Genomic DNA, 253,131 nt, shown 5'->3' on the forward strand with positions numbered 1-253,131 from the left:
ATTCTTGGCCAATTGAGTGGTTCAGCTCAGTGCAAGGGTTTGATGATGTTGAGCAGCCAGCAGCCCAGGCAGGCCCTCTAGAGCTGGGGGCCCCCAGAGACACTGTGGCAGTGATCAGGGCCTCCAGGACTATACCCAGCAGTGTAGAGGGTGGCTATTCACCACATTGTATCTGAGTACAAACTCAGGCCCTGGCACGTGCAAATCATGTATCCCTGACCACTGGGCTATCTCACAGACCCCAGTGGGACATGAACTTAACAGCTTCTGCTCCATCCATGTTCTAGGATACTTACTCATAAACTCTACGTTCTGCTTATGCAACACTGCCACCTCTTGGTTGGACCATCTGGTCTAACTGCCCAGAGGGAACCAACCGCACCAACTCAGTACAATTTCCAGTTCAGGAAATGGGGTGAGGAAGGAGTGGAAGGGACCAATTGTCTGCTGGGTCTGCCACCTGCTGACTGTAAGTCCTCAGGCCCAGTTCTTTATTTCTTTGCCTGTAAAGGGCTTCTGTTGGGTTCCAGGATGAATACACATGAGAGAACAAAAGGGGAGGAGAGTGGGAGTGGAAGGAACTTTGCTGTGTCAGGGAAATTTGATTGATGTTTGTCATTGCTGATGACCAGTCAGGCCTGTCCTCTTCCTGAGCCCAGTTTTTGGTTAGGCATCACTACTCTAGGCCAGGATCAGGGTGTCTGGATCTTCAACAAAGAGCTATAGAAGCCATCCCAGCACCATCAATCAGGAGTGACTCCTGAGCATAGAACCAGGAGTAAGCCCCCAAACCACCTTCCTCCATAAAAGGGTTATGGAACTAATCCAATGATTGTCTTCTGACACTTTTTTTGTGGGGAGGGGCACATCCATTGCTTTTCAGAGCTTTCTCCAGACCCTGCACTCAGGGATCACTCTTGCCTGGCTCTGGGGGTGCTGGTAATTGAACCTGGGTTGACTTTGCGCAAAGCAAGCATCCTACTGGTATACTATCTTTCTGACTCACTTTCCCCCCATTTGTTTAATACAAACAAGAAATGTAACTGCTGGGGCTGGAACGATAGCACAGTGGGTAGGGCGTTTGCCTTGCACGCGGCCGACCCGGGTTTGATCCTAGCATCCCATATGGTCCCCCAAGCACCGCCAGGAGTAATTCCTGAGTGCATGAGCCAGGAGTAACCCCTGTGCATCGCTGGGTGTGAAGCAAAAAAAAAAAAAAAGAAATGTAACTGCTCTGTGGCTGGAGTAATAGTAGAGTGGGTTGGGTGCTTGCCTTGCATGTGGCTGACCCTGGTTGAGTCCCTGAAATCCTATATGGTCTCCTGAACCCTGCCAGGAGTGATCCTTTTTTTTTTTTTTGCTTTTTTTGGGTCACACCTGGCGATGCACAGGGGTTACTCCTGGCTCTGCACTCAGGAATTACCCCTGGCCGTGCTCAGGGGACCATATGGGATGCTGGGATTTGAACCCGGGTCTGCCGCGTGCAAGGCAAACGCCCTACCCGCTGTGCTATCTCCCCAGCCCCCAGGAGTGATCCTTGAGAACAGAGCCAGGATTAAGTCCTGAGCACAGCTGTGGGTGACCCCCTCCCCGCAAAATGTAACTGTTCTTGTACAAGCCTTGGTTCTTGTACCTGTAAAATGGGGTGAGTGAAAACTATGGACCAGGATCCTGAGTTTAGACTGCTAGTACATCATGCCTAATGTAATTTTCATCCTTGTCAGCTTGTTGAATATCCACTTTGGATCAGTCCTGAGCCTCTGACTCTCCATTTCCCCTGCGTTTGAGCACTAGACACAGTTGAGAGACTACTAGAGAGCAGGGAACCTACGAAATACCCTGTATTGCTCACTTGGACACCCAGTTCAGGCCGGGTCTGCCCTTTATCCTTAGGGCCTTCAGGTGTATTCAAAAGCTACCATGGCTAGAAGTGTTGGATCCAAAGTCTACCCTGAGCTTGGCAGGGATGTCAGGAAGATCGGAGTGGACGGCCAGGTAATCGAGCTCACACTGGATCCTGACGCAGTGACAAGCCTCAGCGACCTCATGCGGGTGTGTCAAAGAGACTGGGAAGGCTGCCTGGGGCTCAAGAGATGCCTAGACTCCAGTGCAGCCCCTTAGACTTGGCGCAGCCCTGCGGGCGGGGCGACAGGAGCTGCATCCCCGAGCGACAGCGGGCGTAGCCAACAGCGCTCCTGGATGCACCGTATAGCCCCGCCCCTAATATCTCAGTCCAATGGTGTGAACCCAAAGGTCCTGGGGGCGGGGCCTAGGCGGTGGCAGCGGTGCGCGGGCGCGGCACCCGGAAGTCGGCGGCTGCGGAGGCGGTGAGTGTGCGGCCGGCGACCTGGGCCGGTGGACTCTGTTCCCCGGATCCGGCCCGGGCTCGCGGCCCAGGGCCCTGGGGGCGCGGGCCTGGAGGAGTGGGGCTGCGCCTTACCCCATTCAGCCTCAGTTTCTCCTTCCTGAGACAGAATGGAAATCAGGCGATCGGGTTAGGGGAAACCAACTGGCCCGGGCTGACGAAGTGCCCAGCGCGGTACTGGAGCGCGTTTCCAGCGATCCCTACCCGCGGCTGGAGCGCCGCCACCTCTGGAAAACTGGCAGAGACGGAACGGGCGGGGAGCTGCGTGGTCTCTGCAAGATGAGTGGGCTAGACTTCAGGACAGCTCTGGAACCCTGAGTCACGCTGCCCTTTGCCTGCGTTCTTTTGCGGGACAGCAGGGTGACAGCTGGTGCTGGCTCATCCTTGCTCCAAACACAGCATACCCCACCTCCCCACCTCCCCCACCTCTAGATCTGGGTAAGGGCTGGCTCTGCTGCTGACTTGAGACCCTTCCCCACCTTCCCCAACTCCAGCACCCCCAGCTCTGCCACCTTTCTTGGGCCCCAGCTTGAGAGTGACCCTTCTACCCTTGTACCTTCCCTGAGCCTCAGGTGAGCCCCTTGCTCCAGTTGTCCTGTCTTAGGTTGTGCCACCGCCTGCCCTGGTCCTGCTGTGTGGTCACAGAACCCTTCCACAAGGCAAGTGAAGGTTGGGATGGCCAGTTCTGGGTGCCTACAGCTGGCAGTACTTCAGACGTGCTTGGTTGCACTTAGTCCTGAATTCTCCAGGGCCACCTTTGGGGGCAAATATTCATGGGCCAAACCCTAGAGTCAAGGACAGAAACTGAGGTGCCATGTCATAGTAATGCCTCTTCACTGCTCCCCCCGCCTCCCACCCCAATCCCAGCTCTCTTATGGGGCAGGGAAGTCACTTGCTCTTACCCCCCTTCAGCCCCTGACCTTTCACCCCAAGTCCTGCAGCTGTGTTTGTTCTGGGATGTCTGCTGATCCTAATCCCTCAGGTCAAAATCAGTTGTTTCCTTCCCCCGTGCTGTCAGCTTTGCCACAGGCAGCTTTTGTCTTCATTTATGGGCTGTTTGAATCACGATGCACTGAGGTCATCATCATGTATGGTGTTGGCTATGCCTTCCTGTGCCTGGCTTTTTCAGAGGTGAGGGGTGGGGGGGGGGGGCGAGCTCTTTGGAAGTACCCGGGTGCTGCTTCTCCCTGTGGAGAGATGAGGGGCTCCAGAGCAGGTCTGGAGAGAAATGGCCCAAGCAGGAGTGAAATGGGCTTCCTGACTTGGGGCCACATATTGCTGCTGACCCTGTGGCAGACGGTGGAGCCTGGATCCATCCTTGGCTGAGGTGTGAGTGGGTACCTGTGGGTACATGCAGAGTCTGACTTTGGCGGGCATGGGGCATGGGATTTTGTGTTGAGAACCGTGGCCCTGGGGCCACGGAGCTGCCCTTTCACGTTATTGCACAGTCTTTTCCTTTCTCTGCCAACTTTTCTATTAGAGTGCCAAGAGAAAATGCCTAAACTCCATGGTGCATGGGCCAGCCACGGTCTCCTGGGGTGGTGGCTACTCGGGGTTGGCTGCCTGGACTTTGTCCATGTCTTCGGGACCTGTTCACTTTGAGGGTTTGCTTGGACCCTTCTCCTTTATGAGCCTAGGCTCACGGGGACCACTGGGAGGCTGGGCCGATCCCTGGCTTGTGGGGACTGAAGGTTCAGAGGTCACCCCTATTCTGAGCCTTTTGTTTTTTTGTTATTTTTTTCTTTTTTCCTTTTTTTGCTTTTTGAGTCACACCCGGCGATGCACAGGGGTTACTCCTGGCTCTGCACTCAGGAATTACTCCTGGCGGTGCCCAGAGGACCATATGGGATGCTGGGGATCGAACCCGGGTCAGCCATGTGCAAGGCAAATGCCCTACCCATTGTGCTATCATTCTAGCCCCTATTCTGAGCCTTTTGGACTGTTCTTGGTGCCCTTCCTTGCTGCTCCTTCAGGAGACAAGGAATAATGACCCTGAATGTGGGGCTGATTTTGTGCTCCTGAAATGCCTCAAACATCTTAGGAGAGGGTATCACAAGCAAAAAACAAATGTGTCCCCTGGCTTCTGGAGAGATCATCCAGGGGGTAAGTTTGATTCTCAGCACCACCCTCTATGGTTCCCAGAGTCTCTCCGGGAGAGACCTCTGAGCACAGAGCCAGGAATAAGCCCTGAACACAGCTGGGTGTGGCCCCTAAACAGAAACAAAAGGAGACTTGTCCCTGAGCAATGTCCCATAGTCAAATCAAGATCAAGGTGCCCTCGTGCTTGAGCAGGGGGGAGGACAGAGACCTGCAGGAGTGGGTCTGCCACTCTGGACGAGTTACAGAGCTCAGGGCTCACAGCCAAGTCCCGGAGTAGCTCCAGTGTGTGCCCAGGCCTGTTTACCTCCTCTGCCAGCAGCAGGAAAGAGCTGCTCACCCAAGGAAAGAACAGCTTGAGCTTTCTGCTCTGCCCTGGGGGCCGCCCCCCAGCAACTCAGCCCTAGGGGCTAGGGGCAAGTGACCTGGCTTCCCAGCTCTGCTACTGGGAGTCTGAGAGGCCCCGACTTCTGCAAGACCTCTCGAGACCATGGACAGGCTGGTCTAGCCAGAACAATGTCTCCCCAAATGTGCTGAACAAGAAGTGTAAGAAATGAGGTTCCCAGAGCCTAGGTCGTGGTGGGTGATTGTGCAGAGCCTGAATACCAGCAGGTTGAGGCCCCAAGTCTTGGTGAAAATGTTTGCCTGGCCTTGTCCTACCTTGTTGCTCCTCTCCCCTCTGCGCCTCTGCCGGCCCACCTTCCCTTTACCTTTTCAGTTCCCAAAGGGAAGTACTGCCCCCTCCCTTGCTCTCCATTCACGGCATTATGTAGCTTCTTGCAGTATGGAGATGTTTAGAGCCAGGGCTGAATCCCTTCCCCAGTCTCCCTTGAGTGTCTTTGTCTGGTCTTTCGTGCCTCCCCTCTGCCTGCCCATAGGAACAGTTCTAAGTCAGCGGGGATGGAAGGCAGGGTCACTTTCCTGTAGCAGGGAGCTTTGAAGTGGGGCTTGGGTGAAGCAGTCTTTTTGTTTTATTTTGATTTTTGTTTTGCAATACTGGGGTTAAAATCCAGAAACTTTCAAATAAACAATGTGCTCTGCTGCCCAGCGCCATCCTTGAGTGTGTCATCCCTCCTTCCCCCCACTTGATGGAGATGGTGTCTGCTAGAAGAGTGCATCGTTTTCAGGAAATAGCTCAGTGGGGTTGAGTGCAGGTCTTGCATGCTTCAGGTGCTGAGTTTGATCCCCAGTACCCATCCTCTCCCTCCTCCCTCCCTTCCTCCCTCTCTCCCTCCCTACCTCCCTCCCTCCCTCCCACCTACGCATCATCACTGGTGACCCCCGAGCACTGTGAAGCCTGATCATCCCTTAGACTTACACAGCAAGGCTGAGTTGCCAGGAGTGGCCAGACTTCCCTCTCCACCCCCACCTCCAAAAGTCCCACATTTTAAGTGTCTGGCGCATGGTTGTGTCCTTGACCCCAGAGGTGCAGCTGCCATCCTGTCAGGGTGTCAGAGCCACCACACGGTCCCAGAGTTCTCCCTTGTGTCCCCTGGATGGGGTGGGCCTGCCCTGATGTCCGCTCCCAAGGACAAGTCTTATTTCTGGCCACCAAATGTCCCCAGCACTACAGGTGTAAAAGAAAAGGAACGGGGGCGGGAGGAGCGCCTCACCGCACCGAGCCAGGCACAGGGCGAATGAAGGAACGGAGGCAAGATGTTTGGTCTCAATCGCAGTTTATTCCAATCTTCTCTCTATACACTCCCGTCTCTCTCTCTGCTTCTCCGGAACTCCCCCCAGCCCCCTCATACAGCCGCCTTAAATCCCCCGCATCCTGCTCAGGATGCGGCAGGCCTGGGCTTATGCATAGGTGTGGTTACAATCAATGAGGGGTAAAGTTCTATCCCTTAGGGGATGCTTTCACTAGGACAGAATCTCTTTCAGCAGGACATCCGCCCAAGAGTGGAATCCCATGGGTGTGTTTCTTCTCTCCTTGTCCAACTAACATATAAGTATTCATATTATAAATCATTTTGTATGGACATAGCAAGAGACGCATTAAGCTTATAGAATTGCTCTCCAGGGGGGTCACCTCGATCTCAGACTACAGCGCTCAGGCCAGATTAGTCTTTCCTAGCCCTAGCAGGGCCCTAGTCTCATCTTTGCTTTTGGATCATGACATGACATGCCCATGACCAAGCTTTTAACATATAGTTAAGCATTAGGCGCTTTGGCCAGGCCCATCTCGATGCCAGGGTAGCACATAACTCACCGCTTGCCCTGGGTCCATCCCGTCCCTCGTTGGGACCCTGCTTTTGGGGGTGCTAGGAAGCAAGGGCAGCTGAGGCTTAAGTTGAGAAAGCAGATGCCCGGGAGTGAATAATATTTGAAGCCAATTAAATCCCATGTTACCAAAGCATATTAATAAATGTCTTTCTTTGTCCACACAAAAAGGATATTGTTTTAAAGTAAACTATTCAAAAGACATAAGAGAGGAGAAAGACAATATTAACTTATAATACAAGTACACTGTCCTAGCAAGGTCTGACCTTACAAATTAACAGAGTTTGATTAGAGGAAGAGCAGATAAACTGGTAGAAGTGGCTACAGATAAACAAAGGAATGGGAGTGACTGATATACCTAAGTTCCTAGTGGCAAGGGGAGCAGGACATACCAATGTAGTCTAGAATTACTTAGAGATTATTACCAGATAAACCCAAATTCTGTGGCAAGGGAGAAAGGACAAACCAATGATATCCAACATCAGGTGACATTTCTTGTCCCACCGTTAGCATCTTGGTGTGTGGGCGTGACTGGGGATGAGCTTGGGGTGACCTCCACTTCCAGGCTATGGCTCCCTAGTTTGTGTCGCTCCACGGAACCCGGGTACCTCCACCTAGTGCCTGGTGTGTGTGTGTGTGTGTGTGTGTGTGAGAGAGAGAGAGAGAGAGAGAGAGAGAGAGAGAGAGAGAGAGAGAGAGAGAAGAGAGAGAGAGAGAGAGAGAGAGAGAGAGAGAGAGAGAGGGAGAGAGAGTATGTGTGTATGGCACAACTGGAGTTCTAAAAGATTCTGTGAATCACCAAGCAGGATCACAGAGTTGATGCCATAGCGAAAGTGATTCAGCCAGCATGTGGCACATGCAGTCCCCCCTGAGGGGCTCTGTGCCTGCACCTCCTCCCCAAGGGGGTGGATAGATGGCTGTCCAGCAAGGGATGCATGTGGGGTTCTCAGCCCACACCATCCACACAGGCAGACAACTGGCAGTTCTGAGAACTGAGTCAAGCACTAGCATGGCAGGCAGTTGAAAGCAAGGGGCTCGCTCTGCACTGCAGGGAGGCCTGCCCCTGTGCTGTCAGGCAGGGCCCATTTGCTTTACATTCACAGACTGATGGGCACTACCACAGGCCAAGCTGCATCGCAGGGGAGGGGTTGGGGGAGGCAGCTTGAGGGGCAGGCAGGGTCCTTTTGGCCTCCTTTCCTAGTGGACTCTATGAGCACCCCTATCTGTCTTTCATCAGGTTGCTAGGGAAGCAGATCGACCCTGGCTCCCCGCTAGCCCTCATCTGAACCACCAGTCTCCTCTCTTGCTCTTCGCCTGTGTCTTTAGCAAGACCCGAGCGATTGTCTTTTCCTTGAACTTTTTCTTTTTCTTTGTTTGGTTTTTCTTTGGGGGCTACATTTGGCTAGTCTTCAAGGCTTGCTCCTGACTCTGTGCTCAGGGATCACTCCTCGTAGGCCTCAGGAGACCCTATGGGGTACAAGGGTCGAACCCTGGTCGACCACTTGCAAGGCAAAGACCCTACCTGCTGTATTATCTTTTCTTTTTTTTTTTTGCTTTTTGGGTCACACCTGGCGATGCACAGGGGTTACTCCTGGCTTTGCACTCAGAAATTACTCCTGGTGGTGCTTAGGGGACCATATGGGATGCTGGGAATCGAACCTGGGTTGGCCGCGTGCAAGGCAAACGCCCGACCCGCTGTGCTATCGCTCCAGCCCCCCTGTATTATCTTTTCTTAACTGCTACAGGGAGTAAAGTTGGAGTCTGATCCACCTGAAGGACTGGGGCTTCCCGACAGTGAGGAATGGGATGATCTCAGAAATGATGGGTGAGCAGCTAGGATGGAGGATGCTAGGAAAACCGTCAAAAGCGTTATCAGCAGATGGGCGGTAGTGCCTGGAAAGTTCCCCTGCTTCCCTCAGCCAGGCGCTGAGAGGAGTTGGTGCCCATCTGTGACCCACACTTCCTGTTTGATAGGATTTCCAGGTGCTTGGGAGAGGGCAAAGCCAGCTGCTCCTCAGACTGCTTCCCAGTACCTGAGGAGGCCCTGGCTCTTGCCTTTTGCTTTTCCTTTCCCAGTTCTGGTGGGGATTCAGGTGTCGATGGACTTCAGGTATGTGGGAACTGCTGCTCGTGTGGCCAGGGTGGCTGGCTTAATGGGGAGACTGAACAGAGGTGCAGGGGGAGGGTGGTGCAGGCTGAAGGGGGAGCAGAGGTGTGGGCTGAGGGTGGTGCAGGGTGAGGGTGGGAGAGCAGAGGTGTGGGCTGAGGGTGGTGCAGGGTGAGGGTGGGGGAGGAGAGGTACAGGCTGAGGCTGGTTGAGCCTGCCCTGGAAGGCGAAGTGCTTCCCGTAGAACACAGTCTACCTAGAAACCTGCCAGAAGTTTCTAGCAGGAGCCCATGGCAAGGCGATGGTGGGTATTCTGACCTTGTATGTTTGCACATGTTTCTGCCTGGCCTGAATTAGAGCCTCAGGGCTGGGGGCCCTGTGCTCCCCCACTCAGCCCCTGTCAGATGCTATCGACGAGGATGCATTTCCTGACCTGCAGCCTTCTCTTCCTACGAGTGCTTTGTTCCTGTTTGGTTCCAAGTTGATTTGTCTGGTTACTAGTGCATCAGTGGGTCTGAAGGCCACTCCTGGCAATGCTCAGCTTGGCTCTGTGGGCCCTGATGATTCAGTGCTTGCTTGGGCCTAATATGTCTCGTTGGGGTCGCATGGTGCTGGGGCCACCAGCAGTGAATGTCCTGGGGACTGTGCCATGCCAGGGATTGAGCCTAGCACACTGCATGGCATATACTCTAGTCCTTTGAGCAACCTTCCTGTACCCTGTATAGGATTTATTTATTTATTTTTATTTAAAAAAATTTCTAAAAGAAAGAAAAGGGGGGTGGGCTGGAGCAATAGCACAGCGGGTAGGGCGTTTGCCTTGCATGCGGCCGACACGGGGTTCGATTCCCAGCATCCCATATGGTCCCCTGAGCACCGCCAGGAGTAATTCCTGAGTGCAGAGCCAGGAAGTAGCCTCTGAGCATTGCTGGGTGTGACCCAAAAAGAAAAAATATTCTTTTTGGTTTGGGGGCATCCCGGGGAGTGCTCAGGGGCTTTTCTCTTGGTGCTCAGAGCATGCTTGAAGGACCATATGTGGTGCTGGAGACCAAACTCAGGCCTTGAGCTGTGCCTTGTGCCTGTAAGCATCATTCCAGGCTTATGTGTGGTTAAGGGCATTGAACTAAGGTCAATGCATGCCAGGCAAGTGCCCAAACCTCTGTTTGGTTGCTCCAGCCAAAGCTCAGCTCTTTACACGAGCTCTTGGTAGAGGGAGTGCCCTGCTGCCTTCTGCGCTCGGAGCCTCTGAGTCGTAGAGGTTGGCACCACAGGTCAGCCACAGTGAGGATGCTGCGGACCTGGGCCTGGCAGGCCTGCACCCACCCCAGGGTTGGTGCCAGCAGCTCCAGCCCCCTGCTTTCCCTGTGGAACGACTTGGGCCACAGGAAGCATCCTGTTAGGTCCTCGTGCCAGACGTGGGTGACCTTATCCCCTCAGCAGTGTGGTTCTGGGCTCACGAGCACTGGTGCTGTGAGTCTCCACTGAGGCCTCCTGTGGGGGTTATCCGGTCCTAGTCACAGGCTCTGGTCTCTCATCCCAGTGGCTCCTGGAACTGTCACCACATGATTTGGCTCCTTCTCTACCTCAGTTGCCTTTGGGGGCCTCCCAAGCCTCCCTGCCTGTGTGCCCCCTGTGGGCACAGGGACTTCAGTGAGGGGACACATGCAGGCTTTCCTCAGGGCTTCTTGTGCCTAGGGGGTGTTGGCTGTAGGGCAGTCACTGAGGCCAGCAGGTTCCCCGGATGCCCTGCCTGCAGCCAGGTGAGTGCCCGGTAGGGCTGCGCAGTGCAGGTAATGGGTCCTGGCCCTCTGGGGCCACCTGGGAGCAGCCGCAGAGTCCCAGAGGCCCCTTAGCCCCAGCCTCACTTCTCCTGGGCTCCTTCACCCTGAGCATAGTCCTCGAGGTGTCAGCAGTGGGGTCTGGGGAGAGGGGTGCCCCCAGCTGGTCAGTGGGGCCCAGCCTCCTGCAGGCAGTGCCTCATGCCCAAAGACCCAGATTGTGTGGCACCTGCCCCCTTTGGTGGCATCCCTGGCTGCCATCCTGACTGCCAGAGCAGGGAGGGAGGCCACCCTAGGCACAAGAGGGCGCGTCAGGACGATGGGCTCCTTGGCCAGGCCTCAGGCTATAGCTGGTGGGCAGCAGGCCTGCTCGAGTGGGGGGCGAGGGACTGGAGAGAAAGGCAGTTCCTGATGGTCCCCTCCCCAGGGGCTGGCTTTCCTCTCGTCCTTCCCTCCCAATGACCACGTCTTCACCGAGGCCACAGCCCTGGGACCTATGTCCACACTTCTGGCGCCGGGCTGCCTGGAGCACCAGCGCAGACCTTCCCTCAGTGCATCTGGAGAGGCAGGCCGGCTACCCACCCCGGCCAGCTTGGCAGGGCCGCATCTGGCTGAGCCCCTCTGGCAGAGCAGCTCCTGCCCGGAATCCTCCCCAGCAAGCCGACCCGGAGACCAGCGGTGTCAGGGCTGCTGAGGCTGGCACAAGCTGCTCCTCTCTAGTGGCAAGGGCCAGGTGGCATAGTCTCTCCTGGGGCCATGAATCGGGGGACAGCCTTTGGCACTGTGGCTCTGGGCCTGCTGGTCATTAGCAGATTGGCTCCCACTGCTGCCTGCCCTGGGCCTGGGGGGGCCATAGACCAATGTTTCCCAAAGTAGGCAGTATACTGCCTCTGGGCAGGGGGTAGGGTGCCGGGCAGCACCAAATTGTACCTATTTGTTTGAGCTGGAGAGATAGTACAGCAGGTTGAGCACTTGCCTTGCACTTGGCTGACTTGGGTTTGATCCACAGCACCCCATGTGGTTGGTCACCCAAGCCCAACCAGGAGTAATTTCTGAGTGCAGAGCTTGGAGTACCCACGAAGCATCACCGGGTGTGGCCCCAAAACAAAACTCTGGAGGCTGGAGCAATAGTACAATGGGCAGGGCGCTTCCCTTGCACACAGCCAGTCCAGTTTCAATCCCTGGAATTCCATGTGGTCCCCTGAGCCCGTCAGTAGTGATTCCTGATTGCAAAGCCAGGAATAACCCCTGACATTGCCAGGTTTGGGGGGAAAAAATTCTGTTTGCTTAAGGGAAGAAGATTGCCAGGGGCCACTGAGTACTTTACTTATTCTGAGAGCAGATAGTAGGTCTAAGATTGGAAATCTGCCATAGAAGGCTCCAGCTGGCCACACCTAAACATTCTCTTGGAGAGAAAAGTGTTCCCAGGATGAAGGACACGGTTCTCCTGGCCCCTATACTGGATTGGGGGGCAGTGAGGAACCGTGTCTGCAGCCCTGCTCAGGTTTGCTGTCCCGGACAGTGTTGTCTGATTCCACTGACCCTTCTCAGCAACTCTCTCACCTGTTACAGTCTCTCACGGGTTCAGTTAGCACCGACAGTGGCTTCTTGCTCTGCATGTGCTTCCCGGGGCTCCTCCTGGTCTCCGTGGTCACTGCCTCCCCAGCTCTGCTGGGAGTGGGGGTTGTGCGGTGGGGACGCTCTCTGTGTCTGCTGCCTGGTGCTCTCGGGGTGCTGGTTGATCTGTGGTCCTCCCCGATGGTGCTGCTCTTCACCCCCAAGACGGTGGGGTCTCTTCCAGCTCTAGATGAGGAGCACTTTTGTTTGCCAGGCATCAGGGATCCTGCCCATGGAGGAGCCCCTCAAGACAGGTGTTTGGGGGCTAGGGACATGACTCAAAGGCTGGAGCCCCTGATGTGGGAGGCCCAGTTTGGGTTGCTGGCACCGCCTTGTCCCCTGAGCATGGCTGGGAATGACCCCTAACATGGGTGTGCCTGTCAGAACAAAAACAGTTCTAGGTGTGAGGGTCCCTGAACCCCCTCATTGACCCGGGTTCTGCCCATGGAGTTTCTTAGGCCACCCTCACTTCAAGCGCTGTCCCTATGGCCCCAGGGGTGGCTGTGGGCAGGTGCCCCCAGTCACCCCCTGATAGTTGCTCCCCCCAGGGTTCCAGCTTCTCTTGGGGGCTCTTGCCAGAACCCTGGGACAACGGACTTGGGAATTTCTCTCAGCCCCACTCACTGCAGAGGCCTCAAGCACCTATGCCTCTGGACCCCTGACCCAGATGAGCACATGGCAGAGGAGTGGCCCTGGGCTCCACCATCCTCTCTGGATCCCACATTCTCCAAGATGTTGGCCAAACCCGGCGTGGCCTCCTCAGTTCTGGAAGATCTTCCTCATCCTTTGGATGTTTGAGTTGTTTTTATCAGGGGTGGGGGGAAGGCAGTAGCCTGGTCCCAGTATTGGGGGTGTTGGGCACCCCCGGGAGCTCCTGGCCCCCAGGGGACACCACCAGGATACTTCAAGGCGGGTTGCAGCCCGCACTATCCTCCAGACCCCTGTGGTGCTGGGCACGCCTGCCCCTCAGCATCTCTCGCTGCTGACCTGCCAGCGCCTGGCGCCCCTGTGCTTCTCCACCCGAGGCTGCCTCCCACCTTGCTGCCTCAGTCCCCTGAGGCCCGGAACCTCGCTGAAAACACAAGCTGGTTCCCAGAAGTCTCCAGCCAGGGGAAGTCTGAGGGGGAACACAGGGCTGAATCCTGTGGTGCAATGGGGACAGTTGAGTCCCCCTCACTGCACCAGCCCAGCCAGTGAGCGGGAGCGGGTAGGGGGCCTCTGTGGGGCTGACCCCTGAGGGATCTAGGGACTTGGCGCCAGCCATGGCCTTGTCTGAGTGTTCCCTCAGGCCTTAGCCCCTTGGTGGCCCCTCTGCCTGCTGTGGCCAGACTTCCTTCCCCCAGCCACTTGCTGTCCACATGGCGCTGGCATGGCTTTGAGGACAGGGTGGCGGTGGTGGAGGCCCCTCCTCCCATGAGTGCTGAGAGACAGGTGGCCGCTGGCACCCTCACTGGCCGCCTGCCTGTCTCCAGGATTGAGGCCTCTCCTGGAACTGTGGAGCGTGGGCCTCAGGGTGAGGCGCCAAGCTGGCACCATCTGGCCCCTGGGGTGGCCTGTCCAGCATGGTGGCTCCCTCCCCAGCATGGCCACACTAAAGCCAGGGCAGGGTGGCACAAGTGACTATGGCTTGGGTTGAGGCCTGGGCATCTCATCTCTGCTCTGGCCCTCCGGGTGCCCAGCCCACAGCCTGGCCTTAGAGCTGGGGCTCTCCTGAGCGGGGCCAGCTCATCCTGGGCGATCCTATTCTGCTGGCAGGCCCTGCCTGTGCCCTCCCCAGCCCCAAGGACACCCCAGTCTTCTGCTCTTGAAGTTCAGTGGCTGCCTCTAGATACCCACACATGCACACATAGTCACATACACCAGCACTCACACACACACACACACACACACACACACACACAACACACACACACACACGCACAGATGCACCCCCCACATGCACATAAACGCATATGCACCTCATGCACATATTTATATACTTATGCACACATGTCCCTTGTGCACACAAATGTATACACACAGGCACTCCCCCACACGTGCACACAAATGCACATCCCACACACAGGTCTATGCTTCGGGGCTCCACGGATCCAACTGTGTGAGCCATGCATCTGTGAGCCATTCAGACTTGCCCCATCACCTCTGGGGTGGGCCCCTGGGCTCCCATCCTAGCCACACTCCCCCAGGCTCCCATCACAGAGTATGCACTGCTGACTCCTGGGTGGACGCATGACCCAGGCATGTGGGCTTTGCCCAGGCTCCTGCTGCTGATGTGCATGCACTGGGCCTGACAGTTCCGCTGGCTGCACCCGGGCTCTGGGAGGTAGACAGTGTCTGCTTGTACACAGCCTTAGAAACCCTGGGCTCAGCCTTGCAGGGCCGGGTTGGAGTTGGTGCTGGTGGCAGGAAAGGATGGAGAACCTGAGGTGAGCAGGTCTCAGAGCCGCCAGGAGTGAAGGAGAGGCCCCAGCCCTGTGGCTCTTCCTCGGCTGCGGTGGGGCCAGGCACGTGTTGAGGTGGCAGTCTCCTGGACCAGGGGGCTGTGCAGGTCAGGGGATGGTGGTCCCAGGCGCCTCTTTGCTCAACTGTCTTTCTTTTTCCTGCAGACCTTGTGAACCCGCACATGAGTGTAGCCTCCCCCTGGGCCCGATGTGCATCATCTTCTTTAAGTTTAATCCTCGCCCTGTTTCCAAAAATGCCTACAGGTAATCTCCCACTGTCATCCTCCCCATGATAACCCCCACTCTATGCCATCCTCCCCGTGGTAACCCCCACTCTATGCTGTCCTCCCTGTGGTAACCCCCACTCTGTGCCATCCTTCTCGTGGTAACCCCCACTTTATGCCATCCTCCTGTGGTAAACCCCACTCTGCCATCCTCCCTGTGGTAACTCCCACTCTATGCCACCCTTCCTGTGGTAACTCCCACTCTATGCCACCCTTCCTGTGGTAACTCCTACTCTATGCCACCCTCCCTGTGGTAACTCCCACTCTGTGCCATCCTTCCCATGGTAACCCCTACTTTATGCCATCCTCCTGTGTTAAACCCCACTCTGACATCTTCCTGTGGTAAACCCCTCTGCCATCCTTCCCATGGTAACCCCCACTCTATGCCATCCTCTTCTCTGTGGCCTCAGGTACCTGTAGGTGCAGGAGGGGCTGTGGGTGCTCACGGGTGAGGACAGGGCCATGGTCAGTGCAGTCACTCCATGTGGGGTGCTGGAAGCATGCGTCTCAGTCCTGTGGATCTCGGATCACAAAAGGGCAGACATTCAGCCATGGAAGTTCATGAGGTGGCCAGCACAGAGGACCCAGTGGGTCCAGGTGTGGGCGCTGCCTTGTGGGCTCTGCAGGGGATCAGGGCAGCAGAACTGGGGTGATGGGGTTCAAGAGCCTGACCTGAGCTGACTGTCCATGTTGCTGGTGATGGGTTTGGGTAGTGGTCACTGCCAGTAGGGTCTGTGGATCCTGATCAAGGACGTGTCATTTGGGTGTGGGGGACAGCTGGCATACTGGCCAGAGGAAGGGGGGATCAGGAGGGGCCGATTCTGATCCAGTTTCCCCCCCACCCATGTCCTGTGATTCTGGGCTCTAGAGGTGCCTCTCTGTTGGCAGGAGCGCCCTAGCCGGAACCCAGAGCCCTTCATCCACGTATGAATGAGACAGAGGTTTAACCCGCCGTCAGAGAGGTTGTTTGAAATTATTTACTTAGGCACTTACCTGGGAGCTTGTCATCACTTTAACATGTCCAGGGAGAAGGGGTCCAGCTTGGGGGTGCCACTGCTCAGGGCCTCTGTGGCTGCGTCAGGCCTTCCCGCCACTCCCTCTTGCCTTAGCCATGCCTATTTTGGTCAGATACACTGGCAGTTGTCCCCTGCCCTCGTGCCCACTCGGCTCCTCCCATCCCCCATCAGTAGCTGGAGAAACAGGAGCAACTCAGTGTTAGTAGAGTGCAGGGGATGGATACACCTGCCTTTCTGACTCATCCACGTAGCACATGTAGCTTTCACCACTTCCTCCTGGAACTCTTTCATCCTCCCATGTCGAAACTCTGTCCCCAATGAGCAGAGCGCTCACTTCATCCCTCCCTGGTTTCCCTTCTTCCCCTCCCTCCCTCCCTCCTTTCCTCTCTCCCTCTCTCTTCCTCTCTCCTTCCTTCCTTCCTTCCTTCCTTCCTTCCTTCCTTCCTTCCTTCCTTCCTTCCTTCCTTCCTTCCTTCCTTCCTTCCTTCCTTCCTTCCTTCCTTCCTTTTGTTATTGGGCCACACCAGTGATGCTCAGGGGTTACTTCTGACTCTGTAGTCAGGAATAACTCCTGGTGCACAGGGATGGAACCTGAGTCAGCTGTGTGCCAGGCAAGTGTCCTACCTGCCATACTATCACTTAAACCCTGCCCCGCTCTGTTCTTTTTTTTTTTTTCTTTTTGGGTCACACCTGGCCATGCACAGGGGTCATTCCTGGCTCTGCACTTGTCAATAAGAGAAAGAAAACTCAGCGCCTGGCCGCTGCTGTTGTTTCTGTTTTCATCTGAGACCTCCTGCTTTCCTCTTCAGGCTCATCCTGGCAGCCAACAGGGATGAATTCTACCACAGGCCTGCCAAGGTAGCTGACTTCTGGGGGAGCAACAATGAGATCCTCAGCGGTGAGTGGCCCTCCCCACTGGTCCCCTGCTGCAGAGCATGCCCAGGTGGCCTCTGACTGACCCCAGTTCTGCTTCTGGGTACCAGGACGAAATGAATGTGGGATGAATGAATGTGGGATGCTAGTGAGTCTTCTGGGGCCTAATATTGGGGTTCCAGGCCCAGCACCAGCTACATGGCTGCCTGGGTTCTAAATCTTTGGAAGAATTTGCCAGAAGGATCTCAGTTGGTTTTATTAGTTTTGGCTTTGGTTTGGGGGCCACATGCAGCAATGTTAGGGTTACTTCTGGCTCTGCACTCAGGGATCACTCCTGGTAGGGCCCAGGGGGCCATATGGGATGTTAGGGATTGAACCTGGGTTGGCCACATGCATGGTAGTACCTTCTCTTCTGTGCTATCTCCCTGGCCCAGTTGGTTGGATCTGCCCTTCTGCCTTGGGAGCATGGTTGGATTTATGCGAGGTACAATCTCCCCTCAATCACTCTGAAGCCTCATGGTTGAGGTGAGGGTATGTGTACCTGTTCCGACATGCTTCTGTATCTTGGCATGCCTTGCTTCTTCTTCTCTTTTTTTTTTCTTTTTCTGGTTGTGATGCTTATACAACCTTGTACAAACATATTTGTACATGTTGTTGTGACATGGGGAGTAACAAAGAGAGTGCTGCTGGGGTCTGCCCTGAACTTATGGGGCCGTGTTAGGGATCAGACTCAAGGCCTCATGTTTTCAAGGTAGACTCTGTCCTGCTGACTCATGCCCAGACCCTGCACACATTTTTTACTTTTTGGAGTAAACAGCAGGTAGGGCATTTGCCTTGCATGCAGCTGACCCAGGTTCAATTCCTCTGTCCCTCTCAGAGAGCCCGGCAATGCTCAGGGATCACTCCTGATGGGCTTGAGGGACCGTATGGGATGCCAGGGATCGAACCTACATCAGCTGCAGACAAGGCAAATGCCCTACGTCTCTGGCCCCATCTTGCACACATTTCTGTCTACTCACACATGCTCTTTGCTCCAGGGAGAGGGGATGAGTTTGGGCTGGGGAAGCCTGATGGGGGCCGTTTGAGGTGGGAACTGCATGAGGCATTCCCTGGGCAGGAGTGGTGGGGACAGCAGAGTCCCTGTCCAGCCTGGCTGACAGCCTTAGGATAAGAAATAGTTCCTGTCTGTGGTGTGGGGGCATCTTGAGAGGGCCCCTCCAGATCAGTTTTAAGGGCTACCCTGAAATCCTTTTAGTGAGTAAGGCCATGTTGTCTTGCTTCTTTGTTTTCTGTTTTGTTTCATGGTGCTGAATCTCAGACTTTGGGCCTCATACCTCCTAGGTATATATGCTGCCACTGGGTTACACTTTCCTGCTTCTTTGAATGCTCTGTAATATTTTATTGGATGCCAAACATTCGTGGAGTCTCTCTTTTATGGAACTGAATTATTATTATTTTTTTTGCTTTTTGGATCATACCCAGGGATGCACTGAGGTTACACCTGGCTCTGCACTCAAGAATTACCCCTGGCGGTGCTCAGGGGACCATATGGGATGCTGGGAATCGAACCCGGGTCAGCTGCATACAAGGCGAACGCCCTACCTGCTGTGCTATCGCTCCAGCCCCTGGGACTGAATTTTTGTGGTAATCTAGAAATGTCCTGGAGCTTTGTTCTGAAGCATAGGGAGGGTGCTCAAACTTCCTTCCTTCCTTCCTTCCTTCCTTCCTTCCTTCCTTCCTTCCTTCCTTCCTTCCTTCCTTCCTTCCTTCCTTCCTTCCTTCCTTCCTTCCTAAAGTAACACATTAGAGAGAGAACGGGGTCTTCTTTAGACAGAAGAGAGAGCCACAAGAAATAGAGAAAAGGGGCTGGAGCAATAGCATGGCGGGTAGGGCTTTTGCCTTGCATGCGGCCGACCTGGGTTCAATTCCCAGCATCCCATATGGTCCCTGAGCACTGTCGGGAGTAACTCCTGAGTGCATGAGCCAGGAGTAGCCCCTGTGCATCGCCAGGTGTGACCCCCCCAAAAAAAAAGAAGAAGAAAAGGCATGACACAACCTTCAGATCTTGCCTGCATGACTAATAAGGTGGCTGGTCTAAAGCTGTTCTGTCCAAAGCTGATTGCTCCCCACTTTTCAGCAGTGTTTCTGCCACAATGTTGCCTGAATTCTGATCCTTAGCTGTCTGGGGTGAGAGTCTCACCCCCGAGCCTCTCATTGCTTCTTCTCCCCCGCCCACCGCCGTGGTCGGGGGTTTCTCCCACACCCATCTCCTCCCTGCTCTTTTGTGCTGTGAACTCTGGAAGTTTTGTCTCCTTGGCTAGGGGCCTCTGGACTCCCAGTCGTGAGGTCCACCTCATGCCTTTCCCATATCAGAACATGCTGGCCTTCATTTTCTGGGGTCCAGTATCCTGTAACTGTTGTCTTGCAATTTTTTTTTGGTGGTTGTTTTTTTTTTCAGCCATACCTGATAGTGCTCAGGGATCACTCCTGACAGTGCTTGGGGGACCATATGGGGTGCCAGGAATCAAACCCGCGTTGGCTGTGTGCAAGGCAAGCGCCCCACCCACTGTTCCCTGTTTCCCATTTTGTGTTTGGGTTTTGGTGATTTATTATCACTGTATCATTGTATCACTGTCATCCAGTTCTTCATTGATTTGCTCAAGCGGCTACTAGTAATGTCTCTATTCATCCCTGTCATGTGCTAGTGTAGCCCGATGGCATATTGGGGGCTCTTTCGGGATCAGGGGGATGAGGACCATTGTTGTTACTATTTTTGGCATATTGAGTACACCACCACGGGTAGCTTGCCAGGTAATTTATTACAGAGATGAAAATCTGAGCCCTGTTGCTTGGTCAAGGGGAAGAGTTTCATTCATTTTTATTTTGATTTTTTATATTTATTTATTTATTTATTTATTTATTTTGGTTTTTGGGTCACACCCGGCGATGCACAGGGGTTACTCCTGGCTCTGTACTCAGGAATTACTCTTGGCGGTGCTCAGGGGACCATATGGGATGCTGGGATTTGAACCCAGGTCGGCCACGTGCAAGGCAAACGCCCTACCTGCTATGCTATCACTCCAGCCCCTCATTCATTTTTAAATGTAGGCGTTTTTCATAGATTCTGAATTTGAGTCCTGTGCTAAAGAAATGTTTTTGCCGACTCATCTTTTTTTTCCCTTTATGTAAAAATTTGGTTTAAAAAGATTAGAAAAAGAAATAAGATAAAAAATGATCTTTTTAGAAGGGTCAGAGAGGTAGTCCAGGGATTAAGCCACTTGCGTTGCTTGTGGCTGATCCTGGTTTGATCCCTGGTGCCACATATGATCCCCCAAGCATCTCCAGATGAGATCTCCAGAGTTCAGTCCCTGAGGACTGAACCAGCAGTAAGCACTAAACACTACCACCTGTAGCCCAACTCCCCCCCCAAAAAAAGCAATGATAACAGGGGCTGGAGCGATAGCATAGCGGGTAGGGCGTTTGCCTTGCACGCGGCCAACCCGGGTTCAAATCCCAGCATCCCATATATCCCATATGGTCCCCTGTGCACCACCAGGAGTGGTTCCTGAATGCAGAGCCAGGAGTGGCCCCTGTGCATCGCCGGGTGTGACCCAAAAAGCAAAATAAATAAATAAATAAATAAATAAATAAATAAATAAATAAATAAAAAGCAACGATAACAACAAACAAAACCCAGAGCAGAAAGGCTGCTCTCTTGACTGAGAGTTTGCGGGGGTCGTGGCTTAGATCCCCAGCACTAAATGGTTCCTTGAGCACTGCTAGGAGTGACCCCTAACTAATAAATTGGGAGTAGTAATCTTGGATTACTATACATGTGACCCCCTGCTAACCCCCCAAAAAAAGAGCCCAGTAAATGCAAAACAAATAAAACATCACCCTTTCTCCCATTCCCCCACCCTCCATCCGCCAGTAAACTTAGTTCTGCTGTCAGTGTCCACTAGTTTATTTTGATTCACCTGCTTCGATTTCCTCTTCATTTTTTGTATTTCCATAGGTTGCTTGCGCGGGTGAAATCATCCAATACTCATCTTTTCCTTCTGACTGGTTTGGTTTTGTGTACTCCAGGGTTCCTTACATTCTGCTGAAAATAACATAACTTGTATAGCTCTGTCACATTTTATTACTCAGCAGTATTTCTCAGCAGTGTCCTAGTAGTGTTATTCTCTGCCCATCTGTTGGTGGACACGGATGTTTCCAGGTCTTAGCAGTCGTGAATATATGCTGCAGGCAACATTGGGGGTGGCTAAAACATTTCATTTCGTGTTCATGTTACCATGTTCTTTGGACAGACACCCAGAGTGGGATTGCTGGTCAGATGGCATTTCTATTTTTAGCTTCTTATGGAAACTTTATACTGTTTCCCAAAAGTGGTCACATATTTATATTATTTATATTCCCATGACAGTTCATTTTCTCAATATCTTCTGGTAAACATTTCATTTCATGTGATTGTTTTTAATTGCCAAGGGGCTTGGGCTTAGGGATCCCTCCTGGCAGAGCTTGGGGGAACGTAGATGGTGCTGGGGATTGATCTGGGTTAGTCTGTGTGAAATTGAAGTGCCCTACCCCCTCTGTTATCTCTCTGGATCCATAAACAATTTAGTGAAGTGTACTTTTTCTACTTTTTCACTTATGATATGGCCTAATCATCTCTGAAGGGATATAGTTCTCTCTCTCTCTCTCTCTCTCTCTCTCTGCTTCAAGAAGATTTTAGTTTTGGGCTTTCATATTTTGGTTTATCATTTATCTTAAATTAATATTCAGGAGGCGATAAGGATTAAACCCACAAGAAGCATCTGCTCCACCACTGAGCTACATCTCTGACCCCTTTAGTATTTGTTGATATTGTTTTGAATTACTCCCGGAGGCGGTGCTCAGGGGTTACTCCTGGCCTTACACTCAGGAATCACTACTGGCCAGCTCAGGGGACCATATGGGATGCCAGGGATCAAATGTGGGTTGGCTGTGTGCAAGGCAAGTACCCTATCCGCTCTGCTATTGCTCCAGCCCCTGCTTCAATATTTGTTTATAGTATGAGGTATGAGTTAATATTCCTTTTGTCCCCCCACCCCCCACCCCCCACCCAGATCTCTCCCATCATTCCGGCATCACTTACTGACTTGGAACTCTCTTCCCTATTGCTTCATTGGACGATTTGCTTGAAATTCACCTGAACACGTGTACATGTGGGTGTGTCCTAGACTCTTGGGAGCATTGATCTGTTGGTCTTTTTTTTGCTTTTTGGGTCACATCCGGTGATGCACAGGGGTTACTCCTGGCTCTGCACTCAGGAATTACTCCTGGCGGTGCTCAAGGGACCATATGGGATGCTGGGATTCGAACCGCGTGCAAGGCAAATGCCCTACCCACTGTGCTATCACTCCAGCCCCTGATCTGTTGGTCTTGAGGGCAACAACTTCGAGAGTCTTGAAATCAGGTAGCGTAGCTCTTCACATTTTGTTCTTTTCCCGGACTGTTTTGGCCACTCTCCCTAGTTCCTTTGTGCATGTACAGTTTAGAGTTTGCTTGTTAATTAGTTTATGTCCCCCTCCCCCCTTTTCTGCTTTTGGGCCACACCTGGCGTTATCAAAGGCTACTCCTATCTTGATGCTCTGGAGTCACTCCCAGCAGTGCTCGGAGGAACTATGCAGGGCCTGCATATAACCCAGACTTCCTGCACATAAAGCATGCATGGGGCCGGAGAGCTGGATAATATAGCTGGCGGGGCACTTGCTTTGTGCACACTGACTTGGGTTTGGTTCCTGGCACCACATAGGGTCCTCTTGGGCTCCAGCAGGAGTGATCCCTGACCGTAGAGCCAAGAGTAGTCATGAGTGTGGCCCAGACAAAACAAACAAAATTGATTAAAATCATGCACTCAGCCTTTGAGCTATCCATCTCCCTTCCCCAATCACTTTCGAATCCCTTTAAAACAAAAGGTCTACTCCACTGGGATTTCAGCTGGGATCATGTTATCTACATTGGTTATCTGGGGTGGAATGCCACCACGGCAGGACCGCTGCATCTCTCTTCCCAGCAGGCTTACCGAGCTGGTCTCTGCACCTCTTTGGCTTCTCTTTAGGGACATCACTCTCTTCCTTTCATGCTTTCCATGGCATTTTACCTATTGCTTACTGCTGTTGCAAATGATATGTTTGAGTTGATTACTTTGATTATTACTGGTTATTTTCTGGGTCTTGCCAGTACTTACTAGTTTTAGTGGTTTGAATTTTTGATTGAACTCTTTCAGATTTTTGTCACAGCCAGCCCTGATATCTGTGTGTCAAGATTTGCTTCTCTGTTTGTGATCTTCTCAGCTTTTACTTCTTTTGCTGCTATGTCTTACTGTTGCCATATAAGTCTCACAAGTCTGTTATTAGCCCACCCTCCAATGTCGCGTCCCTCTGGTAAGCCCTGAGTGGTGCTCTTCTCCTGGACCTGCTGCCCTGGGCAGGCTGTGAGCCGGTGCCCGATGATGCCCCATGGGAGGGCACACGTCCTCCCAACCCAGCACTATGCCCAACACCCACGTCTTCTGGGCTCCCCATGGCCACTGCCCACCTTGCATCTCGCCTGGGTAGGGAGGCCAGGGGTTGCGGGTGCTTGCTGTGATGGATACTGCTGGTGACATTGTTGTCCTCCTCAGGGCTTGATATGGAGGAAGGCAAGGAAGGAGGCACTTGGCTGGGGATCAGCACGCGGGGAAAACTGGCAGCTCTCACCAACTACCTGCAGCCGCGGCAAGACCCGGATGCCCGCAGCAGAGGTACTCCGGTGGGGTGGAGCCACGAAGGGGCGGGGGCCCCGAGGGGAGGGGCAGGGCTCCCTCCTTTCCCACTGCCCTGCTGATTGGGAGGTATCTCTAGTAGAACCACCTTCTGCCTGGTCAACATAATCATTTTTCACTGCCTTTTTTTCCTTTGCTGTCTTTTCTTTCCTTTTTTTTTTGTGGGAGGATGGGAGGTGGGAGGATTTGGGTCACACCCTGTGGTGCTCAGGGGTTCATCCTGGTTCTGCACTCAGGAAACTCCTGGCGATGCTCAGGGAACCATATGGGATGCCAGGGATTGAACCTGGGTCGACCGAATGCTAGGCGAACACCCTACCTGCTGTACTAATACTCCGGCCACTCCTTTTATTTTTGGGCCACACTTGGCTATGTTGTGGGCTTACTCCTGGCTCTGTGCTCAGGGATCACTCCTGGCAACAAAGGGACATTATGTGGTGCCAGGGGTCAAACCTGGGTTATCTACAAGCAAGGCAAGTGCCTTGCCCACTATATCTTATCACACTACACACACACACACACACAAATATTAAATATCACTCCTTACTTTGTCTCATTGCCTCCCAAGATTTCACTCATCACTCTTGTCTCTTTGTCTCCCACCCACCTGTTCAAAGTTGGAAAAGCAGACCCCCCAGAGAGGGCCACTCTTTGGACACACATTGTCCCCCCTGAAGATTTTTTCTCCCCCCCTCATGCTGGACTCCCACATAGGAGTTTATGAAGAGGAAATATCAGTGCTGAGTCAGTGACTAGCATGGGGGTGGGCAGCCCATTTTCCCCCATGCTCCCCCCTCTGCCTTCCCAGGGGGAGGACCTCAGCCTTACCTTGGCCACGGGTGTCTATCCCCGCACACAGGTGAACTTGTGGCCCAGTTTCTGACCACCGACATGGACAGCCTGTCCTACCTGAGGAAGGTGTCCACAGAGGGCCACCTCTACAATGGCTTCAACCTCCTTGCAGCCGACCTGAGGTGAGTCAGCGGGCCCCCACCATGGACCTATGTCACAGGCACAGTGGGAGGTGGACTTCCAGCCCTGCGACTTGGGGACAGTATGTGGCAGCTTCTTCAGGGACCTTTCCTGGAGGGGCTGGGGGCGTGTCCTGAGGGCTGACCCCCCCCCCCGACTCACGACTGCAGGAACTTGGAGAGCACAGAGGGGGCAGGGGGCTGCCCTTGACATTGAGGGCTACTGGCGCCAGGGCTGAGAGACCAAGCACGGTGCAGCAGACACTCTTTGGGCACAGGGGACCCCTTACCCTCCCCGGCCCTCTGCCTCCAAGTCTTCCCAGGCCTGTGATGGAGAACCCTGGTTTCCAGCCACTTCTTGTTCATTTGCTGTTATGTAGAGCAGGGATTCAGAAGGCAGTGCAGGCTCCAGTGGCCTCTGACAGAAGGCCTGGGACCACCATGGGCTGGCACTGCTGACACTGGGGCTGAGCCTTCTAGAATGGCCTACTCAGACTTTCCCTCCATGGTCCCTTTTCACTGGAGGAATGTGACACAGTCTGGTGCTGCCCAAAACACCTTCCAACGCTTCCTTATGTGTTTGATTTTGGGTTAATTTCTGGCCACTGTAGGTTTAGATATCTCTTACCATTCTGCAATCCCCACATCTAATTATGCAGCCCCACTGGAGTTGTGCCCCATAGATTAAGAGGCCAGGTTTTACAACAGGGGGACTTTTTTTCTTCCAAGGGCCACTTGGATATTGATTTGTTTCACTTGTGGGGGTCACACCCAGAAGTGCAAGGGGGCTATGCCAGTTCTTTTCTTTGGACAGGTGTCCTTCCTGCTCCTCTGGGAGATGCAAGCCCTGCCCAGCAGCCCTGGGTATGAGAGGGGTCAGACTCCATGGCCCATGGGCATTTGGGAAGGACCTGCCCTATAGGGTGGCTTTGGAGGTCACCTGTACACACAGGTGTGGGTGCTGGTCAGCCATTCCTGGGAGCATATTCATCTTCCTACTCCTGTGTGTGGACCCTAGCCATGGCCTGGTAACACTGCTCACAGGGTGGCTACAGCCAGGACTGTTACTCACTGTGCCTGGGGAACAGGAGTTGCCAGTGACAGAGCCCCAGGTGGAGGGAGAGTGGGTGTACAGTGCAGGCTCATGGGAGACATGATGGGGTCTCCTCCCCAAAGTCTGTTCTCAGGTCACCAGCAGAACACTGGCAGGCACAGTCCAGGCCTTTTCTGAGTCTGCAGATAGAGGGAATGTGAGGGGCCTCAAAGAAGTGTCTCTAAGCCTCCCCAGGCAGCGGTGGATTTCTACTGTGTGGGAGCATCCTGGGAGTGGGGTGCTCCCCAAAGTGGGGTGCACACTTTAGACACAGTCTGTAGTGGCTTGCCCTCTGGTGCAGTCAGCATGCCTCTGTCCTCACCCGGGCCTCCTGCTCTATTATGCCCCAGGAGTGGGTGGAGGCCTGAGGCCAGGGCCTTCTGCCCCAGTGTCCCCGAGGTGGGTCTCTGAACCTTCCTTTATTACTTTTGGGGGGGGTGGTTGGGGGCTTGTTTGTATACCATTGGTGGTACTATTATTCCCAGCTCTGTGCTCAGGGGACCACGTCGTGCCAGGAATTGAACTGGAGTCAGCTGTAAGCAAAGCCTTATCTTTGCTAAATTATTCTTAAGAGTTTTTTTCCTGTGTGTGTGTGTGTGTGTGTGTGTGTGTGTGTGTGTGTGTGTGTGTGTATTTTGGGGGGGGACACGGGGGTGTGCTCTTGCTCTGAGTTTCGGGATCATTCCTGGAAGAGCATATGTGGTGCTAGAGACCAAACTTGGATCCACTGCATACAAGTACCCTACGCACTGTGCCATTGCCCCAGCCCCCTCAGGAAGAATGTGAATTGCACACAGAGGCGCGTGGGCCAGGAATCCCGCCTGTGGGTGGCATCCTTGCCCAGCCCTTTCTTTGTTCGTCCCAAGGCACGGGCGTCACATTCAGCATCTCTGGACAAAGGCCACTCACAGAAAGGCCAGGAGGAACCCTCTTTAGTTTGTGGAAAAGTCATTCCAGGTTTTAGCAGAAAGATTTACTGTGGTATTTAGGAACTGGAACATTTTTCCATTCTGGCACATTTCAGGCTATTTTTAAGTGCACAGTCAGTGGCTGAGAGTAGGTGAACGTGGTTCTGGATGTTGTGTGGGGAAGCCTGTGGCACCCTGGGGCAGCCCGTCTAGCAGGAGGAGATGAACTGTAGGAATGGGGCCAGATGCTTTGTGGGGGGCTCGCTCTTCTCCCCACCCTGCTCACGTAGGCAGCCTGGCATTGGCTGCAGTGTCTTATTTTTTTTTTTTTTGGAGGGGGTCACACCCAGTGATGCACAGGGTTTACTCCGGGCTCATGCACTCAGGAATTACTCCTGGCAGTGCTTGGGGGACCATATGAGATGCTGGGAATCGAACCCTGGTTGACCGCGTGCAAGGCAGATGCCTGTCCGCTGTACTATTGCTCCAGCCCCTGCAGGGTCTTTTAGAGCAGGGCTTCTTAAACTCCACTCCCACTCACCCGACAGAGGCAGCACAGCCGGAATCCCCCGGGGTACCAGCATGTGATTGATGGTGAATTTATTTTCACGGTTGCCAAAGTTTTCATGACCCCGAACTCAGTAACGGGGGTGATGGTGATTATAGTTTAAGAGGCAAGGCTTGAGGTGAAGACACTTTCCATTCTCTGGTCCCCTTGGGGAGCCAGCACTGTGGATGACCCCTGAAGGGTGGGAGCCCTGATTCCCTCCTGACCTGGCCTGAGGAGCACTGGAGATGGGACACGGGGTCTGACACCAGTCCCGTGGCTCTGCTGTGACCGCTCTTCTCTCCACATACAGCACAGCGAAGGGAGATATGATCTGCTACTATGGAAACCGAGGGGAGCCCGAGCCTGTCGTGCTGGCACCAGGTAAGCCCCCCGACTCTGGGGATACTGCAGGGGGCCCCTACCGTACTTTCAGAGACTGGGGTTCCCAGTCTTCTTTTCTTACAGGGAGGGGAAGTTTGGACCCCAACCTGCAATACTTAGGGGCTATGCCTAGCTCTGTGCTTGGGGTCCCATGTGCGATGCTGTGGATCAAACTGGGACCGGCCATGTGCAAGGCAAGCACCCCTATACTATCTTATCCTCCAACTTCTTTTTAAAAAATTATTTATTATTAATATGTGTGTGTGTTAGAGGGATCCACACTCAGATGCTCAGTGATTATTTCTATCTCTGTGCTCAGGAATTACTCCTGGCAGGGCTGGAGCAATAGCACAATGGGGAGGATGTTTGCCTTGCATGCAGCTGACCCGGGTTCAATCCCCGGCATCCCATATGGCCTCCTGAGTACCGCCAGGAGTAGTTCCTGAATGCAGACCCAGGAATTGGGGGTACACCCTTGAGCATTGCTGGGTGTACCCCCAAAAGCGAACCCTCCCCTCCAAAAAGATAAAAGGCGGGGGAATTACTCCTGGCAGTGCTCAGGGGGCCATGTAAAATGCCAGAGATAGAACCCAAGTCAGCAGTGTGCAAGGCAAACACCCTTCACTGTACTGTGACTCTAGCCCCGAGCCTCCCGACTTCTTTCTGTTTCAGAACTCTGCTTGGTTTGTACCCTGTGGTCTATACTGGCCCATGGACCAGACTCAGACCACATGAAGGTCCCATACTCAGGCCGCTTTTCCTCAGGAACAAGCCCTTGACTGGAGAACTGCGAGCGAACTCCTCCCCCACTTCCCTGCATTGGCTCCTGTGGGGGCAGCTGGCAAGCAGCACACCAGGTGTCCTCAGTTCTCAGTGCCAGGACCCTGGTATTGGTGAGACTTGCCTTCTGCCAAATTGTTTCTGCCAGATTTTTTTTTTCTCTTTTTGGGTCACACCCGGCGTTGCACATGGGTTACTCCTGACTCATGCACTCAGGAATTACTCCTGGCGGTGCTCAGGGGACCATATGGAATGCTGGGAATCGAACCCGAGTCGGCCGCGTGCAAAGCAAATGTCCTACCTGCTGTGCTGTTGCTCCAGCCCCTCTTCCAAAATTTTTGGGAGGAATTCTTTCAACAATATCCTGCAGTTTCGTCCCCAAGTCTGCGCCCCCACAACTAGATGTCACTTGGACCCCTCTGACTTTCTCTCCTTTTTGGTGGGGGGAGTTTTGGGGGCCACATCCAGCAGTGCTCAGGGACTATTCCTGACTCTGTGCTCAGGAATGACCCCCCCCACACACCCAGTGATGTTTGGGGCAGGGGAATTGTGCAGTCATCGTCATGTCAACACTCCCAGAGAAACTCTCTGCCCATTCGTAGTCATGTCCCCTGTCCCTCCTCAGTCCTGGAACCACTGATCTTGCCTGGATCTGCTGAGTATGGATATGTGTATAAGCAGAAAAGAGGGGCTGGAATGATAATGCACTGGGTGCTTGCCTTGCACGCAGCCAATCTGGATTCAATCCCTGGCATCCCATATGGTCCCCCAAGCACTGCCAGGTGTAATTCCTGAGTGCAGAGCCAGGAGTAACCCCTGAGCGTTGATCGCCTGATGTGACCCCAAAGCCAAAACAAACAACAATTAAAAAAATCCCAGAAGAAGAGATGTGAGGTTTGGACACTGGTCTCTGATGTTGTGTGGTGTTTGAGGGATTCATCCGTGCTGGCTCAGGGCTGTTCACTTTCCCTGTTGTGATGGAATCAGGTCCCAATGTGTGTTTTCTTTCTACACTCATTTGTTAATGGACACTTGGAGTATTTCCATCTTTCGGCAATTGTGGGTAATGAAATAAATAATGAGCATTTATTTCAAAATTTTGTGCAGCAGAGATATGCTTTCATCTCTCATGTCTACATCTAGGAGTGAAATTAGGAGTGATTCCTTCAGGGTTACAGGTAACTGTTTAACCTTTTAGGAATTGAGAAATTGGCTTCCAAAAAATTACATACCAGTCTCACAGTTCTCTTTAGATTTTAATTGTGTTCCATCTTCATTAACACTTGTATCTTTCCTTTTTTTTTTTGTTTTGTTTTTGGGTCACATCTGGCAATGCTCTGGGGTTACTCCTGGCTCATGCACTCAGGAACTACTCCTGGCGGTGCTCAGGGGACCATATGTGATGCTGGGAATCGAACCTGTGTTGGCTGCATGCAAGGCAAACGCCCTACCCACTGTGCTATCACTCCAGCCCCCCTTTTTTGTTTTTTTGATAAAAAAAATTGGGCTATACCCAACAATGCTCAGGGTACTCCTGGCTCTGCACTCAGGGATCGCTTCTGGTGGGGCTTGGGGAACCATATGAAGTACCGGAGATCAAATCCAGGTCTGCCACATGCAAGGCAAGTATCCTACCCACTGTACTATCACTCTGGCCCCAACATTTTTTCTTTATTTTATTTTAATTTTTTTGAGAGGGTCACACCTGTTAGTACTCATGTTACTCCCTGGCTCAGTGCTCAGATATTATTTCTGGTGGTGCTCAGGGGACCATGTAATGCCAGAAATGGATCCAAGCTTTCATATCTGAAGCACGTGCTCAGCTACCATGCTCTTTCTGGCCTATTGAAAGACTGTCCATCTTTTAAAATCAGCCATAGGAGTGTCTAATGGTGTCTCATGATGGATTTAATTTGTGTTTTCAGTAGCTTATCACATTGAGCATCTTTTCAGGTGCTAATTGTATATTTTCTTATACAATAAGAGAAATTTATATTCTTTGCCCACTCCACCCTCTTTTTTTTCTTTTCTTTTCTTTTTTTTTTTTAAGTTTGTTTTTTGGACCATACCCAGTGGTGCTTGAAACTTACTCCTGGCAGACTCAGAGGACTCTATGAGGTGTTGGGGACCAAAACAAAGGGATGGAGGGGCTGGAGCAATAGCACAGCGGGTAGGGCGTTTGCCTTGCATGTGGCCAGCCCGGGTTCGATTCCCAGCATCCCATATGGTCCCCTGAGTGCCGCCAGGGGTGATTCCTGAGTGCAGAGCCAAGAGAAACCCCTGAGCATTGCCGGGTGTGACCCAAAAAGCAAACAAAACAAAACAAAACAAAAAAACAGGTTAACTGCATGCAAGGCAGGTGCCCTACTTGCTGCACTATTTCTCTAGTCTGTCCATCTGTCCACCCCCCCTTTCTTTGTGGTGCCTGAGATGGAACCCAGGGCCTTGCCTATGCGCTGCTACTGAGCTCTGTCCCTGATCCTATCCTTTGTCCATTTCTTACTTTTTTTTGTCTTATTGCTGAGTTGTAGAAGTTCTTCATATTGTCTAGTTACAAATCCCTTACCAGATGCAGGATTTGCAAAGCCTGTCTCCCATTCTGCAGTTTTAACATTCCTTTTTGGTTTTGGAGACGGCCTCTCAATTTCAGAGGCTCAGGAAGATGGGAGTCCTTCCTGGCGGGTCTCAGCCAACAAGGTTGGCAGTTCAATTCGAGGACCTGGGCATGCAGGACTGCTCAAGCCCTACGATACCTGAGCTCTCCCAGGTAACCCCGGTGATGCTCAGGACCTCAGTACCACACCTGACTCGGCCACATGTAACGCATGAGCCTCACATCCTGTGCTATTGAGGGACCATATGGGGTTCCAGGGGTCAAGAGTGGACTGGACACAGGGCTGAAGCAATAGTACAGTAGATAGGACATTTGCCTTGCACTTGACCAACCGAGGTTCTATCCGCAGCATCCTATATGGGCCCCTGAGCACCACCAGGAGTAATTCCTGAGTGCAGAGCCAGAAATAATCCCTATGCACCACTGAGTATGGCTAAAAAAAAAAAAAACCCAAAACAGAAATGGATTGCACACATGAAGGGCAAGCACTCTACCTGCTGAGCTCTCTCCAGCCCTGCTCTTTTTTTTTTTTTTTTTTTTTTATTTTTATTAAATCACCATGTGGAAAGTTACAAAGTTCTCAGGTTTATATGTGAGTTATACAATATTCAAACACCCATCCCTTCACCAGTGCCCAAATTCCACCACCAGAAACCCCAGTTTACCCCCCGCCCCCACCCCCTACCCCCTACTGTATAACTAATGAATTTCACTTCATTTTTTCTTTACCTTGATTACATTCCATAATTCAACACAAAACTCACTATAGTTGACATAACTCTCTCTCTCTCTTTTTTTTTCTCTTTTTCCTTTTCCATTTTTTTTTTTTTAATTTTTCCCCCTCATCCCCCTTCCTGCGCCTCATAGTATGGTGTACTCCACGCCACGTTGGCCAGCGTGGGGCTTTTGCTTAGCTCATAGTCCAGAGGTGGCTGTTACATTAAGAACCTTCAATATTTCAACAAAAACTTACTGTCATTATTTGGAGTTTCCCCCCCAAGTCTGACCTGTTCAAATGGAACCCTTTCACATTGATGACAATTATAAATGTTAAGTCGCGCGGACGCAGCAGCGTCCGCGCGGTTTTGGATTTCTGTATAAAGTCCTGGGAAAATTCTGCCAGAAACCAATTCCTAAAGCTGTCTCTGGTTCCCGCTTGTTCCACATCCACCGGCTCTGCAGGGGCATGGGCGCCCGGGCCGAAAACCCGGCCGGCCGGAGCCGAGCACGGGCCCGACTAGGGTCCAGCCCTGCTCTTTTTAAAAATTTTTAAAAAATTTAAAAGATTTTATTATTGAACCACTGTGACATAGGTTTTTACAAAGCCATTCATAATTAGGTGTTAGTCACACAGTGTTCTAACACCCACTCCTCAGTGTACATTTCCCAGCACCATGTTCCCAGTTTCCCTCCCATCACCTCCCCCCCTCTTTTTTGGGGGGTTCACACCTGGTGATGCTCAGGGGTTACTCCTAACTCTGTGTTCAGGAATTACTCCTGACAGTGCTCCGGGGACCATATGGGGTGTTGGGGAATTAAACCTAGGTCGGGGGGGCTGGAGCTATGGCACAGTGGGTAAGGCATTTGCCTTGCACACAACTGACCCAGGTTCAATTCCCAGCATTTCATGTGGTCCCCTGAGCACCACCAGGAGTAATTCCTGAGTGCATGAGCCAGGAGTAATCCCTGTGCATTGCTGGGTGTGACTCAAAAAGCAAAAAAAAAAAAAAAAAAAAAAAACAGAAAGAAACAAAAACACCCTAGGTCAGCCACGTGCAAGGCAAATGTCCTACCTGCTGTCCCATAGCTCCAGCCTCCCAGCTCCCCTCTTTTCCCTTTCAGATTACTGCCTTTCTTTCCTTATCCTTTCTCTCTGTTGAGGTTGTCGTGCTGGTCATAGTCACACATATGCTTGGGTGCAGGGGCCGGGTCACTCAGCAGCCTGCAGGGCTCAGGCACTCGGCCGCGGTGCTCCCGGTGCTCACACTCCTTTAGTCGTAGTGCCGACCCACTACGATAGACACTTGCTGTCTATTGCAAGCAGTAGCCGTGGTGCCTGCACACATGCCGGTTGTAGAGCTCACCCCGAGCACAGCCAAGAGTGATTACTACACGCAGAGCTAGAGTAAGCCCTGAGCTTATTGGAGGTGGTTCAAAAACAAGGAACAACAAAAACCCACACACGAAAAGCTTCATCTTAGATTCAACAACAATTTCTTAGATTTGACACCAAAAGCACAAGCCACAACAAAATAGGTTGAGCTTCATCAGCATTCGATCTAGTTTTGCCAGGCAAGCCCTTCAGCAGCTGCGCTGTCTCCTCTCCTATCTCCTCGGCTTCCTCTGGACCTACTATACTCTGGCCCCTCGGCTGTGTCTTCTTCTAAGTTTTAATACTTGAACGTGCATGTTTAGGGCCAACCTGGGGCATAACGGTTTGATTCTTGTCTGGTGTGAGTCCCTGACTTGCCCATGGATACCTGGTGCCTAGGATCTCTGTTAGATGGAGTTTCCTGCTGCTCCTGGGATAAAGTTCAAAATCTGGGGCCCGGGGGACGTGCCTGTGGGCACCTGGTGGAGTGGGGCTGGCTTCCTGGGAAGTGGCTTCAGTCACATCACAGGTAGTTGTGACTGTCCCCCAGAGTTCGGTATTTGCCAAGGGTTGTGTGTCTCTCCTTGCCTTTGAACATTTCCATCTCATCTACTGCTGCCTTCCATGGCCTCCAGCTCCGCCTGAAGCCTATGCCTTTCCACCACCCATAGGCCTCCTCTTTTGGTCATACCTTCTGTTAAACCTGGCAGACACAAGTACTGACCCCCAGCAGCACCCCTGGCACAGGGCCCTCCTGTGTATCCCCCTGGTCTCAGTTTGGTGATTCTTTAAGCTGTGACCTTCTCAGACTGACCTTCAACGTGCAGCTTTTTCATAGCTCAGAGATGGGACGGGAAGGGGGCCGTGGTTCCTGCAGTGCCCCCTTCCCTTTGCCCAGTTGGGTTTAGGGTTATTTATTCCTTAATTGCATGTCCCTCGAGACCTCCTGACCCCTGTGTGTGCCCCAAATGCTCACTCAGATGTCTGGCTCTGCTGAGCTTTCCATGTTGCACACCTGGGCTTTCCATGCACACAGACCTGGAACGTGCCAGCAATGGGGCCAGACCCCTGCTGCCTTGCCCCTTGCCAGGTGGGCGGGAATGTCTCCTGAGTTCAGACCAGGATCTCTGAGCTGGCTGCCGGTCCTGCTTTCACAGGCTCCTACGGCCTGAGCAATGCCTTGCTGGACACGCCCTGGAAGAAGCTGTGCTTTGGGAAGCAGCTGTTCCTGGAGGTGGTGGAGCAGAGCCAGGTGCTCCCCAAGGACGCCCTCATTGCCCAGCTCTTGGAAGTGCTCAACAACGAGGAGGCGTGAGTGGGTGGGCCCTGGGCAGAGGGGGAGGGGTCTGCTGTGCTGGCCAGGGAGGGCGACATGCTGCCCTCTGCCTCCCTTGGGCACACTGGGTTTCCAGTGGGGTCCTTGGAAAACAGGTATGGGGTCCCCAGACCTGTGGGCCCAGGTTCTGCTCTCAGATGCGAGGTCTGGGCTGCTCGTTTGGAGCTCAGAGTAGCTGGAGGTATCCCTCTTCACAGAGAGGGCTGGTGGAAGATTCCAGAAAACTCCAGGAACTTACTTAGCAAACCACAGAAACAAGATGCCAACCTGTGTGTGTGTGTGTGTGTGTGTGTGTGTGTGTGTGTGTGTGGTGGTAGTGGTGGTTGTGGTTTTTAGGGTGTGACTGTCCTTCCCACATACCGTCCCACAAGTGGCCAAGGCAGGCCTGTCCCAGGAATTACCTGGGGTGGGTGGGGTGGGAAAATGATTTCCTCTTTTTTTTTTTTTTTAGGGGCTCAGGAATTAATTGTCACCTGTACAAGGCAATGCCCCAGCCCAGTTTCCTCTTGGGGAGGCCTTGAGGCGCATCAGGTGGTGGCAGCCCCAGAGCCTGAGGGCAGGGTCAGACCAAGCTGGCTTCTTTCCCCCGGTGGTGCCACCCTCCTGTCCCTCCATATCCACCCCCAGCCAGACCACTATCTGACCCATTGATCCTGCGGGAGTCCCCATGGCTGCCTCCTCGTCCTCTCTGGAGACCTCTCCAAGACCGGCGGCCCCCTTTCCTCTCCTCTCTGAAGCTGGCACCCTGGGCCTTAGCACAGCTGCCCCTTGGGGACCCCTTGCAGGGCCTATCCTGGTGACCCATGCTGAACTCCTGTGGCCCTGTCCCTGCTGTTGTCCCATACCTGGGGCTGCCGTGTTTGATGCCCATGACCTTGCATTGGCTGATGGACTTGAGTGGCTTCTGTGGCATGGACAGATGCCCACAGGGCACCTCAAAGGCAGGCTGGATGTGCTTGTGCCCTGGTGACCATGTTGGCCCTCCCAGAGGAGGGGAGGTGGCTGCTGCAGGCTCCAGAGATGGCTTCTGGACTCCCTTTGGAGGGTTGCTCTTCCCGGGATTCCCCCACCCAGCTGGGCTTTCCTCTTTGCCAAGCTCACGGGCACTCCAGGCCCTAGGAGTCTGGACTCTGGGGGAACCCGTGCTGACTCTGGTAGAGGGTGGCTGGCCTGGTGAGCAGCGTCAGGTGCGCAAGGCCAGTGGTGTAGTCCTGGAAGAGGCTTGATGGAGAAATAACTCACGAGCAGGAGATGGCCGGCTGTCCCTCAGCCCCCACTCGGGATGCAGGCAGGAAGCTGCAGTGACTCCTTTTCTCTCCTTGCAGGCAGCTGCCAGACCCAGCCATCGAGGACCAGGGCCGAGAGTACGTGCAGCCCATGCTGAGCAAGTACGCGGCTGTGTGTGTGCGCTGCCCGGACTACGGCACAAGGTGCGCCCTGTCCAGTGGGGGGCGGGTTCTGCAGTCTCTGACCTGCCGCTCAGGGCTGCTCTCAGCTCAGGGTAGGTGCCTGTGGGTGGGGGCAGACCAGCACCACGGTTAACAGAATTCCACCCAGAATGCCGGCTCCCTCCAGCATTCCCACCACACATGCAGCCCCGCCTTCTCTGACATGGCCCGGGGGGGGGGGGCGGGGTGGCATCGGAAGCTCAAGTGGACACAGCCCTGCAGACCTGGAGCTCCTACTGCCCTGCTCATCCCTACTTGCCCTGCACCTCTAGGCCCATGTCCTAAGTGTGACCCAGGCAAAGGGTCACCACTGCTCTTGGCTGCAGACTGAGACCCTCTGGGAGCATGTCCAGGATGGGGGTTGGAAGCGACAAAGGTTCCCCCCTTGCTCTTGTGGCTGGAGGAAGAGAGGTGGTGCCAGGCCCAAAGCCTGGACCACCCACTTTCATGGCTGCCACTCGGGAATAGGGGGGCTGCTGTCAGATGGCATGTGGTCTCAGGCGTCCCCAGTCTGCTCACTTTGCTTCGGGGCCTGCATGACCAGGGTGGACAGGCTCAGCAGCCTGAGGTGATGACAAAGGGCAGCTGGTATGGGGTGCTGCCACGTGTGTGTCTGCTCTTGGGGTTCAGGTCTGGTGAGAGAGCAAGGCCACTTTTGTTTCTCCAGGAGGCAAGGTTAGCTTGTCATCACCTCTGTGCAGCTCCCTTGGGAGACTGGGGTGGGGGTGGGGAATCACAGTTCTGCCAGGGCTGAGGACATTGGTGTGAGGGTCAGACATGCCATCCTGGAGACCAGCTGCCCGAGAGGACAGCAGGCCTGAATCTTGGCCTCCCCACCCCCACCAGACAAGGTGGCTTCAAGTCTTGTCGCTGGGGATTGGGGATGGCGGGGACACATATGGCATGACGCCCTCAGCACTGGCTTCCCCCTGGTGGACACGGGTGTCATACCCCTTCCTTCAGCTTCTGCTCCACCCCTTACTTCCGTGTTTCTGTGTGTGTGTGTGTGTGTGTGTGTGTGTGTTTTCACAAAATAAATAAGTGATCTTGGAGGCATGGTCTCCACGTGCGTTCAGTGGCCATGAGCTGCTTCCCCTACCCTGGCCTGCAGCTGCCACCAACAGAAACATGAAGGAGGGAACAGGGCTGCCAGGCTGGTTGATGATCATTTGCCGTTTATTCCATTCTCCCCACGCACCTGTTCCAGTCTCACTGAGTGCCCCATTCTAGTCTCACACTGCCCCTCACTCCCATCTTCTCTTGTCCCCGTGCTAGTCTCTTCGCACCCTGTCTCCACCCTGTCTCGAAGACTTGATCTCATGCCCAATCTCCAAGCATTGGAGGTAGAAACTACACGCAGGTGAGGCAGCACAATCAATATATGAAAGTCCTTCCTTCCAAGGAAAGCTCTTCTAAGATGAGATATAGATCTCCTGCAGCTAGGAGATCCACTTAAGGGTGAAATACCACCTAGGGGTGTGTTTCTCCTTTCCTTAGTCCAACAATCATCTTAGATTTACTTACTTCTAAATAATATTTCTAGTAATTTTGTATGGACAAAGTAAGACATATAGTAAGCTTATAGGGTGGCTCTCCTGGGGACATCTTATTTATAGATCCCAGACCACAGTGCTCAGGCCAGATTAGTCTTTCCTAACCCTAGCAGGGTTCTAATCCAGTTGTTACTCTTTGGATCATGACAGAATTTGTCCACGACCGTGCTCTTAACTTATAGTTAAGTATAATGGCTCTTGGCCTGGCCCATATTGATGCTAGGATAGCTCACAGCTTGCCCTGGGTCCATCCAGTCCCTCATCACGACCCTGCTTTTGGGGTGCTAAGAACTAAGGGTAACTGAGGCTTAAGCTGAAAAAACAGATGCCCAAGAGTCAATTAACTCCCAAGATGCAAAAGCATAGCATTAATTGTTTTCCTGTGTCTATACAAAAAGGACATTGCTCTGAAGTAAACTATGCAAAAGGACATAAGAGAAGGAGAAAAGCAATATTTCACTTACAGATATAAAATCAGAGATTTATGAAGAATTTGACTTTACAAGTCAGAGGTACTGCTTAGGGGAAATAGGTGATTAACCGGTTGGGGAAGCAGAGCACAGAGAAGAGGTTAAAGATAAACACAGAGGAATTAGAGTGCCTCCAGAGCACTGTGATGGGTGTAACCCAATAAACCTAAGCTCCCTGTGGCCAGGGAGAAAGGACAAATCAATGTTATCTATCCTACACCTCTGGGCCGGGTTTGGGTGCCAAGTTGCACTCTCATATGTGTGAGACCAAGTGCTGGCAGGTGGCTGCAGATTCAAACCACTGGTTCACCCCCAGTCTGCAGTCTGAGGTGCCCACCCTGCTCGTGGGCCTGTCCTGCCCTTGGAGTGGTGGGAGAGGATTCAAGAAAGAAGGACCCCCAAGCTGCAGAGAGGGTGGTTGGGAGAAAGAATGCTAAGTATTGAGGACTGGGTTTAGGGTTCGTGGTCAGCAAGACCGAATACTGCTTTTGGTTGATTTATTTTTGGTTTTGGTTTTGGGGCCAGGCCTGATGGTGCTCAGGGGCTACCCCTAGCCTAGAACTTGGGAATTGCTCCTGGTGGTGGTTGGGGGACCAAATGGCGCTGATCTGGGCCACTTGCTTAGAGGACTTGTGCTCATTTGTTGAGCTTCATTTCTAGCCCAGGAAGCGGGTGGGGGTGGTTAGGTGTTAGGTGCAGAAGGCCCAGGCCTCAGGAGATGTGGATAGTACCCCAGGTAAGACACTCGCCTCACACACAGCCAACCCAGGTTTGATCCCCGACACCCCATATGGTCCCCCAAACCCACCAGGAGTGGTTCTTGAGCACCGAGCTAGCAGTAAGCAGTGCTGGATGTGACCCCCCAAAGAGACCTGCACCTCCAATGACTAGGACCTTGATTTCTTGGGAGAGCCCAGTGCAGTCAACTCTCTGGCACTTGTGGGGAATTCTGATGAGTTGGGCAGTACATGATGGGTTCAGGGGCTGCTCCAGAGGTGGTGGTTGGGGCTCGTGCAGGGCAGGCCGGAGGTGTTTCAGCATGGATGAGACAGATTAGTTGGACATGGAGTGCAGGGCCAGCGTAAAGCCCCAGTCTCCACTGGGCTCAGGGCTGGATCCCCCAGGTCGGCCCGCCTATTCCCTGAGGCTGAGACTGCTCCTTTGTGGTCATCCTCCAGCCAGGCCCCAGGAGTGGGGCAGCTGGCCCTCCTGCCTTGGCTCCTGCCCCTGGCCCGGGGGCCAAGGGTAGCAGGCTGAGTGTGCGCTCTGTGCTCTCTTACAGAACCAACACAGTCATCCTGGTGGACGGGGATGGGCACGTGACCTTCACGGAGCGCACCATGCTGGACAAGGACCCTTTGCGCTGGGAGACCAGCACCTATGAGTTTAGGCTGCAGAGCTAATGGGCTGCTTTTGGGGAATGACCCCGGCCACATGTATTACGCATAACGTCCCGGACCCTCAACACCAGGCCCTATGACTTGTGTGCAATCCATCTGTCTCCCTGTCCTGAGGCCTGCCATCATGCTGCCCATGGGGAAGGATGGTGGCATGACCAGGGCCTGAGAAAAGCTCCTCAGAGAGGAAGAACAGCCTGGCTGGTGGACTCGGGGCTTCCTGAGTGTGCTGGGGGCCTCCTGTGGGGAGCAGTTTTGTGTGTGGGGGGGGTCTCCACATGAGGGGCGGGCCCACCTATACCTGGGCATCTCAGCAGGCTCTTAGGTATTAAGGCATGTGGTTATTTATAAGCAGGCCCAGGTGAACCAGGGGTCACAGCCAGACTATCTTGTCCCTTGTCTTTGGGGGGTGCAGTTTCAACTGGACCAGTGCTTCAGTTGCTTGATGCTGAGAATAAACTTTGAGGCAGTGACAAGCCTGTGCCTGCCAGGCTCCTGACTTGTGTGACAGACAGGCTGGTGCTGACATGGCTATGGGCTGGGTGGGGGCTGTTCCTGGGCCTTGCTTGGCAGCTCCTGTGGACACAACGAAGCTGTGGTGTTGACTCTTGGCTCACGGCCTCCTGAGCATCAGGACGGGTGCCCTGAGGGTCCGTGGGTGTGGAGGGGATGTGTGGAGAGTCACCGGGCTTTAGGACCCTCTCAGCTAGGTTATGGAGCCAGAAGTTCACAGGGCTGTGGGATGACCCTGCTGTGAGGACCCTGGGAGGGAAGTATGTGGTCTGCAAAATCTGGGTAGACCCCAGAACCAGGGAAGGGGGAAGAACAACCCCAAGACCGGGGTTTTGAGTAAGCACTCAGAATTTCTCCCCACCCCAGCAGAGTGGAAGGTTTCAGATGACCAGTACTGAGGCACATTATCTGACCCCCTAGCTGGTCTTGGGGGTGAGGGGCGCCTCTGGCGGGATGCACTGTAGACCTGCCCCACACTGACTCCCCTCTCTTAACCTTCCCCTGTCCTGGACACTCTCAGGGGTCCTTGGCTCATTTTGAACTCAGAAGAAAAATGCTCCAGCACAGAGCCAGACCTGATGGTGGCTCTGAGCAGGGAGGCACCCACACCCCTGGCCCAAGCCCCTCACCTGTGTCTGGCTGAGCCATGGGGGATCTAGTCTCTCAGTATCCTTCCACTGCATCAGGGAACTAGCCCACATCACACACCAGTGCCTGTTCTGGCCTCTATCAGACTGGATGTGTCCACCCTTGGGTCCAGCCCAGCTGGATGAAGCTATCTGTGAAAACACTCCTCTCCTCTCCATCCCAGATGTTTACCCCTGGGCCTGTCCAGGGGAAAAGCTTTCCTGGCACTTGTCATGCCTACCCACCCCCCACCCCCCGCTTGCCCTGTATTCCCAAGGCGGGGGCAACCCAAGATATAGATTCTTTTGTTATAGGTTGAAATATGTGTCTCCCCAAAGATATTGAAATATGTGTCTCCCCAAAGATATGTTGGCATCCTAGTCCCTAAGGGTGTGATCTTACTTGGGTCTCTGTAGAGATGGTTTATAGAATTCAAATGAGGTCATTGGGGTGGGTCTTGGTTCAGTAGGTGTCTTGATAAAAAAAAAAAGTAATTTTGGACACAGACAAGCACAGGGCTGGTGTCTATGAAGACTGGACTTGTGCTGTCACCTACCATGGAACCACTGGGCACTGGGAGCGAGGCTAGGAACAGACCTTCTCTGTAGCTGTAGAGCACTGAGGCCCTGCTGATACCACAGTCCCAGATATACAGATTTCAGGTGTGGTCTGTGGAATATTTTGGCAACCCACCGAGGACGATGTAACCCCTGATTGAGAAACACTGCTCTAAGTCTTAGTTTTTTAAATTTTGTTTTTGGGTCACACCTCGTGGTGTTCAGGGCTTGCTCCTGGCTCTGAACTCAGGAATTACTGTGGCAGTGCTCTGGGGACCATATGGGATTCTGGAGATCGAACCCTGATGGCCACATGCAAGACAAGTGCCCTACCTGCTGTGCTCTCTTGGGCCCTAAATCCTAATAGCATACCTGGCTCCAGCAAAGTATTACAATCCAGAAACTGGCATTGATAGAAAACTGTATTATTTTGGAGGGGAGGGGAGATCATTGGCCAATCTGGCTGTGCTCAGGGCTTAACCTAGCTCTATGTTCAGGGATCATTCCTGGAGTTCTCAGGGGACCATATGGGGTGCTGGAGATTGAACCTAGATTGGCTGCATACAAGGCAAGTGCCCTTGCCCCTACCTCTGGATTATCACTATGGCCCTTGGGTTCTAGCTTTTGTTGTGTAAAGAACGCTGTAATGGTTTTATTTCTCTAAGCAAAAGGGAATATCTACATTAGAATGGAGGCCAGACTGTTAGCTCAGACTTGGAGGCAGTTCTCAAAATAATGCCATATACCAGTGAGACTTTATAACTTCCAGGTTTGGGTGGATCCAGGTGATAATGTCTAGCCTGGTATATGTGGGTGAGTTCTCCCAGAGAGGTAAGAGTTAAAATTGAAAGTTTTATTCAGTTTCTCTCACCCTGAGGGCAAGGGGAAAGAAGCAGTCAGAATTTAAAGGCTTTATGGTTAAGTTTCCTGCCTGGCTAACAGTGCAGAAGCTGGGGCTAGGTGAAGCCCTTGGGATATGAGGGGAAATCTAAGAACCAACAAAGGCTACTGTTGCAACTAGAAGAAACAGGGTAACAGCTCCTGCAGGTGCTTTATTGTCTCTTTCCACAGTAAAGTTACTATTTTCACTTTGCAACTAAGTTGCAAAGGAATAGTGGGAGAAGAAACTGTAACTTTGTAAACCAGCTACAATAACGAAATAAAATACCATTCATACTTTTTGCTCAGTGTATGTAGTATCCTTATTCTTTTGCCTGTTAACAGTTGCTGTGCTGAGATCAAAAGGGAGATTGTATATTCCCATCATTCTCTAATTTTATTGGCTGGAATTTAGATACAAAGAACTGTCCCTTTCCTATTTACTTACAGCCTGTTAAAATGAGGGGCATTTGTGCTAAACCCAGGAAGGCTTAATACCATAACCAAACTGAAGCTCAGCTTTCCTCAGGAATGTGGCTAGTCTCGGTTGGTCACTATGGAATTTTCTGGGCAGTACCAATGAGGTCATCTTTTCCATTCCCCAGAGGAAGATGAGATAATCAACCACAAGACCTTTTTGCATTCCCTATAGATTGGTTACCTAAACTTGCAAGGATTCTCTCTTCCCTTATCTTCCCTTTTTATGCCTCAAGAAGCTTTTAATTACCTAGAGTTTTTCGGAGTTCTCTTCCGCTTGCTAGATAGCGGGCTACCCAATTTACTCTTCGTTTAGTGGCTTTGCTCTCGAAAGTGGACTAGATTGAATTTTCATTGAACACTTCCCTTTGGCCAAGCCCCTGCTAAAGCATGAACACCTGCACGGTTTTCCCCTTCCCCGATCAGGTTTATAGCGCTTCCTTAAAAAAAAAAAATTAGACACAAAAGTTACAAAGTTATTCATGATTGGGTTTCAGGCATACAATGTTTCAACACCGTTGTCTTCACCAGTCTCCACTTGTCTCCACCAATCTCTCGCCATCCCATTGCCTCCCACCCACCAGTCTGCTTCTACGAGAGGCGTCTAGCTCCCACTCAGCATGAACACGAGCACTGCGTGCGAGCCTGAACATTCGCACGGCCTTCACTGGCGTGGCAGGGGCCCTGAGACGTCCCCGCCAGCTCCCGACGCTCCCGACACGCGCGCTCCCCGGACTCCCCGCGCCCCCCGCTCCCGGCTTCCCCCGCGCTTCCCGCGCTGCCCTGTTCCCGGCATCCTCCGCGCTGCCCCGTTCCCGGCGTCCCTCGCGGTCGGCACCCTCCGCGGGTGGAACCCCCACCACCCCCTCCCGGCGGCAACCGTTAGCGCGGCCACGGCCTCGCGGCTAGTCCCGCCCCCTCGGCCGCGCGATTAGGCTGCGCGTCGTGGCCGCGAGCGCCGCGCGTCGCCGATTGGCGGCCGCCGCAGCCCGCTCGGCTGGTTCCCCCAATGCAGGCGCGCCGCGCCCCGGGATTGGCCGCTCTCCGCCAAGGCCCACCCTCGCCCCTCGCCCCGCGCGGCAGGCGGGTCCCGCCGACCGGAGAGAGCCTGGGCGGTCTTTCTAGATGGCGGCGGCCGGGCGGTGAGGGCCTGCCGTTGTGGTCGGGCTGCGGGCAGCTCGGGGCAGGCCGCGGGCGCCGCAGGTAGGTGCGGGGCGCGAGGGGCGCCCCGCGGCGCGGGCGGACGCGCTCTGCGGCCTGCGCGCGGGCGCGCCCTTCCCCTCCATCCCGGGCCCAGGGCCGCGGGGCGGGGCGGGCGGGGGCGCGGGGGCCCGGCCACGCGGACTCGGGGCCTTTGTGAGACATCATGGCTGCGGGCCTCGGAGAACGCGGGGCCGAGCCGGGTCCCGCCGCGCGCGGGGGGCTGGTGGGAGGGCGGGCTGGGGCCTACTTGGCGCGGGCGCCGAGGGCTTTCCGCCCCGGGAGCACCGCCCGAGTGCCTGGCAGGGCGCCTTCGACCCGCGGGCCCAGGACCCCCGCGGCGCACTCCAGCGGGAACCGGGGTCGCGCCCATCCAGAGCCCCTGCCTGTCCGTGTGTAACCGGGCCACCCTGACAAGTCCCCCAAGTGTTTTTCTCTGCCACATATACACGGAGGAAGTGTTACGCAGATAATCGGAATTTGGTTTCTTTGTAACAATGAACGCGGCGGAAGTGAACGGAGGTGGCAACCTGTTGACAGTGTTTACCGTCAAGACTCTTTTGACGGACTTGGATTGCTCGTGGTCAGAGTCTGGTTCATCTTTTGCATGCTTGCATGTTGCCCGCTGCTCCGAAGTCCCCTTTCCAGGCTGTGAACTGCTAGGCCAGCCACTAGGCGAGGCTCCTCTGTGTCCGTGCTGAAGATTGGATTCCTAGTCTTGGAGGGCCTGGTGCTGGGACGGAGAGGAGGGTGTTGTCCAGCGCTAAGATATCCTGTCAGTCACCAGAGGGAGTTGGTGGGACTGCCTCTGCGTGCAGGACGTGAGGGCTGTTGGAGGATGACAAAAGGGCAGGGATGAGGTCATGCGCTTTGGGCTTGGGTGGGAGGCTGCAGTAGGAGAGGCCTGAGGGAGAGGCCTCAGCACTGGACCTACGCATTGGGAGCTGTGATGCCAGCCCAACAAGTGGACGCCAGCGAAGGGCGCTGTTGAAGCACGTTGGTTTTACCCCCATGCCAGGGATCCAGGGATACCTGAAGTGAGTGTGCTGCTGGCTTGCAGTCAGTTGGCACAGCAAGGTTTGCATGCAGTACAGTCAGCTGGAGCAGTAGTGAGGCCAGTGAGGCAGGAGAGCCGCCCGCTGGGTCCCTTCTGTCAGGGTCCTGGGTGGGCAGCACTTCCTTGGGGTGGTTTTCCAACTGTGACCTTGGGATAGGGAATATGGTTCTGAGTGGATTTCCCAGTCTTGGTCTCTTGTCCAAGCTGCCCTCCTTTTTGTGGTACTCTCACCCAGTCTCCTGGCTCGAGTGCTGTTTCTTGATAGCTCTGTCGCTAGCCCCAGCCTCGCTGGTGCCTCTGAGCTCCTGTCACCATTTTCATAGCCTTATGTGTTACTTCACTGCCAAGTTGCCATGGCCAAACCCGACCTGAGTTTTGCCTGCCCTTAAACACTCCTTGAACCAGCTGCTTTCTTTCACTGGTTCTGCGTCTGATAGCTCTGAGCTTGAGTTTGGAATAACCTGGCTTCTTCTAGGCTTTTGCGCAGCCTGTCTTCCCACAAGCGAAAGCCCTGCTCTCACTGGCCACACCTCTCCTCTCTCCGAGCCTTTACTGGTCGATGCTGCTGGATGAGCTGCTTTAGTCTCCTTCCCTTTATGCTTGTCCCTTCCTCCATCCACTCAGCTGCAGTTTTTCCCTGTGCAGAGTAGTTATTCTGAAATGCAAGGTGCAGGGTAAAACCAAAGAGCTGTATAGATTGGAGCCCTTCTGTCTGGCTGGTGAAGTGCCTCTGATTTCCAGCTGTGTGACCTTGAGAACATTGCTTAACCTTTCTGATTAGTGCTGTATGAGAGCCAGTGAGTGAAAAAATGTCAAGTTCTTGAAACAGGGACTGTGCCTGCTGCCCGTGGCAACCTTACCTCCCTAGCTGTCTCTTACTGAGAGCCAAAGTTCCTTTCACTGGCCACATCCCACACCCCACGCCCATCCCAGAGTCTTTGCTCTTGGTTATTGGAAAGGTTTTCCCCTCCCACCCCTGCTTCCCACCTGCTTTATTTTTCTTTGCCATCACATGGATGCTGGCTCTGAGGACTTGGCCCTGGTTTCTAAGACTACTTTTCCTTTCCCAGCTTTGTTTTCACTCTAGTAACTACTTCTCAGCAGGTAACATAGTATCTGCTTTTCTTAGTTGTTACTTGTCTATCCCTGCTGCTACAATGTGAACTATCCCGCAGGAAATATTCCTGCTACATTGTGAAATGTGGGGAGGAAGTTTTTCCTTTTGAATGCTCATCTCTTGGTGTGTTTGCCACAGAACCAAATTCAACAGAAACTTGTTGAATGAGCAGAGAAAGCTTACAGAGCTTGTCCTGGATTGCCGCACTGCAGTACTTTTGAGTCTTGACCTACTGCCCTCTGGGGCTAAGCAGCTCTTCCTCGTATCTCCCAAGGAGAACCCCTCTCTTGTTTCCACTGTGCCCCTCTTTAAGGACTCCATTCATTGCTTGTCGCGAGCTTGCTTCATTCTGCTACATTGGCTTCACTCAGCCTTTTTATGAGCTGGCAGGCATCCTCATCCTGTACCACCACTTGTCTTCATGTTCCCATCTCCCAGTTCACATCTTTTTTACTTTATTTTTCTCACCTCTAGAATTGTGTATTAGCCTCTTGGTATCTCTGCAGACTTGTCAGGGCTGGGGGATTTAATCCTGTCTGGTCTGACCTGTGTTCTGTAGCACTGGGATGTGGACCTATCTGTCCTTGACATCTTTCTTGGGGCTGGAGAGAGTCCCACTGGGTCAGGTTCTTTCCTTGCATGTGGCTGATCCAGGTTCTGTTCCTGGCAGCACAGCACATATGATCCCCTGAGCACTGCCAGGAGTCATCCAGAGCACAACTGGTGTGACCCAAACATCCCATTCCCCCACCCCACCCCAAACAAAACCGAAAGAGAAAAGAAATCATTTTTCTCAGTTATGGGGAAACTGGCCCTACTCCATGCCATGTGCCTCACCACTGTCTGGCTGCAGCCTCAGTATTTGCTGTAAGTTTGAGTCCATCATCTCTCTGCTGTGTTTTCTTTTTTTTCTTTTTTTTTCTTTTTTTGGGTCACACCTGGTAATGCACAGGGGTTACTCCTGGCTCTGCACTGAGGAATTACTCCTGGCGGTGCTCAGGGGACCATATGGGATGCTGGGAATCGAACCTGGGTCGGGTGCGTGCAGGGCAAACGCCCTATCCGCTGTGCTATCTCTCCAGCCCCTGCTGTGTTTTCTTGATTCTAAGCCACCTTCAATAGACACACTTTGGGGAAAGATACTTTGCTGACTATTCACAGAACTCAGAACTGTAGGGGATTCCAAGATGCTAGAAAATAGTGTGATGGCACTATGGTCATTGCCGTTTGGACCTTGTCTCCATGGTATCTTCCTCAAAGTAGATGGTTGGTAAATATTTGCTAAGTGGATGACATCTAAACAAATCTGCTTTTTATGTTCTGCCTCTTCAAATCCAGTCACCACACTTTCTTCTCTGTAAGCATAAGTGTGAGGTTTGATGTTTCTTTTTTGTTCGTGTGTCCTGTGGAGCTGCTTATTCATGTAGGGCTCTCTGCCCCTACGTGTGGCATGTTCATGTGTGTGAGGGGAGTGTGTGTTTGTGTGTGCTTCTGCTCTGGTGCCAGGCCCACTTGCAGACTTGAGTTTCTAGCATCACCTCTGACTTGCCAAATTTTAGCATCATGTTGTCTTTTAGTTGTGTTTCCTCTGGAGCGAAGCTTCCTAAGTTGCATCCTCAACCTCTTGAGGATGTGTGTCCTGGCTCTGGTAGTACCTGTGTTTCTTCCACTCCACTCCTTTCCTCCATCTCCTTTCCCACCCCTCCACCCCCTTCTGGTCCTTGCAGCACCAGGCCTTGGCTCCTGTTGGACTGGCCTGCCTGGAGGTTCCTGCTTAAATGATGGCACTTGATGTGTCTTGTTTGCCTTCTGTTTCCTTTTGTTTTCTATTCTACTTCTACTTAGTCAACAGTGTGGTCATATTTCTATTCTTGGGGGGCCCAGGGCCTCTTTTACACCTTTTTCCTCTGGTCCAGAGGATTGCGCCCCTCTGCCTTGGGCAAAAGCACTGCCTGCTACAGCGATCATTTTTTTTTTTTTTCAAATAAGGACAATTGTGGTGCAAGAGTCCCCTCACTAAAACCCTGGCTCCCTTCTCTACTGCCATGGCCCACTCTGCTGGGGACCGAGCCATGCCACCTCTGGTGACCTCAGCACACTGCATCGCTATCCTGTTTGTGTGCCATCTAATGGGTCCAGGAGAGCGCTGGGGTACCCGGGTAGAAAAGTGCCTGACTGTGCCCCTGAGGCCCTAGTGCTGCAGAGTTGAGCCGGGTCTCACGCTCGCCTCAGACTGACTGAGCCCTAGCAGGTGAGTGGACTGATGTTGCCCCCATGGCCTAAGGGAGGCCACACACTTTACATGTGTTCTGGAAAGGGCAGCCTTGAGCCACATGCTTGATTATCTAAATAACTGAGTTGTGGTGTTTTGTTTTGTTTTTAATCCTTTACAACCTTAAGTTAACATTGTTTTTGTTCTTTTCAGCTAAGAATCACAGTAAACAGTTAATAAAATATTTAACTTTGAACTTTGATCATTTAGGTTGGAAAAAAGGTGGGGATAAAAAGTAAGATTAGATTTGAATTTTTTTTTTAATTTTTTAACCACACTGTTACTGAGCCTTGACTTCTTGACACCAGAGAAGCAGAAGTTTTCTGTCATTTTGTGATGATGTTTTTAAATCTCTTTGCAGGTGGAAGAAGAAAGGTGCCACTTTGGCATGAAGACAGACTTGCTTAGTCGTCAGTCATTTAAGCTGAGTGCATTGTGATTTCCAATAATTGAGGCAGTGGTTCTAAAAGCTGTCTACATTAATGAAAAGAGCAATGTGGCCAGCTTGACTAAGCCGCCGGCGTGAGCAGTGCAGGCAGGACGGCGACCGGGTCTCGGCGGACTTGTGCATGTTAGTGGTAGAGATTTATGTGAGGTTTTTTAAAACTCTGGTCTTTTCAAATAGTCTTAACCACTTTTGCTATGGAGACCTATGAGAGTCCCTCTCCTCTCCCGCGTGAGCCCGCAGGAGAAGTGGTGATGGAGAACCGAGCTTGCCCCCTCCACGTGCTGCCCCGTGAACAGTCTCCACCACCTCCCCTGCAAACGTCCAGTGATGCAGAGGTAATGGACGTTGGCTCTGGTGGTGATGGACAGGCCGAACCCCCTGCTGAGGACCCGCTCAACTTCTACGGAGCTTCTCTTCTCTCCAAAGGAACCTTCTCTAAGGCTCACCTCCTCATAGACCCGAACTGTAGTGGCCACAGCCCACGCACCGCCCGGCATGCACCCGCGGTCCGGAAGTTCTCCCCTGACCTTAAGTTGCTTAAGGATGTAAAAATTAGCGTGAGCTTTACAGAGAGCTGCAGGAGTAAGGACAGGAAGGTGCTGTACACAGGAGCAGAGCGTGATGCTCGTGCCGAGTGTGGTTTGGCCCTTAGCCCTGTCAGTGGAGACATGCATGCTTGTCCCTTTGGCGGGAGTGTTGGTAACGGGGTAGCCATAGTGGGTGAGAGTGCTGATAAGAAGGATGAGGAGAATGAGCTGGATCAGGAAAAGAGAGTGGAGTATGCAGTGCTCGATGAGTTAGAAGATTTTACTGACAATTTGGAGCTAGATGAAGAAGGCGCAGGCGGGTTCACGGCTAAAGCAATCGTGCAAAGAGACAGAGTGGATGAAGAGGCCTTGAATTTCTCCTATGAGGTATGTTGGCAACCTTCTTTTGGAGTGCTCTTAGCAAAACCTGAGGAGGTACTTGGGGATTGCAGCATCTTTTCAAATTTGATGCTGCAGAGGAAAAAAAACAAACCAAACATATGAGGTGGGATGAGAATGTGGTGGAGAGACAACGCTGAGGAGTTCACAGTTTTAACTTAACTGTTAAAAAGTTTGACGAGTTCATCATCTATCTGACCCTCAGCCTGAGCTGAAAGGTGCTACTGAGAAGCACTTGATGGTGGTATATGCACCTGTTGTGTGTTGTTGTCAGTTGTTGGTTTTTTCCTGTTTGTTTTTCAGATGATCAGGCACCCTAAAGGCACACCTAGGTGTCCCTCTTGAGAGAACCTCATTTCTGTGTCCCTTCTCACTAACGCTGTTAAGATTGCCCATGGTGCAGGCCTGTAGGCGCCAAGGACTATGGCATCTGAACAGCATGTTTTGCAGGATGATTTTGACAACGATGTTGATGCTTTGCTGGAAGAGGGTCTTTGTGCTCCCAAAAAGAGGCGAATGGAGGAGAAATATGGAGGAGACAGTGATCATCCATCTGATGGAGAGACAAGTGTGCAGCCAATGATGACCAAGATTAAAACAGTGCTTAAAAGTAAGTTGGTAGGTCAGGAAGTAGTGAATGTTCTCAGGAGGTAGAAGAGTGGGTTTGAGAGCCCTGGAGGTTCCAGGCTGTGGTCTGGGCGGTGGGCATGCATTCAAGGACAGGATAGTCATGTCTAACAAAGGGGAAAGAGAGTAGACATAAAGATACTCCCAGACACACAGTGATTCAGAGAAGCTGCCTTTATGCAGAGGAATGGAAAAGGTCTTCTTACGGGGGGCGGGGTGTCAGCTGAAGGAGAGGATATTGGTGTTTGCTGAGAGGCAAAGATAAAGAAACCTGAGGGTGTGGAGAGCAAAGGCAGAGGCTTTTCCTCAGTACAGTAACAGAATAGTTGAGGGCTAAGTTATTAGGTTCTGTGTTGTGTTTTGGGGAAAGCCCCTGGAATCAGGAGAAGCCTGGCTCCCATGGCTGTATCTTGGCACATGCCCTTTAGGTGAGGTGGGGGGTTCTAATGGTGAGAGCAGTGGAGTTTGAAGTTGGCTTTGGGTCAGTGGGAAGAGCAGTCTTGAAGCTCCCAGAATTCTGTCCCATAGCTCATTTGTGATGCAGGATGGTTCGAAGGAGTTGGTGTTGGCTTCTCTCTTTCCTGGCTTGGAAGTACCCGACTATCCAGTTGGAGCTACTGGGCTGGGCAGTTGGGAAGTGAAGAGGGGCTGAAGAGACACTTGACTTCCTCAGAGTGCGGCTGCTGAAATCACAGGAGCACAAAACAAATATCCGGCACACCGGCCCCTGAGCAGAAGGTGGTGAGGTGTGAGGGGCAGGAGGGGGTGTAGTCTCATCTGGCTACATAGCAGATGTGGCACCAGTGCTGACCCCATGTACCACTGCTCTTGCAGACAAGTGGTTGGATCAGGACTGGTGCTGGGTTCAGCGGTAACCCGCTGATAGGGCCCTAGGGATGCTGCTTCTAGAAAAAGGGGGGAGCAGTCTGCTTCAGGACCCAAGTGGTTTGCTCTGTGCTCTCTGTGGTTTCAGCAGTCTGAGTCTGCACATGAACCTCTCCGTTCTGAGCAGCGTGCAGGTCAGCTGTCTGCCTGGCCATGCTGCTGCTCCCTTCCCCTGCAGCCTTCGCTCTGCCTGCCTGCCCAGCATGCTGCCTGCCAGCCCGGCCTGCCTCCAGGAGAGCGCTGTAGGCTCCTGCTTGCAGATTGTTTGTGAGCTGCCTGTAGGTCGGAGAAGCTAACTCGCACGTGTCCATGTTGTGCTTGACTCCTGTTTCATTTTCTTCTGACTGAAACTGGTTTGAGGCAGCTCCATTGCCTGAGGGGGAGAGTGCATGACCGAATCAGGGCTCTCCTGACCTGCAGTCCATGTTATCCTGTAGGACTGGACTGGCGGTGTCTCCCTGTCCACTGTCAGCTATGTGAGGTGTCGAGGCTGGGCTCAACACTCTGGGTGCTGAATTGACACTTTTCCCAGCAAGTCATTGATGGTATTTTTTAACCGTGTGTGTGTGTCTATACACACATACTGTACACACGAATGTATAAAATTTCACTTTATTCCATTTGTTTCTTAATTTAGTGGTGGTATGAGGGTATTTTGGGGTTATACTCGTTAGTGCCTAGGGCTGACTCCTAGGGGCTTTGTGCTCAGGAGTCACTCCTAAACCATATTTGGTGTTGGGGATCAAACTAGAGTTGACTGCATGCAAGGCAAACTTCTTAGCTCCTTATACTATCTTTCTGGTCCTGCCTTTTTTTTTGCGGGGAGGAGGGGCTGGGGGCACATCCAGTGATGCTCGAGGTTACTCCTGGCTCTGTGTTCAGGAATCATTCCTTGGCAGTGCATGAGCAACCATTTGGGATGCTAGGCATTGAACTCGGGTAGGCCATGTACAAGGCAAGTGCCTTACACACTGTACTATTTCTCTAGCCCCTGGTTCTACTTTTTTAAAAGAGCAGCTAGAGACCACTATATTTTTAATAGTACACAGGCACCACCAGAGTCTCACCCAGTGGTTCTTGGAGGGTGCAGTACCAGGGGTTAAATCTAGACCTTTATACATGCTAGTCCTGTGCTCAACTGCTTGAGCTGTCAACCCATCTGCCTGATATTTAAAGATTATTTGGGTGGTGCCAGGGATGTGACTGATAAGTGTCTAACCTCACATGCATGAAACCTAACTTCAGTCTCCAGTACCACACCAAAAATACTCTAGTGGTATATACTCTAGCACCCCATACCTGGTGGTGCTTGGGGACCTGGGTCCACTCCTGTCTATTGGGGGTACAGGTAGAGGTACATGGTTTTGTGGATTGAATCCAAGGCCTCATGCATGCAAGCTATGTGCTGTGCTATTTGAGCCATGTTCTTATTGTATTGCACTTTTAAAGTTTGCTCTCCCCTCCCCCAAAAAGTGCCAGTGATTGAACCCAGGGCTTCACATACACAAGGCAAGTGCCTGTGTATATTACTACTGAGTTATTTCCCTGTCACTCTTAAATTTTATTTATTTTTTTATTGAATCACCATGAGAACAGTTACAGAGCTTTCAGGATTAAGTCTCAGTCATACAGTGATCAAACACCCATTGTTTTGTTTATTTTTTTGGGCCACAAAGTTCAGGGATCACTACTGTCAGTGCTTATACATGGTACCAGGTATTGAACCAGGGTCACCCATGTGCAAGGCAAGCTTCCTACCCCTGTGTTATCTATTCAGCCTGAGTGTACTTTTTTTTCCCAGCTGGAAGATTTTGAGTTTTATAGCAAACCATAGTACAGACCTGGGGCCCAGGGGCCCAGCCCGGCTGAGTCCCCCTCTGGTCCCCCGCCCTCCCCCAAGTGCCCATCTTCAAACCTTTCTCGCCCCCAGTATCCCCTCCCTCTGGCCTTTGGTCTGCCCAGTCCCTCCCTCCACCCGCACACCTCCCCGTTACCTGAGGTGTGTGGATAGATCCTCCCTCCCCTACATGGTACAACCCAGCTCCCCCTCAGAGGCAGGTCCCCCTCAGAGGCAGGCGGGACTCAGCCTGAGTGTATTTTAATTTAAATGACTGCCTTCAAAGCAATGGAGGGATTGGTAGTAATTCAGCAGTTAAAAGTGATTTAGAAACTTTTTCACTTGAAGTACTGTTTTATATGCCACAGAGTATGCAGCGCATTTTTGGTGGAGATGTGTCTCTTGGTTGCAGGAAGCAGTGCTTAGCAGACAACAGTAACGTTGCAAAGCTTTTTTTGTCCCTGGGTATCTCTTTGGTGAAGGCAAGTGTGGCCATTGCAGACGGTCTAAGGTGCTCACCAGCCATGGCAGCAGGAGCTGAGCCCGGGATTGTGGATAGAGTAGCTGATTCCAGATCCCGTCTCAAACCATATGCTGATCTTGGGCTGGAGAACAGTGATTGTGGTAAACCTCTTCCAGCTGTGTTCTACAAGCTACACCAGAGATTCTCAACTTGGCCTCTTGTCCCCTTTTTAAGAAAAAAAAAAAATCATCAGTGCTCCTTGTAGCCTCCCTTAAGTGAACAAACAAAACTCCTAATTGAACCCCCCGTCCCATATGCATCAGTGCCCCCTCACCCTGGGTCATAATATTACCCACTTTAGGAAACACTGTGTTAGACCAGATTTAACAATAAACCCATATGAGCTAACTACTGGTAGAGGTCTGGGAGAGAACCAGGACGTGCCTCTACCCTTTAGAATGTCAGTATTTGCGCAACTTAACTGTCTTTATTTTCCCTGTGTCGTAAGTAAAACCAGGTATTAAATTGAGTTCATATTGGCTTGTAATGTTATGTAGATTTCAGGTGTACATGGTAAATCTTTGCATCTCAAATGTCATAATTTTAAAAACACCCAGACCATTCTCAGTGTTTTTAAAGTGATTGTAGGATGTTCTTCTGTGCAGGTCGTGGCCGCCCACCTACAGAACCATTGCCTGACGGGTGGATCATGACATTCCATAATTCTGGAGTTCCTGTGTACCTACACAGAGAGTCTCGGGTGGTCACCTGGTCCAGGCCGTACTTCTTGGGAACGGGAAGCATACGGGTAGGGGATGCCTCAGTCATGACTTTGAGTTTTGAGTTCTCAGCCCGAACCTGCATTTCTGCACACACTGCATGATGGCCCCGAAGAGCCGGGTGAAAAGCTTCGGTGGAAAGTGTTGGCTGCTTTAGCCTTCCAGGTTTTCCTTGTAATCTGTGTCATGATTTCACTCTCCACAGAAACATGATCCTCCTCTGAGTAGCATTCCTTGTCTGCATTACAAAAAAATGAAAGATAATGAGGAGAGGGAGCAGATCAGTGAGCTCACTCCGAGCGGGGAGGTGTCCCCCATCAAGCCTCTGAGCCGGTCTGCAGAGCTCGAGTTCCCACCAGAAGAACCCGAGGCCATGGGAACCGACTCTGGGCCCCCAGATGAGAAGGACCCACTGGGGACAGAGGCTGCCCCTGGTGCCCTGGGGCAGGTAAAGGCCAAAGTGGAAGTGTGCAAAGATGAGTCTGTGGGTAAGTTTTGGGGTGAATGCTGTTCCCTCCTCCTGAACCCATTTGCATGGATGCTGCTGCAGTCTGTGCCTTCTTAAGCATCTGTGATGAAGGGACTGTGCCAAGGACCTCTGTCCACCCCCCACTTTGCTGAAGATTTGGGGGGAATCTGCCTGCACAGGCTCTCCAGCTTCCCGGGCTGCCATGGAGACCTTCCCTCTGGTCGCTCATAGTCACTTCTGGGGTCTGGCACATTCAGTGAGGTATTGTACTAGAGTGTCTTCAGTTCATGGGCTTAGCCTTATGTGGACTTTTCCCTCTTACTTTCTGCAGTTGTTGGTGGACATATATATATATATATATATATATATATATATATATATATATATATATTTCTCCCCCCCCCCCCCCGCTTGTATGTGTGTGTCTCGGTTCCGTTTTATTGTCTCTTCAGCAATGACAATCCTTTTTTTGGCCCCTTCACTGAATCTTTTTTTCAAAGAGGATTTTGTGTTTTCAGGATTTCTCTGTTTTTGTTTGGGGGTTATTACTGGGAATCATGAGGGGCCAGGCATCAAAGCCAGGGCTCCTACATACAAGGCACGAGCTGTCCTTTAGGCCATTTTTCTGACCCTATTTCAGGGTTAGTTTTTTTGTTGGTTATTTTAGTGTTTTGGCCACACCCAGCAGTGTGTAGGACTTACTCCTGGCTCCTGGATCTGTACTCTGTACCACTCCAGGTGGTGCTCAAGGGACCATACAGGATGTCAGGGACTGGACCCAGGTTGACTGCATACAAGGCAAGCACCCTGTTATACTATCTCCCTGGTCCCTATTTTCAGGATTTCTGATTATATTACTGTCTGGCCTCTTGCAGCTCTTCCACCAAAGGCGTCCTGGAGGAGCTGGGGATGGGGTCACTGCTGCCAAAATGTGGGAGATCTACTTTAGGGCCAGGAGGAAGCAGCATCCTGTGCCTTAAAGAAGGTGTAGTGGAGGCCTCTGTGGGGAGGGTGGTCAGAGACTGGCATCTCAGGAGGGGTTGGGTTACTTTTCCAGCCCCTCCGTCAATGGGTGCAAGTCTCTCAGCTTCTCTCCTGGGGAAGCTTCCCTCCTCCATCTGCATTGGCTCCTTTCTTTATGTGAGAGGGTGCTTTTCTCTGGTACCCAACAGGAAGGTAGTGTTTCATTTGAGATATGATAGTTTATTTCTTCATGCCCCTGGCAATTGATTCCAAATTCCCTGCTCTGTGTTTCCGTTAAGCAGAAATGCTGTTTGAATTTATGCTCTCTGTAGATGCAGATGCCTTGTTTTGTAACCTAATGCCTCAGTCTTCATGGGAAGCCTCCCTTGCACTTTTTCAGCTGGGCCTTTGTCTTGAGGTGTGGGGAAAAGGCAGGAAACCAGTGGATCAATGGGAATCTCTTATGTGTCATGTGGTCTTGGGGGAAAGCTCAGGAATAGTTTTAGCAGTAAAATCAGGAGCTCCTGGGACCTCCCTGGACAGCAGAGATGAAATGCCTGAACTAGAGCTTTAAGGGTGGGACCAGGAACCCCAAGGCCTCTGTGAGTGCAGAGGGGCATCAGGGGTGAGGGACTGCCCCAAGCATGGCTAGTTGGCGAGAGGAGACAGTGGATGCATAGCCCCATAGCTGCTGCTGAATCTGTTTTGATATGGGGAGGAAAACTCTGGATTCTTTTCAACCTTTTTCTTTTTCTGTTTTTATATTCTTATTCTATGCTAAGTAAATTCAGAGTGTCTTAGAAATCTCTGCATGAGCCTAACTGGCAGATAGGGGGTAGAATTAACTAATTAATTGATTATTAATCCCATTGGGAAATGTGAGGTCTGCATCCTGCATGAGTACATGCAGTGTGTCCTCAACGTCCCACTCTGTTTTGTACTTCAAAGTCTTGTTCTTCAAAGACTGGGGAAAGAGAAGGTGCTTGTGCTGCCACAGGTTTTGTGGGAGTCCATTGCTATCCTGCTTGCTGGGCAGAGGAAGTGTGATTGACTTTAAGGTAAATCTTTTACAGATCTTGAGGAATTCCGGAACTACCTGGAAAAGCGATTTGATTTTGAACAAGTTACTGTGAAGAAATTCAGGACTTGGGCTGAGCGACGGCAGTTCAATCGAGAAATGAAACGGAAGCAGGCTGAGTCTGAAAGGCCCATTTTACCAGCCAATCAGAAGCTCATCACATTATCTGTGCAAGATGCACCCACAAAGAAAGGTTAGCTGGTGCTTATAGCTTTTTTTCTCATATATATATATATACACACATATATGTATATGTGTATATATATATATTTTCTTAATAGGTTGGGGGAAGATTTAGGCAACATTTGATGCTCAGGGGCTACTACTTCCAGCTGTATGCTTGGGGGTTTCTCCCAGCTATACTCAGGATACCATGAGGTGCTAGAGATTTGAGCCATAGTTGGCTATATCCAAGGCAAGCATCTTAGCCCCTGTATTACCTATCTCTTTGGCCCCGTGGAACTTATAAATTTAAACGTTGGCAGACTGATTTTATTTTATTTGACAGTCTAAAATATGTGCTTTGTATGTGAATTGCCCTTTTTTTTTTTTTTTTTTGGTGGGGGGCCTCCCCAGCAATGCTGGGGGCTACCAGTACTATAAATGGTGGTGCTCAGGAGGCCAAGCTGTGCTGAGGATTGAACCTGGAACCCAGTGAATTCCAGGCATGTGCTCCCACCCTTTGAGCTATTTCCTGGTCCTTAGAATTTGTTTATCCTGTGATGTAGAGAGAGGTTCACCATTCACCATATTCTTAGTAGCAAAACTCTTAATTCAAGAGCTTGGGAACATATATGGTGCCAAGTCTCCAGGCACTTTCAGCCAGTCCTCATACTCATGCTTCATTTCATGCTTTTTGTTGCAGAATTTGTTATTAATCCCAATGGGAAATCTGAGGTCTGCATCCTGCACGAGTACATGCAGCGTGTCCTCAAGGTCCGCCCTGTTTATAATTTCTTTGAATGTGGTAAGTTTGGCCTTTCCTACCTCAGTCCTGAAGAAGCACACCCATCACTTGGGTTAGCTGGGGAGCATTTGCTGACTGCTAGATGTGCCCCCCATGAGATAGAAGTAGAAGGGTAAAGAGAAGCCGTTTCTTTTCATGGGTGTGTACTCTCAGTGGGGGTGGCTGCCTCTGCTTCTTCTTGCTTGTCCATGTTCCCTTCTTCTTTCTCCTGCTGGCTTTGCTGTGTGAGGAAGACTCTACCTGCTGTGGCTGTCATGCTCATGTCCCCAGTGGATGATGGGGCCTCAGGCGTGTCCTGGCCGCCTTCTGTCTTCTGTGACTGTTCTTAGCACACCTTTGTAAAAACCAGTCTTTCTTTCCCTGGGAAGATCTGTTTCATTTCTTTGGCTTAATCTAGCTTTGCATCCTCGCCCTCAGTCCTCTGCTGTCTCTCACAGACACTGTTGCTGTCACCTCTGCTGCCTGCCCCCTCTTCCCCTCCAGCATGGCACTCCTTGTTGCCCCCATTCCCCATGGGTTACCTGCTTTGTATGGCTCTCCTCTTGCTTTCCCATCTCCATGCCTCAGGGAACCCCCAGATCTCTTTCAGCATCAGACTCTCTCTCATTGAGCAGCCCTTACCCTACCTTTTTTGTCCGTTGAACAGACGGTGTGTGTGAACTCTGCTCATAATGTCTTGGCAAGTGTGTTTTAAAACAGTGATTTTAATTTTAAGAGAACCCAAGTGAGCCTTTTGGTGCCTCGGTGACCATTGATGGTGTGACCTATGGATCTGGAACTGCAAGCAGCAAAAAACTTGCGAAGAATAAAGCTGGTAATGTACTTAGTTGTATGTCAGAGACATGTGCATTCTGCAGCTTGTGCCCCCTCCTTGGCTAGGGTGTGTTGAGCAATGAGCCAGGATGGGGGCAGTGGGTAGGCAGTAGATTTACTTTATTCCATGGGGCTTGGGTTTTGTTTTGTTTTGAATTTTGCTTTTTTGAACCACACCTAACTGTGCTCAGGGCTTACTCTTGGTTCTGCACTCATGGATCACTCCTATTGGGCCTCGGGAGACTATATGGGGTGCCAGGATTGAAGCTGGGTTGGCTGTGCAAGGCAAGTGCCATAACTCTTGAACTTTATCTCCATTCTATACAAAGTGTTTTTAATCTCATGATGATTGGAAAAATTTAATGTAGAGAATTGTCACTGTCACTGTCATCCCGTTGCTCATCGATTTGCTCGAACGGACACCAGTAACATCTCCATTTTGAGGCTTGTTACTGTTTTTGGCATATCGAATATGCCACAGGTAGCTTGCCAGGCTCTGCCATGCGGGCGAGATACTCTTAGTAGCTTGCCGGGCTCTCCAAGAGGGGTGGAGGAACCAAACTCGGGTCTGCCACATGCAAGGCAAACGCCCTACCACTGTGCTATGGCTCCAGCCCTGAGAAATAAAAATAGAGGTCCCTTCTCCACATACTGCAGTTGGGCCAGTCTCCCAGCGTTGCCCCCTTTTCTCAAGGGTGTTAGAGTGTGCTCAGGGCCAGCTGGATTGTGCTGAGCACATTCTAGAATGGGTGTGCACTGAAAACTAAGCAAGACATGGACATGCTACCAGTTCTGGACTAGACTGAGTGGTTGTGTTGTTCACAAAGACTATTTCCTGAGTTCCTTAAGCTACAGAGTTGGGATTATTCTTTGTTTTATTTTGTGGTGCTGAAGATGGAACCCATGTCTCAAGCATGCCCATATCCGGCCTCCAGGGCAGTTATTTACCAAGCATAGAATAGTAGATCCCTGGGAAAGTTCATGTTTTTTTGTTGAAACCTAATTGTATATTTGACCATATGCTTGCTGTTTGCTTTTATGGCCGGCACTTAACCATGTTGTCTTGCAAATCAAGTCTGCTCTTTAGAAAGCATGAAGTGTGTTGGCTGTATCACAGTACAACTAGTTCTCAGAGTCTGAAAGTATTTTGCTGATGGGACTCAGTTTTCCTTTCCTTAGTATTGCTTCATTGTGCTGGCACTTGCTGAGTATGATTGGAAGAATTCACAGCAGTGTCTTGCCCTTCACAAGGCTTTTCTGTGCTCTTGCTTGCCTGATCTTCAGGAAGGTCTGTCACCCATGTGGATGCTGCCCAAAGATTGAAAGGCAACAGCTGGGTGTGACTGAGGTCATGGGGTGGACAAAACCACATAGTAGGGTTGGCGTGACGAGTGGTGACTGGCCGTGTGCCACTCCTCTCTATATCTCTGCCCAGACTGCAGCCAGGCACCTGAGCTCCACTCTTTGCTTCAGGGTCAGGCTCACCCTCCCCTCCTGCAGACCCTGCTTTCCTGCCCCAGTGACATTTGACAGCATCAGGCCGTCCCTGTCCTCTGTTCTACAGAAACTGCCTCCACAGTATGTCCAATTGGCCGCTTCTTCCTGCCACACTGGTCACAGTCTGCTCAGTCCTTAGTCCTCCCTTCTTGGTCCAGGCCCTGCTGTGCTGGCTGCCACCCCCCTCCCCCCACGCCGTGTTTCCTAGGTCCTGGATCTCTGCTTCCTTGCCTCCTACGAGTACCTCAGAAAGTGCACGTGGCTAGTTGCCAGGTGTGGCCTGTGAGGCTGCTCACTGTCTCCTCTCAGAAATGCCCTTTGGGGGCCTGGAGCAATAGCACAGTGGGTAGGGCATTTGCCTTGCATGTGGCCAACCCGGATTCAATTCCCAGCACCCCATATGGTCCCCCGAGCACCACCAGGAGTAATTCCTGAGTGCATGAGCCAGGAGTAATCCCTGTGCATTGCCGGGTGCGACCTAAAAAGCAAAAAAAAAGAAAAAAGAAAGAAAAAGAAAGAAATGCTCTTTGGGTCTCTAAGGATGTGCCCTGAGCTGTGGGGCTCCGGCCCTACCCAGGAGCAGCTATGCAGGCCGGGGAGTGACTGGGCCCAAAGCCTCACCTTGGGTTTTTTCCCACAGCCCGAGCCACACTCGAGATCCTTATCCCTGACTTTGTTAAACAGACCTCTGAGGAGAAGCCCAAAGACAGTGAAGAGCTGGAGGTGAGTGTTGGATCCTCCCATTATGCAGTTGGGGCTCCCCGCTTATTGTGCATGCAGATCTCAGCATCCAAGTTCTAGGTGGTTCTCTTTATATAACTGGGGCGGTTCTCTTTATCTTTTGTATATAACTAGAATTGTGTTTGTTGTTCTATGTCACTTTTATGTCACACTGTCACTTTTTCTCAGAATTTTTCCCCTGTGTTTTGTACCTGGGTGGTAAGAAGTAGTGCATAGTTAATGTGTTTGGAAGGAAATAAACTTTCCATAGATCTGTGGTGGGAATGAACCTTTGAGACCATTAATGTGGGTCAGATTGTTTTTTATATGAAGAGCCATTGAGAACTAGCTGTATTCTTTCTGGGAAATACCATTCTGTGATATAGTAAGGGCCTGCTTGAGGGATGCTTTTTTTTTTTTTTTTTTTTTTTTTTTGCTTTTTGGGTCACACCTGGTGATGCACAGGGATTACTCCTGCCTCTGCACTCAGGAATTACTCCTGGCAGTGCTCAGGGGACCATATGGGATGCTGGGGATCGAATCTGGCTCAGCCGTGTGCAAGGCAAACACTCCATCCTCTGTGCTATCTCCAGCCCTGAGGGATGCTTTTTGCTTTTTTGATAATAGCTTTATTTATATGCAATTGATATCCCACAAAATTTGTCCTTTAAACCAATACAGTTCAATGAACTATTGTGTATTTAAGAGTTGTATAAGCATCATAATAATCTAATCCTAGAATATTTTTATTCTAAAACAAATCTATTAGCGGTTACCTTCAATTTCTTTCTTTTTGGGGGTGTACATAGTGCAGTACATAGGCTGTACTCAGGTCTTACTCCTGGATCTGCGCTCAAAGAGCACTTCTGGTAGGGCTTGGAGAACTATATACCATGGTGCCAGGGATTGAACCTGGTTGTCTACTTGCAAGAAAACTGCCATGTGCACTGTACTATCATAACTTCTAATTCAGTCTGTCCCCTTGCTCCTTGGCCCTTCACAACTAGTAATATATTTGCTTTGTTTTGTCACTTTTTTTAAATGTATGTTTCTGTTTGGTAGGTATGTTTTGTTTTATTCAATTATTTTTGGATTTGGGGCCATACCCAGCTGAGCTCAGGGATCACTCCTGGCAATGTTTATGTATGCATTGCTGGGGATCAGACTGGGATTAACTGAATGCAAGACAAGCCCATTCAAACATAGTCTCTCTCCCGCAATGAGTTGTTTATCCTTCTTTTTTTTTTTTTTTGGGGTCACACCCGACAATGCACAGGGGTTACTCCTTCCTTTGCACTCAGTAATTACTCCTGACGATGCTTGGGGGACCATATGGGATTCTGGGAATCAAACCCAGGTTGGCCGTGTGCAAGGCAAATGCCCTATTCCCTGTACTATCTATCACTCCAGCCCCTTTTCTTTTTTTTTTTTTCTTTTTGGGTCACACCCGACAATGCACAGAGGTTACCTCCTGGCTTTGCACTCAGGAGTTATTCTTGGTGGTGCTCAGGGGACCATATGGGATGCTGGGAATCGAACCCGGGTCGGCCGCGTGCAAGGCAAACGCCCTACCCGCTGTGCTATTGCTCCAGCCCCCAGCCCCTTTTCTTATTTCCTTAACATGGTGGTATATCACATTGATTTTTTTAAAGTATGTTAAACCAGCCTTGTATTCCTAGAATAAATCTCACATGATCATGTTATATAAGCTTGTGTGTGTGTGTGTGTGTGTGTGTGTGTGTGTGTGTGTGTGTGTGTGTGTGTGTGTGCTAGGTTGAGTTTGCTAAGTATATTTATGTCCATGTTTGTGAGGGATGCTTTTTTTGTTTTAGGTTTTTTTGTGGTGTCTTTGGTATTAATTTCCAGGTGATCCTGCCTCATAGAATGAATTAGAAATGGTCATTTATCTTCCATTATATGGAATCTTTGAAAGATAGTATTACTTTATTAACTTTGTAAAGTTTTATTTATTTGTTTTGGGTCTATGCCCGGCAGTGCTCAGGGCTTTTTGTTGGTTAGTGCTCAGGGATTACTCCTGGCAGCTCAAGGAACCATATGGGTTGGTGGGGAATCAAACCCCGGTTATCCACTTGCAAGACTAGTGCCTTAGCTGCTGTATTATCTCTCTGGCCATACTATGTGTTTGATGGGCTTTATTAATGTTGTTGGTTTTAGGTCACATGGTGGTGCTTGGGAGTCTGCAGTTTCCCCCATCAGTACTTGAGACCATATGGTACCAGGGATCAAACTACACTCCAGGTCTTTGAGCCTGTTTCCTGGCCCCTCACTAGTGTTCTCTATGCCCATTATGGCTTATTTTAAAAAAGTCTTTGTCTAGTATGGCTTTCTTATGGAGTAACTGCTGCTCGCCCTCCCTACCACCACCACTAGTGGTCTGCTGAATTAGGTCCCTGGCCCTGTTGATGACTTTTATTTAGTTTTTAATTGGTTGTGGTGGTAGGGTGTTGGCTCCCAAGGAGAATCAGGGGCCACAACCTGCAGTACTTAACCAACAAGGCCAGACCACTTGAAAGGCCCAGTACTGTGGCACTGTTCAGGTTCGGCAATGCTGGATACCACCAGGGACACTCCCAGCAGTACCGAGATGCCTCCAGTGCCACACCCAGTGGGGATGGGATGGAAAGTGGGCTTGTGCTGGGGACCAAGTTCAGACCCTTGCTCACGTAGGGTGTGGGCCCCAACTCGTTAACTTTAAGTAGCATACTGGGGCAGAGATACTTGCACAGGAGTTATCTCCACTTCACAGCGTTGTCTTACTTTCATTTTGAATTTGTATTACTTACTGTTTATTTAGTGGCTGTCAGTCACCGTTAAGACTGCTGTAGAAAAGTATCACAGAGTGGCTTTAACACTTTAACAATTTCTCACCTCTCAGTTTTGGCGACCAGAAGCCTAAAAGCAGGTTGGTTCTTTCTGGGACTACAGGAAGGATTCCTGTATTCCAGGCCTCTCTCTTTGATTTAACTATGACCACCTTACTCATATGATTCCCCCTTCCTATGTGTTTCTCTCCAGATTCCCTCTTTAGAAGAACAGTTACCAGATTAGGACCCACCTCTTCCTTCTGTGAAGACTGTCCTCAGCGGCAGGACAGGATAGTTCAGTGGGCTGGAGCACACACTTTGTGCTGGGAGGCTTAAGCTTGGCTCCCTGCGCACTATGGGAAGCACTCCTGAATGCAGAGTGAGAAGTAGCCCCGGAGCTGGGTCTGTACGACCCCTGAACTCAAAAAAGAACCTAACAAGATGTTTTCTTCAGATAAGGTCATTTTGAATCTGTGGGTGAGGTTCAATCCACAGGATTGACTCTTCATAGATTAATTCTGTCAAGCTCAGGCCACAGATTGCCTTGAATTCCCTGAGAGAGAAAGGTTCTGAAACTTTGCCAGGGGGCACTCTTGAGTGCCAGCTCTTACCACAGCCTCTGGCAACAGTAATATGAAGCAGTTGCCAGTGATTATTTCCAATACTTCCTAAGGAAGGGGCTGTTTGCACTGAGTCAACTCTGACTTAGCCAAATAAAGATGAACCCTAAATTGGGGATTTTTCACTGAGCTGCCAGAGAGTCGGAGGGCAGTTGCTCTCTAGACCTAGGGCATAAGGGACCCTTCTTTCAGTGTCTGTGAGCTCTTGGTTCGCAGGGCTGGTTCTCAGATGTCAATGAATGAGTTAAGTTAAAATGCTACAAAGTCCATTGTTTTACACTAGAATCAGCCATTTTTCTTGAACAAAGGGTCCTCAGATTGTTGTTTCTCTTACTTCCTGAATTATAAAGAAATATTTTTGATGGTTTCTGCCATTATTATGAAGAAGTAAGATTTTGGTCCTTGTTCTTTTGCTCCACAAGTGTTTCTGGATGCATTTTTGAAATTTACCTATGTTTTTGGATGGTACCATTATAATAAAATATGATAAGATGCCCACGCAGTATTGAACTGCACTAAAGTTTTTATTGTTTTCTGTGCTCTGTTTAACTTCTTTTTTTTTTTTTTTTTGCTCACAGACCCCACTTAGAGCAGGTATCCTCAGAAGCTCCTCAGGGAAAAATCACATTTACAAATTTATTTGACTGACTCGTCAAAAGCTGGTGTTTGTGTTGATGACACTCTTTACTAGATCTTCATCAGCTGCCTGCCAAGATTTTTAAGATGGGTTGTTACAGAAAGGACTTTCTTGTTCCTAATGGCTCAAATTGGTCTGTTTCTGTCATGAGGGTGACTGTGGGATGGCCGAACTGTCCTGAGGGGCCCCGGCGTGCGAGCCCTGGTGCATGGTGTTTGCCTGTTGATATTGCAGCATCTGTCTCCCCTTTGTTGAAATTCCAAAGGGGAAGACAGTACTGAAGTGGACCAGCGGCGCCCTGAAGGGTTGCTGCTGACCATCATGTGCAGTGGCATAAGGTCCGCCCAAGAGGTGACACAGATGTCAGCCCCAGCCCCTGGGGTACAGTACTCGTGCTGCAGGAGGAGAGACTTGGGACCAAGTGGCTGATGCTGCTCACAATGGGCCAGAGCCAGACGGAGTTCTTCTGAGTGATGACTCACAGAAGCAACAGCTCCAAGGGCTGTTACTTGGAGCTTTTGCATGTGGGAGGACCAGGTTCCTTCCCTGGTGCTGCCGGGTCCCCTGAATACCCCCTAGACTGTAAGTATGGCTCAAACCCTGCTCTCCCACAGATCAGAGTTAGGGAAATCACTGAAGTGGTAGAGCACATATCTAGAATGTGTGAGGCTCTGAATTAGAGCCTAGCACCACATGACTCCCTGAACATCCTCAGGGGTAGCCCTGGAGGCCCCTGAGTGCCACAGGTCTGGTCCCTGTTCTTTTATTTGGGTTTTTTTCAGCCATGCCCAGCAGTACTCAGGGACTATCCCAGTTCTCAATGCTCTCAGTGGCACATTGGGAAAGCATGAGATGCTGGGGATTGATCCTGGGCCTCCTGCATGCAAAAGCATGCATTCATCCCATTGAGCTCTCTGACCTGCCTCTATTTAAAAAAAAAAAAAATGGAGCCATATATATCTCTTGGAGAGCCCTGCAAACTACCGAGAGTATCCCGCTCACATGGGCAGAGCCTGGCAAGCTACCTGTGGCGTATTCAATATGCCAAAAACAGTTATGATGGGTCTCATTCCCCTAACCCTGAAAGAGTCTCCAATTGTTGGGAAAGACGAGTAAGCACAGGCTGCTAAAATCTCAGGGCTGGGAGGAATAGAGATGTTAATGGTGCCCACTCAAGTAAATCGAGGAACAACGGGATGATAGTGATACAGTGATGGAGCCACTATTGAGTGAAACAAAAGTGAGTACTCTATATTTCAGTCTTTAGCTGCCAAGAGGAAGTAAGCTAACAGTTTGAGCTTCTCCAAGCCTCCTTCCCTGTAGGTCATTGCGTCATTGCTTCTATACTGTTGCAAAAGGCAGACTTTTCTCCACAGAGGGAAAAAAGATAATCACTAAAAGTAGCAAAATATTTAAGGGTTATGAATATCGGCCTTCTGTAGTAGACTTATGCTACCATTTGAACAATCTCCCTGGCTTTGAAAATTTTTTTTTAACTTTTTATTGAATCACTATGAGATAGAACCTTATAAAGTTGATTTCAGCCATACAGTATTCCAACATCCATCCCTCTACTAATGTACATTTCCCAGCACCACTGTCCCTAGGTTTCCTTCTATCACCCCCCACCCCCACCTTGAAAATTTTTTTATTAGCTCTTTTGTCTTATGCAAATGTTAGAAAATAGATTGTTATCTACAAAAGATTTTTTTTCAAATTTTGATTGGAATTGTGCTCATTCTTTACATCAGTTAGAAAAGAATTCATATTCAAACAACATTGAGTCTTCTGATTTGATGAACAGAGTTGCCTCTTTTGAGTCTTTTGTTTGTTTATATGTTTGTTTTGGGGCCATGCCTGGTGATGCTCAGGGATTACTCCTATCTCTGTACTCAATGAGTCACTCCTGATGGTGCTCTGGGCACCATATGGATGCCGGGGACCGAACTCAGGTCAGCTTTGTACAAGGCAAGTTGCCCTACCTGCCATAATATCTTTGGACCCTGTTTTTTAAGTCATTGATATCTTTTACTGGTGTTTGGTTACTTTCAGTACACATTTCCTACTGATATTTTCTTAGATTTAGAAGGACCCAAGAGATAGTACAGGGATTAAAGCACTCGTCTTATCTGCAGCTGACCCCAGTTCTAGTTCTGGCATAGCATCTGGTCACCGCCTGAAGTGACCTCTAAGCACAGTTGCAACAGTATCATACATATGACTCAACTGTCCTGCCACCCTCCGCCCCCACCCCCTCCCCCAAAAGATTTAAATGGAAGCATTTCAGCTGGTGGGTGCTGCTGTGAGCATGCTTTGGTTTTTGACTGTTTACTACCAGCATAAAGAAAGAGCATCTGTTGTTTGTCCATCGTCCTTGTGTCACGTTGCTTTGCTGGACTCATTCTCCTTTTTTTTTTTTTGCTTTTTGGGTCACACCCGGCAATGCACAGGGGTTACTCCTGGCTCTGCACTCAGGAATCACCCCTGGCGGTGCTCAGGGGACCATATGGGATGCTGGGATTCGAACCTGGGTCGACCACGTGCAAGGCAAACGCCCTACCCGCTGTGCTATTCCTCCAGCCCCGTCATTCTCATTTTTTGTAGGATTTTTTTTTGGACTTTTGAAAATGGTTGGACTTCTTACCAGTGTAGGTGCCTTTTTTCCCTCCTTACCATTTTGCTAAGAGCTTCAGCAGTGTTGAGTGGCAGTGGGGAGAGCAGGCCTTGTTTTATTCACTGGAGTCTTTAGTGTTACTTTCAGCGTCCTGGATCATACAATGAATTGATATTTGTTTCTGTTTAGATTTTTTTATGAAATTCTTTTTATAGAGTTGGTATCATTTCCTCCTCTAATATTTCATTCTCATCGATGATGCCATACATCAGAAATTAAAAAAAATTTTTTTTTCTTGCCATACCTGGCTAAGCTCAGGGGTTACTTCTGGCTTTGCACTCAGGAATCACTCCTGGCGGGGCTGGGCCGACCATATGTAGTTCCAGGGATTGAACCCCGATCAGCCATGAGCAAGGCAAGCATTATACTATTGCTTTAGCTCCTGAGTTTTTATTTGACTATAAATCTCTTCAGTAAGGCAGTTTTTGTGGTTTGTGCTCTCAGGGAACTGCCGTTGTGCATTGAGGTGTTGTGCTTTCTGTGTGCTTCCTCAGGGACCTTCCCTATCTGCCAGTGCTGCGCAAAAGGCTGCTTCTGCATTGTTAGGAAGTCACTTTTGTCCTCTGTACATGCTTGAGCTGCAGTTCCCACACTCCCTTTGAGGATCAAATAGAAGTAATCTGTGGCTGCTGGTGACGGGTTTGTTGGGCTGGGACAGCTCAGTGATAGAGCACTTCCCTGCGTATGTGAGGCCCTGGCTTAAGTCCCCAGCACTAGAGGGTCATCCTGGCAGAGTGAAAGTGCCTAATGTTGCTCGTGGGGCCGGGCCAGTGTGGTGGCAAGACTTCCCTGGGAAGTTCATATTGACATGGGCGCTCGAAAGTGAGGTGTCCTGTGTGCACCTGAAAGATCATAGCCTAGTGAGAGAAGAGACTTTCTTGCTCCCGTAATTGACAGCAACAGCCCCTTCCTTTCTTTGATGCAGGTGCAGGGAACCTTCCTCCTCACTGAGCAAACACCAAGCTGAGCCTGCAGTGCTAAGTGTGCTTGTAGTGGGGCGGGGGGGAAGGCAGGGAGGGAAGTGCTGCTGCCATGCACACAGGACAGCTGGGGGCTCCCAAGAAAATCTTGAGAGGCCTCAGAGTGAAGCCCCTTTGATGCCCTGACTTTTTTTTAAATTATTATTTTTTTTTAATTTTTGGGTCCCACCCGGTGATGCACAGGGGTTACTCCTGGCTCTGCATTCAGGAATTACTCCTGGCGGTGCTCAGGGAAACATATGGGATGCTGGGAATCAAACTCGGGTCGGCCGTTGTGCAGGGCAAATGTCCTACCTGCTCTGCGGTGAGAAGTGGGGGATGGGAGAGGGGAGGGAAGGAAGAGGGGAGGGGAGGGAGAGAGAGGAGAGGTGGAGGGAAGGTAGGGAAGGGAGGGAGAGGAGAGAGACAGAGAGAATAAAAAAGTTGGTTGAGTGTGTGTGTGTGTGTGTGACTATGTGTGTCATGTGTTCCTGTCAGCTGGACAGCGAACTCCAGTCATGCTGGACAGTTCAGTGAAGGCCCTGAATGTTGATGGGCTCAGCCTGGCTGTCTTGCTGGTCTCTTGTGCAGAACTCCACCCCCATCTGGTTTCACACTCACCTGGATATTTCTCTCGAGCCAGCATGACTTTGGCTTCAGGCAGGGCTGGTCCCTGCTTTGGACTTTGAACTTTCAGGGTCTGGCCAGTTTTTAGTGGAGGGGTTAGTTTTGGGTGTCTCACCCGACTGTGTTCTGGAGTGACTCCCAGTCTTGTTCAGGGGACCATATGTAGTATTTTGGATTCAAACTGAGGTCAACAGGGTATAAGGCAAACACCTTAACTCCTGTTAGCTCTCTGACTTTTGTGGGTAGTAATTATTTTGGGTTGGAGACCACACCTGTTAGTGTTCAGAGCTACTCCTGGCTCTGTGCTCAGGAGTCACTCCTAGCAGTGCTTGGGGAACTTACATGGTGCTGGGAACCAAGCTGAGATTGGTGACATTCAAGACAAATGCCATAGCCCCTCTGCCATCTCTCCAGCCCAAGCCTGGGTCCGCCTTACCCCCTCTCCTGGTACTGTCTTCAGCTTTTCCTCCTACGGTTATCTTTGGATTCTGACTGCTTAAGCGGACCCCAAGTCAGAAAAGGCCTGACTCTGTGGCCCCTGCACCAGGGCCCCAGCCCGGCCACACTCAGGTGTGCTGCAGAGTGAGGCAAAGGTGTGGGGTGCTCAGTGAAGTACCAGGAAGCTCTGGGGGAATGGCTCTGCAGATTTTGGGTCAGCACTTAAGGGGGGCTGCTTTGTCTTACAGTATTTTAACCACATCAGTATCGAGGACTCACGAGTCTACGAGCTGACCAGCAAGGCCGGACTGTTGTCTCCCTATCAGATCCTCCATGAGTGCCTTAAAAGGTAGGGCAGGGGCTGGGAATGCATCGCCCTGGGTGCCCGCCATCCTTACTGGCATGCATTCTGGCTCAGCGGGCACATGAACAAGCCCGTGCAGTATTATTTATGCACAACCCAGCAGCCCTCAGTGCCCAGCACTTCGGCAGTACTCCATAGGGTCAAGTGAACTCAAAGAATCTCTTCCTCTTAGTCAAGAAATGAGGTGGGGAAGAGGGTAACCCTTTGTCTGCAGAGAAACTTCTCAGCTGATGCTCCCCATTTGTCTTCATTTTCTTTTAAAGAAACCACGGAATGGGTGACACATCCATCAAGTTTGAAGTGGTTCCTGGTAAAAACCAGAAGAGTGAATACGTCATGGCCTGTGGCAAGCACACAGTGCGAGGCTGGTGTAAGGCTCTCTGCCCCTCCCTGCCCTGTCCTGCTGGCGCCCGCTCATGTGGGCGACCCTCTGCAGCATGGTGTATCCTGACCACCAGCTTAGATCTTGACCACCTGTGGCTGGGTACTCGGTATTATTGAAACCCCGAATCAGCCTTTCCCCCGGGCTCTGTCTGCTCATGTTTCCTAGACCACATGTTTCCCTTCTGTCCCCACTGCTCCCATCAGCCCTGGTGCTTGAGTAAGAGGTTTTCTCCTAACACTCACTATTGTACTCTCTGCTCACTGGACCCAGCTCTCTATACTCTTCTCCTCATTTGGTTTTTGGGATAACCATTTTTGATATATGACTAGTTTTATTGGGAAAGAGGATGCACACCCAGGTGTGCTCAGGGCTTCCTCCTGGTTCTACATTCAGATTGAACCCTAGTGGTACTCTGGGGATCGTAAGTGGTGCTAGGGAGCAAGCTAGGATCAGATGCATGCAAGTGTCTTAATCTTTGTACTATCTCTCTCGCCCTATAACTATATTTTGTTTTTGTTTTTGGACCACACCCAGCTATGCTCGGGGATCATTCCTGGTGGACTCAGGGGACATATGGGGTGATGGGGAATAAACCCAAGTCAGCTATGTACAAGGCAAATGCTCTACCTGCTGTACTATTTCTCCAGCCCTATACATATGCACACATATATACCTAAAAATATATATGTATAATATGCATATACACATGTATTTTGGTTGTTATTGTTTTGTTTTTTGGGCTTGCACTCAGCAATCATTCTGACGGTGCTTGGGAACCATATAGGATGCTGAGGATTGAACCTGGGTGGTTGTGTGCAAGGCAAATGCCCTATCCACTGTATTATCTCTCTGCCTCCCTCCCACCCCATACTATATTAAAAAAAAAATTAGGCACATAAAACCAGCATTCTTCATTAAGAGACTGAGTGCAAGGTGCCCTGAGAAAATTACAGAACCACATTTAGACTCTGTCTCCTGCACCTTGGCAGGAGTCCTTCCTGCAGCATCCTTGAGCAGCTTGGCAGGATGGAGGGACAGGCGGGATCCTGTCTGGGTGCCGGCTGGGTAACCTGGGTGGGCTCCCCTCTAGCTAGAGCTCCGGTGTGCTCTACTGGGTGTTGTTCTTGACACAGCCCACATTTGGCCCTGTTCTTCCCCTTATAACTCCCCTCTAGAAGCTGCTCTGAGCAGCTCCTGGCCGCAGGCTCCATGATGCATCACTTTGTCTCTATGCCTGATCATGGGGGAGATGTGTGACCTTGTCTTCTAGCAAAGTGGAGCAGGGGGGCCCAGTGCCATGGTGACTTCATCCCCACCTGCTTCTTGGAGACTTGGGCAATGGTACTTGTGCTCCTTTCTGGAGAGTTGACTTTGGACAGTTGGTTTGTGACCCTGTTTTCCATGTGTCCTCCCCCTTTTCATAGGTAAGAATAAGCGGGTTGGAAAACAGTTAGCCTCTCAGAAAATCCTTCAGCTCCTGCATCCACATGTCAAGAACTGGGGGTCTTTACTACGCATGTATGGCCGGGAAAGCAGCAAGATGGTCAAACAGGTAATCAGACCCTGTCCTCCTGCCCCTCCCCCAATCAGCACATATCTGGGAGCCTGTTGCCATCAGTTTCGAGTCTCTGCTAGGCCACTGCGTGGTGGTGATGGGCCCCTTCGTGTGTGTCTCCATCATGGAGGAGCCCTCACTGACTGGGGAGAGGGTTCCGGGCAGAGCCACAAGGTGGGATGGAGGGAGGGTACACGTCAGTGTGAAGGTTCAGAAGCTAGGCCTTCCTCCTCTCCCTGCAGTGCTCAGCCCTAGTGCTAATTTGAGGACACCCACTATTAGCTCAAAGGAAAGGGAGCATATGGGGCTTTCCCTGGCTGCAAACACCAGTTTCCCTTTAAACAGCTTGTGTGTGTCATCTATTTTGGGAAGATCTTCAGATTTAAACCAATACTCTTTAGATTTGAATGCTTTTTTGGGGTGGAGGGAAGAACTCTGAGGTGAGTTTTATGCTTTATTTGCACCCCCGACTCCCATCTTTACCCCCAAAAAAGAAAATATCTGGGTTTTGGTGCCCTAGGGATCAGAGGAAAGATCCTGTGGAGGGTAAGACTGCCTGGAATGACCCAGAGGGTCACACTGTGGACCCTGAGGTTCTCCTTGAATACACCTTTACTCCGAGTTTGCAAAGCAGGATCAGTGAGATGAGGCCAGGACCCCAGTGTGCTCAGGAAATTTCAGGTTACGTGTTGAGAAAATTTGATTACAGTGGACATCCAGCTTCTGCCTGCAGGCACCTGCATGCTTTTGGGCAGTGTCTTGGGCAGAGATTGAGGACACAGGGCAGGCTTTGGCCAGGGGGCGAGGAGCCGTAGTGAGCTGAGGGTGGCAAGGGCTAGAACCAGGGCCCAGCAGGCCACTTCAGAGGTCTCCTTCCTTCTTTCCATTCTTTCTTCCTCCCTTCCTTTCCTTCCCTTCCTTTCATTTCTTTCCTTTCATCCTTCCTGCCACATGTGGTTGTGCTCTGGGATTGCTCCTGGCTCGGCTCTGGGTCAACTGCATGTAAGCCAATTGCCCTAGTTTCTTAAAGTCACTCTCAGGACAGCTTAGTCCTTCTCTGGAATTGAGGGACCAGTGTGCAGCTGAGGCCCTGTGCTAGGGCCTGTCCTGTCTGCAGTGTACTGTTCCTGCTGAATAAGTCCATACTTTGCTCACTTTAGTCTGAGGGTTTTATACAGAGCCATGTCCAGCTTCTCATCTCCTGTGTCTGGGGCAAGCGTGGAGCTGAGTAGGGCTCAGGACTCCCTTGTCTAGTGCAGCAGACTTCTTGCTGAGGTCAAGGACACTGGGGGCAGCCATGGACTGTTCAGTGTCCTGTGCTATGTTGGCCTAACAGAGGCAGGTTGGAGGGGTAATCAGGGCCATGCGATTCCTGAGAGCCAGACTCTGTGCTCCCCAGGAGACCTCAGACAAAAGTGTGATTGAACTGCAGCAGTATGCCAAGAAGAACAAGCCCAACCTGCATATCCTCAGTAAACTGCAAGAGGAAATGAAGAGGCTGGCAGAGGAGAGGGTGAGTGCACAGCCCTGCCAGGCCCCCCTCCATTACCTTTCCTGGGCCATATTGTGACATCTGGAGATGGGGGAACCAACCACAGACCACATCTCCCAGGCCTACATTGCCCAGTTACACATGAAGCTACTCAAATGGCTTGTCCCTGGTGACTAACCCCTTCACTTCACCCTTTTGGGTGTCTATCCCAATTCTCAGTCATTGGCTCCTTCCAGCCTGGCATGCTGTGCCTGTGTGCCCTTTTCCAGATGCCTCCTGACACCAGTCAGCTCCCGCACACCTGCACTCCCCAGAGCCTTTTGCCTGAGGTTGGGTTACTTGTTCTCACCTTGCCAGCTTCGCTGACCCCAGTTGTTTGTTCTAGGAGGAGACACGGAAGAAGCCCAAGATGTCTATCGTGGCATCTGCCCAGCCTGGAGGGGAGCCCCTGTGCACCGTGGATGTGTGAGGGAGGCGCCAGGCCGGGCGTTCTGGGGAGACCACACCGCTCACTGCAGCTGCAGGCCTCCCATGTCAGCTCCTCCCCTGTGGCCCGTGTCTGCAGCACGGCCCTGACGGCTGGGGCTCCAGTGGGCACAGGACCATCCAGGGCACACAGCACTTCCTGGGAGGCCTGCCTGTAGGTGTGAGTGGATGTGTTCAGGGATGGACTCGGCCTGGCCATGCAGGTGAACTTCTGCTTGTATGGATTTGCTGCAGACTGTTTTTATGAAGGGTTTCATGAATTTCAATGTATGACATGAACTGACAAAATGATAGTTGGATGACAGATGAAATGAGATAGGAACAGTTGAGTCCCATGGTCCCCTGTATCCAGGGTATTTTCATGGGCCACACTACAGGGACCCGGTCAGAAGACTCACACTGGCACCCTAATCCTACGCTGCCTCCTGTTTTCCCCCTTTTCTCTGAAAACATTAGGAATATTTCAAATCTTTTTGGTTTAAAATAAACACAATGTTAGCAATTAAATTCTTTTCAGAGATTGCAGGCAAACTTTTAAGGCAATTATTCTTCAGCCTTGAAATACATTGCCAGTGTGACTGTGGCCTGCCAGTCTCATTCTGACCGATGCCCTGGCCGTTCCCGAGGAAGTCTCGTTGCCTGAAAGCACGCCTTCTTAGACACAAGGCTTCCCACCTTCACTGGCCTCTAGCAACTTTTTACCGAAGATTTTTGCACAGTCAAGTCCATCTGTCCACCCCATCGATTTTTAAAGCTTTTATGATATTTTAGCATTTGGAAAGAAACTTTTACAGTGAGAGTAGAAGATAGATTTGGAATCATGTAGCAGATATAAACAATGCATTTTAGCATGTGGACTTATTTAAGAAGAAACAAGACCTTCAGCACTATCCTTCCCGATCACAAACTGGCGCTCTTCTGGAGCTCGGCAGAATGCTCCCTGGGGATGGCGAGCCCAGGCTGCCAGGCCTGGCAGCTGCTTGCTCCTGCCCAGCAGTTTGTGTTCTGCAGGTGGCTGCTGTCCCAGGTGTGGTAGAGCTGGCCCTGCCTGAGGCCTTGGGCATATGGGTATGCCCTTGGCCCTGGGCACCCTCTCGTATGAGGTGGTGGTAGTCAGCATTGGCTCCCTGCCCCCATTGTTTCCCCTGTGGGTAGTGTTGACGGCATTCGTTTCCAGGAACAGATTGTCGGCCTTGTGGGCCACCTACAGCGTACCCCCCCTCCACCTATGTGACCAGGGTCAGCGCTCTCTGATGACCTTTAGAAAACAGTACCCTCCAATGAAGTTGCTATAATTAGACACTGCTTCTATCTTGCCTCCTGTCTGCTGCTGTGAAAAAAATCATTTGATCATGACTGTTCACCCTGAAAACAGCCAGATGTGCCATCGTGAACCAAAGCTGTGTGCACCTGTTACTAAAGCGGGAGCCTGCCATGGCAGCTGAGTCTGCTGTTCTGCCACATGTGGGACAGGAGGCAGGGCAGCTCTGGCCTGTTGTTTACCTCCCAAGCACAGCTGGACCACAGCTGGAAGGGTGAGCCCTGATTCTCTGAATGCATAAAGCAAAATGTCCAAGAGGGAATGGCTGGTGTTTTATTCTCCTGGGGAAGGTTGGGGTTACACATCTTCAACTGGACAGAACCTCTCCCAGATGCTGCCACAGCCCATCCCTAGTCTCCACAGGAGCCTTTCAGAGCCAGCTTTGGGTACATGACTACGCTTGAAGTTATCCTAGTAGCTGTGGAAGATAGGGGGCACCACCTGGGCTAGGGAGGACAGCTGCAGCAACCCCCTATATTCGGGGGTTCTTTTCGGTGTGTGTTGGGGGAGGCACTTTGGAAGACAATTTGCTGTGAATTAAACCTGGCACTCTCACATGCAATTCAGGAGCTCGGACCCTTTGTCCATCCCTTGCCTTGTGTTTTCTAGCTCACAAGTACTCTTGGCAAAGCATCAAAGCAGACCTCTGGTAACACGGCCTGCTGTCCCAGCCCTGCCCTGACACCTCATGTGCTGGTGATTTGGGGCTCTGCTCCGGGGATCCCACCTCCATGGGGTGCTGGAGATATTCCCCAGTCCTGCCATTTTGCATAAACACTGTCCTGAAGCTCTTGACACGTCAGAGATCTGTAGTTCAAAAACTGTTTATTATGGTGAATGTGGTCCTGCTGGTCCAAAGAGAACTAGGTGGGAGCCCACAGAGATGGCCACCTCCAAGCATCCCAGGGCAAGGCACATACTGGAGTGCTGTGGCCGCAGCCCAACGATCCACGCGGGCAAGATCTAGAAAAGCTGTGTTCCCAAGGCCTATGAAGAGGTGGAAACCCCAGTGTCCTGTGGGATGTCAGGCAGAGGTCCTGGTGGGGGTTGGGCTGGTGGCTCTGGCGGTGCCGGAGCCCCACCATTGGAGTACTCAGTCCTTTCAAATAGGATAAGCATCTCACAATGTGGGGTCTGTGGGAACAGGTCCACGGCCACAGCTTTGACTGGCTTGAATGGGGTGCCCTTCACCCGATTAGAGGGGGCTCTGCAGAGACTGGGAAGATACAAAATGAGATCAATTACATGGGGCAGCCAGCTAGGGGTTGGGGGGCAGGGCTTCTATCCCACACTCACTCCACAAAGTTGGCCATGGCCGCCCGGGGGTTACAGGAGACATACAGCAGCCGCTTGAGGTTCTCTGCTCTGCGGATCGCCAGGATCACTTTGGAATCTGAGGAGGAGAGGTGGGCTGGCAGGCGTTAGGCGGGGCTGTGGCTAGAAAATGCTTGGCCTCCCCCTCCCTGCCAGGGTACTCACGCAGGCCAGCTCGAGGCGGGTCCAGGACAGCTACGAGCTGCTGGGAGGCTAGTCGGTTCACCAGGGTAGGCAACAGGTCCTCGGCCCTCCCGCAGTGGAACTCCACATTATTCAGCTCTGCAGTGGGGGAGAACCCTGTCAGACACACCCAAGCCTGCAGGGGAATCCATCTGCCATTTTGGATTGGGGTGCCCCCTCCCCTGGGCCCTGGGAGCCCAAATTTGTGTTGCATCTTCTCACCATTTTCTCTGGCATTCACCCGGGCATCCTCCACAGCCTCTGGGCACAGCTCAATCCCCACAACTCTCTTCACCTTCTAAAGCCAGGAAAGGACAGGAGCCCATGGCACCCCACTCCAGGGCAGGTCCCTGGGGTGGGGAGTCATGTGACAGTGCGGGGGGAGTTGGGTAAGAAGCTCACCCTGGCCAGTGCCAGACCAATGGTGCCAGTACCACAGCACACATCCAGCACGGTGCTGCCCGAGTCCAGCTGCGCCCAGTCCTGGATCAGTGTGTATAGCACTTCAGCCGCTGCGGTGTTCACCTGCAGGAGGCCCCTTCCCCAGTCAGCCTACACCCTCACTCCCCTTGAGTTCCCAAGAACTCAGACCATCCCTTGAGCCCTCCCTGCCCATTCCAAGTGACCTCATCCAATCTCTCCATTCACAAGTTGCTTCCTTAGCACCACACCTGGAGCATCCCTATCCATAGCAGCTTCACAGGCTCAGTGCTCAGCCCAGGGGTGTCCAAACCTCACACAGGTAACAACACCCTCTTTCCCACCAGATGGCTACAACAGCTCCCCAGCTTGGGTGCTGTTCCTAGACTCAGATCTCCCGCCTCAGCCTACAGTCCCACACACACCCAAATGCCGTGCGGGGCCTCCCATAGGTCAGGACTACCTGGAAGAAGGCATGCGGGGAGATCCGGAAGGTCAGCCCCAGCAGGTCCTCTTGGATGTGGCAGTCCCCCGCCACGTGCTCCAGGGCCAGGCCCTCCAGGCTGGGCGTATTTCTGTAGGTGGTGAGCGAGTCTGTCAGAGTACCCAGCCCAGGCAAGGCCTCCCTCAGCCCCACGAGGGCTCCTCACCGCTGTCTCCCCTCCGCCACAAAGTAGAGGCAGGTCACCCCACTGGCCTTGCCTGGCCCTTCCATGAAGTGGTGTGCCAAGGAGGCTTTCAGCCCCACCAACTCCTCAGCACTGAGTTTCTGGAACAGGGAATAGAAAAGAAACTGTTGAGCTGTGCTGTTGTGCCCCCAGCCCGGACACTCCCCCAGAGCAAGGCCACCCTGCTCAAGACCTGGGGGTGGAAGTAGGCAATGGCCATGGCTTGTCCATGGCGGCTGGTGCGCACAGTCAGCTGCTTCCAGTGGCCCGAGTACGTCTCTGGGTCATATGCTGAGTACGGAGTGGACCTGGAGGAGCCACAGAGGCCGTGAGCTACTGCCACCTGCCGAACAGGCTCCCTTAGCTCAATGCTCGGCCTCCCCACCTTTTAAACCCCTATACCAGACCAGGCCCCCCACTCCCTCACCAGTCCTCACCGGATAAACTCCTGGAAAGCCTTCACCACCTGCTTGGTGGCTGTGGGGATGTGCACCGTGTCAAAAGGAGCGGCCACAGCACAAGTCCCGCCCTTGTATTTGCCCAGGCGGCAGCCGACTGTGTTATCTTCTCCATCAACCCCGATGCCAACCAGAAACTCACACTTGTTACGATATTCAGTCTGCGGGAAGAGAGATGGGAGGCAGAGAGGCACCCTGAACTTATCCTGACCATTCACCCTTGGGAGTGGCAGTACACTAACAGGTGACACATAAGAGGAACCTGCACAGGGGCCAGCAGTTCCAGGGATAAGAGTGACAGATGACACTCAAGTCATGACTGCCAGGAATAAGAGCAAAGCAGGAAGAGGGAGATGAGCGGCAGATTTCTCTTTAGGACAGGGCAAGAGTTTCTGCCTTGTCGTCACCCAGGCCTGACCTGCTGGGGCGATGGCTTGACCCCTTCCAGTGGACAGCACGCCTTGTTGTACTTGTGCCTCTGAGAAAGCAGCCAGGGCAACAGGGCTCGGTTGGTACTCCCAATTTCCCTGCAGAAGAAAGGGTGGGGGGGGAGCTTAGTTATCCCACTCCCAGCCCCTCTCCCAACCCTTGGGGTGCTGGAGCCTTCCCTTAGCACCCCAACGTTCCCACGGACAACACAGCCTAGTTCCTGACTATAGAGCCCCAAGAAACCATGCAGATCCCAAGGATACGGTACCCTGGGCAGCCCAGGCCCACACTCACTTGGCAAGCTTCTGTAGCACTTGCTCGCACTCCAGTCGCTTCCGCTCTAGCTGCTCAGGGTAGGGCACAGTCCAAAGGGGGGTGACTACGTCGGCAATACATGTGGCTGATGCCTCGCTCTCTTCCTCACGCTGTCTTTTCTTGGCCATGGGGTCTGCTTTGGGCCTGGCCAGACGCACGCTGAGTGGACGGCCCTTCCAGAGGGCCCCGTGTAGCACACGCAGAGCCTTGTCCCGCTCAGCGGCATTGCTGAATGTCACAAAGGCGCAGGGAGGTTGTCCGAAGAGTTTGGTCTTGTGGGGCTGTAGGCCAAAGCGACCCAGGAAGCGGCGGATGTCGCTGAAGCTCGTATGGCGGGGCACGTTCTGCAGCTCCAGCTTGAAGATCTCCGAGGTGAACAGGTCGTCCCTGATGTAGCTGTAGAGCCCCGGCTGGGATCCTGACTCTGTAGCTCCCCCAGCCCCCTCTCCCTCCTCCTTCTCTGCCTGCGGGGCTGGGGTTTCGGTGATCTCTGGGACACAGTTGCCATCCCGATGACAGTCTTCCATAGGCTCTTCGCCCTGTGTGGACACAGAGGCAGAGGGCTACACAGAGGGCTGAGAGCCACAGGCTCCCACACCCCTCCTCCAGACCTCTATCGGTGTACCCAAGCCCAGGTTTGACAGTCCTCCCCTCCCTCCCTCCCCCATCCCTGTGCTTTCTCTGGACGTTTGCCACCGCACCTCAAATCTCCACCCTCTCCCACCCCAACCCCCAGTTCAATCTTAGGTCGCCTATCAAGATTTCCCTTCACTTTACTTTGTTATTGAGCTGGGCACTCATCCAATCCGTCTGCAGCCAGGCCTGGGACCTGTATCGGGAGATTTCAGCAGCCTCCCTCTAGGCCAAGCATATGGAGGTAACCAGAGCTAGTGCGGCACAGCTAGGCTACCACCCAGCTCCGCCCCCGAGGAGGGGCGGGACTCGAACTTTCGGCTCTCAGAGGAGTCGCTAAGGGCGTGGGCTGCACCGCCCGCCCGCCAGGGGCCCGCGCCGGCCGCTCGCCTCGTCCAGAGCTCTCCGATCCGCCAGCGCGTGCAGTGAAGGCCGCGCGTCTCTATCGTCCCGGTTTCCGGTTACGTCATAGCCACGCGTCCGTCCCGATGCCGGCGCCTTGGTCGGCTTGAGAGCCACGCGCGGCGGCCGGGCGGAAGTGCGCGCGGAGGCTGCCGGGAGTGCACGCTTCTCCGCTAGCGGGGCGGGCCGGGCATGCGCCACGGGCGTTTTGGCGGGAAGCGCGGGGCAGGCTGGACAATGAGACTGTCCGCCGTCTGAGCTAATAAAGCTGCACGGGTTTTGAATCGCGGCGCGTTTCCCGCCTCCGGGGTCAGGGGTCGGGGTTCGGGTCGCGGGGCGGAGGGACGAGTGGGCGGGCGGGAGGCGCCGGCGCCAGACGCGGAGGGAAAGAGCCACGACCAGCCGCCGAGAGGCCGCGGAGCCAGCGACGACCGAGCCAGCCGAGCCGCCGCCGCCGCGCCCCCATGGCGGCCGCCAAGGTGCGGCTGGTCCCGGGCGGGGGCCGGGCGGGGACCGGGGGCCGAGGCCGCTGGCGGCGGCCACGTGGGCGGCCCGCGCCACCGCCGCTAACCCCCGCCGGCCTTCGGGATCGCCCCTGTGGGCCCTGCGTGGCGCCGGGACTGTGCTCTGGGGAGCGCGACCGGGGACCCGAGGCCTTCCGGGCCGGGGCGCGCGGGGCCTGGGGGCTGCGGGGCGTCCGTGTGACCTTGGGGCGGACCCCAGTGGGCTGCGGCGCTGCATTGGGGCGTGAGCTGCCTCTGCCTCCCGCTTCCCCAGGGCTGGCGCTCACCCCGCCGCTCGCGGGGGCCACCTGGGGCTTTCGGCCACTGGCTACGGGGCTCGGCCCACCTTGCAGGCTCCCCAACCCCACCTCACCCCCGGACGCTGCAGCCCTCCCCGGGCGCCGCCTACGCAGCGCTTCATTCATTCAGCCCCCGAGTCCCAGACCGCCGCGGGCCTCTGCGGCGGAAACTCAGCCCGGCTGCCGGGCCACGAGCCCGCAGCGCACGGCCCAGGCCAGGGCTGCTTTGTTGACCGCTGGCATCCGCCTCGTGGTTGCCGAGCGGGCCTTGGCCGAGGGAGGCGCCCACAGCTGCGAGCTCTTACCTGATTTCGGATCTGGCTGTGGAGGTGCCTGGAGCCTTTGGTTTTCACTGGTATTCCAGCCACGTGCCCTGCCAGACCCGTACCTGCAATAAGCTACTTTGTAGCTTTCCAAGTGGATCAGTCTTTATGGTTCTAATGTATATGATTACTTTTAACTTAAATTTCTTTCTGGTTTGGGGCGGGAGGGATGACGTGAGAATTGGGAACTGTGTAAATAGTAGCAATCTGGTAGTAACTCTTTCTTTTTAGTAAGTGAGAGTACTTAATGTCTCTGATCCAATAAAAAAAAAAAACTCAGGGTTACTTTTTGCTTGAAGAGTAACATCCTCTGGACCCTCTGCCCCGGCCCCCGTTTTTTGATCTCCGTCAAAGAAATTGAGGCACGGGGAGATGAATGTTTCTTGGGTCCCTGGGCTTTGTCATAGGAGCCTGGTGTTGAGGTCAGGGTCGGACCCTCTGCTGGGTTTCTGCAACCGGACCTTTTGCACACCTGCCTCTCCTGGTTTTCAGGCAGGCTCTTGCTTTGGGGTGATATTATTCACTGGAGGCGCTGCTGATGAAGCTCAAAGTGGCAAAAGTCACCTCTCCATCCCTCCTTCCACAGGACACCCATGAGGACCATGACACCTCCACGGAGAACGCAGATGAGTCCAACCATGACCCCCAGTTTGAGCCTATAGTTTCTCTTCCTGAACAAGAAATTAAAACGCTGGAGGAAGACGAAGAGGAGCTTTTTAAAATGTAAGTGACCGCATGTTGCTCCAGAAGTAGGTATCTTAGGTATAATAAAATGAAGTTAAGAGTTTTATGGGTGTATCACTGTTGTTCTTCCCTTTTGTTGGAGAATGGCTTGAGCAGGGATGAATCCCCCATGGAAATCAAGGCTCACTGTTCAAATTCACACAGCAGCTGCCCCATGCCAGGCAGGGTGCACAGGTGACCCTTGCCTCGGAGCTCATTGTCCCTTCCCCTCGCAATCCCAGATGTCTAAGCCATTTTTATTGATTTTGCTTTATTGCATAGTGAACTTGGGTGGTCTTAAAACTACCCAGTATTTTGAATGTTTGGAAGCACAAGGAGAAAGGAACCATCCGCCTCCTCGGGGAGGGACAAGACCCCGAAAATATGTGCCAGCCACTATAGTAGGTGGCCTCTGGGCATGGTTTGCCTTGAGTTCAGGACTGCATCTGCATGCTGTGGTCCTACAGGTCCTATTGCTGGGGCTCTTAGGTTTAGTTACCTATTATTTGGAAATAGGTCGTAGCATTTTATAAGCTCTAGGAATTCCCCACTGTCCTGAATGTACCAGATTAAGCTATTTGGGAACTTGTGGGGTAAAAGGAAGACTGTTGGTGAAGAGAGATGACCGTTGCCCCTGACCTCCTTTTAAGGCAGGCCTGGGACTGCAGAGCTGCAGGTCTCTTCCATAGACTGGGTGAGATCTCTGAAGATGCTCATTCTCCAGGCCTGTGCAGACCAGAAGTGATACTGCACTTGGGGTAATTTTACTTGGCGGCAGGGTGGCATTGCTGCTTTCCTCTGCCTGCATAGGGTGGAAAGTGGTCTGGTGCTCTGATGGAAGCTTTCCTGAGGATCAGCATATCAGGTCTTTGGGCTGAAGCATCTGGGAGATCCTTGTAAGGATTAAATTGTCCCACTTAATAAAATTAGGTCAGGATGGGAGAGCTGTCTTCTCCAGGAATGGGACCTTAGAGTAGAGGTTGGGGCTGGTGAGGGGGGTGTCACCCTGAATCCACAGGGCAAGGATGCCTAGCTCACTGTTGACTGCCTTGCTTATTGTGCAGATGAAGGAACAGAGTCCGGAGGTGTGATCCAGTGGAGGTCACCAGCCCCTTCTGGGTTGTGTGCCAGGGATGTTCTATCTTTGGCCTTGCTCTGACTCCGGGCAGACCAGTCCTGCTAACCAGGAGGAGGTCTTTGCTGAGATGGCAGGTCTTTAGGAAAATGTTGCAGCTGTGAAAATCTTTTTTTCATTTGTTGCTTTGAGGGCCACACCTGGCAATGTTCAGGGATTACTCCTGGCTCTGTGCTCAGGGATTGCTCCTGGCTCTGTGCTCAGGGATCATTCCTGGTGAGGCTCTGGGGACCATATGGAATGCTAGGGACCAAATCCTAATTGGCCTGTGCTAGGCACAAGCCCTACCTACTGGTCTCCAACCATTTTTCTTTTATGCTGGTGTTTTGACTTGTATGTATAAGTTCTTCCCAGCAAACATTTGGTTGGTTCCTGCTTTCTGTGCGTGTCTAAAGCTGTTGCTCACTGACTTTTTGTTTTGTTTTGTTTTGTTGCTTTTCTCATTCTTTCACTGACTTTTCTTGAAGGCGTGCAAAGCTATTTCGATTCGCTTCAGAGAACGATCTTCCAGAATGGAAGGAACGAGGCACCGGTGATGTCAAGCTCCTGAAGCACAAGGAGAAAGGGACCATCCGCCTCCTCATGAGGAGGGACAAGACCCTGAAAATATGCGCCAACCACTACAGTAGGTGGCCTCTGGGCATGGTTTGCCCTGAGTTCCAGCACTGCATCTGCACGCTGTGGTCCTGCAGGCAGGTCGCTGTTTGGACCTCCCCGAGCCTGGGAGTGGGCTGCTTCCCAAGACCTTCTGTTCTGCCTCTTAAATGCGGAGTAGGAAGTGAGGCTTTCCCAGGTTCCTCTGCCCACAGAGGGTTTGGAGCACAAGAGGCGTGTCTAGGCAGATGGGGCTGACAGGGGCCATGGAGAGCCCCAGTGAGGGCCTGATCGTGTATCAGGGAGCCTGGGGGTTATGTGGGGTATGGTGTGGTCAGTGTCCTCTTTGTATTCCATCCCCACGTCCTGCGGCTTGGTGGGGGGCATGGACAGGAATGAGCTCTCGTCCTTCAGAGAAGTTGTTGGGGAGTAGACCACTGGAGGCCCTCAGGCAGATGCGCTGCTTCAGCTCTGGTCCGGAAAGCAGCAACAGGAAGTTACCAACCACGCTGCTTTGCTGTGGACTGTCCCCAGTGCTCGGAAGGTGCCTTTGGGCTCCTTTCCTGACCCAGTGCTGGGTCTGCATGTTTTGGTGTCTCACATGGCTGGCAAGGCAGGCGTGGGTCCTGCAGGGTGACTGTTGGTGAGGGCCTGGTGGCCCAGTGCCCAGGTGGTGCGGGAGGAGTACACCTCCATTGTGTGTGCTCACCAGCCAGGTCACACGCTGGGGCCTGTTCCAGCAGCCCTGCCCCACCCAGCCTGCTCTGCTCCCCTTGGCTGCAGTGTGGAGCATTTGCTACTCCCCTGGGCTTCTCCCAGAGTCTTGCTGGGAACTGGGGTGTTTCTGTGGATTGTTAAGTGGACCTCAGGCCTGGGTATGATAGATTGGGTGGGTGGTGACAGGAGGCAGCCCTGTGATACCTTTTATATACTGTCTTAGCTCTCAAACAGAATGTCTCCAGTGCAGACAAGATGGCCCTCCCAATTAAGTTGACTAGCGTGTGCCCAGAGCTGTGGGTTGTCCTTGTCGCCCTAAAGTCTTCCAGAGACAGGGACCAGGCGTCTAGTTGCACAGGGGTGCTCGTGGCTCACCTGCAGTGGGTCTGCCAGGGCCCAAGGAGATGGCACCGTGGTACTTCCCCTAGCCTGTGGGTTGTGCCCTTCCTTTATGTAAAATCCTGCCATGAGATACTGCTATCCCCTTGCACTGGGTCCCTGTGGTCTTGCCAGTGGAATGCTGAGAGTGGCTGTCCTGGTCTGACCACATGCCCTATGTGGGTGACAGTGTGCTTCCAGTTTCTGCCTTCTCTCTGCTCTGCATTCCTGGTGGTGTGGTCAAAAGTGAACGTGGCTCTGTGGCTGCGCCTTAGGGGGGCCACTTGACTCGTGCCCACACCTGGCCCAGACTCTGGGGGTTGCTTTGGCTGGGCAGGACCAAGGGAACTGGTTTCTCCTTAGGATGAGTGCCCTTGTCAGCACAGGAATTGGAGAGTTTCTCGGAGATTCTCTGTGACTGGGGAGCACGTGACTCTGTTCCTCAATTGGGGGTTGGCCTATTGTTTGGTCAATGACAGTGTTTTCAAAGGTGCAGTAGAAATCCCGTAAGCCTCACACCAGGTCTGTTTGACCCCACGTGGACCCTGTGGTCTTTGAGTTCGGATGTGTGTGCTGACCCGTGACATCACCATCCTCATACGTCATCCTTCCACAGTCACACCGATGATGGAACTGAAGCCGAATGCAGGTAGCGACCGCGCCTGGGTCTGGAACACCCATGCAGATTTTGCTGACGAGTGTCCCAAGCCGGAGCTGCTGGCCATCCGCTTCCTGAACGCTGAAAGTAAGCCAGGGCTCACTGTGGCCCCTTCCACAGTGTGTGACTCCAACCACAGGAGTATGAACAAGAATGGGAACTTGGGGGAGAGGAGGGGGCTTTTCGCCCAGCACTCTGGGAGCCTTGTCACCACTTCCCTGAGGCTAGTTTTGAACGTGGGTGTGAGGCATCCCCTGATAAGTTCTCAGACAACAGTGGGGTGTCCAAGAGTCTGCTCAGCCCTGGCACTCATACCAGGACTGTTCAGGGCTGTCATTGGACTTTTGACCAGTCAACTCTGTACTGGAGGTTTCTGGTACCCCTTGTGACACCTCTCCCCCCACCATTGGGGGAAAGGAAGTGATTTAGGAATAGCACATTGAAGGGAGATCTACAGTTTGAGAGGAGGATGGGGTTTCATGCCCTTGCATGAGGTTGTGTGGGGACTGTTGTGCCCCAATCTATGTGTTCACCTACCCCTCGTGCTCTCTGAGCCTCTCCTTTTGGGACTTTTTACACTTCTTTCAGTCCATAACTCTGATAAACTCATTGCCCACCGGCAGTTGAATCTGATCTCCGGGTGGAACTGGAAAGTTCTAACCATAATACGTGATTGGTTTTCCTGGCAGTTAGCCTCCACCCTAAGTGCTTCCTTCAGGTCACTTTATTAAGAGAAAAGGAGCTACCATTGGTGTCTCCGTGTTCATCGGCGTCCAAAACTCTGGGGGAGTTGTAAGCCACGAGGTAGATGCCGTGAATAATATTTTGGTCATCTAGTTTCTTGCTGTGATTTGGCCCCATTTCAGGTCATGTAACTGAATATGGAGGGCTGTGGAAAACTTTTTTTTTTAAATATAAGTATAAAAATCTTTTATAAACTTTGTTCTTTATAATTTATATCAGTAAATGATTTATGTGCCTAATTTATGTACTTATGTACCTAAAACTAGGTACCAGGGATTGCATTGGGTTGGTTGCATTTTAAGCTACCTCTTTGGCCCCACAAGTGGAGTCTAAGAGGCTCGGGTCTAAATCCCTGAGAGTCACAGTAGCATGTGGTCACTTAGGGCAGGAGTCACAGTGCTTGAAGCCTCAAACATGTTTTTTTTTTGTTTTTTTTTTACCTCAAGGCCTGTGTGCCAGTAGGAGCTGGGCTGAGACCTGTAAACCAAGACTGACCTCCCCACTTGGGCCTCATTCTAATCTAGTTAAAAATTGGGTGGTGCTGGGTGCACCCCAGAATCTGACAGGTACTAATTGGACCTGGCCTGTGCCCCAGGAGCGAGGTGTAGCCAGTAGCTGGCTGGAGCGTGATGGAAGAGCACAGGCCCACTGAGCCTCTGAGTCTGCTGGAGCCACTGCTGAATCGGATGGGAGCGGCCTCGCACAGAGGCTCGCTTTCTCGGGCTCGCAGGGCAGTGGCTGCAGGGTCCTGGTGGAAGTAAACCCCAGGTCTAGACAGGTGACCTAGCTGTTCTGGAGCTCTCTTTGAGCCCTGCCTCCTCAGTCAGGTTTTGTCTGCTTCACTGCCCTAGACTCTTAGGACATCTCTTCTTTCTGCAGATGCACAGAAGTTTAAGACAAAGTTTGAAGAGTGCAGGAAAGAGATCGAAGAGAGAGAAAAGAAAGGTGATATGGGCCAGGGAAGTGGGGAAGTCCTCTTTGCAGACTCACTCTGCACCCTGCTGCATCACCAAGCATGGGTGCTTTTTCTGTCTGCCACAGAAACATGCCAGGGGCTGGTACTGCTTTGACCTATCAAAGTGGCGAAGCTGCCATGGGGACACGGGGTGCTTCTCGGGGAGCAAGCTGGGTGGAGGTGCCTGAGTGGGTGCAATCAAGACACAGGGTCTAGAGTCACCTGTGCCAAAGGGGCTTCAGAGATCTCCCTGCTGAGGTGGCTGGAGGGTGGGTAAGGGGTGTGACACTTGCATGCCGGGTGAACCCGCTACGGCGTGGCTGTTGGGGGTCAGTGCTTTGTTCTTACTGCACATTCCCTTCATTGTGCCAGGATCCGGCAGAAACGATAATGCTGAAAAAGTGGCAGAAAAGCTGGAAGCTCTTTCGGTGAAGGAAGGGAGCAAGGAGTCTGAAGATGCAGAGACCAAGGAGAGCGCCGAGGAGAAGCAATAAGTCATCTTCCCTTGTTTTCCTTCCCTGCCTTTCTTTGCCTTTTTCTTTTTTAAAATTCTGCCCTGCCCCTCTTTTCAGTTTGTTTTTATTCTGTTTTGTTTTTACAAGGGACTTTATATAAAGAACTGAATTCCAACATTCAGGTTGTTTTTCTAAGTTTTTGCCCCACTGAAGAAGACTACAGAAAATCCATTCCCCAGTCATGAAAATGTACTGTGCTAACTTTCTTTTCCATAGTGGAAACATTTATAGTCATCAAAACAAGTGAATAAACAACACATTTGAACCCTGCGTGGCGGGCAGGCCCGTGTGTGCGCCGGCCCTGTCCCGAGAGCAGAGGGGTCCTGCTGGCTGCGGGCAAGGTGCCAGACTTGGCTTGGGATCTGCTCTAGCCTGGCTTCAAGGCCCACTCTGTTATGTCTCTCCTTTGTGGGAGTTGTGCCCGTTTGACCCAGTGGCCCAAGTAGAGAAAGTCTGGCGCTGGGTGCCCTGCCTTCCTGTGAAGTCCTAAAGAGCCACTTTGGGCCTGACGGCAAGAGGAAGTACTGTTTTTTCACTCTTTGGTACCTTGGCATTGGCATCAGCAGGCCAGGCCTGGTTGATTCTGGTGGGCATGGCCAGTCTTCATTCTCCCCACCACCCTGGGAAAAGGTCTGCTGGAGTGTGCTTAGAGAGTTTTGAATAAGAAATGTTTGCAAGACTGCCAGGAGGTCCATCCTGGGAAGAGGGTTGCCTCTGTAAACACTGCTAAGAGGGAAGGGTTGTCAGTGTACCGGTACTTTGGTTTGGGTTTGTGGCCATCCCGGCTGTGCTGAGGATACGGTGCAATGCTAGGAATCATACCCAGGACCTCACAAATGGAGGGCAAGTGCACCGTCACTAAGCCACATCTCCCGCCCCTACCTGCTATTTTAAGTGCACTCTCCTAAGATAATGTGTCCCCGAAGACCATCAAGACTGAGGAGCCCTCTGCCTCCCTGCAGGGGAGGAGTGCTGAGGTGCATACGGTGTGGCCCCTCTACTAGCTGGACTCTTGTCTGACCTGTGTGCCCAGCAGAACCTGTCATCTGTACCCCTTTTGAATCTCACGTCCTTGTTCCTCTTGTGGATGTCTCCAAAGGAAGCTACAGTGAAGATGAATGCCTTACAAAGCCTAGGTCTGCTGGCTCTTCAGGACGGCGCCCAGAGGGGCCTGAAGCTTTTGTACCTCCTTCACCATGATGGGTTGGATTTGGGGCACTGAACTGTGATTGGCAGATGGAATTCATTTGTGCTGGCTGTGGCCCAGTTGTATTGGTTGACAGCTGTGTCCCAAGGGCTTGAGCCTCCCCAGGGCAGACTGCATAGAATGGGCTGGATACTGTACGTTCTGTCTTTGCATTGGGCTCTGTTTAATAATACCTTGTGTAAGCCACAACTGGGGATATATAGTCGGGAAGGGCCCTCAGAATGGCTGGGGAAAGTGAAACTGTGGTTTAGGGTTAATTTAAGGATGTAGCTTGTTGCCACTGTAGACCAAGGAAAGGGAAACCCCAGCTGGTGTAATTTGTATGTGCCTTGACCGAGGTAAGCTAGGGTTGAGGCCCTAATGATCTTCAGGATGGAGTGAGAGAATTTCTTTTTGAGCCTGGCAAGCTGGGAAAGCTTTTGCTTTGCTTTCCCCTGGGATTCTTTTTTTTTTTTTTTTTTTTTTGCTTTTTGGGTCACACCTGGTGATGCACAGGGGTTACTCCTGGCGGTGCTCAGGGGACCATATGGGTTGCTGGGAATCGAACCCAGGTCTGCCGCGTGCAAGGCAAACGCCCTACCCGCTGTGCTATTGCTCCAGCCCCATCTGCTGGGATTCTAACCCCTTGGGGAGAGGCCCCTGGGCAGTGGCTCCTCAGCAATAGAGAATATTGGTGGTTCCTGCATCAGTGCAGTCCCAGGAGCTGACAAGGGAGACGTTGGGCCCTTTGTATCCCAAAACTAGTGTGGAACACTTGTGGATCAGCAGTCTTGCCCTGCATCCCTCCTTGGTAGTTTGGGGTTCTGCTTCCCCAGAGATTTCCTGAGAATCTTTTGGTGGGAATTTTCTGATTTGTTTTTGGACCACCCCTGGTGATGCTCAGGGGTTACTCCTGGAAGTGCATGGGGGACCAAATGGGATGCTGGGGATTGGACCCAGGTTGAGTGCATGCAAGGCAAGGGCCCTCCCAACTACCTTCTCCTGCCCCAGTTCTGCTGGGAATTTGCTTGTCCCAACTGTGACCAGAGGACTCTTGGGGCCCCTCTGCTAGAAGGATCAGAGCTAGAACGGTGGGAGACTGGCAAGAGTATTCTTGCCTGGGGTCCCCGTTTATGAAGTCCCTGGTCCCGTGGCCGCCTCCTGAGTACTGGGCAGCTTGGGCCGAGTTCAAGGGTATGTGCTTGAAGGTAACAGGCAGGGTCTGCTGTTAGCTCACCTTTGTGCTGAGACCTGCAGTAGTTACCTGTCCCCTATGCTAGACCATTCCCCCCTCCCCCAGGCTCCCCAAGGGCAGAGACTTAGAGGAGCACGTGAAAGAAAACGCATCACCATTTCTATGATGAGCTATATGAAGTTTCAGCCCCCAGCTTGCCCTCCCAGAGGAGCTGAGACTTCCCAAGGCGCTGGTCCAAAGAGGGACTTCCCAGACAGGAAGTCTCAGCGCTAGGCCCTGGGGGTGCTGCTGGGCCACTTGGGCTTCTGGCCACAGGAGCAGATGCCTGTGCCTCAAAGGGTTTCTCACCTGGGAGGAGGCTAGTGGGTCTCCCAGTAAAAGGCATCTTGCAGCTGCTGGGAAGAAGCTTTAGCTGGCCCACAATGGGAGCACTGGAGCTTGGCTGAGGTCTGGCCGCAGAGAGGGTGGCCAGCAAGACAGACCAGCAGATTCTGGCTGTGACCCCAGCACTGGGTGGCCTTGGGTCCACCTTAAGCGGCGGCTGCAGCACCAGGCACTGGGTGGGATTTCCTGCCGGAGGGGCTTCCCGCCAACCTATCCCCGGCAGGAGCAGGCTGCCCGGTGCTTCCCGAGGGAACCCCGCCCTGGCGCGGGGAGGACGCGGACTTGCCTGGCCGCCCCTGGGGCTCCGACCCACACCAGCAGGACAGGGAAGGCCCAGCCCCCTGCACGTCGCGGTCCAGCTGTGCAGATTTAGTAGAGTGGGCGGGGAATAAGCGACCAAGTGTCCCTGCAGTGTCACACTCATCCGCCCCCTCCAGAGTGCCAGGGGAACTCCAAACGCAGGGGTCCGGCCTGCCCGGGATCTGCGTGGAACAGGCCGGCCGCTCGCGCCGAGGTGCTGAAGGACAGATCGGTGCCAGCAGAGGCCCCGGCCCAGACACCCGGGCCTTCAGGGTGGGAGCAAGCGCGGGTGGCGTTCCCCGTGAGGCCCCCCCCCCCAGGAGGAGGGCGTGGGCGCTCAGGGCGCGTGCGTGATCCCGGGGCGGGGCCGGGCGCGGCGGCGGCGGCGAGGCCCCGCCCCCCGCCAGGCCCCCGGCCCGGCCCCCTAGCCGCCTGGTCCACCTTAAGGGGCGCGCTGACATCAGCGCGCCGCCGCTGCCCGTGGGGTGGGATTTCCTCCTCCTCCTCCTCCGCCGCCGCCGCCGCCGCTGCTGCCGCGGGTCCTGCGCCGCGATCAGCCTGCCCGGCCCGACCCCGGCCGGCCCCGCCCGCCCGGCCCCGGGGAGGGATGCGGCGGCGCGGTGCCCAGGATGCCCCGCAGCCCCGGGACGCGCCTCAAACCCGCCAAGTACATCCCGGTGGCCACGGCCGCCGCGCTGCTGGTCGGTTCCAGCACCCTGTTCTTCGTGTTCACGTGAGTCCGCCGCGTCGCCGGGGGGCACGGAAGGGGTAGCGGCCAGGGACAGCGCGGGCACAGCCGGGGGCACTGGGGAGCAGGGACCGGGGCAGGCTCCAGGGCTGTGAGCAGGGGAAGTGCTAAGCCCTGGCTGAGGCCGAAGGCCCGAGTGTGCTCGACTTGCTACTCTGCAGACAGGTGAGTGCTGGGTGCGAGATGGGAGTGTGCCAGGCCAGCCCTGGGTGGAGGCACTGCCCAGGGTGGAGCTGCCAGGGCCCGCCGGCTACCCACAGCCCCTAGCCCTCCCCAGGAGCAGCTCCGGGGGTGGCTCTTGGGTTCCCTCCAGTCTGTCCAGCTTGGGGCCTCTGCCAAGTTGTTCCCAAGTCCGTGTGGCCTGGCCAGGCGGCCACATGCCCGCCCTATAGCCAGCCGACACTGGCCTGGCAGTGCCCTCCGCCCTCCCTGACCTTCCTCTCAGGAAGGCTGGGTGGTCACAGCTGGAGGGCCCAGTCCAGGCCACACCCAGGGCCAGCAGCCCTGGTGAACTCTGGGACATTAAGACAGAAGGCAAGCCCAAACTTCACCTGGGACATGGGCTGCCTCTTGCCCACCCGGTGTTGCCATAGTGTGCTGAAGACAGGGCCCCCTCTCCACCTTGATTGCCCCAAACCCCTCAGGGCTCTTTTTGGCATGAGGGGTACCTGCCAATCCCCTTAACCCCCGTTTCAGCCTTGCAGATAAGCCTAAAGCCAAAACAGCCTAGGTGACCCCCACCTCCCATGGGCCTGTGGGGCCTGTGCCCCCTGCCCAGGTGCTAACCCACCAGCGTACATGAGCCTGGAGAAGGGGTGGGCAGGAACCAGCCTGGCTTCAGCAAGAGCGAGGGTGGCTGCCATGTGGACGGGGTGTCTGTGTTGGACGCCTGTGGGGGCCGGGGCTGGTGGGCGCCACAGGCTGCCAAGATGCGTTTAGAAGAGGCCGATGTGGATGGGCTTATTCCTGGCTCCGATGAGCAGGCAGGTTCTTGCCACTCAGACACCATGAGTTATGGGGCAGAGAAAGGGACAACTGTGTAGTGAGCTAAGGCCCTCCAAGAGGTCTTCAGTCCTGGCACTCTGCCCCTGGCCTCCTGGTCTCCACTTGTCCCTCTCCATTTCTCATGCCTCTGGGACATGGCTTTCTTCTGGTCTGTAATGAGTAGTGCCTGTTCTCTATGGAGAACTTGTGGAATAAGAATAAGGAACAAAATAGGAAAACATCAGACCATCCCCACCCCAGAGAGTGACCCGGGCTCACCTGCACCTCACCCCCAGCTGCTTCTCCGAAGTCCTAGCCCTTCCTGGGCCCTCAGCCCCGCTGAACTTCCCCATAGCACCAGGCCCATGGGGCCTGTCTTCCTGCCTGTTTCCAATCCATAGCTGGGTTCTGCGTTCAGGGACCCTGGTCCTGCCAGGTGTGCCTCTTCCTACCCTGTGTGGGGCTGTCTCTCTGCACACATTGGTGCTAGCAGGCCCTGTGACAGGATCGAGGCCCAGGTGTGGTGAACTGGGGGCCATGGCCATGCCAAGGCCACTTTCTAGGGGTCAGATGCCAGCCAGGCTCGTCCTGCCCCCATCCCTGATTCACTGAGTTCCTCTGAGGGAGCTGGGTGCTCAAGCAGGGCTCCGCAGGGAAGACCAGGCCCATTCGTGTCCCCCAGTTTGCTAATTGGGGCACACTGGGGCTGGGTGATTCCCCTTTGGGGTCTGGCCTTTCGTCACTGAGCACCCACTCTTCAGCCTGGTTTCTGGGCCCAGACCTGCGGCAGACTCAGACACAGCTGCTCCAGCCCTTGGGGAGTCCTCGGAGCCCCCATCATGGGATCCCTGTCTGGAAGTAGGAATGGGGTGGCATGTGCCACCGGGCAGATACCCAGTGTTCCTTCGCTTCCAAGAAACCTCCCTATGTCCTGGTGGGGCCTTTTCCTTTGGGGCCCACAAGCCCTCCATAGTCAGCCTTAGGGCCAGGCTGTGGCAGTGCTGGGAACAGGCCACAGGGGGTTGTCAGCCAGCCTGGTGCTCCTCCCTTTCCCTCTTCCCAGAGCCACTTTGCAGAGCGACAGGGACCCTGTGATCGTCAGAGTCAGGGCTACTGGCGGGTACCAACCCCAGCTGCTGGGCAGGGTCTGTGGCCAGTCCCCACAAAGGACCTGAGCACTTCCCACACTCAGAGTCCCAGACACGTCTCAGGGAGCCGCTGGGGAAGAAAAAGCCCGGAGCTCGGCCAGACTGCAGTGGGCCCCTCTGGCAGCGGCCCCTGGGGAGGGGCCCCTGGGGGTGGAGCTCACTGGGAGCCCTTGCCAGCACTGGAGCAGGCGGCTGGCCCCTGGGGCCTCATTTTCCCCATCTGCTCGGCGTCTGCACCGATCTGATGGGCGGGTACAAGCTCCTCAGGGCCAGAGGCACCCAGTGGCCCGAGGAGCATGGGGTAGCTTAGTCCCTCCGGCCCACATGCCCCTGCTAGTGAGAGCTCCTCTCCCACCGTGTTAATGAAGAGCCCATTTAAATGAAAACGGCTGAGTTAAAATTTTCCGTTCCGCTTTTAGCTGCGGCGAGCATGCAGCCCCTGCAGAGCCCTCCACCGGCACTGGGGTGGCATCTCCCCCGCTGCCCAGGCAGGGCTCGGGGCGTCAGCCCTAGTGTGGCCCTGCTGCTTGGGAGGAGGGGGCTGGACAGAGAGGAGCCTTGGGACGTGGAATCTGGGGCACCCGGCCCGCCAACTCCCTGGGGTCCAACGTGTGTCTGCAGCCAGCAGGGGGTGTTAGGGCTGGCCTGGAGTGCTCCAGCCCGTGTGGGAACGGGGTGCTATCTCCTTAAGTAGGGCCCCCCCTAAAGGCTTGGGGAGCACTGGGAAGTGCTGCCTGCCTTCACGAGCCTGGCCTGCTTGCTGCAGAGCCCACCAAGGCAGAGGGACCCCCAGGGAGGTCAGCTAGAGCTGACGGCTCTAGCCTCCAGCCAGAGGTGGCTAGAGCTGGGTTGGATGGGCAGGTCAGGAGCATGTACATGGGCAAGGGTGCATGTGTGCCGGGTTGGGGCTGTCATGTCTGTGTGCCTGAGTGTGCACACCTGTGTGCCTATGTTCATAGCCATGGAGCATTCACACATGTTCCGTGTCCAAGTACACATACCTCAGAGCAGGCGGGCCTGCAGGATGAGCCCACAGTGCACACACATGCCAGAGCAGGTTCATGTGTGCATGTGTGTTCCTGCGTGCTATCGCTGGGGTGTGTGTCTGTGTTTATGCCAGTGTGCTCATTCCTCTGTCTCCTCCCTGCTTGCACGCTTTTCCAGGTGGCTGGGTTCCCCGCGCAGGCAGTCTTAGCCCTCGAGCCTGTCCTTGTGAGGCAGGAGCGGTCTGTGATACGTGTTCAGGTGCTAGCAGAGGGTGGGGAGGGAATGCATGGGACTGACTGATCCTGAATCCGAGACAAAGCTGGGGATGTAGGGACAGTGGGCACGGAAGGGGTCAGTGGCCAGGTCCCCATCTAGGAGCCTGAGACCCCCAAGCCACCCAATACCAACTAAGGCCCTCTCTGCCTGAGCCTGGTAGATGCAGCCCAGGCGTGCTGGTCGGGCCTGGACAGAGGCCGCCGCATGCCTCACTACAGGTGTTGCCCATCACAGTACAGGTTTCCAGATGTGCCCTGTTGTCACGCGGTTGCAGCTCCCACCCCCGCCCTGGGCATCTCCCTCACGGTCAAGGTCTGTCCCTGGGGCCTGGCTGAGAGCATGGAGCAGCCCCCAAGGCCGGCCCCTGCCCTTCATTCTGTGTCATGGGCGGCACAACCCGGGCAATGGAGAGGGTCCACTGGGCTGCGTTGGTGAGCAACGGACTCTCTGGATTGATCGTAGTGATGGGCAAGACCCACACTCCGGATTCTCCCCGAGTCCAGCCCCCAGTGCCGGAGTCTGCGTGTTGCCGCCGCGCCCCTGCTCCCCTCTGCCCAGGATTCCCGCAGGTGCATCAGGCTGCGCTTGCCTTGCCGCGCTGCGTCTCGCGATTGAAACCGGGGCCCTGCGTGTCTGCACTGCACACACTGCAGCCGGCCCCTCCCAGAAGGGGCTGGGGAAAGTGACCTAGTGTCTGAGCTGCGCCTGGGGGCTCCCCTCGCCCCAGCTGCTGGGCACACCTCAGGTGGCTCTCACCTGCCTGCCCTCCCTGGCTTACTGGGCACTCCCTGTCGCCGTGTTGAATGACAGCGAGTAGGCGGCCACGAACCAGGCGTAGCACCACCCCGGTCCCGGCATGCAGCGTGGGCGGGGAGCCAGGTATCCACCATGGTGTGTCTCGACCGCTCGGGTCGGGATGCCAGAGCCGAGGGAACCCAGGCCTGTGGGTCCTGGCGAGGAGGCAGGGGTAGCTGGCTGCTCGCAGCCCGTGAGTGCTGTCGTGGGAAGTGGGATCTTTAAATAGCCTCTTGCTTCCCACTAAAAATAGCAAAGCTGCTGCCATGGAGGTGGTTGCCGGGGCGGCAGGGCTGGCTCGGGGCCAAGGCAGGCGTGGGCGCGCCAGCATAGCCAACACGGGCCCTGGGCACTGCTCACCTCACTGGTGGCCAGGATCACCCTGTCCTCACAGTCAGGGGCTGCTGTGGGGATTTCCCAGCTCTCTCCTCCCAGTCCTCAGAGCACCTGAGTGCCCCCACGTGGCCTCAGGAGCCAAGAGCTGTGGGAGAGAGGGGGAGTTGCTACCAGGACGGTCTCTGAGGAGCCAACTGGGTGACAGGGTCAAGCCAGGGGCCGCTGGCCATGTGCCTGAGGACTGGCAGATTCCCCGGGTCAGGCAGCGGCGAGCAGCCACCAGGACGTGTGGAAGATCTCCAGGGAGCCAGAAGGGGGCAAAGTGGAAAGAAGGGGACCCTGACCTGACACCCCACCCTCAGGAGCAGGAGTGATGCCTGCCATGAAGCCAGGGCAACTCAAATTCCAGACTTGCCCTGGTGAGACTCCCTGGACTCAGGACGGGTCTAAGGGAAGCTGAGGTTGGCCTGAGCTGGCCCATGGGGGTTTTCTCTGTCAGGCAGCCTCTGGGAAGTAAGGGCTCACCCTCCCATTTCTGGGCTCCTGGCTCCAGGATGTGGGGTAGTGGGGATGAGGTATCTTGTCAATGGGTTTTTCTAAATGGGGTGGCCTCAGGCCTCCAAACCTCTGGAAGCCTGAGTTTCTTCTCCTGGGGTGGCTGGGATCGGATGTGGCACAGCAGAGCCTACATGTATGCCACGTACAGCCCGTGGGTTGGGCAGAGATGGGTAGGTTCATGGTCAGCCTGTGGCAGGAGTGACCTCTTGTTGCCTCACCAAATACTGAGGTAACTTGAGGGTTCAGCCAACACATTGCATGTCCATGCCTACTGCCTCTGGCCCCACGGCCACACAGGTGTCCATGGTTGACCCGAGCGGTGTCCCCAGTCATTCCAGTCTACAATGGCATCATCTTCCTCTTTGTCCTGGCCAACTTCAGCATGGCCACCTTCATGGACCCCGGCGTCTTCCCCCGAGGTAGGGCTGAGGGCCAGGCCTTCTGCACTCTCACTCCTGTTCCAGTGTGAGTGGGTGGGAGAGCCTTGGGGTGCCAGGGGGCGGCCCGAGAGGCATGGAGGGGTGGCGGGGGACCGGGCAGGGACCTTCCTGCCAAGAAGACACTTTCCCCACCCCGCCCCACCGCAGCGGATGAGGACGAGGACAAGGAGGATGATTTCCGGGCCCCGCTGTACAAGAACGTGGATGTGCGGGGCATCCAGGTCCGCATGAAGTGGTGCGCCACCTGCCATTTCTACCGCCCGCCACGCTGCTCCCACTGCAGCGTCTGCGACAACTGTGTGGAGGTGACTGCCGTGCCCCACCCACTACACTGCCCGTCCCACCCCATCCACCCTGCCCCCTCCCCTCCCTCTGCACCCCGCCCACTCCTCTTCACCTCACCCAGTGCCCCCTCCCCCCATATGCCCTGACGCACTGCTCCTGCCCAGGACTTCGACCACCACTGTCCCTGGGTCAACAACTGCATCGGGCGCCGCAACTACCGCTATTTCTTCCTGTTTCTGCTGTCGCTCAGCGCACACATGGTGGGCGTGGTGGCCTTCGGCCTGGTCTACGTGTTGAACCACTCAGAGGGGCTGGGTGCCGCGCACACCACCATCACGTATCCTTGATTCGACCCCAGCGGGGGTGGGGGCAGGGGTGAGGATAGTGGCACTTGGCACAGGGTTGGTGGAGGCTGGGTAAGGGGTTCTGGAGCAGGGCTGGGAGTAAGGGGCCCGCCATTCCCCAGGCCCTTCCTAGCCCCTCACCCTGGGCCATTGGCCTTAACAGACCAGTATGGCTGTCATGTGTGTGGCCGGTCTCTTCTTCATTCCCGTCATCGGCCTCACCGGCTTCCACGTGGTGCTGGTCACTCGGGGACGCACCACCAACGAGCAGGTGTAAACCCTGGGGGCGCATAGAGGGGTGGGGGCAAAGGGGTCCCCATGGGTTGATGGGGGCCATGCGGGATTGAGGGAGGAGCTCCAGGAAGTGGAGTGGGGGTGGGGCCTGGGGGGTGCCCACACCTCCCTGCGCTGGCTCCTTCCTTTCTGTGCAAGGTGCCACTGCCACAGAGACAGATAGAGGCAGCCCCTCGACAGCCTCAGCTCTGCCTGCTCTGCCCTCTGCCCGCCTGGGCCTGGATCCTGGGTGCCAGGCTGGCTGAGGGGGGGCCCGTGTCCACAGGTGACAGGGAAGTTCCGAGGGGGCGTGAACCCCTTCACGCGCGGCTGCTATGGGAACGTCGAGCATGTGCTGTGCAGCCCCCTGGCACCCCGGTGAGGCCCGGGCGGGATGTTGGGGGGGGCAGCTCTGCTGGGTTTGGGGCGGGGGGCAGCGGCAGACCCTAAGCCCGGTCCACTTTTGCCCTTGGCAGGTGGGGCCGGCCCTGCCCTTGGGGTGTGTGTTCAGGCCAGGTGGCTCTGGCCACTGACCCCTGTGCCCCTGGTGCAGGTATGTGGTGGAGGCGCCCCGGCTGCCACTCGCGGCTCGCTTGAAGCCGCCCTTCTTCCGGCCAGAGCTGCTGGAGCGAGCTGCACCACTTAAGGTCAAACTTAGTGACAACGGGCTGAAGGCCAGTCTGGGCCGAAGCAAGGTGGGGACCTGGGGCTGAGGGAGGGCTGGAGGTGTGGGCCGGAGTCTTACAGGTGTGAAGCAGCTAGGCTGGAGGGGGCCTGGAAGTGGGAAGGGGGTTGTTTGGGGAACTGGGGGCAAGGGTCAAGATCATTGGGCAGCAGGGAGGTGCCCTCAGATAAGTTCCCAGCCCCCTTGCTCCCCACTGATCATGTCTTCTCCCAGTCTAAGGGCAGCCTGGACCGGCTGGATGAGAAACCGCTGGACCTTGGGCCACCCCTGCCCCCCAAGGTAGAGGCCGGCACATTCATCAGCGAGGGGCAGACTGCACGCCCTGGCAGTGCTGGTGAGGTGGGGACATCCGAGTGGGGGAGGGGCACGGCTCACCCCAGCCTGACTGCGGACATCTCCCCAGAGAGCGCCTTGTCGGCACAGAGGACCAACCCCCCTACGCCGGCTATGTACAAGTTCCGGCCCGCCTTCCCGACGGGTCCCAAGGCGCCCTTCTGCGGGCCAGGGGAGCAGGTGAGCAGGCCTTGGCCCCACCCCCAGGGGTGCCTCCTCGGGGCCCCTCCTCTCCTAGGGGGGCTTGGGAAGGACCCCACCAAGCTTAGAACCCCGTGGGGAAGCTGATCGGGCAGTTCTAGCCAACTCCCTCTGCTGGCAGTGCCCAGGTTTGGTAGGTGGCACCCCCGGGAGCATGTGTGCCAGATGCTTGGGATTCCACCACTGGGAATTCTATAAGGCCCACGGGAAGGCCTGGAAAGAATTTGAGATGGTTTGAAACAACTCATTTGTTTTCCTCGAGTCAAATACAATAACCACTCGGAGCTTTGGGCGCCCTGGAGGATGAGGGTTGAGGAGGATCCCCAAGTTCTGAGCTTTCCTTATCTCCCCACCTTCGGGGGGGGTTCCCCAGCCTCCTCCCTGGCCCCCCAGAGTGACCGATACAGTGGGGCCCAGCATGTGGGGGGACCAGTGCCTTCCGTGCCTGTCTCTCGAAGAGGCCTCCCTGGGCATCATGGGGTAACCCTGTCCCCTAGATGGCTGGCAGCCCTCCCTGGGCATGGTGGGATTTCCTTCCCTCCAGGCATTGGCCTGGGTCCCATTCACAGTTCCAGTGGGTTAGCTCCGGTCCTGGAGCTTATGTATGTCCCTCTGCTTAGCCCCATGGAGTTTGGAGGTTCTGCAGATTCTTGTCCCCAAGCCCTCATGCCTCGAGAGACCTTTCCTCTGATGCAGTGGTGCCCCTTGACAGGGCACGGGGGATCTTGAAGGCCAGCCTTGGCCTCAGGCAGTGCCTGCCCCAGGCAGCACCCAGGTGTGGGATGTCCAGAAAGCAGCCTTGGTCTTTGCTGGCTCTCAAGGGAGTCCACGGCAGAGCAGTCCTGCAGGGGAGGTGGAGGCTGCCGTCCACTCCCATCTCTTCTGTGGCTGATGGAGGTGTGGCTTGGCAAGGCGGAGGATGCCGCTGGGTACAGTTTGTTGCTCTGCCCCCTCCAGTGCCCCTGGGTTCCCACGTGGGTCCTCTCTCTGCCCGCAGGTGACTGACTCCCTGGCCCTGGGGGATGACAGCCTGGACTTCGAATCAGAGCCCAGCATGGACCTGGCCGAGTACTCGGCTGGTGGCCTGCGCTCCGCCTACCCGCCATCCCCGCCTCTCAGCGCCACTGACACCTTCTCCGGCGCCCTGCGCTCCCTGAGCCTCCGGGCCACTGGCCGTCGGGGCGGGGACCACGTGGCGCTGCAACCCCTGCGCTCTGAGGGTGGGCCCCCCACCCCGCACCGCAGCATCTTTGCCCCCCACGCGCTGCCCAACCGCAACGGTAGCCTCTCCTACGACAGCCTGCTCAGCCCCGGCTCGCCCGGCGGCCACGCCTGCCCGGCCCACCCGGTGGCCGGCTACCGCTCGCCCTACCTGCACCCGGGGCCGCCGGGCGACCCGCCGCGGCCCTCGCCCCGCAGCTTCAGCCCCGTGCTGGGCCCGCGGCCGCGGGAGCCCTCGCCCGTGCGCTACGACAACCTGTCCCGGACCATCATGGCCTCCATCCAGGAGCGCAAGGACCGGGAGGAGCGCGAGCGGCTGCTGCGCTCCCAGGCCGACTCGCTCTTTGGCGACTCGGGCGTGTACGAAGCGCCCAGCTCCTACAGCCTGCAGCAGGCCAGCCTGCTGTCGGAGGGGCCGCGGGGCCCCGCGCTGCGCTATGGCTCCCGAGACGACCTGGTGGCGGGGGCCGGCTTTGGGGGCGCCCGCAACCCCGCGCTGCAGACGTCGCTGTCCTCGCTGTCCAGCGCCGTGAGCCGGGCACCGCGGACCTCCTCCTCCTCCCTGCAGGCGGACCTGGCCAACAACAATGCCCCGGGGCCCCGGCCCGGCAGCGGCTCCCGCAGGTCGCCGGCGCGCCAGGGACCACCCTCCCCACCCAGCGCCCCCCGCTCGCCCTCCTATGCAGGCCCCAAGGCCGTCGCCTTCATCCACGCGGACCTCCAGGAGCCTCCACCCTCACTGGCCATGCAGAGGTGGGTGCTGCGGGCCTTCAGCCCCTGGGGGCAGCCTGGGCTTGGGGATTGCTGTGTGGCTGCCTGTGGGAGGTGGGCATGCTCTTTCCTGGCCTGAGGGCTCCAGGTAGCCAGTGCCCAGTGAGGATGCAATGGCCTGTCCTGTGGCCAGGGCAGTGTGGTTCTCACGAGCTTGGTGCTCCATGTCCTCCCCAAGCTGGGGCAGACCCAAACAATGGGGGGGGGCGGCTTCAGGGGCTTCTGTCCCAGGAAAGGGGGATCACTGTCCATGTCCAAGAGGCTGAGCTGCCCAGTGTCACGGTCCTGACCTCCAGTGAATACATAGCTCCCTAAAGGCAGAAATGGGGAAACTGAGGCCGGGTAGGCAGGCTGGTCAGGTGAGCCACTGAGGGTATTTGGCCCTGCTGCTCCTCTGGGTGGGATGCAGGTATGAGACTGACCAGCGCTATGTGCTGAGGCCCCTTTGCTGGGCACCCCAGAATCCTGGGGGCATCACCGCCGCTGTTTCAGGAGTGGCAGCTATGTGGTGAGTCAGGGACATGGAGGGAGGGGCTCTCACCCCCTTGGATGTTTGGGCAACATGGTCAGGAACCCACTTGGTCAGTGAGGGGTGGGAAGGAGCGCCAGAGCAAGGAGGAGACAGGGAAGAAGGCAAGAGAGTCACTGCAGAGCCACCCATCTGGGGTTCCCAGGACGGAATGAGGCCCAGAGTCCATGCCCGTGTCCTCGCCTCTCCGTGCTGGGGTCGGGGTGGGCAGGGCTGATGGCAGTTGTGACGTCAGTGTCTGTGACAGCACAGTCCCTGCCCCAGCTGGGCACTCTGCACAGGGCAGGGCTGCCCAGGGCTCTGTCTGTGTCTGTGCCATCTGTCCTGTCCCCTCTGCTGGCCTCTGTCCCACGTGGTCCCTCGTTCACCTTGTGCGTGCCTGTGTGTGCTTGTTTTGATGCAGGGACCACCCTCAGCTGAAGACCCCCCCAAGTAAGCTTAACGGGCAGTCCCCAGGCCTGGCCCGCCTGGGTCCCGCTGCTGGTCCCTCGGGGCCCCCCGCCAGCCCTGCCCGGCACACGCTCGTTAAGAAGGTGTCTGGCGTGGGCGGGACCACGTACGAGATCTCGGTGTGAGGACTGACCGCCACGCGTCCAATGTGGCACCACGATTGGACTCCCCTGCGGCAAGGCCCTCCCTCCAGACTTCACTGCCCAGGCCTGGTGCGGATCCGTCGGCAGGAGAGCGCCACCCGCCCCTCAGCCAGTCCTTCCCACTCCGCACCTCTGTCCACCCAGCGGTTCCCCTGGGTGTGGCCAGGCCAAGGGCTTCGGGATCTGGCAGTGCCCCGTGCCCTAGGCTGGGGCAGCTGGATATGTGCTGCATCTGCATGGAACTGCCCCTGTGTCCCCAAGGTGGTCACCAGCCCGTCCCCACCCACTGCCCTCCCAGAGGTCTCTGCGGCCCAGACACAGCTGCGGGCCTGCCACCTGGCTGCTCCTAACCCATTGCCTTTCAGGGACCCGTGGGAAGCCCGGAGCTTGGCCAGGCCGAGTCTTCTGCGGGGAGCCCAGCACGGCGGGAAGGACAGCCAGCCAGCTGGGGGTGGGGTCCCAGCTCTGTGTGTTCTGTCTTCCCAGCTGGTGGGGGGCGCATCCCCCTGTCTCTGTGCTGAGCTGCCCTGCCAGTGTCCCCTGTGTTCATGCTCGGGCCCCGCCGCTCCTGCCGCCAGGAAACTTGCTTTCATTCAAGCCTTAACCTCTGCTTTATGCTCTTGCGGGGGCAGGCGGGGGCTGGCATGGGACAGATGCCGCCCCGGGGGCCTTGTGCAACCAGAGGTCCCCTCCTTGCCAAACTGGAGATGCTTCAGCCACAGGCCACAGTCAGGGCCTGGCAGGGTTACCTGGGGAGCGGAGTGGGCTCCACGTTCCTCCTGGCGCCAGGGGCCTGAGAGTAAGCACACGGCAGCGTCCGCTTGCGTTGTGTCTGTTTTATGTTTTTATATCGACATCTATATATCTATAATTTTATTAAAAAAAGAAAAAGAGTCCTTTTGATCATTTCCTTGAACAGGGCCAGGGCTGTTCATGCCAGGGCTGGGACCCTGGGGATGGGAGACATGGGGGGGTCAGGCCTCAGGAGCATCAGTGGGGGCTCAGATGTTCCTGCCTCTGGGGCACTAATGAAGACTGGGAGATGGGGCTGGACAGTCCTTTTGCTGACAAGCATGAGGGTCCGCTGGGTCAGCAGCATCTGTGGTTTGGAGAAAGGCTGGGGCTGCAGCCACCCTGGAGGTCCCCAGCAACACGAGGGATGGAGACAGAAAAGGGGTTAAAGGGGTTGCATGTGGGACCACTCAATGGCTCCGAGCCTAGGGGTGCCCCTTCTAGGCCCTGTGACTACCCTTGCAGGTATCACCTCACCCACTCATCCTGCCACGGAGAGTGGGTGGGGGGCCAGGGCGGGGGGTTAAGGGGATGGCCGGGTGGGGGTTGCTGCAGGGTGGGCGCAGTATAAGGGGAGGGAAACTGGGCTTGGGTGCCAAGCTGGGCAGCCTTGTCCTGCGCTCACTTCCGCTGACCTCCTCCTTTCTGCTTCTCTCTCACGGGACGGATGGACACTGCGGCCCGCAGGGGGCGGATCAGCGCCTGCAGCCGTGGATGGGGGCGGCGTGGCCAGCCCCGGGGGCCCCCTGGCCTGCACCTGTGCCACCTTGGCTTCCCTGAGGACCACCCAACTCTGCGGGTGCCCTGGAGCCCTGCTGCTGGGGTACCCCCACGCGGGGCTGTCTGCCGCCTGCACTCCGCTGCCTCCAGCCTTTTCCCCAGCCTCGCAGGGCCTGAGAGAGACAGCAAGTAGGCAACTGCGGGGCCTGCCCCGGCCCAGCCCGTGATGCCAACCCTGGCTTGCAAGGCCAGGCTGCCACGGACCCCAACCCCCCGCTGTGGGGGTCCCTCCCTCTCCACCAGCCACACTTTGACTCCCAGCCCACAGGGTCCTGTGACCCTGTGTCCACCCACCTCAGGAAATCCCCAACCGCTGCAGGGTGCCAATAGTCCAGGCGGACTGCCCAGACCTGCTGGGACTAGCATGGCCTTCGGGGGTGATACCAGCCCCCTGTCCCTCTTGCCCAGCTAAGCACTTTAGAAGCCACTTTCTCCCCGGGGGGGCCCTGGCCTCTGTGGGGTGGGCTGTGGGGGGCCTCAGGTTGTCCCAGCAGGCCACTGCACTCTCCCCTTTCCCCTGCCCCCCCCATGAACAGATGCCTTAACTCCTGCTGGGGTGGGGGTCCTGTTGGCCTGTTGGTGGCTCTGCCCCAGCCACCCACCCTGGGCAGTCTTTGCTCTGTCTGTGCAGGGGTCAGAGGGGCACAGAGCTTCCGCTGCCTGCAGGCCCTAAGCCTGTTGAGCCTCTCCGCCTCTTTCCCTGGGGCAGGCAAGGTCCAAGTTTCCCCCCTTCCTGCCTGGCAGCAGCGGGCCCACGAGGGATGAGCTAGCTGCAGAGCCCCCCTTTACTGTTCCCAGCCCCAGTTCAATTAATGCTCAATAAAAATTTTGGTGTTTAACTCTGTAGCTCTGTCCACCACCATGGTCCTGCAAGGGCAGTTCCAAGAGGCTCTGCTAAGACGGGGACCCTGGGTCTGGGAATGGTAGGACTGGGGGAGGTTGGGGTGACTGGTGAGGGGGGTGGGGGGTGGCCCAGCTGGGGCGGGGCCTCATGAGGTGTGGGGTCAGTGGGTCACACCATCTGACCTCACAGTGGGCTCAGTTGCAGGAATGAGGTCTGAGGAATCCCTTGTATTTTTAACAGAGACCCCTTTAGACTGTTGTACAGGCTGGGGGTGGTCACCCAGAGGCGAATGGGGTGCGGCGTGGAGCACAGCCTGAGGGACCTCACAGTTAGATGGGAGTCTTGGGAGGCGGCCTCGCCCCTTGCGCGGAAACAAGCTCATAGACACCACTGTTTGTCACCGCTGTATGTCCAGCACAGGCCCCACCCCCGGCAGAGACCCCCGCCTCCACCCTGCTCCATGCCTCCTGGCTGGGACCGTGAGCGCCAGTGCCAGGGGCCCACGAGCGGGGGCCGGCAAGGCCGCTGGGCACCCGGGGTAAGTGCCGGCTGCCAGGGCTTCTCCTCATTGGGTCCGCGGGGCCTTCGGGTCTAGAAGGGCAGGAAATCGTCCACCTCGAGGCGTAGGAACGGGCTCAGCAGCGCCCGCAGCCTCCAGACGGCGGCGCGGCTCAGCAGGGGCGGCACCAGCCCCTCGAAGGGCGCAGGGTCCACCACGTACACGTAGGCGGCGGTGCAGGCCAGCAGGGTGCCCAGCAGCAGCTTCAGGGCCAGCAGCCTGCGGGCGGTGGCGGTCAGGGGGCGGGGGCGCCGATGGGGACCATCCTGGGACTGGGCTCTGCCCCTGACCCCGCGCACAGCCACCTACCAGAGCTGGCTCTTGAAGGTCTCGGGACATCCCAGCTTCGGCCTCTGCGGAGGAGGAGGGACGTCAGCCGGGCTCAGGACAGGAGGTCCAGGTGCTGCCACCCAACCTCCGGAGACTCAGGCCGCCCACTCGCGCTTCCCGGGCTCAGGACAACCTCCCGGGCTCAGGACAACCTCCCGGAGTGGGCGTGGCGAGGGAAACGATGGGCGTGGCGAGGAGTGGGCGTGGCGAGGGCGGGATGGGCGGGGCCTACCAGGCAGGCCAGCTGCCGCTCCTTCCGGGCCTGGGTGCGACTCTGCGCGCGCTCCCTGGTGGGGGGGTTCAGGGAGCATCGTCAGCCCTGTGCATTCCCGGGGCTCCAGCCTGGTGCTGTGAACTGGGATAGGGCCAGGCATTGGTCTGCCCCATTCTGAGCAGGACACCCACCCTCTTGCAACCAGCAACCCCCCCACCTTCCACCTCCCGTCAGCACATCACCCCAGAATCTCCAGTTGAATGTCTTCCATCTGGTCCAGCACGCCCCGTATGTCTTTCTTGAGATTCTGTGGGATTGAGGAGGTAAAACAGGGCCTTCACCCCTGACTATACTGCAGCCAGCTCTCTCTCATCTGGAATCCTCCCCTCCACCTGGTCGGTCTCTAGGGACATTGGGGGGGGGCGGGGGTGCATCAGGCTTTCCCTTTGGGGACCTACCATCAGCCCGGTGGCCTGGTTGTTCAGGGCCGTGTGTACCTCGGCCACTCCGTCCCATACCTGGGGGATACAAGGGGGAGGCTGAGTCACGCCCGGAGCTTCGGGGACCTTGCCTGCCGCCCCGATCCACCCCGGAGCACGTGCCTCAGTAATGGCCATCTTCTTCCTCTCAAAGGACAGCCGGATCTGCTGCAGCTCCTTCTGCGAGACAGCACGGTGTGGGCAGGGCTCCCCGTGGCCCGCAGCAGCCTCCCTGCAGGCGCCCACCCGCTGCGAGCCCACCTGTGACTGCTGCACGAATGCCTCCTCGCGCCGCAGCAGTTGCACCGGGCCTCGGTGCTCCTCTGGGGGCCGCCGGCTGATGTGCTCCGGAGACTGTGGGAGGGCAGGGGGGGCAGGTCAGGGACTGCGGGGGTACAGGCTGGGCCTCCCGATCTGGTGATGGCGGTGGGGGGGGGGGCAATCCAGGCGCTGCCCAACACTTACCCAGGCCAAGGCAGTGAAGCTGGAGTGCCTGGGACAGAGGGGCAGGTAGTGCGGGCCTGGCCTCAGGAGAGACCCTAACTGCTCCCGCAGGTCTTGGTTCTGTTTTTTCTGGGGGTGAGAGGTGTGGGGGAGAGAGAGAGGCAAAGGCTGTCACAGCTGCTGCTTGGGCTTGGGGCGGGGGATGAAGAACTGCGGGCGCAGGGGCGTGGGGGGGGGGGTGGCGGCTCCGCGTCCTTACCAGGTTCTGGTTCTCTTGTTCCAGCTGGAAGAAGCACTGCTCTGCAGGCGCCAGGGGCACGTGCTGGAGCATGGAGGAGACGGTCCTGGTGAGGCTGGGGGCTCTGGCCCTGCTGTCCGGCCCCAGCCACAGGAGCCTCCCTGCCCTTGTCCCTCCCAAGAGCCTAGGCCCATCCTGACCCCGTTTGCCCCCTCCTTCCTCCCCACAACTGGCTCACCCGCACTGGGTCTGTCTCTCATCAACTGAGATACAGACCCCGCCTCTGGGACTCCCCCCCGCCCGCAGGGCAGGGAAGGGCCTGACACTTGGCTCAGTGAGGGGGATCGAGTGCATGGACAGGGCCACCTTACAAAGTCTTGGCAGGGCGATTCCGGGCATCCTCCATGGCTGCTGGAAGTTGGGGGCTGAGGGCACTGGCAGTGGGAATGGCCACAGGACCCCAGGGTCTTTGGCTTCTCCATATCAGCCTGTGATCCCTTCCTGACCCCAGGTCCAGGCTCTGGCCTGGTCCCTCCTGCCACCCTCTCACTGAGGGGCCTTTGGTGTCACAGCCCCCCGGTCTGGCTCCAGGATCTCTGTCACAAAGACTTGGGCACAACCTGGGAGGTCATAATGGACCAGGCTGGGTCAGAGCCAGACCTGGCAGGGACCCTCTCTCCTTAGACTCCACAGAGGGACCACCTGCGACACCCCCACTCTACCCAGTCTCTTAAGATGTGAAGTAGGGCCGGGGCAATAGAACACCGGGTAGGGCGCTTGCCTTGCGCACGGGCAGCTCGGGTTCAATCCCTGCCATTCCTATGGCTCCTGAGCACTGACAGGATGATGCCTGAGTGTAAACCCTGAGCACCACCCGGTATGAACCGAAAACAAAAAACCAAAAAACAGAAAACAGAAAAATGGAAAAAGACCAACTGGTTCAGCGGAGCAGCCCAGGGAATGTATTAGTTACGGTGGTTCCCACGTGCCATGTCTGCTCCCCGCCTGTCCTAGAAGCGTGCTTGACTCTTGTCTTTTGTGGGAAAGAAAAACTGTTTTGAGATCGAGCAGACATGGTTACCTTTACACGTTTGCTTGTTTGGGGGCCTCCCCACAGAAGCTCCGGAGCCACACGGGTGGAACCTGGGGCACAACATGAGAGCATGTGCTCCAGCCTTTGTCTCGGCCAGGTGGTTGGTTACTCTGAGGACAGAGTCTGCTCTCTCGGACCCCGGGACCCGCTGGTCCCCACTAACAGGGTTTCTTGACCTGTCAGTGTGCGTCTCAGTGGACTGGCCTCGGGCCCCAGCAGGATAGCCACATCCCTCTTTCTCTTAATGAGGGACCCCCCTGATAAGCAGGTCCTCCCACTCTGGGCAAATGCCTACCCACCAGAGTTCTGCATCTGGAGTTGGGGGTGACTTGCTGGTGCCCAGTTCCCTGCTGTCCTTCACATGTGAGAAGTAAAGGCCCCAGATTGTTCTGTCATCTTGTTTTTTTTGTCCTCATCCAGGGCTGTTCTGTGCCTGCCCCCACACTGGGTGAAGGTGTTTGTTCAATGCCCTGGGTGCGGTGGTCTCGCTCCTGTCCCTTTAGCTTTGTGGAGAGGACACTCTGCCTAGGGGGACTGGCCAGCAGAGGCAGTAGCTGTGTGGCCAGGGCTGAGTGGCCCCTGGTGCTTCTCTAGTGAGTGATGCCACACACAGCCTCCGCCTGTGCAGGAGTAAGCTGCAAGAATGGTGTGGAGCCCAGGTGCCCCCAGTACCCCAGCCAGTTGGCAGAGCCTACTCGGTTATCTGGGGGTGGAAGGGCCTTCTGGGATCCTTTACAGGCTGGGCCTTGCTTATTTCTGGAGCCCCCAGAAACAAGGAAGCACGTTGCTCAAGGCCCCTGGGAGAGAATAAGAACTAATGTGGAGGCTGAGGAAGTCATCTAGAACTCCCATAAAGGAGAGAGGTGGGGCAAAGGCCCTGGTGGCAGGCACGGGGTAGGCCCTGCCACCAGGTACCCTCCTGCCTGCCAGCCAGCAGGGGTGAGGTACTAGAGGTTGGTGAATCCTCCTTGATCACAGCAGGGACAGTGATGAAGAGTTTCTGGGTGGGTCACGTCAACGTCTCCCGAGTGTCCAGACCAGGTTGGCCTCAATCAGAAGTAATCTCTGAATAGGGGCCAGGAAGCGCCCAGATACCCTAATGCAACCTTCTACCTTTTTTTTTCTTTTGGGGTCACACCTGACGATGCACAGGGTTACTCCTGGTTCATGCACTCAGGAATTACTCCTAGCAGTGCTCAGGGGACCATATGGAATGCTGGGAATTGAACTCGGGTCAGCCACGTGGAAGACAAATGCCCTACCCACTGTGCTATTGCTCCAGCCCCCCTAATGCCACCCTTGGCCCTCCTTTGCCCTCCTACTCCTTCCTGGCCTGATAACTCCATATTCCCTGCTGCACCCACGCACCTGCCTAGGCTGAGTCTATCGGAAAGGCTTGCTGGAGGCCTAGCACCCATCTCTGAAGCCCCATGAAACTTTCCTACCGCCCCTGTGGTTACTGTTACCTCAGTTCTCCAGCTGAGTTTGGAGCATCCCTAGGGCAGGGTGGGGGTCCATGGGTAAATTCTTGGGATCCACAGTCATGCTGGTATTTCCCCAAATGGGGGAGAGTTATTTGAATATAGGCCAAGCACCCTACAGTACTTTTTGTCTGGGATTGGGGGGGGGGGTGCACCCTGGCTTCACAGGTGAAGTGAATTGAAGCATCAGGCCATGGCCCCGTTGCCAGGCAGCTGACGCCTCCCTGGACGTCTGTTGCTATGGCAGCAGCTTCCTGCCCATGTTGCCATGACGCCCAATGGCCTCAGGGAACCTCTGAGTAAGGGCTGGGCTGGGGCAGAGGGATGTGGAACCCCCGGTCAGGCCTGGATGCTGGATCTAGGACACAATGGCCGGAATGCCCAGTGTTCCCTGCTCATTTTAAACATTGAGAAACCCTTGCGCCAGTCATGCCCCCTAGGGGGAGCCCCATCACTGGAGCCCCTTATCTGGTCTCTGGCCCCGGTTCTGCTCCCTGTAATCTTCTGAGTCTCCTTGTGTGTCCCCCAGGTACTGCGGGCAGGGGATCACCCCTCACTAGGGCCTGCAGTTACCCCTCAGCCCTCCCCTCCTTCCTGCCACTGAACAGTGAATGGCTTTTTGCACTGGTGTGTGCCAGACACTGGAGGCCCCTGATGGGCTCAGGGAACACTGAGGATGGTCTGGGGGTTCTGAGGTACTGCCTGGCCCCTAGGCAGAGGACAGGTGAGGTGCGGCCCTGTGAGGGCTGAGACAGTCTGGGAGCTGACCCTCACCCATGCCAGGGGCATGTAGCGGGATGCTGTGGGGCTCCTTCCCTACTCAGCCATGGGGTGGGCCAGCTCTCCTGAAACCCCTGCTCCTGGATCTTATTTAAGAGTCAGAGGAGATAATAAGACTGTCAGAGAAAATCTCAGCTTGATCAATGATCACCAGCTAGGGACTGGGGGCTGGGAGCGGACACACATGGATAGCTGTGACCCTGGGCTCCAGGATGGTGAGTCAGATGTGCCCGTCTCTGCCTGAGCCCAGGGGCACCCCTCCCCACCAGTCCCTCTCCCCCAGCTGGGTCACCTGCACTGCAGCCACTCCACCCCATGTACCTCATTGTCCCTGCCCCCAAACATGTGCCCGGACAGCACACACATGACCAGTGAGGCCAGTAGTCAGAGCCAAGGTCATCCCGCCTTCATGTCCTGCCTGGCCAGAATCCAGGTCTCCTGATTCTCCAGAACCCTCGACTCTCCTCACTGGTCCCCTCCAGCTAGGACTGGACAATGCCAGGCCATGAGCTCCTGGGGCCCATTTCTGTGCCCTGGCAATGAGAATTTAGGGGGCGGAGTGGGAAACTTGGGGATGGGTGTGGAGCAAAGACCGCAGTGGTCCCAGGTCCTGCCAGGTACCTCTTGCTCTGTCTGCCACGGTGTAGGACTGAGAATTTGCCACCAGATGGCGCCACAACCCTGCACACTGGCTGCCGGTTTCAGGGCCAGCACAACTCCCCCCCCCCCCACATCCCATGTTCTACCCTGAGGGGCAGCTCCCTGGATACCTGTAGCCAGGGGAGGGTCCACTCAGGCTGGCGTTTCAGCTGAGACAGGGGATCTGGGGGAGAAGACCCAGCCCAACTGATGGCAGCTTCTGTGGGTGCCAAGAGCAGCTGGCAGGAGTAGGGATCAGGGCCTCCCAGCTGGTTCCACTTCAGTGAAATAAGCTGGCTGCTTTCCCAGGCACCCCTTGCTTGCGCCCACCTGAGGGGCTGTGGCAGTGGGAGCCCCTCCCCTGGTTGGTCTGTTGCCCTGAGTGTTCGTGGAGGGTGGTCCCAGGGCGTGGTGGAGGGTCCCAGGGCTCTGTGTGGGAGGTGGGATCCAGCTCCTCTGATGCCCTCCGGGAGAGCACACACAGGGAGAGGCCAGCGGGCAGGACAGGGACTGGGTGGGTGCCCACATATCGTCCCTCCTTGTCCTGGTGCATCCCTACAGGCCATGGTGAGAGTGGCAGCAAAGAACCCCCAGATGGCAGCAGAGATACCCAGGACACCCAGCCGGTGTCCTGGGCGGGGCTGGAGACACTTTGCTCCTCGCCTGGTCCTACAGCTAAAGGGACAGGTTACCGGGCTCGGGCTAGTTGTCCGCCCACCTCTCTGGACTTCAGCTCTCTTCCCTCTTGGGAGCCCGTGCCCTGTGCTCTCCTCCAGCAGAAGTTGTGGGGTTCCAGGAATGTCTGGGAACCTGAGGGACCCAGTAAAGGCTGGGCCTACTGGGACCCAGAAGACAGGGGTGGGGGCAGAGTGTCAAGACTCAGGTATGGGTGCTGCACTGCCCCATCCAAGGTAACTTCTGGAATGTTCACCTTGATGCTCATGGAATGGAGATGAAGGCAGTTCTGTCTCAGCAACCACACCCAGCCTCTAGCCAGCCCTGCACCCTGCCAGGCCCAGGGCGGCATCTCTGGCCTTGGAGCCCGGCCTATTTCCCCATTCTCATGGCACCACCAGGCACCAGGGCAGGGAGGGAGAGGATGTGGGGACATAATCATGGGGTGCAGGGCATCCAGTCCCATCCCTGCCTGTCCATTGTCCTGCAAGTTGGCCCTAGCCCCTCCCATCTGCCTCTTTGCCAGAGGCCACAGCTCACCCTCTGTGAGCAGTGAGATGTGTACACACAGGCACACAAACCATGCATGATATATGCATACACACAAGAATGTACACACGTGCCTGCACAGACACAAATGCACTCACACAAATACATATCCACACACAAAAGCACACATGCATTTATACAAAAGCACACATGCATTTATACAAATACACATGCATGCATGTACATACATGCACGATGCACACATACAAGCATGTACACACATGCCTGTATAGACAAATGCACACACACAAATACATGTGCACACAAATGCACACATACATGTACATGCACAAGTGCACATATCACACATACACACACGTACACACATGCACACTCACGTGCATGATTCATGCACAAGCATGTACACACATGCTTGCAGGCACAAATGCACACATATAACATATGTGCATACACAAATACATGTGCACACATGTATGCACATGCACGAGTGCACACACACATTTGCACATATGCACATACATGCACATATACAAACATGCACACAGCTCTTCTTAGGCAAAAAGTCTCGCTGTTCTGTTGTAGTCAGGGTCTGCTGAGTGCAGCCTGCAAACTTTCATGGCACCCTCAGTCCCAGGTCTGGAGCTTTATCTCCCAACACCCAAAAGGCCTGCGGGCCAGCTAACAGAGTCAGTCCACAGCTAAGTGACTCCCAAACCCAGTTCTGGGATTAATGTCAGTAAGTGCACAGGTAGGTGATCACCCCCCGCTCTGCCCTCCGCCCCCCCCCCCACTTCCCGCTCCTATACCATGGCCTTCCACTCCAGGCCTCAGGTCTGGCTTTCTGCTGAAACACCCCCACTCTGCTCCAAACACCAAGCTGTCCTCTCCCCTCCCCCCAGGGACTCTTCTCCGTGCTGGGCTGGGGGGAGGTGGCACCCCTGGGCAGCAGGGAGCATTCTTCTTAGGGAGGCTGAGTTCTCACCAAAGGGCAGTATCACCCCTTGCTGATGCGCTGAGTGTGAGACCGCTAAGGAGAGACAATTCATTTATCTCCAGAACTGGGCACAAGTTATAAAAATGGTAATTTCTTGGAAATTCAATTACGTGTTTTCATTGTTACCTCGGTAATCAAGGAAATGATTTTTAAGAAAGGCTGTGAGATGATAGGATCTCGGGGCGGGGGTGGGTGCGGGCCAGCGGTACATCCCGGACAGAAGGAGCGGCAGGCAGGCCGAGAGGGCCTGAGCTGTCCAGCCCCTGGCCTGTTCCTGTCCTCTCTGGGGCCGCCTGAGAAGACTCAGGAAAGGGAGGTGCTGAGGTCCCGGGGCTGCCCTAGACTCCTGGTGTCCTTCAAGGCCTCTGTGTGGAACAGAGGGGCGTCTCATTATGGGTTCAGACCTGATTTTTCCCTGAGTGGTGCCTTGGTGCTAAATAACATCCCCAGGATTAACAGTGCTGGCAGCCAACAGCGGTAGGTGATTGGAAACGGGTTTTATGGCCCCGCGGGTGAAATTGAACTTGCATTGGACGTGTATTTCCAAGATGGGATTTTCCTCCCGGCAAAGGCAGCACGTTCCTCGATAATTACAGCCGTCGGGCCCCCTTGCCCACGGCGCCTGCTGAAGAGCTCTCGGTGAGCCGCTCAGCTGGATTGGGGTCTCAGGAGAAAGAGGGGTTTCTGCCCGCCACCCAGTTGTCCCCGCCAGAGACCCCCGTCTCCTGCCAGTAAAACTCTGACAACCGAGGGAGCCCTACCCCTGGGGGTGCAGCTGCCTCCTGACCCATTTTCCAGGCTCAGGCTCTCCAGGCGGCAGAGGCCCAGGCGGTGTCGGCAGGGCTGAGGTGTGCCTGCGCACATCCCATCGACTGTGGGGGCTGAGCCCCTCAGACACCGGCCGGGGCCTCACCGCTCAGGGGGGCAAGGGGTGATTTCAGCATCCCACACCAGGCCCGACTTTCCCATCTGCCAGTCAGACTCAACAGAAGGGGATGCCCGGAGTCCTTAAGAGGGACTTTTCCAAGAGTAATTAACTTCGATTCCCTTGCAGTACATATGAGACTATTTTTTCCCTTTCCAATAATTGAACTTATTTATTTTTAAGTAAGATTAAATGTTCCCGGTGAGCTCAAGACTTACTCCTGTCCTGTCAGGCCTGGTCAAGGCTCTCATTTCTGCCTCCTGCAGATTGTCCACCGATCAGATATTCTCAGGGCTTGGGGACAGGACACAAAGCTCTGGGGCCCAAAGAATATTTTAATCATCACTGTCATTGGGAATGTGGTCATTATCACCATCACCTCCATCACGTCCACCACCTCCCCTTCACCATCCCCATCATCACCTCCATCACCTCCCTGCATCATCACCTCTATCACCTCCACCACCTCCCCGCATCATCACCTCCATCACCTTCTCTCCATCATCATCATCACCTCATCACCTCCACCACCTCCCCGCATCATCACCTCCATCACCTTCTCTCCATCATCATCATCACCATCATCACCTCTACCACCTCCCCTTCATCATCCCCATCATCACCTCCATCACTTCCCCTTCATCATCACCTTTATCACCTCCACCACCTCCCCTCCATCATCACCTCCATCACCTCTCCATCACCATCATCACCTCATTACCTCAAGCACCTCCCCTCCATCATCCTCATCATCACCTCCAACACCTCCCCGCCATCATCACCTTTATCACCTCCACAACCTCCCCTCCATCATCCCCATCATCACTTCCATCACCTTCTCTTCATCATCATTATCATCACCTCATCACCTCCACCACCCCCTCTCCACCACCACCATCATCACCTGCAACATTTCCCCTTCATCACCTCCATCATTACAATCATCACCTGCGACATTTCCCCTTCATCACCTCCATCATCACAATCATCACCCTCCCCTCTATTTTTACCACCATCACTTCCATCACCTCCATCATACCATCATCTCCATCACAGCCAACACCACAACAATCTGCATACTCCTCCACTACCATCATTGACGCTGCTGCCTCTGTCATCACTGTCACTTCCCCCAGCACTGGAGCCACAATTACTGTGACTGACCTTCACCAGCAGGTCTGCCGCCCTGCACTGTGGGCTCCTGCTGAGAGTTAGGGTATATCCAACCTGCCTGTTGGATATACCACATCGGGACCACATCGGGAGAAGGGAGAGGACAGGCTGGACAGGACTTGGAAAATGTGGGCCCTTGAGGGTCCAAGCTCACAGAATCTTTATATGTCTCTCCTGTCTGTGCATGTGGTGACCACCTACCCCCACAGTAGGACCCCAAGGCCCTGATTTGGGAGGTCCATCGGACCTAGGCTCCCCAAGTTAATTTTTCTTTTTTTCTGGGCCATACCTGGTGACGCTCAGGCTTACTCCTAGCTCTGTACTCAGGGATCACTCCTAGTGGGACTCGGGGGGCCATATGGGGTACAAGGGATAGAAACTGGGTTGGTTGTGTGCAAGACAAATGCTCTATTACTGTACTATTGCTTTGGCCCTCATTCTTTTTAAATGTCCAGCCAGACTGGACAAGACTGAGAGGCCCAGAATGACTCCAGTCAGTGCTCAGCCCACTGGGGCAGCAGTGCTCAGCTGGTGGTGCTCACATTCCCAGCATCACACTTGGGGGCTGGCCTAGCTATTTTCTGGGGCCACAGTGATGCTGGTACCACCAGGGCTGTTTCTGGGGATGCTTGGGGGCCACACAGAATCGGGACTGAGCTCACGGGCTTGTACACACTTGTGTTATCTCCCTGGCTCCCAGCTCTCTGCCCACTATGCTGGGGTCGAAGCCTCGGTGGCTGGGAGAGTGGGTGGAGCCTCACTGTCCTTGCTTCTGTCCAGCCCCCATCTCCCAGCTGGCCTGTGGGCTCTGGCCCTCTTTGAAACTAGGGTCCAGCCACCCACCCTTTCAGACAGAGCTTGGTTGAGGGTCTAGGGGTACCTCAGCCTGCAGGTCCTGCCTCTGTCTGAGCCTGGCCACTGGGGAGTCCTACCTCTGAGCATCGTCTGTGCCCTCTGGGTGAGGTGGACAGCGGTCCCTGCAGCCAGCCACCAAGGCAGAGAGTACTAGAGCCTGTGAATCCCACTGGTACTGCCGGGTAGTGGGCAGTGACCTGGGAGCCTGTGGGAGTAGGTCCCTGTGGTCAGTGCACCCCCACAGTACACACTGCATGTCAGCTTCTCTGCGTCCTGAATCGGGGGGCTCCCCCATGTCTGGAGCTCCTGAGACACTGGCGACTGCAGTGGGAGGGGGTAGGCAGGGAGACTGGGAGTGGGGCTGGGGGACACATGAGCCTGGAGCAAGGGCTCAAGGGTTGATCCAGGGAGCACAGTGGGCATTGCCCCGTGGCAGGCACTGGGCATCTTCCCCATGGAGTTCCAGAAGGCCTCAGGGGTGTTTCCATGTGGGGCTGTATTGAGTGTTGGGCTTCAGGCTTCAGGTGGACCATGTGTAGTGCCTGAGGGGGGCTTGAGGGGGGCCAGTCTGCTAGGCAGCACCACTGGGATGGCTCTCCCCACCTGGGGCAGCCCCCGGGCACCTTCCCCCTCACTTGGTCAGAGAGGGGATTTATGCCTTAAACCGCCTTCGTGTTTGGGAAATATTATTAACAATTAAAAATCTTAAATCTTGGTGACACTCCCGGTGGCCAGATAATTAATACAAGAGCAGATAATAATTACTTAATGATTAATACCTACACTTAATAGCCTGCAAAGTAATTGCGATAAAGGGAAAGTTAAATGAGAACCCATCACCATAGCTGATGCCTGGCCTGGGGCTGGCTCTTTGCTCTGCCACGGGGCTGACTCCCTGGCCTCTGCTCCCTTGCTGGGGATGTGGGTTCCAGGATTGAGAGCAGGACACCCCCTGCTCCTTGCTCCCCGCCAGTCACTCCTGCTGCCAATAGTGCCTCTGAGCCCGGTGAGTCCCCCCACGCCCCTCAGAATTCTGACCTGCTCTGTGTCCAGCCCAGGCCTGCCTCCACCACCGATTCTCACTAAAGTGTGAGTGGTTGCTCAGCACTACCCTCATTCTTTATTTACCTATTTATTTATTTACATTTTTATTTAGTCACGGTGATTTCAAAAGCAATTTAGGGCTGGAGAGCGCCCTAAGCTCTCTCCCTACAGCAAGTAGGGCTCTTGTCTTGCCCATGACAAACCTGGGTTTGATCCCTGGCACTACATATGATCCTCCTAACTCTGCCAGGAGTGATCTCTGAGCACAGAGTCAGGAGTGAGCCTGGAGCCCTACCAGGGATGGCCCCCAAAGAAAAACAAACCAGAAAAGAGAGAGCAATATTTATAATCGGGTTTTAGGCATACAAAGTTCCCACTTTCAATCCCACCCCCACCCCATCCCTCCATCAATAACCCCAGGTTGCCTCCCACCCCCCAGTCCTCACAGTGACACTGTTGATTTCAGTTTACTAAGCTTCTATTTATTTTATGCCTAATTTATTCCCGAGTCATCAGTTTTTGCTTCTTTGGTGTCTCCTGCGATATTTTCCTTCTGTGTAACCTTCCCTTCAGGGTTGGGCACAATCTGCACTTTCTCAGTAAAAATCATCTCTGTGTGGTGGGAGAACTCATGTGGGTGTGAGTCTGTGCCTCTTGGGTGCTTTGCTCACCTGGAGGTGCTCGAAAACCCTAAAACCAGCCTTACCACTCTCTGCATTTCCAAGCATGTGCAGTGAAAATTCCACACACTCTGCCCCCCGCCCCCATGCTGTGTCCAATGTCCAATCTCATTGCTCTGCCTTGGTGCACCCCACAACACCACCACTGTAATTAGAGAGCACCCTGTCTCCATTATAATTAGCATGCACTCCCCTCCCCCCCCCAGGTGCCACCAGTAATTAGCTCACATCCCCTCTCCACAGTCCTCAGCCCAGGCGGGCGATTGCTGCCTCAAGCCCCCTCCCTGCATCCTTACGGGTTGTCCCAGGGTCACGGGCACTAGCCGCCTCCTCCCCTCACTGGATTCAGGGGAGACCAGGACCAACGGCGGGTCTGGGGCCCCAGGGCAGCTGGGAAGGCTCAGAGTTCCCTGCTACTGGGAAATCCTGTGGCCAGCCGCTGCTCACCATGAAGACACTGAGGGTCCCCTGTGGGTGGAGGCAGGGCCCAGGGAGGAGCTGTCCTTACCTCCATCCGAACAAAATGGCCAGGGCGGGCTCCTCGGAGCCAGAGGCCTGGAGGGTGTGACCGCACTGTCCCCTCGTGGCAGAGAGGCTTAGTGGGGTGAGGTGTTCTGAGGATACTCAGGCCCAAGCAGTGGCTACGGGGGAGTGGGGTCCCCACCGCTATGGCACTGATGGTCTGTGAGTTTCCACTGGGGCCTGGACACTGGTCACCCGCTGGCTCTCTCCACCCACTGTCCACCCACTGGCACTCCTGAGGCGCCAATGCTCCCCCACTAGTCAGCAAGAATTTGGGGTGAGACGGGAGATTCAGAGATCTGCCTAATCAGGTCTCCGCGTTAATAATACATTCCTGCTAATGACCTTCTCTGCCATGAAATCTGTCAGCTGCCTGGTGGGGGTGGTGAGAGGCAGCTGAGCCCACGGGGGTGGGCTGGGGTCCCCAGGAGCGGGGTTTGCTGGGAGGCTGTGCTCCTGGCCCTGGCATGAGGACGCCTGGGGGACTGGAGGTGTGGGGTGCAGCCCCAGGTCGACTGGGAGCCTGTGAGCAAAAGTCTGAGGTCTGTGGGCTTAAGCCCTGGGTGCAGAAACCAGGACCACTCCCCAGTTCTGGGGTGCAGCAACACAGGACCCCCGGCCTGCAGTGCAGGACCACTCCTCAACTCTGGGGTGCAGAGACCCAGGATGTGAAACTGTTAGAACGTGGGTCCTGGGGAGGACGGGTTGTGGGTTCTTGTGTTCTGTGGGGAGGCGGGAGAGAGCAGGGTCCAAGCACTTCCTGTGCTGAGGCCCTGGGGCTGGGGGGCGGGGAGAGGAGGGGTCATACCTGTGCCCAGTCACTCCACCTTCCCCTTGGTTTCCCCCCTGCCTCCCCCTCTATGCGGTTAGACCCGGCCTGGACAGAGCAAGGTCGGCCCTGCAGGGCCCACAGGAGGTACCCAGGCCACAATCAGAGGCTACCTGCCCCACCCTGGACCCCGGGCATGAGAGTCCAGTCTCCGCCGGCCCCTCTGTGGCTGGCCAAGAGGAGCTGTTGGTGGGCAGGGCCACAAAACTTCTAAGACTTAATTAAAATCAATCTCCAATTACTCAAATGCTATTGATCCCAGTCTCAACTGATGAGAAAAATATGATCACCATCGTGGGCACTGTTGATGGGGGAGCTTCAATGTGTGGCTGGGCCCGGAAGGGGGGGTACCTGCTTTTGGGGTCCAGCCTGGTGGAGAGGTCATCTTCAGACCCTTTCTGGAGGGACCACCCTGCCACTGCCCCCGCCCCCCCCACTGCTGCTTGGTTTCTGCAGCTCATCCCCTGGGCTAGCGGGGCCACGAGGTGGGGTGGGGTGGCGGGGCTGCTGGAGTGTGGGTCTTGGGGAGGTGGTGGGGATGCCCTGAGCACTCTGGAGTCCTCCCACTATTGCCAAGGGGACCGCTGGCCAGTGGCCTGATGCTATAAGGGCAGGGGTCCTAGGTGCCTGGCCAATCAGCTCTCTGTGGTAGTACAGAAGGACCCCATCGCCTTAGCATAAGCCTCTTACTCACATGGGTTTAGAGTCCAGAGGCCCAGGATCTGAGTCCCTCACTTCCAACTCCTTCATCCAATATCAGCAGAGGAGAATGGAGGGAGGGAAGGACACGTTAACAGAGATAGAACATCCGGGAAGAAGGAGGTGATGATTCTCTGGAATTTAGAAGTGGCTTGGATAAAGAAACTGGAGACCTGATCTGGACTCTGAATCCCAATAGTTCTGGGGCTACCGGGTAACCATACCCACAACAGCCCAAAGAGCAAGCCCAGGGCAGAGGGAAACCCAGGAGACAGCTAAGAAGGGTAAGGAGTAATGGGGCCCACATGGTCAGTCGAAGGCTTGTCTTAGAAAAGAAACTGTAAGGTCCTTCCAGGGCATAAGCACAGAAAAGGTTGCATCAAACTCATCCTGCATCCCAGGAACACGCCCACAGGAGGGCTGCAAAGGAAGCTCCCTTCATTCATGTCATTCACGCTGGAGGTGGTGGAGGGCAAAGGTGAGGCATGGGGGTAGGGGGCACTCAGGCAGGGGGACAGAGGTTGTACTTGTGGGCTGCAGCAGCCAGATCTGTTACCTGTGTCCTCTGCCCCTGGCCACTGTGCTCTGCTGTCCCCCGGCCCTAGCCCTTGTGGGTGATTACGTGAGAGCGAAATCAGGGAGCAGAGCGTGGTCAGTGCCCAGTGGGGGTCTGGCTTCACAGGGTGGGGCTGCCAGGGGTGAGGAGGCTTCTGGGCCAGGCCTGGGCACATCTCTGCTGTGAATGTCCATGGGGTTCCGGGGTTCTGCCCCCCCAGAGCTGACCCGAGGGGCTAGAGAGTCAACATACAGACAGGGGGATGGTGGAACCCCAGAACCCCGCATAGCCTTGGCTGGCCAGGCTGAGGGCTGTGGAGCTGAGGGTCAGAGGCAGAGGGTCCCGGGCTCACTGGGGGGTGGGGAGGTGGACACCTGCAAGACCAGGTGCTTCGGCCCCTTCTGAAGGGCCAGACGGCCCGCCTGCCTGGCTACTGGACGGAAGGAGAGAGGCTTTCAGCCAGGCCCCGGCTGGGATGTGCTGAGTCTTTTGTTACTTTAATTAATGCCCAGCTTCCTGACGCCTAATTAAACTGGAATTGCTCCATGTCCAATAGCCGAACGTCCCATTAGATACAAGTTAATGTAACTGTCGCAGCGGCTGTAAAATGAGTCTGGTGGTCCCCTGGGAGGGGCCTGAGCACAGCACAGAGGGAGGGCACCCCAATGGTGGCTGGGGGGGGGTCACTGGCACTGGGTGCATGGGTGCCCTGGTCCAGGGCATCTGGTTCCTCCCTGCTGGCATGCTGTTTCCCCTCCCCCAGGAAACTCTTGCAGTGTCAGGAAAATTGGAAAAAAGCTGAAAAATGAGAGCACTTCCCCCCCTCCCCCGTCTGGGAAATGCAGAGGACCCCCGCCCCTGTGGTTCTTTTGTGGGTGGGGGCAGGATCCTGGGATAGGATGAGGATGACTACTCAGGGGCAGCCCCTGGTCCCCTGGGACACGGGGGGGATGGGAGGGCACTGTTGAGACCCCAGCATCCTGTGCCAGGGCATTTCTGGAGTCACCTCAGAGTCTGGAGCTGAGGCCCCACCCCAGGTATTGGCAGGGAGGACAGGAGAATCCCCCCTGGAGGCTCCTGGCAGTGCCCATGGTGGGCAGCAGGCTTGGGCCAGCTCAGGCTCCTGGTTGGGGGACGCTACTGGACCCCCAGTCCAGGCCTCCACCAACCTTGCTGCTCACCGTCCAGGCTGGTGTCCATACAGAAGGGAGTGGGGAGGGAACCTGTGCTTAGCAGGTGGCAGTGAGTTCCTCGGTTCCCCTCAGGGATGCCTGTCACATGACCTGGGAGCCCAAGGGACCGCAAAGCCATGGCCCTGTGCCCCCGCCTCAGCAGCTATGATTTGCTTCTCCAACGAGCCCCTCGGGCCCGGGCGGGCGGCAGTTGCTGCTGTTTGCACAGAGCAAATCCAGGGGTGTTTGCTCAGCGAGATTGTTTCTGCCCAGGCTCCCGAGGGACAGGCCAGGATCTGGGGGTGCGTGGAGGGGGGCCTGAGGGCACTGGGCATGCCTGCCTGCTGGACAGTCATGGCCGGACCAGAGCCTGGGGCCCTGCAGTGGCCCCCACCACACCCAGGCAGCAGGCCTGGTCTCAGGGGTGGTGGGCTTACCCGCTTCCCTGCAAAGGGGACCCCCATGTGGGCACAGGCAGAGGGGGAGACTGCACTACCCAGGGGCTGCCCAGGGCCTGGCTGGGGGCACAGGAGGGGCCCGCTGTGGCCATAAAGTGTTTTGCTTCTTTTTGTAGAAAAGATGCCAAAAAGGCAATCTGTGGGTCCTGCTGGCCTGCTGGTTCCTGACGGGGCTCCGAGGGTCCTTTGCTTCACCCACACTACACTGGGCCCTGCCTGAGGCACCCCAGAGTCTTAAGGTGCCACTCAGGCTTTCCTGGTCATGCCATTGACTTTGACCCCCCTGGTCTCAGTGACCCAAATATCCACAGAGCAGATACCATGCTGGGCCCAACTTTCCTCCTGCTTTGTGGCCTTGAGTCCTTATCTAAGAAGTCTCAGCAGCACCAGACTGCCTCGAGTGGGGAGTTCCTTTAAGCTGGGGCAGCCAGCCTACCAGTGGACCCCTGACCTGGGGGTCAGTGGGGGTCAAAGTTGACTCCGGGCTCCTTCGGTAATCTGACTCTGGCTCCCATTTGACATGAGTGGCACAGAGGATGGTGACTGATGTGTCACACACTTTCAGACTCCTACCCATGCCTCAAAACCCACAACAGTGAGGCCCCTGGGGTTTCCTGTTAATTTCACAGCACCCGTGCCCGGCTCCACTACCGCACCTGCCACTTGGTGTACAGTTTGGTGTGATCAAGGAGAGGTCACACAAGGGTTAGTTGACCCTCCTTCTGTCTGGGCGCCTTGAGCAAGCTGCTCAGGGCAGGATGGCTGGGCCCATTCTGGGCACCCCAGCACTCAGAGGAGAAAGCGGAGCCTCGGGAGGGTCCCGGCTGGGCAGGGGGAGGGGCAGCAGCCCTGCAGGGGTTGGTGGTGGCAGCCGAGACTGGCTGGGGTGGGGGGAGGCGGCCTGTCTCTCCCCCTCTACCTCCCCTTGTTTCAACAGCAGCGGAGGAGAAAACAAGGACTTTAAGCCTGTCACAGATAATTCATCCCGTGCATTTTACTGCTGCCACTGCTGCGAACACTGGGCTCCTGTCGGAGCCGAAAGATTCATAAAATGCATGTGAATTTTTATGTTCAATTATCCCCGGTCCCAGCTTAGGAACTGTGAGCTGCCTCCACCCAGCCCCAGGCCCACTTCCCTGTCACCCAGCTGCAGCAGAAGTCCGGAAACCCCCTTCCCAGGCCCCAGCTGCCCCGGCAGGCTCTGGAAGCTGGACGCTGCCTCTGCTCCCCCACAACACACCCACCCCCGCAGAGGGAGTTGCGGGCTTCGGGTCTACTTAAGGGCCCGCCAGAGCCTGGAGAAACCTGTCTCTTGGGGTCAGGCCCCTCCGCACCTTGGTTTTTCCTTCCTGAAAATGGGTTTATGAGGAACATTTGCTAAGACACTGTGCGTCAGGCAAGGGCAGGGGGGCAGGATGGACTGCAGCCAGACCCAGGGCGTGTGGGACTCCTGGGGAGCCTAGTGGGGGGAGGGGGGCCCAGAGGCGTGGCCAGAGTCTCCTCACCCCGGCTGCCCAGGGGCGTGGCCACAGTGGGCGGAGCACGCAGCCCCAGCGCCTCATCATTGCGGCCTCACGTCCCTTCATTACGGCGCCTGCAGAAGATGTTCTCTGATTAGTCTGCTGAATTATGAATTAGGTTCCGGGTCCCCGTGCAGCTGTTCCCGGCTTGTCATCCCCATCACTTTATTTCCCCATCTGCTTATAAAACCAGGAGCGTGGTCCTGCAATAAACACTTCAAACACTTTTTTTAGGGGCTAATTAATTGTGTTGCATTTCTCCGACACAGCATGCAGGCTGGACCTGCCTGGAATTCCCAATGCGGGTGCACGCCCCAACCCCCTCCGAGTGCCCCAACCCCCTCGAGTGCCGAGTGCCGAGTGCTGAGTGCCGAGGGGAGAGGGGGAGCGAGCTCCGAGCCTGAGGCTGCAAGGGACTTTCCCAAGCACCTGCCTTCTCACGCAGCGCCCCCAAACCCTGTTCTGACAGGTCCGTGGATGCAGGAATGAGTCAGGGAGGAGACACTTTCTCTGGGATCCCCCTTAACACTGTCTGGGTGCAGGCCCCCTCGACCTGCAGGGTTCCAGAGCCAGGCCCTAGATAATCAATCTCTCAGCTTACCTGTGACACATTCAAGGTCAAGTTCATTATCTGCTACCACCCCTCCCCCAACTGACTCCAGGACCCCATCTGATCCCTAGCATCCAACCTTCTCCAGACCCACTCAGACCCCACCCTCTTGCAGAAGACCTTCTCTGATTACTGAGCTGAATTATGCAGGCTGGCCTCCCACCTGCCTCCCTCCACTGTCAGCCTTCCCCCATTGGTGCATGTCTCTGCCCCCCACCCCCGACCCGGGTCCTGTGACCTCTCCCCCCTCCCCAGAGGCCTGTGGGATGGCTCTTTGCGCCCCTTCAGAGGAAGCCTTGGAGAGCCGCCTCTGCTCTGCGCCCTGCACCCAGTGGTGGAGGAGGCTTAAAACAGTGACATTAATAAGAAAACAAAATCATAATTATCGAGTTACAAAACACAGAGCTCGGAGACAATTAAGTCGCGGCAGCCATTCTGCTGTTTGCGGAGCCAGGAAGCAGCTTTTTATCCCGTCACTGCTTGATATGGGCTGTGAATGGAGTCATCAGAGCTTTGTTGGGGACCTGTGACTGGTATCTGGGTCCCCATGAGGCCCCAGTGTGTGGTGTGACGTGACCCCTCTGCAAGGGACAGCGGTGGGGGGTGGCAGGTGTCTGACCTGTGTCCGCTGCACCTAGCGTGCTCTGTCGGGGTCAGCCACACTAGTCACCTGCTTGGACCCCTCTTACCTCCCACACTGGGGTCTGTGGAGGGTCCTGGCCTGTCTCTACCCAGCTGGCTGCCCCATTGCGTACAGGGCTGGTACCCTCCCCCTGGGCCGTGGCCCCCGTTCCTGCTGGCCCCATGCTCGCTGCTAGGGCTCTGAACCAGAGTATATGCTGGGGTCACCTCGACAAACTCAGGACCCCATTTTCTAGCTGTACCCACACATGGGGGGAGTCTTTGCTCCTGACTCCATCTGTCAGGGCTTGGGGCATTTGGTGAGGAAAGTGCCCTGTGGCCCCCACATCGGAGGCGGGGCCCAGCCTTCCCAGCCCCTGCTGAGCCTGGAGCCCCTGGATTCCTCTCTGCCCACCGAGGGCACAGGGCCACAGCCGGAGGGGGCAGGGGACGGAGGGGGTGAAGCCCGGGAAGCCCCGTGGAGAGTGGACCCTGGGGATGGGGAAGAGGAGGAGGCCATTAGGGCTATTTGGCAATTTGGATATGGGGGAGCGAGAGGTGCTGGGGCTTCGTGCCACTGGAGTCCCTCAGAGACCCTGTGGTGCACACACCTACTTAGGGGTACAGGCGGGGAGCGTGACTGACATACCTAAGGGAAATAGAGAGGGAGGGGTGAGCGCCCACCCTCTCACCCACTCCCCTGCCCGGGATGGCCCTGACCTGCCTACATCCCAGGAGAAGCCCACTGGCTGTGGGACCCCTGAGCCCCCATTTAGGGGAGCTGGCACGCCTTCCCTGCCTGGCTTGGCGGGGCTCTGCTTGGAGTGTTTTTATGGGCTGTTAATTGTTATGCTTCCATTTAATTCTGGGTGTCATTCCATGTCAGCCAAGCCCGACAGGCTGGGATTTATGCCTCCAAATTATGGGGCTCGGGTGTTCAGAGGTAAAACAATTACCCATCAATCAGCCACCAACCGGCTTGCTCCTGGGGCTGCCAGCCCTGTTAGCAGTCTAGGGACCCTCATGGGGCAGGGCCAGCAAAGTGGGGGGCCCACCTGGTTGGCCTGTCCCTGGGGGGCTCTGCCTCCGGTGGGGTCTGGCCCTCTTGCCATGCAGTGTAACCCTCCCTCTTGCTTCCAGGCACCACAGCCTGAGACTGAGACACTGGGGTGTTTGCGCTACAGAAGAAGCCCTTGCCATGCGTGGGTACCTGGCCTCCCTCTGCTGGGACGCCTGCCCCTCCCACCCTTGCAAATGAAGGGGCCGCAGCTCCCAAACTGTCTTGGCAAAATCTGGTTTCCTGCTGGTGTTTCCAAGCACTGGCTCCAGGGGCAGAGGTGGAAGATCGGGTCCACCTGTGGAGGGTGGGCAGTCCTGAACGGCTCTCCTTTATTGGAGGGGGGAGTTGGGACCACACCTGGCGGTGCTCAGGGCTTACTCCTGGCTCTGCACTCAAGGATCACTCCTGGTGAGGCTTGGGTGACCCCGTGGGATGCAGAGGATCGAACCCGAGTTGGCCACGTGCAAGACCAGTGTCCTATTCCCTGTACTGTCTCTCTGGCCCCTGGTGGGCTCTCCCCCCTCCCCCCAACTACTAGGGCCCCCACACTGGGGGTGGTCAGGATGTCCTCGGCCCTGTGTGGGCCTGGGGATTGACTCAGGATCTCATGCCTGCCCTGGGCGTGCTTTAAGCCCTGATTCATCTTCTAGGCCTTTCTCTGAAGATCCTGAACATCAGGGCGGGTATATGCGGGCTAAGCTCTGTCTCATGCTCTCAGCCACTGGGCCCTGTCCTGGGACCCCTCGGGGGGCTCATCCTGAGGAGGTCAGTTAGGGGGTTCCTGAGAGTTTGGGGCAAGTGTGGGAGGTGGCAGTGGGTTGAGGGGCTGTGGTCAGGTGGGCGGATTGTGGGTCAGCTGGGAGGGCACACTGGGCTGGGACCCCCATGCTGGTCTGGTTGGACTCTGTGGTTGGTTCAGGTCCTGGGCTTCCTCTGCTTCCTCGTCCTCTCAGGGGGCTGTGCCATGGGGCCTCCAGAAGGTGACACTGTCCTGGGGGATCCTGCTGACTGTTCATGGTGGGCAGTGGCTGCTCCCCGGGGGTGGCTGCTTCCTCCTGATGAGACAGCCTGCCCAGGTAGTCTCCCTCAGCTGCTCGCAGGCCACATCTACTCCGGGCTCACTGCTGCCGGCCAGGGCTGTGGTCTCTGCGGCCTCTGTGGAGGGGTGCCCTCTAAGCCCCGGATCCCAGGGGCCTGACCATGGCTCCTCCCAGCCTGGCCTCACCCTCCTCAGCCCCTCACTGCACTGCAGGCAGCAGCTACCCTGGGGTAGCATAAGGATAGCCCAATGGTGGACAGGGCCTGCAGGCCTGAGCCCCCTCATGGATGGAGTTTGGAGTCCTTCCAGGGGTTGTGGGTATGGGGGGGAAGATCAAGGGGGATGGGGATGGGGATGGGGATGGGACCAGGGATGGGTGACAGAGATGGGGGAGGGGCATGGGAGATGGGGCCTGGGCTGGGGTGGGGGACGGTGTGGGGGTGGGGCATTTAGATGCAGTCACATGGATGGGATTCTTCCTGAGCCCTTGGGTAAGTCACTCTCCTCCCTGTCTCATGGCAGAATATATTTAGCAGCAGAAACTTCTATATTTCGTGCTTCGGTCTTTCCAATTGGCATGAAAAGTTCCATTTCTCTTTTCACGGCCCTTTCCTCACAGGGTTCTGGTACCCCCAAGCACTGGTGTCTGACCTAAGGTGGGGCTTGTACTGGTAGGGGACATAGGAGGCCGACAGGGACCCGCTGCAGGCTGGCTGCTCTCTGGGGTCAGCCTTGGGCAGAGGCGTTGTCCTGTGCCCATTCTCTGAGGGCTCGGTCCTGGCACCCTGGCTTACCCTCTCACATGTCCCCTGCTGAGTCCCTCCCATGCCTCCAGGGGGTCTTGGAGGGTCCTGCTCTGGGCTCTGATCTCAGGGGCTGGAGGGGTGCAGCAGACCCCCACGCTGGCCCCACACCCCTGTGTGCGTATGTCTGTGGGGGCCCCGGTCTCAGCACCCCTTGCTCTTAGCTGGTCCGTGCACAAGGCTGGGCTGAGCTCGCCCTCCCCAGGGTCAGCCCCAGCACCCTGCTGCCGAAGCCTTAGCCTCGCTTGCTGGATGCCCGGCCGGGCACTGGGCCTCTCCTGCCACGCTCTGGCAACCGCGCTGGCATTTGGAGCCTGGGGAGCCGCTGACAGTACTTGTGATCATGCTGCCAACCGAGGAGACACCGACAGCCCATTTGGAAATGTCAGGCTGGGGGAGGGGTGCTGCCCCCACCTCAGCCCCACCCCCACTGTGTGAGGCTGGATGGGCTCCAGTCCCGGTAACGGAGCCCGGGAGAATGCCAGGAGACATGGCTTAGCCAGGAAGGCTGGCAGGGGGCTCCGGGCCCAGCGGGACACTGATGGACGGGCCTGTTCCTGCTGGCTGCGCCGCCCGCGGGGCCCCCGATGCGGAAGAGCGATGGTGCGGGCATCCGAGGGAGGTCACCGGCCTCGGCTGATTTCCCCAGAGCTCTGGCTGGCAGCAGCTGCCACAACCAACCGTGGCAGGCGGCAGGGTGGTGGGGCCAGGGCAGGTCTCTGACTGTGGGCTGTCAGCCGGATCAGCCCCGTGATGGGGCACGGGGGCCACAGGTGGGATGGGAGGGTCAGGGCCCGGGAGAGGGGCTGGAGGGAGGGGAGACAGACTGGGTGGGGGGAGGTAGGGGAGAGGGTGTCTGGGGAAGGGGTTCCTTGGGACAGAGTGGGCCTGGCACCCTGGAGGGGTCTAGCTGGGCTCTAGTCCACCCTTCCTCCTCATCGTTGGTGCACAGCCTGGACAAGCTCCAGCCGCATTGCATATGGAATCTGGATGCCAGTGAGGGCCCCTGGCTGCCCCTCCCCAAGCTTGGTGGGCAAGTGCGTCTAGTGGTCTTGTGGTGGGGCCAGCTGGGGGACCAGGAGGGCCTGGTGCAGGGGTTCCCCACATGCCGCCTTGGAAGATGGATATTTTGCTGTGGGCAGCCCCCCGGAAGGCTCCTGGCCTGTGACCTCAGAGTTCTCTGTGGGGTGCTGTGTGAGCCCTGGAACCTCCCTGCAGGCCCTATGGCCTAGGCTCTCCTGCAGCTCTGTGGGGCCCCTACTTCTGGGCTCCCCTCCCTGTCTCTCTGTCCCCCGCTTTGTCCCTCGGGGTACTCTTCCTCAGACCACTGGGGATCATCTGGCTGTGTGGGCACAGCCCCCAGGCTGACCCAGTACCCAGCCCAGTGCCCTCTGTACCTCAGTTTAACTGTACCCCTGGGGCTAAGGGTGCCTGCCTGTGTAGTGGTCAGAGACCCCAGCAATGTCCCACGGAAATTCCCTCTTGTTCCACTTGGGTCTGGTACTCTGAGACTTGTCCAGCTCCATCGTAGGTCTTCATCTCCCTCCACAAAGTGGGATGTCCATAAGGATACCCAGAGATGAACACAGGATCGTGGACAGATCACACTCGCCACTGCCCCCATCCCAGGCTTGCCCAGACTCTGTCCATGTTCTGACTCAAGGGTCCCCCAGGGCGGCCACTGGTTCAGAGCTGATCTTGGTGCAGCCCAGGGTCTGTGGGCTCAGCCCTCTGTGCTGGCAGCTGGGCTCAGGCCAGTGAGGTGGGGCCAGGTGGCTGTCCTGAAGTCCCTGCACAGGATCCTGCTGGTGCCGAGTGCTCAGCGGGGCCAGATGGCTCTTGGCAGGACCTGTGCCCCATCCTGTGGGCCCAGCTGCCCCAAGCTGGCATGGAGTGAGGTTTTCCGGGGGATGGGGATGGGGCCTGGGGTTCAGGGCAGTGGGGGAGCTGCAGCTGCAGTGGGTCTGGGGCATGCGGTGGGCTTGGGCCGGGAGTACAGGGACCTTCTGCCCCACCCTGCCTTATTTTTTCAGCATTTCTCATCGTCACAAAGGGACAATGCATGGGAATTCCCTTTGCATAGGAATCAGAAAGGAATAGAGCTGAAACCTGCACCAGAGAGTGAGAAGATGCGCTGGAGCTCCTGGCCTCTGCCAGGGGGGCTCACAAGCCTCCCCCAGAACCCCCAGTTTTCTATTAGCACAACCTCATCCGCCCTCCACCCACCATCAGCGACTCTTCAGAGAAGGGTTCATTGGCAGCCTGCGCTCCAGCTGGAGGACCCATCCTTCACAGGGTGCAGCGCCGGGCTGGACATTGAGACTAGCAGGCCAATGAGTGCCGACCCAGCACCCCTGGGGCTGCAGGAAGTACCATCCGGCCCAGGGCCTTGCTGGTCCTATCCCAGCTCTGTCTCTGGCTGGGCCTCTGGGCCTCGTGGGTCTGGGGGCCTGTGAGCATTCCTGGAGCAAGTGTGGAAGTGGCAAGTGAGGGAGCCTGTGGCCCCAGCATGTGTGTCCCCCAGAGGCTTTCAGGGTGTTGCAGGGGATTCTCTGCCTTGCTGAGACCCCCATGAAGGTCAGGCGGGGTGACCTTTCAGCTCGTTCATCTTCTGGGACTCACACGAGTCACCCTTGGGCTCCAGGACATGTGGAACCAGACATGCAGAGTGTCCCAAGGGGCCATGGTCCGGAGGCTCCGCAACTGGGGGGTTCAATCATGGTCACCTACCGTTCTTGGTCCTGTCCCGGCTGCTGGTCACTGCACTCACTGGGGATCATTTGAAAGGGGCAGAACCACCCCCAACAGAGCCCAGGCCCCCCGTGAGTCCAGAGTGTTGTCAGGGAGACCGTGCATCTCAGTGACCCCCACTAGTCTGAGTCCCGCTTTCCTGTGGGGAGGACCCCAGAAATGCCAACAGCCCCCTCAATCCTCCGTGGGCCCTAGGGCCACTGCCCACCCCAGCATGGACGACGCAGCCTGTGCTTAGGTGCCTATGGGGTGGGGTGGGTGCTGTGGTGGGTGTGGATGCAGGGGGGCTGTGGAGCGCAACATGATTGACCCCCGAGTTGTGGAGCCTCGGACCGTGGCCCCTTGGGACACTCTGCATATCTGGTTCCACGTGTCCTGGAGCCCAAGGGTGACTCGTGTGAGTCCCGGGAGATGAATGAGCTGAAAGGCTCTTTGGGGAACCCTGAGGCCTGGGTCTGGACTCAAGGAGGAGAGGGGTCTGGAGGGCATTTGTGGACACTCTGGAGCCTGGCTGGTCCTTAGCCCAGTGGCACCTCCAAGCCCAGGACAGCACGAGCGGCACAGTGGGCTGACAGCCTCCGGGCAGGAAGGGGAGGGTGCTGGGATAGGGCCATGGGGTTCCCCATCCATATGCCCTGGGACCCCCCAAGCCAGGATAGACCCCAGTGCCTGTGATGGATCCCCCGTCCTCCGCCCTCGAGCAGGGTCCCCACATGTAGACAGGGCTGCACCTGGTCCCCACCCAAACACATTTCTCCTGGTCCCACAGGAAAAGGAAAAGGGTGGGGGCTGGGGGTGCCCTAAGCTGATGAGCCAGGGGTTCTGAGGGACCCTCTCCCCCAGCCCACCCCACCTCCACCTCCTCTTGTTCCCTCAGACTCCACTGCCAATGGACCCCTAGAGAAGGTGGGGGTATCTCTGCTGTGTGGCAGGCGCAGAAAAACCCCTTTAGCTGGTGGCTTTATTCTCAAAGCTGCCTCACAGGGCTTGGCGCCCTCCAGGGACAATGAGTTACCCCAAACCAAGAGGGGACAGGTTTTCAATATTCCTAATTCCTTACTAGGATGCCCTACAGATCCCTAAGGGAGGCACCTCCCTCAGCAGCCGCCCACCCCTGCAGTGTGGGAGGTGGGGGGCTTCTGGGGGACGGGGAGAATCATGTCCTGGAAGCCGGCCCAGTGTCTGCGTGTACAGGAAAGGGCAGCTGCCCCCTTTTCTGGCTTAGCGGGATGTGTGCGTGGGGGGTGTAAGGCATGGCGCCGTGAGTCAGGCCCACGGGAGCACGTGACTGAGCTCAGACTGGGCCCCCTAGCCCCCCACCTCCCATCCCCAGGGCTGCCAGGTGAAGTGTTGGCCTCGCCCTGTCCTTGGGGTGTGGTGGCGGCTGTGAGTCTGGGTGGGAGCTGTCCAGCACAGGTGCTCATTCATCCAGAGAGCGGGCTCTGTTCCTGGGGCTGCCCATCCAGGGCAGAGCCAGGGGAGGAAGCACTCCCAGGGGACCCCGCGTCCCCCAAGCTTCACCCTGTGGCACCTGTCACCCTGAGCAGCTCAAGGAGTAGGGGGCGAGCCAGGCAGGGAGAGCCCCCGCCCCGCCCCCACCCAGGCTCCCTCTGGGGGAGGCAGGGCCAGAGCGGGAGAAACAGGAGTGGGCCTCTCTGTCCTCAGCGCCAGTCACTTCCTGTGCCTCACTGATGTGACAGTGAGGGGCAAGCTAGGGCCTCTCGGTCCCTGCAGGTAGTAGGAGGTGGACCCTGTTCTCTAGTAAGGAGGAATGATGGGCGCTGCATGTCTGCTCCCACCCCCCTTCTCTGGGCGCCCTTGTGGGACATGGCCTTGTGGGACTCTAAATGCAATGTTTCCTTCTGGTGTGTGTGTGTGTGTGTGTGTGTGTGTGTGTGTGTGTGTATGTGTGTGTGTGTGTGTGCGCATGCATGTGTGTGAGCTCCTTCTATTGCTGCCTACGATGCTTGTTTTCCATTTCCAGTGGAGCTGTAAGATTTCCTTTCAAAATATAATCACTTAAGTGAAAAAAAAAAATCCGTTGGAAAAAAACCCTCTAGTGAGCAAGAGCGATGCAGGCGGCTGGGCGCGGGGGGAGCAGAGTGCGGGCCTGGGGGCTGGGAGGGGCGGGGAACCCCATTATCAAGACACCCCCTCTCCTGGCTGCCAGGCCATGTCCACCCCCAGGTCCACATAGCCCACTTCCCCCACAACCGTACCCTAGAACTGCCCCCCCCTGCATTCTATTTGCCCATTAGCCTTTTGGCACGATCCTCCATTGGAAAGGCAATAGGAATTGGAATTGGGGTGTTAGAGGGAGAGTCTGGGGTGTCTGAGTCTGTTGGGGGACTGGCTTCCCAAGTCCACCTTAGTGAAGACCATCCACCCCAAACAAGGGTAGATCCAGCCCTTCAGGGCCTCCTCCTCACACCTCTCTTTTTTGGGAGGGGGCAGGTGTGACCTTTCTGCCCGGCCAGAACTGGCACGGCTATGTGCAGTGTCTGGCTGACAGCAGGCACTGTTGAGGGGGCCAAGAGGGCACACCCCGCTGTGCTCAGGGCACACTCCTGGCTCTGTGCTCAGGAATTACTCCTGGCAGGCTCTGGGGACCATATGGGATGGCGGAGATCAAACCTGGCTTGGCTGTCTGCAAGGCAAACGCCCTCCCTGCTGTCCTATTGCTTGTGTCCCCCGCCCCCCCAGCCATTTTGGGGCACCTACAGCCTTCTGAGTGCTGGGCTTTCACACCCCCTATGTCTGTCCTCACTCTCGGCAGGTGAGGTGGGACGCGAGGCCCAGGTCAGCCCCCAGGATGGGCAGAAGACCCCCGGGTGGGCAGAAAGAGGGGCAGCCCTGGACACTGCTGTGTCTGTGCGGGTAACTGTCCCCTGGGCCATGAGTCAGGAGGTGGCCTTCAGGCCTTCAGACCCGCCAATGTGAGTGCTACCAAGGCTAGTTCACCACAAACCTTTGTTTTATTTTGTTTTTAGGTCACACCCAGCGATACTTAGGGGTTGCTCCTGGCTCTGCACTCAGGAATTACTCCTGGTGGTGCTCGGGGAACCATATGGGATGCCGGGATCAAACCTGGGTCGGCCATGTGCAGAGTCCTCCCCACTCTACTATTTCTCCAGCCCCTTCCCAAAAACCATTTCTGCAAATACTTTAGGTGGAGGGGCCTCGGCCAGCTGTAAGCCCTCCTGCAGACTCACACCTCCTTGTACAGGAGCCCTGCCCTGCTGCAGGCATCTTCATCCTGCCCTGGCCTCTGGACTATCTTTCCCTTGCTCCCGTAACATTGCTCCATCAGAGTCATTGTCACCTCCTCCTGGCTGCCCTCCAGTCTGATCACACAAGGATGAGAGCCAGGAGTAAAGGCAATGGACCAGATAGAGGCCATGTGGAGAGGAGGGGTGTGTAGACTGGGCCTGGGGCACCCTGGCGTGTGGAGGGGTGAGGACTGCCAGTCTCAGAGACTGCCTGAGATCCCAGGGCAATGATGCCTGGAACAGGCTGCCACCCCCACCTCCGTGGCCACCCCATCTCCAATTCTGTCGCTCTGACGGTTCCTGTGCTGAATCTGAACCCAAGCACCCAGTGGTCCCTGGGCACCTTCTGCTCCAGGCATGGGGGAGGGGCAGGGATAGGGCTGGAGGCAGGAGCAGTGCTGAGGGGCACCGGCTGCCAGCAAGGCCGAGTCCCCGTGTGGCTCTCTATGTGGGACCCCTGAAGGCAGGACCTCTGACAGTCCCCCGTGGCCTCACGCTTCGGGCAGATGTCCGGACTGATGTCCAGGCTCCCGGGAGGGGCAGGGGACCCGAAGGACCACAGACGATATTGATGTTATTTCTGCCCAAACAACTAAATGGCAGATATTAATTCCAGGCTCTGTGGGAAACAAGTAAATCGATGTCCGTGGATCGGGAGGACAGGCCCCGGGGGCTGGGGAGCGCGTGGCTTCGCGGCAGGAGGGTAAATAAAGCTCTTGACAGGGGGACAGTGCTCAGGGCAGTGGTGCCTGATCACGGGCTCCCACCAGGAGGGGACTGTCCTCCCCACGTGCCCCTCCTTCTCTTGTGGCTATTGACTCAGCTTGTCCCACTGGGATCTGGGTGGCCCCAGCAGGGCTGGGCACTGCGGTGGGCACACAGAGTGCTCCCTCCCTGGCCCCTGGGCACAGCACACAGGAAGTGCCCGATATAGTGCCCGGTATTTGCGGGGACAGCTGCTGAGGGTCACACCCCTCCTCCCGATGCATCTTCTGCTCCCCAGGCCCCCCTTCCCTCCGAACCCCCACTTCAGTCCTTCAACCTCAGACCCTGCAGCGTAAAGAGGCCTGATGCCACAGTCCTGGACCCTCAGGTGGGGGTGGGGGGCAGATCCTTGGGGGGCACCTGTCCTGGGCCCTCAGCCTCTAGGAGTCAGCGAGGTCCTGTTGTATAGAGAAGAGGGCCCAGGCAGCCTCCTTCCTCAACCCTTTCCGTCTCTGTCTCCCTTTTGGTTTTTTTGGTTTGGGGTCATACCCAGCGATGCACAAGGGTGACTCCTGGCTCATGCACTCAGGAATTACTCCTGGCTGTGCATGGGGGATCATATGGGATGCTGGGATTTGAACCCGGGTTGGTCGAGTGCAAGGCAAACGCCCTACCTGCTGTGCTATTGCTCCAGCCCCTCTGTCTCCCTTTTGGGACCCAGGCTGTGGGATTACAGTGGGGTTACAGTCTGACTAGAGCCCCCCGTGCCCCATGAGGCTGTGAGCTGTGGGTGGCTATGTGCACAGAAGGTCTGTGTGGTCCCCAAATCCACGTGCTAAAATCCTGCGCCCCTAGCCAGAGTCCCTGTCACAGAGGGAGCCACCCCACCTGTGTGGCCCCTGGGCCAGGATCCCCGAGGCTTCCCGCTCTGCCCAGGGATGGGGAGGTCTCCTACCCCGTCTCACTCACCCCGGACTCTCAGTTTGTCCCATTGAGCCCCTGCCTCCAGCTCCCTGCTCGCCCCCAGGCCCCAGCCCTGAAGGCTGTCTCAGCATGAATGAGTGGGGCGCTGCCGGGGGACCACACCGGAGTCCTCTTATGTCCTGCCCCCTTCATCTCACTGGTCTGGGGGCCACGGGGTGAGTCTACGCTCCTGTCCTGAGCACTCCTGACCTGAAGGTCTGGGTGCCACGTAGGCTGGGGGCTGCTCCACTGCCTGTTGGAGGCGCCTGTCTTCTCATCCCACGGGGCCCGTGGTGTTATTTCCTATCCCTGGCCTGAGTCCTGCATCGCTTGGCTGGAATGGCCACATAGGGCCAGTTTCTTGCATGGACTAAAACAAGAGATGGGGCTGGAGCAATAACACAGAGGGTAGGGCATTTTCCTTGCACGTGGCCAACCTGGGTTCGATTCCCAGCATCCCATATGGTCCCTTGAGCACTGCCAGAGGTAATTCCTGAGTGCAGAGCCAAGAGTGACCCCTGTGCATTGCTGGGTGTGACCCAAAAAGCAAAAAATAAAATAAAGTAAAGTAAAATAAAATAAAACAAGAGACATAGGGCTGGAGCGATAGTACAATGGGTAGGGAGTTTGCCTTGCACATGGCTGACCTGGGTTCAATCCCTGGCATCACATTTGGTCCCTTAAGCACCTCTAGGAATAACTTTTGAGTGCAGAGCCAGGAGTAACCCCTGAGCATCTCCAGGTGTGACCCAAAAGTCTAAATAAATAAATCACACTATATCACTGTCATCCCGTTGCTCATCGATTTGCTTGAGAGGGCACCAGTAACATCTCCATTGTAAGACTTGTTGTTACTGTTTTTAGCATATCAAATACACCATGGATGGCTTGCTATGCTCTGCTGTTCGGGCAAGATACTCTCGGTAGCTTGCTGGGCTCTTCGAAGGGGCAGAGAAATTGAACCCGGGTCAGCTGCATGCAAGGCCAATTTAAAACAAAACAAAACACCAAGAGATGTAACATTCTACTTCCAGGGGCCAGAGAGAGAGCCCAATGGGCTGAGCACTTTTTTTTGTTGCTTTTTGGGTTACAGCCAGCGATGTTCAGGGGTTACTCCTGGCTCTGCACTCAGGAATTACTGCTGGCGGTGCTCAGGGAACCATATGGGATGCTGGGTATTAGAACTCAGGTTGGCTGCATGCAAGGCAAATGCCCTACCTGCTGTACTATTGCCTCAGCCCCGAGCATACTTTTTAAAACTTTTGCTTGTTTTCGGATCACACCTGGCAATGCTCAGGGCCTAGACCTGGCTCTATGCTCACGGATAACTCCTTGCTTGAGCGGGGCTCAGGGGACTAGATACAGTGCCCAAAATTGAACCTCTGTAGTCACATGAAAGGCAAGTGCCTTACCCACTGGACTATCTCTCTGGCCCTGAGCACATGTTTTGTATGATGTGGAAGTTCTGGGCTCAATTCTGGGTGCACTGCATGGTTCTTAGAGTACCAGTCCGGGGTCTCAGGGCTGCACTGAGACTGGAGTTGGTGAAACAGTGATCTGTGCTGGCTGAGAAGAAGGCCTGTGGAGGGGTAGGGACGTAGCTCAAAGAAGTGAAGGCCTCCTTTGTAGGAGTGAGCCTGAGTTTGATCCTGGCTCGGGTGTTCCCTGAGCCCCACTGGGGACACTCCAGCACCCTCAGCACTGCCGAACAGAGTGGCACTGCATGTCTGGGCCCAAGTTTCCAAGCTCAGGCCTGCAGAGCCTGACCAGGTATCACCATGGGGGACCCCCGAATTGCTGGGGGAAGCCTCCGGGACCAAACCCCCTCTGCTGAGAAGCAAAAAAAGTGTCTGGAAAGCTCACCCCGTCATATCTGTGAGTTACTGGGAATATGAGACAAGGGCCTGACACCTCCCTCCCTCTCCGCACCCCCACCCCCAGCCTTGTCTATCAGTAAGACGCTCTCGGATAAGACTCATGAACCCAGAGTCCCTACACCTGCTGTCTGCAGTTTACAGCTGCCTACAAGACTGATGTTGACTTTGAAGTTATGAATAACACGTGTCCTTCATCAATGAATTAACAACGTGAGACCCAACCTCCTTTAGTCGACTTGAAATGTGAGGCGTTAACTAGATGTCTTCTCTTTGCTAAAGAACAACCATGTGTAACTTACCTCTGGAGGCTGAGGCAGGGCCCCCGAGTGCGTGCGGGGGCAGGCGTTCACTTAGGAATCTGAGGGCTGTCTCCAGGGACTAGCTTAAGAGTTTGCCTCTGAAAAACCTCTTTAATTAAGTTCTCTTTTATTACACTTAAATGCTTCTCTTTTTTGGGGGGTTTATTTGGAGAGGCATGCCTGCTGGTGCTCAGGACCTACTCCTAGCTCAAGGCTCAGGGGTTTTTTCCTGGTGATACAGGGACCACAAAGTACCTGGTTTTCACCTGGGGTTCCCACCTGCAAAGCACATCCTTAACCCTTCGAGCAATCTGTCCTCTTAAACATTCTTTATTTAAAACAACGGTGGTGGGGGTATGTGTGAGATGGAGCGATACTACAGCAGGTAGGGTGTTTGCCTTGCACACAGTCAACCCAGGTTCAATTCCTGGCACCCCTTATGGGATTCTTGAGTGATTCTTGAGTGCAGAGCCTGGGGTAACCCCCTGTGCATCATTGGGTGTGGCTCCCCAAAAAACACAAAAAATGGGGGTATATTTGGACCACACCTAGTAGGGCTCAGGGATCACTCCTGGTGGGGCTCAGAGACCACATAGGGTGCTAACAATCAAACTGGGTCTGCCATGTGGAAGACAAATGCCCTATCCGCTGTACCAGTGTCTCTCCTGCCCTCTTAAACTTGAAACATGCTTCTCCCTGGTGGTTATTTCAGCCGACACCCCTCAGCAGGAGAAGCGCCCTGTTTCTGGCATGCCTGGGCAGCTCTGGCGGATGCCCGGGCAAGGAGCATCCTACCACAGGAATCAGAGCCGCGGCTCATTCACCAGCACTCTCACCCCTGGCCTGCGGATCCCCCTTCCCACAGAGCCAGCTGGGAGCAGCCTCTTCAGGCAGCTGCCCTCTGGGTGACGCTCTGCTTCCTACCCAGCTCCAGCACCTGCCCGACACCCGCAGGTGCCCCATGCTGAAGGGAAGATACTCCCTGCTCCTGGGTGGGGGTGCTGCAGGGAGCCCCACTCCCACACCCTGGGGTTTTGGAAGAAAAGCAGATTCCCATGGGGGAGGAGCTCCCTCTGGGAGAAAGCTACTCTTACGTTGCCTTGGCTCCTGGGACGCTCCCCTGGCCAATGGCAGCCGCTCAGACAGGATGCCAGGCTGCGTCTGTGGATTACTCGAGTGAGCAAGCACCCAGCCCGGTCCTGAGTGTGAGCCAGGAGTGAGGTGTCCTGGGGGTGCAGGGCGGGTGCCAGGGTTGGAAGCCTGGTGGGGGGCAGATGCGGCTGGCAGCCTGGTCTCCATTCATCAGTGTGAAGCTCCTCTTCCCCAGCCTTTGAAGCTGCAATAAATATTGATTTGGGTAAATCGATGCATTTCCAAGGACCTGGATCGATCGCAAAGTTACAAAGATCAGGGCAAAGTCACCCACGTGTCCAACTTTGGATCTCAAAGGCTTGTGGGGGCTGAAAAATACCAGCCACATATTGGGGGGGGGGTGTCAAGAGCTGGCTCCCAGGACGGTCCAGCGAGGTGGGGGATGGGTGAGCAGACCTAGACCTCTACTCCTTACGTGACCATGGAGAACATGAAGTGACTGTGCCCACTTGGGTCTGCTCACCAACCCTCCCCCAAAGCACATGAGAGCTGCCCTGTGCCTGCCGCTATTGATTGGCCCAGGACAGGACCCTCTCCTGAGTCGCCAAGGTGGAAACCTCACCTCAACGCTGCCTCTTAGGGGGCTGGAGAGATAGCGCAGGGAGATCACTCGCCTTGCATGTGACCGCTCTGGCCTTGACCCTGGTTCCATCCCTGACACCGTGTACGGTCTCCTGAGCATCACAAGGGTGCAGCGTAGAGCCCCAAGCTGCCTCTTCCTCTCTGTCTCCTGCCTGTTCCTCCCCAGAATCCTACCTCCCCTAGGATCCCCAGGGGCCACAGAATGGCACCCATAAACACACTCCAGAGGCAGCTCTGCCCACTCAGTGTCTCTCTGCTGCTGCCCCCTCAGTGGTTCCCCACCTGCTCCAGCCTCCCTCTCAGGTTGCTCTCCTGGAACCTGTCCCTCTGTGCTCATGCCCGTCATGTCCTGTCCTGTCCACCAGGACCTCTGCCCTCCCTCTGTCCACCGTTCACATCTCCCTCACTGTCTTTCTTCTGAGCTCCCCGCTGCCTGGAGCAGCTGTCCCCAACAACCCACGCTGGGGTGGCCCTGGGAGGATTTGAAAAGCACAGTGTGGACAGTGACCTCTGGCCCTCCCATCTGTCTCACGGACACTCCCCTTTCCCCCCAGCCTTGGCTCTCCTCCCACACCTCCATTGTCCCTCACATCCCCAGCCTCTCTGCCTCTCTCCTCTGACTTCAAGGCTAGATCTGGAGCACTCGCTTTATTGATGAGAATCGGGGGGATGCAGATGCGCTGTTTCCAGCTAATAGACCCAAATCACTCCTCGCCACCCCATTAGTGGGGAAACCAGCCTGTGTACATTACGCACCGCCTAAGTGGGAGCCCAGGCAGCGGTTTTATGACCTCATAAAACTTTGGGAGTTTATTGCTATTGAACAAACATGTAATCCGATGCTTCAAGTTCAATATATGTAGCCGACAGCATCTCTGGTCGCCCGCTGCTGAGGCTCCTGTGAACGGGCTGGGGCTGTGTAGGCTCAGCTGCTGACATCCAGGGGCTTTTGAGCCGATTGGCGATTGATTGGCTGCAGGACAGGGCAGGATTTATGGTGGCCGTGCATGGCGAGGGGGGGGCGGGGGGCTGCTCTTCTGCATACTGAGCAGCACAGCAGGCGGGGGTGGGGAGGGGAGGAACAGCTGTCTAGGACGTGGGGGTCCTGACAGAAGGTTAGCCCATAGCCTTGGGCCAGCAGCTGGTCGGGAGGTACTGAGAGAGCTCACAGTGCAAGGAGGGTGTGCTACGGGCAGGTGGGCAGGGCCGGGCTCCTGACAGGGAAAGGTAAAGGGACAGTGTAGAGAGTGGCCAAGAGCTTATACATCAGAGGCCCTCCTGCCATTCCCCCAGTCATCCACCCCATCCCGAAGTGTCATGTTCCATCTACTTGCCATCCACACACCCCTGTCCATTCATTCATTTATCCACTCACCCACTGTGTCCATTCATTCATCCACTCACCCACCCATCTGTCCAGCCACAATCACCCTATTTGCTCATCCACCCAACCGTCTATGGAATGTCTCTGTTCATCTGTCCATTTGCTCTCCGCTCACCTGCCTCCATGTCCTCCCAAGAGCATCCCTTCATTGAGGGGCAGAAGTCCTGAGAATTGGCTGAGCGTCAGAAACCCTAGGGGACTCACCTCACGGAAGGCTTCTCTTTCTTTGACCCTGGCCAGACCACCCCAGGCCCCCTCACCCTGAGCACCAGCCCTGGGGAGGCCCTTCCTCATAATTGTATATTTTCATGCATTTATTCTACGTAGTGGAAATCCCATGATTCATAGTGATTCCTTGATTTCCTTCCCCTTTGCTCTGTGCACACACTCTTCCAAATTCCTGGGTGACTGCTTGCCTTTTTTCTGCAGTTTTTATTCCACTTTGTTGGGTGTTGTAGCTATTTGCTATTTTCTTTTCTTTCATTTTTTGGGCCACACCTGGGGGTGTACAGAGGTAATTCCTGGCCCCCTGCTCAAAGATCACTCCCAGTCATGCTCAGGGGACCACACAGTGCTGGAGATTGAACCCAGGGCTCTTGCCTGCAAAGCATGTGCTCAGCCTGTTGTGCTCTGTCTAAACCTGCTTCCATCTCCCCCACCCCCTTCCTTTTTATTTGGCAGGAGGATTGGTTTCATACCTAGCAGTGCTTAGGGGTCACTCTTGACTCTGTGATCAGGAGTGACCCATGAAGGTGCTCAGGGGACCATTTATGATACCTGGGATTAAGCCAAGGCCTGCCACTTATAAGACAAGCACCTTAACCCCTGTCCGATTCATCCCTCCTGGTTTTTGCAGTTACAAGAAAGATTGTGGGCCACACCAGAGTCTGTGGGCTAGGGCTGTCCCTCTGAGTCAGAGCCCTCACCTCTGACCCCAGGAAGGGGTGTTACTAGGTAAGTGGACACCAGCCCCAGTCCACTGACCACCCATCAGTGAGAATAGATTTATGCCTGCTTCAGAGGCAAAGGCGCATTTGGTGACGCTCAGGGATGGGGGTGACTGCTCACATCCTGGGACACAGCCTCATCCCATGCCAATAGTTGGCACCTGCTGGCAGTGTTAGGTCCGAGGGCCACGTACTATGTTAGTGGCCTCACTCTTGGTTGAACCCATTGATGTGCACTGGCCTTTTAACTGCTCAGCGGTTCCTTTTGAGCCACCTGCAACGTTGCTTGCATACCAAGTACACTCATCTTTGCCTTTGTTCTTAGAAAGTTCTTTCCTCAGAGGGAACAGGCCAATCAGTTTGTTTCTAGGTCCTTTCGATGGGTTCCGTTCTTTTCTGCCAGTCCTCCTTGCCTCACCCCCCACATCTGTGGACCCCCACACTGCGGGGGAAGATAGCTGGGAGCCCTCCCTCCTTCCTCACTGCCACAAACATTTCTCCAGAACCACGAGGTGATGGCTAGGCTGCAGTGGGTGCTCCCTGGCTGCCTCAGCATACAGGTGAGCCAGGCAAACCCCGGGGAGCAGCTGTGGGTGTGAGGCACAGGAGAAGCTGGGCTGAGGGGCGAGTGGTTAGGTGGGGTCATCAGGTGGGGTCATTGGGCATCAACTCAACTAACACACTGATGGCCCCGCTCAGGGCCTGGTACCACTGTGCCACAGGCGTCCACAAATGCTCCCTGGCCTCTTCCTAGTGTCTGAGGTTGTAATCCATTACCAGCACTGCCCACCAGACCAGAGGAACCCTCCTACACACCCAGGCCCCCAGCTCACTACACACAGCTCACCCCAGAGCAGCCCCAAGTTCTAGGAATATTTCTTCCTATTGAGGACTTTGGGGGCCCCTTGTCATAGGCCTCTGGCCTGTGGGCTATTTGCCCCCTGCAGGATCATCCTGGGACTAGGAAATGGGGTGCTGGTTGCCAGGAAGCTCTCTCCAGAGTTATGTATCTCCAGGGATCCCTGCTATGGGCCTCTGCAGTGCCGAGGCTGGGCCCCCATGGCAGCCCCTTTGAGGAGCAATTGGGTCCGAGGGGCTGGTGTTATTCAAGGAACTGGCGGTATTTGCTTCTCAGGGACTAAGATGTGCTTCTGAAATGAGCCAAGCCAGCCCGGCCCCTCCTGGTGATTCTCTACAGAGGTTCCTTCCCTCCCAAGAGCAGAAATTTAGACCTTATCAGGACCAAGTCCTTTCCACTGTCATAACTCATCACCACGCTGCTCAGGTCCAGCAGAGGTGGCACCTGACACAAATGACCTTGGTGGGGCTGTGGGGGCTCAAGGCAGGAGAGGAGGCAGAGCTGGAGGGAGACTCATCACTGTCTCTGGCAATGAGCGCGACCGGGCACTCAGCCCCCCTAACTGGCAGAGCGAGGGACGGGGCTGCAGACAGATGGTCTCCATGGAGCTGACTCAGGGGGCCTGGGCCAGTCTCCTCTGGGGGCAGGCCAGGGAGTCTTCCTGGGCATCACCTGACATAGTTATGCTGCAGACACAGGTGGGGCCAATGCCTCTGAGCCCCTGAAACCAGGCCTATCAATAGATGGGAAAAGTGGGGTCAAGCAATATGGGGTAGGGCCCCAGGCTTGACCACAGAACCCTGTGCAAGGCAAATGGACCCAATGGAAACGCACATTTGGTCGATCACACAGAAGAGACTTAGAAATCAGGCTGTGTGCCATGTGTGCGCCTGACACCAGCACTGGTCACCTTAGTTGAGGTCCAGAGGGAGGGAGGGCATGGGAATCCCTGGTCGGAGACCTTCAGGGGCCAGGAGTAAGTATCAGGCGGTGGGGACCCCAAACTCGACAGGAGTCTAGTGACAACTGGACCCTAGCACTAAGATGCTGCCGACACTTCTGAGGGTCTAAGGTGTGGCGTTGGAGGCTGCGGCTTGAGGGAGAGTGGTTCAGGGTTGGAAGGGCAGAGACCCCTGACTGTCAGTCTAGAGGACCTGACCTAACTGCAGGGTGGCAGGTCAGAAAGGGCCCAGGAGCTGCGCCTAGAAGGGAGCCAGGTAGCAGGGCAGGGCGGCTCCTGGAGCTGGGGCCCACCGGGAGGGAGGCTCAGGCTCTATGCAGACAGTTGCCTTGTCATTCTGGTTTTTTTTTTGGGGGGGAGGGGGGTCACACCTGGCAATGCACAGGGGTTACTCCTGGCTCTGCACCCAGAAATTACCCCTGGGGTGCTCAGGGGACCATATGTGATGCTGGGAATCGAACCCGGGTCGGCTGCATGCAAGGTAAATGCCCTAACCGCTGTGCTATCACTCCAGCCCCTGCCCCATCATTCTGACTGAGGAGCAGCCCATTAGCTCTGGCGGGGCTGGCACCCGTCCAGGGCATGAAGGGCGAGAGCGGAAGGCAGTGCCACCTGCCAGCGATTAGCGCGGACAGGAGGCCTGTGGCCTGCACCTGCCCACTCATAACTTCTTTTTTTGTTGTTTCTGGGCCACATCTGGCAGTGCTCAGGGCTGACCCCTGGCTGTGTGCTCAGGAATCACTCCTGGTGGTGCTCAGTGGACCATATGGGGTGCCGACGATCGAACCCGGGTCAACCCTGTGCGAGACAAATGACCTTCCCCTGTACTGTCTTTCCAGCACCGCCCCTGTCTGTCACTTCCAACTCTGTCCCCTCACCTGGACCTCGGCTCCTGTCTTGTGGAGGTTGGTGGGAGTGAAAACGGTGGGGGGCGAGCATTCTGGATGGGGGTCCAGAGCCAAAGTATAGCAGTACCAGCCCACCAGGCCTGGCCACCCGCTCCACCCTGCACCAGCCCCTCTGCATGCACTTTGCCTGAGTCTCATGTGCCCCAGGGGCTGAAAGGTAGAGGGTCGCAGAGTGACCTCCAACCTTACCCTCCGCTTGCCAGCCAGTCCCCAGCCCCCCGCAGCTGCGGCATTGTGACTGCTCCCCTCTGACTGCACCCCACTCCCCGCAGGGGCCACCCCCAGGCCTTTGAAGGTGGTAGGTGGGGATTGTGGGGCTCATTCTGTCCACAACGCCTCTCCTGGCTGTGTGCAAGGCTGGGGCCTGGCCTGGACCATGTTCCCAGACCGTGTTCTCACAGAGGTGAGGGCATCTCCCCACACAGGCCTGGAGGCTCCTGGCAACCCCCTCTGCGCTCGAAAGTCACTACTACGGCAGCCTTTTCCACCCGGAATGACCAAGGCTGCCTCCGTAGTCACCCTGGGTACTGCCGAGGGCACCGGCCACTGTCTGTGCCCCACCGGCCTTTCCCTGGCTGACTTGCTTGCTCTCCCCCCATGCTCCCTGCTGTGAGGCCCTAGGGGACCCAGAGATCTTCCCGTGGGAGCAGCCCAGCCCGTGGCTCATGGGGTAGAGCCTGGGAACTGTCAAAGCAGCTCCAGGATGGGGTCCCCGCGGGAGGCCGCTCACCTGGCTGCCTGTTGGCGGTGGGACTGCTGGGCCATCGCTCCTCGTCCTGGCCCCGAGCTGCGCTGAGCCCCCGCTGCCCGTCTCTGCTGAATTATGGGTTTAATAGCCGAGCTGGCCGCCCAGGATGCTCCGTGCTGGCTCAGGGGCCCTGGGCCGGGCCAGGGCTGCCACCTCCGGGCACCCGCCTGCTCCCTGTCAGCGGGCGGAAGCAAACCAAGAGGAGATTTATCTTGCCCGACTTTACGAGGTACTAACAGAGAGAAGGCTGAGAGGCAGCAGCTGAATAATTGATGGGCCTGTGCTCTCTGGCTCGCAGGGGACCAGCCTGGCTGGGGTGGGAGGAGGAGGAGGAGAAGGAGGAGGAGGAGGAGGAGGAGGAGGAGGGGCGCGCTGACCACACAGGGCGGGGACACCAGCCCCTGGTTCAGGAGCCCCAGACACCTCTGAGCCAACGCTGGGTTTTGCTAGGGGCCAGGGATCCCCAGGGCCAGGGCCCAGAGAACCCAGCGCTGGCTCCCCTTTCCTGCAGCCCGGCCCATCTGCCCAGCAGCCCACTGCGCCGCTCACTGCCACTCACCTCTCCTGTGGCTAGATGTGGTCCCCAAAGGACTCTGGGCTCTGCTTTCAGATGTGTGGAGGGCCGGGGATGGGGGGTAGGTCATGGCACCCTCAGGACCCCAACCTCCCTGCGGAGGCACAGCCAACTGCCTCTCGAAGCATCTGCCTCCATTCTCGCGGTCGGCTCCCTCTCCCTGCCCCAGTGCAGCTCTGGGTCTCATCTCTCAAGGACACAGGAAGTCGAGGACTGATGGGGGTGGACCGAGTTTCCTTCCTCCTTCCTTCCTTCCTTCCTTCCTTCCTTCCTTCCTTCCTTCCTTCCTTCCTTCCTTCCTTCCTTCCTTCCTTCCTTCCTTCCTTCCTTCCTTCCTTCTCTTTCTCTCTTTCTCTTTCTCTCTCTCTTTATTTCTCTCTTTCTTTCTCTCTTTCTTTTTCTCTTTCTTTCTTTCTCTTTCTTTCTTTCCTTCTCTCTCTCTTTCTTTCTTTCTTTCTTTCTTTCTTTCTTTCTTTCTTTCTTTCTTTCTTTCTTTCTCTCTCTCTCTCTCTTTCTTTCTTTCTCTCTCTCTCTCTCTTCAGGCATTGCTCAGAGCTTACTCTTGGTTCTGTGTTCAGGGGTCTCCCCTGGTTACCACTGTACTATCTTTCTGGCTCCCCCATTTGGAGATTCTTAGGGGGCACACACAGTGGCACTCAGGGACTGCTCCTGGCTTAGTGCTCAGGAATTCTGCGGTGCCTGGTCTCAAACCCAAGCTTCCTGCCTGCATGGCATGTGCTCCAGCCTGTGGCTTTCTCTCTCCAGCATTTGTTTGCATTTTCATGAAACCCAAGTTTGCCATCTTCCCACCTGACTGGTCCAGGTGGAAAGGGTCCCCAGGTGGGTTCTTTCCTATGGCCCCCAGCACAAAACCTGTGTGGCACAGTCCCGTGGCTCCCTGGGCTGTCCATCAGGTACCCCAACTCATCTGCACGGAACAGACTGTGCTCAGGTCCTGTCTTCACGTCTCCTCTATGCCCAGGCCTGTGGTCAGTGCCTCTGACCCATGTGGTCTTGCAGGATCAAGGCCTCTCCCAGGTCTAATCCTCTTTGTTGCCAGAACAAAGAAAATCAGAAACACATGGGTCCTGGGCCCCCACAGGGGGACACGAACAAACCAATGAGTCACACAAACAGCAAATGAGCTGAGTCACAGCCCTGCGGTGGCCATGATGCTTCTCTCATGGAAAGCCCTGGCCGGAGACCTGAGGGCCTTGGGGGACACGGGCCTGACCTGTCTGTCCACAGTGTAGACATAGATGGTATAGGAAGGCCAGGCGGGGGCAGGCTGAGCTGACGTGGACGCTTCCCTGGAGTTTGTTTTCAATTAACACTTGTTTAGTGCAGTTTCCCTCCGTCAAATCCACCTTCACGTAGCTGGCACCCTCTTGGCCCGGCGTAATCTGTTGAGCCTTTGCGCAAATAGAAACAGCTTTACCGCTCTCTAAACACGACTGATCCAATTTGGGTTTTGGGGATTGGAGGTGGGCAGTGCTGGCCCACACATGATCTTCTGGAACCAGGGCTTGGCACAGTGGCTCAAAAGGTGGGTGGTGAGGAGGTACCCTGGGCTCTTGTCCCTGAAACTCCTCCTTGAGGCACTGGGAGCCTTTGCATTCAAGGCAGGGCAGTTTCTGGGGTGCTCCTGAGCTCGAGGGGGCCTGGTCCTGCCCAGCCTGCACTCCAGGACATCACTCCATCCCCACTGGCTGCCTGCGTGAAAACAGATTCGGCGCATGCACAATCCCCACCTGGGGCCCTGGACACCCCAATTCAGCTGTGAGGACGGAGTCTGTTATTGGAGCTGACACTGAAGACCAGAGCAGACACTCCTTGGTTGAAACCAGACTGGCTCCCCTGGTTTATTTTATGGGGGGAGGCACACCCGACAATGCTCAGGGGTTACTCCTGGCTCTACGCTCAGGGGTCATTCCTGGTGGTGCTCGGAGGACCATATGGGCAGTCGGACTTGAACCCAGATCAGCTGCATCCAAGGCAAACGCCCTACCTGCTAAATGATTGCTCTGGCCCTATATTGGGCTCCTGGCATCTTGCTGTCTCTAGCGGCTAGCCCTGCCTCAGTGACCCCACCCCCACACACTCCTGGCCCTGTAGGGGGATTTAGACTCCCTCTACCCCAGGGCCGAGCTTAATTGTGGCCTTTGAGGGGCCCCGAGACTAGGTTTTGCCCACCCGCCCATGGCAGAAACCACAAAACCACCCAGAACTCTCTCAGTCCCAGATGACAGATTCAATTCAATTCCACAAATATTGACCGTGGCCATCTAATCCGCGTGTCTCCCGCACAGATTCATTCCTTGGAGGGGCCCAGCACCATCCCCCTGGTTGGTCCCGGCCTCAATAATGTCACCAGAATACGATGAAGGGACTGAGGCCCGAGCAGGTGGGGATCTGACCTCTGTATGTAGGCGGGCCATGCCTGGGGCTGAGCAGGGACTGGCTGACAGAGAGTGTGGGTGGCTGGGGGAGACATGGCTTAGGCACACTGAGAGGTTCCCACTCCTGGCAGGCTAGGGCTGTGCTGGGGAGGGGCTGGGACTCTGCTGGCACCACCCGGGGGCAGCTGAGTGAGCCCAGCCTGGTGTGCTGATTTAGATCAGGACGGAAGCAGCGGGTGTCTCTGCCCCACAGCCACAGAGGTCCAGCGCATACAGCAGGAGCTTAGCATGTGCTCCAGGTTCCTCCTGCCCCGTGCTCAGCTTGTGTGTCCCTATCCTACACCCTCCTTCATCCAGCAGCTCCACGTTGCTCCCCAGAAGCTTTGCCCAACCCTCACCCTCTGTGTGGGCTTAAGGCTGCGCGCGCACGTGTGTGTGTGTGTGTGTGTGTGTGTGTGTGTTGGGGGAGGGGTGGAGAGGAGGCAAGAAGGCGAGAGTGTCCAAGTCAGGGAGAGGCTCACCTGCTGTGGGAGCTCAGAGTGCCCCAGGGCCAGGACCAAGCAGGCTGGAGTCTGCCTTGGGGCCCCCTGGCATCTGGTTCCTGGTCAGACCCAGAACCCACTTTTAGGTTCACACCCTGGTGGTTCTTGAGCCCATTCTCTGGGGCCCCCCTCCCCACCAGCATGGAAGGAGGGAAAGGTCCTCCACCACAACACTCTGCTTCTCAGGACCCCTCCCATGCTCTCAGGTCAGGCCACCCACTCCCACCTCCAAGAGACAGGCTGGAGGGGAGGCCCCGAAAGGCAGAGCCTGGACAGCACCCCCACCTGCACTGGGCCTGGCGACAAATCTCTGCAAGGCTGCGTGACTCCGGTGTGACCCTGGCCACAGGGACACTGATGGGAAACGGAACTGATGGATTCAAGTGGAACCAGGAGAATTGATTTTTCTCCTGGTTTTTAAATGCTGTTCTCCATCAGAACATCAGCCCCCAGGAAGGGCAGCCTGGGGACACAGGCAGGCATGTTCCTGCCCAGTCTTAGGGAGACCCCGGGAGTGGGGCTCTGGGCTGACCCCTCCCCAACTGGTGGGATGCTACTAGGTCAGTCCCATCTCTTCTGTGCCTCAGTGGCCTTAATGTGACTGGGAAGCTGCTGATACATCCCATTCCTCCTTCACCCACACAGATGAGCCCTGAGGCACGGTGAGAGCGAGAGGCCCCCTTGCTTCGTGTGGAGTAGAGCCCAGTAGGGGACGCTATCCCCAAACACGCCTGGCAGCCCCTCTGCCTGTGGCCTTCTCTGCCCACTGCCTTTCTTGCTGGCCCATAGTGGGGACACAGCCCAGGCCTGACCCCCAGCCCACCCCCCTAAATGTTCCAGCAGAGCCAATGGGCCCATACAATGTTCCCTGTGAATCTGGGGGTGACTGACGACAGCCCTGGGGTGGGGGCGCTTCACACACAGCGCCGGCTCCTCACGCTGGTGGGTGGCTGCTGGGCGGGTGGTGTTCGCGCAAGGAAGACTGCAGGCTCCGAGGTGCCAACCTGCGGCTGAGCAGCGCCCAGGGAGGGGGCCTGGCCAGGAAAATGGGGAGACTCTGACCTTGGCCATGTATAGCCAGGTGAGCTCATCAGGGCCTGGGGTGGGGGGGTCACAGTCAAGATAAGATCCCATGGGGAGGGAGTGTGCAGAGGGTAAGGGAGGACCTGGGTTTGAGCCCCAGGAGTCCCTGGGGACCACCAAGCGTGATCCCTCAGCGCAGAGCCAAGAGGGAGCCCCAAGAACTTCCAGGTGTGGCCCCCAAACAAAACAAAACAAAACATCCTGTGAGGGCCGGGGCTGGACAGATAGTAGAGGGGTTAAAGTGCTTGCCTGGTGTGTGACCAGCCCCAGTTTGATTCTTGTCACTCCATGGTCCCAGTCCCGAGCCCCAGCCGGATGTGACCTCAAAGCCCCCAAACAGCAAATCCAGATTCTGGGAGTGCTCATTCAATATGTTGGATTCTGAGTCCTCAGGCCACTAGGAGCACTGGAGGACCCTCATAAGGGCAGAGCTACCCAACCCTGCCCCCATATCCCTCTGGCTACAGGGTTAAGGACCCTGTGCCTCTGGGGGAATTTGGAGCTTCTGGGTGCCCCCCACCCTGGGGTGCCCTTCTGCACGCCCTTCTCAGCTATCCCAGCAGCTCAGGTGGATGCCGAGAGCCCGGTGAGGCGTCTCTGTTGGTGTTTGGGGAGAATCAGCAGCTCGAGGCAGGGAGGGGCTAGCCTGTGTTCCCATTGGGGCGTTTGCCTGTCTGGGGGGGTCTGCACCTCGCCCCTGGGCCCCTGGTTCTTGGCGCTCCCCCACGCAGCCCTGCTCGCCTGGCGGGGCCCCCAGCCGCCCCCCAAACCCGCCTTGGGGTGCGAGATTTCACAGCGGCATTCTTCTTGCCAGCTTGTGGCTCACGTAGGGGATGTTTCCATTTTTACAGCAGAAAGAAACGATTCCAAGTACCTCAGCCACCGCCAGAGCACAGAGGCCTCCTGGGAGCCGATGCCACGTCAGGTGCTCTGGGGGCGCAGGGAGCTCTGCCAACCACGGCCCTAATTGCTGTCACTCTGGGAGCTGCTCCAGCCTGGGGGGCTCCGAGTGACAGCGATGGCATGGGTGGACGGGAGCCTGGAGGAGGGTCCTCAGGGCAGACTCAGCCAGTGAGGGTCCCTTCCCTATCTGCTGGTGGCAGCACTGTGCCTCCAGGCTTGGGGGTGGCCACAAGAGGGTCCTTGGGGCTGGAGGAATAGCACAGCGGGTAGGGCGTTTGCCTTGCACGCGGCCGACCCGGGTTCGAATCCCAGCATCCCATATGGTCCCCTGAGCATTGCCGGGGTGATTCCTGAGTGCAGAGCCAGGAGTAACCTCTGAGCATCGCTGGGTGTGACCCAAAAAGCAAAAAAAAGAAAAAAAAGAGGGTCCTTGCTAGGAGACACACATGTCAGGGGCAGCCAGATGGCTTCGGGCCTGGTGCTCCTGGATCCAGGTTTGGCTCAGTTCTGCATGTGGCCATCTCACAGCGTCCAGCTCAGCCCACAGGTCTGGGAACCCCAGGAGTCCTTGGCGGTAACATCATGGGGCACCAAAGGCAGGACCTGTGGTGGGCATTAGCCCTGCAGAGGCAGGCCAGGATGGGTCCCGGCGGAAGCCCCGAAGCCCCAGTGTGGTGGCTTGTCAGCTGGGTCAGAATCGCTCCTTTCTGTCTTATGGCTCAGAATCCACAGTGGGAGATCAGAATCCATGCTTTGTCTTATAAGTCCAGGCAGGGTCCCCCATGCTCAGAAGCTCCCATAAGCCCTCTCACACATGGTGACATGGGCTGGTGCTAGTACTAGCGGTCAAGTCCAAGGCCACGGTGGAACCAAGCCTGGGGATAGACGGGGAAGGTCTCCCTGTCTGGGGAGCAGCCGAGTCGGGAAGGACAGGCTGACCACCCAGCTTGGGGACATGGGGAGCAACGGCACCCCTTAATCCCACATGGCAGCCTCAGCACCCAGGTCTTTGCCGATGCAAGCACTCTGCAGGAGCAAAGTCGCCTGCGTGACTCAGGGTGGAGACCAAGGAGGGGTGGGGGCGGAAGCTGCCGCTGTCATGGGGACTCAGCTCGGCTTGGGGTCTTTGGGTCGGCCTGGGGCTCCATTCCTGATGTGGTCTCCCTTAGTAGGTGTCTCTGAGGCTGTCACAGCTTGGGGAGGGAGGTGGACAGCTCAGCCTGTAGGCCATCTCTGAGCCTCGCTGCGTTCTGCCCAGCCCGACCGTGGGCAGCAGGTTGGGTCCCTGGGGCCTCCCGTGTGCCACCTGAATCCTGAATGCTCCCCGGGAAGGTCACTCCTACTGCCCACGGGGTCTGGGCCCCTTCCCTCCTGCTTACTGTTTTGATACACACCTGGCAGTGCCCAGGGCTTCACCCTGGCTCTGTGCAGGATCTTGCCTAGAGGCACTCAGTGCTGGCTGCCATGTGGGAGCCCCTCTCACTTTTTTCTGAGCCCCCCCAAATGGGGACTGAGTATCAAGACCACACCTCGGAGAAGTGGGGAGGGCCGGGCAAGGGTGTGTGCGTGCTGGGAGCAGCAGCCTGCCACTCATGCCCAAACTCACAGCAGCCAGCTCTGGCCCGGACCCCTGCCCTGCTAAGCTCAGGCTCCAGGAGTGGCCGCATCCTCAGTTCCATGCTCTGTAGCTTGGGACCTTCCAGGTGGGTGCAGGGGTCCCTTTCGTCAAATCCAGGATGCTTCCCACCAGCTGCGGCAGCGGCTGGGGTCGCCCTTCCCTAAAGCCCTTCCCACCTCCAAGAATACCGGTTCATATTATAGGGGCATCACTATAACCCCTGCCCAGTACTGCTGTGGCCACACCCCCAGCCTGCAACCCTTCTGGCCTGGGGTCCCTGAGTGTCCAGGTGGTGTGGCTGTCCTTGCTTCTGCGCTGACTTAACTGTCTTGTCAATAGCAGCTGGTGACCCTAGGGCTGCGGCATCCCTCCTGTCACAGTCGTGGAGACGGATTCTCCTGCCTGTTGGACTCGCATGGGGAGTCCCCCTGGGAAATCAAGCTGCATAGCCCGGCTAGTGATCACTCTCCTTCGTCCACACATCCTCGGCCGCAGAGTCTCCGGTGTGCCTGACAGATGCACCAGGGCTGGGATGACGGATGAGCTAGAGTGAAGGGTGAGGTGCGGGTGAAGGATGAGTTGGAGTAGGGGTGGTGGAGAGCTGGAGTAGGGGTGGTGGATGTACCAGGGCCCTGGATGGTGGAGAGCCGGAGGAGGGGTGATGGAGACCTAGAGTAGGGGTGATGGAGAGCTGGAGCAGGGGTGATGGAGACCTGGAGTAGGGGTGATGGAGAGCTGGAGCAGGGGTGATGGAGACCTGGAGTAGGGGTGATGGAGAGCTGGAGCAGGGGTGATGGAGAGCTGGAGCAGGGGTGATGGAGACCTGGAGTGGGGGTGGTGGAGAGCTTGAGCAGGGGTGATGGAGAGCTGGAGTGGGGGTGATGGAGACCTGGAGTAGGGGTGGTGGAGAGCTGGAGCAGGGGTGATGGAGACCTGGAGTAGGGGTGATGGAGAGCTGGAGCAGGGGTGATGGAGAGCTGGAGTAGGGGTGGTGGAGAGCTGGAGCAGGGGTGATGGAGACCTGGAGTAGGGGTGGTGGAGAGCTGGAGCAGGGGTGATGGAGACCTGGAGTAGGGGTGATGGAGAGCTGGAGCAGGGGTGATGGAGACCTGGAGTAGGGGTGGTGGAGAGCTGGAGCAGGGGTGATGGAGACCTGGAGTAGGGGTGATGGAGAGCTGGAGCAGGGGTGATGGAGACCTGGAGTAGGGGTGGTGGAGAGCTGGAGCAGGGGTGATGGAGACCTGGAGTAGGGGTGGTGGAGAGCTGGAGCAGGGGTGATGGAGAGCTGGAGCAGGGGTGGTGGATGTGCCAGGGCCCTGGATGGTGGAGAGCTGGAGCAGGGGTCATGGAGACCTGGAGTAGGGTTGATAGAGACCTGGAGCAGGGGTGATGGAGAGCTAGAGCAGGGTTGATGGAGACCTGGAGCAGGGGTGATGGAGACCTGGAGTAGGGGTGATGGAGGGCTGGAGTATGAGTGACCGACATTCCAGAGCTCTGGGTGCAGCACAGCCCTACACCCTACGGAGTTGTAGAGTCTCCTGGTGCCACGGGTCCTACACAAGGCCATAGCACAGTTGCCCTGAACCCAGCACTCTGTCGGGGCTCCCCGAGCCTCACATTGATGCTCCCTCTGCAGGTCTCTGGGTGCCCTCCCTGCAGAGCTACTATGACTCTGGTAGCTCTGTCATGGGGGCGGGGGTAGTGGTCCCTGAAGCCCCAACAGCCCGAGGGAGAGGCTGCTCTGCTCACTGCGGTCTGACCCCCACCAGTCAAGGAGGAGCTGGCCCAAGCAGAGGGGTCTCTGGGCCCCTGCCCGCCATATGCCTGGCTTCACATGGTGACCTGCTTTACAAGGAGCTTTAGTACTTATTCAGGGCTGGAAAGATTAACAGATTCTGCGATGACCTCCAGTGAGAGGGTCATCTGAGGTACATGGACCTCCAAGGAGGGAGCTTGACTACCAAGCACATGGGGCCTCTAGGGAAGCAGCAGGGCCCGAGAGAGGGCTACAATGAGCAGTGGTTTCTATTACTTCATTTCTGTATCCTTTTCTTGGCTGGTGTTCTGGGATAACCTGGGCTCACAGGTGCCCATTGGCACTCCCAGGCCTCCCAGATGCTCCCAGATGCTCCCAGGCCTCACAGATACTCCCAGGCCTCACAGGCGCTCCCAGGCCTCCCAGATACTCACAGGCCTCACAGGGACTCCCAGGCCTCACAGATACTCCCAGGCCTCACAGGCGCTCCCAGGCCTCCCAGATACTCACAGGCCTCACAGGGACTCCCAGGCCTCCCAGATACTCACAGGCCTCACAGGCGCTCCCAGGCCTCCCAGATACTCACAGGCCTCACAGGGACTCCCAGGCCTCACAGATACTCCCAGGCCTCACAGGCGCTCCCAGGCCTCCCAGATACTCACAGGCCTCACAGGGACTCCCAGGCCTCACAGATACTCTCAGGCCTCACAGGCGCTCCCAGGCCTCACAGATACTCCCAGGCCTCACAGGCGCTCCCAGGCCTCCCAGATACTCACAGGCCTCACAGGGACTCCCAGGCCTCACAGATACTCCCAGGCCTCACAGGCGCTCCCAGGCCTCCCAGATACTCACAGGCCTCACAGGGACTCCCAGGCCTCCCAGATACTCACAGGCCTCACAGGCGCTCCCAGGCCTCCCAGATACTCACAGGCCTCACAGGGACTCCCAGGCCTCACAGATACTCCCAGGCCTCACAGGCGCTCCCAGGCCTCCCAGATACTCACAGGCCTCACAGGGACTCCCAGGCCTCACAGATACTCTCAGGCCTCACAGGCGCTCCCAGGCCTCCCAGATACTCCCAGGCCTCACAGGCGCTCCCAGGCCTCCCAGATACTCACAGGCCTCACAGGGACTCCCAGGCCTCACAGATACTCCCAGGCCTCACAGGCACTCCCAGGCCTCCCAGATACTCACAGGCCTCACAGGCGCTCCCAGGCCTCCCAGATACTCACAGGCCTCACAGGGACTCCCAGGCCTCACAGATACTCCCAGGCCTCACAGGCGCTCCCAGGCCTCACAGGTACTCACAGGCCTCACAGGTGCTCCCAGGCCTCACAGATACTCACAGGCCTCACAGGCGCTCCCAGGCCTCACAGATACTCACAGGCCTCACAGGGACTCCCAGGCCTCACAGATACTCCCAGGCCTCACAGGCACTCCCAGGCCTCCCAGATACTCACAGGCCTCACAGGCGCTCCCAGGCCTCCCAGATACTCACAGGCCTCACAGGGACTCCCAGGCCTCACAGATACTCTCAGGCCTCACAGGCGCTCCCAGGCCTCACAGGTACTCACAGGCCTCACAGGTGCTCCCAGGCCTCCCAGATACTCACAGGCCTCACAGGCACTCCCAGGCCTCACAGGCACTCCCAGGCCTCACAGATACTCCCAGGCCTCACAGGTGCTCACAGGCCTCACAGGTGCTCACAGGCCTCACAGATACTCCCAGGCACTCCCAGGCCTCCCAGGCACTCCCAGGCCTCACAGATACTCCCAGGCCTCACAGGTGCTCACAGGCCTCACAGGTGCTCACAGGCCTCACAGATACTCCCAGGTACTCCCAGGCCTCACAGGTGCTCAAAGTCTCTCACAGACTCTCACAGGCTCTCTTAGGCCTCGCAGGCCTCACAGGAGCTGCCTGGCCTCACAGATACTCATAGGTGCTCATAGGCCTCATAGGCCAACCTTGGCTGAGCTGCTCAAGAATGTGGGTAGAGCCCTGGGAGTTCACACTTCAGTAGTAATGCCCACTTACACGCCTGTTGGGTGGCACTCATTTAGTTGGGTGCTCACACAGTTATGCTTTTTATTTCTTCTTTCATGTATTTGGGCCACCTCTGGATGTGCCCAGGGCTGCTCTGGCCCTGCACTCGGGGATCTCTCCTGGCAGTGCTTGGCTTGGGAATCATATGGAGTGCCGGGGATTGAACCCACATCAGCCATGTGCAAGGCGAGTACCTTACCTGCTGTCCTATTGCCCTAGTCCTCACTTGCATTCCGGTTGTGGTGCTCATACATGCTTGGCTGGGGATCACGCTGCTGGTCGTGGACTTAGGCAGCTTCAAATGTGGTGCTTGTCAGGGGTCACACACTTTCATTGTGGTTTTCATGTGCACCTGGCTGTGTGTCCAAGAACACACTCATCTGCTGTGGCCAGACCTCAGAGCTGGGGGGACCTCGTTTGGAACATGTGAGCAAATCCAGGAACTAAGTTCATGGCTCATGCTTGCTGGGCAGGTGTCCTTAGCCATGAATTTTCATTTTATTTTATTTTTATTTCTGAGGGACTGGAGCGATGGCACAGTGGGTAGGGTATTTGCCTTGCACGCGGCCAACCTAGGTTTGATTCCTCTGCCCCTCTCGGAGAACCCTGCAACCTACTGAGAGTATCCCGCCTGTATAGCAGAGCCTGGCAAGCTACCCATGGCATATTTGATATGCCAAAAACAGTAACAACAAGTCACACAATGGAGATGTTACTGATGCACGCTCGAGCAAATCCATGAACAACGGGACTACAGTGCTACAGTGCTTATTTCTGAGGCCACACTGACTATGCTCCGGACTTACTCCTGGCTCTCTACTCGGGGGTAATTCCTGGTGAGGCTTGGGAGACGATGAGGAATGAACCCAGGCATCCAAGGGAAACGAAAGCACCCTACCTACTGTATTTAGTTGACTTTTAAAAATATTTTGGGGGGGCTGGAGCGATAGCCCAACAGGTAGGGAGTTTGCCTTGCATGCGGCCAACCCAGGTTCGATTCCCAGCATTCCATATGGTCCCCTGAGCACTGCCAGGAGAGATTCCTGAGTGCAGAGCCAGGAGTAACCCCTGTGCATCTCCAGGTGTGACCCAAAAAGAAAAAAAATATTTTTGGGGGGCCCACATTTGGCAGTGCTCAGGGGTGGTGCTCAGGGCTCTGTGTCCAGGGCAACTGCTTAGGAGTTACCACTGATAGTGCTCAGGGAAACACATGTGGTGCCAGAGATTTGAATGAGGGTCTCAGCCAGAGCACAGCATACGAGGCAAAGGGTTCTCCTGTCCTATCTCTGGCCCACGAAGCCCCAGCTTTCCTTCCTGCCCCCTCTGGCAGGGGGGCTGCCTTCCTTGCACACCTATCTCTGGCTCTGTTGGGTGCAGGGCACCGTCTCCTACAAGGCCAATGTAGAGCTGACAGTGTGTGTGGCAAATGGTGCCTGGGCTTGCTTTAGTCCATTTTTTTTTTCTGTTCTCCTTGTATACTCTTTTCCTCCCTCTCACCTTTATTTATTTATTTATTTATTTATTTATTTATTTATTTATAAACTGAAGTGATCCATTTGTTAAGTTACAGGATTGCGGATTGAAGAGTCACTAGGTAGACCATCCTGCGGAGCAAGTCTAGAATGAAACCGAGACCTTTTTTTTTTTTTTTCCAATCTATTTTCTTAAATGTGAGAGCACATAGATTTGGTTGGAAGGGGGCATTTTTTGGTGGGGAGAGGGCGGGTTTATTTTTTTCATGTGGCCAAATGCATGCAACATCAGGAGAGCTTCTTTCGCCATTTTGAGATGAGCACGTTGGTGGCTTTAAGGACACACCAGCTTGCACTAGCATGACCCTCTTCCCCGACACCCCACCCCTCCCAGCTCCAGGCCCCGCTCCTCTGTACAGATGGGAACTTGGTCCCGGTACACAGCAGCCCCTGGCTGCCCCCACCGTCTGTCTCTGGGTCTGACTGGGCAGCTCAGCGCTTACCCCACGCCTGGCCTCCTTCCTGCTCCACTTTACACCTCAGTGTCTCCTGGAACCGTTTCTGTGCCAGGCAGCAGTGGTGATGTAGCACGTGCATGCCCTGCCCTTCCTTTGGGAAGGCTGGAGTCTGATTTTTCAAACCCACTTTCATCTCGGCTTCTTAAGTTACCCGGCCCTAGGGAGGAAGTGAGCCACTTTCCCCATGTGTAGACCCCTGAAGAGTTACCTCCCCACCCCACCCAGGGCATCAGGTCACAGGGGAAGCCCAGGGCTCCTCCAGCCCGAGCTGTAAAGTGTCGGTGGGTCTGACATCACCTAGGCTCCCATGTCAACCCCCAGGACCCAGGGAAGGGTTTCAAGTCAGCATTCAAAGGCTCCCCAGCTCACTTCAAGACCACAGGGGCAAGCTGGTTCCCGGACATGGGTGCCTTGGGCATCCTCCCCGTGCCTGTTGCCACTTTCCTCCATGGTCAGCCTTCTGACTGACTAGTCCTGAAGCTGAACCTATGGCCGAGCTACCTGGCTTGTATTCCAGACCTCCCTCCTGGGAGAAAGAAACTCCATCTCTTGCTTCCATAAGAAAAATTCCAGGGAAGCTTCTTGATTGGCCTCTCTAGGATCACATGACTCTCTTTCTGCCCAATCTCTGTGGTGTGGTTTGAAGGAGGGGTGTTGTGATTGTTCCCACCTCGTCCAGATGCAAGGGGCTTGAGTCATCCTGACAAAAATTGTCTCCTGCAAAGGCTTCTGCCCCACTTTGCAGAGAAGATGGGAGTGGTCACCTTGGCCCTTAGAATGATACTTGGCCTCCAAGGCACTTGAACCTGGCCTCTGTGATTGCAGAAGAAATGGTCATTCAGGGTGGAGGCACACTCTCCCGGGTCACATAGTGAGTTACTGGCTGACCCTATGCCCCCATCCTAGGTTGTACCACCTCCTCCAGGAAGCCTTGCTGCTTTGGTGGAGTGAGGTCTTCAGTGGTCGCCACCTTTTTTGTCCTTAAGTGTCTGTCCCCAGAGCTCAAAACAGGGCAGGTGCTTGGTGTAGAGTGACTGAACTCAGCTGATTTCCCCAGAGGCTTATGGATCAGAGGCTGCATGCTAAGCGTGGTGACCCTGCTCTCCTCCCTGCTTCCTTCCCTGACAGCTCTTGCCCACTACACATAGGCTCTCTCTGCTCTCCACTGGTTTCTGGGTGCAATGCTCCCCTCTGGTTTCTTCCCTCAGACCCCAGAGCCAAGGCACTGAGCCACTTCTCCATCTTGGGTAATTTTGGGCGGGGTGCAGGAGGGATTTGCCAGCGAGTCTTTGTCCCTTTGTGGCAGGCTGCAGGCCCTGAGCTGTCCAGAGTCGTGGTCAGCAGGACCCACCCGGCACTGGGCCTCCTGTGGATGCCAGCCCTGTGCCCGAGTGCCACACAGGCAGCATCTCTTTTGTAAATTATAAACATTTGTAAGTGTTTATGGAGCCCTGGTGTGGTCTTGGCATGAGTGGCTGATGATTCAGGGGGGACATGTGGGAACGACCAGAGTTATAAATAGGGACCCGCTGAAACACCCCGTTATGGAGATTTACACGAATCCTTAAATATTGGAGATTAATTTTTTGAAAACATCTATAAAATAAGAGATTTATACCTAAAACAATACCATATACTGTGACAGGAAGGGATTAGAGTCAATTTATTCATGTATTAGTCAAAAACTCAATTTCATATATTGTGTGGAAAAATTAAAACCCTTTCTGCATCTTATTACAAATTATGCATTCTCCATATATGGAGATAAATAATTGATAGCATTACAAATACTTAATCTGGAAAATATTTATTAGTAACAGACAACACATTTTTCATGTGTTTTGTTGAGGACAATATTGCGCACTTTAAAAAATTAATGATGACTTTTGGTGAGGGGAAAAATGACTACATCTTAATTCTTTTTGTTTAGCATTGAGCCCTGGCCAAGGAACCACAACTGGGCAGAGTCTCTGGCCTGTGGCCTGGGGCTTCACACCCCAGCCTTTACCTGCGATCAGACACATTGGCCTGAGGCCCCGGGAAGGTGCATTTTGGAGAATGAAGGAAGGAACGTCAGCATATTGCTTCTCTTCTGCTGCCCACACTCTCCTGGGCTTGTAATTTAAAAATAAGTGTTTCTGACTTCATCTCACAGAAAGTACCAAGTAATGGGATTTGAGGAGAGACTCACAATCAAAAAATGAATGCAGGCTGTCTCCCGGCCCGGGGAGCAGCGGTCACACACAGCAGGCCCCTGGGCTGTGGAGGAAGGTGGGATGCATGGGGTGAGGGGCTCTTAGCCTGTCTTCCTGGGACCCCCCCCCTTCCTTATCATGCTACATTTGAGGTGTATTTGGGCCCCACCCTTCCCCTTCTCTGGCGTGCAAAGGAGGAGATGAAAGGAACCGAGTGTGGACAAGAGAATTCTGACTGGACACTGGCATCTCTGCCCTGCTCTGGGCCCGCCCAGGTCCCTTTCTCCCTCCCTGCCCCCCAGTTGTGGAAGCTGGGCTAGGGAGGGGTGGAGCTGCGGGTGGTGCCCCCCACTAGGCCTCATCTCCGAGTGCCCGTCCACCCCAGGAGCACCGGGAATAAATAACTGCCATGTTTATTAAAAAATAAATTTGGTGCCTAGCGGAAGTGCTGTTTCTATACATAGAAAAAAAATGTTTAAAATAAAACCCAAAACAGTTTTAAAGGCGCTGTGACATTAATTATTCATCGCTCGCTAATGAAAACACGCCTTCGCAAGCAATGCACCTCCCCCCTCCAACAGGGGTCCGGGGGCTTCCCGACAAGCCCGACCCAGTGGGACAGTGCCCTGGCGTGACCTGTGCAGCAGAGCCTGTGGGCTGGGGCTGGTGGTCTTGAGCCTCAGTGCCCCCTTGTGTAAAATGGGGATGATGGGACCAGAGCAATAGTATACAGCAGGTAGGGTGCTTGTCTTGCATGCAGTGGACCTGGATTTGATCCCCGGCATCCCATATGGTCCCCCAAGCGCCGAGCACCACCAGGAATAATTCCTGAATGCAGAGCCAGGAGTAACCCCTGAGCATCACAGGGTGTGGTTCCCTCCTCTTCAAGAAGAGGAGGGATGAAGATGGTCTGTTTAGTGAGCTGTTTAGCAAGCACCTGCTACATGCGAGGTCTGGACTGCTCTAAGAGGTCCTCTTGGCCGCTACCCTTGCGTGTCCATAGGAGCCAGCATGCACCCAACATAGCGGGTGTGCTGTGCTGACTAACAAATGGCCCTAAACCTTAAAGCAACAGGGGGCGGGAGTGGTTCTAAGTTGTTCAGCAGTTGAGGTGGACAGCGGCTACCTCCCGGGGTGGTGCTGGATGGCAGGAAAAGTGCACCCAGCCCGCTCCAGCCCACAGTGCTAGGGCCAGAACTGAGCCTGCCGCTCACCCGCACACATGCCAGTGAGTCTGACTCTCTGGCAGGAGCAAGATAGAAACACTTGAGAGCAGCAGCAGGAAGTTGTATCCCAGCCTCCGTCTCCTCCAAAGAAATCCCAGGGCAGAGAAGCGATGAGGCCAGTGAACACTGCCAGGCACCTCTTAGGAAACTGGCTCGGACCCATCCGTGGAATCTCATCTACAAGATCCTGGGTTCTTGGCTCTAGCCACTACCTGGGTAATCCCAGGGCACTGACACATTTAGTCTGTTGTTTTTCCTTCCTTCACTCGCTTGCTCAGTCCCTCACTCATTCATTCATTTGCTCGCTCGCTCACTCACGAGCTCTGAGCTGGTGCATGCAGGTGGGGTGCAGATCATGCAAGGCCTGGCTCCCAGTGGAGAGGTGCTGTACCCCAGGGCAGCTGTGGAGATCCCAGCCCTGAGGGTGGGGGGAGGTCATTGAAGCTCTGGCTGAGAGGTTGGGACTCGATGGCCCAGCTCGGCTCCCAGGATGCCTGTGCGGAGCTGACCTGGACACCTCACCTGCTCCCCACCTGCAAGTGGAGGAAGGGAGCCAGCCTGGACCAATCCCCACGGCCCCCCAGCAAGTGGGTCTGGCCTGAGCAGCACTCGGCTGCCTATGAATTTCCTGTCTTCTCTGAGGCCGGAGTGAGCAGATGGTGGGTGGCACCCAGGATGCTTTCCTGTGGTGGTGGGGGAGATGTCAGCATGGGCACCAGGGCCTCCTCTAGGGTGGGGGAGGATGTCCAGCTCAGACCCCATGCCAGCCCCCAGAGCACCACAGGGGCTCCTTTCCAGAGCCGCAGTCACAGGGAGGCGCTGCTGAGCAGCCCTGCATGGGGACAGGGTGGTGGCAGCAGGCCAGAGTGACACATCCCCTGGGAGAGACGCATGCTCTAGGGCTCCATCTCCTTCTGTCCCTAGACCACCTGGGGGTCCTGCCTAGGGGAGACCGAAGTCATGACCTCAGAGGCAGACATGTGTGTACATGTGTATACATGTGTGCCCACTCAGAACCCGCCCTTCCATGTGTCCACGTCCACACACAGCAGACTCAGATGCATGCTCATAACTTGCCCGGATGGTGCAGCAAGTAGGTACTTGCCTTGCACACAGTGAGTGGTCCCAGGTTTGATCCCTGGCATTTCGTGTGGTCCCCCAGGGGCCCATCAGAAGTGTGATCCCTGAGCACAGAGCCAGGAGTCAGTCCTAAGCACAACCAAGTGTGGTCTAAAACCAAAAGCAAAAACACTTGCCGTGAGGTCTGCAGAGAGGACAGGGGGCAAGACAGGCAAGGGCAGGTGCTGAGCGCTTGTTGGCTCTTGGGAGCGCCACTCATCTTCCCCATTTTGCTGTTGATTTTGATTTGGGGGCCATACCTGGTGGTGCTCAGGGCTTACTCCTGTTTTGTGCTCAGGGATCCACTCCTGGCGGGTCTCAGGGGACCATAGGTGGCGCCAGGGATAGAGCTGGGGTTAGTTGTGTGTGCAAGGCAAGTGCCTTAGCCCTTGTGACATCTGCCTTCACCCCTCCTTAACTAGAAACCACTGCAGCTCCCATCCAGGGGGAATTCTGCAGCTCTGCTCACCCCACAGAGCTTCCGGGAGCTTTTGGGAACCTGGGATATGGGTAGTGAGGGTCCCTGAAGTTGGACCCTCCAGAAACCACCCCCTACTCCCCACTTGGCAGCAATGCTGGTCAGAGGGACGAAGAAGGAGGAAGAGGTGGGCAGGGAGCCCTGTGTTCCATGGGTAACAGAGACCAGGACTCCAGACAGATTCTGGGTCCCCGGAGACTCTCAGCCGGAGTCTAGAGGACCCCTCCACCGAGGGCAGGTGAAACCCAAAGTCTAGAGGCCTTTTAGGTTATTGGTATGGACCCTCAGCTCCCAGCACGGGAAGAGCAACTGCTCTGCCAGGGAAGCGATTTATTCGCTCTCTAAGAAAATAACAGCTGCTTAGAGAGCCCCGCAGGACTCGCTCCCTGGGGAGGCAGCACCGCCCTTTCCAGCCACCCACAGGCAACCCAGAGGAGGAGCTGAGACAGACCTATGGCCGGCTGGGCAGAGGGAACCTCAGTCATCTCTGATCTCCATTCATAGGGCCCCCAGCACACAGACGAGGATTCCCAGTACCCAGATGAGGGTCCTCAGTACCCTCATGTGCTTTTGGCTTTGCACCTATAGGCCTGGCTCCTTCTCCCAACCCCTTCCTGCCCTGTCACTGAGATAGGGCAGGAGCCTGGGGGATGCTCTCGAGAGGGCTACCTGGGGGAGGGTGGGCTGCGCAGTGAGCCTAGAGCCAGGGAAGGAGGGAGTCTGGGGGCACATGCCCCCCACCCCAGTTCATCTTGGGAGAGGCAGGGAAGGTCTCGAGAGGCTCTGAGCAGGGACTGCTCGGTGTGGGGCCTGGGGCACCCTCCAAGACAGGCAGCCCCCCAGGGCACCCCACACTCCCCAGTTCCACCAGTGCCCCCCCGAAGGAGTCCCAGGTTTGCTGGACTTTCCCCAGCAAACACCGGCTGGGCCTTGCAGCTCTGGAGAGTCATGAATCTGTGGTACAGAGCTGGGCCTTGGCTTCTGGAACCTTCTGGGAAGGTGCAGCCAGGGATGGGAGCAACAGGGAGGAGGAAAGGGCTGTAGAGGCCTCATTGGGTAAGCACTGTTTGCTGCTCAGAATGAGCCCCCAGATGGGGGCAGGGGCTGCGGGAGGGGACCAGGCCTCTATCTGCAAAGCCAGAAGCACATGAGGGTACTGGAGACCCTCATCTGGGTGTTGGGGACACTTGTTTGGTGCTGTGTGCCCTTGTCTGGGTGCTGGGGGCCCTGCCTAGCTCCCTGTGAGACTCAGCTGCTGGCACGTGAGTTCCTGTCCAAGGTGCCCTGGAAAGCTCTTGTCCACACCTGGCACCATCACTCCAGGCACTTGGACTGGGGAGAGGGCCCGAGGGTTTCAGGGTGGGACCCCACCAGAGGTGTCACCCTGGGAACTCACTCCATCTAGACTCACCCTCCCATTCTCCAGGGAGGGGCCTGACCCCGATTTTTTTTGTTTGTTTTTGGGGGCCACACCGGACTGTGCTCAGGGCTTACTCGTGGCTCTGCAGTTAGAGATGACTCCATTCATGGTGCCAGGGAATGAACGAGGGTCGGCTGCATAAAGGCAAGTTCCATACCCATTGTATGAACTCTCCAATCCCCTGAGTTTTTCTTTTCTTTCTTTTTTTTTTTTTTTGCTTTGACGCCACCCAGTGGGGTTTGGTGGCTCAGTGTTTGGGGGTCACTCCTGGTGCTGAGAAGACCTTGTGGTGGTGGGGGGTAAACTAGTTCTCCTGCGTACAAAGCCCGCACTCCAGCTCTTTCTCCCCAGCTCTGACCCCAATTTTTGGTTGTTTTTGGGTCACACCTGGCAGTACTCAGGAGCTCCCCATGGCTCAGGGATGGGTGGGGCTTTAAACCCAGGCATGTACCCTGTATCAGCTATGTACATTCTTCAGTTTATTTTGATTTTAGGAGGGCCACAGCTGCCGGGCCGCAGGGGCTACTCTCAGCTCTGCTCAGGGGTCACTCCCGGTGGTGCTTAGGGGACCTGGTGTTGTTGGGGACCCAACCCACGCCTCCCTCATGCAAACAGAGGGGCTCCAGTTCATGGAGCTGTTTCCTTGGTCCTGATCCTGCTTTCTTTGTTTTGTTTAGTTTTGTGGCCATATCTAGCATGCTCAGGGCTTGCTCCTGGCTCTATGCTCAGGGATCACTCCTGACGGGCTTGGAGGATCATCTGGGATCAAACCCGGGTCCGCTGCATGCAAGGGGAGCACACTCCCTGCCGTGCTATCACTCTCACTTCAGACCCCACTTTTGGAGCAAAAGCCGGAGTGTGCCAGGACTGGGAAGGCAGGCTCAGTGAGGAGGAACTCCCCAGATCCCCCAAGACCCAGCAGCTCAGAGCTGACAGGAAAGAGGGTGACTTTCCATCCGGGGACCCCTCTGTCCTGCAGCCTACCCCACACCAGCCAGGCATGCCTGCTTCCCCCGAGCCCAGAGGCCCAGCGCTGTGGTGGGAGCCCAGAGGAGTGGTCTGGGTCCTGGCCAGGCCGGGGATCCCACACCCACTCCCTCAGGCTCCATCCCTCCTGCCCCTGCACGGAGCTCCCAGGGAGCCGGCAGGGCTTTCGGCAGCCCCAGCCTCTCGCCCGCCAGGCTTTACTGAGCAGAGATTGTGCCGACGTTGCCAGAATGGGCATGAAGCGTGTGCATGGCTGTGTCAGGGAGAAGACCCAATTAGGAAGGGAAATTGGGGGGAGGGAGGCCTGGGAGCCATGCTGGCTTCCAGGCTCAGCGGGCAGGAGGCTCAGTGCTGGGGAGATGTTGCGAGCACTGGAGAGGGGAGCTTTCCCAGGAGCCCCCTGCACCTCCCCACCCAGTGCCCTAGGTCTGCAAGACTCTGATGCCAATGTGGGGGAGGGGTAGGGCTGTAGAAGTTCAGGTGGCTGAGGGCTTGTGGGGGGCAGGGGGCGCTTAGGAACCCCTCCCACATACTCAATTGGACTCACAGATTACTAGGTTTTGTGGGTGCAGGCAGCCCCACCCCCAAGCTCCTTATATGCCCTGATGGTCAGTGCCCCTTTGGGGGGAACAGCAGCCACCCCCAGGCACAGCTGAATGAATAGCTAGACCCAGTCTGATGCCCTCCTAGTACCAAGGTGGCATGTGGATCTGCAGGGAAGGGAAAGGCAGATGAGTGACAGGGGGCGGGGGCGGGGCGTGAGGAGGGGGTGGGGGTCCCCATCTCAGTCCTCCTCCTCCCTCTTTTTTCCCCCCAGACCCTGGGGCACAGAGGGTCCAGAGAGGGGCTATGGAGTCACTGACCTCCAGTGCAGCTTCTCCCTGCCACTCAGGCCACCCCAGTCCTACGTCCTACTCGGCCCTCACTGAGGCCGAGCACTTCCTGTGCCCAGCAGGAAGTAGTGGGACAGGAAGTGGAGGTGATGGGAAGTTGGTGTGACTGCTATCATGGGGACAGAGGATCACTCATCCTCAGAGCCGAGGCTGTGGGTGTTCTAGCTAGGGCAGGAGGGTTCGTGAGGTTCCACATTCTCCCCCCACCCCCAGCCACTCCCCATGGCCGAGGGCGGTGGGGGGGGGGTGTGGTGGGTGTCATTCTCCCTGTGCTTGGACCCTGCTTGGGCCACAGGGGATCCATGAGTGGCAGGTGGGCAGCACTGTCCCGCGTTTGGGCTTCCTGCCTACTCACAATACTTCGTCTCCGGGTTCTGAGCCAGAAAGGCCCCAAGTGACAGGCCCAGGGGGTCCCCCCCCACTCCATCCCCCTTCACCTGGGCCAGAAGCCCCGTTCTCCATCCCCCCTGCAGGATTGCTGGCGCACAGTTCTCCCCACCCCCTCTGTGAGTCCATGCTCTTATTAGCAGGTTTTCCCTGATTTTGCAAGTCAAATTGTGCATTATTGAGCGCACGCCCGCCCGCCGTTCTCAGCTCCAGCTGGAGACACAGCCAGTGGAGCTGCAGGCCATCTGGGAGCGGGGAGGCCTGCCTAGGTCACGTGCCCGCGGCACCCGTCGAGGGCCGAGGCTGGCCGCAGCCTTCTACAAGTGCCTGTCCTGGGCCACCCCCACCCCCTTGCTAGGCTCAGTGGGAAGACCCTCCCCCGACCCCTGGTTTGTCATGGTCATGGGCTGCAGGAAACCCACCCCACTAGGGTAGCCTAAAGGAGTCCCTGGTGGGGAAGAGGAGCCGGTCACAGGCAGCAGCCCAGGTCCTTCCTCATCTGACCTTGGGCTCTGGGTCCGGCTCAGGCTGGTCCTACCCAGCAGAGGCTTCTCGGGGTGTCACGGATGACTCGGGGTCCTCTCCACACCAAGGAAGTCTTCCCAGGAGAGGCTGGTGGGTGCTTAATCCTTGCCTGTCCCAGCAGAAGACCAGGTCAGCTTCGGCCACATTGGGGTAGGGTGGAGGGTGGGGACCTGAGTCAGGACTAATCTGGGCTCGCTGACATGGCAAGAGGTTTGCTGAGTTAGGGTTCAGCCTCCAGGGCTGAGTGGGTACAGTCCTGGATGGCCTCCAGGAGGAGGTGGTCCCAGAACTGGGTTTTAGAGCATCGTAGGACTCATCCGGTGGAGAATTCTGGGTGCCAGACATCGTGTGTGCCACATGGGATGCCCACGCCAGTGGGTATGGACCGAGGCTCCCTCGAGATGTCGCCTCGGGGACGCTGGATGCTGGCACCCCCCTCACTCTGCCGCGCGGCAGTTCTCACCACCCCACGTCCTATTTCTGGAATGTGGCGTTGGGCGCTTCTGTTTGGTTGTGTTAATTGGGATCAGTTTTTACAGAATGAGACTAATGGGGTGGGAAAAATCTGCAAAAGTCTTTGTGCGCCAGTTAACCTGTGTGCGGGGAGCAGGCTTGGGGGAGGGGCATTCTGGTCCCGGGGACGCAGTTGTCCCCATCGGACCAGTATCCGGGCCACTGAATAGGGCTGCCACTGGCACGGCCCGAGCAGTGAGGGCATAGGCAGGAATGGGGTGGGGACCCTGCCCAGACTGAGGGGTTCTGAGTCAGGAGCCTGACCCTATGGTGCCTTTGTCCCTGAGGTCTGGGACAGGCCCATGGTTGGAGAGTGGGGACGGTGACCTAAATGACATTGACTCACGAACCATAGGGTCACAGTCCCTCTCCCCGCACAGAGAAAGGGAGTCACTGAAGGCAGGGTCTGGGGAAGAGGAAATGGCAAATGGAGGACGGGTGTGTGTCCAGAGGGGGTGGCCCCTGGAGCAGGTGACCACCCCAGGGAGAGCCTCGGAGCCCAGACCCGGCTGCTGCCCAGAAACAGCAGACAGGACTCAGTCCCACAGTGGTTCCTGGATGGCCCTTCCTCTGCCTTCCGCTGGATACTGCCCACCCCCCCAGAGCCCCCGGCACCCCCAAAGCTGCAGAGCCCCTCCACCCACATGCTGGCTTCGGCTCTCCCCCATCACTTTATTTTTAATAATGGTGCCGCATCGGGCTGTCTCTGTACGGTTCTCTCCAGGCTGCCACACCCCAGGTCTGGAACCCCAGAGCCCCACCCTGTCTAGTGAGGTGTTCTCTGTGGGGCCTTCTTCGCCCTCAATTGTTGGCATTCATTTTTCTCCTTTCTGGGGGTATCCTAGAAGCGTCGGTGTGTCTCCCCTTTGCAGCTGCAGTGTGGTTGGTGGTGGGGCTGCCTGGTCCCCCTCCTTCCCCGTTCCCTCTTCCCCAGCTCCCTCTCCCCACTGCTCCTCTACCCGCACAGAGATGGATGTTCCTTTATTGCCCATAAATCTCCGCACAGCCCTTTGAGGAGACACCTCAGAGGCCTCCGGCTCCCCCGTGTTTGTAGCTGCAGGTTTAATTAGCCCGCCCCGCAGAGGAGCAGCAGCTGTGGGCGGGGGTGCCGGGGAAGGGCCCCTGCATTTGGTCTGGGGTGACTGGAGCAGGGCCCAGGGTGCACCGCTCCTCCCTTGCTCGCCCATCTGTACGGAGTCAATCCGCAGGACTGGCCAAGGAGACCCCAATTCTCAAAGCCTGGGTGGTCCAAGGGCGAGGCCACAGCTGCACCTTTGCAGGGGGACTCTGGAAGGAGGCCCGTTAGTTCTACCTGACACAGTGTGGACCAGAGATGGGGCCTGTCCCTCCCTGCCTGGGCCAGCAGAGGGCAGGACACAACCAGAGCTGGACACCCCGTGGCTGGTCAAGGTGAGACCCATCCTGGTCAGCAGCTCCCCAAAGATGAGTCTGAGTGTAAGGCCCAGAGGGCTCGCCTGCAGCCTGGGGGGAGGGGTAATGTGGCCAGCCCTGAGTCCCCCCCAGGGGTGCGTCCAGCTCGTTACAAGGCCTCAGAAGGGTCCCACAGCCCCTCTGGAGCTGGGAGACCAGCTAGTAGCTGTCCGAGGCCTGCGTGCCTGGAACGCACCGCCCAGCCCTCCCCCGGGGCTGCTTCCATGCCGTCAGCCAGATCATCTGGCGCTGGCCTGAGCCGGGCCTTTCTCCAGAGGCACTGTGAGCACCAGGGACCTCTTGTATGAGTCTGTGAGATACAGGGGAAGAGAAAACCCAGGGTCAGAGAGGAGGGCGGCGTCTGCAGGCTGGGATCCCCTTCTGGACCCACAGTCCCGGCTTTGTCAGATGTGGGTGCTGCGGATTGACGGCCCCACTCATCTGGACGGGGATCAGCCCAGAGGAATCAAGGGGGGTGACTGCCTGGAAGAAGGGGGGCTTCTCAGGTTTGAATATTGAAGCAGAGCAGTCTTGGGACGAGGGCTCTGGATTTTGTTTTGGTCACTAGGGCTGGGATGGATGTTGCAGAGGAGGTGAGGCAGGGGTACGGGGGCTGCCTAGCCTGGCTCCAGGGGCGCTGTCCAGTGCAAACTTCCAGAGCTGTCCCCTGGGGCTGCCCTATTCTGGAGTGAGGAGTCCTGGGAGTTATCAGGCTGTCGTTTGCAGTGCTAGGGCAGCCTTAGCCCACAGTAGCGAGTGAACTGGGGTTCGAGGCAGCACCAGGGTCCCATGGGACACGGGGTGCGAAAGGTGGGATCTCCTCACTGTGGGTGTGGGGGCTCCCCAAAGGCCAGCAGACCGGAAACAGCCCAGACCGAGTGTACTCCTAGGCTCAGATGACACCCAGTTTCCAGGCCAAGGGACACCATGGATTGACAGGGGCCAGGGGAAGGGGCTGGAGCCCAGGATTATGTGACCTCCCAGCACGAGGCACTGGGGTGGGGAGAGGGCCTTGTGCCAGCCATGGTGTCGGCCCCCTGCCCAGACACTCTGTGCTGCAACTCTGGCCCTGTGTCCTTGTTGGTGCATCACAGTCTCCTCCTCTGAGGACAGGGGGGACCCAGCCACGTGGAGGGGCAAGCACACAGCCCTGAGGAGGCGCCCCAGGCCCATCAGCGAGCTGCGCTTCCCCATGCGTTTCCTTCTAGTGTGTTCTCGTCCCTCTGGACATCAGCTGCTAAACATTCTGCTGCTTCTATTATTTCAAAACTAATTTAAGGATTAAAAAATAATTCTTCCAATTACTGTTCACAGCTCTGGGCAGTCAGCTAAACAAGGGCTGTGCTCCTGCCTGAGGACCTGAGCCAACACGGGGAAACAGCAGTGGCCCCCGAGCCCTTCAGCCTCCCCCAAGGGAACAGGCACACCTCCCCACCCTCCTGGGACAAAGAAGTGACCCCCGAGAGCAGCGCCTGATGGGGACTCTTGCTTGCCCTGCAGTGGCTCAGCCTCACCGGGTGTCACCCACCTCGAATGTCCTGCACACTAGGCTGGAGCCTGCACAGGTCACCCACACTGTGGCTTCGCGTCCTCTGATGGGGCCAGGAGTGGCCCAGAAACCCAGGAGCGGCAGGGGATGGTGAAGGGGGGGTGGTGGCTGATGGGTTCCGCGCTGCTCCTTGCGTTTTAATTACCTTCCCATGCAGGTGTCGGGGGTCCTGGAGGCTGAGCGGGACCTGGCAGTCCTCTGCGCCCCCCATCCTCAGGCTCAAGAGCTGGTGAGTCAGGACTGGGGTGGGGGGCCGGGCTGAAGGGGAGTCCGCAGCCCCTCCCGGCCATGCTGGCGCTGGTCGGTGATCTCATCTCTTTCCCAGGCTGTAAATATCACCCAAACGCTCACGACTCCCAAATTGTCCTCCAGCCTGGGCCCTTCTCCGGAGCTCAGCCTGCACAGCCCACGCGACACCCCCGCCCAGATGTCTCCCGGGCCCCAACCACGGAAGCCGCTCCGCCCGCACCCCCAACCTTGGGACGGGTGTGGAGACTCAGGGCAGGAGCCCTGCCTGCCACCTCTGCTGCTGCCGGAAATGCACACGTGGCTGGTGGCCACAGCCCTCCGCACCCCCTCCCACCCTCCTAATCTTGGCTCTTGTGTCCCTCATACCCCAGTGTCTGCAGCAGCCTGAGACCCCCAGCCCTGAACCTGGGAACAGTTCCCAAAGTTGGGGGACCCCCACACTCCTGTTACTGTTCACAGCGGGACACTCTGTGTTCAGGACCTTCCGGGATCACCTGCTCCTCCATCAGCAAGATTCCCCGACCAGGGCGTCCCTTTCTCTTCCCAGCAGGGCGGGAGCAGGCACAGAGGCCCAAGGAGGTGGGGCCAAGGGTCAGGTGGGGAGGCCAGGAGCCTAGTCCCAGCTCCCAGGGGGCGGAGACCTGCTGCTTCCTGAGCTGCAGTGGGCCCCAGCCCCCAGCTGCAGGCCGCTGGGGGTGACAATCTCCAGTCACAGCGCCCGGTGAGGCATGCGCTTTGCAGAGGTAGTGAGTGCCCTATTTTGGGAGGCAGGCAAGTGGAGGAGCTCAGGTGGGCCCCAAAGGCTCTTTGCAAATAGGTGTCTGCAGTTTGCATGGGCCCAGAAAGGTGGGTGGGTGGGGACAAAGGGCTGCCGGGCAGTGCAGGAGCCTCAGCCTCAGCGCAGAGCCCTTCCACGGCCCCCACTCCCACCCCAACCCCCGATTTAGCAGTTTACCGCATCTTCTTGGGAGTGGTAGGGGCTGTGCAGGAGAAAACTGGATAAAGACGCTGCTGCCTCCGCTCCCTCTGCCCACCGACGCCCAGGCACAGGCTGGCACACTCCAGGCCTGGTGGTGCAGGCAGAGGGATGGGGGCCCAGGTGGTGGGCCTGCAGGCGCACCTCAATACCAGACCCCACAGAGCTGGCCCTGACTGCGCCCTGGGAGGGGGACAAGGGAATCACCTGGGCAGGGAGGGGCGGAGAGGGGGAAGTAGAGGGCTTGTTGCTGAGCTCATCTGCCCCCACACCCCCCACCACCCCGGGCTTCTGGAGCCCTGGCCGCCCCCACAGCCATCTGGCACCACCATCCTTTCTCCCCCACTGCCTCCCCCAGACGACTGTTTTCTTCCCTCTCATCCCCCCCAGCACCCTGCCTGGGGGGGCGGCTGGGGGAGCCGGCCCACCCCTCCTGGTCCCTGTGGCCTCCTTCCCTTTCTGAGTCCTCACTGACCCAGCAGCAGAGAAAACGTATGTATGCACTTCTTTTTTTTTTTTCCTTTCAAGTTTTGGGTCACCCCGGTGGGCTTTGGGGGTCATTCCCGGCAGAGCTTGGGGACCGTGCTGTGTTGGAGATGGAACCTGGGATTCCTGCATGCACAGCAAGAGCTCCAGCCCATTGAGTCATCTTTTGGCCCAAATAAATTCAGGGAAGTCTTTTTTTGGTTTGTTTTTGTTTTGGGGCCGCACCCATCGACTATTCTCAGCTCAGTGCTGGTGGGGCGGGGGTCACTCCTGGTGGCTTTTGGGGGCCTGCAACCCTGGGGATGGAAGCTGGGTCTCCTGCACACACACCACATATAGTTGTGTACGTGTGTGTGTGTGTGTGTGTGTGCATGCATGTGCACGTGTCTGGGTGTGTGAGCAGTAGGCAGGCCTGGGTCCTGGTGGGGTGCGCTGGGTGGGTGCACCTGAACCAATAGGGGGTTGCAGGTGTAGAGTGGGATCATGAGCAACCGGAGGTGCACATGGCCCATGCCCACCTCACCCCACAACTTTCCACCTGCCAGGGTCCTTGGAGATCCTCTGGGGACCACTTTACCCCTGGGGCAGGGCTAGCTGTGGGGGAAGGCTGTGACTTCTGAGCCCTGTGTGGCCCAAGGTAAGATGTCCCCACAAACCAATTCACCCAGCTTCCTCCAGCCATGTCTGCCCTGCACACACACTTCTCCCTAGGCGCTGCCCTTGTGGGCTCAGTCACTGGGTGCAGCGTGGCTAGCGGTGGCTTGCAGAGTCAGTCACCGCAGCAGGTAGGCTGAGCTAACCCGCTTCCTGGGCAGCTACCGCCTTGGGGCACGCCCAGTCTGCACCAGTCTATACACCAGGCAGCTCCTTGCCCCCTTCATCTGCCTATCAAGGGGGCCAGGCACTGCCCTTCGAAGGCCCACCTTCCCTCTCAGCAACCCCCCAGCCCCTCATAGCCCGGGAGGCCACAGCTTTAAGAAAAGAGCTCTTTATTCCACGTCGTCCGATATTTTTACACAAGTAAAATAAAATGCATATCTCTATATACCGCGATCCGAGCGCGAGGCTGCGTTCTGGAACAAACGCTCCTCCGCACCCTGTAAACATGATGGGGGGGGGGTGGAGATGGGGCGGGCGGGAGGGGTCCGTCGGGGAGAGGCCTGGCTGCCCGCTGCTGGCTGGTGGAGCGGAGGGAACCCCGTATGTACACACACCTGGAGGCCGAGGAAGGCTTGGCGGGGCGCGGCGGAGCTGTGGGGCCCGGTCAGCAGGGCCGCAGCACCGTCCACAGCACCACAGCGAGGCCCAGCGGGGCGAGGCTGCAGGCGGGGCTGGGCAGCGCCCCCGAGCCCTCCGCCTCGCCCGCGCCCGCGCCCGTGCCGCCCGCCTGACCCAAGCGGCACTGGCTGCGGGTGCGGTTCTTGCGGGAACAGCCGGGCCTGCGGCGAGGCCCCGAGGTCGGGGGGCCCGGGGCCTCGGAGCCCTCGGGCGGCAGCGCGCTCAGAGGGGGCTCGGCCGAGCCGGGCAGGGTCCCGAACGGGGAGTCGTTGATGTGTCGCGGGCGCGAGCCATTGCCCGGCGGGCCGTCACCAGGCGGCAGCCGTCCTTTGAGCGAGTTGCCCGCCGAGCCCGGGCTCCTGCCCTCCAGCACCGAGGCTTTGTCCGCTGCGTCGGGCTGGCAGCACTTGGGCAGCCCCAGGGGGTCCTCGGCGGTGGACCCTCCGGTCCAGACAGCTGCGGCGCAGCCCTCCAGGTCGGGGGCGCTCAGGCGCTTGAGGTCGCGGCCGGCCAGGCGCGGGGGATGCGCGCAGGGCAGTTCGGACGAGGAGCCTCGGAACTGCTGCAGCCAAGCCCAGAGAGGGCGCGCCCGGCAGTCGCACACCCAGGGGTTGTCGTTGAGCCGCAGGTACTGCAAGGAGCGCAGGGGCGCCAGGGCGTCGGCAGGCAGCGCCGACAGGTTGTTGGCGAACAGGTAGAGCGTCATGAGGCGGCCCAGGTCCCGGAAGGCGTGCGGGTGCACGCGGGCCACGCGGTTCTGGTGCAGCAGCAGGCGGTCGAGGCTGTGCAGGCCGCGGAAGGCGCGCTCGGGCACGCTGGGGATGCGGTTGCCGTGCAGGAAGAGGTGTGTGAGGTTGCCCAGGTCGCGGAAGGCGTCGTCGGGCAGCGCCTGCAGCCCGTTGTCCTGCAAGTAGAGATACTGAAGCGCGGCCAGGCCGCGGAAGAGGCCCGGGCCCAGCTCCTGCAGGCCGCAGCGGTCCAGGTGTAGGGTGTGCAGGCGGCTCAGGCCGCGGAACGTGGCCGGGTCCACGGCTCGCAGCTGCGCGTTGTCACTGAGGTCCAGCTGCTCGAGGAGGGCCAGGCCCGCGAAGGCCGCGGCGTCGATATGGGACAGCGCGTTGGAGTGCAGCCACAGGATGGTGAGGTTGCGGCAGGCGCGGAAGCCGGCGGCCGGCACGTGGGCGATGCGGTTTCCGTGCAGGAACACACGCTGGCTGGAGGCGGGGATATCCACGGGCACGGCATGGAGGCCCTGCTGTGGGCAGCTGGTCGTCACCTTCGGCTCATTGTAGCACACACAGGCGCCGGGGCACGGGGCTGCCACTTGCCATGCCTGCAGCCAGAGCATCCAGGCCAGCAGCCGGCTCCCTACGGGCAGAGGAGAGGGCGGTGAGCAGGTGGGAGCCCTGAGAGGGCGCAAGGCACAGGGGCTGCAGACCTGGTCCCTGTGCCCCAGGAAGCACTGCACGAGGTTGACTGGCTTTGCACGAGCATTGCCCAGGGACATGCTTTTGCCCGCCTGGAGCCCTTCTGGGGGACGCGTTGATGCCTGCAGATGCTTTCTTGAGACTCCAGGGACCACAGTCCCCAGGGCCTGCCCCATGGGTCCCAACACTATTCCTGGCCCGCCCCCTTCCCTGCCAGTCCAGGTTTGCACAGGAACCCGGAGCCTCTGCTCATGGCCTGACCACTCAGCAGGCAGCTGTGGGGCTTTGGGTGCTGCCGCCGAGGGCACTGCCAGACTGGGGAGGTCAGGGGTTGGGGGACTGTGGGTCAGGCCTGCCCCTGCCACAGGACTGCCCTGACCACTGCGGGAAGCTGGGCTGTGATGAGGAAACTGCAGAAGCCACAACCTCCTCCCCCAGCAGGGTCTGGGGATCCCCCTAGCACTGCTGGGGGTCATGTCACAGGGCTCCAGAGCTCTGCACTCTCCCAGGAGCAGGGGTCTGGATGCCTGAGGGCAGGGGCAGCTGGTCCAGGAAGCAGGAGGCCGAGCACAGCCCTGCCCCCAGGCCCTTCCAGGCAGGTGCCCGCTCCAGACACCCTCCTCTCAGCACTTCCTGTGCTTCCTGCCTTGGCACGGAACACCTCCTCCCCTCGGCCTCATTCTCTGCTGCATCTCCAGGGCCAGGACTCCGCCCCTTCCAGCCAATCAGCCCCTGCACCACCCGCTGCCCTCCGCCCTCTGCAGGACCTTTCCATCTGGCTCTGGTGACATGACCATGTGGAGGGGGCTCCAGGAAGTCCTGCTTCAGGCTCCCAGACCCCCCCACACAAACACACACACTTGCTCTGTCTCTGGGAACCAAATACACCCAAGGGCAATCTGGGCCAGGAGCCCCCACCCCACCCCTGGCTCGGGGGCTCTATCCTCCTGGTCTCGCCAGGAGGGGCCCCAAGCTCCAAGCCTAAGCTTCGTGTCTTAGCACCCCAGCCTTGGAGCCAACCCTTAGATGCCAAAGAAGGTTCTTTCAGCCTGCAGGAGTAAGTCTATTAAAATGTGAATCCCCTTGGGAGGGTTATGGCTTATCAGCTAACACTTGAGTTATCAGCTAGCACCTTGGCTGACAGCTAGCACCTGTGCTGATAGCTCGCACCTCCCTTGGCAGCTAGCTAAGAGCAGGATTCTGCAGACAAGAGGCTGGGCGAATGCTGGGGCTGGAGGCGAAGGGAGGACCGAACCCCGGCCAGCCTCCCCTGCCCAGCATCCTCGCCTTGGAGCAGCGGGGGGCCCTACACTGGTTCCGTCTGCCCCAGATAATGCCGGCACAAGTCCCCGAGCCCAGCCTGCATGGTCCTGGGCGTGGTGCTCCTAGACTCCAGCTCCTGGAAACAACCCCCCCATACACACACTGGTTGAGGTGGGGCCGGGGGTGCTTCTCTGTCCTTTGGACCATTTTGTGGGTTGTCAGGGATAAGGCAGCCCCAGGAGAGGGACCCAGAGAGGCAGGCCTGGCCCCACGAGCGCCTCCCCCAGCTGGCCACGCGTGGGAGGCTGTGCGGGGCACCTTGGCCTGTGGTTCTGTGAAAACTGCTGACATGCCTCGCTCGCTCTCTCTCCTTCTGGGGCCTCCTTGGGAAAGTCGAGCCTGATTAGGCTGGCTCCCACCAGCATCTCACCTGCTGTCACGGGGCAGGACTGTGCTAGGAAAACAGCACTGCTGTCCCCGAGACCTCGATGTCAGCATGGGACAGGGGACATCAGGGCCTCACCAGACCAGGCTCTGGACTTCCCCACTACCCGTGGGCCACATCCTGGCAACAGCAACAACGGCACCAGGCCATGGAATGGGCCACACCTCCGGTGCTGCTAATGGTCCCCATCAGGACTATACCCACTGTGCCGCCTACTGAGCCACATTGCCACGGCCCCTGTCCCCTGGCTACAAGGCAGGCCGCCGGGGGCCCATGAGCCTGGCTGGGGTCCAGCTTCACTAGAACCCACAGTTCCTCTATCCTCCCAGGCAGGCTTCCCCATCCCCGGCCCCCAGGAGACTATGAGCTCGGTACTTGGGGAGCCTGGGGTTACCCCCACTCGAAGAATGCTCTGGGCAGGGCTCCAGGGCTGGGGTTCGCTGTGGCGGGGAAGGGGGAGCTGGTGGCAGCGTGGCCTCGTAGCTCGGCTCTGCCAGAACGAGGCACCGAGCAGAGGCGCGGCTCCCTTCCTGCCGAGTCAACTGCTTTTGGGAAACCAACTTCTAAGCCCCTGCGCCCGCCTGCAGCGGGAGGCCGCCGGTGGGCTCTCTCCTTGCCGCAGCCGCAGTAATTGGCTCCAACCCGGCCCCCCTTGGGGCCTGCCCGCTGGTCTCCATGGCAACCCCTCCGCTGAGCAAGCAGAGGGGGCATCTTTTTATGAGATAATCAAACCCAACTTTTCAGCATGGGTTCAGACACACAGCAGGGGCCCTGGGAACCCAGGAGACGCCCCCACCATGTCTCGGTCCCTCCAACCCCACCCCAGGCTGAGCTGGGCCACTCCCTGACGCCTTCCCACCTGCACTGTTGGCTGCAGCCCCTCCCTCCAATGCTCATGGCTGGGGAGCACTGACCTCTGCAGCCCCAGAGTGAGAGGGTCTTCCCAATTTCCAGGCAAGCTTGCCCACCCAGAAGAGCCCTCGGACTGTGCCCAGGCCCACCAGCCTCCCTTTCCCAGTTCCCAGCCTGGCAGCCTTCACCTCTGTCTCACCAGTCATGCGCCAGCATTGTGGGATCCCAGTTCTTAATGTCCGCACACGGGCATACATGACTGGGGGCAGCGGGGGGCAGGAACCAGCCCCTCCAGCCCAGCCTGACTCTCACACGGGACATCGTGGGCATGCACACCCCCTCCGCACCCCTGCAGTCCCCCATAACTCCCCTCCGCAGCCCCCCAATATAGCACCCAGATCACACTCCCGCCACCCTGACTTCCTGACTTCCACACGGGTCTTCTCTTCTCGCAGACTCAGCGCAGAATGGATGGGTTCGGGGGCTCCTTGGGTACCTCAAGGCTCTCGCCTCTCCCTGATCGGGATCTGGCTGAGGAGCAGCCACCTGAGGGCAGAGGTTAGTGCTGGGGGTGGGTCCTCCCATGTGATGGGGGCAGGAAAGAGGCTTGGGGGCACTGGGCATGGAGGGGGTGGCCCCAGAGAGCACCCCAATGCTTACTTTGTCCCATCTCCCGTGAGGCAGGTGAGGGGGTGCAGGTCCCTGGGACCCTGGGCTGGAGGAGGGTGTGGCTCTGAGGTTGGCAGCTCAAAACAGCAACACCAGAGGCTACAGGTGGGGGGAGGCCTCGTGCGTTCAGGCTTCACCACTCCTGGGACCCCCCCCCCCCCATCCCAGCCCAAGCCTGCCCTGAAACCTGGCAGTGTAGCTCTCAGTCCTACTTGGTGGGGCAGTGCTGGCTGGGGTCCCTGGTGGCCCAGAGCAGCCCTGGGGTCTCAGTGCTGGCCGTGGTGATGGGAGGGGAGACACTCTCTCGGGGGCTCCTCAGAGGTCTGCCAGCTCGCTTAGCAAGGTAGGAGCGTGAGAACCAGTCTCCTCTGCAGTGCCAGGAGCCTTCCAGCTTATTGGTGGAGAAACTGAGGCAGCCACCTGGTAAGGCCAGAAGGGACCAGGGAGTGTGAGGGAGGGGCCACAAAGCACAGCTGACCAGGCCTGGGGTGGGCTGCTGTGTGGGCTCAGCAGCAAGAGTCCAGGTTTCAGGACGGCGGTGGGGTGTGGGGCCTGCAGTGACCAAGAGGGGACCTGTCCAGTTAGGCTCTGATGGCTGCCCCTAGGCTGGGGTCTGCTGGTGATGAAGGGGCTGGGGGGAGGGGGGCGCAGCTGAGGAACAGCCAGGACACCAGTCAGTTCAGGGCCCACCTGGACACTGAGAATGTCCCCGTGTAGAGCCACTTGACAGACCACAGGAACAGGAGCAGGCCACAGCACTGCGTGCCAGCATCAGAAATAGCTGTGGGTGGGGGTGGGGAGGTATCATCGGCACGTGGCAGAGGGTCAGGGCATCCCGCAGCAGGCTCGCACCCCCCCTCTGCCTGCTCACCACCCCGCCAGCCCCCCTGCGGCGACTGGCTCATCCGCCCACCCCGCACCGGCCATCTGTCCCCCTGGTCTCACTCGCTTCTCACATCACCACCCACCTTCCTTCCGGCCGGCCTGTGGTCAGGCATGTGCGGGCCAGCGCACCCGGCCTGCTTCCTGGGCCTCTGGCCTGGTACCAGGTGTGGGGGCAGGAGCTCCCCACACCCCTTCCCTGGGGTCTGGTATCCCCTGGGGTGTCAGTTATGCACCCCAGAGGTCCCAATCCTTAGCTGTCTTCTCAAGCGAGACCAGGGAGGGCAGGTGGCTCAGTCACTGCTGGGTTATCTGCCCTGGCAGGTGGGCGCCGGGCCCAGGGCGGAAGCAGTTCTGGGCCAGCGTGTGCACAGTGACGACACAGAGGACAGATCTGCTGAGGCACAGCCCAGAAAAGGTGGAAGGGGCAGCCCCAGCCCTGCATGAGGGCCAGTGAAAAAGCTGGCATGGTGCCCGAAGGCCAGGGGCCAATTATATTCCACTTTACAGATGAGGACAGTTAAGTGTGGCGGCCCCAGCCCCAGAATTCTACCCATGGTGCCCACAGGCTAAAAAGCGCTTAAGTTTTCCCTTCCCTACCTACCACTCCACACTAAACCCAAGCTTCATCCCCTGCCCCTTCTAATCTCTAGTCAATTCAGACCCATGGTGGGGAGCCCCAGGATCCCCCCAAGTCAAAGAAAGCAAGGCTGGCAGGGATGGGGTGCTGGTGTGGGCATATGACCCCATACCCAGCCTGCCCTGGGGCAGGTGAACGAGAAGCTGAGAAGCTGCCCAGTGGCCAGGTGGGGCCACGTGCCCAGCAAACACAGCAGGTAAGCCCCACGACAGCCGAGAGACCAGATGTGAGTCCTGGCTCGAGGCACTTGCAGCCCAGCCAAGGGGCCACGGGCAGGCAGCCGGGGACATGGAAGGAACCACGTGGGGGATGGAAGAGGCTGCGGAGTCCTGAGTTGGCTCTGGGTGTCAGGGGTTGAGCTGCCACTAGGATGAGATTCACGTAGACTGTGACAAACGCTCAGGACTGGGCCTTGGGAGTGCATCCTTGGTTAAGACTGGAGAGTGAGAAGTGTACACTGGTGAAGGGACGGGTGTTGGAGCATTGCATGACTGAAACCCAAGCATGAACAGTTTCGAAACTGTGTATCTCTGCTTTGTAACTGTGATCCAGTAATAGAAAAGGTGGGGGTAAGGGCGGAAGAGTGGACCACCAGGGCCTTCCCGTCCAATGTCTACTGCCCCAGTGACCACTCTAGGGAGTCCTGCACTGGGGGCTCTGTCCAGCTGAAGATTTGCCTGACCCCTTCCCCAAAACTGCTGGGACAATCCCCTGCTTCCCAGTCACCACCAGCACCACCCCATCCCTTGAGGCCAGTACCTCCACCCCACTCCATCAGACCAATAAACATCTTCCACCTAATCACCGAGTTCCATTCCACAGCCCCTCCGCGCAGTCCGGGGCTAGTTCAATATAGGACACTAGCCAGGAACTGGCACATCTTTCTCTTCCCTGGGTATGGGCTTGAGATGGGAATGTGAGGGTGCCATGGGGTGAAAGCCACACCATAGCACATCTGAGTCCCATCCATCCATATGTCCTGCCACTGCCTGTCCAGGACCGGGGTCCAGTGAGGCAGTGCAGGGGTGAGCCCTTGCCAACCCACCACCCTCCTCCAGACCCTGCATTCGCTCCTGCATGAAGCTGCCCATCCCTGGGAGCACCCCATCAGATAGCACCCATGTAAGGCAGGAGGGCACGTATGAGAGGACACACACTTCGGGACACATGTCCTGGTGGGTCCTTTTGGTACTCGCTCACGGAACATGCAGCTGACATGGGCTCCCAGGCCTCTTGGCTGCCAAGGCGCCAGGGCACCAGGGGGCTGCTGCCCCCTGCAGCAGGGAAGACAGGCAGGCAGGTCCCCAGGCACACTTGAGCTCTTGGCACTTGTCAAACATCACGGACAAGGCAGGCAGCAGGATGCGCCCCACTGTGGAAAGACACGAGTGGGCCTTTGGGGCTCTTCTTATCTGCTCACTGCTCTGGGTCATGAGGAATGAGCAGGCCCCAGCACCCCAAGTTGTCCTGGGAGAGAGGGGAGTGGGGGAGGGGGAGACAGCACCTATCCAGACCCTGCAGAAGTTCCATGTGGCCCTCAAGGGTCCCAGTGAGAGATATATGGGAAGGGGACCTCGGGAGACAAGGGCTTCTGGGGGTGACAAATGATGTCTTGGCCTGAGCTGCTGCCCCCTGCCACCCCCAGCCAGGTCAGACACTCAGTATCCATGCTGATGCCAGAGGAACCCCCCTTCTAGAGCCCATGGGTCCAGGTGCAAAACTGCGCAGCACCTGGCAAACAGGGGTGTGGCCACTGCCGTTGTTTGTAAACAGTTGTGCGGGCCTGTGTGTTGACTGTGGCTCTTTCTGGCACTGCCAGCACGGCCCACGCAGCTGAGACCAGCTCATGTTCGTCCCTTGCCAGCACAGGTTTGCTGACTCGCTTTGTGCCAGAGCACCGGGAACGCCTGCGCCATGGGGGTGAAGCCACCCTCCCCCGTTCTGGGGCACGAGTCACCCAAACCCTCACCTAGTGGAAAGGCCTCCCAGGGGGCTGAGGGAGGTGAGGACCGAGGGTGTGAGATGAACAGAAACAGGGATGCACAAAGGATGCTGGGAACAATCAAACATGCACCAGAGGACACCAGAGGACACTGCCAGGGGCTGCGGACAGCATCCTGGCAAGGGGGTCACAGTACACACTGCAGAGTTTATACAAAGTAGCATCAGGACACAGATCTGGGGGCAAGGGATGTGGGTTGCAGGTGGGCAGATGTCTGGGGCTACAGTCCTACTGCCCAACACCCCACTCGCTCTCCTCCATGACCCTTTTTGAGCATCTCTGGGACTGGATGGTCCCCTGGCTTCCCTTTGCTTCCAGGAATTGGGGACACAGCAGGATGTTTCTGAAGTACTTTCCAGGGTGTCAGGCCCATGGATGGGAGGGCACCTCAGCCTGCCCACGAACCCCGCTCTCAACAAAGCATCCAATCACCTTTCGTGTTTCCCTTGTAAATGGCACCAGAAAAATGACTCTGGAAGAGGTGACGATGCAGATAGAGGCCACAGTGACGGGACAGGGAAGAAGAGGATTTAAAACAAGAACAGGGTGCGATGAAGCAGGAGTCAGAAAGCAGAGTGCCCTGGAGGAAAAAAATAGAATTGCTAAAATTTCAGAAAATCAATAGAAGGATTGGGAAAGAAGGTCAAGGAAATCTTCCAGAATGAGAGACACAGAGAGAGAGAGACAGACAGAGAGAAAGAGAGAGAAGGTGAGAGAAGAAGGAGAAGAAGAGGAAGAGGAAGCGGAAAGGTTGGCAGTGGGGTGGGGGAATAGGAGAGTCAGAAGTCAAATATAGGGTCAACAGCTGTCTTGCAGGAGTTTCAGTGAGAAAACAGGAAGAGAGGAGAGAAAAAGTCCTCCAAGAACTAATACCAGAAAATCTCTGGGAGTACATGCCCTAGCCCTCTGGCCCTTCCTCCTGGGAAAAGCATTGTGGAGCAGAACAGGCAGCACCCTCAGGCCCGGGCACCACACGAGATATCACCTTGGAGCATCCAGGATGAACTCCAGACCCAGCCACAGCAGTTGTGACATTGAAGGATTGGTGTGACTCTTCCTCTTTCAAGTCAGGGATGTACTTCAGCTAAAACCAGGGTGGAAACTCAAAGAAAGATATATATGAGGCAACAGGAGAAGCCCTGGACATCTGTGAGGGGTTGGCGCACCCTGGCTCAGGTGGGCACAACAAGGCCTGAAGGCTGGAGGGAAGCCAGGCAGGGCTGGACAGGTGGCTCAAAGGGCTGAGCACGCTCTGCCTGCAGGAGGCCTGGGTTCAATCCCTGATAGCCCATGGCCCCCCAGAAGTGAGCATCCCTTCCCTGAGCACAGAGCTTGGAATAGCTGCTGGGCATCTCTGGGTGTGGTCCCCCAAACAGAGAAAGATAGAGTTTGGGCTAGCGAGATAGTACAGTGAGTGAAACAATTGCCTTGCAAATGGCTGACCCCAGTTCGGTTTCCTGGCACTACAAATGGTCCCCTGAGCACAGAACCAGGAGTGATCCCTGAATACTGCTGGGTGTGGCTCAACCCCTGAGTACCTCCTCCACCCCTTACCTCCGTCAAAGACAAAGTCAATTGTAAACTCCAGGAAAAATCAAAAGCTATACAAGAGCACAAGATCGCCAAAGCCCAGCCTTTGCCCCAGCCGTGTGTGTGTGTGTGTGTGTGTGTGTGTGTGTGTGTGTGTGTGTGTGTGTGTGTGTGTGTAGCGGGGAGAATACTCTCCAGACCAGACCTGGCTAACCAGCAGGCCCACCAGCGGGCCCCGGTGGATCCTGGTGCTATCTTTTGAAAACCGCTTCGTATTTGGCACTGAAGCCTAGAAACAGACACAAGTATACTGGAAGGGCGTGTGTCAGCAGATATGAGATCACAGGGGTTAGAGGCAGGCATGGCCAAGGGGGTGAAAGAGAAAGGGGGCTAGGAGGTGTTTGCAACACCTGAACCCCACACTCTGCTCTTTAGCCCCCTGTTCAGGTGTGACCAAGGATGCACGGGGGCGGGGGGGAGGGGGGCCTCTGGGAACACTCTAGGCTCTTGAGTCCAGACACCTGGAGGTCCAGCTGTGTGCTTGGTCCTTCCCGGTCTTGCTGGGGACCTCCTCCCCTGGGCCCCGGCCCCAGTCCCTGCCTTGCTCCTGTTTACACATCACAGCCTCCCCCACAAGAGGAGGACACTTGGGACCCACAGCGTCGAGGTGGATAAGCCAGAGGAGCCGCCTACACATGGGCCACCGGGAGCAAGATCTGCAGCCCCCGGGGAGGGCACCCCCAGCCTCCGGAGGGCCCAGAAAGGCGCCCCTCAACTCTCGGGAAAGCCCCAATTTTATTTCTGCACGCGGACCTGCAGCAGGCCGGCTAGGGCCCCGTGAATAAGTAATTGCTCTTTTATTAACGAGTGATAAATTATTCCTATATGATTGTGTGTGATAACTCTTCCTTATTTGAAATCAATTTGGGATGGAAATTGTTGGCGGCTTCTCACCAGCACGGGTGGGAGGGCCAGGCGCCGCCACCGCCGCCTGCAAAAGCAGGTCAGGGTATTTCGGCTACTTCCGGAGATGCTGCAGGCACGCCATGTGCGGAAGGAGGGGGCAGCAGTCTTTCCTCAGTGTCTGCTCAGGGGGGCTGGCGGGTCAGGGTAGGTGCCCCTCCACACCTCCTCCAGCCTGACACCCACTGGGAGCCCCCCAAACCCTGGCTCACCCACCCCACCCCACTGGACCCAGAGCCCAGATGGCCCCCTGAGCCCAGGGTGGGCTGAGATGGGGAGTTCCCGAAAGGCCAGGGCCAAACCATGACCATAGTGGGCACTGAGGCCCTGGTTGGGCCATCGGGGCTCAGAGGGGCTTCAGGAGCCACTCATTCCCCCACCGCCCACCGTCCTGTGACCCCAGGGACTACCTGGCCATTCACCCCACACCCCCACACCCTCACCCCTCCCAAACAGTCTTGCCTGTCCAAGAAACCAGACTTCAGTTTATTAAGCTCCAAAAAGACATCTGCCTTTTTCCCTAAAAATGTCCCAAACGATTTCCTCCAAAAATGACCTTAATATCCCTCCTCCTCCCTGTGTCTCCTCTCCAACTCAGCACGTGAAGGGCCCTGATGCAGACAGACCTGGGCAGGCCCCCAACTCTAAGCACCTCCTGATCTGTGGGCACTGCCCACAGCAGGCACTGGACAGCCACTGAACAGAGCAGGCAGGACATGCATCTGATGGACATCTGTCACTCCGGGCCTTCAGGGCCCCGGGCAGGCCCTCAGGGACCAGGGCACGGGCCACCTGCTTGGGGAGTGTCCACACCCACTCAGTTCCCCACCCCTTTGAGAATTTAAAACCTCCTACACTTCCTGGGGTGCAGCCAGATGCCCCTGTCCCGGCCAAGATCACCCTATCAGCACTGAGGCCCAGGGTGAGGATGGGTCATCCTGAGAGGGTGGGGGTATTTTGGTGAACTGGCTCCTGGGGTGCCTGACTCCCCACCTCTGTCCACTACCGGGACGCCTCCACCCCTGTTTACCTCACTCCACCCTTCCTAGCTGGAACAGCAGGCTGGGGTATCAATGATTCCTTCTGGTCAGTCTCTTGGCTCTGAGCATCAGGGGCGGCCTGTGGCCAGTCACCCAACATACAGCAGGTGCTCCGTAAGTGTCAGGAATGCTAGAAAAGTCCACCACTTTGGGCAGGTCTGGGGCTTGGGGCGGTTGTGGATAAGCATTACTCAAAGACAGGTCTGGGGGAGCCCGTGCGAGCACTGACACTCTCTCAGGGACATGGCACCAGCACCCAAGGCTGGCACTGCCAGAGCCTTGGTCTGCCACAGGCTGAGTGTCTGTGCCACCTCCTGCCCTCCCAAGTGTATACAACGGAGCCTTTGACCCCCAGGAGAGGTTTCTGGAGATGGGGCTGGAGGGTGGGATCTCCATGATGGGAATGTAAGAAAAGACTCCCTGGGGAGACAACTCAAGGGGTGGAGCAGGAGCCTGGCTAAAGGAGGCCTTGGATTCACCCTGACTCTGGGGCTGGAGTGATAGCACAGTGGGTAGGGCATTTGCCTTGCATGTGGCCGACCCGGGTTCGATTCCCAGCATCCCATATGGTCCCCTGAGCAACGCCAGGAGTGATTCCTGAGTGCAAAGCCAGGAGTAACCCCGTGCATTGCCGGTGTGACCCAAAAAAGCAAAAAAAAAAACAAAACAAAACAGATTCACCCTGACTCCATTCCTGATCCCTCCCTGATCCAATCCCTGACCCATCCCTGATCCATCCTTGATCCAATCCCTGATCCAATCCCAATCCAACCCCTGATCCATTCCTGACTCAATCCCTGATCCATCCCTGACTCATCCCTGATCCAATCCCTGGATTCAATCCCTGACTCCATCCCTGATTCTTTTACTCCATCCCTGATCCAATCCCTGTTCCAATCCCTGATTCATCTCTGACTCCATCCCTGACTACATCCCTTATCCAATCCCTGATCCAATCCCTGAAACCAATCCCTGACTCCATCCCTGATCTAATCCCAGATCCAATCCCTGATCCAGTCCCTGATCCAACCCTGACTCATCCCTGATCCAATCCCTAGATTCAATCCCTGACTCCATCCCTGATCATTTTACTCCATCCTTGATCCAGTCCCTGACTCCATCCCTGATCCATCCCTGACTCCATCCCTGATCCATCCCTGACTCCATCCCTGATCCATCCTGACTCCATCCCTGACTCATCCCTTATCTAATCCCTGATCTAATCCCTGGAACCAATTCCTGACTCCATCCCTGATCCTATCCCAGATCCAATCCCTGATCCATCCCTTTTCCAATTCCTGATCCAGTCCCAGATCCAACCCTGACTCATCCCTAATCCAATCCCTGGAACCAATTCCTGACTCCATCCCTGATCCTATCCCAGATCCAATCCCTGATCCATCCCTTTTCCAATTCCTGATCCAGTCCCAGATCCAACCCTGACTCATCCCTGATCCAATCCCTGGAACCAATCCCTGACTCCATTCCTGATACATCCCTTACTCAATCCCTGGTCCAGTCCCTGAATTCAATCCTGGCACTGAATACCCAACCCGGCCCTTGTCCCTGCAGGATGTGGCCCCTATAAAAACATTTACAGAGAAGAAGTAAGCCCCACCGCAAGCTGCCGTGATGTGGGGGCCAGCGGGGAGGCAGCCGTGTGCAAGGCAGGACGCAAACTCTCCCCGCGCCCACCACGCCAGCACCCGCTCAGCCTCCAGAACTGAGAAAAACACATTTCTGTGGTTTGGGCTGCTCAGCTTGTGGCATTTGGTGTGGCACCCCCAGCTGTGAAATACCACGGCTTCCCGAAAAGGCGGGTGTCTCCAGCACGGCCGCCGCGCCAGGCTGGCATAGCCAGGGCTGCTGCGTCAGTTTGTTGGGGTCTCACATGCCAGCGTCGTGCTGGGGACCCAGTCCTGCTCTGGGGAGGGTTAGTGAGGCCAAGCTCAGGACCCCGTCTCATGGAGTCCCTGCCACCATGTTGAGACCCCCCTGGGGTAGGCCAGAGACTCTGGGGTTTATCTCTGCCTGGCTGGGGCATAGGTGGGTGTCTCCAGCCTCTGGACTATCACCTGGGAACTGATGACAAGACCCCCACTCTCGGGGTATGGAGGGCCCAGGAAATGCACGATTCACACACCCCACCGGGCAGCATGCTCAGGGGTCTCTCCCTGCAGGGGTCCCTTAGGCCACCCTGGAACGGACCCAATGCAGAGAACCGTCCAACTCCCCCAGGGTGCATGGAGTCCCTGGCCCTACACCTGCAGCCCTCAGAGCCTGTATTCATTCCCCAACCCCCACCAGGCCTGGCTCTCACTGTCCCCCAGCCCGGGGTCCCTGCCACTGGCAGCACAGTCATGCCTATCAGCCCTCCTGTGATCTAAGGGTGGGAGCAGAGAATTGGGAGCTCCCCTCCCCCACCCCAGCTTCAGGCCACCCTGGGGGCAGGTGGAAAAAAATCCATTAGGACTTGGGTGTCACCCAGTGACATCCGCGAGCTGTGTAGATGGGAGATATTCACCAGCAGAGTTTTTCTTTTGCCAATTTTTGAACAGGAAGCCAGACACTTGTCACACCTGTCCCCGTGTCAGCCTCTGCCTGACATAAATTGGGGCTAAGGCAGGGAGATGAAAGATGGCCTGGACACAGGGCAGCAGGCGGGCTCTGGGCGTGTGTGGGGGCGGGGAGCGTGGGCCGCACCCTGTCCCCAAGGCTCTGTCTCAGTCCGCTCCACTCCCTCCCTACCCTCGAGTCCCACCTCACCCCGGCTTCTTCGTCTTCAGGTCCAGGAGCCCCAAGCACTGGGCTCTCTTCTCCCCAAGTCTCCCAGACTTCCTGTTTATCTGGAGTCCCACACAGCCATCAGCTGTTCATGATCCGCTGTCACATGTGAGCCACCAGTGGTACATGCCAGTATCAAGAGGTCAGGGAAGCCTTGGTGGGATTTCCGTGAATACCACCCCACTGGCACCCACTAGAGCACTTCTCTGACATGGCACCATAGATTTTGGGGTGCTACTGGAGCACCCAGGGGTCCTCGGGTGTAGAATGTGTCACAAGTGAAAGATGGCCTGGACACGGGGCAGCAGCTCAGGGAATGTGTGGGGGCGGGGAGCGTGGGCAGCGCCCTGTCGCCACGCCCCATCTCGACCCCCAGCACGGGGTGGAAAGATTTCTCAGAAGTCCTGGCTGAGGGGGCTGGAGCAATAGCAGAGTGAGTAGCGTATTTGCCTTGCATGCAGCCGACCCAGGTTCGATTCCCAGCATCCCATATGGTCCCTTGAGCACCACCAGGGGTAGTTCCTGAGTGCAGAGCCAGAGTAACCCCTGTGCATCACCAGGTATGACCCAAAAAGGAAAAAAAAAAGTCCTGGCTGAGAGGGGTGAGGGAGAAGCTAGGGGGGGCTGTCTAGGGCCCCCCGGCCACCCTCATAGCATCTAGTGCCCAGCTAGCCCTGCTGAGGATGGGGAGGCGGGGGGGGGGGGCGGCGGGGGAGGGCTGGGCTGGGGCCTCACCAGGAAGGCTGCTCTCAGGGATCAGTGCCCAGACCCGTCATTCCCATCAGTCCCTATCACCTAGGGACCCCCTTCAGTTGGGGTTCTCAGCACCCACAAGGAGACCTAGTAGCAGGATCTCCTCCAGGCTCACCCACCAGACATCAGGGGGGCTCCAGCGGGACCCACATGGGAGAGGAGGTGGAGAATGGGGCCGGGGGACATAGAACTGCACTCTGCTCCAGGAAGGGGACAGGATGGGCGTGGAGCCCTCCCAAGCTTCCCAGTAGAGGGCGTAGAGGCAGTGGAGGCTGGGGAGTTGGGTGCAGCCGCAGGGGGTGGGTTACCCCTCACGAGGCTGGCTGGACTGGCCTACCACTGGGACTCTGCTTCCTGTCATGTTTTGGGGGCCCAGAGGTGCTTTAGGTGTGGAGAGAGGTACATAGCCCCTGCCTGCACCCCACCCCACCCACCCAAGGACCAACAGGAACAAGGGTCCATGGACGCCCCTCCCAGTATACCCCAAGACTGGAGCAAAGAAGAAGGTGACCCAGAAGCATCCTGATGACAAAGAGTTTTACTTTCTTAGCCGGGCTGGGGATCCTGGGCGCCCTCCCAGTAGAGTCAGCCCCCACTCAGACTGCCTTACTGCTGGCCCTGCCGAGAGCCTACAGACCCCATGGCCACATGCGTCAGCCTTCCCTCAGCATGACCAGAAACACACGCACCCCCAACACACAAGGGGCCCAGACTAGGGCACCCCTTCTGGCCCCCGGGGCTCAGCAGAGGCTCCCCCAGAGGGGCGTGCTCTGGCCACTTGCCCTCCCCACCCGCCTGGTGGGTCCCACCACAGATGTCTTGGGTAGGGTGACCAGAAGGACTTGGACGCCCCACTATTTCACAGCAAGTCTTAGCCAGGGCATTAAGGGGGTGGGAGGCCCCCATGGGAGGAAGGGGCCCATGGGAAGCACTTACCTCTGACCCCCTCCCAGTATCCCACGTGACAGGTAGGAGTGGCCCACCCAGGTCAGAGTGGACGCTGGACCACAGCCTGGAGGCTCCATCTGCCCACACCACCGCTTGCGCCAGCCCAGGCTCATCCAGGGACACCTTGTGCAGAGTCTCCAGCAAACGGCCTGCACCTACTCCTGTGTCTCCTGGGGGGCCAGCTCACTGCACCCCCAGCCAGGCCGGGCTAGACTCAGGGAAAATTGTGCGGCAGATACAGTTATGTGGGATCAGGAAGCTCCCCAAGAAAGGGCAGAGGGAAGGTTCCTAGGAGACCCCTCACACCCCAGGCAGGTCTGAAGAGGCAAAAGTCTCATCCTGGGGGCTGGGGGGGAGGCACGGGGAAGCCAAGGCAGGATGGGGGTGCTGACATGTTTCAGGAAACAGCTCAGTGGCTAAACAGAGCAGCCGGGGTTGAGCCTGGGGGATGGAGTTGGGAGGTATGGGGATGTATAGCCCTCAGAGAGGGACATATGGGGATGGGTCTGCAGGCAGGGGCCAGAGCTGGCCTGACCGACTTTTGGGCTCAGGGGGAGAGAAGAAACGGGTTCCAGGCATTGGGCTTGGAAGTCCGTGGTGGAGGGACAAGTGGCGTGGGGATGGCCATGTAAGGGGCCGAATCTGGGGAGCTGAGGGGGAGACGCCCAGGGTGGGCACCCAGGCTGGGTGGCAGCATCCAGTTAGGTGTTTGCTGAGTGGCCTCCGGATCCTAGGGAGATTCGGAGCCGGGTCAGGCTGGTGCGGGAGGAGGGGCTGCTCAGCCTGAGGGCTGCAGATTCCAGCCGACCTGGATCCCTTTCCTCTCCCACGGCCCGGCGCTGCCCCGCGCGCTCTGTGGAGAACCCAGAGCCGCGGCACGTGCACCTGCTGCCCCATGCTGGGCCCTCACAGTGTTTCTCCCACCCATGAGGGTGCTGAGCTGGGGACCCGGTGTCTGGCAAGAGCCATGGGTCACAGATGACCGGGAAAGGACAGCCCTGCCCAAGGTCACTCACGAGCAGGCACTGCACAGGCTGATCCAACTGCTGCCCAGACTCGGTGGGGGGGGTGGAGGTTGGACTCCTGGCAGGTCCCTGAGCCCGCCCCATCTGGGCCCTGGCAGGAGGCGAATACAGGCAACATCGCAACAAGGTCACCATGGCTGGGACAGAGCGAGGACATGGTGTGGGGCTGAGGCAATCCAAGAGGGCTCCTGGGAGGAGGTGAGGGGCCCAGAGTCCCACCTTGGCCAAAGGCCCCCCACTTCATACCTCACCCCCTCCTCAGTGGGCTCCTCCCCATCTCCAGCCTCAGCCTGACATTTCCCGTGACATTTGCTGCCGAGAAATAGAGTCATAAACCCAAAGGTTACATTTGCACACTGCCTCACACTGCCAGAAGTGGGGTCCCTCCGCCCACCAGGTGCCAGGCGCAGCGGAGGAGGGGGATGACCCGCCCATCCCTGTGGGCCCTTGCTGGAGGCCCACACGTGGACCAGCGCTGCTGTTTCCCAAAGTGGATTCCTGGGCAAAGCACGTGGGGCCCAGGAGCGCTTTGCCCTGGGGGGCCCATCTGAGGTGCTGGCCGGTGCCCCTGAGGCCCTGAGACCCCCTTGGTAAAGGCGCTTCCTCAGTGCCCCCTTCCTTCTGTGCCAGCACAAGCCCGCGTCCAGCCTGCCCACCACCACGTATGCCCCAGGCCAGAGGGTGTGCTGCCTCCTGCCAGCCACAGAATCCCACCTAAAGTCCCCCCACCCCAGTCTCCCCCAATGCCATTGGCGGGCAACACCTGCCAGGGCCCAGGAGGGGCTCCACGCTGAGGAAGCTCCTCCCCGGGCCCCCTGCAGCTCAGCCTGCAGCCCACCCGCAGCCCAGCCTTCTCGGCTCGGCCCAGGGCCCTACAGCCAGAGCTGGGGGCCTGGGGACTTGGCCGCAGGACCACAGGCTGCTCAGAGCCCCAGACTTCTCCCTGCCAGATAAGGCCGGGCAGAGGCCACATGGAGGAGGGACTGTCAGGAAGGGACAGAGGTGGGGGCAGGGAGAGAGGACGCCCCCGCCCCCCCACTCCCCGCACCCCACGTGGCGCTTCCCTGACCGGGGGAATCCAGGATATGTAGATTCCCGGGACAAACTCAGCCCCAGCCCTGGACAGGTGCGGGAGGGCGAGGCCCGTAATAGCCACCCTGGTCCGGGGGGATGAGGCGGGGCCTCCAGGAGGACAGCAGGCTGCGCAGGGCCATATGCTGAGCCAGGCTCCCTGCATCCCGCCATGCGGGCTCAAGGCTGGGCCCTGTGGGGGGCAGGGGCTGGACGGGAAAAGAAAGGAGGGCGCCTCCTGGGAAAGGGATTCCACACTCCCCGCCAGCCGCCCAGGATGCACAAGAATAGTTCCCGACCTGCCGCGAGAGCCAAATGCAGCAACAGAAGAGGAAACCGTGGCACAGAGCAGGAGGGGGTGGGGTGGGGGGCGGGGACCGGCGGGGCCAGGCACTCCGTGACACTGCAGGCACTGCAGGCCCAGCTGCTGGGGCCACGTGCCACCCCCCGGGGAGGGGGGGTCCGTTTGTAGCTGCGGGGATGACCTGTCCTTTGTGGGAGAGCTCAGGGGAGCAGGGCTGTTCCCCCTCAATGCTGACCCCGAGGAGGGTCTCACAGGCAGGGCCAGATGAAAGAAGAGATGGTGCACGGGCAACATGCCGTCCAGAGTGAAGCAGCAACTGCAAGGAAGCCCCGTTGGCTCTGCCAGGCCATGGCGTGGGGGACCCCGGGGCTGCAGCGGCTGCAGTGGTGAGGCAGGAGACAGCGTGGGGTGGGAGAATGCTGTGGCCCCAAAGGAGAGGTTGGCGGGCCAGCTGGCCCGTTTCACTGCACTTTGAGGGCCCTGTGTGGTGGGAGGGTCTGGCAGCCCCAAGGTGGGAGGGCAGGGGCGGGGGGACGGGTTGGGGGGGGTGAGTGAGAGGGTCAGAACCCAGCAGGCATGCCACACACCAGGCAGAGCTCAGAATTTGGAGCCCAAGGAGAGGAGGCTCAGCCTCCCTCCCAGACCCCCAGACACACTCCTGCCCTCACGCACATGCACGCACACTGCCACACACTGTCACCAGGAAACTCCTTCCTCCTGCTCCTTCTCCCGATCTCCTTCCCTGCACAGACTGAGGCTCCAGGAGACCTTCTGGCGGGTGCCCAGGAGAGAAGGAAGCGCAGCCCCAGGGCTGGATTCCTTCAGCCTCCAGCAGCTCGGGAGCCCCTCCCCCCCTCCCCTCCTGGGGCTGCACCAGCTCCCTGGCATTCAGACAAAGCCCTGAAATCAAGGCGGGGCAGGGGGTTCACCTGGGAGGGTCCCCTGGCCTTGGATAGGGGAGGGGCAGCATAGAGAGCGGAGCCGGACTGTGTATCTGTGACGGGGGCACAGGCCCGGCCTCTGGAGTCAAGTGCAGGGCCTGGGCCAGTGCCCTCTGGATGTCAGGACTTCCCCCCCACATTTCAGAGCCACAGCCCAACAAGTGGTGGGGTGTCTCCCTCAGATCCTGGCGGAGACCCAGGCGCCTCCAGCCCCCTCCCCAGGAGGGTCTCACACAGGGAGGGGCCTGGCTGGGAAGATGCCAGCTTGCAAGACATTTCGGTGACCAGCACCTCCCTGCCCAGCCTTCCCCGAGGTCCAGACACCTCTGTTCCCCCATCTGCAAGCAGGAGGGAAGGGTCCAGGAGAAGGTGTGGGGAAGAGGGGGTCGGAAGTGGGTATTCTGAAGGCACATGTGCTGGGTCAGAGCTCCCTGAGCGCCTCAGCCTTGAAAAGCTCCCCAGCACCTCCTGGGGGTGGCCTCAGGACGGGCCCCTGTCACAGGTGAGCTGTGGAGGGGGCGATGGGGAACACACCCAAGGTCATACACGTGTGGCTGAGCCTCGCACCCCAATCTGAGGCTGGTTAGGTCTCAGGCTGCCCCCACCCCGGGAGCCCCCTGCTGGGGGGAGCTGGTCAGGCACACCAGCTGGCCTCTTCTCTCAAACAGGAGACGGGGGTAGATGGTGCCCGCTTCACAGACAGAAAGACTGAGGCTCAGCAAAGGACAGACTGCTGCCTGCCCTGTCATGGGAGCTGACTTCAGGCCTACCCCTGTGTCATCCCAAAATACCCTGTAATGGCACTGCCATCCCCATTCTGCAGACAAGGACACTGGTAATGGTGGCAGGGGATGCAGGCAGCGTCTGGTCCAGTTTCTGTGGCCTCTGGCCCCAGTTTTCCCCACCATAGCATGAGTGGGTCCCCAACACCCCTTCTCAGAGTCGGAGGCAGATGACACACCCAGGGACCCCTCAATAAGGCCCCCATCTCGGAGAGACTGAGGCACCTTCTGTCTTCACAAAAGGCTGGATCTTCGAGGATCCCCCAGGGTCAGTCCTGAGGGGGCTCACACTTGCGCCAGCTGAACCAGGTAGCAGTGGCTGCTGAGTCCACGAGGGGCTGTCCTGATGGTGGCGCTCTCCACCCGGAGGCTCATAAGGGGCCTTTCCAGCCCCTGTGGGTCCCTGTCTGTCTGCTGCAGCGGCTGCCACAGCCACAGGGAGCACGGGGGGGAGTTGCTGGGAGCTTGGAACTAGGGGCCGTACCACATTTCCAGCCTCTCTGCTACTGAGTCCAGCCAAACTGGTCACTACCTGCCTGGGCACACAGAAGTGACCACACTCAGAGGCAGAGGCACCTGCCAATGTGGCCTCAGGCACCCAGGGGCTGCAGCGGAGACGCACGTGCAGCTGCATACTGAGTTACAGGCTCACGCATGCACACTCGGACTTGGGGGGTGGGCGGGAGGGAAGGGGAGCCTCCCAGGACACTCCCAGAGGCAGGGGCTTCTGCAAATAGCCAAGGCGTGCCCAGCCTTCTGCGTTTAGGGTCCCTCGCGGTGAGCGCAGACTGCCCAGAGCTCCCCCTCAACACATGTGCCTGCAAGCGCCCAGAGCGGGCGCTGCCGAGGGGCCCCAGCAAGCCCAGCGGCGCGGAGAACACAGCGGCACATGCTATGTGCATGCATGTGTGCCCGTGGGCGTGCAGGCAGGCGAGGACACTGACGTGCACTGACAGCGTGTGTGCGGCATGTACGCGCACATGCAGCGTGCGTGTGTGCAGCCCCTGTAGACTCGGGCACGTGCAAGGCAACGTGGGTGCAGCCTGCGGCAAGGTGGACATCAGCAGGGCAGTAGGGGCGGGCACCTGGGGAGTGCCCTACAGCCAGGACTCCCCTCACCCGAGGTCAAGACACCCCCCCTCTCCTCTCCAACACCCCTATTCTCAGGACCTCACAGCCGCGGGGTAGGGGTCCCGGGAGGGGCCGCTTTGAGTCGCTGCCCCTCCAGGGTTGGGTTCCTCCGCTCGGCCCCGCAATGGCCCTCAGGCTGCGGATCGGAGGTGTTCCGGAGGTTCGGCGCGCTCTGTCCACGCCCGCCCGGGTGGGGCTGTGGGGGACAGCGCTGGCCCAGCCCCGCCCCCTCACGCCCTCTGCTGCCAACAGTGGGCCCCATTCATCCAGCTGTGGCCTGACCCCGGGGGGCGGGGGGGGGGGGTTTGAAATGACAGGACCTAAGCCGAACTGGAGCGGTACGAGGAAGATCGTGGAAGCAGGTGGACCCCCCACCCACCCCCGCCTCGGTCGGGTCTACAATCCTCATTAACCCCTTCGCGACCGGGGCGCGCAGAGACCGGACCCCACCCTTCCCAGCCCGCGGCCGCCACCTCAGCCCCGACCTCGCGTGCGTCTGGGGGGGCCCCCGACCCACCGACCCCCCGGTCCCGCCGCCACCGCCAACTTTCCCCGGGAAGCCGCAACTTTTCCTGCCGCCGCGGGCTCCGCCCTCCCGGGCCCCCCTCCGCCCCCCCCAGCACCCGCGAGCCCCGAGCCAGGCGCGGCACTGCGGTGGCCTCGGGGCGGCCGGGTGACCCTCGGGACGGCCGCCGCGGCAGCCCGGGACAGGGGCCCTGCGGCTCCGGGACGGCGGGCGCGGGCGCGGCGCGGCACTCACCTCCCGAGGACGCCCTCTTCATCTTCGGGGTCGGGCGGGGCGCGTGCCGATCCGAAAGTCGCTCGGGGGCCGGCGCCCGTCTCCCCGCGGCCGGGGCCGCATCCAGGCGCCGCCGCTCCGGCCCGGCCCCGGCCCGGCCGCGGGACGAGGCTGGGCGCGCTCGGCTCGGCGCGCTCGGCGGGGCTGGCGGGGCTGGCGGGCGGGCGCGCAGGGCGCGGAGGGCGGCGGCGCGGCGCGGCTGGCGGGGCGCTCGCGGCGCGGGCCGGGAGCCGATGAATGTTTTATGGGATCATGTGGTTTGACGCGCGAGGAGCCCGCCCGGTCCCCGCGCAGGCCGGGGCGGGGCGGGGCGGGGCGGGGCGGGGCCTCCCGGCGGGCGGGGCGCTCACCTGCGCGCGGGCCGCGCGGGGGTGCGGTGGGGGATGCCCGGGCCGGGAGGGGCGCGGGCCGCGCTGGCCGGGCCGCAGGAGGCGCTCCGCCCGCCCGCCCGCCGCACCGGCCCCGCGCGCTCCCAGACAAAGGCGGAGCATTTCTGAAGAGGCGGCGGCCCCTGCAGGCGGCCGTGGGGATGGCGCTCCGCCCGGGAGGGTTGGGGGCGCCCGAGCCAGGGCGTGGCGGGGCCCCGACTGGCCCAGGTGTGCCGGTCCGGTCCGCGGTACGGACTGCCATTGAGTAGGGCTTTGTCTGGACGCCTGGGCATCGCCTTTCGCCAGGCGTGTCCACTTCTTCCCTAGCCTCCGGGAAGAACCTCGGAGCCTCTCTCTTCCGCTGTCCAGCAAACCGTGTGCTGAAGTGGGTTTGCTCCGTTTTTCACTTGAAATAAGACGCCCAAGAGTTTCATGCTGCGTTTCCCTCTTACCCCCATCCCCGCATGCTCAGCATGGTCCTTTGAGCACCAGAGCTGCAGGGGGGAATCCCCGCCCCCACTGCACAGATCCAGCACTTCCCCAGGCGGGTCCCCTAAAAGAAACCCCTCAAAGTCTCAGAGACTTCTGAAGGGTCCCCCTTTTTCAGGGCCCTGGGAGAGGTCACCCCTATTTCTTTCGTGTCCCCAGCTGTTACCTTCTGTGGAACTGTGGAACGGGGACTCCATACTGGGATTCACTCTGAGCCCAGCACCTCAGCATCCCAATTTACAAAGCCAGAGAGACCAGTGACTCTCACTGGCCCCCATCCCCCAACATGGGACCTGCCCATCTTCCTTTCCTCTCCTGCTTCCTGTCCACCTGGCTCGTGGAGAAGTTCCCGAGTGCATCCTGGAGCCCAGTGCCCACCCTGCAGGTACAAGGGCCATGAGGCTGGACAGCTGTGTTCTGGTCCCCAAACTCATACCAGTGACTGCAGTGTCCTGGCTTCCCCATCCCAGGATCCCTAGCAGTGCTCCCTGCTGATATGCAGCCCAGAGACTGTGGCTGGGAAGCCCCAGGCCTCTGGCTCGCCAGACCATGGTCCCCTCCTACTGTGAAGGTGGACTGGAAGAGGTATAGGCCTCTTAGCCCCCCACAGCTGGGCCTCTAACATGGACTAGAGGCCGTGTTGCCTATACCTTGTGGCTACTGCACTGTGTCCTGATCACATACTGGCCCGAACCTCGGTTTTCCAGAGCTTTGTAGGAGACATGAGAGTCTTGGAGGCATAAAGGAGAGGTGGAGCCCAGGTCCCCCACCTTCTCACAGATAGATTGCCCCCACTCAGTGGTGTCCTCCATAGGTGCTGGCTGCTAGGGTCACCAGTGGGTCATCCCTGCATGTGGGAAGTGGACCCCCACCTCATTGCACAGACAGGGAACCCCCGATGAAATTCATAGAACAGCAGGAGATGGAGCATGTCCCCTGGGCCAGCAGTGCAGCGCGTGTTCCAGGGGCCCTGCGGGCTGTGCTGTGACTGCCCAAGTGGGGCCAGTGGAGCAGGGTCCTGGGCTGGAGGATAGCCAGGATAGCCAGGATCCGGGACAGGGCTGGCCCACCCCTGAGACCATCCTCACCACCCGCACTGCTCAGAGCCCCATATCCCCTCCTGCTGCTGTGGGGACAGCTATTCTGGGGCATGGGCATGTGTGGGAGGAAATGGGGAGCAAGTGTTGGGATGTGGAGTCAATCCAGCCGCCAAGCCTGCGTGTTCCTGGCTGTTCCGGGCTGGACCTGGGCCTCTTCTTGCCCATGTCTGCATGGTGGGTGCAGGTTTCCTGATGCCGGCTTCCCAACCAGTGCCCTCCTTTGGGGAACAGTCCCTCCCCATCAGGGGTGCAGTTCCTGGGTGTTTGCTGCTGTTGAGTTGAAGCATGCAGGCTAGGCTGGCTGGGCGTTGAGCGGGTCTGTCTTCCTGGAGCTAGACACTGCTTGTTGCTCAGACTGGAGATGAGGGCAGGGTGGGGGGAGGATGGAGGGGCAAAAGGCCCATACAGGGTAACTGAGGGGTGGGGGTGGTGAGGGAGGAGGGGCTTTCCCTGGGTAGGAGGATCTGTCACTCCTGCAGGCTCTAAAGGGGATCGAGTGACAGCTGCTGAGGGACATGGGGAGCACTTGGCAGGCTGCAGCCTCTGGTGGAGGGACTCAGTCAGACTTGGGGGTCAGCCCCTGTGAGAGGAGTCAGAGACCCCATGAGAAGAGCTTAACTGATCAGTCCCTCACTCACTGCATCTGTGCAGATGGACCCAGCAGGGCGGTGCTGATGGCAGCCCATTTGGGCCACCTGAATTTGAGCCCCTGGGGTTTCTGGACACGGGGCCGTGGCAAGCAGACATAGCTCTGCTGTGAGTAAACAGGCCTGTGGCCTCTGGACTGGGCTTCCAGCTGAACTGGCCCCCAGCTTCCCACCCCCGCACATCCAGAGCCCAGCTCCCTCCTGCTGGCCCTCCTCACTCCACCCTTTTCTTGAGGCTGTGGGCTGTCTGGTCCTAGTCCTGGGAAGCAGACACCCAGAACAGCACGTCAGGCATTGTGATCTTCCCAGCCATGTGACCGCGGCCCCTCAGAGCAGACACTAATGCCCCTTGGGCAGAGTCACCCGGCCACACCTTGGTACACTGCTCCTGTTGTCTGCAAGGGCTGCAAGGGACAATGTTGGTTATAGATGCACACCTCCAGCTGGGACAGGGTCCCTTCGCCATGGCTGGGTCTGGGCTAACGGGGACCCTGGTTAGCCTGTTTATTAAAGGCAGCCACTCTCCTGACACCCCCATCCACCTGGACTGACAGAACTGTGGGGCTTAGCTGGGCATCCAGTCCCTCACTGCCTGATCGGGGAACAGTGGGGGGGATTGTGAGGAACATCACCGATCGCATCCACACACCCCGGGAATCCACCCCAGCCCAGGAGAGGCCTGCGAGGTGGCTGCAGGCCCTTACAGGGAGCCCGAGCCTGCTGCCCCACTCACTGCTCCAACCTGACCCTCAGGTGGGCAGCTGGGAATGTCTCCTTGTGCCAGGAAGCCGGGGGGCACCAGCTTGCCATCTGCCCTCACCACAGAGGGTGGCTCCCTGCCCAAGGCCCGAGGGGATTCTGTGCCAGCATGCCAAAAGCACTGTCTGTTTTGGTCCTGTGGCCTAAATGCCACTTCTACAGCATGTTCTTCAGACAGGAAAATGGAGGTCGGGGCCCTGAGGTCCCCACCCCGCTTCTGGCAGCCTCTCTGGCTTCTCCACCCTCTCCCTTCTGCCCACCCTAGGCACATATGAAACCATCATGCATCTGCAGCTCATCTCTTATTCATCAAAGTCACATGTCAGCCATGGGGCTGGCTCGGGGACCAGCAGGGAGGGAACAGCAGCCCCAAGAGGCCCCCTGGGCTGCAACCTCCACACCGAGTAGGGCCATCCCTGGGGGCCCCAGACAGAGGGGGACAGCCACCAGGCTCCTGAGTGACCGTGGGAAGGGCAGCCCGGGCTGGAGCTGGATGGGACATTTCTGGTTCCCAAGAGCCTGGATGGAGCTAGGGTCCCTCCACCCCACAGGGCCCTAGTTATGGGAGTTGGGTTCAAGGCTGTCCCCTGCCCATTTGGGGAATTGGATCCTTCCAGGTCACCCACCAAGCAGTGACAGCTCAGTAGTAAGGTGCTGTTCACACTAGGAACCCTCAGGCTGGGCCAAACCTTGGCAAGGGCACCCATGAGGGCCCAGGGGGCCTGTGTGGAGAACCAGAACCTCAGCCTTCCAGTCCTGGTCCTTGGGTTCCTGGGTCCCTTGAACCACCTCAGGCTTCTTCCATCTGCAGGGCATATAGACGGGTGCCGTGTCCTGGACGAGAGGCCGAGGGCTCAGTGCTCCCACTGAGAGGGCACCGTGGGGTCCTTCCTCCTTGTACCCCTCACTGCCTTCACCCAGTCACTGCACACACCTCAGGGAGTCTGTGCCCAGACCTCAGGGTGCCGGTGACAAAACTGAACCCCAGAAGGATAGCCTCATTCCACCCTCTCTGGGAGAGGACATCTTGCTGAGGAGGATGGCTCATGCTACAAAGTCACCCCAAAGACCAAGGGGGCCAAGATATTGGGGGAGTGGGTCAGACCCCCTGGCTCCCGTATCCTGACAGAGTGGCCCAGCCTAAGCCCTGGGGTTCTGTTCCCCAATTGGCTTTCTCCCCTCCCCCCTCATCCCACACAGCCACAGAGCTGTGCAGTTTGGGGACCACAGAACCCTCATCCCATGCCTGAGTCTGGCCCGGGCTGGGGTTCAGGCCACCCCTGAGCAGGCTCATGGGCACGAAGCTGGACAGGGACTGAACCAGTGCAGAGGTGACACCCTGGTCTCCGGCCACCCTCCAGAAGGGCCCCAGGGCTGGGGCTCACCGGACTGGCTTTCCCTCCCGTCCACTGGCCCTTTGCTGGTCTCTTGCTCCGGTTTGCAGCGCTGGGTGAGGAGGGGGTTTGGAGGCAGTGCAGCCGCAGGCAGGCCTCTGAGACCGGGTATTTTTAGCCAGCATTCCTGCTGACAGTCCAGGCCGGCAGAGGTTTGCTGCCAGCCTCAAAGGCGCTTCTCACAGCCTGCGTCAGGACCTCGGGGTCTGCCCAGTCCGGTCTAGCCCGGCTCAGGGCCCGAGTCCACTCCCCCATCCCGGGGCAGCCACACCCAACCGGCTGGGGGCTGGTCCCTGGTGAGGCTCCGCTGGGAGACTGGCCACAGGGGAGACCAAGCCCGGGGCCTGGGGTGCAGCAGATGACAGACCAGAGAAAGACCAGGGAACTGCCCATGACTTGGGCCCTGGGTTTCCAGTTCTCACTCTTTTTTTCAGGGGGAGTCATACCCAGAGGTGCTCAGAAGCCCTCAGAGGACCATGAGTTGCAAAGTATCCAACCAGAGGTTGGCTGCATGCAAGGCAAGTGCCTCTATTCCAGTATTGTCTCTCTGCATCTCCCCAACCACTATTTACTTATTATTTTTTGGTTTGGAGAACATACCTGATGGTGTGTCATGGGATCACACAAGCAAGTTTCGAACTCAGGACTCGCACATGCAAGGCAGGCTCTCCAGCCCTTCAAGACACTCCCAATTACTCCTCTCCATCCACCAGCCTGGGATGGGCTCTCTGGGCTCAGAAGTCTGTGCTGAGCCTGGGCAGCATCAGCCCTGGGGTTGCTCGGCTGCTCCCTGCCACCAGCTGACCCTCTGAAATAGGAACAACCCTGCCGGGGCTGCCCACTTGCTCTGGCCCCGGACACAGCTAGCCTGTTCTACAGGTCAGATTTGCAATGCCCAAGGTGACAGAAGGTCACCCCCAGGGCCCCCAAACCCTCTCTTTGGCCAGGACTGCCTCCGTGCCCCCTTTCTAGGCACCTGTGAGGATCCTAACTACAGCTGCGCCTCCTCAGGGCATGGCTGGGCAGGAGAGTGAGCACCCCCAACACAGAGCCTTGAGGGGAACCAGCAACTGGGACCCAGGCTGGTCTCTGTTCTAGCTCGAGCTCAGACTGCTTGTTCTCGGGGCGAAGCAGAAGGAGCTGTCAAAGCAAATCTGAAATTCATAAGCAGAAGCAAGCCCCCGAGCCCAGAAATGAAGCCTTGAGAACAAAGAGGGGTGCTGAGATCCCAGAGCTGGCTGGGGGCGTCCAAGAGACTTGAAAACCACAAGCATTAGCCCAGCCCATGGACAGGCAGATGATAGGACAGAAATTCAGTTCAGAGAAAGACTTCAGTGCTGAGATGAGAAGAGGACAGGTCAAATTCAGGAGGGAAAAATGGATTATTCCATAAATAATTCAACGTATACGATAAACACACAGTTTTTGGACAACTGAAAAGACATTTAGGGGAAGAACTTTTGGATCCTTACCTCTCTCCTCGAAACAAAAACACGTTGCAAATGGACTGAAGACTTGAAAATGTTACAATGAAATCCTAAAACTGCTAGCAGAATTTTTTTAAATTCCATAACTTTGTATCATTCTAAGAATTATACCTAGAAACCATAAAAATATGGGTATATTCAACCTCCAAAGAACCAAGGGCCAAGGCAGTAGGTGGGGGAAGAGATAAAAGCTAAACAACAAACTTGGAATTTCAGCAATTCAGCTCACAAAGGGTCTGTGTTCTTTGTAATGAATTCTTGCAAATCAATAAGAAAAAGACCAACCACCCAAGAGGAAAAGGGGCAACGTCATGACGTGAACCCATCAGAACAGGCTCAGCCTCACTCTCCGTGGAAAGTGCACATCTAATTACAGTGAGGTGCCTCCCACCACCCGCTAGCAGCGAGGGCACAGTTGAGCCAGGCAGAGACTCTGCACCCGGCAGGCTCTGGGAGTACTCCTGCTCATAGGGCTGGAATAGTGATGAGGGGACAGGACAGGTTTGACTGGGTTGTCGGAGACTGGGTGATTTCACATCTCAGCAGAGGGATCAAAATAGAAAATAAAAGCATCTAGGAGACAGTCCCTCCAAGGCTATGGTTAATGGAGAACAATAGCCCTGGAGTTAAGGTGTATGCCTTGCGTGTGTGACACCAATTCAATCTGTGATACCACCTGGTCCCCAAATTGGGCACAGCTCTGGAGAGCCCCCCGCTGAACACCCTGGGATGGTCCAGGTAATCCCCAGCACTCCGGGGCCCAAACAACACTACATCCTCAGGCTCTGACATTGAACCCCCAGTTGGGTTGGCCAAGAATTGCTGGGAGTCGTGAGTGCCACTTGGGACTGCCTCCCAGGACTAGAATGCATGCCATACATGCCTTACATGCTTGCAGGTTCAGTCCCCAGCACTGTGTGATCCTTGGATAGGGCCAGATATGTTCTTGGTGGTTCCTCTGAGTACTGCTTAGGAGGTCTCCTGTACCCTCCCCCAAAAAAGGTAGAATATAACATATTAAAAGAAAGCAGATGACACCATCTCCTCCTGGCTGCTGCCTCTGACAAGACAACGAACAGGAGTGACCCTCGCTGCCCCCTTGTGCCCTGTGGGGAGCTGCCAGGACTCCAGCCGCATAAACTGGCTTTGTCATCATTAGTGCCCGTTAGCAGAGCTGTGCTTCAATTTGTATCTGATCTTGCTTCTCAGAAACAGTGCTAGCTTAAAAAGGAGGTACGTGGTGACTCTGACAGCCTGACCCCTGGCTAGCACCCTCACAGGGGTCCAGGTAGCTTCATCAACACTGCCTCAATCACACCTTGGCCATGGCCCCAAGTCCCAGCCAGCCAGCAAGTCCGAGGCCCCTCACAGTCTAGAGACATGTGCCTAGGCTCTGCCCTCACCCACTTGGGCTCAGTTCTGAGGGTGAAATAAAGGTGGGCCCTACTTCACAGGACATCAGGATCTCTGAGGGGCAGGATCTCAGGCTGGTCCGGTGGCCCCTGAGTTTGCAGGACTAGGAGATATCCACCTGGAATCATTGCCAAGACAGTGATCAAGGAGGACTGCCTGGAGGAGCAGGAGTGAGATTGCACAGTCCTGGGGACCCAGACTGCAGCCCATCTGTAGGCACCCACCTGCCGGACTTTTGCCTGTTCCCACACACATCCGCCTATATGTGAGGAGGGGATCGGGGCGAGGCCGAGCTCTGGGCGGTCCCTGAGGCTCAGTTTCAGGGGCCAGGGAGAGGCAGAAACTGCTCTCAGTCAAGGAAGGTGTTCGGGTTCCACCCCAGAACTCCCCAGCTCAACTGGTCCTAGCAGACGTATCTGGGAGCAAGGTCACCTTTTCAGCTGAGGGATGATTAAAGGGGCAGTTGGATGGGGCAGGAGGTGGAGGACTGAAGGGGAGTTGGGAGTGAAAATGGGGTGGGGGGCTAGAGCAGGGGCATGTCCAGAAGCCTCTTTACCTGCCAGGTCAGGAAATGCATCCTGGGTGCCCAACAGGGATGGAGCGTGTCCCCTGGCCCCATGACACAGCACCTAGGACAGGGAGACCCTGGTAGGGACACAGGTTTCTGGGCCTGGGGGGTCGGGACCCAAGAGCATCTGACCCCAGTCAAAAGCGGGGCAAGATTCTGCTGCCTGCTCATCAGCTGCCAAGCACAGGGTGGCAGAGGGAAACTGAGGCCCAGGAGGGTCCCCAGAATACACAGGGAATAAAAAGTGCGAAAGGGTAGCAGGGAGGCATGCAATGGTCTTTTCTTTTTCCTGAGAAAGCCCCCAGATACCCTGGGGATCAGGAAAGGGGGAAACATCCTTGGGGGAGGTGGCAGCTACAGGCCCAGCCAGCCACACTGTGACCCCGAGTCCTTGGAAGCATCTTGGTAAGTAAAGTCAGGCCAGACCCAGAATAGTGGGCAAATGAATGGACGGAAAACACAAACTTCAGTTGATAATAACTTCATCAATATGGACTTACCGATTATCTAACCTGCTAAATTAATCTGTCAACTGAAAGGGAACCTCGGGGCATACTACGTGGAGATTCTTGAAACTGTCCTCTCAGGGTTTGTTTGTTTTTTTTTTTTTTGGTAGAGAAATGTTCAAAAATAAAATTGTTGTTTTTTTAAAGACATTTTAAAGCAAAAGAAAAAAGTGGGGTTTATGAAACTAAGTCATGTACCACCTCCAGGGGTGACCCAAGGCACCTCGCAGGCCCTGTGTGCATGTCCACAGTCCCCTGGGTGGGCGTGGAGAGGGATGGCCCATCCTCTGCTCTCCCCAAGGCCGTGGACCATCCTGCACACACAGGGGGCGTGTAGGTGTGCTGGGCCTGGCGGGGGGTTCGGAGTTAGGCCAATGCTGGGCACCTTGGACCTAGCCTCGTCGGTCCCATTGCCCATCCCCCTGCCAGGGGTGAGCCGTGTGCAGATAGCAGATGTGTGGTGGCCAATCTCAGCCCCTGAAGGTGGGTGGTGGGTCCGGGACACAGGTCCATCTGTCTATCTTTGCGGGGCTGTAGCCTAGACTCTGCCTCCTACATCCTTCTGCTTCTTTGCAGAGAACCATGGGGCTGCAGATGATGCTGAGGTTAGAGGGTGGCTGAGTGACCTAAGGGAATAGGGGCAGGGACAGGAGCAGGGACAGGAGCAGGAGAAGGAAAGGGAGCAAGAAAGGGAGCAGGAGAGGGAGCAGGAGCAGGAACAGGAGCAGGAAAAGGAACAGGAGCAGGAATGGGAGGTGCAGGAACAGGAGCAGGAGAGGGAGCGACTGGCACTCACCCAGTGTAGGCACCGTTGCACTGTCGGTCCTGGGGTAGATGCAGTGTGCTCAGGGGCTCTTGGCCAAGTCTTCCCCACCAGGGAAGGGCCAAGGGGGCTCTACCAGTTACTGGGATGGCAAAGAAGCACAGGGTGGCCTTGGGGACACCTACTGTCTCATATCTAGGAGTGATGGGGATAAGGATTCTGCTGACAAACTCTGGATCCACCCACAAACAGTGGGTCTCAGAACCAGCCCCAGCCTCCTCCCTTCCAGGCCCATCATGGGACTCAGGTAGGTCTTCTGTGGGTGTGTTCAGTGACCGAGAGGCCCCAAGTCTAATTCTCTGTGCAAGGCTGCACCCCCAGACCCATGGATCTAGAATTAGCCTTTTCCCTCCTGGGCTGGGTGCTGGAGGCCTGAGCATGAGGGCTCCAAGGCTGGTCTAAGAGAACCGCTGCAGGGTCTGTGCATGCAGGCCAGGGCCAGGGACCTCCTGAAACTGCTTTTGAAGCACATGAGTCCCCTGGGTCTGGACCCCTCCTCACAGCTCGAGCACCTCCCAGCAGCCCAGCTCCTTACCGCTCCATCTCTGGGCTTAAGATTTCAACAAATGCGTTTATAGGGGACATGTTTGGAGCAGTCAGCCCTGATGAGCAAGGGTCACGGGCGGCTGACAGGCACCTCCTCCTCACACAGCCTGGGAGACCCACCTCAGGGCCTGATACCCCCTCTCCCCCATCACCCAGACCCTCATCTGTACCTGGGACACTGTGATCCTTCTCTGCTGCCTTCAACCCAGCTCCGTCCAACCCCCTTAACTTACAGTGTTAAGTGTGACACTGGGGGTGTGACACTGCCTGGTCCCTGGGGACCCCTCTGTTTAAAAGGACCCACCCCAACCTTCACAGAGCTGTAAGAGAACACGCAACCCGGAGATTCTTCTTCCACAGAGCACCCTTCCCCCATGGGGGCAGAGAGCAGTGGGGTCACTGGTTGCTGTGCTGGGCAGCCCCTGGTGCATAGCCTGGCTCCTGGTACCTGTCATCTGGCCTGGCCTGTGTAACTGTCCTGTGTCCTCACACCTTGCCTAGCTCTGACCAGAACTGTGTTGTCATCTGTGCCTTCTGTGGCAGTGAGGGTGGTCCTGGGCCGTGATCCTGGCTCCCTCAGGAACCCCCAGCTCCTGCCCTGGACTGGGGAGGGGTCTGGGATGGGGCACACTCACCATAGTCCCTGGATTGGAGCTAGGGAAGCAGGGGGTGACAAAAGTGACCGAGGGTCTCTTCCTGGGCCCAGCACATCTCTGGGACATCTGGGGGCACACTGCAGGGTGGGTGGGCACTTCTGCTGTGCAGGAGAGGAGACTGAGGCTCTCAGTCCCTCGACTCACAGGCTGCTGGGGCCCAGGGTCCCTCACAGCCCCCCTCACTCACATCTCCAGGTGAGGCTGGGGCTGGCTGCCACCAGAAAAATCCCGCTGGAGATCTTGCTAGTGACATGAGTCGGAGGAGATGATTAAAGGGGGGAATGTAGGGAGATTAAACACCAGAACGGAACCCAGGATGGAGAGAAAGTGCAAAAGCCTCAAAGACCCCGCTCAGCAATATCCTTGGGTGAGTCAGAGGCAGGCTCCATGCGGGGACGCAGGCGAAGCAGAGGGGCCTGGATTAGTCGCCCCAAAAGCAGCAACACCCCCACCCACCCACCCACACACACACACTTGCCAGCCACAGGCTGCTCAGGGCTGGAGAGGGGGCAGCACCACCCCCAGGTGCATCGCTGTGGGTGCCCAGGCAGAGCCCACCTGCAGGTCACTCAGAATCCCACAGCTTTATGGACCCAAGTGGAGCAAGGTCTTCCTGGGGTTGGGCATGCCTCAGTTTCCCTCCAGGTAAAGGCTGCTCTTGCAGAGGGGTTGTACAGAGAGAGAGGAAATTGGTTCATCAGCCCTGGCAGGGATATGGGGGATGGAGAGAGGAGACAGGGGCCATCTGCGAGGCTTGGGCGACCACCCCGGCTCCCCCCTGCCCCAGCCTGCCGGAAAGAAGGGAAGCCTTGAAGTGCCAGGCCTTTGAATCGCCATCTCCATGGTAACGCGTGGGCACAAAGGGCCGAGCCGTGAGCAGGCAGCAGCGGAGGCTGCGCAGACAGCAAGGAGAAAGGGGAATCTTTTATTTATGGGGAGGGAGATTCGGGGAGCTGGGCGGCACGGGACCCTGGCCAGGCTGAGGTCTTGAGGTGGTGCCCTCTGCCCTGGTCTGCAAAGCTGAGCCCAGACACTGGAGCCTGGGCAAGTGGAGGGCAGGGCAAGGGCCGGGGCTCTGAAACGGTGGGGGCGTGAGGCTTGCATGCGCTTCGCCTGCAGCCAACAGGGGGCGTCGGCGCCGCTCTGCGCCTGCTCCCCAGTCTCTCTAGGGCACACGTGCTGGGACAGGTGCTTTCCAGGTGCTTGAGCAGGTGCAGGCAGTGAGACAACGACGAACCCAGCAGGATGCTACCGAAATAGACGTGAGGCAAGGACTGCGTCAGCAGGTGCCAGGGCTCTCAGAAGAGCAGCAGGAGGCACAGGCCAGGGCCACAGTTGCACAGGTCCAGCGGCAGGAGGAAGCGGCCATTCTCTGTACAGGCACCAGCCCCTGGCCTCGGTGCACTCCCCACCTGCAACCCCCAGGCACCAAGTGTGGTGGGACTCACCTGCTCTGGAGGGGAGCACCACCCCACTCCCCTTGAGCGTCTCCGCTCAGTGCTCACACCTGAGCTGACCATGTGCTCAGGTTGCCATGAGGGGATGGTGTTCTGAGACAGAGACCTGTGGGCAGAGCTTCGACCACGACCCACTGGGGCGGGGGGGGGGGGACAGAATTTTATTTTATTTATTTGTTTACCTCCATCATGTTACTCTCCCTCACACCTCCAGGCAAGGACACCACTTTTCTCTCCTGTTAAATTTCTGGATGGGATGAATAGTTCCTGAAATTGGGGGATCTGCCCAGAGATGCAGAGCCACTGGCGAGCCATGAGGGGCAGCCATGTCCTGGGTGTGGTGAGGAGGCAAATCAACTAGGCTGAAAGGCACCGTGAAAAGTGCCATCAACCTGGGCGTGCTGGAGCCCAAGGCCCACACCATCTGGCTGAGCGTCCAGACCTGCAGTGCCCACCCCCAACTCGCCGCCATCAGACTCAGATGTCCTGTAGGGCTGAGGGGAGCTCTTTCCCCCTGGTATTTGGGACCACCTCTCCTCCCTCCCGCCTCTGCTGCCAGCCTAACTGGGCCAGTTTCGTCTCCCACATATTCAACAAGGAGACAGAGGGTGTCTCCAGGGCGCCAGGCAGGTAGGAGGGGAAAGGAAGGAGGAAAGGTGGGGGCCAGAGTGATAGTACAGTACAGCGGGGAGAGAGTTTGCCTTGCACGTGGCTGACCCAGGTTCGATCCCTGGCATCCCATATGGTCCCCTGAGCACTGCCAGGAGTAATTCCTGAGTGCAGAGCCAGGAGTAACCCCTGAGTATCGCCAGGTGTGGCCCTAAAAGCCAAAAAAAAAAAAAATAGGTCAGCAGGTGTGCCAGGGCCCCAGGCAGGTCGAGTGAAGTCACACCCACCAGGAGAAGGAGCACTGACCATTCTCCCCACAGCTCTGTGACCAGAGTGAAACATGCCCTCTGATGCAGAGATGGGACCCTCCATCCAAGGAAGCCAGACTGATGATCCCAAACCTTCCCCCATCGCTCTGCCATCATGATGCCAGAGGCAATAATGATGCATTCTGCTGCAGCCATGGCCCACTGCAGGTCCAGCCCGGACAAGCCCCAGCTCCTCCTGGTGCTCTGAAAGGCTCATGCCTGTTGCTGGCTTCCCTGAACCCAAACCACCCTGCCTGCCGTGTCTGTCCTGGCTGAGCTCCCTCAGATGGCCCCCAGCTAGAATCCTCTGTCCCTCCCAGGAGAGAGAGGGTGACACGGGCTGTTCCATTCTGTCAAGGGGAAAGTGCCTCTGCTCATCATTAGCCCTCTCAGCACACACTGCCCCAACCTCGCAGCACTGCTGGAAGGAGGAACCTGGCTGGGGACAGGCCTGAAACTGCCCCCCTCTACCCCCTCCACCCTCACCAGCCCTCGCCCTCAGGAGCTTCTCCCCAGGAAGGGGGCTGGATCAGTCTGCTCATGTGCACTGGAGGACTGGGGACCCGAGCCTGCGTCTCTCCCTCTCAACATCCTCCCAGCAAAGATCTACTCAGGGCTGCAAAGTCCTGGCCTCTTTTCCGGATGCTCCCACAGACCAGGCAGCTGGATGCAGAAAGGATACCGTGGGGCTGGAGCGATAGCACAGCGGGTAGGGTGTTTGCCTTGCACGTGGCCGATCCGGGTTCGATTCCCAGCATCCCATATGGTCCCCTGAGCCTGGCCAGGGGTAATTCCTGAGTGCAGAGCCAGGAGTGGCCCCTGTGCATTGCCAGGTGTGACCTAAAAAGCAAAAAGAAAGAAAGAAAGAAAGAAAGAAAGAAAGAAAGAAAGAAAGAAAGAAAGAAAGAAAGAAAGAAAGAAAGAAAGAAAGAAAGAAAGAAAGAAAGAAAGAAAGAAAGGATGCCAAGTGTAGGGCTGCTGCCCTGGGGATGAGAAGTGGCGGGGGACGTGCAGGGTTCCCCTGAGCAGGGCACAGCAAGGGGCTGAAGGCCTGGTCTAAGGGCAGGGATGGCACAGGTGTCCCCACATCCTTCTCTAGGGACTCTGGAGGGATATTCTCCTCCCAGGTCGGTGACCTCCAGGAAGCTTCCCGCCACCTGCACACTCTCTGGGTGGGTATCCCCAGAGTCTGGTGCTGAGCCCTTGGGGCCACTGTGCCTTTCAGGGAGTTGTTGGGGACCATCATGAGTGTTCGAGGGCCAGCACTGTCCACACCACTCTTGCCAGCTTCCTCCAGAGGCAAAAGGCCTAGCAAGGGGCTTCAGGGAGCCAGCTGTCCCCCGAGATAGGTGAGCCGGCAGCTATCAGGGGGTGTCTGTGTGCTCAGGACTTTGGCATGCAGGGGGCTAGGTCAGGGCCCTGGGAGTGAAATTAGATGCCCCTCCCCGAAAGCCTCTTCTCTTTTCTGTCCCAGAAACCACCATGACCCTCCCTCCAGAGCTCGAGCTGTCTTGAGAGGCCCAGTCGCAGCCAGAGGACACTTGCATTCCTCCCCGAGCCTTGCTCGTGCCCAGTCCTCTCTCCCTGCTGGAAACACAGGATGCTGGAGCTCCCCATTCGAACAGACGGCTGCGATGGAGAGGCAGCACAGGGAGTAAGGTGCTGCCTTGCATGCAGCTGATCCCAGGTTGATCCCCAGCATCACATATGGTCTAACAAGCCCCACCAGGAGTGATCTGAGCACAGAGCCAGGAGTAAGCTCTGAGCACCACTGGGTGTGGCTCAACACATGTCCCCTTCATAGATAAATAAAACAGATGTTCCAAGACAGGTAAATGGTACAAAGGATTGGAATTCCTGCCTCGCTTATTCTAGGTCCCAAATTTAATCTCCATCACAGGTGGTAGCCCTGGTGGTTCCAAGTACCACTGTGTTGCATGATGCAGAGGGGCCTGGGCCAGACTCTAGGCTGTGCCGGAACAGGGTGAGGAGCGTGACGTGTGTGTGGTATGTGTGTATGTGTGTGTGTGTGTGTGTGTGTGTATGAGAGAGAGAGAGAGAGAAAGAGAGAGAGAGAGAGAGAGAGAGAGAGAGAGAGAGAGAGAGAGAGAGAGAGAGAGAGAGAGAGAGGGCCCGTGCTGGGGCAGAGAAGCCTAAGTGGTAGGTGACTCTGCTGGCAGCTGGGCTGGGGTAGACTGCGGGAAGGTGAGGTGAGGCTACTCCCCTGCATCAGGGGCGGGGGCTGGGCTCTGTGGCTCTCTGCTACCCTCTGCTGGCTGTCTCTGTCACTGCTGTCCCGCTCAGTCCCCTTCAGGCCTAGGACCTCCAGCCCAGGGGCATGCCAAGAGCCAGAACACCGTTGAATTGCTGAGGTCTGAGGGGAGGGAGCACCTTGCCAGTCCTGTGTCCAGGAGCCTCTGGTGGGCTTTCAGGGGCCAACAGTGCATGTTCCCATGGAAAGTTTGCAGCCTGGGGGACAGAAAATCCCATCTAAGGACCAGAGGTAGTGGAAGGACATTGGTGAAGGCTCTTGGGCACTTTGGTGATGAAAGGCAGTAACTGTACATCAAAACCACAAATGAGGGGCTGGAGTATAGCACAGTGGGTAGAGCATTTGCCTTGCACGCGGCCAACCCGGGTTCGAATCCCAGCATCCCATAAGGTCCCCTGAGCACCTCCAGAATTCCTCAGTGTATGAGCCAGAAGTAACCCCTGTGCATCACTGGGTGTGACCCAAAAAGCAAAAAACAAAAACAAAACCCACAAATGACATTAACACTATTATAAACATGTGACCTAAACTATAATAATTTTCTTAATTTTTTTTTGTTTGTTTTGGGGCTGCACCTTGTGGTGCTCTGGGGTTACTCCTGGCTCTGTGCTTAGAAATTACTCCTGGCAGTACTCTGGGGGACCATATGAAATGCCAGGAATAGAACTCGGGTCAGCTTCGTGCAAGGCAAATGCCCTGCCTGCTGTACTACCATTCAGGCTCCTTACATTTATGTTGTTGTTGTTGTTAATGAAAGAAAATCTCACCTCAGCTTTCTGCCCTCTGGCTCTTCCTCCTCAGGCATGGGGGAGTCTCGAGCAGGACATCCGGCTCCCACATTCTGCCTTGACTCTCCTGAGCGCAAGCCTTGCTGCCCACTCCCCATCCCCCCAAAAAGGCCCCCTGAGACGAGTGTGCTCCCCAAGCTCAGGCAGGACCCATGGGCTTCCTTTGCCTGGACATATTTGGTGCGTGGTTCAGATCAGGCCCCGTCCCCTGGGCTCAGCCCGCATGAGGCCTCGGGGTTCAGCAAAGGCACAGCAGGGCTGGAGCTGGGCTGTGGCAGCATAGCTGGGACGGGAGGTCTGGAGACGCTCACCCTCACCCCCACCCCACTGCCCTCTCTGAACTGGCTTCCTGCTGTGGGGGATGTTGGCCATGCCCCGGACTGTCCCTGATGTCCGAGACTCAGAAGCTGATCCTGGTGGCCAGCTCGGTGAGCACTGCTTAGTGAGCACTAAATGAGTACTCTGTGAGCACTAAATGCTGTCACTGCTGTCCCAGGTTTGCATAGTGGTGGTGAGGGGCGACTCTCAGAAGACTGGGTGGTCCCCAGACCCAGCCCACCTGCCTGATCCGGGCTCCCTGGTGCTCCATATAAACAGACAGAAGGACATGCAGACTGACTCTGGGCTGGGATTGGCAGCTAGAGGCTGAGCTGAGGATGGAGTTTGGTTTGTTTTGGGGGCCACCACCCAACAGGACCCAGGGGCTCCTCCCAGCTCTGTGCTCAGGAGTTCCTCCAGGTATTGTGGAGCCTGGATCAAGCCCAGAGGCCACCAGCAGTCAGAGCACGCGTTCAGCCCCTTGGGCTGTCTCCAGCTTGTGGGGCAACTGTTGTTGTTCTTTGGGGGGTCACACCCCAAAACAACTCAGAGCTTATTCCTGGCTTTGCTCTCAGGGGAATCACTCCTGGTGGTGCTTGAGGGACCATATGCAATGCTGGGGATCAAACCCGGGTCAGTGCGTTGCAAGGAAAAACACCCTACCCACTGTGCTATCCCTCCAGCCCTGTGTGGGGCATTTTGAAAGCACTGGGAACATGCCCTCAGTAGTACCCAGGGGTGCTCTGTGCACAGGAGTTGTGCCCAGGAGTGATGCCATGGGTGCCTGCACTGAGGGCTGTGGTTCCGTGCTCAGGCACTTGGTCTGTGTACACATGCGCACATCACACCACAAAGGTTCGGGAGAGGCGGCTGGCTTTCTGCCCGCCTCCACATAGGGTACCAGCTATCCACTGGGCCCTGCTGCTCCACCCCCCATTTTGGTCCTAACTACAGAAGCATGCACCCGCTCTACCTGCAGAAAGGAAAGGCGCTCAAAGCATGCAAGATGAGGGCGAACTCTGGGTGGGGAAAAAGAGTTAAGGTGGAAATGGGGGCCATACTGGGGTGTCCCCCTCCCAAGCTGCTGTTTGAGTGTTGATTTCCCTGCCAAGCCCTCCACAGCCTCTGGGCCACCTGTCCAGGAATCCCTCTTGGCAGTGCCTGGGGCAGGAGAGATCTCCAGTTGGGTGCGTGCAAGGTAAGTGCCCTCCACCCTGTTCTATCAGCTCCTGGCTTCTGTCTTTTATGTCCTAGAGTTGGGTCCTTCCCCTTGAGCCCCCATGCCCCTGCGGGCTCCTGGGTGCCCACCCACTCTAGACTCTCCTGATACATCCCTGGTCCTTGGGAACTTGCAGGGGCTCACATGGAGGGAGTCCCTCATTCCACATGAGGGTCGAGGCACAGGAACACCTACAACCACTTGCTGTCCCTTCAGTCCCACCCGCCGGCAGCCCCTCCAGATATAACACAGAGGTTCCTCTCCCCTGTACCACCTTAACAGAGAAGGGGGAGGCCCAGCTGCCCACCCCCCACCCCCACCGCACCTATCTTCCTCAGCACCCACTGGTTGTAGGGGCCTTGGATGTGTGTGTTGCTAATGGAGGTTCCCAGACTTTTGTGAAGCAGGGAGGAGAGAGGTGGCAGCATCAAGAAGGAAATCTACCGCTTTCCCTCTCTCCTCTGTCACCCCAGGAATGTCTGGAGACTAGAACTGATGGAAGAACAGAACTGGAAGTCTGTGATGAGCCCCTGAATGGTACTGACTTCACGTCTCACCAGCCCCCCACGGCAGCCATCGGGCTCCTGGACTGCAGGGCAAGGGAGATGCTCCTGCCACCCAGTTTCTCAGGGAGCCGTGGACTCAGGCTGGAGCGAGGCATTGCCCTTTGTAGGAAAGGGAAGGTCCACCCTAGGCTTTACCCAGGCTGTTCGGGTCCATCGTATTTCCCCCACAGAAAATAATTTTAGGAGGAGGCAAACTATCCCAGTAAAATGGCTTTTGTTTAGAAATTTTGAGGAAGGGGACAAAGGGAAGGAAGAGAGAGGGAGAGAGAGTAAGGTGTTCAAGAGAGAACATGGCTTCTCCAAAGTCATAGAGCCTTGGGGCTGGAGCGATAGCACAGCGGGTAGGGCGTTTGCCTTGCACGCAGCCAACCCGAGTTCAAATCCCAGAATCCCATATGGTCCCCTGAGCACTGCCAGGAGTAATTCCTGAGTGCAGAGCCAGGAATAACCCCTGTGCATCGCCAGGTGTGACCCAAAAACCTAAAAAAAAAAAAAAAAAAAAAAAGTCATAGAGCCTTGAAAATACACATCCATCCGATGGAGATGCAGGCAAGCCATCCGGAACCCAGAACGGGCAGGGCCCTTGGCGCCTTTGCAAGATGGGTTTTATAGAGCTTTTCCCAAGCTGCCCCCATGGGGGGCTTTCCACCACCTCGTTAAGAGTCCATTGCTATGGTGTTAAGGAGAAGAGTCTGGAACTTTTGATGGTCCCCCTCCATGTCCTTATCATGGCTTCTCCTCTGCTGAAGTTTGCCCTCCCCTGCAGGGGTCAAGGCTTTCCTAAGCCATCTCTGGCGTCAGCTCCAAGTCTTATCAGGCCCTAGTTCCTGTGTCTACTACAAAGTGGATCCTGGTAATAATGCCTTCAGCTATTTAGGGCTGGTGACAGAATAACTTTTTCAAATCCCACCTTGGGTTTATCTCATCCCAAGAACTCATTGCCTGGGGGGTTCCCCCTAGCTACCCTCCTACCTGCTTCCCTTGGACAGCAGGGGGCTGAGTCCTTTCCCAGGAGCGGAGACATCAAGGGCACTGGGGAGGTCAAGGTCAGTGCGGCCCTAGATGGATGATGCGTTTTAACAAGCAAGCCTGGCCTGAGCCAGAAAGTAAAATCCATGTCGCGCCCGTCTTGGACTCAGCATTGGGGACTGGGATGGAAGCTTGGCGGCCCACCTGGCTGCCAGGGTTTTCCATCTCGGGCGTGGCTGGATGAAGGGATCCAACTGCTCTGTTTTGGCTCTGGGGGCGTTGGGAGGGGGCTGGTTACTCTCCAGCCTACAGCCTTGTGTCCCTGCTGGGGAGGCCTTGAATGGCCACCAGACTCCTGCAAGGGGCCAGCCTGGCCAACAACAGCTCAGCTCTGAGAAGCACCCAGAAGTGGGGTGTGCCTGGGGCTTGCATTTTCTGCTGATGCTGATAATTCCGAATGACAAAAGAAGCAGCGTGGTGATTTATAGTGTTATTACTTTGGTAAAAAATGAAGGCTTATGATGAAAGAATAATTAATAAAAAATATTATATAAACAATGGAGTTAGGATGAGAGAGGGAGACAGGGAGAGAGAGGAGAGAGAGGGAGGAAGAGAGAGGGAAAGAGAAGGGAGGGAAAGAGAAAGGAAGGGAGAGGGGTGAGGAGAGAGAGAAAGACAGAGAGAGAGAGAGAGAGAGAGAGAGAGAGAGAGAGAGAGTGCACTCAGCGGACCGAGCATGCGCCCTGATGCGGGATGCCTCAGATTCACCTCTTGGCTCAGCACTGAAGGGGAACTAAAAAGCACAAAAAATTAAAACCAAAGGAGCTATCAGCTCATTTCTACGGCTTCCCCTCCCTTCATGTCAGGGACATGTGTCCACACGCTCCCTGGCCAGGAAGTCCTTTGTCTTCCTTGGAGTAGCCCGTTGTGTCCCAGCATACCCTGCTAGCTCTTCCCTGCCCAGGAGCCTTGGGGCCTGGGACCAGATGCCCCCCCATATTGCGTGTGACCCCAAAGTGAGCAGTTCCATCTCATACACATTCCGGGAGGATAGCAAGAGCCTTGGGATCTAGGGGGAGGGGGTGCTCGCTATTTGCTTGCTTAAGGAAGGTAGATTTCCAGACTGTTGTTAAGTGTTTTGATTTCTGAAAAGGTATGTGGGGCAGGGACAGGCCGGGGGACCCAGTGAGTTTGGAATCTGTGGTCTCCAGAGCTGCTGGGGTAGCCTGAGGGACCTTCAGCCACGGGACACGCGACCTCCCATCCCTGACCGCACCTGAGGGTCACTGGTCACTGAAACTCTGGTGCACCTGCATGAGAGGGATCTGGGCAGGGATCCCCTCATGTGCCTCCATGCCCAGAAGAAGCTGTGTTTGGGTACCCCTAATTCTGGAGCGAGGCCTGATGGGAGCTTGAGGGATCAGGCTCACCCCTGACTGCTGGAGAAAGTGGAGAGGGCGCGTCTGTTGGAATGGGTAGGAAGCAGGGGGCTCAGATTCATCCCCGCCCCCGCCCTAAAGACTGTGAAGGCTGGAGGCAGGCTCAGGGGCAGTCAGCTGTCCCAGAAGGAGCGTCCACACAGCTGTTTGGGGTACTGTGACTAGAGGCCCAGTTCCCCCTCACCAAGCCAGGGTCCGCCTTGCCTCCGACTAGCTACCACCTCCTCCGGGAAGGCTTCTAGTCCTGCACGGGTGCTCAGGAGGGTCAATCAGTGCCAAGGCTGTTCGGCACTTGTAGCCAGGCTGGAACCAAGTCCATCTCCATGTATCAGGGACCTGTTCCTTAGCAGACAGACTGCCAGGAGTGGAGATCTATGCAAGTGGTATTGTGCCAGGCAGCTGGCAGAGGGGAGGCCATTTTTACCTGTGTCCAAAGTCACGAACAGCAGCAAGCCTGGGAGGAGCCCAGGGGACCCGAGATGAGGCAGAGGCCTGAAAGAGTCTGAGCCAGGGGGAGCCTCTGCTTTGGCAGGGAGGGGGCTTGAGGCTGGAATCCAGCACGTGAAGAAATGCAGCAGCTCCGGCGCCCTGGGAAAGGCACACTCTGAGGCGTGAAGATCAGAGTCACGCTCACAGCAGCCATGCAGGGTCCCGGGACTGTGGGCCCACCCGTGCCCCCCACCCCCAGCACACACAGACTGAAGATGGAGACAGCAGGCAGCAGCTCTGGGCCAGAAACCGGGTCTTCTGTGAGCAGTGATTAAGATCCTGCGTCAGGATGCATTGCCAGGAGTCAGCGGGCTCATCTGGCTCCTGACATGCTCCACTGACCAATCAGAGCCCTGCAAAGGCACCGTGGGGCAGGAGGGGTGCAGGTTAGTGCCAAGGAGCTGAGAGGAAGGGGGACCCCAGCCCTGAGACCACTGCATGGCAGTGCCCTCCACAGCCTTCCTGTGTGGTGGCTAGTGGCCCAGGCGGTGGGGACAGGTGACCAGACACTGTTAGAAGAGCAGGTGATCCTGAACACAGTCTGGGAGACAGGACCCTCCAGGGAACTGCATCTTTGGTTTGCAGCCCTCCCTGCAAGCCCATGCATGTGCTCAGAGCCCCAGAGGTGGGTGGGAGGTCAGAGGTGGGTGTCAGGGGTGCTGTGGAGGTGATCAAGAGCTGGGTGGTTGCTCATCAGTACTCTAGATTACCCGGCCCTCTCTGCTCTTGTGGGACTTCCCAGGGAGCGGGGGCTGGACACTCCACATGGCAACTCCAGGGTCAGCCTGGGACGTGAAACCATACCTACAACGTCTGCTTGGGGGGGTCTCCAGAGGGGAGCAGTGGGACAGCCACACTCGCTGTTTTCTTACAAAGCTCTGTCTGTTTTGGGGGTGGAAGTCATAGTACAGCAAGTGAGGCGCTTGTTTTGCATGTGGCTGACCCGGATGATACCCCAAGTCTGTCAGGACTGATCCCTGAGCACAGAGCCAGGAGTTAAGTCCTAAGCATTGCTGGGTGTGGTCCCCCAAAGAAAACAGCAAACAAAACCCTCTGTCTGTTTTAATCTTATTATTTCAAGAAGCTGGGGCTAGGACTGGAGCCTTGCACGCGGCAACCCCGAGTTTGATCTCCAGCATCCCATGTTGTCCCCATATGGTCCCCCAGCACCACCAGGAGTAATTCCTAAGTGTAGAGCCAGGAGTAACTCCCAAGCATCACCAGGTGTGACCCAAAAAGGAAAAGGAAACAAAGCTGGATGCAGGGTTTAGTGAGCAGGAGCACAAACGTCGCATGTGTGAGGTCTGGTTGCTCCCTGGCACCGAATATTCCCCTCAGCATTACCAGGAGTGACCCCCAAGCACCAAGCTGGGGAGAGTCCCCTGAGAATTGCTGATTGTGGCTCCCAGATGAAATACATATATATATATATATATACATACACACACACATATATAAACACTTAAATCACTGTCACTGTCCTCCCGTTGTTCATTGATTTGCTTGAGCGGGCACTAGTAACGTCTCCATTGTGAGACTTGTTGTTACTGTTTTTGGCATATCGAATACGCCACGGGGAGCTTGCCAGGCTCTGTGGTGCAGGCAGGATACTCTTGGTAGCTTGCCGGGCTTTCTGAGAGGGATGGGAGAATCGAACCCGGGTCGGCTGCGTGTAAGGCAAATGCCTTACCCGCTGTGCTATTGCTCCAGCCCTAAACACTTAAACACTTACATATAACACTTATATTTAAAAACACTTGTATATACACACATATATACACATTTAAGTGTTTAATAGCAGCCATGGAAAGAAAGGCCAAAACAGTGGCTGCTGGCTGGCTTCCTCTTCACAGGGGGCGGGGTGGGGGGGGGCAGGCCTGAGCCAGGGTCTACATAACCAGCCTTTCATGGCTTTGGACACAGGGGACAGTGGCTTCACCTTCACCAGGTGCTTGGCAAGATGCCACCTGCAGTTTCCTGTCCGGGCGATCCCCTGGCATAGGGATGACCTTGGTAAGTGTCCCAGTGTTCCAATGGCCTTGGCACCGGCTGAGCCAGTGTGTGATTTCTGGAGCTGGTCTGGGGTGACATGGGGGTGATGGACTCCGTGGACCTGGCATGAGGCAACTGGGAAAGGTGGAAGGGGCTCTCTGGGATCAGTGGTCCTGGCTTCAGGTCTTGCCCTTGGGCATGACACTTACCTTGAGCCTCAGTTTCCCTCAAATAAGATAGGGCAGACATTGTAGCTACTATAGGGGACGGGTGAAATGTTGGTGTTGCCAACAGAGTCAACAGTGATTTCCTTGGGAAGGAACCTGGGAGTGCGTGGAGAGAACTCCAAGGACTAGAGCACATGTAGAAGCGCTGGATTCAGTAATAGCACCAGTGGGTCCTGTAGCTCTCCTGGGAATGACCCCCAAACAGAGAGGCCCTGAGCACGGCTGCACATGGCCCCAAAGCCAAAACAAACACACCTGGGAAGTCTCAGTTCCTTACCTAAAGGTTAAAAGTAGCAAATGTTAGAACTCATAGAAAGTCCAGGGGTTAAGTTCTTTGCCTCGGGATTGTTTTCACAAACACACAGCAGAGTCCTGGGATCTAGCAGATAATCTGAGCATCAGGAAATGCAGTCATATTTGACTAGCTCTAAAAAAAATAAATAAAAGGAATAAAACTGCATAGCTAAATAGCTCTCCAGCAGAAGCTGTAGATGCCCCAAGGAGCGGATAAGAGAATAACGTGCCGGTGAGGGAGTCCCGCGCGCCAGGCAGGGCAAGCTGGGTGAGTTTGTTGCAGACCGATAAGGGAAGACAAGCCCCAAATTAAACAAATGTGAATGAATTCCACTGTGTGCAGACAGAGCAAATCTATCAGTAAAAGCGGGCACAGAGCAAATGGCAAAAACGCAATAAATCAGAATGAATTCCGACGCAGGGAGCCGCGATTCGGTCTAATATTTCAGGAAGTACTGGAGAAAGGCACACAACAAAATAATAACTTTGACAGAGTTCCAATGTCATGCTCATGGCTGCAGTGAAAACAGATATTTCACTGGGTCTCTGCAGCAGATGGGACCCAGGAGGGACACTAAGGGAGTACAGTCTGGGAGGAGTGTGTCAAAAAGTGAGAGTGCAGAGGGTGGGTTAACATCCTTCAGTGACTCAGGTGACCACATGCTAACTCTGACCCTCGCTGTAGTATCCCAACCAGCTCCTGACCCTGCTGAGTGGCCCAAACTTGATGGGGTTGGGAGAGTGACTACAAGTCCTAGTCCCTGAGGTGTGACCATTTCCCACTAGAAGCTCAGGACCCCACACCCCTGATCTGAGAGTTTCCTCTCTCCCTCAGCAGACCTCCCGGGGAACCTCCCAACTCCTCTAGCCTATCACTCACTCCCACTGAGATCTGAATCCGGGGCATGTGCCAGCTGCTGTCCAGCAGAGAGGAGAATAGGTATTCACAGAATAGGTGAGACAAGACATTTCACGGTTTCATGCGCAGCAGGGACTGCTGGTAGTGCTATAACTGAATCTTTCTCTGTTGTACCCTAATAACTTAATTCGGAGACAGCTCGCCTATTGTACAACTTACCCCATTCAAGGGTATGATTGAATAGCTCCTAAAACTTTCTCAAGGTCGGGCTGGAGAGATAGTACAGAGAGCAGGGTGTTTGCCGTGGACACGACTCACCCAGGTTTGATCTCCAGCATCCCATGGTCCCCCAAGCCTACTAGGAGTGAGCCATGTGTACAGAGCCAGGAGTAAGCCCTGAACACCATTGGGTATAGTCCCCGCAAACCAAAACAAGATGGAACAAAAAACACAAAACTTTCACAAGGACAAGCAAACATCATCCCTATTTAATTGTGGAATATTTTTGTACCCCAAATCTATACCCGTTAGCAGTCACTTCCCATTCTTCCCATCTTTCCCTTTCCAGAAAACCACAAATCTAATTTTTTGGAGGGGGGAGCGCACTCAGCTATGATCAGGGCTTACTCCTGGCTCTGTGCTCAGGAATCACTCAGGGGCTTGGGTGGGGGGGTCATATGCAGTGCTGGGGATGAACCCCAGTTTGGCTGCATGTAAGACAAATGCCCTACAGTCTGTACTATCTCTCCAGCCCTGTTCACAGACCTACTTTATATCTTTATGAATTTGTCTACTCTGGACATTCAAGTAAACAGAATCATACAGCTCATGGTCTTCTGTCTGGCTTCTTAACTTAGTATATTATTTCCTAGGTTATTTGCATGTAGCCTGCATCAATATTTCATTCCTTATATTCCACTTGTATTCCACTCCACTCCTCCCGTTCAACACTTCATACAGACATTCCACTGTCTGAATGCACCACAGCTTGTTTCTCCATCCACTCATCAGTGGATATGCAGGTCACCTCTCCACTTTTGCTGTTGTGAATAGTGTTGCTGTGAGCTGGAGGAACTTGTCCCTGGCCTCAGAGCTGCCTGCCAAAGGTAGTTGCTCTGCTAAAGGTGGAAATTGACTGAAATAGAAATTCACTAGCTTGTTTTTTTATTATGCTGTTCTCTGGAGGTTCTTTACTAATGCTAGAGTTCCCAAAGTAATTTCTTAGGATAATTCCTTTTAGTTTAGTTGCTGTTGGGTGGCAGGAGAGTTTCTTGGAGTTTTCTATACCATGATCTTCACTACTGTTACCCTTGAGCCTTTTGAGCCACCGGGTATAGAATAAACTTACTCCAAGAGTTAGGGGTAGTAACTAGGCAGTCTAGAGGTACCCAGGGGAGCCTGGCGGTCTGTCCGTTGGGCGGGCAGAATAACTGGGAAAACCTGTGAGGAAGAGTTGGACAAATCCTTAAAGGACCTCAGTCCTATATTCTCACGTGGCCTCAGCTGTGAATCCTGGGGCTCGCGCCTCGGAGGAGCCGGGACACGCATGTTGCGGGGTGACGGGGTGGGGGTGGGGGTGCTGCGGGTGGCTGGAGCGCCCCTCAGTTCTGATCCCTTGCAGAGAAGTTGGAGCTGCGGGTGGGCAACCAAAGGGACCGTATTTCGCTCGGAGCTGTGGCCACCGGTGCACAGGATGCCGGACCACGTGGAGCCGTTATCGGGCTCGTGGGGTGAGTCGGCCAAGGGATTCTCATCATTCCCAACATTGAATGAACGGGGCCTCAGGGGAAGAGTGTGTGGCGGCTGAGACACAGGAAAGGTGGGGGCGGAACTCCTAAGAAGGGCTCGAGCCGGGGGCGTAGCCTCCTTCTCCCGGGGCGTGTCCGTTAGAGAGGCAATGCTTTCCGCAGAGAAAGGCGCTCTCCTGGGGTGGGAGGGGGATGCCCAATGGGGGCGTGGCTAGAGTTGGGGCGGGGTTTTCTCCAGCAGAAGGCGCGGATGCCGGGGAGAGGCGGGGCCTGCGACTGGAGGCGTGGCTATAATGCGGGGCGGGGTCTCCCAGAAAGGCGCGGATACCGGGGTGGGGCGGGGCCTGCAGGAGAGGGGCGGGGCCAGAGTGAGGGGCAGGGTCTCCCTGAGACGGCGCGAGTACTGTAGCGGGGCGGGGCCTGCCGGAGAGAGGCGTGGCCAGACTGAGGGGCGGGGCCTCTCTGGGAGACGGCGCGGGTCCTTTTAGGAGCGCGGGACGGGCAGGCGCGGCTCCAAGCGCGGGCTTGCGGCCCCTTTAGAGGCCGACGGGGTGCCTCTGTGTGGCCGGCCCGAGTTTGCCGGGAAGGCACTGCTGAGCGCGGGGCGGAGTCGGGGGGACGGGGCGGGGCCGGCGGCGTGTACTTAAGCCACGTTCTCTTGGCCGACGTCCGGCCATGGCTTTCAGGCGCATCTCGTCGGTGCTGCGCGCCGGCACCCCGTGCCGCGCCCCGCTGTCCACGGCGCCGGCCACCCGCGAGCAGCCCGCCGCGGCTCCGAGGGTCGCGCAGGGGCGCGGGGCCAAGGAAGCAACGCGGCCACCGCTGCCCCCCGTGGACTTCGGCAACACGCAGGAGGCGTACCGCAGCCGTCGCAGCTGGGAGCTGGTGCGCAACCTGCTGGTGCTCCGCCTGTGCGCTTCGCCCGCGCTGCTGGCGCACCACGAGCAGGTGCGCGGTGGGCACGGTGGGGGCGGGCAGGTGCGCAAGGGTGCTCAGGGGTGCGCGGCCAGCGCCCCGCGTGCTCCTCTGCGAGTCCCGGGAAATGGGGCCGGTAGCCTCAAAGTCAGGAAGGGAGGCGTTTCCTGCGCTCGTAAACTTTCGAGCCTCATTGGTTTGAGCCTCATAAACTTTCCTATATGTTCTCTACTGCCGGTTGCAAACGAAAAACAATGTATGTTTAGGCTCTAGTTCGATCCTAGAAATTTAGCATGGAGCGTTCTTCATGTTGCCTTCGGGGAAGTCTGGTTTGAAGCCCTCTAAGGCATGGGCTTATTGCCTGGGTCCCCGAGTTCTCAGAAGCTGTGATCCAGGGGTTCCCCAGACAGGGCCACTCTGGACAGCCTTGGCGAATAAATGGGAAGCCGGGCAGACATCCAGCTTTGAAAACGTTAACATGGCAACTTTGAAACTCTCTGTACTCAGGGGAAGTAAAGAAGCAGAACACATCTTAGCACTGTTCAGCCGGCTTAGAGAGATGTTAATTATTTCATGGCAGTCTTGAGCCGAATCTGGAAAAAAGACTCTTCCCTGTCTGGGGTGTTCATTGCTCCCTGAGGCCGTGCTGAGGGGTGGAGGCTGGGTCCCGAGTGGGCACCTAGCTTTACTTGGGGTTCCAGAAGAGATGAAGCTGCTGCTGGGAAGGTGGGGAAGAGGTCACCACATCGGGAAGACTGAGCCCGCACAGGTGCTGGCCTCTGGGAGCTTTGAAGCTGCATTCAGGGCAGAGCACTAAACGGTGAGATCTGTGGGGTCCAAAGTAGACAGGGGAAAGGGCTGAACTGGACAGGAGAAGCCTCTCTGAATCTCTCCATGTTTTTGGTGGACAGTGAGTGATGTCCCCAGACACTCCTGGCCAGCCAGGGAGGAGGACCAGGAAGGACACTTGGGATCAGGGGAGTGGATGGCATGGGGGCAGACAGTGATGCCATTTATTAGAGGAGATCAAACATTTGCAGGAGGGAGATGAAAGCTGGGGAGGGGGACAGAAATGACAAAGGGAGGATGAGGCCATGACAGATGGGGTCTGTGAAAGGCAAAGACAGGCCCCTGGCTATGGAAGTGGAGAGTCAGGGGGCTGTGAGGCAGATGAGGATTGGGGTTGATAGAAGCCTTTTCTGGGAAGAGAGGCAGCAGCACACCCCTGGAGCCAGGACTGCCGCCTCCGGGTGAGCCCAGACATGTGCCACCACCCGGGCTTTAAAGCCAGTGGAGGAGGGACTGGAGCAATAGCACGGCAGGTAGGGTGTTTGCCTTGCACGTGGCCGACCCAGGTTCGATTCCCAGCATCCCAGAGCCATGGGTGGCTGCTGTCCAGTGCTGGAGAGGGACTGTGCTGGGGTGTCGGGAGCAATGGTGACATCCCCTGGTGTCCGTCAAACATGTGAGGTGCCTTGCATGCCCCCACTGAGCCCGTTCCGCCATGGCCCTTGCTCCTCTCCCACAGGAGGCAATGGCCATGACCCTGGTGCTGGAGGAATGGGCTTCAATCCACACCTGCTCCCTCCCTGACCTCTGGCCTGCGGGGAGATGCCTGCTGAGTTGGGCGGTTCTGGGCCACACCTACTGAGATAGTGGGGGAGGGGGTAAGGCCTGCACCCAGGGCATCAGCCTGTAGGAGCCAGGGGGCGTCATCATTGGGACCCAGTGGGGGGCCTGCATGTGCCAGAAGATGGCCCTTTGGGAGCATTTAGAACATGCAAGTCTTGTCTTGGTTAGGACTGGTGCAGAGGGGTGGGGGGTGCTAGTGGGGGCCAGACACAGACAAGGTGGGCAGTGGGGGCACTGAGGAGAAGGGCAGAAAGAGGGAGCACCTTCACCATTCACCCCCTCTGACTTTCATTGCAAAAGTTAGCACATGAGTGCCCAGTGCATCTCTGAACCCACAAGCCACTTGTAGAAGCAGAGGGTGGGGGGTTGCCCTGGGCTTGTAGCATGTCATCCAGGGCACACCTGGTAGTGCCAAGAAGGTTTCAGAGCTTTGTGTGGGACTTGGCTGCAGGTACCTGCAGGCCCCACCACCTTTGACAGGCCTTCCTTTTGCCAGCGTGAGCAGGTGGGTGACCCTCGTAGGTGACCAGGGTGGGAAGTCCCTCTCTTGGGGCGCAGGAGGTCAGCGCCAAGCCGTGTGGAGGTCACTGGCCCACAACACCAAGGCCAGTGGCAGCGGTGGCTGTCCTCACGCCCACTGGCACAGGAACCGCATTGCGTCAGAGGCCCCACACAGCTGGACTTGCTGATCGTGGCCTGGAGCAGGCTGGTCCGCAGCCTGAGGGCTCAGGAGCCCCCTTCTGCACACGGCACATTTCTGATGTCTAGAACATCAGGGTGCTGCTATTCAGAACCGAGTGATGGTTAGCAGGCCCCAGTTCTGCCCCTCTTCACACTGGGGTGATGTTTGAGAGGTTTCGGGCCTGTCACTCGCCCTGACCCAGGAGGATCATCCAGTGCTCCAGCCCCCAGGCTCCCCAAGCTATGGGGTGAGGTGGGGGCAGGTAGAGGGCAGGCTTCTGGTGTTGGCACTCATGTTTGCCATTTCTAATCCTTCCTATAAACATGAGATGTAATAATGTGGAAAGCCGAAGATGCTGCTAGGTAACTGTCATCCTAGGCCACCACACCGGGTATGGTCACACTTCCCGAGTGTGACTCGAGTACAGCTGCCTTCAGGCTGGTGGGGCTCAGGGATGAGGGGTTTGACTCTCTCAGACTATTGCTTTGATTAGAAATAGCTTCCAGACAGTTGGAGAGACAGTACAGGGGTAAAGGCACTTGCCTTGACTGCAGCCTACCTGGGTTTGATCCCTGGCACCACATATGGGCCCTGAGGCCCACCAGGAATGATCCTTGAGTACAGAGCCAGGAACAAGCTCTGAGCACAACCTGGTGTGCCCTCCTCCAAAAGCAAACAAACAAAACTCAGAGAGAGAGAGAGAGGGAGAGAGAGAGGGGGGGGTCCTGAAATTCTGATTCCAAGAGATGATCTACCTCATACCCCTCAAAAAAAGTAGTGGAGGGGCCAGAGCAATTGTGTAGCTGGTAGTGCACTTGCCTTACATGTGACTGACCTGAGTTCAGTCCCTAGCATCTCATATGGTTCCCTGAGCACCACCAGGAGTGGCCACCAGGAACGATCCTTGAGTACAGAGCCAGGAACAAGCTCTGAGCACAACCCGGTGTGCCCTCCTCCAAAAGCAAACAAACAAAACTCAGAGAGAGACAGAGAGAGACAGAGAGACAGAGAGAGAGAGAGAGAGAGAGAGAGAGAGAGAGAGAGACAGAGAGACAGAGAGACAGAGAGAGAAAGAGAGATCCTGAAATTCTGATTCCAAGAGATGATCCACCTCATACCCCTCAAAAAAAGTAGTGGAGGGGCAGAGCAATTGTGTAGCTGGTAGTGCACTTGCCTTACATGTGACTGACCTGAGTTCAGTCTCTAGCACCACCAGGAGTGATTCTTGAGTGCAGAGCCAGGAGTAACTCCCTGAGTATTGCTGCGTATGGCCCCCAAACCAAAGCAAGCAAACAAGAAAGCCAAAAAAAGTGGTGGAAGGGGAGCTATTCTCTATCAATTCTCAGATTTTTCCTGTCTTGGAGCGGAATTGGAGGAGAGTGGACATAGAAATTTCCAGGCAGGCATACATGTCCCCTCTTGACCATAGAGGTCTCTGGTTGTCCTAATTCCTCTTGTTCTGGCTGTCCCCACTCTGGGAACCCTGTCAGTGTTCCCCTCCCTGGATCTAAGTCAGCAGACCCCAAGGGCAGCCAGCTCTTGTTCCCTCCTGAATCACTTCCCAGAGTTCCCAGCGCCTTCCACTGGGCTCCCCGCTAGGATGGGAGCACTTGGTCTATTTTGTTCAGTCAAGAGCTGGGCCAGGGCTGGAGTGATAGCACAGTGGGTAGGGCGTTTGCGTTGCACGCAGCCGACCCAGGTTCGATTCCCAGCATCTCATATGGTCCCCCGAGCACCGCCAGGAGTAATTCCTGAGTGTATGAGCCAGGAATAACCCCTGTGCATTGCCGGGTATGATTCAAAAAGCAAAAAAAAAAAAAAAAAAAAAAAAAAAAGAGCCAGGCCAATGCATGCCGTGCCCATCCCTGCCAATTCTAGGTGGTCTTCTGGCTCACAGCTAGACCCTGGAGCTCTCTGTGTTCTGCCTGTGTTTGCGTGTTCAGCAGCCACCAGAGGGCCGGCCCCAGGCCAAGCACCATTTTAGAGACTTGGAACAATTTTTTAGGGACGTTGCAAAACCCAGGCACTTGCCTTCTAGCAAGTTTCTCCTAATCCTCCTCTTGGGCCATGTAACCGCTGAGGTGTGCAGCCAGAGGCAGTGAGGCACATCCCCCTGCCTCCAGAGATCCCTGTCATGCCAGTCTTTTGCTTCCTGTTGGCGCAGGAATACAGAGGCGCAGTGGCAGGACAAGCTTGTACCCGCCCCCTGTGGGTGATTGACAGTTGCTGCGAGTGAAGCAGCCGGCTGCCTAGGGTGACTTCCCTCATAAAATCAGGGCCCTGAGAAGCTTTTGACCCTGGGAAGAATGGGTCAAGGCACTGGGCTGGAGTGGAGAGGCAGGGTGAATGCTGGGTACTGGGAAAGTCAGGCCCAGTAACGGTCTTTGTCTTTCAGCTGCTCAACCTGGCCAGGAAAATTCTGGGGCAAAGGCTCTTTGACAAACTGATGAAGCTGACCTTCTACGGGCAGTTCGTGGCGGGCGAAGACCAGGAATCCATCAGGCCCCTGATCCAGCACAACCGGGCCTTTGGTGTGGGCTCCATCTTGGACTACGGGGTGGAGGAGGACCTGAGCTCGGAGGAGGCAGAGCGCCAGGAGCTGGAGTAAGACCTTCTCCGGGCATCTCGTGGTCACCCCAGAACCCACTGAAGCTGCATTAGGAGGCGCAGAGGATAGCCTAGCCAGCCTGCTTGGCAGCAGCTGTCCTGGGCTCTGTGGCAGGGAGGGGGCGTGTCAGCTCTGGACTCTCAGGGAAGGCCTGGGGGGTGCTGAAGAAGTGGTCAGGTAGGCCTTGGCCCATGGGGGCCCAACGCCTGGCTTGGTACCGTCTGCAAGCCAAGAGGGCTTTCTATGTTTTATTTTGCTTTGGGGGTGGTGGGTGATTTGGACCACATCCAGCAGTGCTTGGGGGCTACTCCCAGTTCTGTGCTTGGGGCGTCACTCCCAATAGTGCTTAGAGGACCATGTGGCGCTGCATCTCAAACCCGGGTGCCCTGCATGCCAGGCATGTGTTCGTGCCCATTGAGCTTTCTCTGGCCCTGTTTCTGCCTTTCCAAATGCAAACAGGAATCAGGTGTGGTGACTCATGGGAATGATATGAGATACCACAAGATGCTTTCATTCTGTAGCAGTGGAATGCAGAGGTTGTGTTGTGCCCCCGGGCTATTTGCAGCAAACTTTGGCGCACCCTGGTGTCAGGGCACTCTGGCTCACTCTCTGCTAAAGTGTTGCTTTCTTTACTTTTTAATAATTTTTTCTTTTTTCTTTTCTTTTTTTTTTTTTTTTACCTTTTTGGGTCATGCCCGGTGATGCTCAGGGGTTACTCCTGGCTCTGCACTCAGGATGCCGGGGATCAAACCCAGGTTGACTGCATGCAAGGCAAATGCCCTCTCCACTGTGCTATCGCTTTGGCCCTGCTGGACAATCCCACCATCTCACCATTCCAGAAGGGAACTCTGCAGGCCGGGGAGACGGGTGTGTGTGTGTGTGTATGTGTGTGTGTGTATGTGTGTGTGTGTGTGTGTGTGTGTGTGTGTGTGAGAGAGAGAGAGAGAGAGAGAGAGAGAGAGAGAGAGTGTGCTTGGGGTCTCTGCCCCGTTTAGCACCCTGCCACAGGACGTTTTCTGGGCCCAGAATATGGACACAGGTGGTTTCTCCTTAATCCGCCTGGCCCCTGCATAGACAGAGCTAGAGGAGGAGTTCACACTGCTTCCGGGGCGTGGCCTTAGGAGAGGCCCTGGCGAGACCTGCTCTTTCTTTGTAAGATGCCCAGTTTCCGTGCTGGCACTCTACAGGCAGGACTTCTGTTGGTATTGGGGCTCTGAGTCCCATGGCATTGGTGCCCGACCCACGTGGGGTATGGACAGGCTTGTCGGGAGCCTGGCCTCTGGCCCAAGGTAGATAATTTGCTCAGGCCCAGGAGGGGGCAGGGAGGGTGTCACATGAGCCTCCTGGCCTGGGAACAGAATGTCCCGGCTCTGCGTCTGAGCCAGCAGCAGCCCATTGGCCCAGAAAGCCCGGCCCCTGCCTTGCGATTCGCAGGGCTGAAGGCGGGGTTGTCCCTATTCCCAGTGGGGCTGCAAGCCAGGCCTCAGGGGAAGGGGTCTCACTGAGGTGCTGTTGAATAACTAAGGCACAGTCTCTCTTTGCTCTGGGTGAGGGCTGGGGCTTCCTCCTGGTGGGATTGTTTCTCCCACACGCCCTCTCCCCAAGCCCCTGCCCCTCCTTGCGCCTCCCCTGCCCCTACCATGGTGCTGAGCTACACTTCCTTGTGCCTTTGATCCCGTACCTCTCAACCTTTGTATCCCCATGGCCTGAGCTCTGGTCCCGAGCTGCAGGACCTCCCTGTCCTCCAGGGTGGCCCCTATGCAAGGCTGGCAGCAGGGGGCAAGGAGGCCCACCCAGCTCCACTAACACGTTGCCTTGTTCCTTTGGAGGGACCAAGGGGGTCCAGCTCTGCCCCATGATGTTGTCTGACTCACGGGATCTTGACCGGGGGTGACTCTCACTGCAGTCCCCATGTAGGGAGGGGAGGAAACACACCACTGCTCCAGAGTAAGACCACGGGCTGTGGGGGCCATGGGTGGTGCCAGCCTGCCCTGGGCATAACCCGAGAGTCTCAGAGAGGGCTGGGGTGTCTGCGTGTGTAGGACGGGCCTCTGGACAGTCAGGGGGACCCCTGGCACCGGCAGCAGGGTCATAGGTGAGAGAAAGGAAGCACGTGAAGAGGTGGGGGCAGAGTTCCTCAGGACAGTTGGTAGAGGGTGAGGCTGGGGCTGACCCTTAGGGTCCCCTTGCAGGCTGAGAGCACTGGGGATAGGAAGGAGGATGGGGGCTCCTTCCTGAGAATGGGCTGGGGGGAGGGCCTGTCCCTCTGCTGTCCTGTCCTCCTGCTGTCCTCCTGTCCTGCTTTTCCTCCTGCTGGTGGCCATGTGTGTATTTGCCTGTGCCCAGATGTTTGTGTGTGCACATGTTTGCGTGGGCCCCTGTGTTTGTGTGCATGTGTTTGTGTGTACATAGGTGTTTCCATGTGCATGTGTTTGCCCGTGCCTGTGTATCTGCCTGTGCATGTCTGTGTGTGCTTGAGTGAGCCTCTCCCTTTCCTCATGATGATGTAACACGCCCATTTTGCAGGGCACTGCTCTAACAAGTTCATGGCCATGCAGCTAGATGACTCCACTGCTGGCCTATTTCTTTTTTGGGTGGTATGTTGGGGGGTGTTTGGGGTCTCAGTGCTCAGGGGTTGCTCCCAGCAGGGCCCGGGGAGCATGAAGGATCAGCTGCATGCAATACAAGCGCCTTAACCCCTATACTGGCCTTCTGGCCACATGTTGGGCCCATTTCTTAGTGCCTAGGAGACTTGGTGTTGGAAATGGCTTTCCTACAGCCAGGTCTGCTGAGAAGAAGCAGGGAGAGCCTTGTTTCCTGCACCCCTGGGAACTGGCTGAGTCGTTTTTGTGGGGGAAGGTGTTGGGACCATACCCAGTGGTACTCAGCTACTACTCCTAGTGGTGCTCAGGTGAACATGCGGTGCCAGGGATGAAATTAGGGGTTCCTGCATGCAAAGCATATGCTCCAGCCCTTTGAGCCACACAGGAGGCCTGAGGGGAGGGCAGTGGTGGGAATACTGAGGGGAGCCTCATGTGACCAGCCCTGGGGACCATGCCAGTGGATAGAAGGAACCTCCCGCAAGTAGACTTCTATCTGGTGAAAGCTCACACAGAGAAAAAGAGGGGGATTGTTCTGGAGTGCGCCCCGTCCTGCCCTCCTTACTGACAAGACCCTGCCCCAGAGCGGTCAGGCCTCCCTGAGTCCCATCTCCTCTTGGTGGGCAGCTTTTATCTGGATGTACCTGGCCCCAGGTGCGGGAAGCACTCTCTCTTTCCCGGAATGGACGCTTCCTTGTACACAGAGTCAGATGCTGCTCTGCGGGTTACATCAGTGCCTGGTCCTTGGAGCTGTGGTCACCTGCCCCATATCCTGTCCCTGCGTGCAGAGCCCTGGCCCCTGCTTCAGGGACTTCAGGTCCTGAACGGGGTGTTCTGGCTCAAAGTCCCCAGATAGAAACCCAGGGTTGCACAGGGCCAGGGCTCAGAAGGGGCCCCCCTGGAGGGCCACTGGGCCCCCAGACTTGTTCCAGGCCCTGGAGGCCAACATGCCACTCCTTGATCCAGCCTGAGGCCTTGGGCTCTGATCATTCTCGGGTTCCTGCTTTCACCTTTGCCCTGAGTGCCCCGTGGGGTAAGGATGATTCTTTCTCTGTGGGGTGCGGGCGGGCGCTTGGACAGCCCTCCCCTTCAGGGGGGCTAGGGTTTGTTTTCCGTCTTCAACCTTTGCCTCCTTGAAGAGAACAGGCTTGGTCAGCACAGCCCAAGGTGGCCATGTGGCTGAAATCCAGTGCTGATGCTCACCCCTTGAAAGTCAGTGTTGAGGAGACAGGGCGGGTGCAAGTGGGCCCCGGAAATGGCTCACAGGGCTGGAGCGCTTTGCCTGTGAGAACCCAGGATTGGATCCTGCATTGTATGTTTCCCTCCCCGGGAGTGACTGCTCATACTTCCAGACATGTCCCTGCAAAAGACATGGCCCAAGAAAAAAAGGGCTTATTCACGTTCTGCAAACCGGAAAAGATGGCAGACAGGAAGCCGTCTTGCCTGCCTGGTCACAGGAAGGAGGAGCAGTGTTCATGGCAGTCCATTTTGGGAAGGGGGGAGGGTTTGCAGATAGGTGTGCCCCCAGTAAATTCCCTGCAGGCCAGTGTGTGTGTGTGTGTGTGTGTGTGTGTGTGTGTGTGTGTGTGTGTGTGTGTGTGTGCTGGGTGCTGGGGGGGGAGAGGGGGCTGGGGGGCGGGGGTGGGGGGAGGATGTTCCCGAGGCCTGGGCCTGCTTATCTGCCACCAGATGCAAAGGTTGCTGTGTAAAGCTTGCACCTAAAGCTTGCACCTATCCTGACCTGAGGCTTTTTGGGAAAGACAAGATAAGAACAACTGTCCGGGAGTGGAGTGACAGCACAGTGGGTAGGGCATTTGCCTTGCTTGGGGCTGACCCGGGTTCCTCCCAAGCACCACATGTGGTCCTCTGAGCCTGCCAGGGGTGAGCCTGGAGCAGAGCCAGGAGTAAGCCCTGAGCACTGCCAGGTGTGCCTCCCTGCCCTCCCCCACCAGAAAAATATAGAACAACTGTCTATTTTACTTTTGAGTCCTCTCTACGTTTCTCTGGGGCCGGTTTTGGCAGGGCCCTGACCCTCCTCCTCTTCGTGTCCACAGGTCCTCTACCTCTGTGGTGGAGAAGGAAGGATGTGGTGAGTTACCCCGGGGTCCAGGAGAGTCCCCCATTGTTGTGATCCCACACAGCGGGGGCTGGCCTGGGTGGGCTGGTCTGGACGCTGCATTCTTGGCCCGGGGGTTCATCAACACCTGACCAGGGCTTCCGGGGGAAGGGGAGGAGGCTGGCAAGAGTTGGGAGAGCTGGTTGGGGAGTGGGGAGAGATAGGGGGACCCCGGGCCCAGGAGAAGTGGGGTCACGGGGCTCCTGCGGGCAGAACACAGTCATCTTAGAGACCCCCGAACTGACCAGGCTGACGGCCCTCATCAGAAACAAAGTCAAACTAAGTGAGCAAACGGCCCCCACCCATTGCACCCAAGGCAACTACCGCGCTCCCCCCACCCCCCACCCATGGTTTCATCGGCCTCTGGGAAACTGGCATAGTGCGTGCTCAGAGGGTAGCTGCCTCCGCAGGCACCAGTAATCGGGAGAAGCAGTACCAGGCCCACCGCACCTTCGGGGACCGCCGGGACGGCGTCATCAGCGCCCGCACCTACTTCTACGCCAACGAAGCCAAGTGTGACAGCCACATGGAGATCTTCCTGCGCTGCATCGAGGCCTCCGGTGAGCCCCCAGCCCCCAGCCCTGGCCTCTGGGGGCCTATGAATATCCGGCTGGAACCACACCCACACCCAGCTCCCTCCCCAGGGGCCTGTCAGGAACCAGGTGGCTGAGGTGGGGTGCGGGAAGGCCAGCAGTGGCTGAGTGGTCCCCCGGACCGGGCCCCACTCCTCTCCCTAGCCCCAGCCCTGCCCCTGCCTCCATGGTGACTGCCCCGGGGGTCACAGTGCAGCCCTGAGGGGTGTTCCTTTCTGGGGAGCGGGCCCAGCCCCCTGAACACTCGAAGGTGTGGGGGTGGGTGGAACTGGGAGTCCCGGGTCTGGGACAGTGATGGCTGGGCCTTCCAGAATCCAGTGGAGAGAGCCAGTATGGGCCCAGTGCCTTCTGCCCCAGCTCACTGTCCACCTCAAGGTTCTGCTCCCAGACCCCATGGGCAGCTGGTGGCTGCTGGCCTGAGGGGCAGGGAGGGGCGGCCGTCGGGGCTGAGTAGGGACAGGCAGGTGGCTCCCTCGCCTGCTCCTTGCTGGACCCAGGTCCTTGCAGGACCGAGGGGCATGCAGAGCATGTGGGCACAGCTGGGCTGTGGGCAGGGAGTTGCGGCCCATGGGGGGCAGAGGCTAAGCTGCCCTGCGGGGCCTCTCACGGCTCTTTCTGTGGTTTCTGACAGCCGGGGCCTGTGACGACGGCTTTTCAGCCATTAAGCTCACTGCGCTGGGGAGGCCCCAGTTTCTGGTGAGTACTGGAACCTCCCAGCTACAGAGAGGGAGAGAGAGAGAGAGAGAGACAGAGACAGAGACAGAGAGACAGAGAGACAGACAGAGAGGGAGAGGGAGAGGGAGAGAGAGAGGGAGGGGGCATGGGGGAGGAAGAGAGAGAGAAGAGAGAGAGAGAAGAGAGAGAGAGCAGGAAGTCGGGACTGCCATGAGCAAGGGCAAAAATCTCCTGGGCTGCCCCCTCTAGGCTGGATCTCAGGCACGCGGGCGGAGGGGCGAGGGGGGTCCCCAAGGGGGAGTGGAGGGCTGGGTGCTCCCTCCCCCAATGCCGGGATGTGTCTCTGCAGTTGCAGTTCTCAGATGTGCTGACCAAGTGGAGACGGTTCTTCCACCAAATGGCCGCTGAGCAAGGCAAGGCGGGGCTGGCCGCCAAGGACAAGAGGCTGGAGGTGGCGGCACTGCAGGTGGGGCCCTTCCCGGAGGATGGGGGCGTGCGTGTGGTGTTCTCTCAGGGCCTGCAGCCCACCCCTCAGTGGCTAGGCTGGACAGGGAAAGCATCTGCACCATGGAACAGAGACTGAGGCGGGGCCAGCGGGAGGGCTGACCAGGACCGGCCCCAGGAGCCCCACAGGGGGTGGCAGACAGCAGGACACAGACCCACCTGCAGTAGAAACAGAACCATCAAGGTAGTGACCTTGGTTCAGATGCACTGCACGAGGTCCCCTGAGCATCACCAGGGGATGTCCCCAGCACAGAGCCAGGAATAGCCCTTGAGCACTGCAAAGAAAGACCAAAACAACAACCAAAAAGAAAAAGAAGAAAGAAAAACCCCGACAAAAAAAGAACAAACCCCTAATGGTGTCTTTATGTTGTCAAAGCAGCAGAAAACAGCAGGGCACAGGGTGTGTGTGTGGCGGGGGGAACGTGGCTGACAGTGGGGCCACCGTTTTCTCCATGTGCCGCCCAGGAAAGTGTGATGAAGATGGGCATTGCCTCCAGGCCGGAGATTGAGAAGTGGTTCACGGTGGAAACTCTGGGTGTGTCCGGGTAAGAGCTGTTCCCGCTCCGCCCCGTCCCCGCTGTCCCTGAACCTCATCCAGCCCCAGTCCTGGAGCGTGGGGGCTGCAGTGACCTGCTCCCTAAGGTGCACAGAGCAGCCAATGGTGGAGGCCGTGAGCCGGGACCTCAGCCAGAGTCCGCTGTGGGAGGAAGTGTCCTGAGCCCACAGGGCTGCTTCCAGAATCATCCACGGTGGGGGGGAAGGGGGGAGGGGCGGGGCACTACCAGGAAGGCAGGTGCTAGTGCGGGAGGCTCAGCCCTCAGAAAGCCTCAGGCCTCACCCGGGCTCCTCCCTGGCAGGGCCCTGCTTGTGCTCTGCCTCCCGCTTTGGAGGAGGGCCAAGATGCTCTTCTGACAATGGTTTCCTGCCCTGCTTCGCTTTCACCATCCTTGTGGCCAGACCAGGGTGGCGGGCCACCCTTTCGCTGTTGTCCCATTTCCTGGCCGTGGCATCCACATGTCCTTCAGTGTTGCTCACTGGGGGAATCTCATCCCTTTGCCTGGCTGTGGGGGTCCCGGAAACCCCGGCTGCCCTAGGGTTGCTGGGCCCGTGCTGGGGCGTGCAGCTGCCCTGGGAGCACTTAGCTGCCAGGCACCCCCGCCCTCCCTCCTCTCCTCAAACAGGGACTCACAGGCAGGGTTGCGGGGCTGGGCTGGTAGTTCTAGAGGGAACGGGCTGGCTTGGGGCCCCTGGACTGGTGACCGTCTCTCACAGCACCCTGGACCTGCTGGACTGGAGCAGCCTCATCGACAGCAGGACCGAGCTTTCCAAACACCTGGTGGTCCCCAACATGCAGGTGAGGCCCCTTGAGCCTGGACTCCAGCTCAGCAGGAGGCGGGGCAGGGCTGCAGCTGCAGTGGCCGAGGTCCCTGGGCCCCCTGGATCAGGGAAGAACCCACTCCTACCCCACAGGGTCCAACAGAGCCTGCAGGAGGGCGCCGGCCGCCTGCCCCCTCTGTCCTTGCAGGCTGGCCCACCCCACACCTCTGGCCTGAAGGTGGGATTTGCTTGGGGTTCCCATGCAGACCAGGGAGGTCCCATCAGCTAGAGGGTGAGGCGTGGGCGGCCCAGGCATTTGACCAGGGCTCCCATGGCTCTGTTTGGAATGAACCCCCTGCTGGAAGCCACAGCTTGAGCTGGGGTTCTGAGAAGTGATTGGTCTCTCTCCCACCAATGCCGCATTCCACAAGCTCTACCCACCCGCTGGGGACCGGAGGGCAGGGCTGGGAGGGGAAGGAGGTATGTGAGGGGGGATCGAGGGGGGGAGGGGGGAGGAGAGTGTGTGTTTGTTTGGTTAGGGTCAGTGTGCAAAGGTCAGTGGGGGCCCCCATGCCGCCCAGGCTTCAGGGTGAGTGTTGGGGTCCTTGCTGACCACTCACCGTGCACCGGCCTGACTTCTGCAGGGGGGTGGTCATTCTTCCTGGCCCAGGAGATGGCACAAAGGGCTGAGGCATGTGGTCCCAAGCACCCACTGAGATGGGCCCCAGCACTAGGGGTGTGGTTCCTGCCCCCCCCCAAAGAAAGAACAAAAGAGCAAATGTCTTCCTGAGCCCAGGGGCTGATTTTGGGGTGCAGGTCACACTGGTCTGCAGGGGTACACTGACTTCTAGGGGGCCCCTCCCTGTGTGGACTTGGGGCAGGCACGGAAACAGGGTGGAAGAGGGCCCTGCCCCTCCAACCCTCGGCCCTGACTGCGGCTGTCCCCCTCAGACTGGCCAGCTGGAGCCCCTGTTGTCCTGCTTCACCGAGGAGGAGGAGCGGCAGATGACTCGGATGCTGCAGAGGATGGACGTCCTGGCCAAGGTCTCGGACCCTCGGGAGCGCCCAGTATGGGGGATGGGGTGGGGGAGGCAGTGCCTGACACCCCCTCCAGCCTCTGACGAAGCCAATCTCCCTCCCGCCCCTCCCAGAAAGCTGCCGAGGTGGGCGTGCGGCTGATGGTGGACGCGGAGCAGACGTACTTCCAGCCGGCCATCAGCCGCCTGACGCTGGAGATGCAGCGCAAGTTCAACAAGGCCAAGCCGCTCATCTTCAATACATACCAGTGCTACCTCAAGGTGGGCGCCCCCGCGGGGGCCACCCCACCCCCATCCTCATGCACAACAGAATCTCCCGCCTGCTTGTCCTGTCTCACCCCCACCTCTCCATGAGCTCGTGAAAGTTTGGGGCTCTGCTTACTAAGTGCTTACCCAGAATATGGCACAGACCTCAGGGAGCCCAGGAGCACCCTAGCCCCAACCTGGTCCGGATGTGAGCGGGTGGGGACCCAGGCACAGGGGAGGGCCACGGCATGTGCTCCCCTTCCCCTCTCCCAACTCCCCCACCCCCCGCCATCTGCACCAACACCTCACCACCCCCCACAGGGCTGTCCCCACTGACACCACTCCTTGGGGAGAGACCAGAGCATCTTCCCCAGACCCACTTGGCCCACAGGTGGGCATGGGGTACCACCCTCAGTCACTGCTGCTGGCCCCCGTGCCCCAACTGAGTGCACCTGGGAAGGTGGGGGTCTTCCTGGTGGACACCGGACCTCGGCCCTGATCCCATAGGAGGCCTACGACAACGTCACCCTGGACTTGGAGCTGGCACGCCGCGAGGGCTGGTGTTTCGGGGCCAAGCTGGTGCGGGGCGCATACATGGCCCAGGAACGCGCCCGCGCTGCAGAGATTGGCTACGAGGACCCCATCAACCCCACCTATGAGGCCACCAATGCCATGTACCACAGGTGTGTCTCCATGGGCTTCCTGGGGAGGGAGGGAGAAGTGGGGTAGGGCTGCCGGAGGTGACCCCAGAGCACCCTGGGACTGGGGGAGTTCTGTGTGCTGCAGGTCTCCGCCCTGTTTGCTTTTTCTGAAAACATCAGGGTGGTTTTCTTTTTTCTTTCTTTGGCCTTTTGGGTCACATTTGGCAATGCTCAGGAATTACTCCTGGCTGTGCACTCAGGAATTACTCCTGGTGGTGCTCAGGGGACCAAACCCAGGTCAGCCTCGTGCAAGGCAAATGCCCTACCTACTGTACTATCACTCCAGCCCCTATGGTGGTTTTCATCTGGGGGCTTGGGGACCACAACTGGGAGCTGCTTGTGGCTTGGTGCTTGGAGGGCAGTGCGGTGCTGGGGATCAGATGTGGGCCTTCCCCGGGCAGTGTGAGCTCCGTCCCCAGCCCCTATGGTGGGCACTGCACTGTATGTAGCACTGTCGTCCCATTGTTCATCGATTTGCTCGAGCGGGCACCAGTAATGTCTCCATTGTGAGACTTGTTGTTACTGTTTTTGGCATATCGACTACGCCTCGGGTAGCTTGCCAGGCTCTGCCATTCGGGTGGGATACTCTTGGTAGCTTGCTGGGCTCTCTGAGAGGAGCAGAGGAATCAAACCCAGGTCGGCCGCATGCAAGGCAAACGCCCTACCCACTGTGCTATCGCTCCAGTTCATGGTGGGTATTAATTTAGTAAATTGGTGGTGGGGTGGGGCACACCTGGTATATGTAAGCTCAGGGCTTACTCTTGGCTCTGTTTAGGGATTACTTCTGGTGAGGCTTGGGGGACCATGTGGGTTTGTGGGGATCTAACCCTGCTGCGCTATCACTCTGGTTCCTGTGGTGGATGTTTAAACATGTCTTGTTTTGAAACAAATCTCTTGGCCCCGCCCCCGGGCATTCCCCAGCACTCGGAGGAGCCTGTCCTGAGTTCTTGACCCCGCCGCATCCCATCCACTAGCCCTTGAATTCACCCCTGGATGCTCAGCTCTCTGCGTGTACTTTTGTGCCCGCTGCCCCCCACCCCCCTTATCTTGTTGGTCTTGAGTGCGGAGAGGCTGGCCGCTCCTTTTTCTGAGACTGTGAAGGTTGCAAAATCAGAGAGCCCCAAAGTCCCTTCCCGGCCTCCCGTTCCCAGGTGGCACCTGTTCTCTGTGTCCCTCTGTGTTGTGTACTCGGCACACTGGTGCCCCCCCCTGCCCCCAGCAAGGTTGAGATCCCCACACTCCTCACACAACTGGGTCTGACTGAGGTCCCCGTGGGCACCAGCAGGCCGAGCTTCCCCTACCTCTGACCCTCTGGTGCTACCCTAGACAAGGAGGTGCCCACGTCCACATGCCTATCGCATCAGCGTTTGCTGCCTGCCAGTTGTCACTGCGGTGACCCTGGCTAAGGCTGGCCTGTCTCGTGCCCAGGGGGAGGCCTCAGCTGTCCTGAGCTGCTGGGTGCCCCTGGGAGACCACTGCCGAGCGCACCCGCCGGTCCACACTGGAGGTGTGCAGCATCCTGCTCGGCGCGTGTGATCCCTGTGGCCTGCAGGTGAGGAGGGTCAGCTGCTCCCCACTGGTCCCGCGCCAGCCCAGGCTCACAGACCTCTCCGCAGGTGCCTCGACTACGTCCTGGAGGAGGTGAAGCACAGCGGCCGGGCGGAGGTGATGGTGGCTTCCCACAACGAGGACTCGGTGCGCTTCACGCTGCGCAGGTAGGCGCCCCGCCGGGCACACACACACCTGGGGGCACGGTGGGTGTCTGGGGGGCCAGGCGGGAGCTGGTGCTGCCCCCGGGCCTGGCTGGCCGTCCACGAGTGCCGGGGAGCAGAAAGGCTATTTGTAGTTACTCTGGCTCTTTAAAATTAATGACTGCCTTATTAAGAACTGAAGTACAAAAAAAAAAAAAAGAATAAATAAACCTCATTAGGTGACTTAAATAGCTTCCTGAGATGCAAAATGCACAAGTACTGTGTGAAAGCTCCCATGTGTCACCTTATTACTCAACACTTCCAGCCCCATGTGTGTGGCGGGTTCCTGAGGTGAGCAGCCTTGGAGAGGACCGCGGTGCAGCCGGTCAGGTGCCAAGCGCTTTGCCCCCCTCCTGCCCTCACCCTGCACTGACTCCTGCACATGAACCCCCGCTTCCCAGGAGCAAAGCGGGAAAGCGAGGAGGAGAGCGGCTGTGGGCAGCTGGTGGAAGGTCCCTGAACCTCGCTGTGTCCCAGCTGAGCCGCTTTCAGGGTCACGTGGCCGTTGCCGTTGTTCTGGCAGGGCCCTCAGGTGCCCCTGCCGGAGTGGGGTGGGACAGGGCCCAACGCACAACTCTGCTGCCAGCACGGCCACCCGCGTCCTTCCTCCTCAGGCGGGAGCCGGCATTAAATGGGCAGCCCTCAACCCAGAGATACGACACACTGGGGATTTTTTTTCCCCCCTTGGGCCTCTTTCGGCTGTGCTCAGGGCATACACTTGGCAAGCTCTGGAGACCATGTGGGGTCCCTCAGCTGGCCCAGGCATGTGCAAGGCAAGCCGCTGTCCCTTCTGTCCTGTCTCTCTGGCCCCAAACTCGGGGGATTTTTGCTACGTTCTGGCAGAGGTCAGAGCAGCACTCACAGAATCATGAGCAACGTTTGTAGTTGGGAACTTTCCAGGAGCCACACTGAAGAGGGAAGTTCACAGGCAGTTTCACATTTCTGTGACATCTCAATTAGCCCAGAATGTCTACAACAGTGCCACTTAAACCAACGTTTAGAAAAACTACAGTCACCGCCATTGCGTTAGTACTGCCTCTTCTGGTCTCTTGCAGGCGTGGCCCCTTGGCTTCCTGTTTAGACATCTTGCCCTCATGGGGAGTGGCAGTGGAGTGGGACAGAGCAGCCAAGGGATGGGAGGACAAGAGGCGGGTGGGTGGACATCAAAGAAGAGGGGCTGAGGAAGAGTGGTGGGAGGGCAGCAAGGGTCCCAGGGAAGACTGCCAGGTGGGTCTGCCCGCTGGCCTGGGGAAGGAGGCAGGTGGTGAGGTCAGACTGAAGGGGCTGGGCCTGGGGCAGTGCCATGGCAAGGGGCAACTTTGAGCCTAAGTGGGAGAGCAGGCGGTCAGAGGATGGAGATGTGCTTGGGGGCAGTCTGGGAGCGGGAGAGGGTCATGCATAGCCTTGTCCACCGACAGGATGGAGGAGCTGGGCCTGCACCCTGCAGACCGCCAGGTGTACTTTGGACAGCTGCTGGGCATGTGTGACCAGATCAGCTTCCCGCTGGGTGAGCTGGCCTCCCTGCAGGGCGGGCTGGGGTGGGCGCTGGGGTCCAGGACTCACTGCCTTTACCCTGCGCACAGGCCAGGCCGGCTTCCCCGTGTACAAGTACGTGCCGTACGGCCCCGTGATGGAGGTGCTGCCCTACCTGTCGCGCCGTGCCCTGGAGAACAGCGGCCTCATGAAGGGCGCCCAGCGGGAGCGGCAGCTGCTGTGGCAGGAGCTCTCGCGGCGGGCCCGCACCAGAGATCTCTTCCACCGGCCGGCCTAAGACGCAGGGGCTGCCACTGCATCCACTGCCAGGCTCTGCCTGCCCAGGCGGTGGCCTCCCAGGGCCCAGGGGAGGTGGGGTCCCGAGGGCCATGCCACAGTGTTAGCCACACCCCCACCTCAGACTCACCTGACGTGGTGAGACCAGATGGAGGTGGGGCCCCCTCGTACCTGCCAGAAGTATTGCCGTCTTGGGGACTGCTTTGAATAGGTGGGCCTGGCCCATCGCTGCCCACCCTACGTCCCTGGACCTGAAGGACGGCTTTCACCAGCGCCCACTGATACCCACCCACCCCCACCCCTGGAGGGACTGCGGCCAGGCTGGGGAAGCATTCCTGTTTAATAAACCACTACTTCTGCAGCTCAGGGTCCTCAAGTGCATGTAACCTGAGCTCCTTTCTGTGCGGGGTCAGCAGCAGAATGGGCGGCTGGGATGGCTACTCTTTCTGGCTTTTTTAGAGTTCCCTTTAGGCTGCGTCCTCTACCCAGCCACGCGGGGGTGCTGGACACCCCACCCTCCCTCATATCTGGGGTGACATCAATGGAGACAGGATGTGGGCACCCTGGGTCTCTTCCTTAGACCCTCTCACTGTTCAGTCAGCCTCTCGCCCCCACTGCCCAGGTCACCCATAGAGGGCACCCCCTGTTGAATGCAGGCACCACCCCAGGCCTGGCCCCTGGAGCAGACTGTGGTCCTGGGGCTTCTCTGAGGCGCCCTCTGCTGGTTGCTCTGTAGGTCAGAGCTAGAGGGCGAGGTCCCAGCTGGGCCCTGGACACACACAGTCACACACGCAGGCCACACTGAATATCTTTATTCTCCTGGTATGTGGGGCGTGGACCCACGAGATTCTCCCCTGTCAAGGCAGGGGCTAAGCCTGGCCGAGGTCGAGATGTGCTGGAGGAGTGAGAATGTGCTAGAACCTTCAGCACTGGGTCTGAGGCAGCTGGGGCTGGTGTCCCGTTTACTAAACTGTCCGTGCACGTGTTCACAGAAACCCGGGTGAAGGTGGGTGTGTGGTGGGCACAGCCCCGATCCACATGTCTGTCCTGGGAGAGGGTGGGTGGGAGCCCCTCCTGCAGGCAGTTGGGAGCTGGTGGCCAGATGCAGGAAGACTTGCTCCGTGCCGCCTCTGCAGCCCGTGGCCAGTACAGCGAGCCTGTGCTCACACCACAAGGGAGGGCGGCAATAGAGAGGCTCCAGGTGCTACAGGCCGGCCTTCCCTGCCTGGCAGCCCCTCTGCTGCAGCTTCCGGATGAGCTCCAGCAGGTTCATCTGCAGCGTCAGTTCCTGGGCGCAGAGGGGCTGCTGTGAGGGCCACAGTGCCCTGCAGAGGCCTAGCACCAAGGCATGGAACAAGCACCAACAAGCCACCCACGGGGCCGACTTCCCTGAAGCTGGTGGAAATCCACCCAGAAGGGGTCAAAGTGGGTGCCCCCGGCCAGCGGGGAGAAGAGTGGACAGTCCTCTGAGCTGAGCACAGGCTGGAACCTTCCTGAATTTCCGAAGCCTCTCTGACATCCTCCCCACCTCCAGAGGGAACCAGGGCTCTGGGGCTCCCGTGTCACCTGGAAGGCCCCTGGCACTGACCTGTGGATTGGTGGTCACATAGAAGCCAGCGACCCCGGCCTTCTCCAGTGTGCTCTGCTGGTCTGCCACCTTCCGGTCCAGCTCCAGGACGATCTTCTGGTCCATGGCCCGCTGTTCCTCACGGATCCTGTGCTCCACTGCCTGCCGCCGGATGCATGGAGGAGGCAGTGTGAGCAGTAAAGGGTCACTGGGGCTCAGCACCAATGCCACACCTCTGTCCCCATTAATGTGTCAAACTCAAGCTTCTGGTCGACCAACTAACCAGCCCCTCTGAGCTTCCCAGTGGCTCAAGCGCTGAGATCACTGCTGGTGCCTGGATGCACCTTTGGCATTCCTGCGGGTAGCCTTGCTCCCAGCTCTCCCTCCAGGTCCCCTCTGCTGGGGGCTGCTCCTGGTACTGCTGACAGCCGCTGGCCACCAGGAACTGTGCCAGACAGGCCCTACCTTGGCTTGCTCTCAGGCTGGCCACTAGCTCAGGAGCCCTGTCAGTCTGCTCCCACACCCCGGTTTCCGGCCGCCAGGGGGACCCTGGTTACGTGGCCATAGGCACCCAAGCTTCTGGCTTATCCGAAGGCTCCCCAGCTGTCACCCCAAATGTCAAGGTCACAGTGGTCCTTCCCTGGCCTTCCCCGGGAAGAGCCAGTCTTGGAGACAGATGGGGAGGAAGGGGGCTCACCCAGGCCTCCACTACCCCCACGGTCCAGACCCGGAACATCCGACCCCTCCCATGAAGAGCCACGTGCCAGGTCTTACCCCTGGACCTAGGGCGCCGCACCCCTACCTCCAGTTCTCGCTGCTGCGCTGCCTGCAGCACAGGCATGTTGTGGGGCCGGCAGGTCTGCTGGGCTTCCTGGTGCTTCTGCCGCAACGCCTGCCTGAGCACTGGGGACCAGACCACAGAGACTGTGAGCAGACAGGCGCAGGGAGCTCCTGTTCCCTCACTTGAAGGAGGTGCAGCCCCTCCTGAAGCCCCCGCCCGACCCAGAGCCCTACACAGAAGCTAGAAGCCTGGCGAGTTCACCAGCTGGGGATGGAAGCCAGGTCAGCAACGGCCCTTCCCACTGTACTATCTCTCTGGCCCAAGTGCAGTCCTGCAGCGCACTGCAAGTACGGGACCAATGCTGACCCCTGGGGATGCCTGGAGTCTTTTGAGGGTGTCACTGGCCTCTAGTGGTTGAAGCCAGGAATAACGCTGCTAAACAAAGCACAAGCTATGTCCCCAGGCAGTGTCCTGGCACAGGGCCATGGGTGATGGGGTACTCACCGGTGGTCTTTAGGAATGGGGTGGGGGGACATGGTGAGTCCTAGAACGCTGCATAGACTTAGGGCTAAAAAGCCTTTCTATTCGGCTACTCTTTCAACTTCTCTGAGTGCTTATTTTTTAAAAATACATAAGTCGGGGAATCGTGATGTGCGACATCTGGCAGGGCAGCGGGTTTTCCAGCACACCTGCAGGAAGGCTGTCGTGAGAGGAAAGGCCTGGGAGCAGCGACGCTCATGAGGCTTGACGGCTACAGATGTAGCTCAAGGGGGCGTGGGAACCGATCGGCCACGGGGCGCTACAGATCTCTGCAGACTGAGAAAGGAACCGGCCGTCAAGGGCGAGCAAGAGTTGACAACACCGCAGGGGATCCCTGGGCACGGCAACCGCCAGGACGTGCCTAGGGGCTGAGCAAGCACCTGGGCCGGCCTGCCTGGGGCGGGGTGCACCGCGCCTGCCGAGTGCGGAGTTTCGGGGTGTGAAGTTACAGGATCGGTGCAACTGACGGACAGGAGGAACGCGACCCAAGGGCTCCCCGAAACAGCGCTGGCGAACGCTTCGCCGTCTATAGAGCTGTGTCTTTTCAGGCTGCTCTTCCGAGTCACGCCCAGGGAAGGGCGGGCCCGGACCCCAGGGCCCCCCGACCCCCAGGTGGTGGTAATGGTGATGATGGTGGTTGTGGTGGTGGTGGGTGGGTGGGTAGGTGGCGACCACGGAGAAAGGGCGCCTGTCGTCCCGTCACCCCGCGCACCTCGGTGCTCGTTCTGCAGCCGCAGGCGCTGGTTGTACAGGCTCTTCTCGGTGAGGTGCTGGATCTCCAGCAGCCCCTGCACGATCTCGAAGACGGTGCCGTCGAGGAGCGCCAGGGCCAGGTCGCTGAGCGTGGTGTAGGACAGGCGCTGCTGGAAGGAGCTGCGGGCAGGGGCGCAGGGTGAGCGCGGGCGGCAGCCGGGGCAGCCCGGCCCGCCCGCGGCCCCGCGGCCCCGCACCTGGGCAGCTCCTTCACCAAGCTCTGCAGCGCCGACAGCAGCTGGTAGTGCCGCTCCTGCTGCCGGGTCCCGTCCGCCGCCTCCTCGAAGGCAGCCCCGTAGCGATCCATGGCTGGAGCCTCCCGGCGTCCGCCCTGAGCGCGGCGGACCCCGCTTCCTTTTACGACAGTCCCGGCGCCGCGCGCCCGGCCCCGCCCCCGGCTTTACGACATTTCCGGCTCCGGCGGGCGGCGCTTCCCTGCCCCTCCACCTGCCTGCCGGCTCTCCGGAAGGCCGAGCTGCCCCAGCCAGTCCCCGGGACCCTACCCAGGAGGGCCTGACCCTGAGCCTTCATTTCGTCCACGCCGCGTCTTTAGTGAAGAGGGAAACGCGGTGCATGATGGGGCCGGAGTGATGGAACAGGGCGTGATGGAGTAGGGCGTTTGCCTTGCAAGCATCCCTTGTGGTCCCCCAAGCACCGCCAGGATTATTCCTGAGCTCAGAGCCAGGAGTATCCCCTGAGCATCGCAGGGTGTTACCCCCCACCCCTCGGCCCTCCCAACAAAAACAGAAACGCGGTCCAGTGCCTCATCTCAACTTTGTCAACTTTGAGAATAAATTTCTTTGACTCTTTGACTCTACAAAATGCTCTCTCTCTCTCTCTCTCTCTCTCTCTCTACATAGGCTGCACCCTGCGGTTCTGGAGTGCTTAGGAGGAGATTGTGCAGTAATTGATTCTGAGCCATCCCTGTGCAGAGTAGAAACAGAAAAGCGACCTACCCTTATCTTCTCTTCGGGTTGTTTCCCATCCACAGACAATCCTCATTCTGCTCTCTGTTTAATAATGGTTTATAACTCTACGGGGTTTTGTTTTGTTGCTTTTATTTGGGTCATACCCGGTGATGCACAGGGGTTACTCCTGGCTTTGCACTCAGGAATCACTACTGGTGGTGCTCAGGAGACCATATGGGGTGCTGGGAATGCAAGACAACCGCCCTACACGCTGTGCTATTGCTGTAGCCCCTGCTATTGCTCCAGCCCCTTTATAGGTTTTGATTATAGGAGTGGCAGCAATCCCTATTACCTTCATGTTTCCCCCAAAATGTCCAAAGCATGTATTTTACCAAATATGTCTCCTTGGCATGTGGAACTAAAGTCAGGTAAGGCCCTGTGGATGTTGGGAGGAACATAGCATACCCTAAAAGCATGAAGGTGATGGCAAAACCTGCTGAAGAGGAGTGAAAATCTAGGATGCCAGAAATTATGCCTCCTGCCCCCAAAGTTCAGTGCAGAAGCTGCAGTTTGATTTAGGGGTGGGAAGCAGGTCAATGAGTAAGAATTTTCCTTAGACTCTATCCTTCACCCTCTGCCCCTTTTAAATCAGAGCTTTCCTCCAAAATGTGACAGCTGAGATTCAATTAGCAACGTGGTATTTTTGTTGTTTCTGTTTATTTGATTTGGAACCACACCTGGAAGTGCTCTGGGCCTAATCCTGACTCTGTGCTCAGGACTGACCCACAAGTGGTGCTTGGGGGAACGAGATGCAGTACTGGGGACTGGAACCCCGGTCGGCTTCGTGCAAGGCAAGTGAAATTATCCCCTCTTCACCATGGAAGGCCTCTCTCCACTGTCCTTGCTTAGTGGGGTTCAACCACTGCAGCACTCAGGACGCCCCAGCTAATAGTGTCTACATAGGAAAACCTCTGAGACCAGCCTCTTAGGCTAGAGTCACAAGCAGGCCAGTGATACCCTAATGGAGGGGACCCACTTAAGCTGGTGGGGCCTTAAGTGCCACACAGCAAGCTGCCTGGGAAAGTTCCAGTCACAGTTGGAGCAGCAGAACCACAGAACCACCCCCAGGTGGGGGCCTTCCTGCCCCTGCCCAGCTGCCACTGGATGACCCGGCTCACACCTGGCTTTCTATAGCTGTGTCACACCTGGCCTTCTATAGCTGTGTCCTCTGCACCTGGCTCACAGATCCTAAGGCCATTTGTTCCTGTGCCACCAGAGAAAAACTTTAAAAAAAAAAGTGCCAGGGGTGACAGGGATATGACTGACACTGGACCAGATCTGGGTCTTGTGGTCCATTTGCTGAAAAACACGATGGAAAGGGTGGGGAGAAGGGGCATTGCTGGCCTGGCCAAGTTTCAGGAGAGGGAACTTGGAAATATTGGGGGGAAGTTTTGTTTGTTTGTTTGTTTTTGTTTTTTGGGTCACACCCGTCGATGCACAGGGGTTACTCCTGGCTCTGCACTCAGGAATTACCCCTGGCGGTGCTCAGGAGACCATATGGGATGCTGGGAATCGAACCCGGGTCGGCCGCGTGCAAGGCAAACGCCCTACCCTCTGTGCTATCACTCCAGCCCCTGGGGGAAGTTTTGACAGTGAGTCCAATACAGACAGACAGAGGGGGAGGGACCTCCTGCCTGGACTTATTCTTGGATACAAGCTCCAGAGTGGGACTTGAATTTGATGTCAAGTCCAACATTGGCTGGCTGGAGACTCTTCCCCCAACATCCACTCCAGTGGCCTGTCAGCAGTGCTAGCTCTGCAGTGGGATTTACCAAGCCTCTGGGAGGCTCCTCTGACACTCTAACAGCTAGATGAACAGCAGCTGGCCCTGCTAGGGCCCCCTACTCAGTGCTCACAGGTGATTCCTGGGGGTCTCCAGCTCTGAATGGGGACTTGGAGAGGAAGCTGTGAGGTACCTCCTTGGAGAACCTGGGTCCACATGGACAGATGCTGCACCTGTAGCACCTTCTCCAGTTCAACCCGGATGGAAGCCCACCTCTGGACCAGGACTGGGAAAAGTTTGGTGGCTTGGAAACCAATGTCAACCTGTCCAAGGAGGCTGCACACCCGCATTTGAGGTTGCAGCGACAGCTCCCCCACGTCCCTGCACATTCCATCTCCGGGCAAAGTATGATGTGCCGACTCCCTGGCACATGCCCAGGCGGATCCTGCACCTGGGCCTGCCTCCTGGAACGCTCCTGGGCACTGCTCAGAGCCTTCACGCTCCCGGGGTGGGGGGTGGGGGTGGGGGTATGCATTATATAAAAGTGGCCGCCAGAGGGCGCTCGACAACTGGTGTAAGGTCAGGGGAGGTAGTACAGGCTGACAATGAACCCGCGGATCCTGTCCTGGGCAACCTTAGAGCGAGCCTCTAGGCAATGATCGGGCAGACAACTGAGAGATGAAAGCTGAGAATGCGAACACCAGAACTCTCTTCATAGCTCCTGGCCGACCTGACCCCCACCTCCCAAGGATCTTAGGCTTTTTGGTTGCCACGCTTGTGTGTGAGCTATTAGTGGAGTTCACCTGCATTCTGGTTGTGGCGGTCAGTAGGGGGTGCTGTGGAGCTCACGCTTGCTGGCCAGAGCTCATCTGCACGGTGTGTGCTCATCTCCTTTAGCTGCAGTGCTTGCAGGCTGGCACACACTTGAGTTGTAATGCTCAGGTCCCATGGCCCATGCACATGCGATTGTGCACTGGGGGGGGGGAGGTGGGTGTCCCTGCTCAGAGCATGTGATGGTACCAGGGATCAAGCGCACAGCCTCATGCTGGCCGGGTAGGCGCCATCAGACACGAGTCAGCCCCTTCGTCCTGCCTGTGCCAATGTCCCCTAGCCCTCTTCTCCCAAGGGGGCCTCTGCCTTCCCCTTTGCCGTCTTTGACTGTAAGACATTTTCGTTTTGGAAAAGGAGAGTTCAAGATTCTGATTGAGTATCTCTGTCCTGGCTAAAGCCAGAGCCATAAAGCCTCGGTGCGTGCGTGCGTGTGTGTGTGTGTGTGTGTGTGTGTGTGCGTGCGTGTGTGCGTGTGTCCATGCACCCAGGCCACGGCGATAGCTAGAACAGGCTGGAGCGGCTCTTCCATTCATTCTATACTGGAAGTCCCATTAAGCACAGAAACTTCTAGATACTAAGTTTTATCCAGTGCACAGATTCCTCCCCTCAGGGCTTCCATTTCCTCGGGAGTCAGCCAGCAGCTCAGGCAGTGTCCATAGGCCTTGTGACCCCCAACACCCCCAGATATGGGATCACCCTTCCAGTAGGCTCAGGGAAGGGCAGTTACTCTTCTTGGAGGCACAGCACCAGCTCCAGAGCAAACTCTAGAACAATCTCAACCGCTGGTGCCATCTCCAGTTCTACTTCCCTTCCAGCTCTGCCAGGGACCTGCCCCAGGTGGGCAGGGTTGAGGCAGGGACACCATGGACGATTAAGGAAACAGACAGACGTAAGAATTTTTAAAAAGCATAGGGCCAGGGGCTAACAGCCTCAGGGACTGAGAGTCTCGACTGTCCTTTACACTCAGTAGTTTTTGCTTAGAATCAAATCACCAACAGGAAGAAGATTACATTTTTTTGGTCAGTTGCCTAACTATCCTAATCTATCCAGGCTAAACTTTTACACATCTGAGGGCCTCAGAATATCAGGACAAACATCTTTATAATGGGCTTATCTTAAAGGCTCTTTCCTCTGGGAGGAAGAGCAGAAATATGGCAGTCACAGGAGTCTGGCCTCAGTGATTTTCCACATTAGCACCAGTTTTCAGATTCCTGTTATCTGCCTGCTCAGCTTTTCTTGTCATTCTTTTTTTTTTTCTCTTTTATTTCTTTCCTTTCCTTTGGGAAATACATTATTGAAACATTTCTTGTCGTTTTTAACTCCCCGGCATCCCACCATACTGCTGTGGATCTCATCAATAATGTCTTGAGCGTTGCAGCCATCAACATTACAGCCCACAGACTAGGCTGTGCTCAGGATCTCCTTAAAGGCACCAGACTGCTCTCTGGCTAAAGCTCTCTGACTCTGACTGCTTATAGGCATTCCTTTAGTGGAAGAGCTTCGGACGGCTCACCTGGGTGTTAGTGTTTCAGGGAAGGAGAGATGTCCAGAGCTATGGATCTATATTGATGCATGGTTCAATGTTAACCAGAGGCTGACATTGCTACACGGCCACTTGGGACTCCTCGTTCAATAGGCACGACAACGTGGGTCCGGGATCACCAGCCTCCCGTTATTTCTACTCCCCACACTTGTGCTTCCCTCAACCTCGGCACCAGCTAGAGAAAGTCTAATGTGCTCCCCCAACCTGTCCGTTAAGATGTCTCCCACTCGTGGTGGTACCGGCGTCGCTTTCCGCCCAGATGAGACCCGGAGCGACCCCACATGAACGGCTTCTCCGCTCCTGAATGCCCATGATCCTAGAGGCCCACTAACTAATTTCAGCACCCAGCAGCTTCTTGCAGAAATGTCTCTAGACTGTGATCTAAGCTACGGCCCCATGCCGCCCCGGGAGGGGAAAGGTTTTTCTCTCTCAGCTTTTCCTTTAGATGGAGGTAGCGTGGCAACCGCCATCTTTCAAAGCCCACTAAACAGAGGTATGAGCTTGCAGTGATGCGACTTCTGGCAGAAATTTCTCTGGATTTAATTACTGAAATACCAGAAATCCAAAACCGCATGGCCACGACAGAATGAGAATAAAGACCTCATATGCTCTTTATTCTCAGCATTGGAACAAATTATCAAATGATGCCTTTTTGGCAGGTCTGATCACTGGGGGTAAATTCCAAATCATAATAGTGAGTTTTCTGTTGAAACATTGAATGCAATCAAAGTGAAGAGAGAGTAAAGTGAAAATCATCAGCCACACAGGTGGGGGGTGGGTGGGATAGGAGGTATACTGGGGTTCTTGGTGGTGGAACATGTGCACTGGTGAAGGGATGGATGTTTGATCTTTGTATGACTGAGACTTAAACCTGAAAGCTTTGTAACTTTTCTCATGGTGATTCAATAAAAAGAAGAAAATTAAAAAAGAAAAAGGGATGTCTCCCACTCCAGCGAGCCTGTCTGCAGTTTCCCTACCAACAGTTCACCAGAGCGTTGCCTTTTCAATGAAAGAGAAGGTGGAACTGAGAACAGTCACATATAAGGCAAATGCTTTATTTATTTATTTATTTATCTATTTATTTATTTATCTATCCTTTTTGGGTCACACCCAGCGATGCTCAGGGGTTGCTCCTGGCTCTGTACTCAGGAATTACTCCAGGCAGTGCTTAGGGGACCATATGGGATGCCAGGTATAGAATCCAGGTCTGTCAAGTGCAAGGCAAATGCCCAACCCACTGTCCTATCACTCGGACCCCAAGAGAAATGCTTTAACCCCTGGACTATTTCTCTGACCTTCATTGTGGTTTTATTAGTATTTCCCTGATGATTAATGCTGCTGAGAATCTTATGTACCTGTCGACCATTTGTATGTTTTCTTTGGAAAGAGGCTTATTTAAGTCCGATGCCCATTTTAAATTGAACTAAAAAAAATCCTAATTAATTCATCTAAATTCTTTATGCATTTTGGAGATTATCAACCCCTTATTATTAGCCCATATGCAAAAATCTTCTCCCACTAAGTTGGTGACTTTTTTAATGTTGCTTATCATTTCCTTTGCTGTGAAGCAATGTTTTGGTTTGTTTGGTTTTGTGCTTTTTAGGTCTCACCCGGTGGGGCTCAGGGGTTACTCCTGGGTCTAGACTCTGGGATGACTCCTGTTGGTGCTTGGGGGATGCCGAGGATCAAACCTGAGTCAGCCACGTGGAAGGCAAACACCCTACACTCTGTACTATTGCTCTGTCCCATGCCAAGAACCTTATTAGATCACCACTTGGCCTCACCACCTGAAGCAGCCGCTTCAGCAAAGATCCCTTTGAACTCCTTTGGAGGGGTGGAGGAGGCTCTGAGGCTTTCCCACTAGGGGGCGTGCGTGGCCAATTGACTGTCTTTTCCTAGTCAGCTGACTTCTGTCTACTCTGCACCCCTTCAACAGTCAGCACTGTGAAAAATAACTTTATTATTTTGTTTGTCTATTTTATTTAAAGCAATTTAAAAACCTTTCTCTGTCACACCTGGCTGTGCTTAGGGCTAACTCCTGGCTCTGTGCTCAAGGATGACTCCTGAGGCAATGCTCAGGAGCTGGGGATAAAACCAGGCTCAGCTGTGTTCAAATAATCACCCTCCCTCCCCCACACCCCATCACATACTCTTTGGCCCTGTTGACGGTTTTTAAATGTCGGAAACTATTTATAAATAACTTCTGCTGATGATGGCTGGGCATATGTATGTGATTAGGTTTGGGGAGGTAATATGTCACCTTCTTTCATTCATTATCTTCCTAGTAAACAAAGCATAGCAACTGGCAGTTTAAATATTTCCAGTCATTTTTCTTTTACACAAATAACAGCGCCTCTGGGAGCATGGCCCCCTGGTTTTCCATCCTGTTGAGTTGCTGCTTTTTTTTATTTTCAGTGCTACTCTCTCTCTCTCTCATCAGCATTCTGAAGGTCTGTCCCTTCAAGCCCAGGGTGCTATGGACATGTGGGGGACAGAGGTGGCAGAGTGAACCCCTGAAAGCCCACTACACAGTCTCCTTTCTTTCCTGGCGTCTCTCCCAGTCCTTGGTCTGAATAAGCTCTTTGTGTGACTCAGGCTGGGGCCACGAGTCTCAGTGAGACCAGCCAGAATGAAAGTAGGACAAAGGGCGCGAGTCCCTCCGTGCCATGGAAGGTTCTGTTTCCTTTTCTTGGGAAATAGGAACGATCGTGGTTTCACTTTCCCAGTTCTAGTGATGTCATACAGATGCAGGCAGAAACGAAATAAACAGTGAGACTAGAACTCTCCTTACATGAATCTATCGATTAGTCAGTGGGGCCACAGATAACTGACCTCAAAGGCTAAAGTCTAACTCAAGCTGGGATCTGAGTCAGTCTGTGTGCTGGAAATATGTCAGCTGGAGCTGTGAGATAAGGCTCTCTCTGTCTCTCTGTTTCTGCCTCGCTGTCTCTGTCTCTGTCTGTCTGTCTGTCTCTCTGTTTTCTTGTGGTGTCAGGGAGAACCAAGCTAGTGAACATGTAATCATTTAACAGAACCAACATTAACAGTTTACAATGAGCCAGGTACTATCCTTGGGGCTTTCCTTGGTATACGATGATGTGGTTATCTCATGTCATCAAAGAGCAGACTTCCGTCACCAACGCAAAGGAAGAGAGAGGTTAGGTAACCTTAATTTTCCTTCAGAGCTGGAGGACAGATCATTTATATATATATATATATATATATATATATATAATTTATTTAATTATTTATTCTTTTTGGATCACACCCAGCGTTGCTCAGGGGTTACTCCTGGCTCTGCACTCAGGAATGACTCCTGGTGGTGCTTGGGCAACTATATGGGATGCTGGGGATTGAACCCAGGTCGGCCGCGTGCAAGGCAAATGCCCCACCCGCTGTGCTTTCACTCCAGTCCCATGATCATTAATATTGACATTAAGTTAGTTTCAAAAGATAGACAAAAATTGGGGGTCTACATTACTAGAAGTAGAGCAGCCCCAGCTGGGAGGTGACAGTGTTCTAAGCTCACCGGTCATGACGTCTGTTCACTGTCAGGCATCCACGGAGGCTCCAGCGCTTGAAG

At 56.7% G+C, this 253,131-nt stretch overlaps 9 protein-coding genes and 1 non-coding gene across 16 annotated transcripts; 6 read left to right on the plus strand and 4 right to left on the minus strand.

The window, feature by feature from the left end:
- The first annotated feature begins 2,267 nt into the window (after positions 1 to 2,267).
- TANGO2 (transport and golgi organization 2 homolog) lies at positions 2,268 to 42,078 on the plus strand. 3 transcript variants are annotated; one of them, XM_004607483.2, is made up of 9 exons: positions 2,268 to 2,327; positions 14,791 to 14,889; positions 16,735 to 16,823; positions 23,466 to 23,585; positions 24,466 to 24,580; positions 27,439 to 27,509; positions 34,153 to 34,306; positions 35,657 to 35,761; positions 39,085 to 42,078. In XM_004607483.2, exons 2-9 carry the CDS (start codon positions 14,834 to 14,836, stop codon positions 39,203 to 39,205), a joined length of 831 nt encoding a protein of 276 aa, XP_004607540.1. In that variant the 5' UTR covers positions 2,268 to 2,327; positions 14,791 to 14,833; the 3' UTR covers positions 39,206 to 42,078. The 3 variants fall into 3 exon arrangements, with proteins under 3 accessions (XP_004607540.1, XP_054975347.1, XP_054975346.1); XM_055119372.1 differs by lacking the exon at positions 2,268 to 2,327 and adding an exon at positions 2,336 to 2,803; XM_055119371.1 differs by lacking the exon at positions 2,268 to 2,327 and adding an exon at positions 8,431 to 8,510.
- Positions 42,079 to 43,298: 1,220 nt separating this feature from the next.
- On the plus strand, positions 43,299 to 75,015 carry DGCR8 (DGCR8 microprocessor complex subunit). The gene is made up of 14 exons (XM_004607484.2): positions 43,299 to 43,455; positions 48,260 to 49,260; positions 49,723 to 49,882; positions 53,750 to 53,892; positions 54,069 to 54,351; positions 56,369 to 56,566; positions 57,239 to 57,340; positions 58,056 to 58,154; positions 60,291 to 60,373; positions 69,399 to 69,499; positions 69,778 to 69,884; positions 71,324 to 71,451; positions 72,854 to 72,967; positions 73,332 to 75,015. The coding sequence occupies exons 2-14, from the start codon at positions 48,541 to 48,543 to the stop codon at positions 73,413 to 73,415; spliced, it is 2,322 nt and encodes a 773-aa protein (XP_004607541.1). The 5' UTR covers positions 43,299 to 43,455; positions 48,260 to 48,540; the 3' UTR covers positions 73,416 to 75,015.
- A 521-nt stretch (positions 75,016 to 75,536) lies between these two features.
- Positions 75,537 to 79,638, minus strand: TRMT2A (tRNA methyltransferase 2 homolog A). Of its 2 annotated transcripts, XM_012932482.2 has the most exons (12): positions 79,318 to 79,638; positions 78,520 to 79,079; positions 78,215 to 78,323; positions 77,776 to 77,957; positions 77,532 to 77,646; positions 77,321 to 77,439; positions 77,134 to 77,245; positions 76,653 to 76,775; positions 76,473 to 76,548; positions 76,233 to 76,349; positions 76,050 to 76,146; positions 75,537 to 75,969 (listed from the first exon to the last, which is right to left on the minus strand). In XM_012932482.2, the coding sequence occupies exons 1-12, from the start codon at positions 79,339 to 79,341 to the stop codon at positions 75,741 to 75,743; spliced, it is 1,863 nt and encodes a 620-aa protein (XP_012787936.2). In that variant the 5' UTR covers positions 79,342 to 79,638; the 3' UTR covers positions 75,537 to 75,740. The 2 variants fall into 2 exon arrangements, with proteins under 2 accessions (XP_012787936.2, XP_054974680.1); XM_055118705.1 differs by lacking the exons at positions 77,321 to 77,439; positions 77,532 to 77,646.
- A 258-nt stretch (positions 79,639 to 79,896) lies between these two features.
- Positions 79,897 to 87,389, plus strand: RANBP1 (RAN binding protein 1). Its single transcript, XM_004607485.3, has 6 exons — positions 79,897 to 80,054; positions 81,287 to 81,423; positions 83,026 to 83,183; positions 84,864 to 84,992; positions 86,529 to 86,594; positions 86,977 to 87,389. The coding sequence occupies exons 1-6, from the start codon at positions 80,040 to 80,042 to the stop codon at positions 87,096 to 87,098; spliced, it is 627 nt and encodes a 208-aa protein (XP_004607542.1). The 5' UTR covers positions 79,897 to 80,039; the 3' UTR covers positions 87,099 to 87,389.
- LOC129399499 (small nucleolar RNA SNORA77) lies at positions 86,630 to 86,756 on the plus strand. The gene has a single exon (XR_008627133.1). It is a non-coding gene; the product is annotated as a small nucleolar RNA SNORA77 (small nucleolar RNA).
- A 3,226-nt stretch (positions 87,390 to 90,615) lies between the features above and the next one.
- Positions 90,616 to 104,107, plus strand: ZDHHC8 (zinc finger DHHC-type palmitoyltransferase 8). 3 transcript variants are annotated; one of them, XR_008627052.1, is made up of 12 exons: positions 90,616 to 90,917; positions 96,314 to 96,435; positions 96,604 to 96,761; positions 96,906 to 97,078; positions 97,254 to 97,356; positions 97,645 to 97,736; positions 97,912 to 98,053; positions 98,257 to 98,377; positions 98,447 to 98,556; positions 99,575 to 100,551; positions 101,502 to 102,142; positions 103,171 to 103,308. XR_008627052.1 is itself a non-coding variant. In XM_055118913.1 (11 exons), the coding sequence occupies exons 1-11, from the start codon at positions 90,814 to 90,816 to the stop codon at positions 103,394 to 103,396; spliced, it is 2,328 nt and encodes a 775-aa protein (XP_054974888.1). In that variant the 5' UTR covers positions 90,616 to 90,813; the 3' UTR covers positions 103,397 to 104,107. The 3 variants fall into 3 exon arrangements, 2 of the variants coding, with proteins under 2 accessions (XP_054974888.1, XP_054974889.1); XM_055118913.1 differs by lacking the exon at positions 101,502 to 102,142 and having other exon boundaries at positions 103,171 to 104,107; XM_055118914.1 differs by lacking the exon at positions 103,171 to 103,308 and having other exon boundaries at positions 101,502 to 102,584.
- Positions 104,108 to 104,575: 468 nt separating this feature from the next.
- Positions 104,576 to 145,158, minus strand: CCDC188 (coiled-coil domain containing 188). The gene is made up of 11 exons (XM_055118670.1): positions 145,074 to 145,158; positions 144,497 to 144,579; positions 106,393 to 106,455; positions 106,155 to 106,262; positions 105,951 to 106,043; positions 105,813 to 105,869; positions 105,669 to 105,728; positions 105,453 to 105,517; positions 105,229 to 105,283; positions 104,976 to 105,019; positions 104,576 to 104,885 (listed from the first exon to the last, which is right to left on the minus strand). The coding sequence occupies exons 1-11, from the start codon at positions 145,156 to 145,158 to the stop codon at positions 104,699 to 104,701; spliced, it is 900 nt and encodes a 299-aa protein (XP_054974645.1). The 3' UTR covers positions 104,576 to 104,698.
- A 27,670-nt stretch (positions 145,159 to 172,828) lies between these two features.
- On the minus strand, positions 172,829 to 195,531 carry RTN4R (reticulon 4 receptor). Its single transcript, XM_055119538.1, has 2 exons — positions 195,347 to 195,531; positions 172,829 to 174,502 (listed from the first exon to the last, which is right to left on the minus strand). Exons 1-2 carry the CDS (start codon positions 195,366 to 195,368, stop codon positions 173,121 to 173,123), a joined length of 1,404 nt encoding a protein of 467 aa, XP_054975513.1. The 5' UTR covers positions 195,369 to 195,531; the 3' UTR covers positions 172,829 to 173,120.
- A 26,800-nt stretch (positions 195,532 to 222,331) lies between these two features.
- PRODH (proline dehydrogenase 1) lies at positions 222,332 to 241,203 on the plus strand. 2 transcript variants are annotated; one of them, XM_004607487.2, is made up of 14 exons: positions 222,332 to 222,643; positions 227,320 to 227,528; positions 232,187 to 232,221; positions 232,659 to 232,808; positions 233,473 to 233,537; positions 233,866 to 233,982; positions 234,486 to 234,565; positions 235,293 to 235,374; positions 236,289 to 236,381; positions 236,489 to 236,635; positions 237,128 to 237,303; positions 238,938 to 239,036; positions 240,491 to 240,579; positions 240,656 to 241,203. In XM_004607487.2, the coding sequence occupies exons 1-14, from the start codon at positions 222,371 to 222,373 to the stop codon at positions 240,841 to 240,843; spliced, it is 1,803 nt and encodes a 600-aa protein (XP_004607544.2). In that variant the 5' UTR covers positions 222,332 to 222,370; the 3' UTR covers positions 240,844 to 241,203. The 2 variants fall into 2 exon arrangements, with proteins under 2 accessions (XP_004607544.2, XP_054975466.1); XM_055119491.1 differs by lacking the exon at positions 222,332 to 222,643 and adding an exon at positions 223,318 to 223,430.
- Positions 241,204 to 241,639: 436 nt separating this feature from the next.
- On the minus strand, positions 241,640 to 244,866 carry LOC101555638 (DiGeorge syndrome critical region gene 6 like). The gene is made up of 5 exons (XM_004607489.3): positions 244,681 to 244,866; positions 244,443 to 244,603; positions 243,212 to 243,312; positions 242,431 to 242,571; positions 241,640 to 242,130 (listed from the first exon to the last, which is right to left on the minus strand). The coding sequence occupies exons 1-5, from the start codon at positions 244,788 to 244,790 to the stop codon at positions 242,047 to 242,049; spliced, it is 597 nt and encodes a 198-aa protein (XP_004607546.1). The 5' UTR covers positions 244,791 to 244,866; the 3' UTR covers positions 241,640 to 242,046.
- Positions 244,867 to 253,131: the final 8,265 nt, after the last annotated feature.

Source organism: Sorex araneus, chromosome 11 (assembly GCF_027595985.1).
Source record: "Sorex araneus isolate mSorAra2 chromosome 11, mSorAra2.pri, whole genome shotgun sequence".
In the NCBI taxonomy this organism is placed as follows: domain Eukaryota; kingdom Metazoa; phylum Chordata; class Mammalia; order Eulipotyphla; family Soricidae; genus Sorex; species Sorex araneus.

What these genes read in the sequence shown, in the direction of transcription:
- RTN4R (XM_055119538.1), bottom strand. Translation starts at nt 195,368, where the DNA reads ATGAAGAGGGCGTCCTCGGGAG. An exon ending in GAAGAGGGCGTCCTCGGGAG is followed by an intron (nt 174,503 to 195,346) that starts GTGAGTGCCGCG and finishes CTCTGCCCGTAG; the next exon opens with GGAGCCGGCTGCTGGCCTGG.
- RANBP1 (XM_004607485.3), top strand. An exon ending in CCGCTTCCTGAACGCTGAAA is followed by an intron (nt 84,993 to 86,528) that starts GTAAGCCAGGGC and finishes TTCTTTCTGCAG; the next exon opens with ATGCACAGAAGTTTAAGACA. An exon ending in CGAAGAGAGAGAAAAGAAAG is followed by an intron (nt 86,595 to 86,976) that starts GTGATATGGGCC and finishes TCATTGTGCCAG; the next exon opens with GATCCGGCAGAAACGATAAT.
- CCDC188 (XM_055118670.1), bottom strand. Translation starts at nt 145,158, where the DNA reads ATGACCTACCCCCCATCCCCGGCCCTCCACACATCTGAAAGCAGAGCC. An exon ending in AACAAGAGAACCAGAACCTG is followed by an intron (nt 106,263 to 106,392) that starts GTAAGGACGCGG and finishes TCTCACCCCCAG; the next exon opens with AAAAAACAGAACCAAGACCT. An exon ending in AGAAGATGGCCATTACTGAG is followed by an intron (nt 105,729 to 105,812) that starts GCACGTGCTCCG and finishes TGTATCCCCCAG; the next exon opens with GTATGGGACGGAGTGGCCGA.
- TRMT2A (XM_012932482.2), bottom strand. Translation starts at nt 79,341, where the DNA reads ATGAGTGCCCAGCTCAATAACAAA. An exon ending in GTGCCCAGCTCAATAACAAA is followed by an intron (nt 79,080 to 79,317) that starts GTAAAGTGAAGG and finishes GTGTCCACACAG; the next exon opens with GGCGAAGAGCCTATGGAAGA. An exon ending in CCCCGCATGCCTTCTTCCAG is followed by an intron (nt 76,776 to 77,133) that starts GTAGTCCTGACC and finishes GGCCTCCTGCAG; the next exon opens with GTGAACACCGCAGCGGCTGA.
- DGCR8 (XM_004607484.2), top strand. Translation starts at nt 48,541, where the DNA reads ATGGAGACCTATGAGAGTCCCTCTCCTCTCCCGCGTGAGCCCGCAGGA. An exon ending in GATTAAAACAGTGCTTAAAA is followed by an intron (nt 49,883 to 53,749) that starts GTAAGTTGGTAG and finishes TCTTCTGTGCAG; the next exon opens with GTCGTGGCCGCCCACCTACA. An exon ending in CTCCATGAGTGCCTTAAAAG is followed by an intron (nt 69,500 to 69,777) that starts GTAGGGCAGGGG and finishes TTTCTTTTAAAG; the next exon opens with AAACCACGGAATGGGTGACA.
- ZDHHC8 (XM_055118913.1), top strand. Translation starts at nt 90,814, where the DNA reads ATGCCCCGCAGCCCCGGGACGCGCCTCAAACCCGCCAAGTACATCCCG. An exon ending in CCAGTCTGGGCCGAAGCAAG is followed by an intron (nt 98,054 to 98,256) that starts GTGGGGACCTGG and finishes GTCTTCTCCCAG; the next exon opens with TCTAAGGGCAGCCTGGACCG. An exon ending in TGCACGCCCTGGCAGTGCTG is followed by an intron (nt 98,378 to 98,446) that starts GTGAGGTGGGGA and finishes ACATCTCCCCAG; the next exon opens with AGAGCGCCTTGTCGGCACAG.
- TANGO2 (XM_004607483.2), top strand. Translation starts at nt 14,834, where the DNA reads ATGTGCATCATCTTCTTTAAGTTTAATCCTCGCCCTGTTTCCAAAAAT. An exon ending in CCCGGATGCCCGCAGCAGAG is followed by an intron (nt 23,586 to 24,465) that starts GTACTCCGGTGG and finishes CCCCGCACACAG; the next exon opens with GTGAACTTGTGGCCCAGTTT. An exon ending in CTCCTTGCAGCCGACCTGAG is followed by an intron (nt 24,581 to 27,438) that starts GTGAGTCAGCGG and finishes CTCCACATACAG; the next exon opens with CACAGCGAAGGGAGATATGA.
- LOC101555638 (XM_004607489.3), bottom strand. Translation starts at nt 244,790, where the DNA reads ATGGATCGCTACGGGGCTGCCTTCGAGGAGGCGGCGGACGGGACCCGG. An exon ending in TTGGTGAAGGAGCTGCCCAG is followed by an intron (nt 244,604 to 244,680) that starts GTGCGGGGCCGC and finishes CCCTGCCCGCAG; the next exon opens with CTCCTTCCAGCAGCGCCTGT. An exon ending in GCTGCAGAACGAGCACCGAG is followed by an intron (nt 243,313 to 244,442) that starts GTGCGCGGGGTG and finishes TCTGGTCCCCAG; the next exon opens with TGCTCAGGCAGGCGTTGCGG.
- PRODH (XM_004607487.2), top strand. Translation starts at nt 222,371, where the DNA reads ATGGCTTTCAGGCGCATCTCGTCGGTGCTGCGCGCCGGCACCCCGTGC. An exon ending in TGGGGAGGCCCCAGTTTCTG is followed by an intron (nt 233,538 to 233,865) that starts GTGAGTACTGGA and finishes GTGTCTCTGCAG; the next exon opens with TTGCAGTTCTCAGATGTGCT. An exon ending in GGATGGACGTCCTGGCCAAG is followed by an intron (nt 236,382 to 236,488) that starts GTCTCGGACCCT and finishes CGCCCCTCCCAG; the next exon opens with AAAGCTGCCGAGGTGGGCGT.